General features: G+C 38.4%; 1 protein-coding gene across 1 annotated transcript; it reads left to right on the top strand.

Moving 5' to 3' along the window:
* The first annotated feature begins 79,267 nt into the window (after positions 1–79,267).
* LOC124162266 lies at positions 79,268–196,048 on the top strand. The gene is made up of 4 exons (XM_046538738.1): positions 79,268–80,726; positions 144,487–144,750; positions 189,031–189,096; positions 195,142–196,048. Exons 1-4 carry the CDS (start codon positions 79,596–79,598, stop codon positions 195,316–195,318), a joined length of 1,638 nt encoding a protein of 545 aa, XP_046394694.1. The 5' UTR covers positions 79,268–79,595; the 3' UTR covers positions 195,319–196,048.
* The last annotated feature ends 69,781 nt before the right edge of the window (positions 196,049–265,829 follow it).

Here is a 265,829-nt window from a genome sequence, read left to right as displayed (position 1 = left end):
GGGAACCAAGATGGTCAAACCGAAATGCACTATGGGAGCGTGACACGACCTGTCTTTTACTGACCTTGGAATCTCGTACTCTGAGCCTCTTGCCATACACCTCAGTGGTAATGGCCTTTTTTAGTTGACAATCGTATCGCATGTGTTAAATGTGTGGTTTATATGAATCATTAGCTCAGCTACGTATTACTGCTGTGAATTCCCTCGTGGAAAGTGAATACTGATGGCTGGTAGCGCCGCGTTATTTTGAAATCAGATTTCAATGCGCGCGAAGCGACATCAATTATAGCGGCGGTCATGAGAATCCCCTGATTTTAATTTTATATTCCCGCCGGAAATACTAGGGTTGTGACAAAAAGTCGTAGCCCTATAGTAAGAAACTCCACCCTGTCAAGCTGTTCGAAGCATATAGCCTCTCCTCAATAGCAACGCCACAAGTGATGTAGAGAGAAATAGCGCGGCCTAGTAAAGTGAGGCGGCAAAATTCAAACACTGTAGCAAGTTAAAAGTCGAAAATCGTTCGGTCGGAGTCGACTTTTTGTTTTGAAAAATCGATTTTATCGATTCTTATCGAAAAGCCGACTTTTTGTTTTGAAAAATCCGTTTTTATGGATTTCATCGATTCTTATCAACAAGTTGACTTTTTGTTTTAAAAAATGAATTTTTACCGATTTCATCGATTCTTATTAACAAGTCGACTTTTTTTTAATGAATTTTTACCGATTTCATCGATTCTTATTAACAAGTCGACTTTTTTTTAATGAATTTTTACCGATTTCATCGATTCTTATCAACATGTCGACTTTTTTTTAATCAATTTTTACCGATTTCATCGATTCTTATCAACATGTCGACTTTTTTTTAATCAATTTTTACCGTTTTTATCGATTCCTATCATCAAGTCGACTTTTTGTTTTAAAAAATCAATTTTTACCGATTTTATCGATTCCTATCATCAAGTCGACTTTTTGTTTTAAAAAATCAATTTTTACCGATTTTATCGATTCCTATCATCAAGTCGACTTTTTGTTTTAAAAAACCAATTTTTACCGATTTTATCGATTCCTATCATCTAGTCGACTTTTTGTTTTAAAAAAATCAATTTTTACCGATTTTATCGATTCCTACCATCAAGTCGACTTCTATTAGTTCGTGGTTTCTCATCTCCTTCTCCCCTCGCATGAGGACGGTTTCTCTCTTCCCTCTGTCCCTTCTTTACCTCCCCAACTGCGCACGCCGCACTTCACTCTTCGGTTCCGTGCGTTCCCACACGTTTGAAAGTGTCTCCCAGCAGCGAGCATCTCCGTCTCCCCTTCAGTTATTCATTTCCGAAAACCCAACCTTTACATCCCAACACACACACACGAAGGTGGAGAGAGAGAGAGAGAGAGCTCTCTTTGAGAATTCGGAAGCGACAACACTACCACAACTGCTTTCGATTCTCCGTTTTCGGATGACTGTTGACACAATCGCCTCTCGAACATTCGTCGTTTCCGCGCCTACGCAGGTAAGTGTGTGCGGCAAATCTATGTCCTTGAATACGGAAAGTGTAAACAGGGACGTTTGCCGAACTCGCACTGTATTAAAATAGAAACTTACTTAACTTTTAAAAATAAATAGTCATTAAATGGTGGATTCTACATTCTAATTGGTAGAGAAAACTATATTTTATAATTTCATGCAAGAGTCATGAAATTAATGTTCCAGCTCTAAGATAATAATTGAAATTAACCCTTTGGTAACCAATGGATTTAAAAAAAAATTCTGCCTGCAGTTCATGTAAAAGTTATCGAAACCAGTTGTCATTAAAGGTGATGTATAACCATACAATTCACAAAGCACTATGTCCCATATCTCCCCATATTCTGTAGATAGTTGCCTGAGTCAGGAAATTCTGATTAACCCTCTCCTATCTTTAACTGACAACATCCGCTACAGAGTTGACACCTTTATTACTTGATATATTTACTTATGCTCCGTATTTGCAGCCACTGGTGATGACTAAACTGAGGGTCGCAAAGGTGTCGCATCATGGTCGCAGAGAATCAATTCCGGATGGTTCATATCTTTGAAATGTTTTGAATGTTTATTACTTAACCCTTAAAACTAAGTTACAGGTCCATGAGGAGAATAAGTATGTCACCCTCCATACGCAACCGACATTTATCCTTGCATTATCTGTCAAATTAGGGGCATATTACGAAATAACTATCATAAGAAAAGATGCTAAATTTTTGCTTATAACGCATCCTCAAAGAGTTTTTGTCAAAAAATTAACATTAATTTATGAATACTACCCACGCCTTGGCTATTTTATTTTTAGTCTTAGAACTAAAAAGGCAAAAACGGCACGATAGTAAACTCAAGTCATAATATCAGAAAAATTTTCATGGGTAATAGAAAAATCCAACTCACAATTTGTTAAAACAGATATAGGTCACAAAATAAAATGAATTTATTTAACATTACTCCATCATCTGCAATGCAAATAGACCCATTCAATCATAATGAAAATTATCTATAAAAATGCTCGACCGAAACTAAATGATACACTCAATATCAGGAAAAATATGTAACAACCAAAATCACAAACCAGCTACTAGAACATTGGAACATAAAAATATAAAAATGAATAAAGAATGATGAATAATAATGAACACTTCCCCGAAAATATGATTATAATAATGCCGCAAAATAAATTCGCCGTAAATAGAACTACGATGAGCCCATGTTAAAATTTAAACATCACATGATAATTTCAACACTTTAACATAAAACTCCACTGACCATGGTTTTGACACTATTTCAATTTCAAGGTATTACCGTAATAATTGCAATAAATATGTCAATTTTTAGATACCTTAATAATAATTTCGTTAATGTCTTGAAAATGATATGGTGTGTCGAAACTATGGTCGGTAGTGAAATTATATTTTAAAGTGTGGACATTACTATTTTCTGTTAATATTTTAACATTGATATATCGCATTTCCACCATGTCAAGCCTGAAATGATTTCATACTAACAATAAGATGTAAGATTTAAAATGTCGCTACGTTTGTTGCAGTAATAATAATTTCGAGCAATAATACTAGTTTCGAATGCTGACGCCATGTAGCCACCAATGCAAAGCAGTAGCAAACTAACATGCACAGTAGAGGGATGGAAGGGTAGGGTAACGAGGTGTTAGGGCAGATAACAAAGGAAAAGATTAGGTGTGTTGAGAGGGATAGGTTTAGTGGTAGATTACCCGTAATTACAACCCTCAGGCGATAAGGGAATATGACAGCTGCACGTGCGATGCATGAGTAAGTAATCAAGGAAGCGCGGCGTGAGGTAGATTGAGAACGCATTCAGGCCTTGGTTCTAAATTACAAACGTACATGTGAACTAAATGTTGTAAGTGAACTAAAAAGCGTGCTATACTGCGTAATATCAGATTTTTTTACGCGTATTCATAGATTTGCCATCTTGTTAAAAATTAGTTTAAATATTATCCTCATTATAGTCGGATCCTATGATTCAAGATGGAAAAATGTCCGTCAAATTGATTTTTAATCGAAATTATGAGCGCGACTTTTCAACAGAAATCGAAATTTGAACCAAAGAAATAGATAAATCAAAAAATCGAAGGTCTTTAGAGGAACAGTAACTGTAAAAATATGTTTAATTTTCATTCTAAAAATACTAAATACATATTTCAGTGGTTGAAAAAAACCTTCTTAGAACATAAGTGTTTAAGAAATTATCAGTAAAACTTTACTAATGCAAGAAAATTAAATTTTTGGAATTACCGTTTGGAATCATTCGGTTTCACTAATATTTTTAAGAAAGATTCACTGATTGAGATGCTTCCTGGATGATCGAGGGCGAGCATTTCCAATTTAGCGGCCTCAGAGAAAAGACTTTCAAATGGGACGTACGTCGTTATCATAAGTCCGTGGTGACGCTGCTGCGATCAAACGAAATTCTCCAGATCGTAGTAAAAAAAATCGAGTTTGTATCAAAACTTGCAGACCAGGGGGGTGTTTCAGAGTCTCATAGGATTGGCGGCGTCGGAAACGGATTCATTCCGAGTCGATCGGGAACCTATCCTACGCTCGTCTTCCATGCGTTTCACACATACTATCGGAAAGCGTTCCGCTTTTGGTATGACGTCAACAGTCATCCTAAACGGGAAACGAGAAAACGTCACAATTTTCAAGAGACAAATGAGTAGCGAAAATAACCTCCTGCAAGGTTTGACACTTTACAAGGGAGGCGAAAGGTATATACGGGCATAAATAAGTGCTAATTGATACATTGTCACATAATTGACGTAGTTGCCGGGTAAAATTATTTTAGAATTGTTCGTCGGTAGTTTTTTTAACGTAATTCCCTGTCGTTTTGAGCAAATTACGGAAATGAAGGAAAATTATGAACGAGTTTGTTCTTTCATTCTCGGGAGAGCATTGTAGATGGTTCTTAAGAACTAAACTACAGGTGGTCGCGAAATCCATCATTTTTTCCAACAACATATGGTTTAATTACTCAATTGTTTAACCAAATTGTCATAATTTCATTCAGTATCTCATTTAAATATGAATATTGACCATCATAAATGATTTTATATGGCCTTCATGATATGCCGTAAACGTCTTACAAATTTTCCGTGAAAGTGGAGGTACGCTGAAAGAAAATACAGCGATTACATTAGGTTGAATAGTGTCGATTATTAGTAATGGCTCGAGTTATGTACGTTAAAATAACGCAAAATAATTTGGTTAGTTTGTCATATGTTTTGCACGTTCTCGGTTATTTTTAAAACACCATTTTATTTGGTACGAAGATGACAAACAGTTCCTATCGTTGCACCTTTAAATACATCTTCTAAATTATATTTCGGTGTGCGATAATTCAACAAAGAAAAAATATTCGCTGCAAAAGGGATTCGATTTTAGAATCTTTACCTCGTTGTACACTGCCTTAATCCGCTGCAACACCGTCGCTTACAAGAACCAGATGGAAATTTGTGGACTATAAACAACAAGATGGTATGAGGGAGCTTCCGTATAGTTGTTACCGTGGCTATTCCCGTTATGCTTGTGCTAATATTTCATATAAAAATGAATATTTAGAATGTACACCATGGAATCAACTGAATTAGGTACATAACCACGTCTAATTTCGATGTAAGTAATCACAATCACAATCATATCAAATTAGACAAATTGTTATACTTCCAAACCCACGGACGCGTATTAAATGCAATATGCTACCTACATATTTGTAAGTCATTACGCCATGCATTCCAACTTGTTTCACGTTCTTTTTGCCAAATAACTCGTCCAAATAACAATGCAAACGAACTTGCACCGACAGTGATACAGACTGCTCATTTATCATCTAATTTACACGAGAATTAAAGTCACTTACACCTATATTACTCTATCAGAATATCCACATATATCATCACTCATTAAATTAAGTGGTATGACTTTATTATAGCCAAATACTTAATAAAAAACAGCATTATCACATATCTCCACTCGCAACCGGAATGAGTTTGCGGCACCTCTAGCCCACTCGACTTCTATCCGATCGGAAAGCCAGCCTTGAGTCGATAGGAAGCCAGTCTGAAACGCACGGATTGCCTGGCCGATAGTAAGTGACGTAGAATCCGCGTCAAGTCTCCCGATCCGCTCGGAAAGGGAGACTCTGAAACACCCCCCAGAGCTCGATCTTTATTTTCTCGATCTTTGACCATTAAGACACTAGATTTTCGATTTCTGTCGAAATCGATCGAAGAACGTACAGCAGGTGGCAAGGGAAAGACCCAAGCCTCCCATTTTAGAACCTTTAAGAGGCTATCATCAGACAAAAACGAGGAGACGAACATTAAACAACAAAGCGAAGCATCCACAACGGTTTAAAAAAATTAGTCCAGGGTGTTACGGGATGGAGAAAAAAACAGAAAAGAACCTTAAATAAGTCATACGAGCGTGCTGCGCCCGCTCCCAGCGGGCTTCCCCCGTTCTTTTCAATGCAGGTCCACAGAGGGATAGGCGCGTTTCTAATTTTAAAATGTAGAAATTAAAGGCAGGGTCTTATGTACAGATTTAATTGGAATGCTCGTGTACAAATTGAGGTCAGAGGACCTCTTTAAACACAACATTGGAAGAAATTATACTATCCTCTGTTAAACGCACATGATGACTCATACTTACGCATCAACAGGAGACTAGAATGTGGAATCAGCCGCGTTTTGATAAAAGTTATTTAAAGAATGCGAGATATTGTTGCAAATGGACAAATGTATCAATTTGTGCGCCGTTAACGTCAGGAATATTTACCGGTTTTTGTTTTTTTTGTTTTTTTTTTATTATTTAAAAACCAATTTTTTTAAACAATAGCAAATATTTAGGAAGTAAGATATGCCGTCGCATGTTCTCTGATAAATTCTGTGCATTTTGGTAGCTCGTTTGTAGAGTTTGATTGCGTAGAAGTTGAGAAAAAGGTATCTATACAGTAGAAACAATATAGAAGATAGAGATGAGGTGAATGGCTTATGTTACTTGGGAATCAGGATAACCAGCGATGGGAGAAGCAAGAAATAAATCATCAGCAGAACAGAGCATTCCACCAAAAGAGAGACCTGCTTACGGCGGGAAACTTAAATATAGAAGTAAGGAAGCAATTTATCAGAACTTAAATTTAGAGTAAACATCTCCACGGAAGTGAGGCATGGAGAATAACAGCCACGGAGAAATCAAGGGCTTTTGAAAATGGATCAACCGAATTAGTAATGAGGAAGTCTTAAGAGGAGAAGTAGAGAAGGGAAGCCTCATGGGAACCTTGATAAGTAGATAGACCCAGGGGCGCAGCAAAGAATTAAGGCTAGGAGGGGTTTTAGGCACAACTAATACTTAGAGATGTGGGGTATTGCATACCCGCCAGGGTAAGGAGGAGTTGCGGGGCCCTACTTTAGAAAAATTTTAAGAATAATGGTTCAAAATGGCGAGCTACACGGCCTCCTGAGGAATATTTGATTAAAAATTTCTCTGAGCTCTGGGGGGTGTTTTATCCCCCAAAATCCCCCCCTCGCTGCGCCACTGGATGGACCAACCTCTCATAGTCCATATCTTGAGACATGATGGCCTGGTGAAGACAATCGTCGAGGGGCAAGTAGATGGCAAGAACAGAAAACAAAGATCTCGAACAAAATATATGGAACAGGTAAACAAGGATGTGAAAAGGAAGGCATACGTGGGTGTGAAAAGATTAGCTGATAGAATTCATAGTTTGACGCGTGACTTGGTGAAATTGCTTCATGTTTTATTTAAAAAATTAGCTGATGGAAAAATTGAGTGGAGAGCTTCTCCAAATCAATCTAAGGATTGTTGACCAGAGATGATGACAAAGGCATTCCAATGACAAGGATTTATAATGAGTCAAATTTGTGTTCATCAAGGGCGGGACGGAATCTGGGGCGCATCCAGAATCAAATTTGGAGGGGGATATGACCAGGATCAGGGGGGAAAAGGAATACCCGTCGGGAAAGAGGGGCGTTCTCCCGTAATAAAAATTAAATACCCATTTTCTACTCATACTTTTGAATACTAAAATTTCATTTTTACTCCTAACAGACGAAATTGAGCGATTTTAGACCTTTAATGATACAAAAACTATTACAGTAGTAAAAATTTTAAAAATTGATAAAAATTTGGGGGCCCTATGACCTCTGCATAGAATTTGATGTTGTGATTTGGAATCGACGATATTTTAAGAAGGAAGAGAAAGAATTACAATAGCACCAACAGATCATAGGATGAGAGATTCGTAACACGTATGACCTTTTTTTTCTCCTTCAAGGGATAAAATTAAAACGCATTTACTGTATATGCATAATACATGAATAAACGCCGCGATTTTACTACAGTAATGGCTACGGATCATCGCCTTAATTCTTAACTAATTTTCCAGTGCACTAAAAGAGTCAATATGAAGATTTATTTAATTTTTGTTATTTCGTAAATTTTGAAAAGTCAGAGGCTGTACACGATGCTGAAGGTTTTCGAAATCTTAGGGAAAATTATCTTGCACTATACTCCAACCATCTCGAAATATAACCTTGAAATTTAAACCAAGGACCTAAGGAAACAGTTGGTTCATACCTTAGGTCGAGGCAGTCTCCATTCCTTAGTAGAATAGGCAGCGAAAATGTGATTTTCTCTTTCAACTTAGTCCATTTTCTCACGACAACATTTGTTTAGGTGATACGATAACACGTGCCATTGTATGCCATTTCAGATACGTAACCCAAAAAGTTGACTCCAACAATGCATCCATATATTTTATTGAAAACAAATGATGCAAGATGTACTAGCCGGACGAAGTTGACGAGACTGTGGATATTCACCAGCAAGAGACGAATACGAAGAATTATATGTAATAATATCTCCGCTATCTTATTCCACCTTACACAAACGCCGTAAGGTCTCCACTAATTGGTTGATTTTATGCTAGCCAAATAATCTAATAATATCTTTTGTCATTATTGGTGTGGGTGATTAGTCAGCGATTACCTTGCATAAATCCATCAGTAAGCCTCACTTGCTATTCAAAATATTGTAATTAAAATAAATAAAAGAAAAGCTATCCACCCGAAATTTGATAAATGTTTGCAGGCCTAGATGTAAAAAGGGGGGATGAAGAATGGTTGGTTGGGGGGCCACCCATCCCCTATCCCCCTCGAAATACCTGGAACAGTAGGAAGGATGGTTGCCATTAAAATGGGTCTCCAATTCAAGTATTCATTTCCCCAGATCAACAAATAAACATTTAAAATAGTTGGTGAATATTTAAAAGCTGATTGTCTATAAGGGCAAGAATTAACGCTGAGAGGCATTGCAAACGACCAAGGCGCTGTAGAAAGTACATCTACGTACTACCCCGAAGCCGCCAAAACGGGTGTGTGCCACGAGGTGATAGGGCACCAGACGTTTACACATAAAAAGGAAATTCACTAACGAAAATAAGCCTAGCACTTCTTAAAGTCTTTTGTCGTGAGGGAGAAAAACAAATTCCCATGTTCGGCAAAATATCTCTCCGAATTTAACGACAGATTTAAGCCATTCGGACTTGGAAATGACGTGGGGTTCTAATTTAGTGTTCTCCGTGTCGCTCTTAAAGATATCCATTCCGAATTTTTCTAACAATCTAAGCCTTGCGCGCAGCCTCCGAGTCTGCGGCGGCTCCCAGCCTAATTCGCTCAACATCTGGGTAACGCTGTCTGTACGCCCGCAGCAGTTTTGGACGGATTTCTCAGCTTTCCTTATGTTTAATTAAGTTCAAAGATTAAGTCTTTCAGCACCGGATCTCATATGCTCGCTGTACATATATTCAAGGTATGGCCGGACGGTGTGTGGTTCTGTATTAGTTTGTGACGAATTGCGCAGCTTTTCTTTGTATTTTGTGGAGTTCACGGATTTAGTATTTCTGCTTCGGATCCCATATGCTCGCTGCATATTCAATGTGTGGCTGGACGAGTGCGAAATGAAACCTATGTTTTATTTCCTGGTCCAAAAATCTTCCCTCAATACGCTTGACAAATTCTAGCTTCATCGGTGTATTGGACCATCTTCCCTCCGCAGAAAAGTTTCTCGGGTTTTCCACCGGTTGATGTCGTCCATGTCCCCCGACGTTTCGATCCGCGACTTGCTGATCATCCTCAGGGATCTTCCGAATCCGTGAAACTTTTCTACAAATGATACGCCGGGAAAACCTAAGATCATACACCATCTTCCCTCCGTTTACCCAAATAAATGGCCTTATTACACTCTTAAATGTAGAGAGGGAAAGTATATGAAGAAATATGATGCCCTCGGACCAAACTTCCGCAGGACACGAACATTCGCTTGGGGAAGGAATCCTCTTGAGGGTCGGAACACGAGTGCATTATCACCGGTTGTCTTCCAACAACAGGGAGAGAGAGAGGGAAGAGTTCGTCTAATACATTGAGCACGAACATTCATTTGTTTCCGCCCCATAGCGTGCTTGATATACATTCAACCAATGACGTTGAGAGCGTTTTCCAGGAAGCCATGATGAAAAAGGCCTTAATAATACAGGAGCCAGAATTTGATAAAGCGTATAGAGATATAAGAAGCAGTATTTACTTCTAACCATTCAACACACAATACATTGCAATATCGTAGAGTAAAAACTAAAGTACTGAGGAAAAACTAACGTCTCAGATTATACATACATCCACGATCATCTCAAAAGTAGCCTACTTATTTACAAACAAAGGCAAACCACCTCTTCATATGATCGAAATTGAAGGAAAATTCCACATATAACGACGTAATAAATGGGATAACTCGTAAATACGAAGGGGGTTTGAAAAGTTCTCGGAATGGAATAGAAAAAATGTTCTTATATCACTGAAACTTATTTTATTTTTCATTATAGTCTCCTTGTAGATTACTACATTTGGTCCAACGATATTCTAGTGCCTAGATCCCATCTATAAAATGAGATTTCTCTAGGCCTGCAAAATAGTTGTCAACTCCGGCTATCAGTTCTTCATTTGAAGTAAATCATTTTATCCACCAGGTCCACCATAAAGAAATTTCAATTTTGGGAAGAGATGGAAGTCTCGGAGGCACATCAACATCAGGTGAATAAAGCGGAAGTGGCAACAATTAATACCATAGCTCGTGTTATTTTGCCATGGCGACAGCACACGTGTGCAGGCGCGCATTGTATTGATGAAAGATGACATTCTTCCTTGGTAAACCCGGCCTTTTTCGCGTATATTTTGTTGAAATTAGTCCAAGAGGTTAGCATAGTACTGTCTAGTAATTGTTTGCCTATTGGGGAGACAATATATACACAGAATTCTCTTCACATCCCAGAGCACTGATGCCATGACCTTTCCAGTCGAAAGAATAGGGTGGTTTCCTATTTTTTTTTATTGCCTAAATCGAAAGATTATTACTCCTGGAGTACGTATTTCACGCTTTTAGATTTTTAAATGACGATATCTATTTTTCGCGATTAAATGAAAAGTGAAAAATTTCTAGCGCGCGAAAACGCGACGCGTAAGTATGAATGTCGGAAAATCTCTCCGTGTGACGTATTTCTGGTTCCCGCTGCCGCCCTGTGAGGTGACCTTGAGGCGAGTTGAGCGCTGATACGACGCAGGCTGCTAGCGGGTAGCTGAGTACCCTGCTGGCTGGTAGCGCTTGGCTTAAAGAAGGATTATTAATACCTTATCAAATGAAGAAAACTTTCCGACCTTAGCCAGTTTTAATAAGTGATTATTAAGACATGTTTCCCTGAGCTCTGCGCCTCATTGGTAACCTCAGACGACGTATAACTCCTATCTTCTCGTATAGAAACTAGGTCCCTGTGACGTCACGTGGAGTGGCATCGCATGGGCGCCAATCTGGCCCTTTTCAAATGAGGAGAAAAATGGACCATTGCCATTCGTCTAAACCGCTATTTCTAAAACGAAATAATTTGTATATTATGAATACAGTAATGGTGGGTAACGAATCGCAATCAATGACTTTCGTTTTCTTTTATGAAGGAAACTACCCTATTGTCTTTACTTTCTTTGGTGGTGGATAATCATCATGATTCCACAGCTTTGGCTGTTTTTTTTTGTCTCTGGGGAATAGTAATAGACCCAATTGGTCACAAACCGGTGCAAAAAAACTTGTTCGTTTTCCCTAAAACGGGTCAAACATTGTTCCGATGTGTCAATTCTCATGCGTTTTTGACCCAGCGTCAAGAGTCGCGGCACCAATCTTGCAGATATTTTTTTCATTTCGCATTCTTCAGTCAAAATATAATATGCTCTATTAGGTGACATCTGGCAAGCGTGAACAATGTACCGCACTTTCATTCGGCGATCCTCCATGACCATTTTGGGCACTTTTGCAATGATTTCTGGAGTAGTGATATATCTTGGCCGATCACTGTGCGTATCATCATCAAAGCTCTCCCGACCAAATTGAAATCCATTTTTCCACTTGACGACAGAGGAATATGAAGGAGTGCTCTGCTCAGAGTCCCTTAGTGTATTCTGGAAACCGACATGAATGTCCTCTGCTTTCATACCTATTTTTACGAAGTACTTAATCACTGCACGAATCTCGATTTTTTCCATCTATGCAAATCACTATGCGGGAACAACAAAAAAGCCACGTCACAGCCACAGTTCTTTTCCACGAGCATTGTCGTGGCATATGTTTACAGTGAATAGACCTATGGATATCACGTGAAAAGTTCGTTGCACTAGCGCTGACAACTCGTGGTGATTCTGAGAACTTTTCAAACCACCCTCGTACAATACAGGCAATAATACGTTACTGATGATAATACTGTATTACAAGAGACTATATCAATTCATACTGGGTGAATCGGGTGAATAAACAGTAATTACGGAGAGGCCAAGGGGCAGGCATTTAATTTTTTACAAAAACTCACCTTAAGTGAAGTGGCTACACTGCGATATGCTCCTATTACAACATGTGAAGTTGAGCGATCGTTTTCGACGTATAAACTTATGACCGAACGTCGCACAACATTTACCATGGAAAACATAGAAAAATACCTTATCTGTCACTACTTCATTAAATAATTTTTTGGCAATGCAACTCAAAGTGAATGAAAATACGTTTTTTTCTTCATTTAATATCATGAAATTAATAAATAAAATCAGTTATCCATAACCTGTAATTTGACTTTAATTTCCCTATTTCTAAATAAAGATAGATATTGATCAGCTAAAAAAAATACAGGGGTCAACTATATTCTCGCTGATAATCAAAGAAAGAGTTATTCAGAATTTAAAAAAAAATATTTTTAAATTATGGTGATCTACTGTCTTAAAAGTCCATAAAATAACTCGTTAACCCACGAATCCGCATCTGCACCCTCTTTTCTCAATCAATTCAGTTAAATTCAGCCACTTTCTCATGGAAATAACTCAGACTTTTAAGGAGACTTTTTTCAAAAATATTGACGACTTTTTAGGCGACTTTTTTTGAAAAATTAGAGACTTTTTTTCCGCGCTCTACTCATCACTGTATCGAAAGCGAGTCAAAACTAGAATCGTTCATGTTCACTTCTGCCATCTGGTGAGCGAGTGAAAAATTCCGAGGCCAATTCTTCGCACTTCAAGTGGCGCAAGTTTCAAATCATATCGCCCGTCATTGGAACACTAAAATGATACGCGCAGCTTATGATTACGTGTGGATAAATTCCAATTTTCGAAAAAATGTTTGGTAGTAAAAATGCGAAGAAAAAATAAAATTTTAATAGGAATAATGACAGAAAATCACGTCAGCTGGGAGCGGCATCGGCGTAGTACTTCGTAATCTCGCCATAGATGTCGCATCATACGCTACCTGTACGCTATCTAGCATCAGAAATGTGTACTGACTTCAAATGAAAAAAGAGGTAATTCGAAAAGTCTTTTTCTTGGATTGTAACGATAATAGCCACTGACACAATCCCGGACAAATAATGGAATCCCAGTATGAAACTATCATCATTCGATGGCATGATAACGTAAATTCTTAGCCGTTTTGTGGCTACCTAAAGCTTGAATCACAAGATTATTCTATCCTTTTCGAGGGACAGCTTCAACAATCGCTCCAATGATAGCGGAAAAAGTACCCGTTTCACGCTGTCATTTTCCGCGATGGCTCCAGGGATGGAAATGCCATCCCTTTATCTATCACTTAGTTAGTCCCTTTTTCCGTCGCTGTAACCATCGTTGCCACCGTCCTTCAGCCAATCATTACGCAAGGTCGATGACATCGATTGTAACTCAAAGTATGGCTTTTAAGGGAATGGCGATTGTAAGTCCGTAAAGCGACGGAATAAGCGATGGATAAAAGGACGGCGGAATGACCTTGTGATTCAGAAAATGATGGGTCGAGCGATCACTCATTCGATCTCAGAAAACCTATCGCTGGCGTTATCATTCTGAGGGACGAAAAAATTATCGTGCGATTCAGACATAAATGTAAGGCAACAGCAGCTTAAAATACGACTCTTTAAGGGAATTCGCAGTAGAATAAGCTAAAAGACTCAATGTCAGTGAGTGCGTCAATACGAAGGTACATTTGGATAGGTGAAGATGGAACTCACCACGCATTAACCCATAGGCATGTGAATTTTACTCACTTTAGGGGCCATTTCCTTCCCCTGGGTCAACTCGCACTTCTAAGAATTTTGTTTGGGAGAGTCCGACGTCTTCACCCAATATTTGAAGCCAGGACACCCAGACAAGAAGCGCTCCAGCCACTAGACTACCACGCCTTCAGCCTCATACTCGTCATTTTTGCGTATTTAGTATGGCTCCTCCAGCAAAATTGTCAAATGATGAGATAATGAGAAAGAAATACTGCTAGATATATTGGCGCAACAATAAATAATGGTACACGGTTCTATTTTACGTGTTGATATTCCCGAAAATAATTATTACCTCAGCATGTCTGAACATAATTAGGCCATGATTAACTCTCCATGCTAACATTTAAAACACTATAGTAAATTTCCACTCTTTAATATGCAACTTCGCTACCGATAATGGTTTCGACAATATTGTGTCATTCTCAAGGGAGAATTCACCTTCACAATGACTTATGACTGTAGAAAACATAATCAGTAGCGGAGTTGTAAATTAAAGTGTGACAATATACTATTTGTATTTTATATTTTATCATAGATATATCGCATTTCCAACACGTCAAGCACGAAACGACTCCATAAGTTCACGATTAACGATCCTACAAGTCAAACTCAAACACCTGATTGGAATATTACCAATTGGCTGTACGATCTTAATTGACTGGCATAATTAGAGATCGCGTGCAAGAGAAGATATCAGGCACATTAACGTATATTCGATGGATTAATAGCTACAGTTAGAAGGCCAACCGTATCAAGAAGATTCATGGACAACTTTGGTTAACAAGTCTGTCGAAGGACATTAAATTCTTCGGCAATTGACTTCCATTAGACTTTCGCCATTAAAATAAATTATACATTACGGGCCGGTTTGATAATTTCTAGTTAAATTTTTTGCAGACTATGAAAACTGGAGTTAACTAATCCTAGAGTTTGAGATCACAAGTTTAACGAAACGTTATTATGAACTACTTTTACTTAATTTAACTAGCTAACATTCTCCAGCTAAGGTCTTGTCTGTTCCATGTTCCAGTTAACGCTAACCAGACATTATAAAACCGGCCCTTAGTTTTTCTAAGTCTTCCATCGCTGCACAGCATTGATGCAAATAAAAGATATAGATAGAATAGAATAAAGACTGGAATTAATTAATTAGGAACATTCAACTGCGAGCAAATTGTGTAAAAATAATAATGATTGCTTGAACCTGAATGCATAATTTTTACGATTGTTTGTTAGATGCGTACTCTTGCCCCTCATTCCCCTAATACTTAATGAGTGGAAAAAGGGATACCCCTAACAAAAATTTCTTGTTTGCACCAACACGTCTTAGAAATTATTAGAAACTGTTAGGGACTACTTATGAAGAAAAAAAACAGCTTCGTTTATGACTCACAGCATTAAATTATTCTTTTTTCTTAGAATCAGATAAGATTCATAAGTAAAAGTAAAAGACAATATTCACGTACGCTACTGCCAATGCATACACTGAGAGAGAGTCAACACATTTCCTTTGCTCTCAAGTCAGTCGACCACAGTGACATTGTATATATGTTCAGGGGGAATGTTGTCTGAGCTAGGCTACCATTAAATTTCAAGACTTTTTATCACCCTTTACAAGAAAGCGTGGTGTGGAAGAAAATTCTCTGACAATGTGTATAATTCCATTGTTTTTTAGTTACGCTACTGAAAATTTTAATCCAGTATAATCCAAAATTGATTAGTGAAATAAAACTTTTTTAATAATTTACCAATACATAAAGTAAAGCAACTCTTATTTTTCTAGATGTAGATTCTGTTTTTTAACCCATTATAACCCAATTTTGCTTCAAAGCAACATCAAAAATGTATAAATTTTAGGCTCTATTTAGGAAATACAGTGTGTCCCAAAAAGAATGACCCGATTTTAAATAAGATTATTTATTAGGAAGAAGGGCTTAACATCAACATAATGTGTCATAAATTACTCACAAAAGACAAAAGTTTATAAAAACCCATCATAAATGTTCAATATGTCCTCCATTGGTTGCGCGTACGACATCTAGTCGATAGCTGAATTCATCCCAAACTGAGCGTAAGGTGTGTTCTGTCACTGAAGCTACAGCAGCTGACACTCTTGTTTTTAGTTCATCAATGTCACGAGGTAAGGGAGGAACGTAAACACGCTGTTTAACATTTCCCAAAAGGAAAAAAATCGCATGGTGATATGTCAGGGGAACTAGGAGGCCAAGAGTGTAAAGCCTGGTATCGCGGTCCGCGTCATCTTCAGCGAGACTGGCTGCACCTTATTGTAGGACCTAATTGTTAGTCCAATGGTCTAAGGCCTACACGCTCCACACCAGCGCTCGTGGTGACATTAAGCGGATTTTTCTAAAACTCTAAACAATGCCGATCACATCTGGCGCTGTTTCGCTTGCCTAGTGACATTTGTTTCAATATTATTACAAGTTAAAATCGGGTCATTCTTTTTGGAACACACTGTATTATCAAAAATGTATATATTTTAGCTCTATTTGGGAAATATCTAAACTACGTATTATTCTGTGGTGTAAATTTTGATGACGAAATATTTATCTGACTCAATAATTATGATTGAGTGCAAAATTTTCATCTTTTCAGAATGAAAAATCTGGAAATTTGATTCCTCCCTTAAGCAGCTCTGGGTTATAAAGGATTAAAAACGTGGAGCAAAAAGATCCAGCTGAAGTTACATTAGCCGCTACAGAACGTAACACAATGAGGTTCACATCATAGGGTATCAATAAACCAGCGAGTGTGTGGAGTTAAAAAAAAAACAGCAATAAAGATTAAGAGAGCCCATAAAAAGGCTTATTTCTCTTAATGGGAGACAGAGCGGGGATAGGCAGTAATTCGCGAGACAACGCTTGCGCGCCTTTGAAGAACCTACCCTTCCGATGCCGCTGAGGCGCATTCAGATATGAACACATGCGTTATTTCAACATTTTCTTGGGAAAAATCAATTTTTTCAGACATCAGGCAATGAATTTCCAAATGAAATCATCACTAATCACCATGTATGAGAAAACGTGGGGTGGAATGAAATTCACTTAATATATTTCTTTTGTCTTTTATTAACGCTGAATTTTTTCGCTGACGATTCGTGGAATAAAACTTTTTCAATGATTTACTACATAAATGAGTCAAGTGACGCTTACTTACTAGTACTATGAGTACACCTGGATGTACAAACTATTAAAAAATCGTGAAGCAAAATAAACCAGCTAAAGTTACATTAGCCGCTGCATCACGAAACTCAATTAAGTTCACACCAAAGAATATTGTGTATCTTTCGAACATATGGTGCTGATAATATATTTTTTTTACAAATGCTATTCTTTTTCTGGCCAGGCAGTCTCTGCCCAAGGGCGTAGTTATAAAAAATATTTTTCTGGGAGCTTCATATTAGTTGAAGCGCATTTTAAGGACATTACGAAACTCAATGAGGATCAAACCAAAGGGTATCGATAAACCAGCGAGTGTGTGGAGTTAAAAAAAGCAATAAAGCTTAAGAAATCCCATAAAGAGGCTTATTTCTCTGAATAGGAGAGAGAGAGAGCGAGGATAGGCAGTAATTCGCAAGAAAAGGCTTGCGCGCCTCTGAAGTACCAAACCCTCCTGTTGCCGCTGAGGTCGTCCACTCCACGGCCGCACCTTCTTAAAGATCTATTAAGCTTGAGAAACCGTGAACTGTTCGCGGAACGCTTGCATTAGCACAGGCGCGCATTCGCGGGTCCATAAAGCCTTCCGCGCGGTGGCTAAGCAAGGGAAACGAGCATCTCGAAGCCGCCGGCGACGACGAAGCATTAGGGCGGGAATGGAATAGGTATGGGAGAACTTGAGTACGTGTGCGCGCGTCGGCCAATGACGTATCCCATTCTTTCCGAAGGGAAGTTTCTTTTTTTCCATACCACGTTCTTCTCCACCTTCCGAACGCGTCGAGTCATAATGGAGAAATTGAGCAACACACTATGTGAACGCCAGGGGAGGCCCCCCACACACCAGTGACGCAGGTAGGGGGGGTTATGGGGGATAAAACCCCCCCCTCAGAGCTCAGACAATTTTTGAAGTTTAATCTGTTTTATTTATTTAGAGTAATATTACTTATAGAATAGTGTAAGGATTAATAAAATATCCCTCAGAAGGCCGTAAAACTCACAATTTTTTTACCATGCATCTTAATTTTTTCCGGCGGAGGGCCCTCGCACCTCCCGCTTACCCTGGCCGGTATGCCATACCCCCAGACACCCCAGTATGACTTGCGCCTGAAACCTTAATTTACTCTTAATTCCTAGTTGCGCCCCTGCCACACACAGCTTCTGCAGTCTTTCTCTCTCTCTCTCTCTCTCTGCCTTTACAAGTCTTCCACAAATATTCAATCTACATCCACAATATTGCATATAGATGGCTCTGTTCTAACAACACGTATCTCAAAAATAGCAACATTTCTTGAGAGCAAAAAAACGATTAATTTTTTTTACTGGTACACTGAAATTAAAGAGCAAAAGTTCATAAAACTAAAAAAGAAGCATTCATTTACAAACAAAGAGATGTATTTTGCTTGTATTTTATTTTTTTAATGTTGTTACATTTTTTTAAGATACTTATCTCTAACTGACCGAATTTGAGATATGTGTTGTTAGAACTTAGCAATCGATACAATCCATCGTCTCGAGCGCGACATCTTGAGATCGTCTTAACATAATGAAATGCGGTGCAACGACGAAAAATGAAAAAGAGACTGGGAAGGTTCATTCGATCACAATAACGAGGATGGACAGCTGAGCACACTCTAGCATCTCGGCTGCATCATGTCCAAAACGTCCGCCACGGAAGCACACGCACGGCGGTGTGGTAGAAGCTAAAAGCGTTCACGCGTATCTGTCTCGCCACCTGTGTTACATACGCCCTCCCTGCGATATCCATTAGCGCGACCGAATACATATAAATGAATGATTTTTTTTTCGCTCGTCCGTCGACCGCCTCCCATCGTCCAACCCCCTTTGATGCACCTGAAAGGAAGAAATGGAGAGCAGCGAAGCGTGACCACGTTTGCTCCACATTAGCGTCCCATCCTCGTGGTCATCTCATCCCCAACCATACACACGTCTAATCTAACTCTATCTCTTCCTCGGCCAACTCGTCACATGCCTTCGGTCTTTCCTACATTACCCTTCGCGCCAACTAGGAATTTTATCACTATTCCCTATAGAAACTCTCCATCTATTCACATTTTAAAGATCACATTCCATTGAATCGTGGGCGAAGTTTTGGGGGGTGATAGGGGGAGCCTGCCCCCCAACTAAAACGGTAATTTGTCTGAAAAAAGTACGTAACCTGTACATTCAAGTGCACTAAAAATAATAACATGAAAATTTAAAATAAATTTTTGTTTTAGATAGTACTTAAAATGTCTCTTTCAGAGGATAATTTAAATACATTTTCGAGGGGAGGTCGCCGGGATATGGAAAACCACGTTTCACAGGGGGTTTTCCTTATCCCCCAAAACCCCAGACAGGATTGCTGCCCCTTCCCACCCCCCGCCACATAAAACTCTAAACTCCATAAAAACCCTGGAGTTTACCAGATTCCATGCGAATGTGGAAAGGTGTAGTTTGGGGAAACGAGCCGGACAGTGGAAACGAGAAATTGAGAACATCGACACCACTTTCGGCTGGGCCAAATTACTAAGTCAGCAGTCGCCGTGCATTCCGTTGACGCCGGTCATGCCACAAGATGGGACGAGAAAAAACTGTTCTACCACCCCAAAGAATTTTGGGATATAATCACCAAGGAGGCGATAGAAACATGATTAGCCAATAACAAATTCAGCATTAAAAGCGAATCCAGTAACTTCAATAGAGACCTCTTTAATGTAAAGTATAAAATCGCTCAGTTCCTATGCCATATTAATATGGTTGTTTAGAAGAATAGATAATAAACTGCTCGTGTCAAGAGTGCACTGTACATATAAAGTAGAAAGTTCTTACACTTTCGAGTACTTTCATCCTTTCGTAAACTGAAACATGATGAATTTTAAAAGTACACCAACAGAACTTTAAAAACCCATCTCGGAAGATGCGGCTTATAAAAGAAATAACAATAGCCCCTGGAGACAAAATAGCCTATATAGTCCCGTCTCACCCGCTTAAGTATAAGATAGTGGATCAAAGTGAATGCTGCTTTTATGTTTATAGAACAAACTTACTATAGTTACCTTGGAGGTGGAAGTATCAAGAGAGTTCCCAAAAACAGCTATTCTAACGATGATAAAACACATTAATTATTCCCCGCTAGCATCACCCAGGAATTTCTATTCTATCCTCATTGTTAATATAACCTAATGCTATCCATTTCCTCGATAGTACAAAACATATTATTGGCCAAATATCTCCTCTAGTAAAATGGCAAAACACTGGTGCCGATGCAGAAGCATTTAATCTCATCTACTTCTTGGATTTCATTGACTTAGAATCCGAATGAATCGCTGTAAAGACTCACAGGCACTGCAATGCATTGTATTTTCCTATTGTAAATTCTCACTTAAACACATTTACACACCTATTTCTTGTCTTTAACTGAATTTACTCCTTCCGCCCTCAATTATGCCGCAATATTTCTCAATATACCACTATTTGCGCAAAAGAAAAAATAGCCATGTCTAAAATAAGAATATTAAACAAATCCTATGGCTATGATGACGAGATTCCATAAATTGCACGAGCATTTTCGCGTCATTCCATTCTACAGTAAAAGCAATATCTGGCAGTATAGATACGCTTTCGGTGAACAAACATGGAGTTTTGGTAATAAAAACTTCCAGCAATGTAGGACAAGAGCATAAAATGAAATGAAATCCGCTTCCAATTCCAACTCAGACGCACAAATGCCAATTTCAAGCTAGATTATAGCCAAGATATCCAAAGCTATACTCACACGAGGGTTGTCAAAGATTTTAAACTCACCGCAAAGTTGAGGGGAAATTCAAAACAGTCGATTGGCGAAATTCACCTTCCTTTGCAGTGAATCACGGCAGTAAACTTGCACCTTTCGCTTCGGGAGCCGCATTAAACGAAAATAAACGCGGCAAAACAGAGGAGAGGTATATGAGCTCCTTTCACAAAGAAAATGAATCTTGGGATGTGAGAAATACCAATCATCCTATGATAAGCTGAATTTATTTCAAGTTATGACTAGAAATCCACCAAAATAGTAAATGAGAATGAACGAATCGTTTATTGATGCTCTGGGAAACTCACAAAAGAAAATAAAAACATAACTTCAGATAACTTTCAACTCAAAATATAATAACAATGAAATAAGAATAACATAAACACAAGAGTCATTGAATACAAAGATTATTACATTTCAAAACAATTGAATTCCAAAACTTGGATGCTGTATTGGGGAAGGAGTTTAGGTACTGGTTGGTACGGGCATACGGAAAAGGTTTAGGTCTGTCCGGTTCCTTCGGAGGTAAACTATTTCTCTGAGGTTGAATATGCTGGAGAGGTATTCAAGGATATGAGTAAGAAAGAGGGAGAACAGAACAGATCCCAGGAAGTAGTTCCTACGGGAGCCAAGAGGCAGCCACTTCAATGCAACAAAATACTCGTGATCGTCTTTGCAAAAATCTAATATAAATCTAATAGTCACAGGGAAAATGAGATAAATGCACGAGACGACAATGAGAAATAAACAGTAGGCCTCGAAAAAAAGTAAATGGGGCACAAGGCTCACACGTGAGAAAAACGGAGAAGCCAAAAAAGGCTGTAGAGATGATAGGTATATGGTATGACATGGTATTCGTGGGCGATCGACAGGTGAGATCATATGCACCATGAGGGAAGGGTAAGTAAGGAAGGGTGGAGAGAAACTCGGCGTCGTCATTAGCCTGCTCTTTACGAAATGCGCAAAGGGGAACACGGCTTAATGCCATTGGCATAGCGAGGAATTTTGTTCGGGAGGGTTGTCCAACACATGGGGCAAAGTTTTTGAAAAACAGGGTACTAAGTAATGGGTTAAAAAATAATTTTAACACTTTTCACTATCGAAAAAACTTCATTTGTCTGAGAAATATTTTGTAAATTCATTATTTTATCAATCTTAGAAGTAAATAGTCTAAAAACTAAACAGTCCTATAATCTCTATATTCTGCAGTTTTTTTCCTTTTATTGGTAGTGATTAGAACTGTTTTCACAAAATCCTCCAGCTAACATCCCTCCTAATAGGTATTTCGCCCTAGTTCGGTAAGTCTTCTCTTACCACTCCTGCCTAGATTCTTCAGAAGCTCACAAGGGATACTGCCCATGCCCACTAACAATGGCATTGCGAGGAATTTCGTTCGGGAGGGGTGTCCAACACCAGGGGGAAAGTTTTTGAAAAACAGGGTACTAAGTAATGGGTTGAAAACTAATTTTAACACTTTTAATTATCGAAAAAACTGCATATATCTAAGAATTATTTTGTAAATTCATCATTTTTCAATATTTTATTTTCTTATATGAAGGAAAATAATTGTGTTTTTATTTTTTTATATTTCTTTTGTATATTTAAAAAAGCAATGTCCGCTTCACAATCTGTTCGTCTTTTTCTTGTTTTTACTCATTATTTACCCTTCCGGTTTTGCAGTGCCTGACTATCGTAGAGTGGCTACTTTCGGTACTTCGAGGGCTAGTTTCCGGACATGCGTTCACACCTACTAGTTCTGCCAATTATCGCTAGGACGATTGCTGGAACAATCGTAATCGGAACGTGGCATCAAACTTTTCTTTTCGATCGAAGATCGATTGCTAGAAAAATCGATTTTCACCAACATTTTTCCAACACTATCCAGCACTATTCCAAAGTCATTATTTTAAAGTACTTATTTTAAAATTTGCCTGAACGCGAAGCGGTGTAAAAAAAATGGTCAAGCAGCGAAGGTCTAAAGGATCCCACTTTCACCCGAGAAACTGCCTGCGTAGAAAGAGGCGTCCAAGATCGAAATTGTTCTCTGCGTTGCGTAAATCACAGGCAAATTGATCACGTGTCCCCCTTATGAATGAAAACACGATGGAGATAGTCCGCGGAAAGGGAGAGAGTTTTTTTTTGTCAGAGTTTGACGACCGAAGGTAACATATGGTGCGGAAGGCAAATTAATGCGCGGGCCTTAGCGATATATGGACAAATAGTGGAGATGAATGGACCATTAAACATTCTCGCGAATCGATTTATTATTACCGGATCCATAGCGGTTTTTTTAAAGCATTGCAAGCTGGGTAGGTGAGACTCACGGTAAAAGTTGGTGGGGAAAACTTGATCAAGTTGAGCAGTTCCACTATTTGGTCAGCAAATTAGAGGAAAACGGATGCAGCAGTGAGGGCATCAGGAAGAGAATTTCCTCAACACAGGAGGAGTTCATGAACAGGAAGAAGTTTATTAGAGGATCGTAATTTCAGAGTTTAAAGAAAAGGTTAGTAAAGAGTCTGATCTGGAGTGTAGCTCTTTACGATGCGGAAACGTGGACAATTAGGAAGAACAAGAGAAGACTGGAGGCCTTCAAGATGTGGATGTGGAGAAGAATGGAGAAGGTGAAGTGGACGGAGAGGAGGAGAAACAATGCAGTGCTGGAAATAGTAGGTGAGGAAAGGCAGCTTTTATATGAGATAAGGAGGAGACAGAAGTTATAGATGGAGGGAGTAACCAAGGGGAAGGGGATGTTGAAAACAGTGTTAGAGAATAGGATGATGGGTAAACGTAGGAGAGGAAGGAAGAGAATACGATTTTAGATAAAATGAAAGGGAGTAGGCCTTATTGTGAATTTAAGAGGGAAGTACATGAAGTAAGGGGAGGCTGCCAGAAAATTACTTAAGTACTCCATAGAAACCTACCTTAATCGGTATTATACTTTTTCAATTATTTTTTCTTTGTAAAATGCTTGATCTCAAATAACACGACTAATTTCTTTCGTATCCACTAAGCTATTCAGCAACGCTCTCGAAAAAAATATTGGTAAAAAGGAGATCGACGATCGCAATCCATCATTGTCATAAAGAACGATTTCTCTCCACTATATTGCGTTGCGTAGGAACTTTGAAAAAATCTTGAATACACATTATATATCCATAACTATAAGAGCACATAATATAAAAGTCTGAGTAGATGGACTGATGGAAAACATACACGCCCAACGACCTCGCGAAGGTTTTTACATTTTATAATCCCCTTCCCTTTAAGCCGACGCGAGGTATTTGCTCATAAATCTATTCCTCATAGCAAGCGACTTCCCCACACTCCTCTCCCTATGCCCACCACAATGTCCTTCTCCCATCTTTCTCTTAAACAGTCTGGCCTCCGCAGACTACACAACACCAAGCGCATAACCACATTCCACGGTGCCCGCCGAAATAACCGCCCCACTTCACCGGCGACCTCATTCCATACTCCACTCCACCACACACACGAGCAAAATCACATAAAAACTCACTCACACACACAAAACGCAGTCTTTAAAGACCGTGAGAAGGGCGGAACTGACGAGATAAATATCTCAAAGCGTCGAAAATTCTCATCGGTTGATGGTTTGAAAAAAAAAGACGAATTAAAGTCTTTAGAGAGGCGGAGCGCTACCGAAAAACTTAGGTGTTGGAATAATTCGAGCTTAAGTGCTCGTCCGACTTCATTTTTACCGTACTTGCGGATATTGTTCATGCTCAAAATAATCGGAGAATTATTGTATCCTATGAATTGCTTAATCTGACCTTGATTCGTATTGTTTGCTCAGTTAATCATCACGAAAAATTGTTTCCGATAATTATTGCTTGCCGGCTGCAGAGCAAGAGTTAAACTTACCAAAACATTTTGATGCCGATTCATAGGTTTCAATTAATGCCACGTAATTCCTTAAATTTCAACTGCACACGCGTGGATGATTACTTCTTGAATAATTGTCATTAAACACCATCTTGTTTCGCCAACAATAACCACACTCTTGAAACCTAATAATGATAATAGCCGTCTCTATATCTATTTTTTGCCCTCTTTTCACCCACTCTTCTCAGCACTTCATCATTACTCACTCTATCTACGAGGAAGTACTAAGAAGTGTGGGAAAAGAGAGAAGTCTCCTAAATACCTTAAGGAGAAGACGGGACAATTTAGTTGGCCACATTTTGAGGCACGATGGCCTGATGAAAACAATCGTTTGAGGACAGGTGGAAGGAAAGAAGGGCAAGGGACGGCCCCGAATGAGCTACGTAGGACAGGTTACAAAGTATGTAAAAGAGAAGAAATGCGTCACTACTCAGAAGACTAGCAGATAATATAGAGAGGAATGGGGAGCTGCGTCAAACCAATCCAATGACGAGTCTTTATTAAATATCACTGGAGGGTTTATACCAAAATTTTTCTCACAGTGCCTATCATCCTCATTTATTTAGCGTTTTACATATATTTCATTGTCACTAACAGTAAGAGGGGTTAGGTGAAAGAGGGGACTTTTTAGTCTCAATCTCGCCCGAATAAAGGCATCTATCATTAATATTATTATTTTTATCATCATCATCCAGTTCTCCAATTCCTTTGTTATAATTTCCTTCACACGATCTCAGCTGGCCTAAAATATATTGACACGGAAGGTTGTGCTACAGGTAAAATCATAATCTGCAATGCACATTTGTATTTTCATTAGCCTATTATAGAGCCAAATTGCCGTATCGTGTTAACCTTAGAATATACGAAAAACTAAATGGTTTTGAAAACGATTAATGTTCGGTATGGTTATGAAATCTTGAAGCTCTTCAGAGAGCTTCACGCTTCTGCTAGCTATCTACAATGAAATTTTAGTATTGTTAAAACAATATAATTGACTGAGGCAGGCCAGATGTGGTGGAAATGATGCATATTGGTTGAAGAAAACAAGATAGCACTCATTCCAAAAGTTTGGCTTTGGTACTACGCGCTTCATGACTAGCACGCTAGCATGATTATCATCATGCTAGATCATCGTATATGTCTAATGAAGACCTACCTGTTAAAACGTGCAGTACCAAAGTAAAGCTTGCGGAAAAAGTGATATCTTGTTTTTATCAACCAATTTTTGAACCAAAATGACATCGCTTGCGCAGCCGCTGAAAAAAATACTTAACGCTTACAGATTTCGGGAAATCTTTTTATAAAATAAAGAGCCACTTTTCACCAATAAATCACCACTGTACCCTAAATAAATGGTCTATTAAGAGCCTCCAACTATCGCATCACGACAGCGTACAAGAATTTTCCATACTAATGAACCCATCTTACATCACTTTCACCGTTACTGCGGATACTGTAATAGTCACGCTACATTTTCCGAATTCCGGTTATTAAAACACCGCCTCCTTTCACCAATTAGGAACCCTACTTAAAAAAAGATAAGTCATTACGACACATTTGACAAAATTAACATGCGATTCTGTCGTAAATAATCGAAAATTGTGAATACATAAAAACAAATAAGCGATGAGGAACAAACAAACTGGCACGTTCGTAAAAAAGCCGAAGATCGTACAATGCATTTCCATAATTGTCACTACGGAAGTAGGTATCGCTTCGTTTTTTCTGGGAAACATTCATGACCGTGAAAATCATGTGAAATACGACTTCTTGCACGCATTCATTTCGTATCACTTTCACCGTCGATATGGAAACAAGAATTGGTAGCGCAGTGTTTGCTTCCGGAATACGGTCACTCGATTGCTCGAGACCTGAGAAAAAGGCACGTCTGTACTATATCCAGCGAGCCACACATAGGGTTTGATCTGAGGTTTCCGCGGCGTTTCTTCATATGAGTCTTGGCTTCCGGGCGTTCCTCCGCGGACATCTAAACGCGGAGGAACGCCCGGAAGCCAAGACCCACACATAGGGTGTTTGGAAGGGGATGATCAATCACCAGCATATAAGAGAAATCCCACGTGCAAACCACACGGTCATGAAAATATTACGCATGCTAACAAATTATACATCCACATTCATGCACAGGCAAATCTTGCTAGCGGTTAGTTATTCCTAAAGCAAATCCACTGAAGAAAAATATATACATGCAATTAGTCGTCCATGTGAGTGACACCACTAATGTTATTAATCGAAACACTGTTCCTATTCTTGATAGCATGAGAACAGATTCACATTTTAAATCTCTCTCTAATTTGCAGTTAATATCCATTATTTTGAATTCAATCGATTCGGCTTTTACTTTGTGAAAATCCATGTTGAAATGAAAATACACAACCCTGGTAACTTTTCACTGGTATATTATTTATTGGTACGACGCGTTTCGACGCTGAGGCGTCATTCTCAAATACGTGAACAAGTAAGTACTGGAGAATGACGCCTCAGCGTCGAAACGCGTCGTATCAATAAATAATTTTCCAGTGAAAAGTTACCAGGGTTGTGCATTTTCATCCATTATTTTCTTCTCGTTATCATATCCACCATAATACGACGGTAAGAGAAGGATATATTTCACACCGTCTGAGAAAAAATTTCTTCCGGAATTACTAATTAAATTTAACCTAAAACAACCTTCACGCTCCTGAATAAACACCCATCCTATCACGCCTGACATATTGAAAACGCTGCACTTTTTATCATAACAACTCATCACGAATCTGGCCATCGTGCAATGTACTCTATTGGTTTCACCTATAAGTCCTCTTTCATAAGGGTCGCACTTGCTAAAAGCATATTCCAAGGCATCGAGTACCAAATTGAGAGTTTCTAAAGGCGATATCTCTCACCAATGCTCCACGGATGTAAAACCTCCAAATACCAATGCATACATGCTGTATAGACGTCGTACTCAAGCAAAACTTTGTCAAAGCAACAAAATCGCTTACAAAGCCACTGCTAAAACTCGTCAGCTCTAAGAGCATTGGACGTATGAGTAAATTGAAAATGATAATACCTCAAAAGACTTTTCAGTGCGAACGGCTCAAAACAAAGATGAACGTCTCTGCTGATCTTAAACGACCGCACGTTAGAACTCGCAACTCAATCACACCTAAGTTGTGAATGCAGGATTTGTATCATTCATAACTATGTAATAGGGTGGTTTCCTATTATCTTTTATGGCCTAAATCGAAAGATTATTACTCCTGGAGTACGCATTTCACGCTCTTAGATTTTCGAATGACGATATCTATTTTTCGCGATTAAACGAAAAGTGAAAATTTTCAAGCGCGCGAAAACGCGACGGCTAAGTAGGAATGCTGGGAAAAGTCCGTGTGACGTATTTCTGGTTCCAGCTGTTGGCGTGTGAGGTGACCTTGGGGCGAGGCTTGAGCGCTGATACGACCATCGTAGGCTGCTAGCAGGTAGCGCTTGGCTTACATAATGATTGTTATTCCCCTATCAAACGAAGGAAACTTTCCGAATTTAGGTAATTTCAATGGGTGATTATTAAGAGATGTTTCCCTGAGCTCTGTGCCTCACGCATGCATTGGTAATCTCAGACAATGTAAAACTCCTATCTACTCGTATAAAAACTAGGTCCCTGTGACGTCACCTAGAGTGGCATCGCATGGGCGCCAATCTGGCCTTTTTCAAATGAGGTTAAAACTGACCATTGCCATTCGTCTAAACTGGGATTTCTAAAACCAAATAATTTGTATATTATGAATACACTAATGGTAGGAAAGGAATCGCAATCAATGCATTTCGTTTTCCTTGATGAAGGAAACTACCTTGTTATTACCACTAAGAACAATATAGTGTTTATGATCTTGGAGTATAGGTCATAAACACTATATTGTTGTAATAATAAGGAAGGTCAGGAGAAGAAACTTTATTCATTACCACTAAGTGCATACATACAATGCCTGCGCTTATTTTCGAAAATTAAAGTATGATTTAAAGCTTATGAAAGTATTATTAGGTATAAAATGTGCGGAGCAGATGAAGTACATCAACTCATATTTGATATTATGGCAGGTTCTGAGAACGAAACGAAAATCCACGCAAGAAGTTAATTCAAGGTTATCCGTAGAGGCACTTAGATTAGCATATCTCTCATCAAGGGTCGTATATTTCAAATTTATTACTCGGAATAAAAACGATACAAATGTCACCACCGTGGTATCACTGTAATTCCCACGCAATAAACGAGCATGTACACATTCCAATGCATTTCATGTATTAATTAACGCTTATCCATCAAATTCTGCAAACGGTGGCCTCGTGGCATTGAATTATAACGAGAAATAATATGGCCTCAGTTGATACCTATGAATCGGCTTCAAAATGTTTCGGTTAGTATAACGCTGGATCTGCAACCGGCACGCAATAATCGTCTAAAACAATATTTCCAGATGATTAACTGAGCAAACGATCCAATTTATGTAAAAGGTAAGCTATTCAGTGGACACAATAATTCCCCGATTATTTCACGCCAGAAATACATCCGGCAACAAAAAAAAACAGTCTATAAAGCGTAGATCATTTCAGTGCTGAAAATTTCAACCACTAACTTAATCATACTATTCAATCCTAAGTAAATATGATATCTGAAATCTCTTGTACATTTTTTTCAAAAGTTTAGGTATTATACTGAATTTAAATCAATTTTTAATTCAATGCCATGCCAAAACGCTCAAAACTTTGACAAGAAATGTTAAAAAACGGATACTGTTCGCATGCGAGAATATTATCTCAACGCAATACAATGGGTCCAAATAAAATATATAGTGGAATTGCATTAACACGACCATCAATAACACGATAACCTTAATTACAGATGCAAGTGAAATTTTCAAATCCCCTCGAGATTGTCGTAACATATAATGTTAAATAAATCTATAACACCACTATTATTATCCAAACAACCTCGAAATACGGTTTTTACCAATTCACAACGTAACTAAAACCCCTGAAAAAAGTCGCTTTGAGAAATCAACCTCTATACATGACTCTATAAAAGATAAGACGTCATGATGCGATATTGTTATTCATTAACCTCGTTAACACGACTGATCGCCAAAAATAACCTTCATAATACGACGCTCAACAAAAGAGCACCTCGATAACAATAGTGATTCCCTATTCCTCTTGAAACACTTCTCATCGATGTTCGAATGTACTACTAATTTACATCAACATGACGATTTTCTACAACATAAATTCAAGAGTATTTTATCCCCCTACGAATTTAGCCATATATTTCGAACAACAACATAGAGATCAGATCTGAAAATTAAATTAGAGAGATAGATTCTAGAACAGGTAGATTCAGAATATCGTTTTAACCACGATCGATAAGATCCTCTAATGGCAGCGTTAAGACTTAGATCAGTTGATTTTTAGCGTAGCCTGATAACTTACGTATACCTTAATGAGTTAATCTCTCCATCATTCGGGTTTTCGCTAAATTGTTTGTCATAAGCAGGGTAACACCGAGTACGAAGTATGGTTGAATGAAATAGAGGTTCGGCCCATCGCTATTAGATGTATGGGATACTCATATTTTAACCACTAACTGGGGAACGGTGAATACAAACCGGTCATTCTATTTTTTTTAGCTCGATGTTTTTACCTCTCTACACGTAAGAAAAACGTCATGGGTCGAAACTATTTCCTCTTATCCCCCTCCACTCAACTTCTAGGATCGAAACTCAGCCAAGACCAGAAGGATTTTCGTTTCAATTGCCATCCCCGGTCAGAAGACAGTTTCGACGGGATCCCACCAGGCGTCTTCAGTTGGAGAGATCAACGAATCAAGAACGCCACGGTAGATTACGAGACAACAGTATACCTTTAAGCATGCTTCAGAATTTCCCTAGTATTTCTAACTGCATGTTTAGCATGTTCTAGATCAATAGGCAGATCGCCTTCATGAGTAGCTAGCAAGTTTTGCCTTTTCATGAATGTAGAAGTATAATTTGCTACTATGCGAAACATTTTGACCGTGTGTTGTGCAAGTGGGAATCCAGTTGCATGCTGCATGCTGGTGATTGATGATAATAATAATAATAATGTCGTCTTTATTTCACAGCGAATTTAGGACTAGATAGTCCTCTCTTACAATTAACTAGTTTGACAATCGCATACATCCATGCCCTGGGTGGTGGTCAAACCACCCAGACGGGATTCGAACCCGCGACCTCTAGGTTAGCAGTCGGGGACTTTACCACGGCACCACCGAGGCCAGAATCAATCCCTACGAAAAACCCTTGAGGTCGATTGCAGGATATTATGAAGATGTAGATTAAAAGTGCCAAAAATAGACGAGCGCAGATTACCCGCATATGGAATTGGAGTGGGTGCTAGACTGGAAGTCAAAAATATTTATCATCTTGAGTTTATAGAGGAAAACAACCCACCTATAACATGTTTTTCCTCCGCTGCTTGACTTGAAAATATTCCCCTCAATCCTTTCATTCACCCATCCCTCCAATCCTTCCACGTCACCACGTAGAAATCCCCTTCGCCAGACTCCCGCATCTGCGACGGACCACCCTCTCTCTCCCTCCTCGCCGAAGGTCGATGGATTCTGAGATATGCATTAGTACCTACTCTGCCGGTAACCGAGCAGTTACCCACCCCATTCTCCCTACCCACTCCCCCAGCACTCATGCCAACCACCCACCCCACTACTCCGTTCATTCCCTTCCAAAGAAAAACTCCTCCACCATCGGAGTGTGCAAATGAACTCGAGTAAAAGTAACCGGAATTCTCTACTACCAATACGATTATTCGTAATGGAACTCAAGTAAAAGCATTTGAGAACCTGGATACTCAAGTACCAAGACGATAATCCATACTGGAACTCCAGTACTTGGAGTAAGTACATGAGAGTCCATTTATTTATTCAAATGCCCGAATACCCAGGAATATGGGGGTGTGATGTGGTATTCACAGGCAGTAAAGTATTCGAGTACCTGAATATTCGAGTACCAAGGCGATTATCCATAATGATACTCCAGTACTTGTAGAATGTATGTGATATTCGAGGCCCTCTATGGATACTCGAATACTGTCTGCCCACTCAATTACCGATTATTTAAACATGCTATTGTAAATGCAAAGTATTGGTCCCAAAATCGAATAATTTTTCATGCGAAGTTAAGTGGAGCTTCACCCGGACAACTAGCATCCCACTCTTCATAAGCCGCACAGCGCATGTGTAACTGGAAACATTTAGCTGAACACCATGTCATTATTAGGATTTTCAGATAAATGCCTTGGCAGTGTCAAATCAGTGGTCCAAAGTGGTGCTAGAACGAACTTCAATGATGTTAAAGACCAGGTTCGTACTAGTTCACGTAAATGATCGAAGGGTTAGAACTAAAATGTCGGTCAAGAGTATCACAACCGACCGTAAACAAACACTTCTATGAAGCGTTTATCATTGAAGTGCTGTAAAATACAACCACTGAAATAATTTCTGTTTTTAATCCTAAGCTCTCATGACAACTGAATATATCTGTAAATATCTGATTTTTTTTCATAAGTATTGGAATACCTTATAGAGAGTTACCAATAAATTTCTGTACACGAGTATAACAACTGCCCGCAGAGCAAACCATACAATAAAGCATTCATCATTATAGTGCTGAAAGGACTGAAACCACAGAATAAATTATACTATTTAGGAAAGCAAACCCCATCCAAAGCAAAGGGAGTTTTCTGTGTATAAACCACCGCCGAAATCATAATATCTAAGCGTCCTGGTAGCGCAATATGTAGAGCACCCAGCCGGCAACCGGAAAATTCTGGGTTCGCGTTCCAGTCAGGCCGCATTTTTACCCTCTGATTTCTGGCTTTTTTATCTACCACAGCACCGTTGTCCTCGTCCTTTTTCTATTATATATTCCTATCCCTTTATTTCCTTACCTGTTAATTTATTTGCATGTTTGCGCTTATGGCGTCGTGTGGATGACAGAAGTACTATACTATTTCATTATAATTGATGATACAGAAGATGAGAAATACGAAGGTGTGAAAAGATTAGATCGTTGGAAAATTGAGTGAAAAACTACAAAACCAATCTTAGGATTGCTGACCAGCAATGATGATGATCAATTTTTGGTTCAATACGATGCAAAAGCGCTCAAAATTTTGACAAGATATTATGTTAGAAAGGAATACGTTGGGTGCCACTCGACCCCCTCCTCCACCCATACACAAATAGCTTTGGACAATACCTCCGGTCGCTTGGCGACCCCAACCGCCCCCCTCCTCCTCCCATCCCCCCCCTTTCGCTTTCCTCCTCCACTCTCCAGGTAAGCACAACGCTCAAATCCCTTTCACAGCCTTGATATTAATTCCCTTGGGCGGACGTCACACGTTACTCTGAACCTCTCCCTTCCTTGCTCCCTCGAGATACCAACCCTTCCTCTTCGAGTTCTCACCAGAAATATATTTATTTATTCATTTATTGCCACACCACCGAAAACAGCACTTCAAGAGGACTTCATCCTTTAACATCTGAGTAATGTTTTCTGTACGCCCGTAGCAGTTTCAGACAAATCGAGCCGTTTTCTTTTGTATTTTATTCAGTTCACGCATTGGTTCATAAGTCGTCACGTAATCACCGCGCCGAAGCGAAGGCGCGAATATTAGGGTTGTACTGGTGAGTCAATCTCACCCCAACCAGCCGGTTGCCAAAAGCATATTATAATGGCGCACGTGTATCGTTGTCGGAGTAATATGTTGCTTGTGTGGAATATGAAACTTAAATCTAATAACATGAGCAGTAACTGAGCTTTGCGTTACAATTTAAGAGATAATTGTAACTATATATTTAAATATGTATAATATATTTTTTATCATTATTTACTTTTTAGTATTTTTTAATGTGTTTATTATTTTTCTAAAGTTATTTAAAGCACAACAGACAAATCTGTTGAGTGATTTTTTTGTTTAAGTTTCGTCCACTTACGTAGTTGTGAGCGGAGCATAATCATACTTGCACTTTCCTTGTATACACATGTAGTCTCCTGAAAACCAGGAGAAAACGGGACGACTTAATTGGCCACATTGTGAGGCATAATGGCCAGATGAAAACTTTTGTATTATGACAGTTGGAAGGGAAAAATTGCAAGGAACGACCCCGAATCAGTTATACAGGACAGGACAGTTGTATAGGACAGGTTATAAAGGATGTTAACCCTCGTGTGGGCGCGCTGGCGTATGAAGTACGCCAATCTTCGAAAACCAAGGATTTCAACATTGTGCATACATTCTGGTCTAGAATGGCATCGTGTATTCTTACAATGTACTTTGATCGTCGATAGTGAGGGTTTTCAAAACTCGAAGTATTGTAGCTAGTTTCTTTTTCGATCAGCAAGAGGAACCGACACCCGTGGCGTGTAAACAGGGTGGTTTCCTTTTATTTTTAATGCCTAAATCTAAAGATTATTACTCCTGGAGTACGCATTTCACACTTTTAGATTTTTAAATGACGATATCTATTTTCCTCGATTAAATGAAAGGTGAAAACGTCAAGTGGAGCGGCATCGCATGGGCGCCGATCTGGCCTTTTTCAAATGCGGTTAAAATTGGCCATTGCCATTCGCCTAAACCGGTATTTCTAAAACCAAATACTTTGTATATTATGAATACACTAATGGTGGGTAACGAATCGCAATCAATGCCTTTCGTTTTCTTTGATGAAGGAAACTACCATATTATGCCGCGCGACCGGCCGTGTACCACCTGTACCACCCGTGTGCCTTTATATCTGTATCACCTGTAACTGTGCAAGTAGAGATGGGTCAAAAAGAACCAAACTGCCAAAACGAACTGTTCACTGAAATGAACCGGTTCGAAAATGAACCGTTCTCTAAAACACCCTGTTCACTGTTCATGTCGGCACTGCACAATTGCGGCGTACTCGGTACAGTAGGTATGATCATCAAGAGGCATTTTGAACTGCAGCTTACTCGAGCAAGTGCGTTGTGGGTTCAACAGATGGCGGTTACGAGGGAGGCCATCCAAGGCCGCCGAAGTGCATCATATACGACCGAGCCCCTCCCCTTCTGTCTCTACTATTCCCCTCCGTCGACGAAAACGAACAGGATAGCCACTGAACGGTTCGTTCTAACTAATATTTGAACTGATATTTAAAATATTAGTTCTTTCGAACCGTTCGAAATAACTAATATTTGAACTGATATTTAAAATATCAGTTCTTTCGAACCGTTCGAAATATTAGATCAAATATTAGTTTCCTCGGGGCGTTCAGTTGGGATATCGCGTTCATTTTGATTTCGTATTTTAACATTTGTGGATTTGTGGATGCATCTCCAAAAATATTGTTTAAAATGCGATTCATGAACTTAGGAAACGATTGAACGATTGAAACGATTCATGATTGTGGAACATTTTTTTCGGTCCCTTTACCAAGTTGATATTTGGGCTTAGTTTTTGGCGCCTACGATGAAATTTTTTAATGTGGATGCATGTCCAAAAATATTGTTTAAAACGCGATTAATGAACTTAGGAAACGATTGAACTCATGATTGTGGAACATTTTTTTTGGTCCCTTTACCAAGATGATCTTTGGACTTAGTTTTTGGCGCCTACGATGAAATTTTAATTTTTTAGTGCGCTGTATTGTGCAATGTGGATGCATCTCCAAAAATGTTGTTTAAAATGCGATTCATGAACTTAAGAAACAATTAAAGTCTTTGGACTTAGTTTTTTCAGGTGCATCATCTAACAAGGAGTTTAATCGTATCTTAAGTTCATGAATCGCATTTTAAACAATATTTTTGGAGATGCATCCACATTTCACATCACATCGCACTTGAAAAATTTCATCGTAGGCGCCAAAAACTAAGTCTATAACTAAAAAAGAGTATATGATGACAATATAAAATGTGTACATTGTATCCACTATTTATGTTTTTCTTAGGTTGGTCGTATAGATATTTACTTTTAACTGGTTTAATCTATATTTTACCCTGCGTCGCTTAAGAGTTCTCAACTGATGATAGTGGGAAACACATATTTGGCTCCAACTTACATCAAATTACTTGTTTGTATCTGCAAACTTTGGCAAGCTTGTAATAACCTATTAATTGCGCAGTGGCATGTATTTCAGAAAAAGTATGGCAATAATTGTATTTGATTTTATATTGTAAAATGTCGTTTTTTAATACTTGTTTATAGAATTTCACCTTTTCCACCTTTATATTTAAAGTGTGAAATTAAATATTAAATCACTAGTTAATGAGTTGATTGTTGATATTACTTTTGTTGAATATGATCCCCTCTATCCATCGTTAAACTAAGAGGTAGTTTAGTAACTTCAAATACTCGTGGGCTATTCAGAAGGAAAATCGAATATTGGAACACGTGAGGATACTCCGTTTATCTCCGTTAGTCTGCTTGTTTCGCTTTATATAGAAACATTTTCGCAGGCCAAATTTTACTAAAGGTACAAAGTTTTTAATTTGGTTTTATCTGTTATATAACATCAAGCACAATTTTCCATCTTATCATAGGCTACGAGTAACTTTCTTTGCAGGCACAGGCTGTAACGAGGAGAAAAAATTGATATCTTACCGACGAGTCTAAAAGAGAGATTCACAAATGATCTGTATACTCAAAATATTTATATAGAATCGTTTGCTGTGCAAAAGTCAAAGTTTCTTATAAAAGGAGCATTTTAAAACTTTTCTGGCGCTAGATATGCGAATAACATCTGGCACTGACTTGATATGTAAATATTAATTCTGGCATATTCTAAAGTGGACAGCAGATATTTTCTTGCGCGTGGATAACCAAGTAAAGGCTCGGGGCAGAACTTGCTCAAAATTACCATAACACTCTCCACAAACCTTACAATACCACACTAAGCTTTCATGTACTCTAAACGCATGATAAACAATATTTTCTACCGAATGACCCTACCTGTTCACTATGAACCGATATTTTGAACTGTTCTTTTTACTGAACAGGATCAAAGTGAACGGTTCATAAAAATGAACAGTTTAACCCACCTCTATGTACAAGCTTCGACTAATTTCTGCAAATTAAGAGAATTTTTTTACAAAAATCGAGTGTTATCAAATAATTACATATGTCGTGGACAAAGTACGCCATGCGCACGGTCGTATAAAAATATCCGGCCCGCTGGAGGGTTAAAGAGGAGAAACGTGTCACTACGATAAGGCTAGCAGAGCGGAATGGACTACTGCGGCAAACCAATCTCAGTATAGGTGACTTATGATGATCATCATCTTACAGGGGGAGTTACCATTTGTGTTTCTAAATATGGTGCTTACAAGAACCGAATAGGAAATATACAAGAACCCCAACTATGAAGACAAATCAATGAAGACATCGATAGAGAGGTAGATTGAAATGACGCATCGGCAGATATGGAATGAATTAACTGGATGAAAACCGAGAATAATAATTTAGAGAACAAGAAACACCGGAAAGAATTCTCAAGATGCACCCCAGCCTTTACATACGGAATACAACAAATTAGCGCATATTAGACGGGGATCAGAAGTTTCAATGAAGCCTCTTTGAAATTTGAAACCAAGGTTCAATAAAGGTTCCAGAAGAAATTTCACAAAAGAATTTGCAATATTAAATCACGCAGAAGGAAAACAATAAATTCTTCATCATACAGGAAGTTTCGGTAGGAACCTGCAATACTTCAGGTGGTGTTCATAGAGAAATGTTTTGCCCACAAGCATGAGTTCGCAACTCCTTAGTTACTAAGCAATGGCAACGCAAACATTTTTCAATACACTTTGCAGTTAGCATGGAAACTGTTTTTCTTAGGTGTCCAGCCTTTTTGGCATTTTATTTAATACGCAAGATTTTTATGGACATTATTTAAATAAGTTTGGGCGAAAACGTGCCATTACAATTGTTTGAAGTCATCTCAAAATGGGTGAGATTTCACAAACGTATTGCTGATTTTCGCTCAAAGCTCTCGTTAAACTACGCTCTATTATTAATTATTTCAGAAAATTACGTATAATGGCACGTCCAACCTTAAGTATCAAATATTCTTTAAAATCCAGAGTATTAAATAAAATCCCGATAAGGATGGGACCCAAGAAAAACCGTTTCCATGGTAACTGCAGAGTACATCCAAAAAATTATTTCGTTGCCATAACTCGGTAACTAAAGAATTGCGACCCCATGTTTATGGACAAAAAATGCTCAAAATTGTCTCCATCACCATCTCCTGAACTATTGTAGATATATTCTTCCTGAAACTCCCTTTATAGGGAAGCAAACAACTTCTATGGCTAATACGATGACAATTTAGCTATGATTGAGGCAGATCAACCGCAACACTAATGGTGAGGAGGTGGCAGCTGTGGAATGCACGTCTTCTCTCGTCTACCATTGTATTACATTATCATCACTTCGTCTCCACGCAAAAATGCATTTCTTTGTCTTTTTCACAAAGGCAAGCCGTTCACGACGACAGCCTGGGTATCATCTGGTGCGTGCGCTGATCTCAGAGAAGGGAGAAGGCCATTTGCACGAGGCGGTCGCGTCACGTGCTCTCCGTATTATTATCAGCGGGGAGAGGGGAAGTGGTGGGTCTCGGATGAGGAGAGGTGGGGAGAGGCGATTCCTCTCCCCTCTCCCGTTAGAAGCAGCATCACCTCAGCTGTTCCTTCAGAGGGCTCACTTTCGACTTCGACGATTCAAATTCCTGGGGCCCGCGAGTCACGAAGGATCCCAGCAACGTTTCTACGGATCAGTTCGCCGACTGAAGCATTAGATCGACAGTGCGGAAGTATTCGGACGCATTTTTTGGCAACTTAGTGCAGTACATTCAGTGGCATAGAAACGGGGGGGGGGGGTTTCCAGGTTACAATTCCCCCTTGAATTTATAAGACACGGTCTCAGGCGTTACTTTGTGGAATTTCTTCATTATAGAATAAAATAAAATAAGTTCGTTTTATTCCACGCTTTATTTTAAATAGCACGACCCGGGTTTCAGCATCTAATGCTATCTATCAGGACCTGATGATAGCATTAGATGCTGAAACCCGGGTCGAGCTATTTAAAATAAGGTGTGGAATAAAACAAAGTTATTTTATTTTATTTCCCCTTGAACCTTCGCTACTTTATTTTACACTTATTATACCCTTTATTTTAAAAAACATTAGAAAGAAATTAGGATTCGTCAAGCGTATTGTGGGAAGATTTTCGGTTGAGAAAGTAAAAGAAAAGAGCTATTTCGCACTCGTTCGACCGCAATTAAATATACAATAAGCGTATGGGATCTGGTGCAGAAGGACCTAATCCGCGAGCTGAATAAAATACAAAGAAATGCTTCGCGGTTCGTCAAAAACGGCTACGGGCGTACAGAGAGCGTAACCCAGGTGTTAAGTGAATTAGGCTGGGATCCGCTGGAGACTCGGAGGCTGCGCGCTAGGCTTAGATTGTTTGAACAATTGAGAATGGATATCTTTAAGAGTGACACGAAGACCCCACTATATTTCCAGGTCCGATAGAAGCGATAAATTAAGATTGATTTTTTTTCCGAACGGATAGATATGCCATTTTTTATGGCATTTTAGGCTATTTGCGGGGTATTATGTGTACGTTGATGAAATATTTGTTAAAAAAATTACAGTTTTTGATTCCCAAAAATTTCAAAATTTTCCCCGGACCCCCTCTTTGCCTTGGGGTGTTTTCCATGTACCCCAGAAGGGCCCCAAAATCTCCGGAATATCCCCTCCCCATTTCAGAATCCTGGCTACGCCAATGAGTACTTCGGAGTCTATTTCCTATTCGGTGCGTGTAAGCGCCATATTTAACAACGCCAATGGTTATATTCCCCGAGTAAAATCTATCCATGACAGAAGTTTCAAATGCTTAACCGCGTTTCACCCTCGATAAAAACACAATAGTTTTCTTGAGAGACGTTTTCTTTCACCAATATGGAGTCAAGAATCTTCATCCTTTATAATATGTGCATCGTTTACATCCTTTACAACCTGTCCTATGTAACACATTCGTGGCCGTCCCTTGCCCTTCTTCCCTTCCACTTGTCCCCATTAGCTTGTTTTCATCAGGTCATCATGCCTTATAATGAGGCCAATTAAGTTGTCCCGTCTTTTCCTTGTGGGTCTAAGAATAATTTTCTATTAACTATCTCTCTTTTGGGAAAAACTTACATTTTTCTATTCTGGCACAACTTTATTCTCATAGCAAGGCATTTCAGAAGTAATTGATCATTTATTATTATAAAGGACTTTGTCATCGTTTATTTATTTGCAAGCCAAAAGCTCAAGTATGACAATATAAACTAATCCAAAAAAACAAAAAATGAAATGGAAATATAGAGCGAAGGGCAACGCATGTCACTGGCTACGATCCATTAATGACAGCCGGGTGAGAGTGGTGGCTGCTGGTGAATGTATCTGTTGACGTACGTGTGAGGTTTGATTTCAGGGCAAAAATTGGATGGGTGAATGGCCTCCGAAAAGAGTGATTATGAAATCAAGAAATGGATTTAATTTTGTTTTTAAACGAAGTGAAATGTACGCAATGGGAAAAAAAACGTCGCTTCGAATTATTCCATCTTAAACATCGGGCATTAAATTGCAATTGGAAAGCTTTGCCAGCAAAATAACTTAAGGAATATGATGACTAACACACTTTATCCACAATATCCACTGAAAAAACATTCATTACTCCATAATTGCTAACCACAGCTTTTAATTGAAATTAATTGACCTGCAACTTGGTTTGTGCGGTCAGTGAACTTAAAATCGAATGAAAAGGCATGCTTACCAAGACTCTCCTCGATGCTAATTCAGAATTTCACTGGATTAGTATGCAAAAGAATTGAAGGATGGCAGTCTGTGGTTGATTCAATTAAAGAAAAGTTCCTGAATCAAACTACTGAAATGCAATTTTGCACAAAGATACTTCACTATCTCACAAAATATCACAAAAAATGCATAGGCTTTTCATAAAAATTCTTGGGGGCTGTAAAGCCTTGATTTCGAGCAAGATTCCTCTCCCGCGAATTTTCCGGGTAGGAAATGAATAGGCTGTATTCGACTAACAGTAAATGTTTACAATAATTTTTATATCCGACTCCATCTTTTTTCTCGCCATGAATACATTCATATGATTGAAGATAATACCGGTTTAATAATGTTATTATAGTCTGGTCGACTGGAAATACTGGGAAGATATGGAATAAGGAAACTGCTGAGATTTCCCAACAGGAGGCATATGATTTACAGCGCCAGCTCCAAATGTCCTTGCTTCTTTCACTGGTAATGTCCTTCGATTTTTTTAAAGGTCGAGGCCTCGCGAGGTTGCATCAAGTTCTTAATCAAAAGCAACCAAAGCACGTTCGGTGCCTTACTTACTGGATGGATAATATTTTTTCATGACAATATTAATGTGGGTTAAAATCCGAGCCTCTCCCAATTGCCGATGAGGTACTCTTTAGGCCTGGTTAAACGACACATTATAATTATAATAATTCGTCTTTATTATTGGGCGAGATTGGGACTAGAAAGTCCCATCTTCCATCTAACCCATCCTCAAACATAAAATATATGCAGTTGCTCATGAAATTACATGCAGAGAAATTACATAAAGAGACATAGAAGCTCCATTTTCAATCAACAAACAAAATTATAAGTCAACAAAGTTACCACATACCAAGTGTAAAAAGATGTTAGCAAACGTGGGAAAAACCTGAGGATATTGAGTGTTGGAAAAAACCCACTGAAGGAAAACGCCCGCACAAGATTGGGGGGCGTGAAAAACCTGTGAAAACCTACTGAGAGAGCTAATGTAAACCTGGGTATCTATAAATACAATAAATTACAAGTAAATGTCACCCAGTACCTGTAAACAAAAGAAAATTAGATGAAGATTAACAGGTACGAGTTACGATGTCTAAATGTATGAACGCGTGAATGAGCACGAAAATGCACCGTATAGCCATCCAACTTGTGCGAATGCATAAACAGAAAATAGAACCAGTTCTAAGTTGGTCAATACATTCGTACATGATCCGTTCCGGTCCACAAAAATCGTTCACGCAAACAGACATTAACATATCAAATCGTTTCAGGCATGATTTTGTAGAAGTTCGCTATATCCGTATTGAAGAACACAAATGGTAATTTCCACACTTTTAAATTGGACACTTAACAACCGACCATGGTTTCAACACATTTCCTTGAAAATGACACAATGTGTAGAAACCAAATTTCGGAAATACGAGGGATGTCCAGATAATAAGAGCACTGAATTTTCTATTATATCAAAAATATGATATTTATTTAAATAATTGCATGATATTAGAGGAGTATAACGATGGCTAAGTTCTAACAACAGGTTTCTCAAAAATTGCAACTTTTCAGGAGAGGAAAAAAACAATTAATTTTTTTGTGTACACTGAAATTAAAATTCAGAAGTTCATAATAAGTTTGCAAAGAGTAATTTTTGCTTGTATTTTATTTTTTCAATGTTATTACACTTTGTTTAAGATACCTGCCTGAAACCGGCCGAATTTGAGATACGTGTATTTAGAACTTAGCCATCGATAAGTTAGTTATTTTTCCACGCAGTCGCCTTCTGTTTTATGCAAGTTTTGAGCCTTGGGACATGTGTTTTGATTCCCTCCTCATAGTTATCTCCCACCATCTTCTTCGTTCACTTACAGACCTGTTGTTTTACCCCGTCGTCGGTTGAAATTTTTTTCAACCCACGTGAGTCTTCAAGAAGGTAAAAAGATGAAAAACTGTAGACGCCAAGTCAGTGGAGTATGCAGGGTGGTTTAAAATGTCCCAACCGAACGAATTCAAAAATTCCTTCAGTTACAATGAACCTTATGGCCAGGGATGGCAAGTAAAACGATATGAAAATGTTTCGTTACGACCCGGAAGATAACGAAAGTACTAGACCTAGGTTTAGTTTCGTTCCCGCACTCAATTAAAATCACCAAGGAGTTTAATTTCGACCCGGGACGAAACTTTACTCCAAGAACGAAACTAAATCAATCGAAACCCCGCCGCTCATAGATAAGTTTCGATCCCATAAGTTGAGTGGAGGGGCATAAGAGGGAATAGTTTCGACCCATTACTTATGACATACGTGCAGAGAGGTTATAACATTGAGCTAAAAAATAGAATGGCCAGTTTGCGTTCACCGTTCTGCCGTTATTGGTAAAAATATGAGTGCCCCAAGCGTCTAATGGCCGTATACCGATCCTCTACTTCTTTCCACCATACTTCGTACTTGGTGTATGGGCCGAAACTTAACTGTTCGAAAGTGAAGCACGTGATCCCTCCGATGCGAAATATTATCTTCATTTCGTTTCATCCCAAAGTTTCAGTTTAGTTTCGACCCTGAGTAGTTTTGACTCTGATCTCGTTTACCCTGAGTTTAGATCCCTAGGTTTAGATTCATTTCGTTTCTACTTTCGATCCCGGGAATGAAACTATTGCAATTTTACTGGTTTCGAATTTCCCTTAATTTCGATTTCCATTCCTGCTTATGACAGCGCGCACTTGGCAGGATTTCTCATCGACGTATTTCCGTGAAACAGTCATTACGAGGCAAGTATCAGTACTAGCGAAGGTCGCCGGTGGCTTAAGTGTTCAGAGACTACCCCCACTACCACTCGGTGTTGCCAACCATTGAAAATAAAATTCCAACAGCGCGAGAGCTCAACTGTTCTCTTACTTCCAGAGTATGCCCCGTAAATTAAGGAACTATGTACCGACTTGGGCCTCATTTCTATATTTAGCGCATAACACAAAGCAGGGCTTCATTAGTCATAGGAATAAACCCTGTTTTCCTCTAACTTTACGGCGATATAATTGCAATTTACATGCAGCTTATATTTGATTCAGTGTCAGGGTGTATAGGTGTTGCATACCTGTACTCCAAGAAACTGCAGACCTATACTCCAAAACACTTGTAGACCAATCGACACTTCAAGAAAATTGCTGATGGGAATCGGGTTGGTGCGGTGGCTGGAATGCTGTCTTCCCACCGCGCGGGCTCGGGTTCAAATCCAGGCGATGGCAGAGAATTTTCAGAGACTGCCCGATCCCTGCTTGAATGAAGTGTGGAGGACATTTCTAGCACAACACTCCGTCCGTCAGATGGGACGTTAAGCCTTGATCCCCTTAGCACCTTTCGTTAAGAGCAGGCTAATGCCGACGCCGGGTTTCTCTCCACCCTTCTTTACCTACCCTTCCCTCATGGCGCAAATGACCTCAGATGTCGGTCGCCTCCTCCAAATACCATACTATAACTTGCTGATCTAAATCAATAGTCTTAATCAACATCAAAAATATACATCAAGAGAAAGAAAAAAAAACTCCATTTATGCAGTTTATAATCACGAAATGGAGAAGAAAGGATACATTCTTTGACCCGAAAATCGGTCTTTTCCAGAAAAATTAAAAATAGCGACATCGGTATTTTCGAGGTCTCTTCATTGATAACAACTATAGAATGAGGTGAAGATGAATCGTCAAAATAAAAGAGAGAATACGAATTAATCCCTTCCATTGAAAAATAATCAATGCCATTCATTCCACGCTATCTGAAAATCAGATATAAGACCCACTGATAAGATGGACGAAAAAAGATAATGGAAGGTTTGCTGTTCTCTTCTGATTTAATTCTCAGCTAATAATTTTGGAAAATTGGGATTTTCACTCACTTTAAGGTATTTCCTTTCAATGAGAACATATGTTCATTGCTATCAATACCTTTTTTTTAAATCAAGCAATTGCGATATCATCTTCGGCTCGCGGGAAAAATTCCACTATCAGATAAAAATCATAATTCAAGATAACTTTGGCCTCATCCCACATTCAAGCGCACCAAATAATAGGAACAAAAGATTATTTTGATAGCTGAGAGCATGTATATCGTCCCTAATTTCCATCAACCGTGGCAATTATAAATTGATTCTTACTACTCAACTAATTTCTTGTGGAGTAGAGCGTTAAGAAAAGAACTTATTACATCTTTCTTTGTAACCAACATTTTTAAAGAGACGAAAAACATACTTGGATACACACAGATTATAAGAAATGAAAGTATTTTACAAAGCGATGAGAAAAGACAGCTGTACCTTTCAAACAAAATAAGGCGATAATCTAAATAGCCAACTTATACACCAATATGAATCATATGAATGCAGCAACAAGAAAAATCGCACACCGCAACACCTCCCTTAATTTTTATTGAATTTTACACATTTTCAAAACTAACGTTGATAGTCCCCATTTGACAAAAAATAATCTACACAAGCAATGATGTCGTGCGATAGCAACAAAAAAACACCTTACTTAAGGAACAGTTAACGTAATATTTTCTGATAATTATAATTCTTAAGTCTTCCTGCCAATCAGGGGCTAGGCAAGTAGGACAGCTAGGTTGCCGCGGGACATGGAAAGACCATGAGCATGTGCAAGAAAAAAATTATCGAGTAATAACAACAATTGACTGGCATTGTCAATCGTTAGGGATATGCGAGTACTCGAAAATTGTAGTCGAGTCGAGTAGTTGGTACTCGACTCGAATGTTTCGAGTAGCATTACGAATGTCAAGTCGAGTAGTTACTGTTACAGAGCTGTCGAGGCCAGTTAGCCAGTGATTAATTTAAGTGTATAATCTTTATCACTATTGTGCAAATACCTTTACTCAGGGCTCTTCCAAGCCGTTTGAATACGCATATTAATTAAATTTTCGACATATTACTTGGGGTTAATTCAGTTAAACTGTGTTTAAGACACATTAATTTCCATTCATCTGATGCTGACACAAGTACCATAATCATCCCTCATTATTTTTCCTTTCTACATTAGGATAAGCATTCAGAATAGATAATATACTTGGGGATTGGAAAAAGATGATATGTTGGAGCATGCCATGTTGTAATGCCTGGTCCAGAAATTACCATACTCGACTCGACTCGATACTCGCGAATAGTTTTCAACTCGACTTGATACTCGACTCGAGATCAAAAGGCAATACTCGCACAACCCTGCCAATTGTTGCAACTAATTTTATGACAGGAGTTGCCGTGGGACACGAAAGGACCATTAGCATGCATCAGAAGAGAATAATCGTTTAGTAAGAACAATTGACAGCCATCAACTACCAAATTTTCGACGCCATCGCAAAGACGACAATCAAGTCTCCCAGCCAAGAAAGGCGGCGAAACTATATTTTTTAACAAAGTAGGTAAGATTACGGGAAGATTCTTGCACAAGGACGAATCCAAATTCGAACATCTAATTTCCTAGGCCGAATTTGGTACCCTGGAGGCATAGTGAAAGGTTAAAAAAAATTGGTTCGTGAAATTCCGAGCTCGGCACTGGGTCGCGAAGGGATTCCACGGAGGTTTTCGTGACATGGAGCGTGCCTGTTGATGCACGGGGATGAGCCCGAAGAGATAGAAATTTATGGCGGAGGTGAAACATCCTTCCCCAAGGACAGCACGCGGATGTAGCGGAACCATGAGATGGGGAAACACGGAGATCATCGCGGGGCATGCACGAAGACGACGCGACGCGCGGCAAGATGGTAAACTGTAATTTCAATGGTGGGTATGCATCGTCGTAAACGGCTTGGATGTGAAATACCGAACACCAAAAAAGAGAGGGATATTTCTAGCAAAGCAATAAGTAATATGAAGGAAAAAATATTCCTCAAAGTTGGCATCGTCATCTGCCTATGAGAAATTCTGTTTCATATGAAACCGCTTCAGGCTTGACGAGGTGAAACTAATTGTAAGAAATATCTATGATAAAATACAATGTGCCTCAGGAGGATTCTGCAATACTTCAGGAGGTGTTAGGGGAGACAACTTTAAGAATTTATTGCCCTACAAACATGGGGTCGCAACACCTTCGTTACCGAGTTGTGGCAACAAAATAGTTTTAATGCACTTCGCAGTTACCATGGTAACGGTTTCTCTTGGGTACCTATCCTTTTCGACACTTTATTTAATACTCTTAGCATTACATACTTAAGGTTGGACAAAAATGTGCCGTTATACGTAATGGTCTGATAAAATTAATAATTGTTTAATAATTGAGCAAAACTAAACAAGAAATTTGAGAGAGTATCAACAATACGATTGTGCAATCTATTTTCAAACCCATTTGGAGATTGTTTCAGATAATTATAATCGCACATTTTCGTCGAGCCTTATTTAATTAATATCCTTAAAAATCTAGAGTATTAAATAAAATGTCGAAAACGCTGGATACGTAACGAAAAAAGTTTCATGGTAACTGCGTAGTGCATTAACAAAAATGTTTGCGTTGTCATGGCACAGCAACTAAGGAGTTGCGATAAAATGTAAATAGTAGTAAATATGAGAAATGCTGTTTCATATGCTGTTTTCGTACTGGATATGGTTGGCGAGGAGAGGCAGAGGCAGCTTTTAGATGAGATGCGGAGGAGACAGAATGCATGGATGGAGAGAATACTTAGCGGGGAGGGGATGTTGAAAATGGTGTTAGAGGGTAGAATGTTCGGGAAACGTGGAAGGGGAAGGAAAATAATAGGATTTTTAGATAGATTGAAAGGGAGTAGGCCTTACAGTGAATTGAAGAAGGCAGCGCTGGAAGGAAAGGGAGGCTCCCAAATCACTTCTTTAGTACTCCATGGAAACCTACCTTAATCGGTAGAATACTATAATAATAATAATAATGCTGTTTTCAAAGAGACACCGCTTCAGGCTTTACGAGGTGAAACTACGATATATCTATGATAAAATACAGGGTGCTTCAGGAGGAATCTGCAATACTTCAGAAGGTGGTAGGGGAGAAATTTCAAAGCATTTATTGTCCTCTTAACATGGAGACGCAGCTCCTTAGTTACTGATCTATGGCAACACAAAAATATTGTTGGATATACTCTGCAGTTATCATGAAAACGCTGAATAATTGTCCTGAATCTTTTGTGAAAATCGATGTTAAACTTGTGTTGATTGCTCTTTATATATATTTCGTTCATTTTATAGTATCCATAAGGTTTAGCTTATTTTTACGATGAACTCTGAGTAATCGTGGACATTTCAACCTCATTTTTTCGATAAAAATTTTGTGTCGTCATCTGTCAGCGAGAAATTCGATCTCATATGAAATGTTTCAGGCTTGGAGCAGTGGGAATACAATGTATATATCATCATAAAATACCGGGTGTTTCAGGATACATTACGCAATACTTCAGGATGCCGTAGAGGAGACAATTTTGAGCATTTCTAGTCCTGCAAAGATTGGGTCGCCACTCCTCAGTTACTGAGTTATGTCAACGCAAACATTTTGTTAATTCCACTTTAGAGTCACCATGACAACGCTGGTAAACGTAATGTGCAGTGATGGAATCAATCTGAAACTTGTGCTGATTGTGCTTGTAATAAATTTAGTTCATTATATGCCATCCACGAAAAGAACGGTATCTTATTTCTACAATGAACTCCGAATAGCCGAAGACATTTCAACCTTATGATTTCACCTCATGATGACGTCCCTTTTGTTGAAATAAACTATGTGAAACTACGAAGTTCTTGTTTCCCCGTGGCTATTTTTAGCAAATTACTCGAATTCCCGCCTCAGACTACTACTTCCAATGGATTGTCTAGTCTATTCCACAACTTAAACCTATATATCCTCTGAAGCTAAATGTTTTAAACACCCGTAGATTCATTTCATCAATTTATTTCAGCAACCATAAACCAGCACCATGAGCCCATTTCATCGTGCGTTGAGAGAAAAAGTAACAATAGACGACCGAAGACATCCACACCCTAGCTAAGGTTAGCCTCGCCAAGCGAACTCGAACACGCGACCTTAGGCACAATAATCGAGGGCTAATCACTTTTTTTCCGCGCGCATTAAGGGACCATAATACCTGCGATATTTTAGCTCTCGGATAGCTTGACTCGGACTGGATAAAATAGGCTCTGCATGAATAGTAACATGAAACCTACAGTAATTACCAATACTAGCCATCTGCATACACCTATTGGCATGTTGTAACTCTTGCATGAATCAATTACTACGCTAACTTTTCGTTTTCTACAACTAACTAATACTCGTAGTTATATTCGCATGATCAGTGCTGTAATTGGAGCGGTACGAGCCGGTACGGCGTACTCCCTAAAATCCAAACTCGTTATAAGCGTACCGATTGAGCTACCTTTTAAAATCTGTAAAAAAAATGGCCCTACTGCAAATTGTCCAATGGATTTCAGAATTAAAAATTGTAAAATGATTATGTACTTGTTAAGAGTTATCTCGTGGCACGGCTAGGAACTAATATCAGAGTTGGAGTTTGACATTTCAATCGCGGCCGGATGTATAACACATGTTCAGCTGTTGACAACTTTTTGGGGAGTACCGCCTAAATTTTATTCCCAACTACAGTACTGCGCACGATGGCATGTTGTTGTCCTTAGTACTGTCCTAGTGTCTGGTCTGACCGTGTGTCTTTGTCCTGAGTGCTTGGCCTGGGTCCGGCCTGTGTGCACGGGGCTGATTTAGGCTAGGATGAGTGCTGCATGCATGGTGTAGAACCACCCCGTGCCACACACCCTTGCGGTGGCTTGTACGGAACCTCGTAGATCTAGATCCACGCCGTCACCGGGGCCGAAAAATTGCTTTTCAAATAAAGTCAAAGTAAACATCGAATTAGTGTGGTGTGATTTTCATTACTTTGTATCGAGAGATTAAAATTAATACCTTGAATTGAGACGAGCATTAAAAATAAAGCGAGTAACCTGTTTCGACGCACGTAGGGGATTCATTTTTTGGACTTGAACCCACCACGGAAATGGAAGGTGATAATGGATACCTCAATCATATTCAATACGCAGGTAGGTAGGTATATCTTCGAAATCAACGTCGCCGATTCTTGAAACGCTTTCATCATGGAATGATTCATCAATAAAAATTGTGTTTAATGACGCAGTTTCGAAAACGAGATGGCCAGAATGATTATGAAGATGGCTTTGAAAAACAAGGCAATAAAATAACGCACTTATTCCCTTTGATGGCATCATAGTCGATGCATCATTCATTCCGCGGATTTTTAATTTTAATTCACTACATGTATATACGCATTTACTTTGTCATTCATCAGTTAACACCATGTCTTGGGGCTCAAAAAAAGGGCAAAGAAATAGATTGAAACACATAACAGAAAATGTACGCGAAGACGTTTAAGTTGGTGGTAGAAACCGAAAACCAGAGGCTAAAAATGTGGTCTGACTGGCACATAGACCCAAAAGTCATATTTCCCTTGATACGTCCGTTGTGTGGCCCTTCTTCATTCTAAGGCAAATAAGATAATACTAATTACTGCTTTTTGAAATTGCTGATGCTCAAATATACTAGCACAACATACACACTTACGAAATTTAATTATTCATCATGATTCATTTAAAACTCCAATTACAAACAAAAAGCTTGAAAGAACAATAGCTCCCTTTACTTGAAGTATTCTTTGACGGAAAACAGTACGAAGTGAACTAATACTATGAAAAAGGTTAAATTTTGTGGAATTTTCTTTAAATTCAGGAAATATTAACCTCAATTCAGCTACGTTTATTCAGTCGCAATTATAGGGGAAAATAAGTTGAACAATATAACACTCAAACTGTGGAAAAGGACCTTCATTTGTTTTCAAATTCAAATTGTAGAAGAATTAACGAGGTGAGTAAATGCTCCACAGAAAGGATGTATCCACTCTAGAGGCAAACCTTGCCCTTACCATCAAAACATAACTTGGAGAATTAAAACGATTCCATCATACTCATGGTGAAACTTTGGAATAGCTGAAAATCAACCTCGTCACAATAACGCATTAGTCAAAGTACAGTTCTGCATCAGGAATAACGAGGACCAATTTCACCTCGGATACAAAGTCAAATAATTTTATTTTTTCCACTCCAAAGCTTGAGAGAACACTGCCTCCCTGTTCATGAAGTATTCCGTTATGCAAACAAGTATGGAGTGAACTAATATTATGAAAAAGGATAAATTTTGGTAAATTGTCTGAAATTCATGAAATAATAACCTTCAACCAGCTACGTTTGAATAGTGACAATTTTTGGAGAAAGTAATTTGAATACTTAATTGGTCAAAGTAAAGATACAACTAATCAACACAAAAAGTAGAACTCGCAGCTCCTTTTTGACCTTTTGTAAAGTTAAATCTAATAACAGAAAACTCGAAAATTAAAAGCATAAGATTAATCGACACATGTAAATGCCAACTGCGAAAAACGAACACTTGAAATTTAAATTATAATTGGTGGAAGAAAACAAAATAACACTTTTTTACAAAGGTATTACTTAGGTACTAGGCGTTTTTAGGCGTGCTAAGTTGTCATCAGGTACATACTAATACTACTTACAGATACTTTTTATACATGATGACCTAACGGTTGAAACGGGTAGAACTAGTGGTTTCATGGTTCCAAAACGCGCTGGAGCGCCGTGCCGGCCCTGGTTAACAAAAGACAAAAATGGTCAAATAATACTTTTATCAATCTTTAACCTCCTCAAAATTTCTAATATACGTAATAATATTATAATATAATAATATTATGATATAATAATATTATATATTTCGTACAAAACAAAAAAACTAATAAAATTTAAATAACAACTTTTAATAAACAAAACACACACAATAATATTGCACTTCTAAAAAAGTTACCGCAAGTGCGTTCCGGCACTGCTAATTTTGCCATGACGTCACTGGATAGTACCGAAGTAAAACTTATGGAAAAAGTACTGCCATGTTTCTTCAACCAATATGTATTCGTTCCACTACGTCTCGCCTGCCTCAGTCAATTTTGTCAAAAAGGATAAGTTAAAAAAAATCATAGTGTAATCGTTGAATCGTAAATAGGTGGGAAGGAAGACAAATGAAGGCCCAGAATGGGATAGTAAATAGTGTTGATTCAGCGTCTTGGAGTATAGGTCTAGAAGAACTTTAAATGCAAATTTTGCAAACGTTTTCGTATGTTTATACATCTTCACAAGGACTATGAATGATGAAGGTCAATAAATTGACCGAAACTTTGACAAAAATTTGCATTTAAATTCTTCAAGAAGTATACTCCAAGACACTGAACCAACACTTCATACACAGAACGCATAGGGGTCAAGAGAAGGAAGAATATAAATAGTACCTTTGCATCTAATTAGTTGAGGAGGTAATAAAAAAAAACAGAAGAAGTGAATCGAAATGTGAAGTCTTATTTTGCCATTTACCACCCGGGTAGCGAACTCGCGTACATAGGCTGGAAACGCTTCAGCAAATAAAGCGATTTCTCACCTCTTAGGGCTTCGACACCATGATTCATTTTCCTCCGGCATACCACTGGGAAGGAAAAGTCACGAAATAAAAAAAAACCTTCTCCCCATGACGTTCACCCACAAGCATCTCAAGGACTGCTTTTTACCTCCGCTACTTTTCAGCCTCTGTTCAATACCAGCCGATCGGTTCCTTGCTACTTTTCTCACACGAAATTGCTTGAAAAAGAGATGAAAAGCAATTGTGGAAAATAAGAAAAAATAGAGAGTGATTATGTTCGAGTATGATAGACAACTTGCTCAAGGTAAAGGCGGAAGGAATGGTCAAAATTACTCCAAACACTTTCCTTAATACGAGCTGTTGCGGGAGAGAAAAAAATGACCCCAAAGAAAATTTCTGCAAAAAGAATGATGAATATTGAACGGTGTTGAGTTGCCAACACCTTGTGGTTCTTTAGAGCCAATAGAATAGCTTTCATTCCTTTAGGCTCGGCCACGGAATAAAGATACTCAGAATCTGAGATCCTACATTCGTAAAATATCTTGATCCGCCTTTCCCGAATTCTAAATGAATGAATAATGGCAGCTGAGAATTAAATAAAGTATCTCTTTGCGCGGTAGAAGGAATATCCAGATCTTTATAGAAGCTAATTATTGAAATAATATAAGCCAATAAATAATTGAAAGTAAATACAAACTTTAATTATGGGACATATTGTTTCTGATGAAAAAGAGACGAAACCACGTAAAAAAAGACAAGTAATCCTAAAGTCTAAATTTACTACCGCAATGTAGATTTAAACGGAGAATTTTGCAACAGCCCTTTAATCGTTTAACCTAGGCCTTGTTTGGTGAGGAGTTAAGCAACGCTTAAGTGATGACGAGGAAAACATTTTCCAAGACACTCCCTCACACTGATTATTAAGATAGAGCACAATATGTCATAGTAGTTGCCAACATTTTAAGCTAGCATTGATACCCACAACTGTATACACTATTATACATCTACGGTACCTTGGAAGCCACCGCCAGGCTGTGTGGCACTCACTGATTCTATAATACATTCAGAACTCATCCTAGCCTTAATCGGAAGTGCGTTTGCTTGCCAGACACAGGACAACACACGGTCAGAACAGAAACTAGGAGAGTGCTGATGGTACGAACATGCTACAATGCATAGAACTACTAGTTAGTAATAGAAGATATATGTACTATTACAGAGGCAAAAATGAATGTAATTCTACAAATAATTCACACACTATTTAAACCAAGGGTATTTCCCTTATTAATCAAAAATCTTCTCCAGCTCCGTCTCAATGCTGTGATGTACCTGTGATCTGCCTCGTAAAGGAACAATAACCCCTTTCCGAAGTAAGCGAAGCAAAACGTCCACTAATATCGAGAAATAGGTGAACCGTAAATTGGGGAGAAGGCCCACTTTATTCGAAGACAAGTTATCCCTGAATCGACAAAGGCCTTTATTTCACGACCCATTTGACACTTATTTATTCATCATTCATCCGCGACCGAGGCACCAACGAAGCCATACCGGAAAGAGAAATATAAATGGATGATCTCCGCCTTTCCTTTATGTCACAACATGGGTGTTAACTTTTTTTTCGATGAACAGCTTTAGTTTACCTGACCCAGAGAGAGAAGTATGAAACACCGCGGAGTGCGGTGACTCTTATAATGGCAAAAGGAGAAACCGATTCAAAAGCAAATATAATTTATTGACAAAAAAAGAATGGTCTTTTATAAATCCCTCAACACCTGAGTTGTGGTTTGCTCAAGAAAATCAACAAGACTCTAAAGATGAGGAAAGTAGGAAGTTTGGGCACTTTCGTTTACAATAGTAGATACCCACGCGTTCTACTGATGGGGCCGGGTCAGAGAAAACTAGGAAGGTTGGCACCCAAAGGGACCTGTATCCTTTCTTCTCACGGCACCAAGAGCCGACGAGGACTGACGCGGACACGACTTAGCAACCAAAGCTGGAGTCAAACTTCAGGAACAAAAATCGGAATTAAGATTAGCGAATAAAATGCACTGAGGAAACTCGCGTCCACGCACACGCTGGGCTGCCGGAGTGTTTTCTTTCGGGCTCCGTGGCGAGGTTTCTTCTATCATATGATTCATATTTGGACTCACTATCTACACCTCACTAATACGTGGCTCTGTGGGCGAGTACGTCTGTTCTGTGGCTGGTGGTTACGGAACAGTTGTGCGAGGGTTTGAGTCTGAAGTAACCATACTTTGCTGGGTCTACACTAGTACCTTCAGTGACCACTTAAGTTGGCTCTCTATTTTAGATGATAGTGTAGGTGTCACCAGCTTCCTCTAAATACACCTCCACTTAAGTCACTTAGAACCCATACTTAAATTGCGTAGGCAACTGTTTCCGCACGAATGACGCTCTTCAAGTGTTGTAAATGGCGCATGATTAATGAAAACCCACCCCTGACTCATCCCGTTGATTATCTTCTAAGTGGTGCTGTATTCCATGATGTGGTCATTGAGTGTTCTATTTCGTTAGGTAACTTTCTGGGGTTATTAAATCGACGAATTTATTATGTGGAGTTCCTCATCTTATTTTTGGTTTTATTTCCGTGAAAACTAATTGCTATGCCTGTTGTTCACGGTGAAACCCGTTTTATAAAACTTAGAAACGTTTTAAGGCATTCTAAGACTGAGACTACGGCAGAGGATCCGGGGAAAAAGTCAGTTTCCATGGTGTCATAATCGAAAATAACTTAAACGAATGCACTAAGTAAAATCCCACATACTGCTATGGAAACCATTGCATAGGGCTTCAATTTCAGTCCTGGGGATGCCGAGGGGGATAAGATATGGCGATTTAAATGGACGTGGGAGGAATTGAAGGTTATAATTTTAATCAATGGTTTTATTAAAGGAGTGGAATTTGACTAAGTGTCTTCGTTTACGTTATGAATACGTCAAGTCAAGCTTAGTAATTCTATATTCATCTGGCTCCATCACCTCTCGCCAAATAGGGACTGAAATCTGTCTTTCCTTTTAACCTTCTAAATCCAAAATGGAGTTAATTTACGGAGTTTGGAAGTTTATTTCAAATATCCGTGGCTTTGGATCACAGAATCACTAATTTCTCTCCTAGATCTTCATCTGTAAACAAAGCTGTTTCCCGATATAGACAATCACGGCGCTGAAATCGACTAAAAGCTCAAGTGTAGCTACCGCACCACACTTAAGATTGGACTTAAGTGCAGTCACTTAAGCCTGTAGTGTAGATAAGGCACTTAACTAATTTCTTTAAAGAGGTATTCTTACCATCAACATCCGCGTCCGTCCTCTTCGGCTCTTGGACCCGTGAGGGGAAAGGTTGCAAATCGCTTTGAGTGCCAACCTTCCAAGTTCTCACTGACCCGACCCCAACAGTGAGGAGGGACTCGTGCGTGTCTACATACTTTTGAAAACAGTACTACGTCCTTACCGTGGCTGCGGAGGTAGCGTTGGTCTTCAAGAAGATGCCGTGGGATGCTTTCGGAAGCAGCCCTGTCAGCGTCGAACACTCGACGAGAGACTCACCAAAACAAATATGCCAATGGCTCGCGGGATAACACCGCTTTATATATCTTGGGCCTCATTCGACCCCAGATATCATAGGCCCCTATTGACCGGTGTCTTGCTCGATATTGTGGCGGTGGATTACACCACCTGCCAAGCTGCTCTATCGACAGCCATGTCCCTCAGAGTGAGGGACAGCTCGAAGCAACCTTTGTCTTTCCTTCGCCCCGCAACAAGGCTCTATAATTTTAATATATAAGTATAATTTTTCACTAACTAATAATTCAGACAAAAGGCGTTAACCATGGCTAAACTACACCTTACCTCATTAACCTCGCTCACAATCTACATTTACATAAGACCTTGCGAGCCACCCCTAGGGTATTAGGCAGGGGATGATCAATTACCAGCACGCAAGAGGATTCCCACTTGTAAACCACACGGTCATTTAAATGTTACGCATACCAACAATATATACTTTTACATTCATGCAAAGGCAAAACTTTCCGACTACTCATGAAGGTAATCTGCCAATGCTACAACATGTAAAACATGCTATTAGAAATACCAGGAAAATTAAAAAAAGCATTAAGGAATACTTAAGCTAGAAGACTAAACTAAAGGTAAACTAAGCTATTAGTAAGTCCTAACACTGCCCTTATAGCCTCTTATCGATCGCGGAAAAAGCGGCAACCACCGAGGTAAACGAAACCAATAAATATAGGAGAGAAGTAATCGAATTGCAGTTGAGGATTATTCAATGACCTCCAGATGTGATGTCACTCGCCGCGCATTTGAATGGATTTAATAAATTCACCACTCCCGTCAATAAGGTCAAAACGATCCGAATATAACGGAGAAATGAACTATAATTAGCAATGGTAATTGAAATTTATATTCGTGATTATTTTTTCTAATATAATCATAACATTTTTGCGCTATTACTCGCGATTTCAAATATTACATTGTAAATATTGAGAATTAATGCATCGTTCAGTGGTCATAACCGCGCTGCGAACATTTTTGAGACACTAATAATATACGTCTAGAGTCACAACATAAATCAAACCAAAAGGCGACGGACTTGTGCCGAATATCGAATTGACCATAAGCGGACGAATAGATATCGTTCCAAGTAAGGGTTTAGAAACCAAGAGACATGCTTCTAATAATTCCATGCAGAATAAGACGGATCATACTAAGTCTTAAAAACAGCGTCTTAACAAAACATTAGTGGAAAAATATAGCCTGAAATTGAAACAACTTCTGTCAAGGACTATCAAATGCTGTGAGTCAAAAGTTACGTCCAAAACAAGCGTAAAAACAACCCTTGAAGAAAAAGTTATATGTTATGCTAGATTTCAATGAGATTGCCACTTTGCATAAGTTACTTTTAACTTTAAGAAATAATTTTTGTCGGATTCGTTATAACCCTAGTCGATTATGGAAACTTATCGCTTAAAACCATTGTTTTCCTTAGAGCTTCCCTGAAATCGAGAAAATCATGAGGTGCGACACATTTCCGATAACAGTTTATCTACCGTCGATTTTATATCGCTCGGCCTTCATTTTCAACCTTCCACAATGTGAAAAACTAGGTTAGAAAAGCAGGGAATCAGAGCAATTGTTATGGATGTGACTATCAAATGCATTTCAACAGATCATACATTTAACGAATTGCAAGTTGGTAGCAGCAAGTATCAAGGTTTGTCCTAACGCCGTGCCCAGTCCATGACATGAGAGTAATCTCCTTGAAGACCGTCTCAAGGTCAATACATCTCATAGCTAACATACGATAATGACGGTATGAAAGAGATTTCAACTTCCCTCACCACCCCCTTCTTCAGTCACCTTCCATTATCCCTCCTCATTTGACGACATTTGTAAAGCGCGTCCACGGACTGGTTTCTTGTATCCCCCAACGCATTGAAAATAAACCACGAAGATAAAGAGCCACGCGCTTGCATGCCAAGTTCAATTCCACCCACAAGCGAGTGGATTATACTAACTCGTGGGTTATACCACCTAACGCCGTTTGCAACCACTCCTGGTATCCCATAAAAAGGCGATAGGAGTAATTCTGAGGGCATTAAACTTAACGCATTCCCTTGCCTTAACAAAATAAGCATTTTACCTTTGTGGTATTTATTTATTTATAAGGTCCATAAGGTTCATCTGGGAGCCTCCCTTTCCATCAAGCAATGCCTTCTTCAGTTTAAAATAAGGCCTACTCCCTTTCAATATATCTAAAAATCTTATTCTCTTCCTTCCCCTCCCTCGTTTCCCTAACATTCTACCCTTTAACACCATTTTCAACATCCCCTCCCCTCTAAGTACTCCCTCCGTCCATACTTTCTATCTCCTCCGTATCTCATCTAAAAGCTGCCTCTTCTCGCCAACCATATCCACCACTTAGTCGTTCCTTTTCCTCTCCGTCCATTTCACTTTCTCCATTCTTCTCCATACCCACATCTCGAATGCCTCCAATCTTCTCTCGTCTTCTTTCCTCAGGGTCCACGTTTTCGCACCATAGAGAGCTACACTGCAGATTAAACTCTTCACTAACCTTTTCTTTAGACTCTTGCATAACGATCCTCTCAGAAGCTCCTCCCTGTTCCTAAACGCCTCCTTTGCTGCTGCAATTCGCTTCCTGATGTCCTTGCTACTGTATCCGTTTTCCTCTTATGTATTTTATATTGGAGGTGGTGAAAAGAACTTACCAAGAATACATAGTCTCTGTCATTTTATTACTGTTCACATACCGATACCAAGATTAGAATTATTTAAACAAATTTTCTTATTCTTGGGACCGAAGATTTACTGTGAGTTACCAAAATACATCACTGACGAAAAGGCTGAATACAGATATTGCAAAAGGGTAAATATGTGGTTGTTTACTCATAATGATGTTTCACGTTTGTTTAGATGAATTTAGTATGGTGATGAATGGAATAATATGCAAGTCTTAGTGATTTCATATTTTATATGTACTTCCAGCATGGCAACATTTTTTGTGTAATATGTACCAAAGCACTAACTGAGGAACGAGTCGGTAACCCCAAAACGGACTATATTAAGGGGTACCTATGTTCCTGCAGCCATGTATTACTTTAAATTTATATTTGCATGGAACAATAAACATAATTATTCCTATATTATCCTAGAAAAGGGAAATTTAAGTATACCGGGACTAGCCATGGTGACAACTTTAGGAATCAAACCCGCAATGCACAAATTGTACGAAAAAAAAATCCAAAAAGAAAAAAAACCTTGTCCGGGACTCGAACCCGAATCTACCGGTGTACTTAGATTAGCCAACAGCGAACACCTCTATGTGTTTAAATTTCGAGCTTCGCTATCCGGATGTGGTGCAGCGCACAAATTTCTGACTGTTTTCGCATCTTATGCTCAGCAGTCCATAACCAGCTGGTTCGCTAGTCCTCAAATTTCCGCGCATGAAAATGATATTTCGGTAGATTTACTGGCTAAAGCATTCGACCACAAATCGAGTGGTTCGAGTTCCAATCCCGGTTGAGGCGAATTAATTTTTTCTATGTATTTTTCGCACTAGAGAGGGGAAATCATCGTCAAAATTAAGTCTCCACAAGACGATGCTAAGTAGGAGATATTCGCTTACACGGGATGAAACATATTGCTGTCTCTAAATGCAGCTTAGGTGACGATTACTTTTCAGTGTATTAATTTAAGCTCAAGCACATATCGCGCTAGGTTCAGATTGCTTGAGCAATTGAGAATGGATATCTTTAATAGCGATCCGAACTTTTTTAATTAAAATGGATAAATCCTAGGATTCATCAAGCTTATTGTGAGAAGATCATCAGACGAGAAAGTATTAGAGGGAAGCTACTTCGTACTCGTCGGCCTCACCTTGAATATACAGCGAGCATTTGAGATCCGGTGCTGAAAGACTTAAACCGCGAACTTAATGAAATACGAAGGAAATCTGCGAGATTCGTCACAAAATGATACGGTCGTTCAGAAACGTTACACAGATGTAAAACGAATTAGATTGGGAGCTGCTAGAGACTCGGAGGATTGGGCTTAGTTTCCTTGAGCTAGGCTTAGATCGCTTGAGTAATTGAGAATGGATATCTTTAAGAGCCACGCGAAGAACATCATACTACAGCCCTGAATAGTAGAGGCCTTCACGTGGTAGAAATCCATCTTACTGATTTGTGAATGAAAAACTTTGCTGTTTCTACAATTTGGAACTTTATTTTCCTGACTAGTTTCGATACACTGTATCATATTCATAGTGCTAGTCCTATGAATATGAATCATTCATAGGGCTAGTCCTATGAATATGATACAGTGTATCGAAACTAGTCAGGAAAATAAAGTTTCAAGTTGTAGAAACAGCAAAGTTTTTCATTCACTAACCATACTACAGCCCCACTACTTTTCCACGTACGATAGAAACTATTACTTAAGAGAGATATTTTTCCAAAGCAATAGATATGGGAATTCGATTTTTTCCCTTACAATAAAGAACTTCAATAAATGCTGGACGTAATTTCGTTAGAGCTATTCCTTTTTATGGGTAAACGGCTGGTGGCCTGACACCCCCCGCTATACGCCCATTGAGGCGGTGTTTGTGAGGTAGTATCTATATAGACCTGTACCTCAAAATCCGTATAAATATATAACCAGAAAAAAACACCGACCAGCATTGAGAAAATCGTACCACCAGTGCGTGGTAACAATCCTCGCGGTGTCACTGAGATTCTTTTCACTCCTCGAGCACCAAATTCCTAGACAGATGGCTTTAACAAATACTTAAACATTTAATTTATTAAATTACTTCGCAATTTCTACCCCTACTCCTGAGTTTTAAATACCACTCGTCACTTTGCGAATGCAGTCAACGATGTCTTTAAATATCATAAATTTCTTCATTTGCCCTTACGAATTCCTACGCTTGCTTTTATTGAATTGCTTTTATGTGAATTTAATATTTTTTAAGAACTATTTTAGTAGCTGAAAAACATTGTATGTATTTAATGACTTTTTTATAGCAACTAATAAATATATTTCGTAAAAATTTTATAATGCAGTAAGCTTTGGAAATAGTCACTGTAATTGGTATTTAATTGGTACTGGTATTTTATTTTGCATAGGTATTGTAATTGACAATCAATGTATACCGTAAATTTTTTCCCTAGGGTAATTGAAAAAAAAACATAAAAATAGATAAATATTTTTAATGCGCGCAAAAGAAGAGATCGTAAACGCGTAGTTGGCCTCAAATTACCTCAAGGCCAAATGGAGCGTTCTCTAGAGCCAACAGAACCGGGTCTTCAAGGGTTGACTCCGAAAGATAAATTACCGTCCCCATTACCCTTCACAATGAGTATTAGAACATCCATTGAGGAAAGCAGGCAATGTGCCGCAAGCAGGTGGATTTATTTGGCACACCGCTTAGGTAGAAACGTTTACATAATGATGCAACACTCTCACTGCCTACATCCAACGGCGAAGTCATAGTCACTTTGAGATTTTTCTCCTGAGTCATCCTAGATGTCTTGATCGACGCTCACTTTTAGAATTCATTTAAAGCCGTCAAAATTTCCCTTCCTCCGCCGCAGACGTAACACATTCCCTCCGACACTTATCCCAACGTGACTAATTACACCAAATGAATGGGTCAAAGAATATTATGGTTCCAACGCCATTGAAACCTTTTCAAAATTCACTAACTCATGTTTAACTATGTGGTATGCCATTTCAAGATTTCTTTCACGAATATTTATTACCTCTACCACATATTTCTTATATATTTGTTGTAAACTTAGTAGCGTTACGGAAGAAGAGATGGATTTTGAAGCGGATGCCAGAATAGGGGAATAAGATGGGAAAATGTATTCGTTTATGAGATTTTTGTTCTGGCTATGAAAAAGATTTGAAATTCCTCACTGCCATCTAAAACCTTACTCGCGGCAGTCTTTGCATAGCTTTAATACGTTCATTTTAAAATCACTCCAATGGCAGTAGCATATTAAGTGCTTTTTTTATCATCTTTGCTGTTTCTGTAAGCATGAATGTTTTTTTCTCCCTCACACTCAAGCTTCTTCCCTTCTGTCCCATCTAGACACCATTGCAATCGCTGCATTTTAACAAATATAACCGGCATCCTTCTAATTGATCTTTCGGATCCTTAAATTTTAAAAGCAGCCTTAGAAGTGGTATATAAAGTAATACATATTCATTCAAAAAAACCTTGCAATCTATTCTATAGCTTTTCAGCCAGTTTTTATCGCCATTATTATCTTTAGCGCACATGCATCCAACATAAGAATAGTACAGGACTATTAGGGCATTTCGTAACAGTATACGCAAGATTTAAGTGAAATCGTACGTAGATAAATTCCAAATTACGCTCTGCTGCTTCCATACTCTGTGCTGTATTATGAATGCATACAATTTAATGCGCTATGTAACAAAACCTATTTGTTAATGCTTACCTTACTTATCTTTGCTAAGTATGTATAATAGCGCAGCACTGATGCATTAAATTGGACACTGTGAATGATGCATTCATAAGTTGCGTGAGCTTCTGTTCCATACGACATAATTAAAACAAACTTATTTATTCTAATACTAAATTCCATATGTTACCACATAACTTTATTCACTTCAGTTTACGTAAATATTTCTGGTAAACTTCAAATACTTCCCACAAGTTTCGTAAATACAAAATTTTGTCCGCTACTACCGTCAAGAAAATTGAATTCTTAAGTTTTCATTCGTATTATGTGCTTCTCCATTTATTTACGATAATAATTCAATGCATGAAGGCTTCCCTACAATTCATATTGCCATCTAATTGTTTTCCTTTCACTTTTCAAAATAATCAAATGCTTTGTTTTGTTTTTTTATGACAGTGATCCCTAAATGTTCTGAAATTAAACGCTCCACATTAGCGGATTTTCCGAAATCATGAGACAACCAATCAGGCCTCTACTTCATGTATTAAAAATCATATTGCCTAATCCATTCCTATATCACTTATCTAATAAACGACGTCACCACAAAAACGTTCTTCAGCTATAAAATACTACCCGATCGACTGATTCATAAATTATAACGAAACATTTGGGATGATTTTGGATAAGAGGCAAATGCTGGGAAAGATGCCCTCAAACGTCAAATTTAACCTCGGCAATAATCAGGTTGTTCATGGAAACCGGATTACTTAAAAATTGGCGTGAGAAATCACCCTTATTATATCCGCGGGGCAAGAAAAAAATAGTACGATCAAGTTTAGAACCGCTCCTGAACATGCGCGTCGATTTACATTGGAATGTCGACCGCGGAATTCTGCAAGAGCAGAAATCTAACGCAAGAGTCAGGATTGGCATGCGGGGTACATTGGAAAGAAAAAAGAAATAAGCTCCACGATGAAAAATGTGAGAGGAAAATATAAATAAATGTATGGAGAAAAAATTGGAGACAATTTCGTAACCTCTGAACAAAGAGTTGGAGATAAGCGGAGAGTGTGAGACCTAATTTAAAAAAGCATTCAGCGCCTGGAGGCAAAAAGGCATTTTGGTCCATTCCAATCCAGGACACACAAGTGCCTCAGCGGCTATACGAATCAACAAAAGCCCGAGGTCCCTCGTTCATTTGGAAAGTGAAATCACTAACGCCAAAATAACGTTTCCGCATCGCGGACTACGGTCACACACTGCGAGAAATCGCGGGCACAACGGTAGGAAAGGGAAAAAGAGACTGTGGAAAAGAAAATATTTGGAGGGGGTTTGAGGTTAGATTCTACGGTGACGGGAATGAAAACCTGCACAGAAAAAATAATAGATTTTTCAATACAATACCACACAATCACTCTCAAGTCGAGATATACCTCGTCGAATGATTTCCCTTTTCTTCAAACGAGGTGTGCACTACAGGTGGGCGCCGAACCGCTAATAAATGGTCCACGCCGTAGCACCAATACTGAGAGCCGTATTCTCAGTCGGCCCTGTAGGACGAAATTGCAAAAAAAAAACTGGTCAGAGACTCTATTTACTCTATTTTGACATGAAACTAAAGCATATTCACCAAAATAATATTAATTTAAATTTATAGTGTGGTAAAACGGCGATGTTAAATAATAAAGTTCCAATGCACACGAAATATCCAACGGTGTCACCGAGTCTCTTAAGCTCCCTCGTCGCAGAGTCGGGACGTAAAGTGCGATCAAAAATTCGTTCATTTCTGCAGCCGCAAACTTTTTCCAAGATTTTTGCGTTATACTCTTAAAAAATAGTAAATAAAATCTTAAATAGTAAATAAAAAATAGTAAAAATAGTAAAATACTCTCCTAAATAGTAAATACTCTCATGAAAAATTGAAGAACTGATATTTCTCAAACGAAATATACTGCCTACTTTAAGTCAGGTTTTGCCAGAAAAAAGGGTTCACTACTATACCACACCATAATCAACCAAAATATTTTTTTAATGGAAAATATAGATAAAGTACCATATTAACGGAATATGTTTTTACTTCATTAAAACTCTACCAGCAACTTAAATCCTAAATTTTTCGAAGAAAAGCAGGTGTGTTCTTGGAAATTTTGTCATATTTGGTTCTGCGCATCTCAGCAACGGATGAGATCTTATTATTATTAATGAGTTTATGCACTTTCTCCGCTGATTAAAACCAGCTGGAAATATTCACCTATCCCAAGGTCAATTTAGGATTAGGCTCGGATGCTAAGGAAGAGAATTCACCCTATCCTACACTGTCCGATCATGCACGACCCAGGAATCTTCTCACGATCTGGCAGGTCTGTAGTAAAACAGCTTTTTGCCCGAGGTTAATCAGTTGTTTTTTTATTCCCAGGTCGTCGACTTCTTTTTTGAATCTTTTAGACAAGACTCCCTCCGCAGAAATTATCAGTGGGTGTATGCTGACGTCTTTCAACTTCCAAATATTTTTTATTTCACCGGTTAAATTCTGATATTTTTGTGTTTTCTCTCTTTCCGTAGACTCAACATTGTGATTTAGTGGCACTGCTACATCGACTATGTTTGCTCTTAGCTGTAATTTGCGGATCAATAAAATATCAGGCCTATTGTAATCTATGGTTTTATCTGTAAGTATCGGTCTATCCCAGTATAAAATGTGTGTATCTGTCTCTAGTACGGCGGGTGGATGGTATTTGTAATATGGTGGAGTATTTGTTAAAAGTCCATAGGTAGTTGCTAGGTTTCGGTGGATAATTTTGGCCAACTGGTTGTGACTATTGAGATAGTCATTACCAGCAAGAGCTGAGCACCCCGAAGTTATGTGTTCAATGGATTCACCCGTTTTCCCACATTTTCTACATTTATCTGCAATTTCAAGTTTTAATATGTTTTTTTCATAGTTGTGAGTTCGTATAACTCTGTCTTGAATTGCCATCACAAACCCTTCAGTCTCCGGGTATAAATAGCCATCTTGGAGCCATTTCAGAGATGCGTTTCTGTCAACCCAACCCTCCTGTATGACTGTTGGGAACTTTCCATGCAAGATTTTAGACTTCCATTCCTGCTTTTGTTGGTTTAGGTCTGGTATTTGAATCCGATCTTGGTTCTCTCCAAAATTCAATGGTGTGTATCCCACGTCAGCCTTTATTACCTCTTTCATTAATGCATCTTTTGACGATTTTAAGGAGGATTTCATTGACTGTTCCTGAGATCGGCATTGTCGGAGAATATTTATTAGGCCTCTACCTCCTTCCTTTCTTGGGATATATAACCTGATTAATGAAGCCTTATCATGTAAACCATTATTATTATTATTATCATTAAAATATTTAGTTACAATTCGACCATGAAGTCGGGTGGTAACATAGATTTAGGAAGTGCATTAAGACACAATAATATACATAACCCAAAATACAAAGAAATACTAAGAAGAAAAAAAATTTTAAAAAGCCCTCAAAATACCATTTTTCACACTCACAATACATGTCCTCAAAGCACCAAATTTTTCACCAAATATTTCACACAATGCATGTCCACATAGCATCAAATCAGCAAAAAAAACAATACATGTCTACATTTACATTACCCTCAAAATCCATTTTTACACAATAATAAACTAAGACCAAAGTAAAAAAGACAAGAAACACCAAATTTAAAAAATATACGATTATAAAGCCCTCAAAATTCAATTTTATTTAACCTATTGATAAATATAGTGGCGTGAGTTGGAAAGGGCTCTATAAAAATTTCCTCCGGCAAGCCATTCCATTCCTCTATCCCCCGATGTAGGAAGGAAAAATTTAGTTTATTTGACAGCTGCCTTGGGGCCTTAATCTTATAATTATGATCCCTCCTCCCCGGATAACTTGGTCCTTTTAACCGCTTCGTTAGGTCCCTCCACGCAGGATCACCACTGTAAGTTTTAAATATACACTTCAAGCGTGACACAAACTTTATGACTTATTTATTCATGGTTATCAATTATTTTTAGCACATACTAGCCAAGTTTCAAGTCTTTACCTCAAAAAACGCATTTTTGGACTTTTTCCGGCTTTTCCGTTTTCAGACCACTGTGTGACCATTGATACCTCATTTTTTCCTTTTTCAAAAATAATCTACGAATTTATTTGAATTCTTGGCAATAAAGTATCAGAATTCGCCAATGTCTTCGAATGAAATGCTCTGCATTAGCGGATTGTTTGATTTTACGAAACAAATAATTAGAGCCTCGGCTTCATGTATGACAAATCATACTGCCCAATACATCCATTACAAAACTTACGTAATAAACCACATCACCACAAACTCGTTCCTAAGCTAAAAAAATACCAACCGACTGGCTAATTTATATATTATGTCAAAGCTTTTGGGATTGATGGTAACGAAAATGAAAAGCTGCACAGAAAAAAATTAATTTGATCGATACAATACCACGCACAATCACTTTCAAGTGCAAAAATATTTAGTCAAATGATTACCTTGTTTTCAAACGAGGTGTGCTCTACAGGTGGGCGCCGAGATGCCGAAAAATACTCCACGATGCAGCACCAACACCTAGGGCCGTATTCTGAGTCGACCCGTCGATATTTTCGATTTATCGATATTTTGGTTCAAATTTGCATATTTTTTTGAAAATTCGAGCTTATAATTTCGAATAAAAATCGATTTTGATCAAAATTTCTCCGTCACTATGGTAGGGTAGTATGTAAATGTTGAGTTACAATTTGCGGCATCCAAGACAGACAGTTGCTCCAAATAAGGCTAACCGACCCTCAATACGCCATCAGCCCCTACATAAATCGACCTCGCCCGACATGCGCCATAACAAGCCCTAAATGTGACCGTTTTAGGAACTATACGGCTCCTACTTGATGTAGGGTACCTGAATTGAACTGAACCAGCCCTAAACCCTAAAAAACATGACGGCCAACTTTGGTATGTCGATCAATTCGATGTAAGAATCTACAAAATAATGCATGTTAAGAGAGATGAGCGTGTGCAAACAATTATAAATTGCACAGGAACACAGCACAAAGTTGATAATACTACTGCATTGTACCAATCAAGGGAAATAAATAATAAAATTGGCTGATAGATTGGCTGAAAATAGTGGTAAGAATGCACCTTGTTCTTGAGGTCTTGCAAGGGTTAATTCTGCTTGGCCCATGAGGCCCTGGAATAGGCCCTGACTCTGTTTCATATGAAATACATGTAAAGTTCCTTATTAATGCCTGCAGACCATTTTCTTTTACAAATTTTAATTAGCGGTAATGGACACATGAGGTTGAAACATATACCATTGGAAAGAAAATGAATTCGCAATCCATTTCTTGCAATCGATTTTCGTCTTCCACGTGATTTAACTTGAAATTTAAAAAAATCTTAAAAATACTGAAATTTCATTTAGTAATATTGATATTATTTGCGTTTGGCATTTGGTATGCTTTTAAATAACCAATTCCTTATTTACATGAGTGGTAACGTATCTCGTCTAACCATTTAGCTTGTTACAAAACGAAGTATTTTCATCAACAAAGTTAAAAAGGAAGAGAAGTTTCTTTTTCCTTTCGCTCGGTGTGTGACATGCTCCAAAACGTTTTGACTTGATCCACCCCCTCCCCTTTCAAACCGAACCCCCTTTCTCCCCCCCCCCACCCCGTTCCTGTAGCAAAGAATCCGAGAAAAGAGAGTGAAACAAAAGGGGGACTTAGTCGCCGGGACCGATGGAGCGGATAACCCTAGAAACAAGGTTCGGGGAAAGACCTGAGGAGCCTATCGTTTGAAGGCGGTGGGGGAGGTGATAGGAAGGTTTTTAACTGTGGAGAGGCGATGAGCGCGGTGAGAACAAGTGAAGCGTGGATGTCACTCGGCTATGGCGAGGAAATGGCGCGGGGGAGGTCTCGCAGCGGCGGATTTTGCCGCGACGACAACGGAGCGAGATGGAGGCACCGTGGCGAGCTGCCGAAAGGAGAAAATTGCGGGGGGTATTGGTTGGATAATTGTGCTGGATAAAAAACGGAGGATCTCCGTGGAGAGAGCAAAACTGAAAGTTTTAAGATCGAAACAACTGTCTATTATGTGCGCCATTATTTGAAACGCTACATTCACATACAACCCTAGCATTGTGATGGAAAAATGTCGGTCAAAATCGATATTTCGAGCTATCGAATTTTATCGAAATATGAAAGCACGACTTTTAAACATAAATCGAAATTTTGTCCGAAAAATCGATCCAAGTGTTAATCATTTGCGCTATAATTTGTAACGCTACATTTACATACTGCACTAATATGGTGTTGGGAAAATTTCGGTCAAAATCAAAACCTAGAATTTTCATCAAGTATCGAAATTTGAAGCGAAAGATCGATTAATCAAAAAAAATTGACGGTTCTTTTTTCACACAGTTTGTACAAAAACATATTTGCCAGTGTACGAGTGATGGATAAAAAAGGAGGATCTCCACGGAGAGAGCAAAAACGAAAGATTTAAGGGAAGGCCGATCCAACTATCCATCATGTGAGCCATGGTATTTGTACAGCCACATTTACACACTACCATACCATAGTGATGGAAAAATCTCGGTCAAAATGGATTTGTGATCACAATGATAAGCTCGAATTTTAAAAAAATCTAAATTTGAATAGCAATATCGATGGAACTTTCTATCATGTGCACCGCAATTTTGAATTCAACTCGATCCGCAGAGATTCAACTCGAAGGTTGGTTGGATAGGTGAGGGTGGAGATCACCCTGAACTAAACTACAGGCGTGTGAATTTCGCACATTCAGGGTACGGGAGCCAGTTCCTTTCCTTGGACCACCTCGCACTTTGAAGATTTTGTTTGAAATTCTTCCCCCGGAATCTAAACCGGGACCCCATAATTAACAACCAAGCTCTCTACTCAATAGGATACCATGCTCCCCCAGTTTCACTACGAAGTGGATAATTTTATTCATACACAATAAGTTCATGAATTTGACCAAGAAAACGACACGATAGCAAGAGATATTTGTGGCATTAGATATCAAGAGATATTTGCGGCATAAGAAATATTTGTGGCATTGCCCTGAACAAGCGAGGACTCGTCAAGCGTATTGTGGGAAGATTTTCGGACGAGAAAGTGAATGATAGGTTCTATTCCGCACTCGTCCGGCCTCACTTTGATTATGAAGCGTGCATACCGATGTCCCAAGGGCCATGCGGAATTATATTCTCACCGTTTTAACCTTCCCTGAGCTTCCGCGAATATTTTAAAATCAAAATTAGCAAAATCGGTCCAGCCGTTCTGGAGTTTTAGCGAGACTGACGCACAGCAATTCATTTTTATTACATAGATATTCGTAATTAGACCAAAATAATCCGTCAACAAAACCATACGTTGACGAGGGAACATAGCAATTGGTATTCAGATGTATACGCACTGGATATCACAGCACGTACATTCTTAGTAATCATATCACGTATTGCCCTTCCCTATGCCAGTAAGCCTCAGAAGATGAAAAAAAAAAACAGAAATATTAAACGCTACAATGGATAGTCCATAACTCTTCCTTCACACTCCAACAGATGCGATGTAAATACTGTGGAAGCTAAATAAGGTGTTTTAGGTGTTTAAATCCTCAAAAAAATATACAGGTCCTAGAGGATTGACCAATGGAAGTTAAGACATTTGGCGAAAATGGCGGTGGACTAATTTTGCGTATGAATTTTTCTCCACTTTTTGAATTGTATACAAAATGCAGGTATCAAAAAGATTTATATTATTAATTTGCTATTTAATAAATGCTATAAACTTCAATTTTAGAAAAAAGATACGTTTCAATAAAAATACGGATAAGTATTATTTAAGGCAGAGGCTTTTGAAAACTCATACTCAATTTTATTTTAGCTTTTACTCTCATTTTTCACCAAATACAAAATGGTTTTGCAATAATACCCCGGTCAAATTTGCCCAAAAAACAGGGGTACCCTTACAAAAATTCCCAACAAGCTGAAAATTTACAGATACGTTAGGATTACCACTAGGCAATTTTTATCGTTTTTGTATTGCAGTCAGCGATACTGTTATCGCCAAAACACAACGGACGCGGTGAAAACCCGAAGAGAATGCAGAGATCATTTATATAAATGATTTAGAAATCACTCATAAAATATTGCATTTTCGGGTTGAAACACATTGTGAACACACAACACTTTAACCAGTATGGTATAGGGAAAATTCTCCATCAATGTCAGATAAGATACGAAAAACACTGTTGAAAGTATTTTGAATTCATCCCTTTGTCTTATAAATCGAAATAAACTCACTGTTCTAGCAAATGACTATGACTCATACTTCATAATAAATTAAATCTCGGCGTCATAATGAAAGTTGAAAACCAAGTATGATGACTGACTAATGGAATGCTCGAGGATCTAAGAGAATATATTGATAAGATCTTCTCAGCAGTCCTTCGATTAAATCAGCCGCCGATAGCAATCACAGTCATCAACAGGCAAAACTTGCGAAACGATATCAACATGAAGCAGGAATGCGGATCGTGTTCAACATCCTCCAAATTTTACCAAGTACTTGAAATCATTATCGTCATGATGTAACTCGTGTTGCGACAATAATCATCGAGAACAAAGATAAGGGTATTGTTTTATTGTAACAAGCGATGACGATCTAGAAAGTTCGGAGCTCGAAAACAATGGCATCTGAAGTTACAAGGTGAGAATCAATAACACAAACACAACTAACTTTATCATAAACTGAGCAAATGGCTCGAATTGAATAAAAATTTGAAAACAGGAAGCGGATGTTCGCAGAAATTCAAGAGTAGATGTTGGCTGAAAACAGTTCATGAAGTAATGAGCAAAACAAATGAACAAAAAAAACTTGAGGAGAAAAAAGTTGAAAGTTTATCATGGCGGTCAGGTTCGGATCCAGGATTTCTTTCTGGGGGGGGGGCAAAAGGGTCTGACACGTTTTCTCATCTTTGAAATTAAAAACAAAATAAAACAACTACAGTAGATAATATTCTCTTAATATTCTCTTTATTTCCGTATGAAATTTATTAATATAAAATTAAATGACTGAGGCTGCGTAATACACGAAATAAAATAAACGTAATGATAACCATATTAAAAATCTAGCCTATTTTTAAGCGTCTGGGGGGGTGGCGTTCCCCCGTGACACCCCCTAAATCCGCCTATGATGATAGTAATGGCAAAACTACAACAATTCCAACTTTTAATTTTTTCTAAGTAAAGAGGAGGAGCTAATAAGAGTGGGAGAAAAGAGAAGTCTCCTAAAAACCTTAATTAGAAGACTGGACAACTTAGTTGGCCATATTTTGAGGCATGATGGCCAGATGAAAACAGTCAGAGAAGGAAAAGTGGAAGGGAAGATGAGCAAGGAACGGCCCCGAATGAGTTACAAAGGACAGATTATAAAGGATGTAATAAAGAAGAAATACGTCACTATGAAAAGACTAGCGAATAGCAGAGCTGCGACAAACCAATCTCAGTATTTTTGACTAATTATGGTGCATAAAAGTTTCATTTCTTAGTTTTATAGCAGGTATATTGACCATACCATCATAACCGGTTTAATGAAAAACATATCTACCATGAAATGCCTTCTGCTCACGATATTCCATTGCAATGACATTAGTGCTTTATGAGTATTGACCTGATATCCTCTAACCTTCTTGACTCTGAATTAATTTTTTTGTCCAAATTTCCATGAAATTTCCAGCATGCAAAAACACTCAGAAATCGGTTTTGCAACCCAAGGGCTGCTTTTGATGGGTGAGCTCACCCCAAAGCAAGCCAAAGGTGTATTACATACTTTTGGGGTTCGTGAGGCTTTTCCTGGGCCACATCGTACTTCGAGAATTTGCTTTAGGGGTATCCGAAATCTTCACCTGGGATTGGAACTCAGGACACCTCGTTTATCTGCCAAGAAATCTACCAAAATGTCCGCGCCAAAATTACAGAGAACCGAGTTTGACGCTTGTAAAATCCATACCCTTCAAGCTATTTTCATGATATTGGACTATTATGTACTACACTTTCCTTGCTATACTGCGCGTTGATTGATATGGTTGAAATAGTTTTACGCTACTCGTTAAATGTATATTTTAATGCTTTAACTAAAAAAGTATCACTTTTTAAAGCCTTTCTAAGTAAACCTCAACTTTAAACATTGGCCAACGTTAAGCGCGCATTGCTAACTTTACCAAATTTATATTTATTGTTGAGTTAAGTACTTTAAGCATTAATCTTTCATACATTAAATTTTCATGCGCCTCCCACAATTTGAACAATTGTTATTGTATTTTTTATGCAACAACATTTTCTAAGCAACGCTTGCCTGCACGAGCTGAATTTTAGCAATACCGTCATTGACTAGTCTTACGCATCTTTGTGCATATGCTATCAATTTTTCACAATAGGGTGGTTTCCTATTATTTTTTTATTGCCTTAATCGAAATATTATTACTCCTGGAGTACGTATTTCACGCTTTTAGATTTTTAAATGACAATATCTATTTTTCGCGATTAAATGAAAAGTGAAAATTTTCAAGCGCGCGAAAACGCGACGCTCAAGTATGAATGCCGGGAAATATCTCCGTACGTCGTATTTCTGGTTCCCCCTCCCGCCCGGTGAGGTGACGTTGAGGCGAGGCTTAGCGCTGATACGTCGCAGGCTGCCAGCGGGTGGCTTAGTACCTTGCTGAATGGTAGCGCTTGGCTTAACCCTTTCACTGCTGTTCAATCTCCGGAAACCTTCCCCTCACATGCGGCGAAAATGTTAAAATGTGTTTCCTGGGCCCATGGAGCAGGTACTTCCAGGATGGGTGTGTACACCCTCCGAAGGGTCGCTAATCCGCGACCCTATCCTCGACCGGCTCACCTACGCAGGACCGTCTCCTCGACCCTACCAGCGGGGGGCCCCCCTCCCGAAAAGTGACCACTCTGACTGCAATTTGAAAATCAATCAACCAATCCGATCATCAAAAAATGATTGTTTTCATCGCACTCCTGCCAATCAAGCAATCAAGTACGTCTTTGAACCGTATCTCTGCGATAAAAAATAACGATTTTGTTAACTTTGCAACAAAACGTGGCTGCGGACCACCGGAAAACGGCCATTATATCAAAGTTAACAAAATCATTATTTTTCATCGCAGAAACACGGTTCAAAGACGTACTTGATTGCTTGATTGGCAGGAGTGCGATGAAAACAATCATATTGTGATGATCGGATTGATTGATTGATTTTCAAATTGCAGTCAGAGCGGTCACTTTTCTGGAGGTAGGGCCCCCGCTGGTAGGGCCGATGAGACGGTCCTGCGTGGGTGAGTTCGTCGAGGAAAGGGTCCTTGTTTAGTGGGTCCTTTTGAAGTGCTTCGGCGAAAGTGCTGACCGCATGGCAGGGAGGAAGAAAAAGTACGTCCACCGCAGTCTGCCGTGCGGACGTACTAGGTACGTCCACAGCAGTGAAAGTTTTATTAATACCTTATCAAACGAAGAAAACTTTCCGACCTTAGCCAGTTTTAGTAGGTGATTATTAAGACATGTTTCCCTGAGCTCTGTGCCTCATGCATGCATTGGTAACCTCAGGCGATGTATAACTCCTATCCTCTCGTGTAGATACTAGGTCCCTGTGACGTCACGTGGAGTGGAATCGCATGGGCGCCAATCTGGCCTTTTTCAAATGAGGATAAAATTTGACCCTTGCCATTCGTCTAAACCGGTATTTCAAAAACCAAATAATTTGTGTATTATGAATACACTAATGGTGGGTAACGAATCGCAATCAATGCCTTTCGTTTTCTTTGATGAAGGAAACTACCCTATTATACATTGATTTTATAACGCTTTTATTTTTTAACCGCAGCGCATTGGTCTTGCAAAACGCGTGCTCCGACTCCATCATGGCGAAGGAACGGCGATAGAACATATTTCTCAGGCAGAGCGCTGCAACTGAATAGCGGCATGCTCCCGTCGCGTAACCTTTGGCAATGAAATTGCATTCGTAATGTTCTAGAAGTCCTCCCTCTCTCCCTCGCTAGAAACTCTGGCTCCGATGCCAACAGCGGAGAACGCTTAGGAAAAACTGTCTTGTTAGCAACGCTGCGTACTCTTGAGACCAGCAGAAATTGGAGCGGTAATCAAGATATTCCGTATACTACTGAGAAAACGGAGTAATGTTTATGCATCAGGAATGGTGATCAGTTGTAGACCTGAGTGAGTGAATTTAGGAGCGTAAAATACTCACATGAAATTCTTTGAGCATTTATAAAATCTCAATTGAAAATACGCTGAACGATAGAAACATCGGATGGATGTGGCAGATACTTTGTGGAGATCCATTATAAGATATGAAGTGAAACACTTTGCACTTTCCACATAAAAATTTATTAAACTACAGTCGACATGTTTAAACAGTCTTTATAATGCTGCAGTGCAGCGAAACATGTCGACTGTAGTTTAATAAATTTTTATGTGGAAAGTGCAAAGTGTTTCACTTTAAATCTCATAGAAACATCACAGATGTTTTGTAAGAATATACACATAAGCCATTCGAGCATCCAATCAAGTGCGTAATCGAGCTTTTGTAACTACCGATAAAATATTGCAGTCAGTCGGTGTAAATGCATTTTTCATGATAGATAGATAATATGCAGAATGGCTATGTAGGAAATTTTTATTCAATTATTTGCAATGAGTTTCCGATAGATATAAAAGGAAAGTAACTCACAAGACAAGGCCGATTTTGATACTTAACCCTTTCTCGCCCAGAGCTGCTTCTGGGGGATATCATTTTTCAGGATTTTCCATTTCGAAAACAGGAAAATTTTGCACCCAATCATAATAGAGGGGTTTCCTGTTTTTTTAACTTGCCTGATTCGAAAGATTATTACTCCTGGAGCACGTGTTTCACGCTTTTAGATTTTTAAATGACGATATCTATTTTTCGCGATTAATTGAAAAGTGAAAATTTTCAAGCGCGCGAAAACGCGACGGTTAAGTATGAATGCTGGGAAAAGCACCTGTGATGTCATTCTGGTTCCGGCTGCCGCCGTGTGAGCCCATCTTGGTGCGAGGCTATGAGAACCGCTACGATGCAGGCTGCTTGCAGGTAGCGCTTGGCTTAAATGAGGAATGTTTAATACCCTATCAAACGAAGGAAACTTTCCGACCATAGGAAATTTTAGTAGGCGATTATTAATAGATATTTCCCTTACCTCTGCGCCTCATGCATGCATTGGTAATCTCAGACGATGTAAAACTCCTGACTACTCAGATGCATCTAGGTCCCTGTGACGTCAAGTGGAGTGGCATCGCATGGGCGCCAATCTGGCCTTTTACAAATGAGGATAAAACTGACCATTAATTTTAGTCTAAAATAGGATTTCTAAAACCAAATAATTTGTATATTATGAATACACTAATGGTGAGTAACGAATTGCAATAAATGCCTTTCGTTTTCTTTTATGAAGGAAACTACTCTATTATCGTAGCAGCTAAATATTTTGTCATTAAAATTTACACCAGAAATTATGCGTAGTTTAGATATTAAGAGTATAGTGCAGAATATTTATACGTTTTTGACGTTACTTATAACCTACATTGAGTTATAATGGGTTAAAACCAGATTCAATAATAAACCTGTGGAAAAGTGCCATCTCTCTGTTCTTTCAATTTTCAAGTCACTTTTATTTCTGAAAACTTTTTCCAAAATATTCAAGGATCATGAAAAAATAAGAGTTGTCTGAACATTAGTTAAATTAACAGGGTCCGCTACACAGAAAGAATTCCTTCGAGAGAAAGAGCATAAAAACATAATGTACGAGATTAGCGGCGAGAATAGCATGACAGAGGGGACAGGGCACTAATTAGCATTTAAGGACGTTCATGGAAGTCATAAACATAAATTTTAGCTCATTTGAATACAAAAGTAACCAGAAAAATAACAGCTACAAACGATATTACCATCGCTTTCATAGAGGGAGTAGTCGATAGAAATATTACAATATTCGTTAAAAAGGAAAAATGATGCAAAAAATAATGGCAAGTTGGCCACTTGGAGAGGAAGATTGAGGAGACAGATGGAGGTGGCAGCAAACAGTTCAGCATAAATATATTTTCATTTAATTTTTAAACGATTATAAACGTGTTCCTACCAGTGGTGGATACAGGATTGGGACAGGGGGGGCTAGATAGGCGTATCTGCAGGGTAACCTTCCAGAAGTAGTGGGGGTCGGCTTGTAAAAACACTTTAAGTTTGTTTCATTAATACTTTTCCAAAGAATTAAGTTATTAAAACAAACACTTATATACATTTTGAGTAATTTTTTATCAGCTTTAGCTCCTCTCCCGTATGCATTCGACAATCAAACATTATTACTGTTTTATCTAGCGTAAATTGGATAGCACAATGGTCGATAAGGCTTTCTGAGCTCCTCTATGGATGTGCCACTGATTCCTACAGTATAATGAACAGAATAAGCCATTAAGTATCCAGGAATATAAATCTAGGGAGTAAAATAAGTTTATGGTACGTAGTCTGCTATCGTCTTCAGAGTAAACGGTGATCGGATTTCGTCAAATACCGTCACTCGGCTAACTTCATCACCGAAAATCATGGCAAAACCCAAGTTTTCGTCATTTTTGCATTAAAGTCACAGCAAATAGGGCCATATGCATATCAAATACAATTATGTGCTCACACAAAGAGAGCTTAAAAGATTACGAAAGAGATTGCCATTCATAAAAAATAGTTACCAGCCGCCTAAAGGCTTAAACTCGCAAGATTTTAACCTATAGCCTCAAAAAATTGGCTCATCCCGCGCTATCCAGCCGACAGGTTAGACCATAAATCTCCAAAAATATATGCAGCTGGGCCAACAACCTGTTTTCCCATCTGGCCAAATTTCTGCGAACCGCGTTCTTCGAGACGCGAGAAAGTAACGAGTCCATTGAGGAAAAGGCACCGACTCTACACGAGAAGAGAGGGCAGGTAGATAAGGGGGACGGCTTAAGACTACGCGAGACGATATAAAAGTGGTTTCGATCAGCTAATTACGCGGTAAAGTGGGCTGATAAAGAAAAATATCCTGCGACGCATAGCAACAGGGGAAACTTTCCACTCTTGTTTTAATCTGGCTCCGTCTGATCCTCTCGTTCACATAGCTGTGCCAAAGGAGTTAACCAAAAAGAAAGAGAAAAAAGCAGAAAGGGAAAAGAGGTAGCCAAGAGGAGAAAGGAGGAGGAACGGCAATCACTATAAATCACTCTGCTACAGCGAAGACGATTACCCAGTTGACAAAAAGAAAAAAGTTGAATGCTAATAATCTGGCCTCTGTAAGGTCGCCATCATTTAAATTTTTTATCTCAAGCAAAATTGACAAGTCAGCTATATCAGGCATGGATTACGAAACACGTAAGCAAAAGGAAGGATGATCACATCGATATCAAATGCAAATAATTCCATTAGAAAACAACGAAAGATAACCGTAGGGGAGTTAAGTTTAATGGTATTTTCTTCTCTTCTCTTAAAATAGCGAGGAAGATTATACTAGGTCATGTTATCATTTATTCTTCATAAAATCAGTAACATATTATTCACAATGTTTTCTTGAATCGTCGTATTATTGATTTACTTTATTTATTATTGATTTGAACATTTTCTATTGATCCACTCATATTTTGACCTCTATAGACCCCAAATACATAATAACAGCACCTAAAACCTCTCATGAGTAGATTGGTAGTCCGTCATAAAGTAAGTGAGGTAATATGTTCATCAATAATTACTTTTACTCACAAAACTCACTCCTCTGTTTGAAATTAGACAATGTCAAAGGGCTCGAGAAAACTTAGAGAAGCAAAGTAAATCTGCAAATTTGAACCACAGATATAACTTCGTAATATGTTTTACGCACTCTATCATTACATTTATTATTGATCCACATATTACATTACAGTACGTAGCATTTACACGCCCCAAATACACAACAAAAGCACCCAAAATCTCTCATGAGTAAATTGATAGTCGATCACAAAGCAAGTAAGCTAATATTTTCACCGATAGTTAATTTATCTTACAAAACTCGCACTGATGATATCAAATAGAGATAGATTAAAAAATAATCGGTGTACTATATTTGAATCTATCATGTCACCATTCCACTAGGTGAACAATTGTTTTTATATCAAATAGCTCGAGAAAACTTGGAAAAGCAAAGGAAATCTGCAAATTGGACCCACAGATACATTATACCAAAAAAAATAACTTGAGGTTATTTACGATACTCTAAGGTATCCGTTCTCTCGCACATTTTCGACGCTGAAACCGGTCCCCGTAACACTCGGGGGCCGACTTCATTTCAATTTTTTTCTGCTATGTAAATCCGTGAATCGTTTTTCGACGACACTGTATCACACACAGGACCGCCAAGTGCCACAAGAGAGGGAGGGATAGGAAAAGCAGCAAAAAAAGAGAGAGCAAAAGGAGAAGAGGGAGGGATATAATCTTTAGTGGAATGGAATAGGAAGGTTTTCGGTAGAAGGAGTCGGAGGAGACCGAAATAGAGGTAAAGATTGTGGAAAGAGTAAGGTGGGAGAGGTTCACGGAGGAGCGAGGGGAGGGGGTGGACTGGTTTGGAGGGGAAAGCGTAGGGGAAGGCGAGGATAGGCCAGCGGCTGGCTGTGCAGGTGAAGGTGGATCGTTAGGCAAAGAGTGAGAGACGTTGAGGGGAAGGGCAGAAGTGGAACCTCGAGGAGCAGCGGCGGGAGAGCGGGCAGAGACAGCGGGGAAGTAACGCAAGAGAGGCATTTTGTGGGAAGTGGGACGTAGCTCAGTCTTCGGTGGACCGCGAGGGTGATCCCCTCACGAGCAGCGCGCATTCACAGTTATTCCGCCCTTGTTTTGTTATTTCCTCTCATAATCTACCCATTACGGTCGCAGTTTTCATAAATTCTCATAGTAAATTTATTGATAAACACAACTACAACTAAGGATAAGGAAATACAGACTAATTCGTGTTTATTGGAGGCAAAAACAACATCCATCAATATGGAAGTGTTGCCGGATGACCGGCCGAGGTGGTCCTCCGAGTCCAACGGGTTCGCGCCCTTCCGGAGCAAGGCCGCGAGGCACTCCATGGGCGGCGCCTTCGTCCTCAGCATCAGGGTAGATGCCTCCCACAGCCCCCCAGCTCCCGTGGTGCAGCAACCTCAGCAGCAGAATCCCATCAAGATCATCGTCAACGGGACCGGAGACCGAGGGCCCGCCCATGAGGAGTCCTTCATGGAAAAGGTGGCCGCCGCGAGGCAGGCCGCTATCATAGCGTCCACCCCCACCGTCAAGATAATCTCCACGCTGCCGGCAAAGCCGCGGGAGGAAGTGGTCCTGTCGCAGGTGCAGGTGATGCCCCCGGCGCCAGAGGTGTCCCGTATCCCGGTGGAAGAGCCAAAGCAGGCAAAATCGGAGGCGCCGGACCTCGGACCAGTTGGAATTGACGACGACACCCCGGAGAGATACGTCGTCGTGGACAAGATCCCGGCGACCGTTGTCTCCGAGGTCAGAAAGGGCGGGACTGTGGTGCCAGTGGGGGCAGTGACGTTGGAAATCCCCCCAGCTTCCCCAGAACCGATGGTGACTGACGTTACGGTTGTGTCCGAGGTGCTAAAAGTTCCGAACGGTCATCCGGAACCCGAAGAATCGGTTGAGTCAGTGACATCTACCCCGCTGTACCGTAGCGAGCCCGAGGTATCAATTGAACGAGTGACGGCGACCCCTCAGAAGTCCAGCAAGGATCCCACAGTGTTCATAAAGGCCAAAAGTCCCCCTCTGAGGGTCTGTGCGGTGGAATCTAGGGTATCCCCAGTGCCTCCCAAGTCGCCAGCCGAAAGGCTCACGCCCCCAGTGGTCGAGGAGAGAACTTACGAGGAGAGACTGAGGGTACAGTCGGATGCGGAGGACGATGTGGACGGCAAGATGCACTTCCACCTGACGGTGGAGCGCGGCGAGGTAGCCGACAAGAGTGGAAAGGGGAGCTCTGTTGTGGCGGAGGATAGCGGAGCAGGTGGACTGCTGATGCCAGGGGCTATGGGGGCCATCAGGAGTTCCAACGGAACAGTAAGGGGAGTGAAGAACAGGGTGCGAGCTGGGATTGCGGCCTTCCTGCAGCACGAGACGTCACACGTAAGTTGCAGTCAATCAAATCTCCTCATTAGTAGCATGCATTCGCAAATGCCATGCCATACTGGAAACTTCAGAGCGGTCATTAAAGTCTCCTCAAATATAACACGCATACGTACAAGTAGCAAGCCATGTTGGAGACTTCTGATGGCTATTTACGGAAATTTGGTCATTTAGGTTGTTCCATCATTCATAGCATCACAGAGCAAAACATTTTATATCATCTATCTCTTACTGTCTAATCTTAAATCATAGATAAGCCGATCAAGCATTTTCATAATGTCTTTGTCCAAGTACTACGCCAGGCTAAATACTTAAGAGGGGTATTTATGGAAATTTGCCCAGTAAGGCTGCTAGGCCATTAATAGCATCACATCGCCAGACATTTCATATAATCCATCTCCCACTATCTAATCTTGAATGAAAGATAAGCCGTTCATCATTTTCATTATGTGGCTTTGGCCAAGAACCACGCCGGAGAAAAAACTTCAGAGAGGTATTAATGGCAATTTGGCCATTGTTGTTTTTATGCCATAAATAGCATCATATATATCAAAACATTACAGTACTTGAGGCAGTCTCGAAACACCATATTTTAAATCGTTCAAATGTCATTCTCATAGGAATACATGTCTGAATTTTCTCTTTCATCTTTGTAACCTTAAATGAACGCCATTTTTGTAGATAGTATAAACTAAAAAAAACGAAATTCATATTCAACAAAGGTTCCTATAGCGCCTATCTAAAAGTTAAATTGAATTTTAATACTTTAACCCATAATGCTTTATGGTATGGTCCTTGGGAAGACAATTTCAATAAATTATTCCACGAGGTAGTTATTACTATGGCATTGTAGTATCTTTTCCGGGATTAACTGAAGAATAATCCGACAAAATAATCAATAAAAAGAAATTAAAATATCGTATTGGTGCCAGAAGAAGCATTTATCACACCTCTGCAGCCCACGCCTATCACCTGAATTTTAATTTTCTCTCGGGATGGTGAATTCAAGGACATCTTTCAGGCGCAACGCCAAAAACCTTTGTAATAGTCGGAAACCGTATTTTAACATCAAAACATGAATGATCTTCAACGTATGACAACAAAATAAATATGAAAATAATGTATGTACCAAAAGAGACCATACAAATTATAACCTTAAGAGGCAAGGTTCATAAGTTGCGGCAGTAGGAGCAACATATAAAATTATTTACAACACATATTTCACTCATTTGATGGAATTTCACCGAAACAATCATTTATATTTCAATCTAATTAATGAGTAGAATAAACAATGCTTACAAACAACTTATATAATACTAACGTGTAGCAACAACAACGCTATTTACCATCAATGTATAGCGTACTTCAAAATTCACTAGAAAATGACGACGTAATCCAAAGGTCCAGGACTTCATAAGATAACTACAATAACTGAGAAATGGCAAAATTCGTCATAAATCTAATATTTGGAAACCAGTCATAAATCCAATATTTACTCCCCTTCCTTTGAGGTCATTGACAGAATCATATGTTTTTACGATACCATGGCCTATGATGCGTCTCATATTTACAACGAGTATAGTTCATAGAAAATACTTAACAGAAACTTAGCAGGCTAGTATGCATGAGTAACTAATGCAACACTAACACAAGAAAAGTAAATTTCTCCCATTAGCAATTAAAATAAATAAATAAATATTTTCCCGGAGAATATTAATGCTTCACAAAGGAAGAAGAACTAGAGTAGCTAACTTAGAACAAATACTCCCATTTACACTATGCGTATTTCAGTAAATGGCACTGTTTACTTTCTTCTACGATGATGCAACATTTATGGCACTCACCATGTTCGGAAGAGGTTTGATGAGAAATTGGAAAGATGGAGTGATAGGTATTTGGAAAGGTTTTATGCCTATATATAAACGACAAGTAAATGAAGTTACTAGCCTGAAATAAAATAAATTGATTGGTTAGTAAGAACAGGATGAGTGAAGTGGATATACACGATATTTATATAAATTTTTGCGATTGATAAAACGCAATAAAAGAGAATTAAAGCTACACCAGATGAAGGTACGTACGATAACATCGGTAATAAATACACGTATTAGCATTAAATTTCCCAGAAGTCGATAAACTGTCGATAAAAGTTACGAACTCGAGTCCCTTCAAAAGTAAGGTTAAATTACGGAGTTCAATCACAGGCGGAGGTGCAAAACAAATGCAGGATAATTTTAAATGAATTGCCCATCGAAATCGAGGCACTCTAAAAATCTTAGCAATAATAATTATGAGATACTGCAAAAATAAAAATCGATAAATAAAGGTATGTAACTCTTTGTATTGATTCTCAACCCTGATCGAAAAATCTCTCCGGCCACGGAAGGGTGTGGGTTTAATACCCAGAGGAAAGGACTATATCCGTAACACTTATTACTAGCATTGATAAAAGCTTTGGATTTGACAATTATGAAATTTACCCTTAATTAAGTTACACGAGCCCAGAAAACATCTATTAAAACTCCACCGCTACCGTATAAACAGTAAACCTAATCCACCTGTTTCTTCACGGTGCTAGGGAATATCCAACTCTTTCTCTTCTACATCTACAGAGTACCGTACAAGCCACTACTAGGGTGTAAGGCACGGGGTGATTCATGCAGCACTTATCATAGCCTTAATTAGAAACGCGTTCGCTTGCCGGACAGAGGCCAAGCTCGCAGTACAACGATACGCGGTCAGACCAGAAACTAGGAAAGTGCTAAAGATACGAACATGCTACCATGCAAGTAAAACTATTAGTTAATAATGGAAAATGAAAAGTTAGCGTAGTAACTGATTCCTGCGTGAATCTCATTTACCTGAAACACGTTACCTTTAGAGAATGCATCAATAGATTTACACTAGGTCAGACCAGACACTAAGATAGTGCTAAGGATAAGAATATACTACCAGGAAAATAAAACTATTAATTATCAATAGAATACGAAAATTCAGTAGATTAACTCATTCATACATGAGTTATAACATGCCAAGATAACGATACCAAGGCAACTTTTATCGAAAAAATTATTTTCATAAGTATAATAATTTTATTCTTGTAAAGACGTTCGAGTAGTATTTATCTTAGAGCGTAACACCCCCTACAAAACATATTTACAAGGGAGAACGCCCCTCTTTCCCGGCGGGTATTCTTTACACTCCAGAACCAGGCCCTGACCCTTCCCCCCCAAATCTGATGCTGATTCCTTGGTCGGAGAGAAACCAATAGATGTCTAGCCATGCCTTCATTTTGGCGTAAGGAATAGTTGGAAAAAAAGGATTAGTGAGGTCGTGTGGATGAAAAAAGCTAAAGAGAAGGTGGAATAAGTAAAATTGTAGGGAGCGAAGAAGTTTCGTCAAAGCAGGAGAGATTCGAGGTGTGAGGTTAATATGCAAATTAGAGAGCTGCACTTAAAGTAAATACCTACCATCAATACAAAAGATGTTTCAACCTGGAATACCTTAGAGAGTGGTCGAGGAGACAATTTTAAGTATCTTTGTGCATAAGCATGGGGTCGCAACTCCTTAGTTACTTAGCTACGGAAACATTTTTTCAATGCACTTTGCAGTTACCATGAAAAATATTTTTTTTGGGTAGGCAGCCTTTTCAACATTTTATTTTATACTCTGAATTTTTAAGGTAATTAAATAATTACGGTTGGACGAAAATGTGCTATTACAATTGTCACAAAAACGATTAGTCTTTGAGCATAATAAAACGAGAGTTTTGAACGAATATCAGCGATACGTTTGCGCAATCTCACTCATTTTGAGATTTGAGATCCACGGAATATTGATCCAGTTTTGAAAACTACAAAACCTGGGTCGGATAGAAAATAGAATACTTCTAACCTACGAAAACTACCTCAGTCAGATAGAAAATAAATTAAATCAAAACTTGAAGTTCGCACGTGGTGGAAGGGATCCATATTAATAATGAAAGACATTTTGTTCCTTCCGCAATTTTATAAAAAAAATTTCTATTTTATGACCTGTTTCGGCTATTACACCATTATCAAATACTAATTATAATGATTGATAATGGCGTATTTGATAATGGAGAGACCGGTCATAAAATAATAAAAAAATATAAAATTGTGGAAGACACAAAGTGTCCTTCATTATTAAGATAGAAAGTAGTATATGTCTAGCCGTGGTTTCGCATTTGGCATAAGGGATGGGTGGAAAATAAAGGATTAGGAAAGTTTTTGGGGTAAAAAAAAAACTAGAGGGAAGGTAGATGATATAATGGTAGAATGAGATGGATAGAATGAGGTGTTTGGGCAAAGCAGGGAGGGAAGTGAGATGGATAGAGAAAGAGAGATAGAAAGAGAGAGACACGTGCATGATACCAGTCTTCTCTCTTTCTCTATCTCTCTCGCTCCATCTACCTGTCGGGAGTTGGGAGGATGGGTGAGAGAATGCTGTGGGAGAGGGAAATGGTAAACCTGCTGCTGCCTTCCACTGCTTGCTGCTCTCTTGCGAAAGGAAAAAGACTGGATACCCAACTCCCTCCCTCAGCGAGAGCCGCCTCTTAACCTCCCAACCTCACTGCTCACTTCTCCTCCTCCCTTCTTTCCTTTTAAGAAGAATATCCCCTGAGGGTGCGCCACCTCCAGGGCGCCCTGCCTAAAGTCACAGCAGTTTCGGGAGGAGGAGGTTGGGGAGGAATGCGAGGTGTTGGCGGGCAAGGAGTTGGAGGGAGGGATGGAGGAGAGGGGTATAAGACTGCTGACCGTGGACACGGGGAACGGAAAACTTCGCGCGGTACACTGCAGCGAAACATCTGTCCGCCTAAGATATCTCGATTATTACATTAAGGTAGAACCTGTGCTTCAAAGTACTTCTTTCATTGGATAGATAAACTCCACGGCAACAAGATAAAACGGCTCCATATTTAATTAATTAAAATTAAAAATAATTATCAATCGATCGACATAGCCGCGCAGTACATGAATTATATTCAAAATGAAATAATACTGCGATGCAAAGAATGGCTTTTATATTGACATTGGGTCTCGGAAGAATTTCAAAATTTTCTCTGTAACAGCAATAAAGCTTCATAATTATAAAATTAGGGTTGAATCAAAACAATAAAACTAATGAGCGCTTTTGCTCTTTTAATATAAAAGTTATTTTAGAAAATTTATTGTAAACAATTGCTGACAATGATATGGACAGCACTGTGCACCCGCAAAAAATGTCGTAGTTTCATATCGGTTGGTAACTTTGTTTGTTTGCGCTATCTCAATGAGTTTAGTTGCAATGTGATAATATATTTATTAACTTAATTAGCCAGTGTTCTTAGACTTAAATTATTAATTGCATTCTAGGGCTAAAGTGATGATTTCATTAGGTCAATTTAAAAGCAAATTTGTGCCTAAACGTAAATCTAAGAGCTTGGAGAATCCAAAAAAGTAAAGACTGCCTGCAAAAGATACCTCAAATGTCAAAAAAAAACTGTAGGACTGCGCAATTTCAGGGATATTATGTCGAGCTGTATCTCTTATCTCTCTTAACTACCACAATAATACAACTTTTCACAGCAAAATGTCTAGGAAATTTAGACGTTCTGCATAGCATCTCTCGTCTGTTACACTAATGCACTTTTCAGTGCACAATGCCAAGGAAATTAAGAATTAGGAAATAATATTAAACCTAGGATATTAAATCTGCCGAGGATCTCTATACTGTTACAATTATACAATTTCAATATAGTACCTGGTGATAGATCACCCCCTGCCAAACACCCTAGAGTGGCTCGTAGGGTTTGATGTAGAAAGATTGGGCTATACATTTTCAGCAATTCATATTTTCCTTCAATCAAACCCAAACTTCATTAGACCGCCATCAAATTCCCATTTTATATCATTGCCCACAATGTTCCTCACTGATCAGTTTTTATATCCGAGTAAAAAAATTCAACAATTTTTATTGATACCACTAATGATATCGCAAAAAATCTGTACCGCAATTAAAGCGCAAAAATTAAACTGGTGAATCCCATTCTGCCCATTCAAAATGGATATTGTTTACTTCCACGAATTGAAACCTAAATTCATCGATAGGATTATGGGGGGGAGTTAAATACCTACTTAACTACCCCACTGCCTACGCCAACGGTAGAGTAAAAAAACACGAATTCCTAGAAAAACGGATTGCTTGGAGGTCGAATGTTTTTAACGGTCATTCTGCGCCAAACTCACGTCAGGAAAAGAGTAGAAGTCAGTGCTCCTTCCCGAGAAAGCAAGATTGGGGGCACGTAGGTGTTGCCTTAGGCATGAGCTTGCAAAAAAAATAATGTAGTTTTCTATGAGTAATGATCTGACCATTCCCACATGCAGCTTCCCTTAGTTCATGGCAAGCCTAATGAAACATCAAGGCGCGGTTGCTGGAATAATAGTCATTGTATGATAAGAAGCTGCGAAAGCTCCGAAGAATGATTATTGTTTCTCAAATTTGGTCCCCCTACATGGTGAGCTTCAAGGTTATCCTCCCATTGCTCATCAAGCCCGTTCTCCTCATCGTGCTAACGAATGTCTCTTGAACTTAAGACTAAGATCCCCAACAAAATTTTTCCGCGACTCGAGACCCCTATCTAGTGATGGGAAAATGTCCGTTGAAATCGATTTTAAATCAAAATGGAAAGTTCGACTTTTCAAAAAAATCTAAATTTTACTAAAAATATTGATCAATTTAAAAAATCGATTATTCTATTCAAAAGAAAACAGTTAGTGCAAAATAATGTTTACTTTTCATTCGAAAACTCTCAAAACTCAGTGGTACAAAAAATATACTTAAAATACATACTTGAATTATTAGTAGTACAAATTTGAACATGCACGTACTTTCATTTTAGGCATCACCGCTTGGAACCATTATGTTCACTCTAATTTTTAAGTAACATCATCTGAGTTCGATGCTTTATTGATGATCGAGGGGATACATTACCAATTTACCGCCCTTAAAGATAAGTCCACCGCTCCGGACGGATGACGTTATCGTTGACCGGTAATCACTGGTAGTGACACTGCTGGATCAAGCGAAATGGTTAAAATCGAACGGACGATTGCAAAAGCTTATAAGAAAAAAATGTTCGCTTTCGAGATGGTTTCTACATGAAGACAATGAGAGAAAATGGACGGATGCGGAGAGAAACGATGTTTTATTATGAATACTACCATAAAAGGAGGAATGGCAGAGCACCTTATGCCTAAGAACGAGATGAATAGTCAATAAAAAGAGATAGTTGTATTACACAGGGAAAACTGATGGAAGAGTCTTTGAGGGAGATCAAGAGGTCTGCCTTAGGCATAAGTGAAGGGAATCGTTTGAACTACTGCTCAAAACAGGACAAACATTTCTTGACCAAAGACTGGCATTTCAAAGCCGAACATTTTAATAATGTCTGGGTATTCTCAATCTCCTACCTTAAAGTATTGTGATCCTTTTGTTTTTCATCATCGGAATAATTATAATATAATTATAATAGAATATGTTTATAAATCTGCGAAGAGATCAGGTACAACATATTTATGGTTTTAATTAATACTTTTCATAGCATTGTGATTTAAATACGTGGAATGATAAAATTAAACATTTTATCAGCCCACAAGTCATCGGGATAATGTAGATAGGGATATATGTAAGGCTCCAGTATACCGATTCTAGAATTGTAATAAAATTAATGTATACATACACCTTTATGCCGTCTAGTACTAACTACCCTGGAAGATGATTTTGAGATAAAAAATATTTCCAAACTTTTCATGAAATGAAATGTTGATATTGCTCCTCTCACCTAAAATAAACCTCGAAGACGAAACCGCCCCACGGTAGTGCACACTGCCAAAACAGCGATTTTCATCTTTTTAGTTTATTTTAAGTAACAGAAACAATATCAAAATTTCCTAACATGAAAATTGTGGAAATATTTTTCCGTACAGCATACGTAACATCAATATTCATGTAGTTTTCTACACCTCGGAAATTGAAATCGACCTTAGCGCCATTTAAAAAATCAAAGAATCGGCAAAATTAAATTTTGAAAAGCCATTTGTAATAGGAAGATGTTATTCTATATAAAAACGATGAAGTAAGCAAATCAAAGATTTTGCTCGTAGCGAGATGAAGAGGACGATTGTTTCACCGTTCTCGTAGTTTTTCGCGTATTCTTCTTCACCCTGTCGACCCTAGAAGCTAAACGTTTACGTTTAAACAGTGTTCAACGATTCATTGTTAAAGTTGAATAAACTATAAGTAAAACTATACATTACAGGGCCCTATGGAGATTCGGCAAAATTTCATACTAATGCTTTAGTTTCAGCGTTTTTCCTTTTTTCCCGCCGATATTAGTGCTACTTGGGAGTACAAGGATGTAGTCATCAATGGGAATATGATCCCTTGCCTTTAGTTACCCTCATAATACCTTTCCTTCCGGTCAGAGATGCCGATTCGCGCAGAACAGACACAAATTACAGAGAGGATGAACGGACAACATTTTCCTCCGCCCCTTTTCCTCTTCCACTCCAACCATTTCATAATAAGTTCTCAAAAAAATAACACGATCGTTTAGATGTCGATGCTCTCCACCCGCCGAGAAGCAGCGGCGTCCTTGTTAAACATTTCCCGTCGCGGTGGTTTGGCAAACGATGATTGGTCACATCCTGCGGCGGATTGGTATTTAAATCAGGTACAAAACGCGTCTACTTTCCAAGAACAGGAACCAAGAGCGTATTTCGTTTCCTCGAGGGAAAGAAGGAGTTTGATAAGCGCAAATTTCCACTGAAAGCTAGTCGAAGAAAAATGCAATTCCAAGCACATGAAAATCTGAAAATTTCTATTTCTTTTGGCCCCAAACTAATATAAATATACAGGGAATTTCAGGAGGAATCCGCAGTACTTAATGAGGTGGTGAGAGAGACGATTTCAAGCTTCTTTGTTCGTAAACATGGCTTCGCAACTCCTTATTTACTGTGATATTACCACGTAAACATTTTTTTGTTGCACTTTGCATTTATAGGATGGACGTTTCTGGCCCCTTATTACTCTGAATGACCAAATGCTAATCCTTTCAAAACTACCCAAGTCTAATGAAAAAAGCTAGCAGAATATCAATTAGGTAACCTTTTAACCATTAAGTCTTTGGCGCATAGATTTTTAGTGTAATATAGCAAATATATTGATGAAAAAAAACTAAAATTTGCTAGGCTAAAATATTATTTACCATCTATCACAAATATAGGCTGTTTCAGGAGGAATCTGTAATATTTCTGGAGGCGGTAGGGGAGACAACTTTAGGCATTTTTAATCCATAAACATGGGGTCGAACGCCATAGTTAAGGCAACGGATTTTGGATGCACCTTCCAGTTACCATGAAAACGGTTTCTCTTCGGTATTTCGAGATTTAATTTTATAATTTGGATTTTTGGGCATAAAATAACTAAGGTTGGACGAAAGTGTGCGATTATAAATGTCTGAAACAATTAATTTAACAATAATTATTTGAGCTTAATTAAACGAGAGCTGTGAAGCAGTATCAGCAATACGATTGCGCAATCTATTTGCCATTTTGTGTTGCTGTAATTAAGAGTTATTTACCGTTTGGTGTACTACAGGATCAATAGATATTTTTATACTGTTTAAAACTTTAAACTTCTGATGATAGTAGTCACTAAATATAATAAATGTTTAAATGTCACAGCAACAAAAAATACCTACCTGAAAGCACGAGAAAATCCAAACGCAAAATATGTGTATTAGAATGATACCTCATAGAATGCATTACATCGTGCCTCATTCATCAACAAGCCTTTTTTATTGCCATAAGCTAACTTCCATCAAATAATGTTAATTCTGCAATGGCTAATTATCAGGATGGCATTATAGGGAGAGAACAATGATCGGTTACAAAATTAAAAAAAACTTCAGGTGACACCAATCACCATTATAATTTTTCAAATGTCACAACACAACCACACACCTTAAATCATGATGAAGTCCTATTACATATAGTATAGGTCATAGTAATGCTTCATAAAATGCATTTTGCTAGTGCCTGATTTATCAACAAGCCTTTTTTCTCGCCTCAAGCTAAGTTCTATCAAGTAATAATTGTAATTTTTCCAAAACTAATTAGCAGGAAGAGTATTATAGGGAGAGAGCAATGCCCGTTACTGAAATCAGCAAAACTTCTGATGACACTAGTCTCTGAAAATTAAAAAATTAAGTATCACAACACAACTACATGGCATAAAATTATGAGCAAATGCATTTATATAAAGTTAATGTAACAGTAATGCTTCTTAGAATGTATTTTAATGGCACGTCATTCATCAACAAGTCTTTTTTTCTTGCCGCAAGCTAGGCTCCACCAAATAATGGTAATATTGCAAAAGCTAATTAGCTGGTTTGTATTATAGGGAGAGAACAATGACCGGTTACAAAATTCAACGGATTTGGAATTCCTCCGAGAGATAGAAAGAGGTGCTGGAACTAATCGGATGACCCCTAAATCAAACGGGATGACTAACGCGCCAGAATGCCGCGCGAACGTTTCCTCCGAGCATTTCGTTATTTTTTTGTTCGTTCTACGCTGGACCAAAGGACGACTCAACCTGGGAGTCAACGCACTTTCTTCTGAGAAGACCTCTCCGTGTTTTTGTTCGCCTCTGATCCTCCACTTCCTCCCAACGCACACTATGAAACCGCAGCAGAGTGGAGGATAGGCTCTTTAGAGGACGTTATTAACGACTCTCTTTCTCCTTCCGAGGGCTTACGTTTTTTTGCAGCTTAAGGTTCAAATGGATACTGATAGTCTTTCACACTTTCGATCCTTATGCATCCGTGAAACTCTATTTGAAGAATATTGTTTCCCTCGGAATAAATGTAATAATCCTGTCGGATTATTTTATTTATGCCGAGGTAAATAGCTTTCGCTGATATCACTGCAGACTGATTGAATGCATACTGTTTCCATGGTTTCCAGATCGAGAAAAAATTTATTACCATGAAGAATCTTCGCCATAAATGATAAAAGTATGCATTGATGGAAAATATTACGATATACTTTTTTGTTATTACCTTTGTATTGAATATTTCATAAAACAATACGCAAACCACATTAAATTGATGTTGCTCACGCAATTGAAGACATAACAAGTTTAGTGCAGGCATTCTATTGTCTTGGCGTCAAATGGAAATGCAAGCGTTATAGGGATATCATTCTAATAGTTCTACTGTTTATCAACCAACCATGTTTATATTTACTTTACCAGTCATATAGTAATTACGTTATCATACTTAGTTAAGTCATGCGTAAGAATTACATCGTTGAACACCAAGGTGCATAGTATATTAGGATAACGTAGGCTTTTACTTACTGCAAACTTATTATAAATTTCAATGTGCTCAATTTGAACTGACATCCACACAAGTTGGCAAATTAGTGCTAAAATCTTAGAACCGCATGAATTAGACAAGACTTAAATTGTTACTTCGATTCATATACATTGTGATCTAGGTAATCCGACACATATGCAGTCGTGGCATAGCCGGGTAATAGAAAACGCCGGATTATTGGAAAACGTACAGGAAACAAGCACGATGCACAAAAATCTTTTTAAGGTATAATTTTGCGGATAAATAAATATATTGACGCCAAATCCCAAAACTGCGTAGGGTGTGAGTCGAGATAGGTAACCAAATTACAAGTACTTACTATGTATTGAAAAAATGTTTATTAAAAACTGACGAAATTACATTAGCCGAGGGGAGGTCGCCAGGCCAGCACGCCGGATTACCGGACGTGTCGGATTACCGCAAGGCCGGATTACAGAGAATGCACTGTGCTGCTTTGTTTTTTGCTACATACCAACATGCATTTCATGAAGGACTAAAAAATGCACGTAAATTCTTTCAAGCCATAAGAGTTATTTTGCGGCATAGATACTAGATAGACAGATTGCGGCATTGATATAAGAAACTTATTTATCATCAACTGACTTTAACTACGGTCATAGACCCAGAAATAAAAAAATTGCCTTACGTTAGGTAAAGTATAAAAAATATCATCTTGCACACCTCTACACGCTTGAGTAGCCTTTCGTATTAAGTAGGCTATAAAATTTTAGAGGGAAAGAACTGGTAGATTACATTCCGCACCGAGAATATTGGAATTCAATTCGGAGTGGAAGATCACTTCGGGAATTACATAACACGACAGATATTGTTACAATCAACTTTTCAACGACCCCGATCCGACTTCCTAATTATCACCTACTATATCCTCGAAATTAAAAATCAAATATACGTTACCTATATACGTTCGATGATCGGCGACCGTGGATCTATTCCTAAAACTTTGTGTTGGCCCATGGCTTATAATATACCTTCACCCAAAGCAAACTATTGGTAACAAACGTTTTCGTTCGGTAGCCAGTAGACCGAAGTATACCGTCAATTTGAGCAACCCCATATTAAATATGGGAGTGAGGTATTGGACTTGATTGATTCATGCATAAATTATGAATCTAAATCATAACTGTAGTGCTAATGCTAATATAAATTATTAATGTCCAGATCTAGTGAAAATGTACGGGAAAAATCATATAAAATTATTAAATATAAGGAAAGAGAATACCTAAATAAATATGAACTTACTACCATTTTACCAAGTAAGAGTGCACTAGCGGACAGATGTTTTCCAAAACGCCACCCAAAGTAGAAATTTCACATCCTAAGAACTGCTCAGCTCGGGCTACTAAATGAGCAACAGCTTATAATAGAATTTTAGAATTTATCATGAATGTTCACAAATAATATATCAGAGGTCTGTAAACAAGTCTTAGCATAGGTTCATATCATAATGGGTTACTGGATACCTTCTAAATATTACGGAAAATTTACTCGAATAACTTTTTTACGCCATGCATTTTTTTCAGTATCACAAATAATGGAAAGTATTTTTATTTGCACTTAAATAAGGATGAGTCTATTCCACTAATTTTCGATTCCGATTCCAATTCTTTCAAATTGATACTCGACTCCGATTCTATCTAATCCCATTCATGCTACCAGGTGGGATATTGATTTGTCAAGAGCATTGCTGTCGTTAAAGTTTAAGAATTAAATGGAATAAAATAGGAAGGAAAATTAAGTGGCCCAAAAAGTATATTTATTAAAAACAGCGAATTAGTATTTATAATAGCAATATACACTCAGCTTTAATAAAATAATAAACACTTAAACTATATATGACATAAATTGTTAGCTTAATAATGTAAAGTTCATAATCGTTCAGGGGTGTCTCATCCTTCATGCCCCAAGCTTATAGTCTATTTGCAATATATTTATCTTCCTGGAATCGATGAAATCGGAATCGACCTTAAGCGATCGATTCTCGATTCCGATTCCATGCCCGAGAATCGGAGGAATCGAGAATCGACATAAGGGATCGACCCCTCCCCACTCTTAAGATATTATTTGTATGTAATTTGTAAATGGGAAACTATAGTTTACAAATTTTGAAATTTATAAATCTCACATTTACAAATTATGAACCGATAACGTCAACAATCAGAGTAATGAGTGAAAAAACAGCTTCATCACCCAGTCCGTAAGCATTAGCGGTTCTGAGATGGTAATAATCGTGGCCTGTGAGTAGCACATAAAATGCATACAGTACAAACCTAATTCAAGAGCAAATAAAATCGCATGAAGTACTTTTATTTGCACTTAAATTAGTCTCCCAATCACAAATTTTGAACCGAAAACGACAACAAACAGAGCAATGATTGAAAAAAAGGCTTCATCACATAGGCTGTAAACTTCAGCGGTGCTGAGATGGTAAAGAAATTGGGGTCTGGGAGTAGCAAGTACATAAAATACACGAAGGACAGCCCCGCACAATTTATCGACTGCCTCCGACGAAGAAGGAAAACAATTTGACAACGAAAGACCGCGGCGAAAGTTGAGTCGTAAAAATTGATATCTCGCGGACGCCCGCTATCCCCAAGCTGCTCCGCTGCGGATTCGAGAAAATCTCCCCCTCCCACCTCCAGACTTTCGCTGCCTCGACGAATTTCTTGCGACGGACGCCACGTCACGTCCCACGAGCTTTCTGCGACCGCGCGCCGCTGATAAGGGCCGAGATCAGAGGAGGACAAAAGGGGGCGCGTCGCTGCTCCATTGTTTTCCCGTCCCGTGCATCCGTCTGCTTCATAACTCTCCTGCCAACGCGAGAGCTTCTTGCCTACTCCTCTCCGACCCTCCAATCTGCCCACGTAGCGAGGCTAATGCACGCACCAACCCACCCTATACCCTTCCAACCCTAGTCCGTTTCACTTTCTTCGACCTCCGCCGTGGCTGCGTGATTCCACACGCAAGTATACTTGCTAGCATATTACCGAGGGGACCGCATAGAAGCGGTCCGATTCCATCCATAGAAGGGTGATTACTGTTGCCACTTCGGTCACATTTTAATCGGCTTTCAAAAACGTCCGGGGCGCGGTGATGAGTGCAATGCGATCCAGTTTTTTTCCATTATTTTTCAGGATAATATATACTATTGCGAGGAATAGCACTGAAAAGTTATGAATTTGATAAATAACGTCATCATGAATGTGAATTGTGAATTTTGGTTAACACCCCTAATTATACCTTATTTCCTCGTGAAACTCGGATCAATTTGTCCATCAGCGACGCGAGTGGCGACTTTTGTAAACCCATTTAAATGCAATGGTGACAACACATTTTGAGGCAGACTTGAGGATTGTTTTCCCGTCCCGTGCATCCGTCTGCTTCATAACTCTCCTGCCACCGCGAGAGCTTCTTGCCTACGACCCATCTATCTGCCCACGTAGTAAGGCTAACGCACGTACCAACCCACCCTTAACCCTTCCAACCCTCTCCCGTTTCACTTTCTTCGCACACCCCCGTGCTTCTTGGTTTCAACGCATATGTATACTTGCATACATATTTCACTGGGAATGACAGACGAATGAGGGCAGTATATTACATTGAAGTTTGATCCTAAATTAACAAGTAAAATTAGATACTCTATTATATTCATACATGTAGTGCCTTCAGCCAAGCGAGCGCAATGCTAGCGAGCTTTATAGTCGAAGAATGGATATGTAATTCTTACAGTGCGCTTACATGTTTATGTGTCTTTCATACATGCTGCAATTATGTACATTGCTGATTTTCTTAGCGGTTTCTCACATTGATTAAAAAATCTACTATAGTAATGATGAATACAAAATGTGGGTGCTTCGCGTATTTTAACTTGATCGAGGTTTTAAGTTTCGAACGATAAGTTTCGAAGTCCAAAAATGCAATTAATGGGTGCGTTAAGTCCTCAGAGCAGATTACCGCTACTCACCAGCTTATCGCTTGATCTATATTTTATTTAAGATGTTTTACACAATTTAATATTTAAATTAAAACTTTTATCGCGAGAAACGGTGATATGAAAACATTCGCAAAATCCGTTCACTCTCCTTCCTCGGGACCGATTTATTTCAGATCAATAGGCGCACTTATTTGTTAAAAATGTCTTCTATCGAGATGGCAATATGAACTATATCTCGGTGAGACGATTTCAGTACAATGAAAAAAGTTCTCAAATGACACTTTATAGAATAGAGAAGCAGGGAAAAGGCAAGGCATCAGAGTACACATAATATAAAGTGTTTTTAATAGAAAATAAATATTTTTCATGGGTTGAAGGAATGAAATAACGATTTGTGAATTGATTTAAGTATTTTCCCTGCATTTAGGTATAAAAAGCCAAACTTCTGAAAGAGCAGAGCACTGAGTCAAAACATGTGACGAAAAGCTATCATATGGAAAACACGCAAGGACTCCTGAAGTTAAGGTATAACGCTGAGGTAACCGCCCGTCGACAATTATTCTTTGTTGCGCGCCCATAATACCGTCAAATATATATTCCACAGCAATCTTATGAATAAAGGAGGGAAGAAGGCCACTAAATTATGTTAAATTATGAAGCACTAATGGAGCGATGGGGTAGATAGAACAATGCAACCCCTGAGGCATACCCCTTTCTACCAGAGAACCCCTGCCTACGCTGTGTAGGTATCCCCAAACACAATCACAACTTTCTCACCCACGGCTTGCGCAGCGAGGAATGCCAGAATACTGACGTATCAATCCCATAAGCCAACCTTTTTCCGTGGCAGCAACAGAGGAAACCCATTAATTTTTCTTAGGATGAAGGGATTAAATAACAAAATATTAATTGAATTAGTATTACCCTAGCCTTAAAGGTATGTAAAGTAAAATAACTCCTCAAAAGTGAAGGTAAAATAATTACCTCAAGTAGAAAGTACTAAATCGAAAAAGGTGATGAAAAACATCACAAGGCAAGCATGCAAGCACTACTGTTGTTAAGTAACTTTGAGGCAACCGCCCTTCGACAATTATGCTTTGTTGCACGGTCATAATAACGTTAATTATTCTAAGGAAATCTTATGAATAAAGGAAGACACTAAATTATGTTATGAAGCGCTGATGAAGTGACGAAGGGGGAGAACAATGCATACTCCTTCTTCAAGAGAATACCTGCCTACATGCGGTATCCCCAAGCACAATCACAACTTTCTCACCCACGGCTTGCGCAGCGAGGAATGCTTGAATACTGACGTATTACCTCCATGAGCCAACCTTTACCCGTGGCGACAACAGAGAAAACCCATTCTGCATCCCACCATATGTCCATTGTGGCTCCTCTTAACAGGGACGCCCCCCTTATTATCGTCCCAAGGACGACGAAAGTGTTATTTCGCCCCCGCCAATGCCGCGCGCTGCGAAACGTCCCTCTGTTAGGTACCTCAACGGGTCCCGTCTGTCATTTGTTCGCGTCCCGTTGCTCCGGGCATCGCCCACGTGTGCGACATACACCTACGCCCAATGATTGTTCACGTCGTGCACAACGCCCAGTATATATACCCACTCTTCATTTTCAGTCCCAACCACCCACTCTCCAAGAGCCATCCGCTCCGAACTGGCATGCAGACGGCGACGCCGGGCTATCGTCGCTTTTTTTTTATTCTTCCATAATGTTGTCGCGGAAATTCTTCGGCACTCCATCCACACCTGGTGGAATAAATCATTTTTTACCGCATAATGTTTGGTCCTTTCCGGTCCAAACCTTCAGAAGAGTAGTGTACATATGGAAAGAGCAATCACGTACCACGAGAATTCTATTCCCAATGGCTTTGTATTTTGACAAAGTTGGGAGAAATAAAGGAAGGACTTCACAGTCGATGATACATTAATATATTACAGATTCAAAAATTAAAGTTTTAATTAACGTAAAAATTAACATATATTTTTGTATCTATCATGTCGCCATTCCACGAACTCGCAATTCTCGCAACTCGCGAACCATTGATTTATAGATAAATAATTATTTTCTGATCGGTGTCACTTCAAAAGTTTTCAATCATTACGCACTGACGGAAGCCATAATGGCGGCAACGCATTGCAAGGAGGAAAGCCAACAGAGCCCAATTCTGCCGCTTGAGTTTCTAATTAACGAAATATCATTAAAACAGTAACGTATACTAACCAAGCTGTGTCAATAAAAACTATTGGATATCCTTTTGTACTTGCAGTGGAGTAGGAAATTAGCTGTCATTCTCGAATAGTTAATTTATCTTAAATAAAAACATCCTTCTTTTTCATTCGCGACCACGAGGCACTCAATGTAGGCAAGCAACGCTATCAACAATTCAGTGTACTTACTATCCAAAAGCATGGTCGACGGTACAAGTTTTTCAGGAGATCCCAGTCTGCCGATTTAAATTCGATACTTGTTAACATTATCATTAAATGACAATTAAAACCGGAAGGCGCTTAAGTTCTTGATTCAATTGGAATGGTTTCTCTGTACTCGAATGACCTTAGCCACCTCCGCTAAGGTATCAAGATTTTCAACATTTGGAGAAAGCTTGGAACTAATTTCCGGAAATTTTGATAAAACAATATTGCATATTTAACACCATAAACTTCACTTTCCGAGTCATCAATGAAATCAAGCAATAATATATTAAACCCGGGTGAATCCTTCCGACACACCCAAAAAAATGCGAATCGAGATGGAAGATGGGCCATGGAAAGAAACTGATCTCCCTTAGTCGAGGGTGAGCTTTATTCTCACCTATCCAAACCAACCTCCGGAGCTCCGGATTGAATAACCGAGTTAGTATGATTACATTAATTGGCAATCTTCAAGGTCACATTAACTTTCAAGTAAACAATTATGTTTAACAACAAATATTTTTAAGACTACCAACCATACAGTGCCTAAAATTTACAGTTATATGCACAGGTGGAAATTAAATATCGACACTTACAAATATTGAATAGCTGAATGAGTTTGATTACATAAATTGACGATGCTCAAGGACACACTTAACTTACCTGGAAACCGGATTTTATAAATACGACTCGGAGTTTCAAAACACATGTAATCGAATTAAAATCCTCCATTCTTATTATACCTCACTTTTCAAAAAGTATTTTTGGGGATACCAATTAAACAGTGTCTAACATTTGCAGTCGCATGGACAAGTAGAAATGAACTCTCTTCACTGACTAATCTTACGGTTGGAAATTTAAAGTTCATATCAGTCACACTGCGAATCCACATAAACTTTGTTGACTCGACACAACTCAGCCACACTCAAGTTCCCTGACCTCAGTTTAGAGCGATATATTTCATCCAGCAGTTTCCTGGAGGAAATCTCCAAGGCAGCGTCAGACGACCTTTTGCGCGGCCGCGGATGCATTCCTCTCCCGAAGATGAGACAACGCTCGCCCACACACATTCTTCTCTCCCCGCCGTTCCACAAATGAAGACATCAATCCCTTTACAGCTGCAACTTCTCGCTGCATTATTCACTTAGTAAACGAGAAATTACAGAACCTTGCACGTTTTATACAAATATGGAAAGGACAATAGTCAGATATCAGCTGAAATCAACAAAAGGAGGAGTAAAGGCCGTTTTACACGAAGCACGTCATTGCGCTATCTGACATATACACGAAGGTGCAATCAAAATTGCGTCGCGTAAAGCGGTGAATTTCTAGAACACGTGCGATAATGCGTGGCTGCGAGACGGCAATTACCTGCTCTAATTACAAGCTCGCATTCTCGCAATTTCAACATGTTTTCAGAGATAACGTACTCAATGACGGGCCCCGTGTAAAATGGCCTTAAGGAATTGGTATGCAGCAAAATAGAGGAGGCTATAGCAAAGTGATTGATCCACGATAGGGACAAGGTGGGGGGGCTAGGTGGGGACCTTGGTGGGTAACCTCCCAGCAGTTGTGGAAGTCCGAACAAAATTACCATTTTCTAGCGAGGATTGGATAACCTAGAGGGGGCTATAACCTCCCCCTGGCCCCCTTCTGGATCCTCTACAGGGATAGGACAAACATTAAGCTAGTAAAACAAAAGCCTGAAAAGGTGAAAGAGGTTTCATACCTTGGAAGTCGATTCAACAAAAATGGATTCAGCTAGAAATAAAAAGCAATTAGAATAGCGCGTTTTTTTTTCAATAACACAATCACTGGAAAATCTAGAACGAAAAGAATGTTTTGGTCACTATCCGACGATGAACAGTTAGAGGAGCATATTTTGAACATGTCACGAAAATTTAATCCACCCAACTTCGTTCCTCAGTTCCTTCGTTCCTCCACAACCTTTCGACTCAACCTGGCCCTCCCCACTAATTTTTAAAATATGATAAATACGGGGGTGTTTCAGTAGGAATCTGCAATTCTTCAGGAAAAGGTAGAGGAGAAAAGTTTAAGCATTTTTTTTCCACGACGCAAAATTTTTTTTCTTTGAGCTTAATTAAACGAGAGCTTTGAGGGACTGTCAACAATACGATGGCACAATCACATCCATTTTGAGATTAATTCTTTCAGAGAACTGTAATTGCGAATTTTCGTACAACCTTAATTATTTTGTGCCCTTAAAAATCCAGCGTATTATATAAAATGTCGAAAAGACTGGATACCCAAGAAAAGCTGATTTCATGGCAACCGCAAAAAGCATCTAAAAATGTTTGCGTCGCCATAGCTCAGTACGGAACTAGGAATTCGCGACCCCATTTTTCGGATAGAAAATAGTTAGACAGTTAATTTGTTAAATTTAATAGAAAATGATTAAGAAAATAGTTAGTTGATTATGCCTACCATCTTTTGAAGTATAGCAGATTCCTCCTGAAACAACATGCGTACTGAAAAGGTTAGAAATCATCCTGGAGTTGGATGTTAAGCTAGAAAAAAATAGGATGACAAATGCATAATGACATGAAACGCTTGACGCTAACGAAGATAATCAAATTGATAACGTATAAAGGCCAAATCATCGACTCCGATAAAATGTTTTCATCGCAGTGCACATCACAGACTTCAAATGGGAATGCCGATAAATGACGCTAACGTTCTAAAGAAAATCTTATCGCATATGTCTAATCTATAAACCTTCATCGAACACAGAGAAATTTTAATGCAGACAGAACGGCTAATTCAATCTTGATTATAGCTGATAACTTCAGGCTTAACTTTGTGTCACTTTTCCATTACGGGAATTAAAATAATCAACTTTATATCAATAATGTATTTTTTTAAAGCACGACTCGAGATTCATAGCATGTGAAGTAACTGAAGATGTAAGATTATTACGCCTGAAGATGAAACTATAATATGAAATGTCGTGCTTTTTTAAATATACTATTTGAGCCAAGCAAAGTTAATTATTCTATTCTCCATAAATCTTAGTTATCTATGGCATTTTTCTGCGCTGATTACTTTTGTAAGAACTTTAGCGGAAAATTTTCAATGAAAGGAATATGTTCTAGAAATTAGTAGCTATCGGTTGCTGTTTCCAAGCAACAAGAGGGTAGTTTCCTTCATCAAATAAAACGAAATGCATTGATTGTAATTTTTTACCCACCATCAGTGTATTCATTATATACAAACTAGCTGACCCGGCGAACTTCGTACCGCCTAACATTCAATGAACTTACAGTTTAGTTGCACCATTTATAAATAAAGAGCGGCAGTATCGTTTTAATCATATTTGATTTATTATTAATTAAATGAGAAGATATTGATGAAATAAAAATTATACGCATTCAGTTGTTGGCTATTTGTGTCATTAACCGTAAAAAAAGGATTTTAGGTCTAAGTCCGTAGCGTAAACTTGGCTCGTTCACGGGGCAGGTTAACGCAACGCTAGACCGACGCTTGACTGATGCTCAAAATAGTGTAAGAAAAGCCCCTATGAAGCAGCATTCGTATCAAAAGACTTTTGGCGCGCCAGTTATAGTATCTCTGTTTGGAAAAAATGCACTGCGTAAACGTGCTGCATGCGTAAACGCACCACGGTGTGCCCTACACATTCGGGTTTAATGTCTTGCATCAAGCGCCTTCTGATAAACAACAGTTTTTGTTTTGTTATCAGGCGCAAGATAAAGCGAATTAAATAAAATTAGCGAAGCGAAGCAGGGAGGCAGCGAGGGGGGTTTTTGGGGGTTAAACCCCCCCCCCCAAAAGCTCAGAGAATCTTTTTATAAAAAATTTGGTTATTAATATTAGGGGGACGGATGAGTCACAAAATATTTAACTGTTCACACAGCCGCAAAACCTATCTTTTTGAACCTTTTATCCTAAAAATGTCTGGGGAGGGCCCCCACACCTCTTGCTTACCTAGACGTGTTTTCTATACCCTACAGACCCGCCAGTATTAGCTGCGCCTATCCTTAATTCCTAGCTGCACACTTGGAGCGAAGGAAGAAATACAGCGGATGGTTTACCGACTCGTAAACATACCACATATTGTTTACCATGAGAAAATCATGGGTTTTCACTGACACATGAGAACAAACATCACATAAACTGAAAGACTGACCATGCGATTTGTTAATCGTTATCACGAATGCAACACGAATTGGAAATTGAATACGTTTAAGCTCAAAAGGGCATATAAGTTGGGATTATGGAATCTTCGGATTGAGAACTTCCTCATCTTTGAATTTTCCTTTGAGTATAGTGGCGTGAATCACTTTCATTATCAGTTTTTTTAATAACCAAACACGTTCCGTTGGATAGTTTTGGTTGGTTTAGGTTTCGAAAGATCATGAACACAGAGCCTACCTTTAGCTGTAAATCGTGCCGTGATAAGCCAGGTGCGTCCAAGGACTTTAAATATTCATATATATAGTTGGTGACTTCGTCTACGTTTATTACAAAGTTAAAAGATTTGAATTCACGCAGAGTACACGGACATTACTGGTAATCAACAATTGCTTGGAGATTTGTTTACACACACGGTAGTTATGTGTTTGTTAACAACTCAATTCGAGCTGGGCTTACCTCTAATTCAATTATTTTAATACTATTTTAATATTACTTTAATATTTATAACATGTTTGAACATTTAATTTTTTTTATATTTTTAAAAAGATCAGTCAATACATTAGTAAAAACGAAAAAAAATCTTATTTTTTTAACCGTCTTAACAATCAACTTCTAAAAACATATCTCTAAGATAAAGTTGAATTTTTTGTGAACTTTTCCTATTTTTTAATGTCCTACATGTTATCCGGGGCTGAGGCGAATCCAAAGAGCCTAATGTCACTAAAATCGGTGCAGCCGTTCTCGAGTTATAAGTGTTTTAACTAACACGATTTTCGACTTTCTTTTATATATATAGATTATTTGGTTTTAGAAATCCCAGTTTAGACGAATGGCAACGGTCAATTTTAACCTCATTTAAAAAAGGCCAGATTGGCGCCCATGCGATTCCACTCCACGTGACGTCACAGGGACCTAGTTTCTGTACGAGTAGATTGGAGTTTTACCTTGTCTGAGATTACTAATGCATGCATGAGGCACAGAGCTCAGGGAAACATCTCTTAATAATCACACATTAAAAATACCTTCGTTCGGAAAGTTTCCTTCGTTCGATAGGGGAATAATAATCCTTATTTAAGCCAAGCGCTACCTGCTAGCAGGGCACTCAGCTACCTGCTAGCAGCCTGCGTCGTATCAGCGCTCAAGCATCGCCCCAAGGTCACCTAACACGCCGACAGCTGGAACCAGAAATACGTCACACGGACGTTTCCCACCATTCCTACTAAGCCGTCGCGTTTTCGTGCGCTTGAAATTTTTCACTTTTCGTTTAATCGCGAAAAATAGATAAGGTCATTCGAAAATCTAAGAGCAAGAAATGCTCCAGGAGTAATAATCTTTCGATTTGGGCAATAAAAAAATAATAGGAAACCACCCTTTACGCGTCCGCAAGCATTGAAAATTGGTAGAAATTATTACTTATTTTCTACATTTGATGTCGATGTCTCTCCCTGTCGGTTGGCTCACCAAAGATCCTTCTCGAATCGATCAAGGTCAGCCTTAAAAAGGTCAACAGCGTTCTAATCATTCCGATTCTGTCTATGCCCTACGATTTTATTAGCACTTCAAATTTCATGGGTGAATTTAATTTCATACAAAATTTCTACATTTAATGTCGATGTCGCTCACAAAATGTGGCTCGCATAAAAAAATTAAATACAGCCTAATACTTATACAGCCCACCAATTACGCAGCTACCAATTACGTGTTGGTAACCATATCCCACAAATCTGCGAGATAAAATTCAACCTTATCCGACAAGTCATGAGGCTAACAGACACTAGGTGACCGTCATGATACCTCGCACTCCCATGTTTCCTCTAGACCCTAGCACTCACCTTCCCACTCATGCATTTCTTAGAGCTGCGTCATGTATATAACCAGCGCTATTCCCTCACTCTCACTACCGCCGGAGGAATGCCTGGGGCGAGGATGCAAGGCACGAGGTGGCATCTTCCATCCTCTTAAAAGCTCCCTTATCTCCAGACACTGTTTCTTAAGGGAGACCCGTTCTTGCTTTAAATGCTCTGCCTCGGACAAGGTTGGCTCACCAAAGTTCCTTCTCGAATCGACCAAGGTCAGGCTTACAAAGGTCAACGGCGTGCTTATCATTCCGATTCTGTCTATGCCCTATGATTTCTATCAACACTTCAAATTTCATGATAGAAATGAAATTTTATAGAAAGGGATGAAAAATTTTTTCGTATCTTAGTATTTTATTCATTGTATTTATTAAGACATATCTCATTTGCATATTAGTATGCAAAAAAAGAGAGGAAGTCAAGATTAACATAAAACTCGGGAAATAAAAGGTGGTAGAGATGGACGAATCTTGTCGCTTGGGAAGCAGGATAACCAGCGATGGGAGAAGCAAGAAAAATTATCAGCATAAAAGCTCAGACGAAGAGAGCATTCCACCGAAAGAAAGATCTACTCACAGCGGGAGGTCAGGCTTACAAAGGTTAACAGCGCATTTTTCATTACCATGCTGTTTTAGCTGTACGCCCTACGATTTTTATTAAAACTTTACATTTCATGGCGTTTCCTACAATGAAAGCCATTTCCGAAAGAAATTATAGAACCCACCTTTTCTAATCCCCACTTCTTCTAGGTTATGGCACTAACCACACATGTATGAGTTTTTTTTTCAGAAAATTATAATTAAATATTGTACTTTATCAGCAGAGTGACCCAGGCTAAGAGATAATTCCACCAAAAGAAACATCTACTTACAGCGGTAAATTTAAATATAGAAGGAAACAATTTATTAGAATTTACAACTGGAGTACGTTTCTCTACGGCCATGAGGGATGGACAATGATAGCAGCGGAGATATTAAGAGAAGAGGCCATTGAAATTCGGTGGAAAAAAATTATGAGGATCAAATGGATCGAACGTTTTAATAATGAGAAATTCTTAAGAGGAGTAGGACAAAAGCCTCATGAAAACCATACTTAGAAGACGGAGAAACCGTATAGGCCATATCTTGAGACATGGCGGCCTAATGAAGACAATCATCGAGGAAGGCCTAGAACAAAAAATGTAATAGCACAAGTAAAGAAGGATGTAAAAGAAAATAAATACGTAGGTGTGAAAAGATTATCTGATAGAAGAATTGATTAGAGCAGCGTCAAACCAATCTTGGGATTTTTAACCAGTGATGATGAGTAATATCCTGTTTCGATAGGCATTCGGAATGACAGATTTTTATTTCCTGAAGTACTCAATTTAATGGAGCACACAACTCATCCTTGCTATTATCATTTTACCTTAGGTCATCAACTAACAAAGAAACAAGAGGTGCATTTCACAGTTCTTATGACAGAATTTCTGTATATGCATGCAACGAAATTATTTTAATAAATTAGAATAGCGACTTTATTTGCATGTGAATATACAAGTTCACAATGATGGAAAACTGAGCACAGTTGAACAAATTTCATATTATCACATTCCAATACGTGAGGAGGATGATTCTACGGGTACTATCGAATCAATTTGTGGAGAGTAATTTATGAACTATACAATGATAAAGTTTATTACTCCATAATATTTACAAACAAAGACATGAAGTGAGTATTAGGAGCTTTACGTAACCAACAAGGCGGGTGTTTAGGTTACCATCACAATATCCTCCATGAACTGGTTTAAATAATGGAAAAATAACATGTACCAGCATTAACAAAATAATATCTTTGAATAAACACATTATTATCATTTCTCATCCCACTTTCTTGACTTTTTAAGCTGATTCAAAAAAGGGGCAGGAAATTTTCCAGCACAATACTGATGGCAACGCCTATTGTACAACCAGCTGTGAGTCACTTCCACTGCGCAACCCAAGGTATTTTGAAACTGAAGGAACGATCTAGACGGAGTTCTCTCCCGCCCATTCGCATCTCGATGTGACACACTACCACAGATACGTAGGATCAAACATAACATCCCAAACCTCAAGCCAACTCTCCATTTTTCCCATGATAATAAAAATGCAACCTACATCATATTGGAGAGAATCTTCAACCCACGGAACAAAGCAAAGGAACGAATGAAACCCATAAACCTCTCCGACCAAAAACGTGGTTACGATGCAGTAAATTATGTGAAGGAGGTCACTAGGGAATTGGCAATAAAGAATTTCTCAACTTTAAACCGATAATAAACAGCTTCACTTTCCAAAAATTGCTAAATCCTAAGTAAAAAGATCAAATCATGTTCGTATTAAGAATAAAAAAAAAACAAATGGTAGCATACAATACTTGGTCGGCAATGTTCTACAGAACTAAGTATTGCGATAAATGTGAAACTTCACCCTGAACACGTTACTAATCCGATGAGATTGTAGGACACTAATGGTTCATACAAAGTCCTTCACAATCTTCCATTTTTATTACTAACCAAAGGGTCTAAATAGAAATCTAAAGCACAGATCTAATGTGGGAATAAAATCCGAAGATCCAAGCGTGGAGTGGAATCGTACCATAACAAAATCGTTCCACGAATATATTCGAGGAAGTATCAAGCCACGAATATGTTCGTGGAAAATTGCTAGTATTGCTTTCAATACTGCTGAGGATTTAATATACAAAGGAATGTATATAATCAGTACACACAGTCACAAATATATTGCTATAATCTTCATATGCCGTCAGAGAAGGAATCATCACGCTTCACATTATGGGGTGGCATGCACACTCAGCAAGTGAATGAGTTCTAGCGGAAATGCAATGCGTACTGTACACACGATCTTCGGTACACTTTAACCTTCGAGCAAGTGCCATTTCCAAAAAAAAATTAGCGACCAAAAAAAACTTAACAGAGGCAATATGGGCTAATTTCAGATTTCTTTTTGCTAGAGAATCAACCAATAATATAAAGATTCAGAACGATTTCAGCATCTTTTTGCTGCAGCCTTTCCATCATTCTTGAAGTCGCTTGAAGTGGGGTTCAGCCATCTGCTAATGTTTTTTCAAATGCGGGTCACGAATAACTTTATAATTGACACGGAGAACAAAGGTATTCGCGACGACCAGTGCCGTGCGGGAAACAGCTGATGACGAAGATTAAATTTTTTGCGGTACTACCCCGTACAATGAAACGACCAAACGAAATTCCTCATTAAGACTCTAAATAAGATTTTATAACGAATATATTCGAGACTTATATCACCGATGACAGCGCTGAAGGCGCTGATGTAATTTTCCAATATAGCCTTCGAGGATAGTTTCGTGATGTTGACATTAGTGTAATAGGATGAATCGTCAAGCAACTGCGAAAAGTAAAGTAGCAAATGTCAAGGTAGGGAAAATGTCAATTCTTCTTATTTTTGAGGAGGTAATTCGATGCATAGGGGGTACGACAAATAGTAATAAAGATTCATGAAGTAATAAATTATATGTGAAATATCCGCTACTAGCTCGCGGCTATTACAAAAATGGAATCCAATGGCCGTTAATGCGTGACTCCGATAATTAACACTATTCTTAGCAGGGTAGAAAAGAAATAGAAAAGAAAAGCCTAGTACGTTGGTTTCCTTAACACCATACACGTATAAACCACCGTCACAGTAAATGATGAATTGTAAGCAATGAATATCAACTACAAGGCATTACACATAAATATGAATGTATAAAATATATTACTTAGGACGTTAGATGATAGCTCAATACCAACAAAATGACAAGAGAAATCAGAAAATTCCCAAAAATTTCAATGATCAGTCAACGTGGTTTCCTAAGGTAATTGATCGGTATTTTCGTACCAATAGTTCCGAATTTCGCCGACAGTTGGTGGTTCACTTGTCTGGATTCTCGAATAGCAAAGGTTCATGGATGCATGGAGGAGATACACGATGGGGAAACCAAAAATAACTGGGATTCCCCAATACATTTTTTATTAATCAATATTTTCACACTAAATTTTGATCGCCATCAAAGTAATCACTATCGATTATAACACATGTATCTATTCGTTTCATCCATTATTTAAAATATTTTAAAAATTCACTTATTTCAATGTTCTTTAGGTCTCGTGAAAGAACTATCTTCAAATAGTTTACTCACCGATGTCATCTTTACTCAGAAAATCGGGCAGCGCTCTTTTCAATTCTTTTGCTGAAGCATATAAGGATACAGGGAGAGGAGATACCATCTGCTACATTCCACTGAAGAGGGCAATAGCTTCGAAGCACATGAATGTAAGGATCGCCATAAATACCCGTTTGCCGTGGAGGGACAGCTTACGAAGGCACTGAAATGAAACCATAACGACAAGAATTTATTGGTAGGGCGTGTCCAAGGAAGTCAAGAAAACAAAAAGTGACCTATCAAGAACGAGAAAACAATAAAAGTATTTCTTTTTGAAATTTTTCCGTATTTATTCGATTTCACTTTCACCGTAACCTACTTCGCGATCGCATTAAATATGCTTTCATTCCTTACGAAGCAACAAAAAATGCGACGCTTTTCAGAACAGAGATACCGTTTATTTTAAATGTAAACCTAATCCAAAAATTCCAAAATCTGACAACTTGAATCTTTTTAATAACTCTATCGCAAGGAAAGGTAATCCTATCATTCCCATGTTATCTTGATATATGTCAATGATAGTTATAAAAATATAGAGAGAATTTGAATAGTTTGTTAATACGAGGCTTTCTAAAAAGAAATAGTTTCTTTTATTTTCAATAAAATGATGAATATGAAGGAAGACTGTCAATTTAAAATACCTTCATAACGAATAAAAGTTAAGCAAATATGATCATCACCAACCACTTGAAAGTCCTTTCCTCAGAAAACTCGAGGTTCTAACGCCACGGTAGATAGCCCCTATTTCAAAGTTAATAAGAGGAGAGTTCATGAAGTTCAAGACAACGTCCATCAATAACCAATAAGCCACAGAAAACATGTACAAATAATAGGTTGAAAGTGATCGGTAGAAAGTGAAACAAATGTCACTCCGCTTCAAATACGGACCGCAACGCGTGATTTCTCCCGTCTTTTTTTTTTCTCTGCACCTCCACAATGGGCCAACTCATCCTGCTAATTGCGATCGACCACGCTTTCTCTCTCTCAACGGGACGTTTCCCTCCTCAAGAATCCCTTCGCGATTATCTCAAGTACGTGGCATATGCCCGAAAAGACGAGGAAGCGACTGATTGGACCGGGAAAAAATAGGAAGGAGACTTCGACCAAGGTATTCTATTGCCCACGAATACCTTGGTCACGTTCTCAGCCTTTTTTTCCTCCCGTACCCCGCTATATGTATAAAACTAATATTGTACCCCCACGAATGTAACGTGCACATTTTATTACATAATTTCACTACGGATAGGTGACATTTTTTGTTATAAATAATTGTATAAATAGAAAATATTTTTATTTATTTATTTTCTTGTTTCCACTTCCCCATAAACAGCACCAACGGATGATTAACAATATACAACACAAACATGCCCTGGATAGGAACCACCTACCAAGGTGGGATTCGAACCCACGACCTACGGTTTGGCAGGCGAGGACTTACCGCCACCTAGGCCGGCACTTAGTTTTATACATTCCCTATAATATGCATACATATTTCCTGGTTAAGAGATACGTAGTACTGGCGTCTTCCATTACCGATTATTTTCGGCTAACTCTCGACTAGTTCGGCGCGTACCCCCAAGGGGTACGCGCACCACCGGTTGGGAACCGCTGCATTAGAGGATTCTCAACTCCGCCTCAAGAATCAAGGATACTGAAATGCAAAGGTATACAGGTAGCAAAAGCTAACTTTTGTGTAAAAATGGTTTCAAGTTAAAACAAAATGGATTTTTTACTAAGTAGTTGTTTAAAATCCCGCTAGAAAGCAGCACCTGTCAAAGTTACCACTGACATCTCTTTGACACCAAACAGAGCAGGCTTTCTCCTATCATACGATGAAATTAACTCTAAATTATAATTGTTGTCTCTTACACCCCTTTACTTCTCTCTGCCTCAATTGTTGTCGCTCCCCAAGCATTAAAATCAGATTTCAAAATCGCCAATTGCGGCGCAACCAGTCATCTGTATCTACTTTTCACGAAGAAATACACGGCAGTATTATGTAACTGAACCATTATACGATACTAACCACATATTAAACACATGCGACACGATATCCAACTAAAATAAACCACTTCCACTGGCGAAAGTCACTCTGAACAAGATACAGCCGCTTGGTGGCGCTGACGAATGAATGCGCACGAAACGCCAGCAGATATAACGCTTAATCGCTATGTTTTTTAGCATTCTTTAATGGAATTCCCTTGCTTTCGCCATTCAAGCAAAATGCGAAGAGAAAACGCATGTGAATAAGCTTCAACGTAATTTTAATCCACACGCCGAGTTCAGAAGATGCTTGGATAATCAAGATTCCAGCGGTCACAAGAGTGATGAATGCGTAGACAGGAATTTGCGAAGGCAAAACAAGCCAAGCATGTGCTGCAAAGCTGAGAATTGCAGTGCATGAGCCGTGTCGTTTTAAAAGTTAAATCAGGGATATAATAATGCTGGAACCGTGATGGGCCACGGGTATATCCTAAATTCAAAGCTACTGCAGTGAAATAATCAAAGTTGTTAAACACGGATATAAAATCAATTTTGAACCTAGTTTCGTGGGAAAAGGCTTGGTCGTATATACACAACGGAGGTTTCCGTAAGATCACTGAAGTTAAGTGGGTTAAAACATGTTGGGACTATTGATCAAGAAAGGCCTAAGTGCCATGGAAATTTTCGACAGCTCCCTAAATGTACAATCAACCATACAGTTATATTCTTATAACATTTACTTAATGGAATCATATAACACGTTAGTGTTGGAAGACGAGTAGCTTATTTCCATTTTATAAAGTTGTACACTGTTAAAAAAAGTTTCTCACATTGAATAACATACAGCCACACCAAATCTTGCCTCATACGAATGATTTAGTTAAATTGATTAAAATTAACTCGTATGAATCAAGAAACAGGAGGCAAAACAAACACAGGTTTCTCGGATTGAGCTTGTAAAACTAATGTTGAAAGCATTTTTAATATGATCTTTTTAAGACTACACCATAGGCTTTGCTATCGTTTGGCTCTGCGGAACAATGCGCAAGCTACTGAAACTATCCAGATTCATTCATTCCAAACACCTTTTATTTAAGGAACCGCATAAGGAACCTGGACATCCTTTAGGTCCGCGCAGAGGTCTCGAAATCCAAATATCCAAGGTTCTATTCCCGGCTCAAAGAAATATTTTACCTTTGTAACTGGTGCGAACTTCATTGTCGTTCATTCGGGAGGTTCGAAATATCATAATTATTATTAAAGTATTCTACCGATCAAGGTAGGTTTTGATGGAGAAATTAAGAAGCATCCTGGCAGCCTTCACTTCCTTCATGTGCTTCCCTGTTCAATTCGCAATTAGGCCTACTTCCTTTCTTTCGATCTAAAAAGCCTATAAACGATCGTCTTATAAGCTCCTTCCTCTTCATGAACGCTTCCTTTTCAAACGCAATTCTCTTCTTGATGTCTTTACTACTGTATCCGTTTTCCTCAAATGTGCTTCCCAAATAGTTGAATTAAAAAGTTCGAAATATATTAAAATATCACTCAGGACTAACTTTGTGCCTAAGATGAGGGTTGAAGTGACATGCTGCATATTAATACAAGAATGGAATGTCGATTACAAGGATTAAGTTATTCGCCAACATTTACGACCGGAGATAATGGGGAAAGGTATCTAAAACCCCATAAGGTTTGAAAATATTATTGCAGATATGAAATTTCAAGATAAACAGCCATATGTAAAAGTTACTTCATGCAGTTACAATACACCTAGCGACAATAACCACCTCTTCGCAAAACACAAAAATGGGTCCATGGATGGGATGGCATGGATAGTATGAACTAAGGCTGTGGTACGCCAGCGACTGCTTCATCCCATTATGTATCACACAATCGCCGCAATTTTATTTAACTTCTTAAAAGAAATCCATTCCGAGATCTAAGATCCAAAGTCATGCAGGCGCCTGGCTCACAGCTTCAGCGGACGAGATTGGACGCATCGTCCATCACAATCTTTCTGCACTGACACGATGACGCATGGAGGCGCATGAAAATATTTTCGACCCGCCTATCATTCAAGGCCACGACACACTGGGTAGGAACGAACGAAGAAAGTCTGGGCGCATTCATCCCTCGCTCGGCCTTCGAGGAAATAGGGCTGGGTTCGAGTAGGTGAAAACCACCGCCCTTGTTTCTCTGCTGCGAACCAAAATGAAGGAATGCGGAAATATATCTAAGACGGCTACAAAATTAATCCACAGAGCACAAGAGAGTATTCTTACGTCTCAAATTTTCCCGGTGTACGAGGTGCGTTCAGACTCTAAGGCCTCCGATTTATTTCTCCAGAATCAAAGAGGAATATGTGTATTGTTTTAAAATGAGTAAGCACTCATGGTCAATACGTGACAGGGATGGTTGAACTGTAGGACAGATAGAACTCTTTCGGCAGAGACTTGAATGAGAACTGTTTAAGGGATCTTTCATTAAATAACGTGAGGTGATTTTGCGATTTTTGGACTCCCTCTCCTCCCTCAGTGAGATATCGTGAGTTTGACTCGTCCCCCTCCTTCTAATTTAACGTGAGATTATTCAAAATTCGTATTTTCAGGGTAAATACGTTATTCTATGATTCATTGCGTTGGATTTATTAGAAAAAATAATAATTTTTTAAATTGCTTAATATTAGATAAGACTAATATTTAATATTACTAAAATCGAATTTTTTACACTGCTCCTTGCGAAAAAAAATTACGTTATACTTGCCAGGACCCCCTTCTCCACAGCGTGAGAATCGGCTTGATCCCCTCCCGAAACGCCTCACGTAATTAAAATCCTCAGCGGCGGATCCAGGATTTTTTTATTGGGGGAGGCACAAGGATCCAAGGACAGGTAAACGATTTTCTCATACTTGAGATTAAAAATAAGATGCAGCAATTACTGTACTAAATATTCTCTTTATTTCAATATGAAAGTTATTGATATGAAACTAAATTATTGAGTCTCCGCAAGACACGAAATACAACGAGCCTGTTGATGGCTGTATAAAAAATAGTCTATTTTTAAGCGTCTGGGGGGGGGGGGAGGGATTGCACGATTTTCTCACACTTGCGATTAAAAATAAGATGCAACAATTAATATACGAAATATTTTCTTTATTTTAATACGAAAGTTACTAATACGAAACCAAATTATTGAGGCTCCGCAAACACAAAACACAACGAGCCTAATGATAGCTGTATAAAAAAATTTGCCTAATTTAAAGCGTCTAGGGGCACGTGCCTCCGTGCCCCAGCCCTAAATCCGCCAATGGATTTCCCCTTAAATACTTGAACGAACGACGTTTCCCACATACTGACAGCGTGAAATTCGTTTTCTGCCTTAGCGAATTGTGACACTACACGAAATTCATCGGCAAATGAAGGAGACACGTGGTGAAGGAGTTGATGGATGTATCGAAAGTGCGTCCACGGGTGGGACAGTTTAATGAAGGCAGATCTTTTTGAGACAAAAAGCCAAAATAATCAAGAAGATTTTCTTGTGGTCAAAATAGACTCTCAAAGATGCCTTTGCCGCACCCACGAATATTACGAAAGAGGATCTTCAAGTTAGTCCCTTAATGTGTTGTCACCCACCGCGCATATAATTGGGTTTACAAAAGTCGCCACTCGCTTCGCTGACAGACAAATTGATCTGAGTTTCAAGGGGTAATAAGATATAGTTAGCGGTATTTACCGAAATTTATATACATTATGTGATCTATCAAATTCATAAAACTCTTCAATGCTATTCCTCGTCATTACAAACATTATTCTGCATATACTAAAGTATTCCACCGATTAAGGTAGGTTTCCAATGAGTACTTGAGAAGAATTCTGGGATCCGCCCTTCCCATCAACCACTTCCCTCTTCAATTCACAATAAGGCCCTTTCATTTTATCTAAAAATCCAATTCTTTTCCTTCCTCTCTCTCGTTTACCTAACATTCTACCCTTATACACCGTTTTCGACATCCCCTCATCCCCTCCCCGCTGAGTACTTATTCCATCCATACCTACTGTCTCCTCCGTATCCCATCTAAAAGCTGCCTGTCCTCACCCACCATATCCAGCACTTCATCGTTCCTCCTTCTCTCCGTCCACTTCACCTTCTCCATTCTTCACCACACCCACACCTCGAATGCCTCCAGTCTTTTCTCATCCTTCTTCCTAAGTGTACACGTTTCGGCACCGTAAAGAGCTACACTCCACATGAGACTCTTCACTAACCTTTTCTTTAAATTCTTCCATAGCGAACCTCTCAGAGGCTCCTTCCTGTTCGTGGACGCCTCAATATTGGAAAGAAGTGAATCGCATTGTACTCATTTTTTAAAACCGAGTAAAATGCGACCGAAGTGGCAACAGAAATCAACCTTACATGGGATGAAATTTGGCCTTCACTATGCAGTCCCCTTGCCGATGTATCGACGTTAGCAGTCCTCCTCCAAGAAGAAAGAGCAACCGTATCCAACCCTAATTCTAAATCTCCGGACTCGAGTTCAGCCTGAAGGCACAGAAGCAACGGTTTGCTACTGCGGTTTCCACAGATGAGCCACTTACCATGCAGACGTTGATTTCCGGAGGAAAAATTGAAAACAAAACGTGCATGATCATCAGCAATCACCGATGGGAAAATTGTTTTTCCGCAGGGAGCTTCTCCATAATCACATGGTTGCCGGAATCCATGGTTTTCTAGTCGCAGATTAGCTCCATCGCTCAAGTCATTTCTTTATACAAATCCCTCAAGAAGACTAGTTAGGCCAAGCACTGGTAATATTTTCCCCGAATCCAACTATAGAAATAAACCAATTTCTAATAGTATATTTTCAATGGTGTAATCAACATAGCACTTGCAAAAGTCATGTTGATGAGTTCAAAATATATGCCTTGTTTTTTTATCAGGATCTTCACTGCTACCTGATTAATATTACCAATTTTCATTAAATATCAACTCTTTCCCGTCTATATTTTAACGACTACATTATTTGAAATTTTTTGTTTCATAATTTTAGTTCATTTTTCACTAGCTAGTTTTTTAGTTCCCTTTATCTTTGGATCATTTAAAGTGCATCATTTAAATAATATGTGACCAAAGATTCATCAAATTTTTGCACTTTTACCGAGGTGCTCTAACTACCTATAAGCCTATTATAGCACCCAAAGAAATATTTCGAAATGCAATTTCTTTCGCTCATGGAGAGAGAAAACATAAAAGTAGGTGTTACGAGACGAAATATCGTGCTCCACCCTCCGGGTACTTGTTACAGCTTTTGCGTTTGCGGTTTGTGTGAAGGAGAGCGGGAGAGGAAAAGGGTCCCGAAATGAAGCAATGATAAAAGCAAAGAGACGGCTATGAGGAGGCCTAACTTCACCCCATAGAAAGCTGATTTCTCTTGCCACTTTGGTCGCATTTTATTCGTTCTCAAAACAATGTCCGAGGTGCGGTGATAAGTGCAATGCGATCCGCTTATTTGCAATATTTTGCATTATAATGTTTGAAATTGCGAGGAATATCATTGAAAAGATGTTAATTTGATATATCACGTCATCATGAATGTAAATTTCTGTTAACACCCCTAATTGATCCTTATTTCCCCGTGAAACACGGATCACTTTGTCCGTCAGAGACACGAGTGGCGAATTCTATAAACCCTTCGTTACTTCCACAATTTATTTATAATTCCAGCCGGTTGCGGCTGTTACGCCTTTATTAAGTACTTAAAAATGGTACTTGATAATGACGTAGCAGCCGAAACCGGTAGTAATTTTTAAATAAAGGGACAAATTATTTTTCATTACTTCACGCATAAGCTTCAAGTTTCGATTTAATTTTGTAAACTCAATCAAAAGCGCGGTTGGTGACAACACATTTAGAGGCCGACTTGAGGTCCTCTTTTGTAATATTCGTGGATAAAAGAGTCGACATTACTTGCCGGTCCAGCACGGTGGCGCGAGCGAGATCGCAGCGCAGGACGTGTGGTATTACGAATTGGAACGAGAACTCGGGAGGGTTGGAGGCTTTAACGCTTTCGTCCGTGCCCGTGGAAAGGAACCCCCTGGAGCGTATCGAACGGCAACCGATAAAAGCAAATGGATAGAGATACCTCTCCTCCTGCTTTCCTGTGTGTCCACCTCCTTCTCGACTTCCAACTCTTTCTCGACTATCTCCCACAATGCGATCGGGTGCCCCGGCCACACCTCCAGTTACCAAGGAGATAGATCCATCCCCTCACATGAATAACGAAAACTATAGGGCCAATTGGGGTCCAGGTGGCATTGCTCCAGAGACGAAATAGATTCATAGTTCTGTATTTTGCCATTTTCTCCGAGTTATCGACTTAGTTCTCGCATCAGACAGATTCAGAATGTCTTTTTTCCATGATCAATAAGAGATTATAACGGCAGCGTTAGAACTCACAAAGAGATTAGATGACTTTTAGTGTAGCCTACTAACTTATGTATTACTTAATGCATGTTTCTGAATTTTATTATTATTTCTAACAGCATGTGGTAGTATATTTTGTTAGTACGCGTGACACTTTTTGGACCGTATGGATGTGGGAGTCCAATTGCATGCTGCATGCTGGCAATTGATCACCCCCTGCCAAACACCGTAGAGGTGGCTCGCAGGGTATTAAGTAGATGTAGATCTGTCGACAGGCAGAAGAACTGGTTTCACTCCTGAATTACTTTGGGTTTTAGGTCCATAGAATAGAGGGAGTTTTGAACATTAACTGGTTATATTTACATTGATTCATTGCAATATAGATGATTTTTCCAAGCAGAAATGTTGCTTTTTATTATTCATTTTTACCCAAATAAAATAAATTTACAGGTTAAATTAAGGAACATTTGAAAAAGGTACACTAAGAGATGTTTTGTGTGAGGTATGTTTGCTGCAACTCATGGTTTAGGACTAGATTAGTATGATTTTATTACACTGGGCCAAAATTACCCCTACCTAAGTTAACTTTGGCCCAAATTTTGGATAAATAAATCCTAGTTGTTATAATAGTTTGAGGCTCAGCTTTAAATTGAAGGTACATAATCTGTCATTAACGTTAACCACTTTATAGACCATATTAGGCATTCGAGATGTGGGTATGGAGAAGAATGGAGAAGGTGAAATGGGCAGAGAGGAGGAGGAGCGACGAAGTGCTGGACATGGTGGGTGAGGAGAAGCAACTTTTAGATGAGATACGCAGGAGACACAAGGTATGGATTTATGGAGTACTTAGCGGGGAGGGGGTGTTGAAAACGGTATTAGAGGGTAGAATATTAGGTAAACGAGGGAGGGGAAGGAAGAAAAAAGGATTTTTAGATAGATTGAAAGGGAGTAGGCCTTACAGTGAATTGAAGAAGGCATTGCTTGATGGAAAGGGAGGCTCCCAGATTACTTCTTCAGTACTCCATGGAAACCTACCTAAATCGGTAGAATACTATAATATTAATAGACGTTATTGACCCCCCTAAATCCGCCTATGAGCATGTTGAATGTCTTTTTTTCCATGATCAATAAGAGATTATAACGGCAGCGTTAGAACTCACAAAGAGATTAGATGACTTTTAGTGTAGCCTACTAACTTATGTATTACTTAATGCATGTTTCTGAATTTTATTATTATTTCTAACAGCATGTGGTAGTATATTTTGTTAGTACGCGTGACACAGTTCCAGCTAAAGTCAGAACTTACGCCGCTAGAATATGCACCATCCCAGTCAAGGCACATAATATTTCCTCAGTGAAATTTTCGCAATTCAAAATGAGCCGAAGCTAATATTTCCTGAGAATGATTAAATGTAAGCCGCTATTACACTGCGTCCTTGAAATTTTCTCACCTAATGCGGCTAAATATTCTTCGGAGCTCCGGCTCACAGGAAAAATCACCTTGCATAATTTATTTCTCAATAATACCCGATTCTCGAGAGAAATTTGACTTTCATGAGATTATACCATGTACGATTTTTTTCTGTTTCCCAACCGCAGCCAGTATCTTTCACTCCTGGCTTTCCCTCTTACCATTTAGAGCAAATTTGCATGATGTATTATTAATGCCTACACTAGGCATTCAATACAAATGTGGATCTCTAAGAATGCCGAAATCTCCTTGCCGCAAAATTGCCGTCGAGAATGTTACTTCTGCAATTCAGACTGAAAATCACGGTGTTTACTGCCTCGCCATAGATCTATGGGGCAATATATATGTATAAACCCTCAATACAATACATAAAAGTCAGAATGTCTCATTTCATGTGGACTAAAATATTTAAGGCATGAAATCGTTACCAGAATCCTTCGCAGAATGGTTCAAACTGATGGATACGACGCGAACTCTAAATATGAAACCCTGAGGTCTTGAAGGACAAAAAGGTGACGTTGGTACGTTTCAGTAGCGTAGCCAGGGGGAGGTCCGGGGGTTCCGGACACCCCCCCCCCCCCCCGAAAAATTAAATCATAATTACTATGCTTCATTAAGTATATCAAAATATTGAAAAATCGTGAATTTACAAAATATTTCTTTGAAAATTGAAGTTTTTCGATTATGAAAAGTGTTAAAATTAGTTTAAAATCCACTACTTCGTACCCTGTTTTTTAAATATTTTCCCCCCTGGTTTTGGACTCCCTCCCCCCAAACGAATTATTGGCTACCCCACTGCTAAGGTTAACCCATTTTAACCCAACGGTGCTTGTAAGTAGCATCAAAAATGTATACATTTTCTGCTACATTCAGAAAATATTTAAACTAAGTTTTCTTTTGTGCTGCAAAGTGTAATGGCGAAATATGTAGCTACCACAATAATTACGATTGAATAGAAAATTTCCACATTTTTACAATGAGAAGTCTTGAAAATTAATTTCTCCCAGGAGTACCCCTAAGTTACAAAGGGTTAACATCTCATCGTTATGATATAAATGTGTCAAAACCTGCCGATAGAACGGTGGAGATCTTTGCAGTAAATTCCATTCCTCGGGAAAATTTACCCTGGCCTGGAATCGAACAACAGACTCTTAGATTTAATCAAAAGTCATATTCACTCTCCATGCATGATAATTCATATGTAAACCTTGACAGCTTAATGGACTACTTATGTACGGATATAGAAAGTCAAACGTACGTTAACACCCCTTTTTGAGATTTTTAACCCATGCAATTGAATTGACTGAGTTTTGTAATGCAATCGAATTCTATGTTTATTTAAGCAAATGAAAAGTCATCATTTGATATTGGAATTTTTAATGTTCCTTAAAATTTCGTAACATTACCAAAGCGCAGATAGTATGGTAAGTTGTTACCTGGAGAGTCATACCTATGCTGCTCTGTATGGAAGTAAAATTAACGAACTCACGTAATATTTTTTCTCGGCAAAATTTAAAGATATTATCTATTCAGCATGCACTCTTCCATGCATGGTCATTTATAGTCTTCAGGGACCGTTTATATTTCGCTAAGCCTCTAAATATCGCCTTGGAGATTTCTAAAACTATCAAATATTTCCCAAAATAGGATATGTTATACGAAGTTGTGGCACGTAAACTTATTTTCCGATCACCCAGAACGGGGAAAAACCGGCTCTTCCATCAAGTAAATAGCAATTTTCACTCCAATATAAAACGACTCACTTCCCGCTTGTAAAGCCGGTCGTGTTCCTGTTGTTGATAATATTATATAATGAGAAAAAATTGCCTCGTAGAATCATTTCAATGACAAAAGCGTAGGTACAGTATAACACCAAAGTCATTAAAACGAAACAAAACGTGCCAGTTCAGAATTATCATCATGATATGTTAAGTACATTTGTAGTCTAATTTTGTGGAGCGGGGCATAAGCTGATCCAATGCGCGGAATGCGGAAAACGTTTTTTCCATTGTTTGCAGTTACTTATGTACACCATAATTATACCTGCTTTGTCCCTTTACCTGAAAATCCTGCCATGTGGCCATGAATTTCAAGTTTCCCAATTCTCTGGGTACTATCCTTCGCGAGCAACGCCGGGTGGCCGGCTAGTAACAGATATTTTTCCTCCATTCTTTAATATGAACATGAAAAATGATGGTTTTCAAATGATCGCGCTCGATAGCATGTTATCCATCCACTTTCTGGACGCAAGGAAATTCATTCGCAGTCCATCCACTAATCCGTAGCTGAATGAAAGTAGCCTCGAACGTTGGAAAGAAAAATAGAGGGATTGGATAGCAAGTTCAAGGAGTAAAAACGATGGTAAAGGTGGGGAATACGCAGCGTTCTCAATAAAAGAAGGAAGACTTCAAGGAGCTCATGCATAATGTAATAATGCAAAGAGAATTGGACAGTTGTCTCCGCGTGTCACTTAACAGCAGCTACTTTACTCTTATTCTTTCATGCAAGCGCATGAAATGTCCCAATTCCTATATTTCTTTCTGTGCTAGCTACTTCGACATACTTGCTCCACTTAAACTCATACAAGTGCCTCATAGGGCCGCGCTTAGCGCAGCACAATGCCCTATATACGCCGGAATATGCTTCGCTCTGTTACAGCCCTAAAGCAGTCCTCGGGCGTATCAAATGCAATTTATAATGAGAATATAAAAACAAGAATCTGGAATGCTATAGAGGTACAGGATTTAATAGCATAGTTGCTCTCATTCCATACTGGGTAAGTATACCTCGCATTGAATTAGCAAATGCAGTGACCGCGTAATCATAACCCAGGATTAATCGTAAAGTTCATGGTGGAACTTCGTACAAATTTTTCGACTACACCTTATAAGTTGGCTAAAAATGATAAGTCGTGTACTTATTTTAAAGGATGTACTTGCAGTGTGATTTGCAGTTGTTCATGTACATTTAAGAAATTTTGAATACCATTTGTCTCTGCAAGGATTTCAATGCAATGCCCCCAGAAAATACATATAGGATATGACACTGGCTTAACTAAATTAATGAAGGTCTTTCCGTCCCAAATGCGGGTATTAGCATATGATCTAAGTTCAGAGAATGGATTTTCAAAATTGAATATTTTTTGGGTATGTTCCAACAGATCTTTAACCCTCAATCCCCAATATATTTCGATATAATCGTCGAAGGCCCCCAACTCCTAGATATGTTTCTGAAATTGCCAATGCTATCCATTATGATATACTTCACTTACATATTTATGCATCTCACTTCATCATTTCCATTAAACTGATTTTATAAATAAGAACCGAGATTCTTAAAATAAAATAGGTTCTCACTGTTTGCGATCAAAACCTTATCTTGACCTAATTCAGATTCCGTCCTGAGCTTGTGATTTCTTTTGGACGTCAGGAAATCGACGATACATCACATTTTGAAGACAAAAATCCACGGCTAGTTACATCCCGTTAGTTAATAATCCCGTCCCGTAATACTCATAGTTAATGAATATTGCTAGGTGGATTTAAGAAAAACCCACGGCTGAAAATACCGCTAGCCATAATCATTTTAAATGATTATTACCCAATGGAGTTACAGATTAAACAGTAAACGGTAAGGATAAATTAACTGAATTTCTGGGTCTTAATTAAGAGAACACCAGGATGTATGGGATCTCTAACTACTACGTAACATAAAATACGGAGTAATCATGAACTATTAGGTGAGTCAGCGGAGAGGTTTTCGAGATAAACATCGTTTGGGCGACAGTTTCACCGGCATTGCAGCAAGTTTCTTCTGGTCGATAAAGCTTCGATGATCTTCATCGACGCGAAAATTAAACAAATTCCAAACGGATGAAAACGCTCAATTCAATAAAATAATTTCAAATATAATCATTAGCTGGACCCGAATAGGATGAAATTATAATTTTGGCAATTTCCTCGGCGGAGCGCGGGAAAACTCAACCCACCATTTACATGCATTCCCAAGATTAATCGACCGAAGCTTCGTCGACCGGAATAAGCTAGCTGCACCGCCACCGAAGCAGTCGCCTACGAAGATTAAACAAATTCCAAACGGATGAAAACGCTCAATTCAATAAAATAATTTCAAATATAATCATTAGCTGGACCCGAATAGGATGAAATTATAATTTTGGCAATTTCCTCGGCCCGCGACACGCGATGCATATCCCGAAAACCCACTGAATCTTCACCGCGAAAGCCTACAAAAGAACAATTGGGTGAATTTTTGCGGATATTCACGGGTTATAAACAGATGGTTTTAAATTTTGCGCATACTGCATTGTCCACCCGTTATTATTCTGACATTCAAATTCCTCAAGTCTGCTCTAATACATACCTCAAATCTTTTCAACTCTCCGCATCTAGATTCCGGAATTTCCAACCGATCAAATCGTAAAAAAAATCCTTCTATCTTTTAAAGAACGGTTAAATATTACCTTTTATTTATATATATAATTTCGTCACGATTTGTACTAAAACTAATGTTATCGTGTTGTTTATACTGAAAAGTTTATAGTGTTGTAGCCATAACATTTTATTTTCTAGTGAAGCATCGCTACGATTTATTTAAAACTGAAACAAATGTTTTTTGTATCGCCGATATAGAATATTTTGTCAAAAGGATATTTGTTTTCTGAGCACAGCATAATATGAGGGGGGAGAAGCCAAGGGGCTCGAGTGATTTCATCTTCTAAACAGATTTATTTATTATAGTATTGCAGCGATTAAGGCAGGTTTCTATGGAGTACTTTAGATATATTGTGGCAGCCTACCCTTCCTTATTGTACTTCCCTCTCAATTTACAGCAAGGCCCACTACCTTTCGTCCTATCTAAAAATCCTATTCTTTTCCTTCCTCTCCCTCGTTTGCCCAACTTCTACACTCAAACACTGTTTTCAACATCCTCTCCCCGCTAAGTACTCACTCTATCTCTACCTTCTGTCTCCTCCGTATCTCATCTAAAAGCTGCTTCTCCTTACCCACCATGTCCAGCACTTCGTCTTTCCTCCTCCGCTCTGTCCATTTCACCTCCTCTATTCTTCTTTACAACCACATCTCGAATGCACCAAGTCTTCCCTCGTCCTCCTTCTGTAGTGTCCACGTTTCCGCACCATAAAAAGCTACACTTCAGTTCAAACTCTTCACAAGCCTTTTCCTTAAACTCGTACATAATGATACTCTCATAAGCTCCTTCCTTAAACTCGATGGTTTCAGGCTTAACTTTGTGAAAATCCATTGTAAACAATTAAAAAGGCGTAGTACTTTTTCACAAAATTTATTTAAGACGACCGGTTTCGTCGCAGAGGCGACATCTTCTGGTATAGAAGTCGTTATTTTTGTTGTTATTTTGTCGTTTATTTGGTTGCTCTTACGCGTTGCCTGAATTTGAATAATGCTCCAACCCCACTGCAACCCTACCCTACCAACGCGTAATAGCAACCAATTAAACAACAAAATAACCACAAAAATAATGATATCTGTATCTGAAGATGTCGCCTCTACGACGAAACAGGTCGTCTTAAATAATTTGTGTGAAAGAGTACCATACCTTGTTAACTGTTTAAGCTCCTTCCTGATCATTCGCAGATTTAGGTACAGAAATTAGGTAAAGAAAACAAACTGGATCCACTATTAACTTAGCAGTGAATTTGATTTTCCACTCTATTTCAGCGTAGAGCAGAGACTAACTCGTATCCCTTGGCCACCAAGTTTTTGTTTATTTATTTTATCAATTTCTGTATATAACACTGAAAAAAAATCACTTGTACCCCTTGGCTCTCATCCCCCATATGTATTTTCTTTTCTTTCCTCTTATAGGTTACTGTAGAGCACAATAAAAATTCATTCATCCACTCATGAAGACATTCAAGATATTTATTTTTTCAAAACTCACTTGGCGAAATCGCATCTCGATCCTCTCGGTCGTTTTGAGGCAATTCACGATACGGATCACGTGTTCGGCCAGCCATAACTGGGCCGCAAAAGAGCTCTCGTGACAGCTGGCGCGGGCCGCCGGGCAAGAAGGTTGCCGACACGACATGCACGCTGCATTGTTCCTCCAGAAGACACCGTTCAACGACTGCTTCAAAAAATCAACAGACAACAACTTTCATACGGAGCCTATCTATTTATGCGTGCGGAATCAATTACACAGCAAATTATCCAGCTTTTTCTTCCAATAACGAAGTCAAAATCTGAATCTCCTTCAATCCCGTTCAATTTTAAAAGTCCTTTTACGCGGCGCGAGAAATTGTGCGAGTTTAAACTGCATTAATTTCTCATTACGGCGGGCAATTTCGAGAATTCACGGGCGAAATTAGAACAGGGGCTATTTTACCATCCTACACCCATGCATTCTCGCATTCGTTCTAGCAATCTACCGTTTTACATGACGGTATTTTGACTGAGCCTTCGTGCACAAGTCAGATTGTGCAATTACGTGCCCTGAGTAAAACGGCCTTGAAAGCTAGTGGATTTCAGGTACCCAATATCACGCGTCTAGATTTGAATTTTATTTCAGAGATAGTGGTAACATAATAGCTAGAGCGCTTGATAAAGTCCCGTGTTCATGACCCAATTGAAGTCTTTGGTTATAGTAATAATATGAGGCGTATGTGGCTTATTCGTGGCGTATGACTCGATAAAAACTCACTGTACAATCCTGAAATTTTCGAAGTAAATAGAGCATACCATTAAACAAAGATCTTCCCCATGAAAACCGAAACATTTTTTTTACAATTCCCTGTACTTCATTTATAAAATGTTACATCTGAGAAAATTCTGAGGTAAATTTCTCAAATTTGAAATACAGGAAAGTGCTGAAAGGATTTAATTTAAGAGGGCTGAATATTTCAAGATGGTAGCCTAAGTTTTAATAAAGTAATTATTCACGAAAAAAGACAGGTAGGACAAAAGTGGTGCGCCCTTTCAAGCAGAAAGTTGGCCACAACAGTATGTCAACCTTGGCAGGTATGTCTCAACGGGACATTAGCTGATATAAAAAAGGGTTTCCGATGGACATTCAACAAGTATAGGACCTAATGCGTGAAAAGTTGCTACGATCGTCTTGTTTTTGTCACTATAATCCTAGAATAACTCGAATGGAAATCACAGTTAGACCGTAGACTGAAAACTAGACTGCACCTATTGTGTAAATTCAAATTTTTCCGACGAAGTGAGCCACATCTTACGAACGCCAACATACCACGGTAGAAGAGATCGTAAAAATAAAATAAGAGAGACTATAGAACAGATTCAGAACGTCGTTTTTTCCGCGATGTTTAAGAGACTGCATATAATGGCAGCGCTAGAACTTGCAAATAGTTTAGTTGACTTGTAGTGTAGCCTACTAACTCATGTATTCCTAAATTCATTTTACTGAATTTTCCTAATATTTCTGAGAATATTTTTTGTATGCTCTGGCTTCATTGGCATCATAAGTTGTTGGCAAGTTAACAATTGCTTAAATAGGGAAGTATAATTTGTTAATATGCGTAAACATTTTATGACCGTGTGGTGTGCATCTAGTGATTGATCACCCCCTGCCAAACACCATAGAGATAGATCGCTGGGTATTATGTAGATTTATACTCTAATAAGAAAATCACGAGGTGAAATATTAATAATTCTGGTGAAACAGTCATCTTAAATCACCTGTATTACATGTTATTAATTATATGTTCAGTAGACAAACGGGATAGAAGATCTCCATACCGAATATATTCTTCTATCGTATGATTTTTGGCTTATCCTCTTCTCGATCTTACTCATTCGAGTAGTTTGTGCATTAAGGCCAACGAAGGGGTATTGCCCGATAGCTGTAAACACGGCCAATTAATTCGCTTCTGAGTGAATATAGTTCACTGGATTTTGGAACACTCGACTTCATATAACATGTACCTTATAACACGGCCAATGGCTTCCGGGTAACTCGTCATTTTAACGAGGATAAAACGCTCGAGAAGCCTTTAGCGGAAAGCGTGGCAGCAATATCTTCATAGCCCTCATTCAAGCTTAACTTTTTTAATCGCAGCAAAAACGCAAATGTAGCGATGTAAAATTATTTTCAATGAATTTGAAGGAAACAAAAAAATGGGACTAAAATTAGCACACTACTAGCATAATTGATGCTGAAGTTTGGTGGTGGAAATATTGATTTCGATTTAAATCGAGTAATTGAGTTTCAATTATCAAATATCGATGAAATCGAGATCTAACCATGGCCTTCGAGTATCTATCCACACTCGATAATCAAACTTCGATCTTGACCAAATTGTTTGATCTCAGGAGCGTCACTATCGGCCTATGATGACATCACCCGTCCCATGTAAAAGACTTTTCTCTAAAGCTGGTAAAATTGGAGAGGCACGCCTTCGATCATCAGGAAAACGTCTCAATCAGTTGACCTTTCTCAAAAATTTTAGTGAATCCTAATGGTGACCCATAAAGTGAAATGTGCGTGCATTGGTAAATTTTTACTACTCATAATTCAAATTGGTACATATGAATTTTAAGTAGATTATTCTACTATTCAAATGTCTATTTTGAGTGCTTTTAAAAGGACCGATACACATATTTTTGAACTAATTATTTTTTAAGAACCATAGATTTTTCGACTAATCGATATTTTGGTTCAAATTTCGATTTTCTTGAAAAGTCAAGCATTTCAGTTCGATTAAAATCGAGCTTGAAAAATCGACAGACATTTTTCCATCTCTATTCAGGTTAGACGATATTATTACTGGCCATTTTTTCTTTCACAAATAGCATGATGTGTAACACTACAGCGTGCACTTGCAATGAAAGTGATCAGCAAAGGATACGATGGGAAAAGTAAGAAGTATGGCCTGGGGGATACTGGAGAGAGCCTCGTATAACAACAAGAAAAATAACACAGATACGACGATTTTTAACGTCACTTTATAGAGTTGAATAGCGAAAGAGAAAGTGTTCATCTGGATGGAAAGCTAGCCACGGACCACTGCCAATACTCCCTCGGGTCAATACCTACAGGCCTATCGTATCTTCAAAAAGGCTTCGTGATCCTTCCTATCGGTAATTTTTAGGGAATTTAAGGAAGCTAGATTTCACACATTTACGGTCCATCGAAGATGAAAATCCATGGAAATACGAATCAGCCGTCATGGAAAAAGCTCTTTCTCCTATAAGGGAAAAATGTTCAGCAAGGAAAATATCATTGATAAGGATTTTGACAAATGGAAATCATGGATCAGGTTATAGGCTGAAGTGAATTAAAACGACAAAGATGAACGGATTCTGTCACGGAATACACAATGATGAAGAGATCCCAGGGTTTAGAACATTACAAATATATTTGAAATTTCAATTGGTAAATCATCTATACCATTATAATCCATCATTGCAAAAATTTTTCATTAGCAGAAAACTATTAATAGTGTTAAAGAAATTATTAGGACTACTATATTATAAACTGTACACATAAATAATAATAATTATTATTATTATTATTTATTTTAATAATTATTTTATGTATCTTTTATAATAACTATTGAAGTTTTACCGGAAATGTTCATATTATTCAGTCTACTTTCAGTCTGAGCTCTGATGATGATGAGAGAGTCGCTTTTAGACTATTTCAAGGATGATTTCGTGAAATTGGTTTACATTCTGTTACAAAATTCAAATAATAAATAGTGCATTAAATTAATAATCAACTCCCATGATGCGTTGAAATTTAACTATTTTATGGATCCCTTTTGAAAAATTCGTCCACTAAATTATTAACGCTTTTGAATTACATTGATATCTCACATTATGAAAAACATTGAAACTTCCTCTTTTCATTAGTATAAATCTTGTTAATTTTGGATTTGTACTACTTATTCTTCAGGATGAGTTCTCAAGCATTCAATCCTCATTAAGTGACGAGTTATCTGGATGCCCTTGGCCTTGTTATAGGTACATGATACTCGTAGATATATGTAGTCGAGTGTTCCAAAATCCAGTGAACCACATTCACTAGCAATCGAATTCATAGACCGTGTGTACCGCACAAAATAGTACACGATAAATCATATTAGGATTTTGAAAACGCAACGAATCGCTTCGTGGAAATAAGAGTTAACTTGGGGAAAATTCTACTTAAAATGCAATTGTGTCCTCATCAAAAGCTTAGTACAAGATAGATAAACATAATTTATAAGGAACAAGAAAAAGAAACACGGTGAAACAGTGGTATATGAACGAGTTATTAAGCAGCTTTAGTAAAAAAGGGAAAACCGTCAGACTACTATGAAGCGTGAAGAATAGTCCTATTTCCCCAGTTTTTGGGGAGATTCACGGCTTCCCATTAATCAAAGTCTCCAAGATGCAGTATCCGGAACAGAGTCATCAATACTGGATGGACAGAACTGTCACAAATGCGCCGCTAAAATATTAAACCAATGACCCACTTCCCACATTACTTCGTTCTTCATGTGCTACCAACAGCATTTTCCTGGAATGCCATAATTAGGATATCGTATTGGCCTGCGCGACCACTCTGACAGAGAGAGAACCCACCACGAACACAAACGCACTGCATACAAAAAAGGCAGCGACTATCCAGTCGCAGGAAAGCTACGTGACACGCATTTTTTGACAGAAACGAGGCGAATATATATATATTTCTAAGGGCGAGTTTAAATTGCCACTCTTGAGCGTAGAGGTAAAGTAAGTAATTGCAGCAGCGACGTGAAGAATGCGCGGTTCACGAGTGGCCTGGATTGCGTGGTACGGTAAGGATTTGATCTCAGGACGGCCGGCTAGCGCTGGGCAAAAATTCACAAAAAACAGTCATTTTCCCCACGTCCCACGATTGAATGGGGGAAGCTAACGGACTTTATGTCGTTTTCAAAAGGAGGAGAGGGAGGGATATATATGCCATTTCTAAAGGAGAGAGAAATAGCTGGGGAGGAGGGGTGCAGAGGAGGAAGGGGAGGATCGAAACATTCTCAGTGCTTTAGACTCGGGACTCGAAAAAAGGATTTTCAATGGGAGATTCCGTGATTTGACCGAACAGTACACAACATAATATTCGCATACCAAGGGGACCGCATAGAATTCCATCCCATATAAGGCTGATTTCTGTTGCCATTAAGGTCGCATTTTCATCGATTTTCAAAAATGTCCGCGGCGCGGTGATGAGTGCAATGAGATCCACTTTTTTCCAATATTTTGCATTTTAGTTTTTGTTATCACATGGAATAGCATTGAAAAGTTATCAATTTGATATACCACATATTCATGTATATAAACTTCAGTTTATACCCCTATCTGATATCTGATTTTCCAGTGAAACTCTGATATCTTTCGGATCACACTCGTAAACATATGTGAATGCGCGATGAGTGACAGCTTTAGAGGCTGACTTGAGGATCCTTTTCTGTAATATTCTCGGTTGGGAACAACCACAGGAATACCCATGGCAATAAGCATTCTCAACAGACTTCTCATAAATTAACCGAATGAAGAAGCAAGATAATAGAGCGGCAGCAACGCAATACATTTGGTAACCAAAGAGTCTTCCACTTTTTTCCAATATTTTGCATTATTTTGTTTGTAAATGCAAAGAATAAATACCATTGAAAAGTTATGATTTTGATAGATCACATCATTATGCAAATTAACTTCGTTTTACAATCCTAATTTTACCGTACATATTTCCTCGTAAAATTCGGATCACTTTGTCATTCTGCGACACGAGTGGCGACTTTTGTAAACCGATTTAAATGGGCGGTTGGTGACAAAACATTTAGAGGACGAGTTGAGGATCCTTTTTTGTAATATTCGTGTCGCATACGTTGATATTAATCAACTAGTGAAAAATTTTAAGTCCAAGCTCGAGGCAACTAATAATACACTTCTTATAGATATCTGGAACTATGATCTGCGGTTCCTACTACAAACATACTGCCCAATCAAGTAACTCTTCTATGAGTCTATCCTATGCCTTTACTTCTCCTAGTTTTAGTGAATTTACTGTAATTGTGCTAAGTATGTTGTTTAACGTCCATGAAAAATGGAAAAAATAGAAAGTAGAAAAAATGATAATATCATCATCATTAGTCAACAATCCTAAGATTGGTTTGACGCAGCTCTCCATTTCTCTCTCCTATTCGCTAACCTTTTTATAGCGACGTATTTCTTCTCTTTTACATACTTTATAACCTGTAACCATACCTTACCCTATGTAACTCATTCGGGGCCGTCCATTGCCCTTTTTTCTCTTCCACTTTCCAATAATGTAAAATAAAAAAAGAAATTAAATCCCAATTTTTTTAAATAATAATAATGAAAATCAGGTTGAAATCCCATATTGAGACAGTAACACGCCTTTATAATGGAAAATGAGTCGTTTTCCGAAACATCGGCTTATATTTTCTTTGTCGGTGAAGCACAGGTAGGTACTTAAAAAGGGAAGATTCTAAACTAGGAAGTAAATCGGCTGGCTGAACGCGTTTGAGTGTGAACAATTGCGATTCGACGATCACGAAGTGAAGTAGTGCGCGAAAGAGTTAACAGGTCCGATAGAGGGAGCGAGCGGTCGACGGATTACTTCGGCTACGAGAATAAAAGGTTTTTTTTCCCATCCATCCGTTCTCTTCGATTCCACGATGCGAAAGGAAACGTACGCTCACAAAAGGGAACCGATAGAAACAACCGCATAGCGAAAACACACGGTAAACACAACAACGAAGACGCTCGGCGAGGAATTCGTTTTACTGTCAGTATGGTGGACGAAAAAAACTGGAAATGAATATAATAGATCTGTTCCGTTGCCCGCTTCAACAGCACCGACCAGTTTTGAGGAACGCTAGAAAGAATTTAGGATGAAACAGGGCATAATAAGTGGACTAAATATCCGGAAACCACGAATCCACTCTTCTGGCCCCACGGGTCCTCTCAACGGCTTTTAAAACTAAGTATCTGGGACTCATGCTTTATATACAGGGTGTTTCAGAAGGAATCTGCAATATTTCAGGTGGTGGTAGGTGATAAAATTCTAAGTATTTATCTTTCATAAACATGGGGTCGCAACTCCTTTGTAACTTAGCTATGGCAACGCATCCAACAAAATGGCAACATGCACTTTGAAGTTACAGTGAAAATGCTTAAGCCTGAATCACGCGATCATTTGTTTCATCCCTCTTAGTGATCACTCGAGCGATCGCTTTTCGGGACCGGGAAAAGTGATCGATAGAATGATCATTTTTCTGAATCACACGGTCCATCCCGTCGTCGCTTCTCTCATCATCTCATCATCACAGCTCTATCGCTCTATGTAGTTACCTATGTCGTTCCCACGATTGTCAAAAGTTGCGCTGCAATCGCTCCATATGGGCATGCGTTCTTATTGGCTGATATGAGGTTTCAGTGACGGTTTCAGCGACGGAAAAAGCGACCAGACGAGTAATGAAGAAAGCGATGGGAATCTTCATCATTGGAGTGATCGTGAAAAACAATTGCGCGCGACGATCATTTCCGAGTGATCACTCGAGTGATCATTGGAGTGATGACGCGAAAATGACGAAAAAAATGATCGTGTGATTCAGGCTTGAATAACGTAATGTGCAGTGATGGTCAGGATGTGAAACTTGTGGTGAATGTGCTTGAGATATGTTTCGTTCAATTTATGTCATCCTCTGAGAGAATGGTAACTTAATTTTACAATTGGCTCCGATTAATCGTAGAAATTTCAACTTCTTTAAGCGTATTTGTTACGATAGAAAGCTTTATTTTAAGAGATAACATAAAAAAAATTTCTTCTTCTTCTTCTTCCTTCCAGGATTAGGCTACTAAGCCTGTTCCGGCTCCACATCACCATCTTTTCCTTGGTCTTCCTATACTTCTCTTGCCAAATGGTTGATATTCCATTGCTTGCTTTGGAATTCTTTCATTTGGCATTCGAAGTAAATGTTCTTTCCATCTATGTTTGTATTCTTTTAATTTGTCAGTGACTGCTTGGACACCCAGTTCATCTCTTATTTGAGTGTTTCTTATTTTATCCAATATTGTGCAACCTTTAACTGATGTTAAAAATTTCATTTCAGACGATTCTATCTGCCTTAATTCCTTCTTTTTTGTTACCCAACATTCTGATCCGTAGAGTACAGTAGGGACTGCCATCACTTTGTAAAATTTTATTTGTGTTTCTTTTCTTGTTTTGTTCTTTAGAGTTCTGCTGATAGTGCCACATATTCTCTGGAAAGTGTTAACCTTATTTATAATATCTTTTTCCTCGTCATATGTTATGTCGCATCCTAAGTACTGGAAGTGCGACACTTGCTCCAGGACTTGGTCCTCAATAACAATTTTTGTTCTTATCGGGTTGCTTCCTAAAAATGCCATAGTCTTTGTTTTGTGTTTTGAAATTCTCAGGTTGTATAGCTTGCTCAACTCGTGTAGTCTGTGTACTGCCATCTGGAGTTTGTCCTCTTTATCTTGTATTATAACCTGATCGTCAGCAAACAGCATCGTATTTAAGTATTGAGATAGTCCTATTTCTATGCCTGGTGATACATTATTCTCTTTCCACATTCTTAGAACGTCATCTATGTATAGATTAAACAAGGTTGGGGATAGGCTGCAACCCTGTCTAACTCCTCGGTTAATGATAATTTCTTGGGTGATCTGTTTCCCTGTGTCAATTACAATTCTGGTGTCTCTGTATAGACTCTGGGAAGCTTTTATCAGATGTCTAGGAAACCCTCTTTTCTGCATAACTGACCATAACATTTCTCTATTTACACGATCGAATGCTTTTTCAAAATCTATGAATGCCAGATGCGTTTCCAAATTGAACTCTCTTCGTTTTTGAATTATTTGTTTTAAAGTAAAAACATCGTCGATGCAAGATCTTCCCTTCCTAAATCCAGCCTGTTCTTCTAATAAAATGGCATCAGAGATAGCTTGTAGTCTAGTATTTATTATTCTACTGTAAATTTTGTATGCAGTATTTAGTAGGCTTATACCTCTGTAATTCTCTGGATTATTTCTTTTTCCTTTTTTAAACAATGAAACAACCTTCGCCACATTCCAATCCTTTGGGATTTCAAGCTTTTTCCAACACATGTTGTAAAGATGGAGGATTCTTATTTGTAGAGATGTACCTCCATATTTTATCAGCTCTGATTCAATTCCATCTATGCCAGCAGCTTTCCTATTTTTTGTCTTATTCAGAGCACATTCTAGTTCTTTCAAATCAATAGGGTCTACTCCTATTGTTTCCTCTGGAGTGTTGATCGTATCATCTAATGTTGGATCATACCATAATCTCCTATAGTGTTCTATCCATTCTTCCTTCGGTATAACATTTAGTTGGGCAGTATCTTTCTCTGATTTGTTGAGTTGTTTCATCAGTTTATATGCTATTTCTTGCCTACCATGAATATCATCCTCTACTCCACTTATAAATCTATCCCATGATATCATATGTGCATTCCTTATTATTGCTTTCGTGCGGTTTCTGACCCTGTGATATTTTTCTTTCGTTTCCTCTGTTTTTCTCTGTAGGTATTCTCTGTATGCTTTGTTTTTATTTTCGATGGCCTGTGCTATTTCTTCGCTCCAGATTTTTAAACCTCTTTTCCGTTTCTTTTTATTTCTGGTGCCCAAAACTTCATTAGCTATTTGTAAAATGGCTTTCTTAAGATTTTCCCATTCCTTATTGGTGTCATGTTCTGGTTTTATCTGTTCGAGCAGTTGTGTAATCCTGTGTTGGTACAGTTTTCGAATACTACTCTCTTTCAAAAGGTATGTTTTGAAGATTTTCTTTACTTGACATTGTTTCTTTTCCGTATTATGCTTCTTCCACCTTGCCCATAGTTGTATTTTTGCCTTAACAAGGAAATGATCGGTGCATATATTTGCTCCTCTATATACATGTGTATCAGTTATCCTCGAGGCTAATTTTCGGTTAACAATTATGTAATCAATTAGGGATCGGTGACCCCTGGCTGACCAGGTGAATTTATTGATATCTTTTTTCTTGAAAAATGTGTTCGTTACTTTTAATTCGTTGAAAGTTATAAATTCTCTTAATTTACTTCCATTTTGGTTCAGATGGTCTTCTCCATGTACTCCAATCAATTGTGGAATTGGCTCTTTCCCAATTCTAGCGTTAAGATCACCAGCTATTATTACGTAGTCCCTGTTATTTAGCTTCCCTATTTCTTTTTGCAGTTGCTCATAGAAAATCTCCGTTTCTTCCTTTTTCCCATCTTCAGGTGCATATGTTCCAAGTATTGTTAAATAACCCCTATCAAATTTGAGTCGCACCGTTATTATTCTTTCGTTTATGAAAGTGTATTCCCTGATATTATTTTTCCATTTTTTGTCTATTAAAACACTCACTCCACAACGTGCTCTTTTATTCTGATCAACTCCACTGTATATCATTACGTAATCTTCCAAGTCTTTTGTCCCTTTGAGTTTCTTCTTTGTTTCAGTGATGACCGCCATATTCACTTTGTATTCTTTAAGGGTGTTGTTAAGTTCTAACTCGTGATTGCCTAAGCCTTGTACATTCCATGTGGCTATGTTTAATATATCCGTTATACCCGTATTCATGTCCTTACTTTTGCCTAGTCGTCGTCTGTTGAATCCTAACCTATTCCGAGGCTCTCTGTGAAGCTTATGAGTTAAAGAAGGTTTTACATGGGCAGGTTACCGGCCTGTCGCACAACCCCCAACCTGGAGGACCAGTGGGCTACACTTAGTCAGTCCCCTACCCTTCTACCTGTCTGGCTTGGGTGGCCCTACCAGGAGCATACGCTCCCGCCAGCATAGCTCTCCGGGTCATTGGGGCACTCAAACCTCTCCACCACGATAAGGTGGTAGCCCTGGGAGAGGATAAAAAAATTTGAAACTTATTATTGACAAAATTAATTTATTTATAGCTGTAAACATCATTTCTCTATCATCAATTTCACAAATAATATGGAAACTTAAGTAATGTCATGACCGTTATGCAGCATTCCTCGGATGGGGAGAGATATGAATAACGAATTACAGTTTCTCATCCCTAGCATTAAAAATATTTTGAGACATAGACACACAAGAGAGTAGTGCCAAGGTCGTTATAAATTCGGCAACAAATAGGTACTCTTCGAGGTAAGTAAATAAATTATCATCAATACATACACATAAAACGTAGGTCTCTGCGGAAATTAATTATTTAAAGATGAAAACGTAAGCAAGCATGGCCTGAAGGGCAAAAGAACCATGACAGTGGAACTAGATCCCAACATTGTTTTCATACTTTCCTGTAATCTTGGAGCATGGTAAAAAAAACAGCATTTGCGCGAATAATATGGCAATTACTGAAGGAGTATAAGTATTGCCATACAGTCTTAGTTACTCAATTGTAGGGGCGCAGCTAGGAATTAAGGCTGGGGGGGGGTTTAGGTGCAACTAATACCGGGTATATGGGTGAATGGAATACCCACCAGGATAAGCGGTAGGTGCGAGAGTAGTAAATTGCGGAATTTTAAGATTAATGATTCAAAATGGTGAATTTTACAGCTTTCTTAGGGATATTTTATTAATCCTTGCACTATTCTATTAGTAATATCTATCCAATTAAATAAAATGGATTAAACTTAAAAATTTCTCTGAGCTCTGGGGGGGGGGGGTTTATCCCCCAAACCCCCCCCCCCCTCGCTCCACCACTGCTCTATTACCTGATGCCTATGCTATATGATAGGTTGAAAAGAGGAAATTATATCGTGCTCTTTGCGAGAAACACTTATCCGTAGGGAATCTAATAAAGCCTCGAAGAACTAACCTATATTTTTGGCACATTTTCTTAATTTCTATAGAAAAAATTATTGGCGATACCCATGGTGTGTTTCCGGTAAGCCCATACAAATGAACACAATAGTTAACAGTGAAACAGGTTACTTAGAGGAAAACGGAACATTACGAGAGGCATTTATCTTTTTCCCTCAATCGATGCCTATCAAATGTGTCTTGGGTGTACCGATAGCTCTTGCTGCTTTGGTCACTCAGCCGTGGACCTCATTATCCCCAAAGGCTTGAAAAGCTTACTCTTTCACAGAAATAAAAATTCAATTTAGCTTAAAAAATATAAACACTTTCTCTGCAGTACATCACGGAGAAAGTGGGACTACACCACACGCGAATGTCTAAAATCTTCGAAATACATTAATCTTCAATAAAGCATGAGAATTCTGCTCGCAATACGTTCCGCTATAGTGACCCTCAATCAAGAGAGAAAACGACATCAGTGGCCCCACTTTCGGAATAAAACTTAAATTTATAGCTGCGCCTACATAGGAATCCACAGTTTTTCTAAATATGTAAAACAATCGGGGGCGTATCCATTTATTTCACTAAATATTATATTATAACTCAAAAGTCAAGCCAAAGTTTGCAATCTAAGCAGTTATTGAGGATCAAATTGATCCACTGAGTAAGCAATGAGGAACTCCTAAGGCTATACACGGTGAATGATCATGCGAATTATCATGCTGAATGATCTCGTGATCATTCATGCGAGCAAAATAGAAGATGTTCTAATTTTCACTAAATGATCATGCGCATGAAGGTTCATTCGCGAATTGTTCCGCTATACATGGTGAATGATCATGCGCATTATCATGCTGAATAATCATGCGAATGAAAGCAGTCGCCATTTATAGCGGCCTTAAGAAAAGCAGGAGACAAGCCTCATGAAAACCTTGGCAAGAAGACGGAACAACCTTATAGATCATATCATGAGACATGATGGTCTGATGAAGACAATTATCTGGGACAAAAGATGGCAAGAACGAAATGTATAGGTGTGTCGGTGGAAAACGAAAACCTCGAATGAAATATATGGAACAGGTAATGAAGGATGCGAAAGAGAAGAAATATGTGTGTGTAAAAGAATAGCTGATAGGAGAAATGAGTGACGAGCTGCGTCAAACCAATCTATAGGTGCGTTTACACTGTGTAACACGTTATATAAACATGTTATATGCAACGAGTTTCTTGAAGCATTTGTTTTATATAACATTTGTTTAATAACAGGAGTCCAGCGGAGCCAAAAATGCACAAATAAAATGTTACAGATTCACCCGTCTACTGGCTATCCCCACCATGCGTCTCACCGCTTTTCTGTAACATGCTACACATTTTCCCACTTCGTGCGGGAAACCAAAAACTTGCAATATATATAACACGAATTTTCTTTTTGTTACACAATGTTACACGTAACTAGTTACACGTATTAGTAACTTTTTCGTAAAACATGTCACATGTAACTTGTTTACATAACCTGTTTCACAGTGTAAACGCACCTAAAGGATTGTGAAATATGATTTGATTTTTTTAATTCTAAAACAACATTCAGCAACCCTGAGGATGAGCCCCGAGTTGGAGCTTGTAATTTTGGCCATTATGGCAAAATTAACTCGGTGGGAATCACGAGAAGAGCTTACCCACAATATTAGGATTGTTGATCAGCGATGAAGATGATGAATTTTTTCCGACACCAGACGAGCCATAGGGACTGAAAATGAATGTTGATTGCTTATACCTCCCTCCTTCCATGGATAAATTGATTGCGAAAATGTTTGGGGGCCTTCGAAGGGAGCCCTCGCCCTTCGACCATTCTTGGTCCACTGTGCGAAGCCCTTGTTAAACCAGCGTGCCGCTTGCAAATAAGAGGAAAGAACACAATTAAGGAATACACGGACACCCACCGCACCCTAGTCCAGACTTACAAGGCTTAACTTCGGTTATCTTAAGATAAGCAATGGTTCAATGAGACCAGGCTGTAGCCCTTCCTAGAGCATATAAGGTCAACAAATACCTGATTTATTATTTACAAGCAAAAAACGACATTCAATGAAATACTATACATGAACAGCAATCACCGTGCGGTTTCATCCAATTCTTTTCATTTGGAACGTTTCAAAAAAGCCACAATATCAATTAATTTTTAGCATGTGTGTAACCAATATTAATGTGCAAAAATGTGATGGGGAGATGCAAGAATTCTTTGTCACTCATAAAGCTACTGACTGCATATTTAAGGACGCCATTAATATCCGCCTCAAACGAAAAAATTTCAATGGTGACACTGGCTTTCATCTGAGCAATACTTGGACAACTAAAATCAATTGCATAAAAAACATAAGGATTGGTACTACATAAAGACTTCAGAAATCCATCAGCCAATCGGACGGCACTTGAGCCTTCTTGTTGTAAAATTCCATAACTCTTGGTTTACCTTGTGGTATTCCATTATAAGTTTTCCTGGATATACACAATTACTTATACCACTTATTTATATTACTTCATTCATTCACACGACGCCTTAAGCGCAAACATACACATAAATTCACAGGTAAGGAAAGAAAGGGATCGGAACATGTAATAGAAAAACTTATTTATATTATATACACTTATTTTTATTTAAGATAAACAAATCATAATTAGCGCCTGCTGATGATGATTATTCATTGAAACCCGGGTCGCGCTCTTATATAAAAAATGAGACAGTATGTGTACAATGAGACATTGGTATAAGTAATTGTGTATATCCAGGGAAAAGAGCTTTTTGTACTCGCCAAACGTTTCGGTATGGAATTGAACATTCAGGCACGCCTAGAGGATGGAAGACAAGTTGTTTTCCGGACCGTTGGTCAATATGATTGAATTAACCTGGTGTAGAGCCCGAGAAGAATTCCTGAATATTAATGTGCTTTGTATACCGAAAGCGAATGAATGGGTAGTTTCCTGAGGTAATACAGTACAGCCAACGCCAAAAAAATTCAAGATTATTTCAAATCAATGCTAATGGCACCATGAGTAATTTAAAGAAAAAACGTAAATAATGGAGAATTGAAGCAAACAGAATTTATGATAAGATAACTTCCTTCCAAAAGCATTGATGATATCGAATTATACAGTTTTCGAGGAAAAAATGAAATAATGACAATCTAACTCAGAGTAGGTTATATTTATTACGATCATTTTTTTCTGAATCATAATAACGTCCCAACTATAGAACGGGAATCCAGCTATTCTCCCGAAACTTGAAGAATGAGACCGATATAAATGAGTTTCTTGAGGAGAAGATCAGGTGAGTCATCTTTCTTGCCTGAGGTACGGGAATCTCAAAAATGAGCCCAATTTCCACATGCCTATGCCAAAAAAACATGGTTTCCAGTCAATTTTTTCCACCATCTCGGATATCAAAGGGTAAGCTGGAATTTTGCAAAGATACTTAGCAACACGACCATAAATTTTCCTTACGCACAATTTCAACGATAAATCTTTGGGAAAGAAATCACTATCTATGCTTCTTAACGCGTGAATGTTGTATCATGCAAATGTCTATTTGAACGCGAACAGTCAGGAGGAGATTTTATTGATAATGTGGATAATAAATTCAAATTTCGCACACCAGCTAATTTAGTGATACACCACTATAAAAGCGAGAAAATGCACCAATATTTTATACGGATTCAATGCATTTTTAACGTGTGGTCTTATAGATCATAATATAAATTGCACTATGAATCACGTATACCTACTTTCTCAAATGGATATATAATACTTAAAAAAGTGCCTTCTTGAGTAATTGGCAAGTTTTACCAATGCACGAATGTGGAAATATAATTTTTTAGTGAGCGTAACATTTTTATGACCGTGTGGTGTGCATGTCGGAATCCTCTTGCATGCTGTATGCTGGTGATTGATCACCCCCTGCCAAACACCATAGAAGTGGCTCGTAAGGTGTTATGTAGATTTGCATCCAAGTTCTTCCTTAAATATGCCTAGTGCTAAAGGAGATGAATTAAGAGGAATCATGTGCTTTGGGTATCCTTGGAAGACAATCAGCCTATGAAGCTAGAACATGTAGTTCAAAATACTAGAGAAATTCAGAAACATGCATTAAAGGAATAAATAAGTTAGTAGGCCACACTACAAGTCAACTAACTCATTATTAAGTTCTAAAGCTGCCGTTATAGTCTCTTATCGATCGTGAAAAAAATCGACATTCTGAATCTATCTGTTCCACAGTCTATCTCTCTTATTTTATTTTCCTGATCTGATCTACCGTAGTATGTTGGCGTTCGTTAGATATGATTACAGACATGATGCACTTGATAATGTTGTTGTGAAAACGAAACGCATTGCGTTCGAAAAACTCCTGCGGAAACATTACAATGTTTCATTTCACTAATACATGCATAACGTCTCCAATAAGATTCCCGTCTTGACGCTCCGGAATTTGTATCACATTAAAACCGACATTTAAGCTCAGAATCTTTCACTCTCCCAACACCTTCAATTCGTATACCGTCAGAGTTCAAGGTCCCGCTCGGAAATCCCCGGGCTTCTTGGACGTTTTCCCCTTCACTTCCGAAAAGCCTTCGAAAACAGCTCTATTTGAAGTTCGACCTCGAGAGGAAATTGGTTTACAGCTACACGGTGGCAAAACTCCACACATTCCTAATTATCTCTTCCTCTTCAGGTCGTCCGCGTGACTGGAATGCTCAGCGGAGTTGAGGAATCTAATCACGGTCGCTGGAGGCATGACTGAAATTCTTGGCGAGTTAGAGAGCACGGCTGACTAAAATTAATGCCGACAACAACAGGGAAACCCCCAATTTTGGTTGGTCATTCGCTGGAAAACGAGCAATAAATTATAAGATTCAACGAAAGGCAAATCCCATGATCCAATTCCACGTTAGAGTAAAATGCTTCCACCAACAAAAGATGCATCGGTCAAACAAGCAGATGAATAGAAGACTTTCATGGTTTTCACAATTTATCCTTGAGAAGTAAACATCAAAATAAATAAGGAAACATAATCACAGATGCACTAATATTGAATGTGCCTTATTTTTTTAATTATTGCACCCAGGTTTCGACATTATGCACTATGCCCTTGAGAATGGCAATTAAGTACTATGAGTACTTGAGTAGTATTAAAGCATTTGTGGAAAATACAATATTAGTGTACCTGCGATTATGTATCGTATTACACAGTTCCACCAAATATCGCCATCCACACTTAAGTTGGCGAAAATGAATAAATTCCGAAAATCTTCGCCACACCTTCTTCTTTTCTTAAAAAATAGACAGTCTTCTTTATTGTTGCAGAGAAGAAAAAGCTGCCACATAACAGCTAAGTGCGAGCAAAATGTCTTCAAGTGTTTAACTTGTGAAGTTCTCATCGCCACACAACGTTAGAGCTAACAAAATCCACCAAACAACGATTTGGTCTAACGATAGTTGACCGAACTAGCCGTGTGAATGCAATTTCTGACTATAGTTGACGTAGTTCCGAACGTTGCCACTTTACTATGGTTAGGCGCTGGGAGACCGGAAACGGAAGCGACAAGAGAAGGACGAAAAGCTCGTTAAGCTCTATTATTTTCATGGATTTGTCCTAGGAAGGAAGAATGTGAGCGGAAGAAAAATTATTCGGTAAATACACGTTGAAAACAGTAACATCTTGTCAATGCAGACCTCAACAGCTTTGCTAATCATCAATTTCCCGTTCACTTTAGATGTCAGCACTAGAGAGCAGCACAGGTTTCAACCATCGTAATGTGAATGCACGATAGTTCCGACGACGGCTCGGACGATCGTAATGTGAACGAGGCATAAACGTTGCCATGCGTACAGCTGATGTTTATTTATTTTTCTTCGCTTCAAACATATTTCTCCAACGCGAGATATACCGCATGCTATTAAATGGTTACTGATTAAACAACACAAATTCTGACGAAAATTTCAAAATGGAACTAAATTCAGGCGAACGTTACAACACATTTAACATCAATCAAAGAGAATTTATAAGAAGTACACAGGTATGACTTTTTAATATCTCTTTTCTTAATATTAAATATGTTATTTAATACTTCGGTGTAAGGAAAATATCACTAACCTCACATTCGCCTCCTTTGATCGTCCCCAATTATCGTTACGACAGCAGTAATACAAACTCTCAAACAGAAATCGAATTACAACAGTCAGTTTTCCAAAAGCGCAGTAGAGTATAATCACAAAAAGTAGCTCTATCGAAGTAATTACCGGAATGTCAATACTTGTGTCAGAAAAATTATCATGCTTATCCCAGTTTTGGTGTCTTAAAAATTCCTCATCTACCATTTCATTTTTAAACAATATCTTCAAACTTTAGTTGACTCCTCACGGTTAGCTTTAAATATCATTACCAACAATAATAAGACTAAAAAAGAAGGTAGGTACATTTATATTTAACGTCAGCATTGGAAAACTGAGTGAAGGTATGCCCATTATATGAAATTTTCCAGGGTTAAACAAATGTTTTCTATACGAAAATTATTTCGTAGAGGTTCGTGATCTATTGTTCTTAAGAATGATATCGATACGAAATTCTAATTTTGGCAAGATAGAAGGTGTTACTAATAATCATAGTTCGTATTCCTTTCACTTTCCATAGCAAACTTCCCAGACCATTAATCACCAGTAATTTTTAACATGATTTTTTTTCGGGATTGCCACTTTTTTCACCATCCTTTCATTCCATGATTATATGTTGACCAATACTATTACCGATACACGTTGATACACAACTATTCTCTTGGAGGGGAACCATTTACTAGGTCCTCTTTGATTAAATACCGTGGCGTGATCATGACATTATCGTTAAGGTCCGATACGCACTTAGGTGTTATTAATCGAAGAGCGAATTCGGTTCTTGGCTTTGTTATGCAAGTCTGAGGATGGGTTTTCCCCTGGAGAGTGAGATCACTTTCTGTTAAATTAATCCCCATCTTTGGGAACTGTTATCTAGTATGACCACCATATCAGCGCGCCGTATTGATTTTCTTGACGGAATGCAACGAAGGTTTCTTTGATAAATTGGCATGCAACTTGGTTTTCGTTATCAAGATATGCCTTTGGAGACACCCTGGTCTTCAACCCTTGAAAGCCAGGCATAAAGTCGTTGACTAAATGCTCCTAAAAAAATACCATTTCGACAAAAAAGGACTCACCTGATTTGCCGGGAAGAACAGACTTTCGTTTCCTAAGATCAACCTGAAACCAAAAAACTGTTCGAGAGGACAATTTGCTCTACCCAATATTCTTACCACAGCATCATACCACGTCTTCATCGCCGATAAAAAGTCTTTCTGACAACTTTGATTTTTTTCGCTACGTCGAATGAGGTTTTTAAAAGGGTGCTTAAGAAATTCTTTGCTTTGGGAGCTACGATTGTACAGTCGATTACTTTGTATAAATATAGCCACTTATTAATGTGCCATGATTTACTTATGTATACTACACGGATTGTTTGAGCAGTAATATTTTTAGAAAACAGCCTTCTTGACAACTTTGATTTTTTTCTCTTCGTCGAACAAGGTTTTAAAAGAGAGATTAAGAAATTCTTTGCTTAGAGAGCTATAGTAGATTATTTAGTATAAATGTAGCCACTTATGGATTTTTAATATGCTTCTTTACACTATATCTACCGGTTTTTCGAAAAGTAATTGATTGTAAAATGGTGTAAACCTTAAATAATAATGAATTACCTTTCCAGTAATTCCTGTTATAAAGCTCATTCTCTCAGTGGTCAATCAAGTTAACTTGATGCTCAGTGTTTTCGGAAACGGTCCGAGAATGCATGAGTCGCGACATACGTAACGGAGTGCTTTCAATCGAAGATGCGCTTCCAGAATGCCCTCACTAATCTAAATCTCTCTCTGATTATCTCTGGCTGCAACAGGGATACCGGGACAAGGAGCGTGGGAAGGTTGTGCTCTACACGACGTCGATGGGCGTGGTCCGGCGCACCTTCCACAAGTGCCTCCGGGTGAAGCAGATCCTCCGCACCCTGCTGGTGCCGTTCGAGGAGCGGGACGCTTCCACGAGCGTCGGGGTGCGGGAGGAGATCCAGAGGCGCCTGGGTTCGTCGCCCGGCGGAGACGGAGCATCGCAACAGATCTCACCGTCGCTCCCGCAGCTGTTCGTCGAGGGACAGCACGTTGGGGTGAGTACGCAATCCCTCATTCTATACAAACCAGCGAACCAAATACAGCGGTGATACCCTTACGCGCAATCTTCCCAAAGGACAGGCACTAAAAGCGAATGAATGAATGGTTTTATTTATGCTCTGGGAAACCCATAAGAGAAAAAAATAAGTAATACAGATAACATTCTGCACAAAATAAAATAATTATTAAATAAGCATAAAATAAACGCAAGATTAATTTAAAACTAAGGGTTTGAAAAATCAAATTAATCACCACAAAGATTCTTAAATTTCAAAACAAGAGTGCTACTGCTTTAAATATTTGCACAATTTCCTCATGAAAGATTCCGGCGTAGAGAAGCATTTTGTTGAGATGGGTAATGAATTCCAAAACTTGGATGCTATAATGGGAAAGGAATTTAGATACTGGTTGGTTCTGCCATGGATTATGCGGAGAAGGTTAAGGTCTGCCCGGGCTCTTCTGACGGAAACCGTAGTTCGAAAGTGAGCAAAGAAAGACTTGAGAAAACAATAATATTAGCATATTTCAAAAGGGCTAATAGTTTGTCACATGCTATAGACACATTACTTTATTTCTTGTTTGCAAATAGCAAACTGGCCGAACACAATAATATCAAGTGCTAATTTTTCACTGGATCACTAGATGTACTCAACCGTGGTAAAGGCTTTACAAAAACCAAATTCTTAAATCATAGGCTTTTAAGTACATAAATTATACAGCTAGGAAGATATTTTTACTGGGTTAGCAAACATTATTATTCGTATATAGAAATAAAAATTACTGAGGACAGAAATTCAACTTGGCTAGATCCAGGAAAATCAACCATATTCATGTACTGAGTGTGCTATAATTTCCTCTGGCGATTCTTTCGAGTAACAGTCGCCAGGTTTCTATTACATGACGGCGTGAATAACGTATTTCGCTCTTGTCAAATTACCATCATTGACTTAGTTAACTCTTGTCTCCACAATTTAGCCCATGACTAAGAAACTAGATACGTTCATTTAAAAAAACTGTATAAATCGACCCTTGATACTACCGAGCGCAATAAAATAACCTAGGAAATGCCTCTTTTGCGTGACGTAATTACCGCACTTACAACTAACATAGAGATTAAGAAATGATAAGTGATTGTTAGAGAAACCTTATCGAGTCTTCTAAGTTATACAATAGAGAGTATGATATTTTAAATGAGAGACAAGCAGTCCCAACCTGCTGGTTCCATAGCCAGGTTGACTCTGCTGCACTACCTGTCTTTGCCTTGTCGCCTATATTTCTGTGACATATCGACTGATCGACCGTCATAGCGTTGCACATGTTGCTGGTTGCACAAGTTTTGCAAAAGAGAAACACTACAGTGGGGATTTGTTTGTCTCTTGACACCTTTTTCTACCGTTTTATGGGCAGGTTTTTTTGGTCCGTTTTTGCACATTTATTGCAATGTCAAGCTACAGCTCTGAGACTGAGTTTAAAATTTGCATGCAGATATTCTGCATTGAAGGCATAAACCCCATTCCTGTTTTACTTGCTACGACTGAGATAGACCCTAAAGTGTGAGTGCGCCAGACAGATTAGCACGCTACAAACATAATAGAATTGAATAGATATTTATTATGCTCTGGGAAAAAACACAATTTACAATAAAATGGCTCATCAAAGCAAAAAGTTCATGAAAAATGTCAAGTAAAGTTGTTTGATAAACACATATAAAAAAGAAATAACCCGTAACAAGCATTGAAATTTGACATCATAGACAGACAGAATATTGGGCAATAGTACATAATACATAATGATAATACATAATAGGCTGTATTTTTCGTGAGAGTTTTATTTTAGCTCTCCACTGAGTAAATCCATGTATAATTTAATTTTAAAAGCATGGATGGAGCCCTTCTGTCCAAGATCCTCAGGGAGAGAATTCCAAAATTTTACAAGATTTCCTTACAGTTACAATAATACAGTAGAACCTGGATAATTATGAATTTTATTGTTTTGGACCTATTTATTAAGGACTTCTTAAATTCAAATTTTTGGATAGTTCGAAGTTTTTAGCTGGTCCCTTGATGTTCGACTAATCCAAGTTCCACTGTAAATATATAATATTACGGCATGGCTAGGAATTACCGAAAAATGGGTATAAAAAACCTACGGGACCAGACTGCTTTGAGCGATTTATTGCGAATGCCGACGTAAGCAACAGCGACTGAGTAGCACAGCAAAAAACAAAATTGTACTTAAGCCAGGGAATTTATGCTAGATAAAAAAGCACTAAGCTTCAAGAAGGAGGTCTTACGAGGGGAAAATCCTGAGCGCATTTATTTTCCACTATATGCCAGTAAACGCTGGGAAAAAAAAGTCGCCCCCTTGATTTTCAGGCCACTGATGTCAGAGCGTTGACTTCCATGCATTTATTAAGGAGGTAAAAACCGAGGAACGTGAATGGGAAGCTTAACAAACCAGGCTGCTAGGACGAAATTCTTTCCAGAATTCAATTTATAGGCTTTCATGGAATTAATCTCGCTGAGCAAGCTTAATCGAATGCATTTTTTTTATATGATTCGATATTTCATGTTGCTAGCACACTTTTACTTTCGAAGGACGTCATAATTCGCATTCCTAATTTTTTTGTGGCAAGGAGTAATTTGACATAAACGCTAGCGCTAAGACAGGTCTCCATAGCAGCATCTATATGCGGGAAAATATGTTATAGATCTTTATATATGTCCATTGAAATCTTAGGGTGTGAATAATATACTAGTCAGCATCACGAAATTAGCAAAAGCGCTGTTATTATTATTCACTTTCCACAGACACAGCATGAATTGCAATGTTATATTGTAAATTTTAGCGCGTTTGAAAAAATTTAAATATCTAATTAAAATCGTATGCCTTCATTTCGAATAGCTTATCACTCTGTGTGATGCCCGTTAACATATAGGACTAAAATACAATAATACGCGAGTTTGCAACATTAAGTATTCTAATACACTGGACACCAAGTGACTGTAAGCTGATGCTAATTTCATTTGAGAGTTCCTAAACTCTGACAAAAGAATAATATTTTTTATTTCCATGCCATGAAGTTGGTGGTGTCTGGCGATACTTTGTGGTATTTGCTGAACATTTTGATGAATAAAATTAAAATTTATTTTTCCACAGAATTTTTTTAAAACACAACCATGATTTCGACAGTAAACGTCATCTTCTGGTACAAGATACCAGATCAAATATCAGGTATCAAAAGATAACGTTTACCGCCCAAGCCATGGAATTTTTTAAAATAAAAATTCAGTGGAAAAATAACGCTTAATTTTATTCATCCAAAATTTTCATGTAATGACAAATAATTTGCTACATCCACGAGACAAAATCCCAAAAAAGATGCAAATTCATGCCGAAGTTTGTTCTATTCGGTCAACCGCAACCGTCAGGCGAATCTATATCATGAGACATTGGTGTCATTGTTCGTCTTAACGATCATGGCTCTGAGAAAAACTTATAGAATTCAGAGGAATGAGAATTAAATAATTGGCGAAGACTAATTTTATTGTCGAGCTTTTTTTAATCTAGAAATATAATCCTGCAATTTCTGTGTGAATAGACGTGAGAGTATTTGCATATCTAGTACAAAGATCCATGAAAACACCATGATAAAAAACACAAATGGTAATTTCCACACAAAGTAGTACAAAGTGCATAGTAAAAAGTTTATTTTGTATTGAGAAAGATAAACCACATCCTAACGCTTGAAGCTCGAAATTATGCACAAGAATACGTCCAATCACGAAGTCATATGGGTAACTTTAAATTGGGACATCATAAATTAAAATCTGTATATTTTTTGGGGTTTTTATATAGCCTCCATTCACATAAGTATGAAGGATAAAACACGACGGAAATTTAGGCAACTAAATTCTAACTCTATGACAAGACGAGACACATAATTCTCCATGAAAACTAATTTATTATCCGCCGGACTAAATTATTAGGACGTTTTGGGAGATGGCATAAAGAGATTAGCATCAAGTGACAAGAATGGAATATTCATTCCGCGGACGGTATAAAAATGACGACGTTAAACGTCACAACGACGGTAAAAATTCACAACTCACTCAAACATTATTGGAGAAAGTTGGCATATTTTTTTCAAGAGTAATCAAACGCCTTCCAAATAGTAAGCGTGGGTGTCCAGCGTTTGTCATTGAGAAGAGAAATCTCACGTTGGAACCTCATTTCTCTTTGGTATTCGACGTGAATTATCTTTCTCCCAAAAATAACCGGCTCTCTCCTTATCTGAAGGACCTCAGCTCCTCAGAACATCAGCCGCAGATAGCTTCTCAGTGAAAAAATAACTACTGCGGCCATTATTCAAACCTCAAATGGCTAAAACAATCAAATGCCTCCTAGAAAATCTAAGCCATTGACTCTCTCCAAAATCCAAAGGAAAAGAAATCACAACCGGGAAAATTACCGAGGCGCTGCGACGTGGGTGTGTATAGATGAAATTTTGAATGCATACTTTAACTGTCCTGAGGTTATGCCTCTCAATAACAAAAATAATGTAGATCCTCTGAGCAACATAAAGAGAACTATCAACAATTTGAAACAATACCAGAGTGAAAAATTAAATATAAATTAATACATATTGAAATAAAAGGTAGATGTTTTTTTCCGCAATAATTACCCTTGTTATGAAAAAATGCAATTACATTTCCTTTCAATAAGTCAAAATTCCATTCCATTCCAGTGCACTATAGCACGCCTGCATCGGTTGAACTTGCATGTTAAATTTTCTCAATTGAAGTTCAAATTGCTAAAAACAAAGTATTTTGGAAATCATATCATAAATTCATCTGAATACATTTTTTTCTCTAAGTTAACAATAGATTCACTACACTAAAATACTATTATTATATATACAAGCACAACTACTACAAGCAATTACTACAATATGCAAAATAATTTAAACATTTTTATGTACTATTAACACGATCACATCCAACTAATAATAACACATTAATTAATCCAATTAATAATAAAATACTGTTAATGACATAACTAATGATAATGCAATATTGTCTTGACTGCTAAACTTCCATTAAGGTGAACGCACCTTCCGTTAATTCCCCTGCCAATGACCCCTTACCGTTTTCTTCCGATTACCTCTTCTTAACGCCCCACTGCAGCCCTTACACCATTAAGCTCAGTTCACAACCGAGCACCGACTTAAATTCCGGTAATGGAATGGACATTTGTCTAAAGATTATATGATTAGATCTTAATGGCAACGGAAAGTCATTTGGGCTTAGGACACCGTTAATCGATTCAGAGATATGAAACGATGGTTCTCCTTCCGGTGTAATGTTCCAAGGATTAGCCTGCTTCCTCGAACGTATCTCACGACGGCAGCTACTGGTTGGAGAACAACGGTTACGGGAGGTAAACGCCGAAAAAGAAAGTAAATCCGTTGGAGAGAAGGGTGGACTAAAAAGACTATCCAGGAGATTCCAACTGCTGTCAGCCTCATCGAGCAGTAGTTCACAAGTAATTCGTTCGAATAATACGAGCAATCATACGAGATTGATTCAAAAATAAAATTTTGTTATGCTCCACAATAAATTAATTGTATTTATTTAGCTCAATTACCCCCGAAAATAGCACAAAATGGTCTTCAAATGGTCTTCATACATACAGTCTTCTCGGGGTACAGTCGAAACATGCGGAGGGTACTTTAATAAAATGTAGCAACTAGGAAAAATAGATATTATATAGTTAATTTTTTAGATATCTTTAAGAGGTTTTTTTTTATTTAATGAGATTAAATTGGCCAATAATCACAATATTTTTATACGCTTACTGATATATAAGTTTTTTTATTTGAATGTCCTCAAATTTAACGGAAATAACGTAAAAGCCGATATATCGGCGCACCGCTCTATAAGGGTTAAACAGTCAACAATAGACGATCACACACACCCTTGTCCTAGAAGGGGTAACCATTCAAGGCGGGACTCGAACCCGCGACCATCGGTATGGTAGGCGAGGACTTATCCCCGCCGCCACCAAGGCCGATAGACAGACAAACTCTATCGGTTTCTTCTCTTTCAGGTAATTATAAAGATGTTGGTCAAGAATTTTTTTGCCACTCATTAATGACCTGAAGAGGTCGAAACCGGTAGATTATTTTTAATAAATACTTAGCGGAATAAAAAATGTTTATTTTTGAATCAATCATTCTCCAAGTGAGCTCGCAAACTATTGATTTCAAGTACCTACATACAAACTCATATAACTGACAGACAGAGTGAAATTAAGTGAATTTTCATAGTCTCTGGGAAAATAGGAATAAATGTTTTAGAAGAGATGCAATTGAGTATATCATAAATTGAGAAAACATTGAATTAAAATAAAACCTGGACTAGAATAAATTTATTTACAGAAACTTCTAGGACTTTGAGATTCCTCCATTGTAAATCTAAAACATAAATCCATTTTTAAAAGGTCCAGGACATTCATAAAACTGTGGTGAGAATTGGCAGGTGTCGGTAACCAGGAAATGAAAAAAATTGACGTAAAGTACTTCTCACATGCTTAACGGCTTATATTTATATCTTATATATTTGATCGCTTTTTATCAAGAAAACGCCAAGGATTCCCAAACAATATTACGGAAGATTTCGCATCCGTCATTGAATTCGTACGCATGCACATAAATTAACTGCAGTAAGTTTAATATATTTCAGAGAAAGTTTTCTTTAAGATCCAACTATGGTATTTCAAGAATTTCAAAGCCGCGAAGGTGGAGACAATGACTTTATTTCATTCTGTCACTACTAAGATCAAAGGTGTGACTCGAGAGACACTGACAATGACTTATTTCCAGCCACAGCCAAGGGAGTCACAGATTATCCTGCTAAGCAATTAAATCTCAGGAAGCATTTTTTTAATGCGAAATCGGCAAAGCAATCACATTGAGAATGAAAGCTAACACTGGAGTAAAATTGCTGCCAATAGGTTTACCAGCCTGTAATCTAGCACTGTTTCCACAAAGGATAAAACAACAGCGTGTAACTTTTTCATGGAACTATTTTTCTGTCCTACGGAAAAGAGCAATTACTAGAGCATTATCAAAATACGGAGCCCGTTGCCACTTTCAAATAAGATTAGCATATATTAAGTCACTGAAAATGTAGTCAATCAGTTTTTATTGGCCCAACAACCATTTTACATACATTTAATACTTACCCGATACGAAAAAAACTTAACCTAAAAATCTCAATCCATTTTAGCACTTAATAATTTGCGATATAGGGTCAGGTTATTCCTCTTTATTCGTATGCAAATTGATTTCAGAGTTGGATTAATCGTATTCAAGTTTACAATTATATTCCGCTCTTATTTATTCTAACATCTCTTATCTAATAATTATATGCACCGAAGCGATTGCCGCCCTCTCATCGAAAGTATCATAATTGGAACCTATTTTAAATCGAGATAAAAAGTACGATTACCATGGCACATTACACTTATTCAACCCGAAAAATCTGCCTTGAGAAAAGCCTCGATGTGGCACACTCCATTGATATTAACGACGCCAAAATACTATGACGATCTTATGAATACTGGAATGAAATAATGAAAGAGGCAACAAGAATGTATCTCGAGGAGAAAAAGCTTAACCCATTTCCGCCCGCCCACCGTAGCCATGCATCCTACCACTCTGAGCATATGAGCCTGTGAATGTATACCTGCACTCCTTTTTGGTATTGCATTGTCAAAATACATTGTTGAAACTTGCCCTAGCTTAATCAACTAAGTAAATTTTTGATGTAGGTCGAAAAAAGACCACTGATGGAAAGAGGTGGGAGACGGAAATTCAATATGGGAGCCTACTGTCCTTAAATCACATGAGAGTATCATTCAATTAAACAGGAAATGGCATTATATAGATTATTTTAACTTTCTTTCATCCAAAAATATGCTTGCCCTGAAGATTCGTCCTTTTTAACACGGTCACTCGTATAAATTGAACAACATAACATTCTGACCTCGTTACCACCCAGGGTAGCTAAATTGCTACGGGTTATTTTGAACAAATTGATGTATCTCCAATATATACGTTTCTTAACTGTCGCAAGCACAGAGTTTTCTGGGCGGAAATGGTTTAACCGAGACTGGTCAGAATATCAGCCAAATATGGAGACTGTTGATAGATAAAATACTACGATCACGGACTCAATTCAAATTCCAACCCCCCTCAGTCAATTTGAATCGCCTGGCCAACAATGGGTCTCAAATGTCCTTTGGCTATCTTAGTATAAAAACCCGGTGTGGATCAAACTCGGCAGTCAGTCTTAGCCCTGACGACGATGAGGAAATTTCTCATCGACGACTGCGTTCCGCCATAAGAGCAATATAATTTTGAGCTGAACATCACGATTTTCAAAACAAGTTATTAGCGCTAAATAGCCGATGACCCCCAATTATTTTTTCACAGATCGACTAAGGCATCATTTCTCTTCAATGTATGAAAATATCAGGGCATGTTTTCGAATATCCTTGTAGTAGAGGTTCTACCTCAAACAGCCTAACCCGGTACCAAACTCGAGTAGATTTCATTTATTTAATAATATAATGATTTAGTCTCCTCCATGTTATATAGTCGTTATATAATTTGAAATCAACTGATGCTGGCGTGGCATAGTGGAACGATGAGATATTCATGATGAAGCAAAAACCCAGTACTACTCCATAAACTTTTACTTGATGTCGACTAGTTTTGAAGGCTATAGCGTCATTATCAAGAAAAACAGCAGTTTGCCTTGATAATGGCGCTATAGCCGTTAGTAGAGTTACATAATTTATCCGTGATTACCTTAAACGCGCAATATTTTTAAGCAAATGCTACCGAATTACAGGTACAGGGCAAAAATATTCTTGCCCGATAGTATATCCAAAGTGTTTTCAATTTAACAATGCGTTTCTAATGCCGCCAAAGTGCTATTTCTAAATAATTGAGGCGGTTGAACACAAAAACTATCACCTTCCAAAGAACGAAGCTTGCAACCGCCTTGCTATAAAATTCAAGACAGCAGAATGACCATATGAATGAGAATAATAAATGAAACCTAACGTAAAACGAGGCAAGAATACTTGAATATAAACTTAGCTGACCACTATTAATGATAGATTGCAATCACGTATAGGCCAGGCATCCAGAACTTTTTGTAGAGCCTCCGAAGGTAACGAGCTTTTCTAGCTATCTAGCCCGTACGAGCTATTGCGGCGAATGAAACGTAATGACCAACGGGTAAGAAAACGTGAACGCCATCCATTATTTTTTGACAAGGTGTTTCTATTGCCTTTCATAAAAGCCAACACCTGTTGAATATTCCCCCTTAACAGTCCTATTGTCTCGCGTACCTGATGGACAAATTGATCCAAGTTTCACTGGGAAATAAGGAATAATAAGGGGTGATAACCGAAATTTATATACACATGAAAATGTGATCTATTAAATTCATAACTTTTCAGTAGTATTCCTCGCAATTACAAGCAGTATTATACTGAGTACTGGAAAGAAAGCGGATCGCATTGCACTCATCACCGCTCTGCGGACATTTTTGAAAACCGACTAAAATACGACCGAAGTGGCAGCAGAAACTAGCCTTCTATGGGATGGAATTGGCACTCCTCTATGCAGTCCCCTTGTATTTTATACTCCTAATGAGACATTTTCGACATTTAAGGCAATTAAAGCTACATGTAAGGAAATAAATAGTGCAATACGCATAACATCGAGTCATGTTCGAATAAAGCAGAACGAGTACGAAGGAACAAACATACAAGGGAGGTGATGAAGGATTCCAAATGTCCCATCCCCTAGTTTCTTTTCTCGGAATCGGGAAGTCCTTGGGAGGAACCGAGGAAGGCGACGGAAGAGAGGTGGTGACCGGCTCCTCGTCAGTAGGGCAGAAGACACGCCGGGAAGGAGCCCGACGCTCTCCTTTCCCGATGAAAAACCCGTCAAACTGCGTCTGCATCTCGACTGCCGCAGACGGCGGCGGAGCAGCAAACATACCTATGACTCGTCCTCTATAAACCGTCATTCCCCATTCCACGGAGCCGGCCTCTCGTCCACTTCGCGCGTTCAAAACGTGAACGGAGTTTCCGATTGAGCCCGCGTCATTTCTGTTTCCTTCCCGTGTCCTTCCTCCTCTCTTTTTACCTCAAATAACTGTTCCTCGTCGTCCCACGCACTTTCTCCTCTTTTCCTTCGTACGTCCTTTCCGACTTTCCGACCGCCAACCCGTTTTGCACCTTTCTCCGTCTCCTCCTTCCGCTAACACACATTCGCGCATTCCTTTGCACAGATCGGAAGGTCAAGAGGAGATCAGCACGGTGGAGGTGGGGGGACAGGTCGAAAATTCGAAGGGGTTTCTTTCGAGAGACAAAGTGAGGGTCATTTTCATGAATGTCACGATGCATTTGTCTGATTGGGTCGTCAAATTTCAAAACTTGTTCCATCTACGCAAAGGAATTTTCATAATTCCCGTTTTCTTGAGCAGAAAGTTGAAGTTAGAAAGTATAACCTTATTCTTTCTAACGTCACATAATAATAATAAGAAAAAAATAATGTCTGTTAAGATCACAGGTTCCCCCAATAACAAAATTGGACAACACATTTAAATATATGGTAACTATCTGTCACTTGATGCCAGAAAGTCTCTGGTTGGTAAACTTAAAAGTTTTCAATTAATATTCTTGAATTGAACGCTCTTAATTAACGAACTAGAAATAATAAATGAAGGGTTTTAGAGATGAGATTAAATGGGTTGTGATGCAAAATGAACACAATGAGCCCTCATGACCACAATTGAACAAAATTAACACAATTGGGTGTCTCAATTGTATTTTATCGTAAAGTGATAAAAACAATTGGGGATTCCGTAATAAACTCTTACACAATGCATTTGAAAAAAATATTTTAATAGGCCCGAATGGGGTAGTCATGGCTGGTAAAAGTAGAGAAAAAACATAGATAACAACTAGAATAAAAATAACTTTCTGAAAAAAAACTAATTAAAAGGTGTCATAACAAAAGTACTACGTTCAAAAATAAAACGTAGGCCAAAATAGTACCACTTTTTAGCTAATATCAAAATAATGATTTAATTAGAATCAGTTAATCAGTCAGCATGAAAATCACTCAGCGACTCTCTCTTACTGCTTGAAAAAGCTATAATTTCTAATCACGTTTAAGTATTAATATGGAAATATTTTGTGTTACACGATAATTCGGCTATTTCATCATATTTTTCGCAGATTAAATTGATGAATGTCATATTTTTTAATCCTTCACTTCATTACTTTGAATTACTTTCTATTCTATGCTCCTGAAACTCCTTCATAATCCTCGCTACCCAAGTTAGCCTCTCATGAATGGTATCCTGCCTTATCACTTTAGTGCATTATAAATAGGTTAGTTGTAATAAATCATATAATTTGATGTCAAATAGCATATGCACGATATTAAAAATTCGTAACGAAAATATGCCATTATCATTTAATTTTTTATTACGAAATGGCAAACCATCTTTCACATCACTCAGTAAATGGCAAACGGTGGTGAAATACTCGCGGAAAAATACAGGCTGCTGGAGATGGCTGAAATAAGGTTTTCCTTCTTTGGAACGTTGCGCTCTTCACAAGTCAATGAAAAAATAAGTTTGCCGTGTTGGTGCTCTATCTGTTAACAGTTCCCTGTGAAACCGGTTTCACAGCAAAAAATACTAGAAGCTAAGTCACACGGAATATTTACGCATTTTCACCGCCGGTGTTTTCGGTGATCACTGAGGAAAGCTTAAGGACCCAAGTTTAACTAAGGAGTATGATTTAGGTTCCTACATATTTTTATGTCAGAATTTTTCAACATGGTTTTACGTAGTTACAAGCGATCGCTGAAAATATTTCCAACAAGCTCAACAAATAAGCAAATACCAATGTCACGGCAGTCCTTAGTAAGTAATTGACTACTAATCACTTAATGAATTGGTTCGCTCGCGATGACTTTACACACAATAAATAATTCTACAATCATATTAACCTCCCGTTATATAAAAAATATCAATTAAAAATAAAACAGAGAAAGTGTTTATACTCAAAACCAACAGCCTTTTCATAGTGAAGTATTTTTTCTCTTTTACATTCTTAACAATATGTCCTATGTAATTCATTCTGGACCGTCCTTTGACCTTCTTCCCTTCCACTGTCCTTCTGCGATTGTTTTCATAAGGCTTTCATGACAAATAATGTGGCTAAGTTGTCAAGTCTTCTCCTTTAGGTTTTAGAAAAATTCTCTTTTCTCTTCATCTCCCCTCAGTACTTACCCGGTCGATCAATTTTTTCTTCATCATTCTTCGGTAGCAGCACATTTTGAATGCTTCTAATATTTAATAAACCAGACAATTAAGTAAACATTACCTATCGTCTCCTGGTATTTTATGCCGGAAATATATATATTTATTACATCTTTACTGATGGTCCAGGTGCGAAACTGGGATAAAAGTGACGCTTAAGGAATAAACACATGTGAAAGAATAACATAGGATCAATATATAATCAGCGAATGAATACGGCTAATACCCCTACTAATCGTCGATACGCCTCGAAAGAGACTGCATCCGTATTCCTTACACTGGGCTCCAGTTTCTCATTCGAAACTATTCAATGCACGCTCCAAGCGACGCAATGGAAACGAGGAGAGTTCCTGAATCGAGCACGAGAACAGTGCAGTAAGGAAATCCCAAATCACCGCGGCTCTATCTTTCCCAAGCGCACCACTTTAAAAATCTGCGGTCTCTAAAACCCCGTGGGAGACGGTGAGATTCGGACTTCCACGAGGGACATGAGACGATCATACTTCCTGGGCCCCAAACGTAATCCATTATCCATCCTCCTACCCACGCCCCCAAAGAAATTCGCATTCCCGGTGGAACTGTTCATGAAATCGCTTCAGGCTTGACATGGAGGAAATGCGATACATCCAAGCTCTTCTATAAAAGAGGATGTCTGTTTGTCTGTCCGCTATGCGTTTCCATACGGCTCAACGGATTGCAACCAAAATTGGTAAATAGGTGTATCTCATACTCCCAAATGCCGTAGTAATACTTGCCTTGTCCGACGTGTCCTTTTGTGCCGTTTTCTCATTTCCGTTGTTACGTCACGTCATACAACTTCTGTGATTGAACATCCTGCTGGGTGAGCACACCTCTTAACACGCTCAAAGGGAAAAATAACTCAAAGGATACTGCAATCACCTATTAATCCTCTTGATGCAAACGTTTATGCTTGGTTTGCGTTCAAAAGACGTTTACGGTCCACGCACGTACGGACACAAAACGATATATGCTGTAGAGCGGGGTATTAGGTGATCCCGTGTGCGGCACACGGAAATCGTTTTTTCCATTGTTTGGCGTTAGATTGGTATACCATCATAATTCCTGCTTTGTTCATTACCTAAAAAAAACCTGTGACCATGAGTTCCAAGTTTCAAGTTTCCTAATTTTCTGGGTATTATCCTTTCCAAGCTACGCTGGGTGGCCTAATAGTAAAATATGAACAACAAATGGTTCTGCTTAAGATATTTGACAAGCTCCAAAAGAACTATCAAATTGTTGACATCTCTGTGTATGGTTCCGAATAAAATTACCCTCTCGATCAAATTAACTTTCATTTGAAATATTTCTTATAAATAATAGAATATTGTTCTCAAAACTAATTGCACTATTTCATTTTAATACCCTTTGAAGCTTGATAAGATTTTATTTAATTCTAAGAACAAATTTGATCGTATCAACAAAAGTGGAGTGCATAAATAAAATCAAGAGGACTGCGGAATTTATTATGCAGGGTACACAGGAAGTTTTTTTAAATGCAAATGAAGGAACACAGAAGAAGTTCTATATATAATGACGAAAATCTTATGTTGCAAATCATTTACACCTGCGCAATTATTTTAGCAGCTTTGGAATAGATATTTTACACTGAAATCAAGAAGGGCTTAAAGTAGATTTTGTGGAAAATTTTGAAATAGCCAATAGCCCGGATGGACTTTGAAATCATGTTTTATATTGTCCTAGATGTTTTATAATAGTGCGTTTTCGACCTGGTAATAATGGTGTGGTAATGAAATGAAAAATAAACTACCTCTGTAATTTTTCACTGGAAATTTTTATTGGTACAACGCGTTTCAACGCTGAGGCGTCATTTTCAAGTACAGTGTTTATTACTAAGAAAATATCTGTAATAAATACTGTACTTACAGTCCGGCCGCCGAGAGTTGTCCGTTGACAGCTAGAAGGGGTAGGGGGCAAGGCTGCCAGGTAAGAAAGGGAAACGCCCACATCACATGTAAACAAAAGGGTTCTGTGAAGAAAGGAGCCAGAAGGGACAACGGGCGTGAAGGGTCCAAAGGAGGATTCGCAGAAAGGGTTTAGGTGGTTCAGTGCTTCATATGCATGTGACAACGGTGTATTACTAGGCAAGTGTGTGAGGTGCATTTGGGGGACAGTGATTGGTTGCAAACCATGTTGGCGCAGGGTTCTCCGCCTCCTTGTAAAGTGCCATCGGACAACTCTCACCGGCTGAACAGTAGTCTGGTCTGGGTAGTAAACACTGTACTTGAAAATGACGCCTCAGCGTTAAAACGCGTCGTGCCAATAAAAATGTCCAATGAATTACTACCAAGGTTGTTTATTTTCATTTCAACATGGATTTTCACAAAGTTAAAGCCGAATCGATTGATTTTATCATCGGTAATTTTGATTCCTGCTGGCATCAGCTCTCCAGGATTAAAATTTCGCGACACAATTTTCCTCCACCCTGTATATAATAAAGTCTGCATTAAAAAATTAGAATTAGAAAAAAAAGAATTAAAATTAAAGTGAAAATTGCCATTTTTTGTTTATATTTTATCTCGGTGGAAGTGTTGGCATCGGCTCACGGAAGAGTAAATCGCTTTGCAATTGCTTGCATTTGCTTCAATCCTACCCACACCAATCCTTTCCGTGGCTTTCTCACGCCTCCTCCTCCGGTAACTTCCCCCCTTCCCCTACCGCTAACCCCCCTCCACACCTCATCCCCCTATCGGTGTAGAGCCATAACAGTCTTGCCAATGTTCAACCTCGTTTCCTCACTTCCTTATGCGGATCTTTCCAAGTCTCTCTCCACAAGAGCTTTCTCAAAAAAATTTCTGCTTACAAATCTTTTTCCCCTTTACCTCAAAATAAAAAAAGACGAACACAATGCAGCACTTGCGGCCCGTGTCCTGGAAACATTTGTTCGCGACACTCCTTTTTTCGGTGTCCACTTTCATCCCTAGCACAGGTTCAGTACCATTAGGCCACGACCCGGAGTTGAAATTTTCGATCCGAGAGTGCATTTCCCCACTTCGGGAATGAAGAGAAAATTAAACCGTTTTCTTTCCTGGACCAGTGCTGGGAAAATTACAGGCCGAGGAGTATCTGAAATATAAAAGACCGCTCCAAATGCATTTGAAATACATAATTTAAAATACCTTTGACTTAAGTATTTGAAATAAATACTACAAAAAAGTAATTTTAAATGCATTTCAAAATACAAAAGCATTTGCATGGAAACTAAGAAATCTTTAAAAAAATTTACATGCCCTGGCTCGTAATGGATAGCTGCAAACATGAAGAAAGCGATATAAACGGAAATGAAATAATCTCTGAAGCATAATGTTACAGAGATACTTCAAAAGTATTTTACAAATGTATTTTTTATTTTAGAATAGGAAAATACCAAAAACTTGTATTTGAAATACAAAATAAAAGATACATTCAGGTCGTGTATTTGAAATAACAAATACAAATTAAAAATTTATTTCAAATACGTATTTTTAAATATTTGCATTTGAAATACTTCCTAACCCTCTCCTGGACGTTTCCGCACTCTCAAAATGTTTTCTCTCGAAGGATACACATGGAAGAAATAATTGCTATAACATCCAGGAAAGACAGGAAAAAAAAACTTGCCTAAATATGTTATAGTACTCCGCGACAACAAAGGATATATTGTTACTTTCAATTAACCAAGGATGGCAGGTGAAGCGAAATGAAAATGATTCGTTTCGACCTGGAGCGAAACGGAAATACGAGGTCTAGGTTTAGTTTCGCTCATGCACAAAATTAAAATCACCAAGGAGTTTAGTTTCGACCCGGGACGAAACTTTACTCCCACGAACGAAACTAAATTAGTCAAAACTCCGCAGCTCAAACTTATGTTTCGATCCCAGAAATTGAGTGGAGGGGAAGAGAGGGAATAGTTTCGACCCATTACGTGTTGACATACGTGTAGAGAGGTCCAAAAATTGAGCTTAAAAATCGAATTGCCAGTTTGCGTTCGCCGCTCTCCTATTAATGCAACTAATGGCGGCAGAAAGAACCTCTACTTCATTCAACCATACTTCGTACTCGGCGTATGGGTCGAAAGTAAACTATTCGAAGGTGAATCACGTGGTCTCTCCGTTGCGAAACATTATCTGCGTTTCGTTTCGTCCCGGAGTTTTAGTTTAGTTTCGACCCAATGTAGTTTTGACTCCGATTTCCTTTCGACCCTCAGTTTAGCTCCCCGGATTCAAATCCATTTCGTTACGTTTCTAAATTTCGTTTCCGGGAACGAAACTATTGAAATTTTACTTGTTTTGACTCTAGTTTCGTTTCACTTGCCATCCCTGCAATAAACACCAGAAGGAATTTAATGTTTGGAAGTAGGCCTAATGATTCGTCATTCGGAATATCATGACAAAGTTTTATTACGAGCTTAAACGCGGATAATTAATTCCAAAAAGTAAAGTGAAATATCTCGTCCGAGCTTTCCCCCATATCCACTGAGGTCATACAAAAATACCCTTCCTAATTACTTCCGCGTATTATAATATACAACATCCATCGGCTCGTTTAGCCAAGCGTACACTGTGAGATGTTTGTCCGATCATGGGAAATAAGCTGAGTATAAGGGTTTTACCTAGTTAACATCCGCAGAACAAATCCGACGCGAGAATTTTCCCAAGGTTTTTTTTCGGATTCTTCAAAAATGGACCACGACTTTCTAGAAGGAAAACAAAACCTCATACGCTTAAGTTTTTCTTGTTTACATTCGATCCGATGCCGGTTTTCCGGAATCCTGTACACGATGGCCAGATTTTAGTCAATGATAAAATTTGGGAAAAAGAAATTCCCACACATTCCAAGAGCGGTAAATAATACGAGTGATTTTAACTTCCTTAAACCTTGAAACAGCTACCATGACCTTTAATCAACACATTCAATGGTCCCGAAATCTTCTTCCATTATTGAAAAGACGCTAAACGGTAGTCAACGCGCAACTACATACATTTTTGTCGGCTTAGAATGAAAAAAAACAATCATGGAGTTTTATTAATGAGTAAAATTTTAGATGGCATTTCTATTTAAGTTATGAACTAGTAGAATAAGATCCTAAAAATATCAACAGCAAAATCCTTCGTTTATATAAAATGTTAAAAAGGCCGGCAACAATATCTGTTATAAGTGATTTTGTATTTAATTTTTGATTCCGGATTGAAATCGCAACCAAAATCAAAATTTCGGATTTGCAATCGATTATAAATACAATTAACATCACATTTGATGAAATTCCTCCAACTGATAATTATGTGATCCGATTCATTAGAACCAATATCGCTTTAAAAGAAAATTAAACTATAACAGTTCTCCTAGAACAACATTGCCGCTTCACAAATACACTTTTACGATAGATCGTTGTAAATAGAGACAAAAAGAATTTAACGTATTCCACGATTTATTTCCTTTTTCACTCAACTATTGAATGAGAGCCTATTCTCCAGCACATCAGAGCAAGTGGCGAGAAATTGGAACACAGATGGCATGCGGTTTTGAGTCTAATAAACACTGAAAACATATGGGAGGAATAATTCATAATCAACCTGGTATAAAGGGCTATTTAGGGTCCTCTGACGTCCTCTGCGCATGGAACTAGCGACCACAATGAAATAAATCCGAAAGTCAAACAACGTGACCGGATAAATCCTCCAAGGATTCCACCAAATTCAATAGAATACAGTAAAAAAAAATTGGGCTGACTTTATTTTTTGCTCCGGTAATAATAAATAGCGGTATTTCTTTTCGGCACGATTCTACTGGTTATATTAGAGAATGAAGAAAAAAAGAGGGATCATCCACAGTGCTCGAGTATATATTCACCTCATAACCACGAAGAGGAACTACGTAACCTTAAGCATAATATCAAGATTTCAAAACAATAGCGTGCACTGTGCGAATTCCACCGGTGCAGGTTCCCACGGAAAGTGATGAAAACAGAACCACTGCCAACATTTCAGAAAAAAACTCATCTCCCGCAGAATGTTAATTAATCAGCAAATAATAAGAGCTCATCTGGCGGCGCAAGCGTGACTCAGTCAATGCCCGGGCATATTTGGGGTGGATACCGCCTCTTATAAATAGGAAGAAAAAGTTTCAGAAACCAATTTTAATGATTACATTGTCTTTTATAAATTACCAAAGGTCGCTATACACAGTGAATGATAGTGCGAATTATCATGCTGAATTATAATACAAATGAAATGATCCTCCGTGTATAATGAAATCGCGAATGGACTGTCATGTGCATGATGATTCAATGAAAATTAGAATATGGCCTATTTATGCTCGCATCATCCCGCTCATGATGGTACTGCGATTAGTTTAATTAACATGATAATTCAGCATGATAATCCATCGCGTATAGCGGCCTTTAGACCTATGAATACCTAGCTCAGAGCATTATAAGCCACCAAAATAAGCGCAAAATCAGAAGATGGCTTTACTTGTAAATTCTACTCTCCACATTGTATTTCGCCAATCGTGGGAACTAAGCTGAGTATTAGAGTTTTACCTAGTTAACCTTTGCAGAACAAATCCGACGCGAGAATTTTCCCAAGCTCTTTTTCAGTTTCTTCAAATATGGACCACGACTTTCTACAACGAAAAAAATCTCACACGCTTATGTTTTTCTTGTTCACATTCAATCCCATGCCGGTTTTCAGAATTCTGTACGCGATGGCCAGCTTTTAGTCAATGATAAAATTTGGGAAAAATATAATCCCACAAATTAATTCCCAAAATAATTCCCAACACATTATCATTCACTCAGTGATCCTATCTGATATTTTGTTTGGATACTTGAGTATAGATCTCAACCTAGGCAAAGAGATAGGCGAGTATACCATACATTCAGGGTAAGAGTGCCAGTAGTGTAGTCAGGAATTTCGTTTTGGGGGGGTCCAAAACCAGGGGTGAAAATTTTTGAAAGATAGGGTACTGAGTAATGGGTTTTAAACTACTTGTAACACTTTTCAAAACAAAAAAAAACTTCATTTGTTGAAGAAATATTTAGTAAAATCATGGTTTTCAATATTTTGTTTTCTTTTGTGAGAGAAAAAAATTTGTATTTATATTTTGGGGGGTCCGGACCCCCCGGGACCTCTCCTGGCCACGCCACTGAAGATGGAAGTTCCTTTCCTTGGACGGCCTAATACTCGAGGATTGTTGATTGTGAGCGTCGGAAGGCACTGTACTACGCAGTGTCAAATTCAATACTACAATTTTTACTTCGAAAAAGATTAAGTTTCGAAAATAAGCCAGCTTGAGCGACCACAAAGGTAGAAATATTAACCCAGCTTGAGCCCGTGGCTCGCCATGGTTGTTAAGCTGAATTAGTTAAAAACCTGATTTTCTCATCAGGATAAGTCCACGTTAACTGTGAAATCTCGGAAATGGGAATTCATTACCGTAAGATATCAAGCGTAATAATGAGATGAAGCTTTTAACAGCTTTTTAATCACCTAGCGACGAAATTAAAGAGTCACGAGCTTACGATGAAAAAATGGAAAAATAATTGAAAAATTACAAAATCACGTATTCTATGTTACCATTTAGCATTTAAGTTTCTGCTAACACAAACAATACACTACTTACATAACACAAAAAGGTGAGCAAAATAACATTTTCATTGTTAACTGGCCGGTTTTGGTAAATACGGTTTACCGGTACGGCGGTAATGCGCCTGCGAAGCGATAAATAATGTGAGTCGATGAAAAAGGAACAACTTTGGACGCAAAGCGAAATCTGGCAATACAATACACTACTTACATAACACAAAAAGGTGAGCAAAATAACATTTTCATTGTTAACTGGCCAGTTTTGGTAAATATGGTTTATAGGTACGGCGGTAATGCGCCTGCGAAGCGATAAATAATGTGAGTCGATGAAAAAGGAACAACTTTGGACGCAAAGCGAAATCTAGCGATCGCCTTATCGTGCAGTGAACCTTGTCGACTCCACACTATAACGGGTCGGTCATTGAGTCGGAGCACATCTGCACCGTTAAGGATCCTAATTTTCACTTTTCCTCGATCCAACTCTTCCCAATGAGAGTGGGTACACAACGGTTCGCTCCTCGAGCCTGAGCTCCACGGTTTTAAAAACCGTAAATTAGCGCCGCTTGCGATTCGAAGCGGTGCGTAGTGTAGAGAATTCCTATCCCTCGTACCAACTATGCCCGAAGCTGACCAAACGCCTCGTCCACCCATGGTCGTGTGGATGCCTTTCTAAAATACCCTCACGCGTGTTGCATAACCTTTATAATCACTTCCGTGCTCCTTTCCAACTATGTATACCAGTCTCGAAAAATCGATTCCGCTCTTCAATTAACGCAGACGTGCGCTAAAAGAGCGCCCGAGACATTTTTTATTTTTTTTTGTTTTCCTCCTTCAGCGCTCACTAATGGAGATTCATGGTAGGTGGACCGCACCGGCGCAAGAGTTGTGCACACCGAGGTAATAATGTCGAATGCCACGGGGGAATTCTCCTGCTTGCTAATTCGCCTCTTAATTGAGAGAAAATACAAACTCGAGCAAGAACTCTATGGTCACGATTTCCATTAGTCAGGCGCCATACGGGACTACTCCTCCAGTCATTTCCCCAGAAGAAGCCGGTTTCTCCCCATAATAACTAGTGGAAAGGGACACTGTGACAACAGATGGGATTATTAATTCAAGATACGCGCATGAAAATGTATCAACGGGAGAAGGAAGTTTTCGGATGCAAGATTACTGCGGTATACTTCCCTGAGACTGGTTGCCTTCAGATTATTATGTTCGTCGACCAAAAAATAATTTTCAAATCAGGAAAACATACACCATGCATATTGAACCACTGAATGATGCGTAAAAAATTGTTTGAATAATGGCCCTTCCATTTAAATGACTGTAATCACATAACTTTTAAAGAAAACAGCACAGAGAAAATTCTTCATGGAATTTTCGCTCGCCCTGACAGGTGACTATTAGCATTAAACACTAAACCTTCCGCGATGATTCAGTAAAATTTGCTCTTACTTCTTCACAAAGTATCTTGACTATAAATAGTTTGGCTACACAGTCTGCGTTAACGTCAGTACTTATCAAATAGTTATCGCCCCTACTCATGAATGATAATTCCCAACTTAATCAGAATTTATTCGATAAATTTAATTTACCCTATAGAAATACAATGCATATCTCATGCAGATAGCCCATGGATCTTAGGATTAAATTACCGTAGAAAATATTTATTTAATGGTTACAGCGTAACATCTGATTAGTTTATTCTGTGCACCGTGACTCGTATAAAAAATTATAAAAGAATTTACCGTTAAAAATAACACTGGTATGCTAAGCCTTCATTGCGCACTTCGAAATAATATGCATACCGCCATGCGCTGCCTTAGCGCAGGTTAGAGCCTCTCAACTAGCCAGTTGATTGAGGCTTCGTTGAAGTCCTTTATCCCTCACATAGCCATCCTCGATGGACCGCGAACCTCGGTAAAATTGCCATGAAGATTCTGGAATCTAGATAGCGCAGTGGCCTGCGTAGTGGTACTGAAAGCCAAAGGTCCTAGGTTCGATTAATAGTCCAGGGCACTTTTTTCTCGCGGTAATTCATGTATACATGACAATTGGTTGCACACCCGACTTGCAGCCAAACTAGATGTAGCGACCGTGTCTGGCGCGAAAATTCCACTCTGTATCTCCAAGTGAGTAGTACCTAATCTTATTTCCCTCGATGACATGATAGTCATTCATATTCATGGCATGAAGTCTCCGCGCGCACGCCGCCTCTGCCCACCCGTGAGAACCTCTCCTTCTCACGAGGAAACTCCTGAATTTCAACTAAGGGACAACCCTCATCAGTAGATATAAAAAGAGTGATTTTCGAATTTGCGCATACGACCAATAAAAAACTAGGTATACACCCCAAATCACAGGTTCGCTGGTGGGTCTGATAGGCTGACTCCGTCTACAGCGTTTGTTTACATCCGAATTAAAGCCAAAGAATATCGAAATAAACACTTGCAATTGGAATATCAATTATCGTAGCATTTTTCTCATTCCGTAATGAACAATATCTATAGTCGTGAGGAAAATTGCAAGTATTTATTTCAATATTTTTAAATTCAGTATATTTCGATTTAAATTTTTATTTCCATTCAATTTTATATTCCCAAGGTGTATATTTTTATAAAAAAAATTTAAAAAGTTAACTTTCAAAATGTTTTCCATTTCCCATAATATTATTGAAGCAGGGGGTTTTAATGCAGGAATCGGGTTTTAGTTATTTTGTAACCACCATGAGCGTTCCAGTTCATATTTAATCCAATTACCATGCTTTCCATGAAGGAAGCGGTGCGGTGAACTTGATACAGAATTGGAACCCACAAACTCCTACGGAAGTCGTGAGTCTCACGTGGTTCGACAAGAAACATTCCAGCGACGTAAATTAGCGGCGACTACGATCGCTCGTCGATCTGATCACATCGATAGCTATGGTGGCACAGTTGACGGATGTAACATTTTTTTGCATTTTCTCAAGATTAATCACTCAGTCAATCACCGACAATGAGCTATATTTTAATGCAATTAATTGGCAAATGTAACTCTCATACGCCTGAAAGATTACAACGAAAAAAGCTATTTTGTATCCATAGTTATATTTTGCTACATTTTTCTACACCACAATTTATACACATTTCGTAGTCTTGATTGTTGACGAAACCTATGCCAGTGTAAAGATTTCTTTGGTACAAAATTTCTAATAGTAAATTAATTTTGTAACAGCTCCTCCACCTGAGTTTTTCCACAGACCACTTTGCTTTGTGTTTAGGCTTTTGTTGAGAAACGTAGGTCAGAATAAAACTTTGTCATAAGAGACTCTCTAATTGTGAATTGCTATGTTAGCTACAATTTGATTTTGCTTGATCCAACTCTTTTCTTATATTATTTTTAGCTTTTCCCAAAAACACCATAAAACTCGCTTATCGAAATGTAACGGAATCCCGCTTGTAGCGAGGTGAGTTTCTGGTCCCTTGGACTTTTCTGTGATCGCCAGTGTTAATTTCATCGCATGTAACGAGTTCGGATGGTACGAATATCTCTATTACGAACAAATCTTTGGTACTTTGGGAATTATTTCCTTCTTTATAAAGAAATAAAGTCATCGTCGCCACTTAACCGTTCCTTACCATACCATCAGTTGAGTTCATTTGTGGTCAAATCACCACATACCTAGTTCTACCGTAGATATTAAAATCCTTCCTTTTACCGCCGTTTGATGGAAAGGGTAGGACTATGGTTAATTGTTACGGAAATGCTGCTTAAATAGAGACAATTTACGGAAAATAACCCAGCAATCTTGTGATGCCAGCGGCGTAACAAGATGCCTATGGGGGATTGGATGGCCTGGGGTGGCGACCACTCCCCCCTTCAGGAATAATATGGTAAAATATTTGAAAAATGACATGCCTGGAAATATATTTTACATAATTTTCGCACTTACAACTGAACTTTAAGCAAAGGCAGTTATTACATACCCAAACTAGACAATAGTTTTAAATATTTTTTTTATTTCTCTGAGGCTTTGGGGGATCTATCCCCTTATCCCCCCCCCCAATAGTTACGCCACTGTGTGATGTATAAAGCAAAGTCCTTTATTATGGACGTAACGAAATCCCGTTCATAATAGAACAGAATAGAACGATGGTCACCTAATATTCATCATAAGCGAGGTTTACTATATTTAATATCTTTATGTCCCTCCTACTTTTCCGGTCAAGTGTCCAGCCATCCTCAGCACTCTTTCTCGCTCCCGACGTAAACGCAGTGGCCAAGGCTGAGCCGCTGGCCTCGATGGTCACCATATGTGAAACGCACCGTGATCCACATTCAAGATAGTAGGCCGGACGACGCTAAAGCCATATCCACGTGGATAATGTGACTCGGTGAAAAAAAAATTTTCATCGGAATTCACAAACACATGAAGAGATACGTCGTGAGATGAGAAGAGATACATGAAGAACGGAAAGTACGGAAGGCGATGTTTCAAAAAGGACTTTCCAACTTAAAAAACTTTATAAAATTATCCAAAAAGATACATTGCTGGTTTAAATGTTGTTTTAAAGGGTAAAACATTAATTTTTGACTAGCGTAGTTTTAGTGCTGAACCGCGCCGCAACAAGCGCTAGCTTCAGTTACGTTAAGATGGCTGCTTTTACTAAACCCGAGCGTTCTAGTTGCGTGTTTTGGTTTGAGGAATCATAGTCGGCGACAACAGTTCAGCGTAATTTTCGTTCCAATTTCGCTTAAGATCCTACTAGTAGGCCTACAATTTATGAGTGGTATATATGTTTTGCAGAAACGGGGTGCTCATTGTCAGTAAAATATAAGACATCATATTGTCTTCCAAGCACATCTGACGAAGTCGTTGAGCAAATAAGACAATTTTGTCAACAGCCTTACGAAATTGACCCGGTTTGCATCTCGTGAACTGCAAGTCCCATATACAACGGTCTATCGTGTGTTGAGAAAAAGCTTGCATTTGAATTTTCAAAGTTGTCAAGTCCTATTTGAAACACCCTATATATTTTACAGAGGTACATACTTCCCTCGCACAATCCGTCTGACAACGCCAGCGAAAAGCTAATGATGAGGTTTTGTGGAGCACATCAACTCCTCAAATTGCGAGTCACGTAGTCACGGCTGGCCGAGCAAGGAAATATTCGCTCCGATGAGAGAAAACACAGCGGATGTCATGACAATGGTGAGGATTTTTTTTTCAATCTTTTTAAGTCTTGCAGACGTCTTTTCAGGATGTGATTCACCATCGCAAAGTGACTCAATCGCATTTACTATGCTTCATCTATCATTACTTTTTTCAGAGGAAAGGCGTTGTTGTCTTGTGAGACAATTAGATTGAGAATCATTAAAATCAACAACCACAAATATCCACATTCAACAAATCCAAGAATTAAGAGACACCATACCACCAGGCATAGGCGGATCCAGGGGGGGGGCACGGGGGCACGTGCCCCCCCCAGACACTCAAAAATAAGCATGATATTTAATACGGTCCCATTATCATTGCATTCGTTTTGAATTACGAGGTATCCTTGTGCCCCACCCAGAACAAAATCCTGGATACGGCCTTGCTTGTGCCCCTCCCAGAAAAAAATCCTGGATCCGCCCCTGCCACCAGGGATGGCAATCGATACTAAACGAAAGTCATAACCAGTAAAATTTCAATAGTTTCGTTCCCAGGAGCGAAATGTAGGCATGAAAAGAAAAAAAATTAAACCCTGGGAGCTAAACGCGGTGTCGAAACGAAATCGGAGTCAAAACTGCTTCGGGTAAAAACTAAACTAAACCTCTGGGACAAAACGAAACGCAGACAATGTTACGCACCGTAGGGACCACGTGCTTTACCTTCGAACAGCTTAGTTTCGACCCACACACCGAGTAAAAGTATGGTCGAATAAAGTAGAGGCGATTTTAATATCGTGCGGGAACGAAACTCAACCTAGGCCTCGTATTTTCGTTTCCCTCCGGATCGAAATGAAACATTTTCTTGCGAAAAATCCACAGAGGAAAAATCATTTGCCTTGACCGGAATCCCTCGATTTCCGGCCAAGTGCTTAGCCAGTTAAGCTACCGAGGCTATACCGGACAAGGTGAATGATTTTTCCTTAGTGGATTTTTCGTATAATTGTGCATTGCGAGTGATTCCGTAAAGTTATCACCGTGGCTAGTTCCGGCATACTTAAATAAATGAAACATTTTCGTTTCGTTTCACTTGCCATCCTTGCAAACCACTGATGAAAATATTTAACTTTGTATAATTCAGATACATCTATTTATTGATGTAACCCACAACATTTGGAGAATAACACAACGAGAAGATAGGACAAGGAAACTTGAGTAAGCTACGTACCCGGCAAAGGCTAGTTGAGTTTGAAGTTAGATAGAGATTTTTAGTATCACTAATCTTGAAGGTTGGTTAAAGAAGAAGATTGCTACAGCCAATCTATCTTGGATAATTCTACTGCCACGGGAGAGACGCATACTGGTGTCCGGCAATTCTGAGGATACTCGTGCGTTTGAAAATAAAAACTCTATATAATGTATATGATACTCCGCAGATAATGGATAAAATAGGAATAACTTAAATTTAAAGAATTTTCAATTCGGTCTGGAGAATATCTTTCTTCGTTCCACTTCCCCATTGCACGTAACGAACCACTCCAAAGTTAGCAGTTTTTACTCGAATAAAATATTCAGTCCCTTTTTTAATGCTAGAATAAGCATATTTCAGGAAATAATAATCAAAATGATATTATTCTCTAAAAATATTCCGCAGCTAGGCTGGCTTTTCATTTCACTGGCTTCGGATGATGATCATGATCATGATGATAGACGAATATTTAGACGCAGTTTTAATGAAAGCAAACATTCAGTCTCTTCTGCTTTTTCGGAATGAACATAGGCAACAATAATCAAAATAATATTGCTCTCTATGTGCATTATGCAACTAATCTCCCTTCTCATAGAATCCTCTTTTCATTGGTGGCAGATGATCATGATGATGGACGAATATTTTACCTAATTCACAGGTCAATGCACTGGCCTACAAAACACTGGGCATATAAATCTCTAGGAGCCAATAATTTGAGGCTTCTCAAAGAATTTTCCCGTTTAAAAAAAATAACAACGACGCAGTAATTCAAATCGCCAGACATCGACATTTAGGCCCGACGCCAAACAAGTTTCCGCGGGTGGATCCGTTTATAATAGCAATCGGTTGGGTTCGTGCACACGCTCATTTCGTCAAGGTGGGGGCGCCTGAAAGCCAGGGTTGGCAAGCGAAACGAAAGTCAAAATCAGTAAAATTTCAATATTTTCGTTCAAGGGAGCGGAATGTAGAAACGAAATGGATTAAAACACTGGCACAAAGGAACTGCATACAGGAGACCCAATGCGATCCCATAGAAGGTTGATTTCTGTTGACACTTCCGTCACATTTTAATAGGCTTTCAAAAATGACCGCATCGCGGTGATGAGTGCAATGCGATCCACTTTTATTTCCAATATTTTGCAGTATAATGCTTGTGATTGCGAGGAATAGCATTGAGCTTTTATGAATTCGGTAGATCACATCATTACGTATATAAATATTGGTTAAAACATCTGATTATACCTTATTTGTCCGCGAAAATCAGATCACTTTGTCCGTCATCGACGCGAGTGGTGACTTGTAAACCCATTTAAATTAGCGGTGGTTGACAACGCATTTAGAGACCGACTTGAGGATCCTCTTTTGTAATATTCGTACCCTGAGAGCTAAACTCAGGGTCGAAACGAAATCGGAGTCCAAACTACTAAAAAAACAGGGCCGAAATTAAACTAATACTCTGGAACGAAACGAAACGCAGATAATGTACCGCACCGGAGAGACCACGTGCTTCACCTTCGAACAGTTAAGTTTCGACCCACACACCGAGTACGATGTATGGTTGAATGAAGTAGAGGTTCGGCCTACCGCCATTAGGTGAATGGGGCACTCATATTTTTACCAGAAACAGTAGAACGGTGAACGCAAACTAGCCATTCGCTCTCTACACGTATGCCAAAGGTAATGGGTCAAAACTATTCCATCTTATCCCCCTCCACTCAACTTTTGGGATCGAAACATAAGTATGAGCAGAGGAGTTTCGATTAATTTAGTTTCGTTCCCGGGAGTAAAGTTTCGTCCCGAATCGAAACTAAACTCCTTGGTGATTTTAATTTCGTTCGGGAAAGCCTCTTATTTTCGCTTTATTCCGGGTCGAAACGAAACATTTTCGTCTCGTATCACTTGCCATCCCTGCTGAAAACAAAAATTCTTCCGATGATGTTTCCAGAAAGCGAACGCTCCGTGACATTGCTTCCCACACCCAAGAGCGAGCGCGCGCTAGGCAGGTATTCACTTCGCCCTCACGGATTTTCTCCCACCCCCTCATCCCGGGGATTGCGTCACTAAGGAGGGGGTTTGATAAAGGGATCCTCTCACGCACGAAGACGCCGGGAGACCCCCACCTCTGCACTGCAGCATCTTCATCGTCCGAAGGCTAAATCCCCCTCCTTCCTCCCTCCGGCCCTCAAGAATCTTTTTTAAATCCCACCCGCATAATCCCAGCCGTGCTTCTCTCAGTCAATTTCGCAACTGGGGTGATGTCCAAGGTTTTCTCTTCCCTAGCGCTGTTTTCCCCGAAAATAAAAATCGCTTCCAAAACCTGCCGGGATTATACCATGGCCAGAGCGAAATTATTCAGTTTTTTCATTTATTCCGAAAATAAGCTAATTAATTTTAAAAAATGGCATGACCAGTTTTTTTATTAAAAAGGGTCATACGGGTGAATACCGCGAGGTACATCGGATTTGTCGAATGTCACTTCTTCATCATTCCCTTAAATAAGTGACCAGTAGTTTGTCACGAAACGTTCGGGCAAAATCCTTTATACCATACGACATACACCAGTATGTTACTTTTAAATCAATATGGACCGCGAAATCTTTATACGAAAGAGAACTGTTTGTTGTTTCAGCAATAAATATTAGATGAAGGCCCTTCTTACGACTAATCTTTACTTATTCCGAAGCTCCCCGAACGTTTAAACAAGGTTATAACCGTGAAGCTAATACACATAAACAAGTGCTCGAAACAGTATAATCACGTTAATAAAATTAGTCCTGGTAGACTACGCCTAAAAATGAAAAAGTAAAATCCACTTCGACTGAGAGATCTTAGGAAGCCTAAGTATTGGGGTAGCTTTGGAGCGCAATGGATGGTTCACTAAAAACCTCATGTTTGATTACCTCCACCGACCATTTTCCATCAAAAGTTGTACCTTTGAAACTGTGATATAATCACGAAAATAAGCGTTTTCTAGATAAAATGGCTGAACAACATGAATGTAGGTCTGAAACATGACTTTTGGATAGCTAAAAATAAACGCGTAAAAATTATTGCTTGAATCTATTAGGTATTTTTCCGAGTGGTCGAACGGACTTTATTCCTACCACCACCGAGAAGCGCGGAGACTGCCGCAAAGCAGCCACCTCAAAGAGGATCTGCCACCGCTCATATGAACCTGTGTGTTTTTATGCGCTCAACCACACGATTCGCCCTTCACAGTTCCGCGCGCGCCCAGTGTCACTCCAAACCCATCCGTGCAAGTGAGACGCGCAGTGGTATGGGGGCAAAGCAAAGTGCGCACGCTGGATTGAGTGTATGCCGAGTGTAAGGTCTCACGCTCGCTCGAAGGAGGAGAAGGCGCTACACGTGTGGCAACCTTCTCGGGAGGGATTCAGAAAAATCCCATTGCTCATGGAAAACTTAGCGAGTTATCAAAGGGAATATAATTTCTCAAGCAATCTACCTCTTGATATCACTCAAGCCTGTTCCGAGCCACAATGCAGGCCATTAGACAATGTATTTACCGCCTTTCAAGCAGCCAGTTTTCATTGTCGATAATTTAAGAAGATTGCGCATAACTAACAATTATAGCCTGAATAGACTTTATCAGCGATGCTATAATGTTAGCGATATTATGTCACAATGGTGGCACTATCACTCACTCGATATTTTTGATACAAATAAAAAAGTTGGAATGCATATTAGAGTCACACGAAAAAAATTAACCCAGATCCGGAATGAAGTGGATTTGGAGTATTCTTCTCTACGGAAGTGAGGCATATACAATAACAGCATGGGTGAAATTAAGGGTGGAGGTCTTCGAAATGTGGTGCTACAGAAGAATGGTGAAGATCAAATTATTCGACCGAGTAATGAGGAAGCCCTGAGAAGAATAGGAGAGAATCCTCATAATACCTTGTAAAGGAGGAACAACCTTATTGGCCACATCTTGAGATATGATGGCCTATTGAAGACAATCGTCGAGGGACAAGTAGATGGCAAAAACGGAAGACCTCGAATGAAATATATGGAACAGGTAAAGAAGGATATGAAAGAAAAGAAATACGCAGGCGTGAAAAGATTAGCTGATAGGAAAATTGAGTGAGAATCTGCGTCAAACAAATCTAAGGATTTTTGACCAGATGATGAACCGGAGTCAACCGACTTTCCGAGCTAGGCTTGGCTAATATATCTAAACATCGGAAAATATCGAGATTAATACATTTTTCGGGAATCCGGTATTGATTTTTGAAAATTGGCGGCATCAGACGATTATATAAAAGATGCTAGATCGAAAAAATTATCTTATTTTAGTCTCAACGGCTTTAAGGATATCATGTTAGCAGTTGAGCAAAATAACCGATCTATTGCTTCCACCAAAAAAATTCAACCGATCGACTCGAATTGTATCGCTAGCAGATGTCAATACCATTCGGAATCCGTGTATACAAGTGTTCTCAATCCTTAAAGAACAGGAGCATTATCACATTCAACGATGGAATTTATCCCTCCGTGGAGTTTAAAGATCACCAGAAATATATAGATCATGTTCAGCTCGTCAAAATTATAGTTTATGTTAGTTTTTTAAGGATATAATGATAGCAGTTGAGCACAAAAAACGGATCTATAATTATTACCATAAAGTAACGACCGACCGAAACGAATTACATCACCAGCAGATGTCACTACCGTTCGAAATCCGAGTACGCAAGTGTTCGCATTCCATTCGAGTAGGAACATTATCACAATCAACGTTGGAATTTATCCCTTGGCCGAGTATTTAGATCGCCAGGGGTATTGGCATCATGTTCAGCTAACACAGTCAAAGTTTTTTTATTGTTAACGTTTTAAGGATACAATCGCGAAGACTACAAAAGAAGATCCTCAAGTGGGCCTCTAAATGCGTTGTCATCCACCGCGCAAGAATGGGTTTACAAAAATCGCCACTCACGTCGCCAATGGACAAATTGATCGGATTTTCACGGGAAAATAGTTATAATCAGGTGTGTAAACCGAAATTTATATTCATGGTGACGTGATCTATCAAATTCATAGCTTTTCAATGGCATTCCTCGCAATTACAAGTTATACTATACAAAGTATTAAAAAAAAGCGGATCGCATTGCACTCATCACCGCGCCGCCGACATTTTTGAAAACCGATTAAAATGCGACCGAAGTGGCAACAGAAATCAGCCTTCTCTGGGATGGAATTGGGCCTCCTCTATGCAGCCCCCTTGGATACAATGTTTAAACCGTTTTACACAGGGAACGTACTTGATAATCTGACGTGTTTACGAAGGCGCAGTCGAAATTGCGTCGTGTAAGGCGGTGAATTGCTAGAACACATGCGAGAATGCGTGGACGTGAGATGGCAAAATGGCCCCTGCTCTAATTTCGTTCATGCATTCGCGCAATTCCACGCCATTTTAGAAAATAATGCAGTTCTAACCTGCGCAATTCCGTGCCCCGTGTAAAACGGCCTTTAGAAGTGTTAGAAGCTGGGCAAAAAAATGGATATACACCACTACGAAGGTTCTTAGACAGTACTACAGACTCTAAGAACCTTGCACCACTACCACCACAAAATAACGACCGATCCAAACGAATTACATCGCTAACAGATGTCACTACCGTTCGAAATCCTAGTGCGCAAGTGTTCGCATTCCTTAAAGAGCAGGAACATTATCACAATCAACGATGGAATTCATCCCTCGGCCGAGTTCTATGCAATGCTTTTTGTATAGGTTCGCAGCACCGCTTTGATCGTCGATATTTGTCGGCGAGCGGTACCACTATTATCCATTGTTCCATTCGACAGGAGGCCGGTCAATGCGCCGCGAGCCAATCCTCAAAAGACTCCCGCGGAATCGAGGGAAACTAACTCCGCTGTAGCGGCGGGATTCCTATGACGGAGCGATGCTCATTTTCTTCGTGCGCCTTAGGCGGCTTGTGCCGCGCCCAGCGCCGCCTTCGAGGGAACGGCTACGCGAATCGGGGTGAGTGGGTCACATCCTACTCTTCCCATCCTCGTTCTATCCCATGCCGGCAAAGTGTCGTCCCCCATTCCATCACATGCGCACCATTCCTCATAATAGGTGTTTTTAAGTACTCGAGTAAAAGTAATCGGATTACTTGTAACGTTTACTTTTGCAGTAATTTTTACTTACTTGGTTCACAAATTAATCGATTACGAGTGCAGCTCATTGATTTTAAAAAGAAATTAGCAAAATTACTTTTAAAATTCCTTCGTGTTAGATTGTCCACCAGGCAACTGTCGAATATTTCAGCGAAAATGTGGAATAATTGAGTCATAGAAATAACTTGCGATGCATACACTCATATATGGTTCCAAGAATGATACATAAAATATTTTTATGCACAACGATAATACAAAGAAACTATTCTCATCGGGAATAATTCATTTTTTTTCAATTTATTTCATATTTATAAACATTATTGATTAGTTTTAAACAACTGAATACATAGCTTAATGAAAACACTTGACGAATCACACTCATCTTGCTTGCCGTTGTGTCATCATCAGTGGCGTAACTATGGGGGGGGATAAGGGGATGTATCCCCTCCTCCCCCCCCCCAAAGCCTCAGAGATATCAAAAAATTATTTAAAAATCTTGTCTAGATTTATATATATAATAACTGCATCTGCTTGAAGTTAAATTTTAAGTGCCAAAATGATGTGAAATGCATTTTCAGGCATATTTTTCAAATATTTTCCTAAACTCCCCGTTTCTTGTAGGGGTAACCCTATAGGCGTACCCAGCGAGGGGCAGGAGGGGGCAGCTGCCCCCCCTCCCCCTAGAAGCAAAAATTGCAAATATCTTTAAGGAAAATAATATTTTTTCAAGAAAATAATTTTAAAAACTAATAAAGAGTTGTTACAGTTTCCTTAAAATGTTGATTTCATTCGCCTTTTCCATGCTTAAATCTTACCTACAACTTGAACAACCATGGCTTGCCTCCCTAGTTTTCATCCTGGGTACGCCCTTGGTAACCCCCACTAACCCCCTCTTCCCCCCCCCCCCCCCAATCATATTCCCAGTTACGCCACTGTCATCCATCTTGTTTTACGAATGCAAAACAAAACACATGTGGCATGTAATGGCAGAATCGTGTACTGCAAGGTACAAAGAAGTGCAGCGGTGGGTTTAAACGACAATAATTCATACTTGAAGGAATATAATAATAATAATGGGGAGGTCGGTCTGAGGAGGTTATGACATAGAATTTTAGGTTTTTCCGGCGTATATTTTGATGAAAAATTTCTCGGGTAGTGGGTAATTTCTCCCAACGTTTCAACGGCTAAGTCTGCCATCGTCTTCAGGGGTTTAATCCTTACGGTACTTATTTATTTATTCATATCCTTGGTTTCCCTTATTGTTGCTTACTGATGTAGCGATTAATTATGATATTCCAAGTGCTGCTTAATTGGAAGCCTTGGTAGAATCTAAAAGAAATTACCCAATACCACACCCAGTGGGAAAGCCGAAAATTTTTCATGTGGTTAAGACGTTGGAAATAAGAGTAAAACTTTGTCAGGTTCACTATTATATTAATATGAGCAATTTCCAATGTGGAGAGGTTTCACAAAGTCAAGCCTGAAGTTTTCAGTTATATTGTAGGTTAAGACATGTTGGTTTGATGCAAGCAATTATTTGAAGGACAATGGGATGGGAATAACGGCAATATAATGCCACGAATAAGTTCTATAGGACAAGTTATTAACGATGCAAAAATTACAATTCGTAAAAAGTAATCGTTACAACACTGCTCACAATCAGACCGGCCGACCCGCGCGTTCTCTAGCCAAACAGGTGATGACCAGCTTTGAGTTTCTTATAGGAATGCGGGAGGAGCGATGACGAGATCTCGCCGGGGCGAGGTGTTGCGCAGGACTGCGCAATTATTCCTACTCGCTTCCCTCACCGCGTGAAATCGTGAAGATAGGGAGAGAGAAAAAAAGCCGGCGTGGACATCATGTATTTATTTATGCGCTGACGGCACCCACCATTTTCAAAGTTATCGTGCCGACACGACGAATGGAATTCAACGCCTCTCATCGAAATTTTACGAAAAATACATTGGGAATAACCACTAGAAAACGTGCGTGGGAAAGATAAACTTTAAATACAGACTTGTGACATTGAGATTTTATTTAATCAGAGGCCATTAAACATCTAGTTCATGAGTTTTCAATGAAAATCGCAAGTGGGCAAATATTAGTTAGGCAAAAACTGTCGTATATGTTTCGGTTGTGAGAAAAGAATGAAATTACTCACAAACACAACGAAATGTTATTAAAATTTTCAGCGTTAACTAGGCTAAATTCTATGAAAAGCTCATTTGATTGCAACACTTACGAAAGGGTGCGAAAATTAAATTAAATCTAGCTGCAGGATTGAATTATCAGAGTCAATGATAAGCTTCTAAACCACCCATAAAAATGCTGAAGGTTCGATTGTTGTAGGTAGGGGGATGAATAAATTCAAACTCTGTCATCCTTTGTTAATTCGATGAATTATGATGTCTTTAATGAATAATATAAATGAAAATTATTGATGTCACATAGACACACACAATTTCATATTCCGCCCAGGAGCCGAAAATAGTTTTTATAGACGCCATAAACGCCACATTATTACACCACCTGAGAAAAGATTTACAACTCCTACACTTGAAAGTAGTTGACCCAATAAACGTTCCATGGTTACAATCCGATTTGCTTCCGTCTTTGTGAGCCATATGGCAGAGGAGATCGGTCTCCTACCAGGATTATGGCGATTATGCAATCGTTTGTGTTCTTCTCTCCCACTAACACACCAAGTGATACAATAGGTAGTTCTATTTGAGGATTTATTACAAACAGGTCGCAAGAGATTGGAAATAATATTATGTATGCTCAATAAGGCCTGCAAAAAAATTCTCCGGCATCGAGAAACGTATGAAGTCGACTCTATTAAAATTCGCACACCGAGGAGTTGGCCAAGTTTCACACGCTTCTCCGTCAGCAGCAGGAGGCAATAATTTTCTATGGCGAGGACAATTGAGCAATATATATCACTTACTGAAGGAAACCTCAGCGGACTAGTCAGTGACGTATGTTTAAAAATCACCCTCAAATGCGCAGTAAGTGAGAAAATGCCAGAGCGGACAAAAAATTATAATATATTTAATATAACTTTATTCCAGTCGTACAAAATTACAGAATGACCTTTGCAAAAATAGTGGAACATATAGGTACCACACTGACCTATTTTGGGGTTACCATCATACATTGTTCCAACAGAACTGGCGCGTCTATAATGGATAAAGAAATTCTTTACTGAAGGGGTAGCTTGAATACATAGATAGCCAATACAGATTGATCAATATAAATGTATATTATAACACGTGGAACCATAGAATGAAATAAATAAAATATCACTACGTATGGAATATCCTATACCTGTGTCAGATGGGCCATGGAGTGTATTCAATTCCCCGACAAAACTCTGAAGCCACTCTATCTGGTGAGATATACAAAACAAATAGCCCCCCCCCCCCACCCCCCCCCCCGCCCCATTTGGAACTGCCCTGGGACTTCTGACGGTTATTAAACAAGAACATTTTAGTTCCACACATGGTTTTTATAGGAACAAAAAAAACAAGTATCACTAGGAACTATATTCCATTCTACAGCATCCTCCATCTCTTTCAAACACATTTTAACCAAGACCTTCGTGGATAATTCGAAAGCTGAGGTAGTAATATTGTAAATCCACGCCACATCGGAATATGTGCTAGTTGTTGCCCATACACCAACCACTGGCTACAAATATAAAGGCTAATTCGACCGTCACGAATTCAAAATTACATTAAGTAATCTATACTGAAGGATAAATTGAAATAATCTGTTTTTTTATATAAAATGATAGATTTTAGATGTGTACGAAACTACCAGAGACAAGCTGAGGAAAATTGGGCTTCATTAACCTGTCAATTTCTTTCCCGGGATCGTAGACTTTTTTCACAGAAAATCTGATGCCATATCCAAATATATGGCAGGTGACCTTTGATGATTGCATAAGTCTTACTTCACGGCAGAATCGATCTGCCAGGCGATACAACACGCGTAAACTCAGGCAGCCCTTTTCATCATCCTAGCATCTGTAATTTGCACTTTTGATCTTACCAATTTAGCGCCGACTAACTCTTCTATCGACCCAATACAGTCACGGCAGAAGAGCGAATGTTAAGCCTTTGGGTAGGAAGAAGTGCTAAGAGCATGGCGAGGGTCGTCGGCAGACGCTAAACATTTCAGTCTCATAGGTATCGTCATGAGTCAAAACACAGCTAGAGGCCAGCAAAGAAGCACCAAGTATTCCCTTATCCTCAAGTGAAGCAGGATAATTAATGCACCAACCATTCGAGGGAAGACCCAAAATAATATGACGATGCTGAAGAAAAGCAAGGCATAATACTGACACCACCATATTGGCAAGGAGAGAAAAGAGAAGAGAAAAATTCGATAAATGTTCTAAAGAATGAAAGCGACGATGAATGCAATGAATGGTTGAAAAAGAAATGACAAAAGTTACTAACGAAAATAATGCAGCATTTATACCACAATACATAATGAGGTACTTGCGGAGCTGTAAACGCATACGCATAAGGAATAATACCATTTGTTCACATGAGTGAACAGTAGAGAGATCAGGCTCAACAATTTTCAGGGTAAAGACAGTTAAAAGATGATAGAATTGGCAAATGGCATAGTAGTAAAAACCTTTATGCCCTTCCTCCCATGGATAGATAAACTGGTTTACTGTGGGGAGTTCATGAGTGGGAAGGATATCATTTACTCATTAAGGTTAGTTTGAGAATGTTCAGGAGAATGCCTTCGGATGCGAATTATTCACGCGAGAATCTTTCCAAAAAACATTTCAATCTCCAGGACTGATGATGGAACAAAGCAGTGGAATATATAGGCATCCCCTATAAATCTGTTTCAGAACTACTACCATACATTGCTCCAACATAAGCCCTGATGATGGAACGCGACAAGGGTTCCGAAACGTCGGCCGAATGGAGAGAGATAATCCGACAAGAAGCCCAAATTGCCTTCTTTGAAAACTATTCTGCTATCAGTGTTTATATGAAAAATATTTTAGTCAATGTTCTCAATATCAGAACGCAAGTTCCTGCCACAACAAATATTACACTTCTTCCGCAACAAAAGCGAATGCGCTACAAATTTTTATATTGTTAACTGGTTATGATAATTACGAATATGTCAAAAGAGGATCCTCAAGTCGACTTCGAAACGTGTTGTCACACATCGCGATTTTGGCGGGCTCACAAAATTCGCCACTCATGTCGCCGATGGACAAATTGATCCGATTTTCACGGGAAAATAAAATAAAATTAGGGGTATTAGGGCTATAATTAGTTGTTTCAGGCGTGACTAAATCTACTTAACATAGTGAAAAGTAAAGAAAACTGTAATCCAACATAAAAACGGTTATTCATGTGGAATTACAAAGTTTTCTTTACTTTCCATTACATAATGGGGAACATGCACAATTTTTTTTTAAGTGCCATAATGAGAAGGTCCCTCCCTCAAATGTACTCGCCGAAAATCTGGAGGATGAATAATGTTTTTAGCTGAGTTATGAGTCTTTAAAAAGTAATCTTCATCGGCTGCTTGAAAACACGACGTCATCGGAGCGTGACGTCCAGGTACCTTATCCACTGATGACCGACTGAGGAAATGGATAGAAAATCGGTCAATGCAGGGGCTTAAACGCAAATTTGGCGAAAATAATTGCATTTTGTCAGTCAGCGACGCGAGTGGCGACATTAGCAAACCCATTTGAATGAGCAGTGGGGGACAACCAGGGATGGCAAGTGAAACTAAACGAAAATGTTTCGATTCGACCCGGAGCGAAACGAAAATAAGAGGGCTAGGTTTAGTTTCGTTCCCGCATGAAATTAAAATCACCAAGGAGTTTAGCTTCGACTCGGGACGAAACTTAACTCCCGGGATTGAAATTAAATTAATCGAAACCCCTCTGGTCTTGGCTGAGTTTCGATCCCAGAAGTTAATATAAGAGAGAATAGTTTCGACCCATGACATTTGACTTACGTGTAGAGAGGTAAAAACATCGAGCTAAAAATCGAATGTCCGGTTTGTATTCACCGTTCCCCAGTTAGTGGTAAAAATATGAGTACCTCCATGCATCTAATAGCGATAGGCCGAACCTCTATTTCATTCAACCATACTTCGTACACGGTGTGTGGGTCGAAACTAAACTATCCGAAGGTGAAGCACGTAGTCCCTCCAGTGCGATACATTATCTACGTTTCGTTTCGTCCCAGAGTTTAAGTTGAGTTTCGACCCGAAGTAGTTTTGACTCCGATTTCGTTTCAACCCCGAGTTTAGGTCTCCGGGTTTAAATCAATTTCGTTTTGTTTCTATATTTCGCTCCTGGGCAGGGGCGCAGCTAAGAATTAAGGCTAGGGGGGTTTTAGGCGCAACTTACGGGTGTGGGGGTATTGCATACCCGCCAGGGTAAGCAGGAGTTGCGGGGGATCTCCTCCAAAAAATATTTAAGAATAATGGTTCAAAATGACGAGTTTCAAGGCTTTCTGAGGGATATTTGATTAATCCTAACTCTATTCTATAAGTACTACTGATCCAAATAAGTAAAACGGATTAAACTTTTAAAATATATTGAGCTCTGAGGGGGTTGCTATCCCCAAAACCTCCCCCTCGCTGCGCCACTGCTCCTGGGAACAAAAATATTGAAATTTTACTGGTTTTGACTTTCGTTTAGTCCCTATTGCCATCCCTGGCGACAGCACATTTTGAGGCCGACTTGAGGATCCCATTTTGTAGCATTCGTGGGATGGAATTAGGCCTCTTCAATGCAGTCCCCTTGTCGGCAATCATGGTTTACCGGGACAAGTTCCACGCGATGACAAGGGAGCGAGGTGATGCATCCCTTTGACCTTTCGCACTCGTCTCCCAAGGTAAGTCACGCTCTGAAATGCGAGTGAACCGGATAGCCGTAATTCGATTGAGCGCAGACAAGCAGGCGCACGTGCTCTGCAACGATAAGGAGAATGTCAAGCTACCGGCGTGCGCCTAGTTTTTAGCTCATGTGTTTACGACGCTTGTTAATTACAAAAGGACGACAGCGACACAGGCGTGCCAAACTCTTGAGGAAATATTAACGAAGTCTGCGCCCCAGAAGACACATCACTTCGCAAAAAGCAGCCTCTTCGCAGAATACCTACTCGCGATGCTCAATGGAACTAGAAACATCGGCGGTTGAACTCCATTTCGCCATGACCTAGTACAAGCTGCGATGTCTCTTACTTGTTTCATTTCTACGACGCCTCCTTCGCTTGGTTATTCTATCCTACATTTAGAAAATATCAGACATGCTCTTTACTTTGGCATTGATTGAAAATCATTGATATTATTTTTCTGGTTTACACCTCATTAAGTGATGTTTTTTGGGCCATATGATGATCAGTAGTTGCCCTTCTCGAATTATTTAGATCATACTTGCTAAATAATGAAACGCTAGACTTCCTGGTTGAAATGATTTTGATTGATCCAAACAGTCAAAATCACATTGATTAAACACAACCTTGCTATTCAAGATTCTCGTTAGAGCACAATTCTGTCCTAACCTTAATTGTTAAAAGGCGAGAATGCATTTTTAAGACTGCTAGCATACAATGCAGCCCAGTGGCGTAACTATGGGGGGGATGAGGGCGATAGAACCCCCCTCCCCAAAAGCCTCAGAGAAATAAAAAAAATATTCAAGCCATTGTCTAGTATTGACTTATAATACGAGTAATTAACCTGAAAAAAAAACATTTCACGATTCTCATCGTATGCGTAAAAATGAACGGTAGACTTTGGTTCCGCAATTATGAATTCGAGACATAGAAAAAGAATGATATAAGTCAAGAGGCATTATTGCCACAGCATTTTCAAACCCAGGAGATAGCGCGGTAGCAAAGAAGGTATGCAAAGCGGCGATTCAGTATGAGAATAACGTAGAAAACAAAAAGTTCCCTTGGAAATAAAGGCCTCCTTTTGAGATGGAGCTCCATAAAACTTCAATCTGGAAAAACTATTGTTTCACAGAGAAATCTTCATCTCCAGAAGAATGGGAACATCAGCTGAGGCATTATTTCAACGTCAATCGAAATTTTTAAGCAGATTATGCCATACTGTACCTATGATAAGAAGGTAATTATTATAATACGTGAAAATTAATCCTTTCCAGGCGATAAAATTCCGCAAAGGTATGACATATTTTCACATTAGTTTCCATTGAAGACTTACTACTTCCGTTTCGCAAAAGATGTCGCTTAAACTCTGGTTTTGATAGAACAACCGCAAACAATATTAAAACGCTTAACAGAAAAATGAAAAAGCATACTTCTTGCACACTTACAAAGTGGAATAATATACTCCAATATTAAACAAGTTTGTGAAGGCGATAAAGATAAGATGTACATTTTCACTGGGATCATTCCGGGTTCATTCTAATAACAATTCCCTTTGACAACAACAACCTTACGAATACAAATAAAAGTTAGACATCGTTTAAAAGTAGATATGAGTGCTATATTTCCGTTTTGAAATCTAATAAATACAATTTTTAAAGTATTATTCAATCGCATAAGGGGTCTTAAAGGTCCATCACAAAAAGAATCAAGCTTTTCTCTATAACCGTAATAACTGTAGGCTGTGCAATTATATTTGTCGCAACTTATGAAAGTTCGACAGAATATTCGTTGCTACAAAATTTTATATCATTCGAATTTCATAAAAAGGTCACAAGAATAGATATTTCTTTTCATAACATCACAAAAATAATTCTTTCAGAAAGGTTGGTTTTGCTCCCGGTTGAGATTTAAGAGACAGAACGTAATAAAAGACTGGATTACTACAGCAAGTCACGTTCCTTTATGGATTTCAAACCAAAGGAATGTGAAAACAAAATCAAGGAGCAGGCGTAAGTAGGCTAAATAGACAATTCAATTCCGAAACTCCCCATATCTTTAGCAACCAGTGCTTACGCTCATTTCAGTAATCACGCTAAGCAGTTAGAGATTTACCGGCGTATACGACCGTTAAGAATGTCATAAATGCTCTTGTTTGATTTCTTCGATCAATTACGAAATGTGATGCCAGTTCTAAAGAGAAAAATCACCGTGGCAAGTCGTTTGACTGCTACCTCACATTTTTTGTCGTCACTCTAAATTTCTGTAACCTTACCCGCATTCACCACCTTACTCCTGCTTTTGTCTATAGAAAAAATAAGCTTGTTCTCGGAGCTACATACACGTAACTGCGATGAAAACCTCATTCGATTCACTTTCGCTAAACAAGGCAGTCAACGCTAATCGTTTTAAGCTGAGGCAACCCTTTCCAAAAATCGTTACTGAATAAAGGCTATATTGGTCGAATTTTATTTCGCTAGCGGTTTTGTTAAAATGGTGTAACTAAAAGAATAATTAAAAAGTTTATAATGGCCCCATGAAAATACAACGATCTCTTTCCCCATGAACCGGAAAACCCTTGGAACGAGTTACCAAGTACTAGTCTAAGGCTAGTTATATATCGTTAGCCAATAACCATTCTTACGATCTATTTCACAACATAAGTATTCGCAAAGTCAAGATTAAGTGCAATTACTTTTACTCTAGGAAAATGTTTCCGAAAATAGGAGATTTCTGGCCCAAAAAAGAAGAGAGATCTGATTCCAATTACCTTAATTACCTATGGAAATTCATTTCTAACTGATTATGGCAAAAACAATCTTAATTCACGCTAATGTTTTAGGAGAATTTGAATAGAATCAGTATTTTGTTAAATAAAATGACGGACTTAACAAGGTTAAGAATTGAATGTCGCTAACTCTCACATACATCATGTACCCGTAAATAACTGTTTGTATGAAGTACATGATATCATGCATTTACTATTAATAAATTCTGTAGCCTTAGAATTCTTCCCATAATAAGTTATAGCTAATTGACGATACAATCGAATTCGCAAGTTCAAAAAAGTTATTTCTAAGAGAAGGGAGAAATAGAAAAAAATGTCCACTCAGATAATGTTAAATGCAAGATAAAGGTTTCACCATAGCTCAGCATTAACATAACAGTACACTTTATCACTTTTTTCAATATTTTATCAAATTGAATTGTAGCGTTTTATTTCTACCTTCATGATACATAAATTGCATCAATTTACGCCAAATACTAATTTTTATTTCTGTAAATCTAGATTAGAGGCATCTGGCCATAGTATGATCATAGAAAAATCAAATAAATTGAATGTTTTCAACATATAAGGATCCTCCTCGTCCTCAGGGGATACCATATTTTTTTATGCTTGAATGAGTTTGTAATAGTTTAATATAATCATCTTTGTTTTTAAAATAATATCTTAAATATAAATATTTTAAATTATAAAATATCTTAATATCTTTTGATGCATTCAATAGCTAGCTTTTCACCGGTTTACAGAAAGTTTAATATCATTGAGGGGTACGCCACGATTGCACCAGTAGTGCAATGTATTTATGCCTATTTTCAATTTTCAGTACCATTAAGCATATTGTATATTCGTAAAAAAAAAAAGGCAATGAGAGTCGCCATAACTTTTTACAGCATGTGACCAAAAAAATGGGCTGAAGCTGAGTTAATTCGGACTTCGGGCCCAAAAAAATAAAAGAATACATGAAAGGCCTTTTACATGCAAATTGCTCAGCTTCTTGGAGGTCTGAAGAAGTTCAAGGTACACTTTATGAAGGGCAGAGCAATATCTTACTCCGGGACCAGACGGTCTCCGAGCAACCATTATCTCAGTGCTACACCAACCGGATATTCTTGGGATACCATTAGTATATGGTGGGTAGTGCGGCTGGTAAGTGGAGGAAAGAAGGACGTTAAATTTACAGCCAGAAAATGAACACCTGCGCAACGGAATCTTCCTTGAAAGGGCATCTACCTTTCTTTTCAAATTGCTTTCATGAGAAATAGAGTGACTTCACTTGCATATTGTCCAGCTAGAAACCACCGAAAGAAATCCCACATTCTACACCATCCTTACTTTATTAAATAAAGAAAATTATATTATAAGAAAACGCTACAGAAGAATCTATTTCAACAAACATGTTATTTCGAGTGATTAGGTTGCCATATTTTTTTAAGTCTTTCATTCAATATTTAATAAATATTTATTTTTCCTACCATATTAATATTTATGGTTCATGCATGCAGGAATTTTATTCAAACAGAGTAATATATCCATCCATAACGCCATTTCCCCATTCGATTTAAAATAGATAAGGCCTTAGCGATATGCTGCGTATTGGGCTTAATCAATTATACCGAGATTACACTACCTAGTCTAAAACTACTATTTATTATATCTATTATTATTACTAGTCGATTCCAAAAAAGAACAGATTGAAGCAGTCATTCTCGAGGTCTAAAATCTGAAGCTCAGGTGGGTTGATTAACTTTTTGTGGGATTCCACAAAATTCCACTTCTACCCGAGATATGCGTCAATCAATGGAATTTCTCGAGAACTCACCTCAGATCGAAAATTAAGATCATCCCGACTTGAGCCTGATCACTAACATATGTATTCATAAAAAATGTGTATTAGCACAGGAATCTGAATGAAATGTTTTAAATTTTACTTAAAACGCTAAATTAAAAAGCACATCAGATATTTCATTGACTAACGTATAATGCATACATATCATAGCGCGTGCCGCTTATGAATTTATGGGTAAAAAATTAATTGAAGGCGATTTCATTTTTTTCCAGGATGCAGAGGAGATCGAGAGACTCAATGAAACCGGTGAACTTCGCAGAATTCTGAAGCCATTTCAGGTAATGGTTATTAAAAATTTTATAAAATAATATAGATAAACCGAATACATTGTATAATCATAGGTTCCATTCACATATAAGCCAAAAATTCGCGAAAATACGGAAAGAATCCCAGAGAGAGTAATTATATTGATATCTCTTAACTAAATTGATATTATTTATATTACTAGTTCTTGTGGAAGCAAAACCTAAAATTGTATCAAATGAACCTTCCTTATTTATGTAGAGCAAAATTATTTGTAAATAGTAGGAAAATATTTCTTTACAAGTCAAAAGAGTTCGCAGTACCGGAGAAAAAAGCGCTACATTTAACTTAACGCATTTTATACGGAACCAGGGATAACTCCAAACATCCATAATTGACTATATTTTTAAAATAGCGTGTAATGCAATGTAACCCGGTAAAGATCCACTGACTCAAACACCGGTAAATAGAGGGACATATATATTTTTAATTCACCAACCGCGAGTGCTTACATCAAGTTGTAGATGGTTCCATTACTTCGATGATTGCCTCGATTTCATTTGAGAAGGTGAGAAGTCAAGGGGTACAAGTGATTTTTCAGACAGAGTTAGGAGCAGAAATTGATAGAAGAAATATACAAAAACTTGGTGACCGAGGGATACGAGAGGTTCTACGTTCTGTGCTGGCATAGAGTGGAAAATCAAATCACAACTAAATATCCAATTGATCTTTTTGTTTTCTTTACCTAGTTTCCGTAACTAACACTGTTAAGAAAAAAATAATATGTACTCCTGAGCATCTCACACCCTCTCCCCTTCATTGGTATTCGCCACCACTAAAATACTATATGAGCAATTACTTTAAATACAGATAAAGGTAACAAAGACATAGTCCCCGCCCCTGAGCACTTTTCACCGCGGACTCGTGAATCAGTTTGTAATAAATAATTAACGACAGAAATTTTTCATTAATTAAATACTCATCATGTTCCAACACACATCTATTGAAACCAATGAAACTCGAATGCGTAAGTGAATGAATCAAAGGATGTTGTCGAACAGAGAAAATTTTGAAAGAGGGAGCAACTAACCCCCCTCCATCCCAAGTAGACAGGCCATCCCTCATGAAATCCCCCTGATTCCAGGACGATTTTCAGAATCTCGAAACAGCAATCCGAACTGAACCTCAAAAATACCTCATGAGCAGAAATAAGGGAAGATATGGGAACAGCGGCCAGAACAAAACTCACGTACATCATTACAATGAAAACCGCCAAGAAGCGTGGAAACGCACGCGTGAGATTTCCGCTCCTCTGGAGTTGCGTCACTCGCATACCTTACCGAAATGAGGCCCGGGAAAATAAATGAAAGGCGAAGAAGGAACCTCGTGCTCTTGCGTGAGCCATTCATGCAGGATTTCCTCCCTCAACGAGGAAACTTTCTTCGATGCTCACCCCCACATGATTCACAGAACACAAATGCATGCCGTCACCTGACTAGGGTGCGTCAGATCATACACAGTTATTGAAAGCTTTTCCGACAGTTTCACCTACATAGGTGAGACTAAACCAGTTGCTCTCGGCTAAGCTGTGGAAAATAAATCCGTACTTCGCACATATTACCTGTCACGGTAGATAAGAAGGTACGTTTTCCGCAAATTGCCAAAACCTGCCTTGACCGCGACTTTCCTTATTCTGCACATTAACCAGGGGTACCAACTTATAAAAAATATTGGGGGGCCCTTACTGGGGGTCTTGTCCCGGGAAATTTCATTAATAGTGAGTTTAAAAGTTTTCTTTAAGCATTTTAGAAGTCATATGATCAACATTAGAACCCTGAAAACTCGACTCTCGAGAACTCGACACTACAGGGAAAATCGAAAAGCATGACACATCTTTTCCACCCCACTCATAACGAATTTTTGAGGGGGCTCGGGCCCTCTCACGCCCCATGGAGTCGGCGCCATTGCCCCTAACACAACTTTCCTGACCGCGTGCGTCAAAACTTCGCATATTACTGCTAACTCTCGGATCTAGGTATGAAGTTATATATGTCTGGTACCTTTAGAAAGCTGTTTCTTAGATGTTCCGGGGAATATAATAGACATATCTGAGCGAACCAAAACGCAAAATTAACTTTCACTTTCAAATTTCAGTGAAGTTTAATTAGTAGAACAACTCTTTACACTTGTCCTTGTCCAAAATAAACGGCACGAAATTTTGCCAGAGATTTTACTAATAAACGTACCATATCTTATCATGAATATGATTTGTTTTACGACCCCCTACCATCGCAAACGCCACCACAGGACCTTGCACCTAACAGGAGTATCCTAAGCACATCCACCACACCTACTCCGAACAATTACCTTCTGGTCATTCGCGGAATACAGAAGTGAGGATTAGTGGACCTTTATCGACCCTTTCCGATGATCATAAAATGTGCGGCATTCCGATGCGACCGAACACGGTGTAGATACGTTAGTTGGAGGAGGTGTGGCGGCATAGTGGATGAAGCCTCCAAAAGGCCATGGGTTCCTATCAATTCCATCAATATAATGCAGCAGGGAATGCCATTTCATACCTAACTGAAGTAAAAACAATAGATTAGCTCCTATCTCAGATGAATCCTTGGTAGACCTCCAACGCTAACTTGCTCGTTGCGAAATTCTGGGGATGTTCTTTACAAGAATTGAAATTACTCGTATCGTTTTTCATTCCGAACGGTTAATTCCGATTTGTTGGGTATCAGAATTTGTTGTGCTTTAAATATTTCACTCCAAGGTCTTGCCACGAAGGATTATTCGCCGTCTGAATGAAAATTTTCAAGGGCAACAATTTCTAATCCAGTTGATTACCAATTGCAATCAACCGTTAGGGATTAAAACATATTAATTATCCCCATCAATGTCTAGCACCCTCCCCTGGGGAAGGAAGTGGCTTGATTTAGTGGAGTAGACAGGCCAATTGCCTAGTCCGAGGTGACCTTTACTGCCACACAATCATAAAAACCTTAAGGTTGTAGCATTTAAAATAATAGCATGATAAATAATTTCGTCCTCAGTAAAAAAAATGAGAAAAGGAAGCATAAAGCGCAATTCTTACTTAATAAAAGGAGAATTTCGATAACGTTATTAAATATATAATGTTGGCATAAATGTTAAAATTTTTTGTAGTTCCCCAATATTGTTTTTTCATTGTTTGCGCAGGTGAGTAAGAGCAGGCCCGTGCTGGGCCGCCGGGACACCGCGAATAATTCCGGTGCGCCCTACAGCCTGGAAATCTTTGGCGCCTTCCTGTTCCGAAACTGACAAATTTTACTGTCAGAATAAGAACATTGATCAGTTAACGTCATTTCAATAATGTATCATTACAAGGCATAATTTAAACCGTCTTGGGAAAATAAAACAATAATTTAAATTAATATAATTCATTCCGGATCATTCCATAGGTCCTCTCCCTGCATAGTGCTGGCGTCCTCTAGCCATAGCCGTCCACTGCCCTAAGAAGGGGTCCAGCATGGGCCTGAGTAAGAGGAGTAGGACTTCGTGACACATTCTCCCCCAAACTTGTCTCGATCCGCATACAGTTTCAACAGGAAGTAAACTGTCGCGAAATTTCTTTCTCGGAATATAACGGGTGGCACCATATTTCAATACGCAGGTAGGCGGATTAGAAGTGCGAAAAGAAAGAATGACTCCCCGGCGTATTCCATTGTGAAATTCCCAAAGTATCTCGAACAAAAAATCTGAAGGCTATCAGGCGGCACAACACTGAACCGCATTCTTTCACGTTTTTTCCGCGAAAATATAACAAAGCACGGATTGTCATTTCATATCTACTTGGAGTAAAAACAATAGGTTAGAGCAAAACTGACAATCGCAATAGCTCCGATGCAGCGAGTAGTTGACCATCAAGATCGTGGCTCGACAAGTTATTTACATCTTCTTATTAAGGAAAGTTAAACATCTGATAACATGTATTTCAAGATAAGGAGTTGAGAAAATCAAATCCATTCAGGAAACTCTGTTACTTGCGAGAAAGCAGTATCTAAAGGCATGATTGTTATTTCCTTATTTTAGCAATGCTCCGACAAAAATGTACTGATATAAATTACTGGTAGATCGTACACAATGCAATACTGTTTTTCTTCGAGGCAAATGCTCGATTTGGGTTGCGCTAACGAAAAAAGTCCAGCATTGGACGCTGAGGATAACCAGACAGTCATATGAAAATCCCTAATCCCGCATTATAATAACTTTCAGTGAAACTCCAATCGTCTAAATTTAGTACTAAGGGGCACCAAGAATCTTGCCTACCTCCCTTTTACACCCTCTCAGCATGATTTTTTGATGCAGAAATGTGTGATAGTTAAGGCCCCGATAATTCCATAGCCTGGTTTTAATGAAAACTTACTCCTTTCGACCGTTCCTATTGAAACAAACAGACGGTAGAAATCTCTCGATTGATGACACATAAAGTAATTCAACCACAAAGGTTGACGTGATAGGACAGGGTGGAGCGTGATATTTTTCAAAAATTGAGGGTAAGGGTGCCTGTTCCTTTCAAAGAATAAAATATGACGGGATGACCTTGTTTATAATAAATCAACCTGACGTTACACTGATATTGTCCCACGGTCCCATTATTCGGGGGGGGGTGTCTGGACACCCCCCCTCCGAAATATTTTAACGCTATTACTTTGCTTCATAAAAGAAAACAAAATATTGAAATAACATAAATAAAAAGATTTCTTTGTACAATGAAGTTTTTTCGATCATGAAAGGTTAGTTATCATGTTTCGATCATGAAAAGTTAAAACCCTCTACTTAGTACCCTGTTTTTAAGAAATTTTCACCCTTAGTTTTGGACCCCCAAAAACGAAATTCTTGTCTACCCACTGGTCCACCCCCACCACTATCGATAAATCTTAAGTTATTACTCATCAAGGTACAAGTGAGAGACAGAGGAAAACCCAGGAACGCAGTCAGAAAATTGCTACGGAGGGCGCAAGGCTTGTATGCGGTTTGCCTAAACTGATATTTTGATGCCAATTACCGCACATAGAACTTCACTGAAAGCAGCCACATATTTCGTTTGCGTAATTCTGAAAGTTAAGTTCACCCTTATTTACTTGCAGACGCAATATTGAGAACCCAAGGGGTTTCTTCGAAGGATACATCACACCGGAGCCGGGACCCAGTACTACAAATGATACGCCCGCGCACCCGGGGAGGGGATTGGAATGGGAAGGAAAAAGGATAGCGGCGATAGGAGCACGTCGATGCCTCCGGGGTAGGGATAGGGGTGTAAGAGATACGGTAATAATAATGTAAGGATAGGGTAATACCCTCGCCGCTATGAGAGCGACCAGGCCCACTACTAGCGAAACAATACTTTAATCTACCGACGATTTTTGAAAATTTTACTATAAATAAGTAAAATCCAAACATCAAATCGTTGGAAAACTGGCAGGCAATGAAATGTACCTATGTCGAAAAATAGAGTGTAGGATAATAATTGCTCTGGAGCTAGTATTCTCCTCGGCAAATAGTCGCCACACGCGAAACATTTTCGGGGGAGAAAGCAGAAACCCCAAAGCCCCCAGCTGGGACGTAGCAAGGACGATGTGCTGGGTGGGGCAAGACCCGGAGGGACAGGTGGGTGGACCCCCGCTGTGGAGGAAATGTGATTTATCTCTTTAAATCACATTTTATGCTATTTTGGCAATTAAAGTCACACAATTGATGGGTCGTGGGGAAGCTAAAACATACTACGATGTAAAATACGTTTCTCAAAAATGGGTTAAAATTAATTGGCTTGGGGGGGCAAGTGCCCCCTGCGCCCCCTACTGGCGACGCCACTGCCCCCCTGGCTAGGTGCCTAGGCAAACCCATAGGTACAACATCACCCTCGACACCGAGGTAACGATCTGCATTTGGACCAAATCAATCCTCAGAGATGCTAATGTAGTCCCCCTTGGGAATGAATGTATCGTAATAGAGGGAAGCCCGCCCGATGGATCTATACGTGCCATGCCACTGCAACGTTTTGATGACCACCTCTTTTTCATCCATTACAGAATCCCGACGCGGCGTGGACGTGTAGCATCTGCGGAGGATACCAGAGGCTGCCGTGCGGTGCCTGCGGCGGCTCCAAGCGATCTTCGAAGAGAAACGCCTTCACGGAAGAGTTCGTTGCCCTCCGCTGCATGGTCTGCGATGAGGCGGGTCTAGTGAGATGCACGGCGTGCACGTGAGCATCGGCGGCGTACGACGAAGAAGCGATCGCGGAGAAAAAACGAACGATACAAATTGGCGCGCGACGCTTCACGCGCGAGCAGTCTTCGGCGGGAAAATTAACGGATAACAAACATACTTTTTGAGTGCCTTACCTATATGTGATGAGTGTTTTAACTCTAATCCACGTTAATCAAGCCTTTTTTTAAGTGCTACGCAAGCCAATTTGTAATAAATTTATGTACCTACATACAGAGAGACTCCTATATACAAACGAACATGTGATATTTGTGAGTGAAATATTTTCAACGCTAAGCTAAGATGACAAGAAAAAAACTTAGTGAAGAATTTGTGCCTCGAATGTGTGACGTTATTTCTGGATGTGTTGGACTGAGAATCACTTTAATTTAAAATTATGCACACAATTTTGGTAAGAGCACACATCCTTGATCTATTTTTTCCCATTTAGTGACTTATTAGGACAAGATTTCTGCAAACGAAAAATTATCCCTGTAAAATAGCTACTTAATTAGGAGCTATAGCAAAATGAATGTGTCTTTGTAAGATTTTCATTAAAATGTATCTGTTCACGTTACTGTAAAAATCAGCTTTAACCTGAATGAATAGTTGTACATCTATCCTCACCATAAATATGTTATTTCAATTGCCAATATCTTCATTGTAGATAAATTTTATCACATAATCATACTTCTAATGCAGAAAGCTTTCATTAAACAATTGTTAAAACAACTATGTGGAGTAGTTATTTCAAGGAACAACTCTTTCATCAAAACTAGCCTTCGAGTATATGCCTGCCAACATAGGTAGATTTATGCCCCCTCCCTCCAGACGGTTTAAAAATAAGATTTTCAATACAAATATTAATAAATTTTATATTTAAATATAAAAGTTATAAATACATGCATATTAATAACAATTATATTAAAATTAAGAGTATATTTTGTAGAGTGATTGTTGCACGTAGATTTTAATCCCAAATATGAGAAAACCTTGCCTGTCAGACCATGGTGCCCCCCCCTCCCCTACAGAAAAAAATCCTGGATCCGCCCTTGCCTGCCAGTATATTTTACTGTACATATAGGAAATTATAACCATATGGTATTGGCAAGAGGAATCAAAGTAGTTGACATCTGGTGGCCAATTTCAGAAATGAGACAGAGGTGATCGGCCGGTTTGTTTACTAGTGCTTCCAGGGGCGCAGCTAAGAATCAAGGCTGGGGGGGGGTTTTAGGCACAACTAATACTTACGAGTGTTGTGGTATTGCATACCCACCAGGGTAAGTGGGAGTGGCAGGGGCCCTTCTCCAGAAAATTTTAAGATTAATGGTTCAAAATGACTAGTTTAACCACTTTTGTGAGAGATATTTGATTAATCCTAACACTATTCTATAAGTAATACTATTTCCATTAAGTAAAATGGGTTAAACTTAAAAATTTCTCTGAGCACTGGGAGGGTTTTTATCCCCCAAACCCCCCCCCCCTCACTGTGCCACTGAGTGCTTCAGCCTGGTTGTGAGGGTGTGTTTCAGCAATTTTGTTAAGCGAATACTGATTTATATCTCAGTTGTGAATAATGGATTAAGTAATTTGCTCCACATCCGACATTTTGGAGTTCAATAGAGACTTCGTTTTGAGACAAAAGAGGCCCTCCGTTGAGGGCTATGAAGTGGAATGCTGTAATCACATATTGGAAGCTGTCGTGGTTGAAGCACTGGAGTATTTGGTTCTTTTAACAGGCTTTTATGTACAAGCAAGCGTTATTAATGACATGCTACAAGATACACACTTTTCGGAAGAAAAATGGCGCCTCTTTTTCTGTTTTCGTGTATAATATTTGACGATTTTATTAACTTTCTATTACAATAGATCATTATTGAAATCATCAAACAATATGATAGGCATCTCCTTACATAATGCATCCGTCCTCAATAAGCTAATATCTTTCGTTTTAAGGTTGTGAATAGTGATCCAACCTGTATCACTTAAGGGATTTCACTCAGAAACCCTCATTAACAAAATAATTAACAACCTCCCTTTGTCCTGTTTCTCCTATACTGCTTTTGATTCCCTATGCCATACTATCTTGCTATTAATATTAGAATAAAAATTATAAGCTTCACTGACAAGTTCTGTTACTTAGCCTACATTAAATACACAGATATGTATAGCATTCATGGTACTTCAGCATAGTATGCATGCTGGGTTTGGAATACTACTACAAGTTTTTCTTGCTCCTAGCCGCTTCACATTATTCTCAGTTGTCACGATTCCAATTATTTCCCCAACCCTTACTTTCCTGGCTTATTGGATAGCTGAAAATTCATTGATAGTTATCACAAATGTGATCAACCTTCCATCTGTCTGCATCCCCTCCTCTGGCACTCCCATACTTACGCGAACATCTTTTAAATAGGCATTAAAAAAATACATTGTCGTTGCCATGCCCATCATATATTTCAGTGTTATAGGTTCTAATTTTTTCTTAAGTAAGCTAGCTAACTCTTGCCCATTCTCAAGACCTGCTCCCACTTCTTTCCCAAATTATGGGTTTTGGTTAACCTATGTAGAGAGACAGCATTAGTCTCACAGCACATTTTGCTGCTCATGAACTACTCCTTCTATGCTTAACCATCAAAATGCTGCTGATATTGGCTAAGAGAGAAATACTGGCATAGTGCTGGCTGGTTATCGTTTCACACAAACAAATGTACTAACGCAACCGATCACCTCTATTCGGCCATGATACCTAATTTAGTTCTGCCACCAGGATTCCCTTCCAGATGCCAATATGGTACTTGTGAATTTTTACCCTACACTGCAGGTACACAATGTATCTACACTGAATCATTCAGCGATTAATTTCTGCAATGAAAATGTTCAACTGCAATCTTAAAAATATGCAGGAGCCTCACGCACTCAATGATTCAACCCTTTTCTGGTGATTTGAATTTACAAGGGTAGAGCTCAACCCAAACTAATACAAGCTACAAAATAGTATTTTAAATGCTTTTCAAAATACATTTGTTTGGAAACTAAGATATCTTTAAAAAATACATGACATGTTTTAGCACATTTAGAATACGTAGTTACAAACAGTGTGAGGGCATTTTTCAACAGCCTTATTCACTACAAGGGATAAATTGAAAAATAATTCATATCTATCCTCCAGCCTTCTCCTATATCGCTATTCCATCTGTGTGATGAAAATCATTTTCCATCAAATTTTGCAAACCTGCTACATAGAGACATTAATGCAGGTAGTAGTTGTCCATAATAATCTCTCTGGCCCTGAAGGTAATCTAAAGCAGTGGTGATTGTTGTCATTATGATCATGAATTCCTCTAATTACTCTATTTCAACTTCTTTGAATGCATTGCTTAAATTTAGTTTCTTAATGAATTCATTCCACCAATCCTTGTGATTCACTAATTGACTAATCAAATCATAGAGTGAAATCCACCATGTGGGAAAAGGATGCAATAACTGATATCCAAATAAAACATGAATGACTTCGGAAGATTTTGGTTGACCCGATGCATTCCATAATGTGGAGCACTTTGCAAGAGGTAAATGATGCATTCGATTGACAGATGAACTACTCAGAGCATTATGATTATGTAATCCAATCATCTGTAGCACAATGCTCTACCTACTAGGCCACCACAGTCCCATGCAGGAGCCTGCATAGAATTCTAATTGATCACCATAGTTCATTTTCATTTGTTAAATCATAAAAAAAATGATAAATCAGAGTTCAAGTACACCCACTGACAGATGGATCAAAGGTATAAACAGGTACGACCGTTACCTACGCCCCAGAGATAGTCGGGAAATTTTGGCTGTATGGGTAGCCAGCATACTGATTCAACAAGTGATTTGCTCAAGAATTTATCCCTGCTCTCTGTAGGTATGTACTCTTTAGTTCAATTCACACCAGCCCCCTTAACTCCTGAAAACTGGTTGAAATCTGTCAAGTGAGTGTGTACTTATTAGGTGTCCATAAAAATGAATCATCTTAATCATAATTGAAAGCTAAAAATTGCTTTTGAATTGGCTCCACAACGTATGCAGTTAAATACTCTTGATTTCAGAGTGCAAACACAACGTGGATGCCAAAAGCCAAGCCAAGTCAATTCTGAATTGAATAACATTGGAAAAGGGTAAAGAGGAATATGTGAAAAATATTAAAGAAGGCGACCTGCTCTAATTATCTATCAAACAAGTGATTCAATCAGAAATGTCACTCTAATGATCATTCATTCAGATTCATGGGGTTGATAAAAATTAGCAGCAGAAGTGAAAAAGCACAAAATAGCACTCATTGTTAGTGACATGGGTGCATGCAGAGAAGGACAAGGTAGGACCACTTCAAAAGGTGAGTGATTGCAGGATGCCTCACAGGAGAGAGCTAATGGTAGCTTACGAAGAAGAGGCTAGATAAGGACAATGAGGAGGTAAGGCAGTAGATGTGGCATAATTACCCCTGGATATCAAAAAAGGACAATGGTAAGCAAAGTATAGCACAGATGCCAATAAAGGATAGAGTAGCTGGTCATTCTAGGTGAGATGTGATGGATCCATTCTATTATGAATGAAAGATTCATGGTTCCACTTAAAACCTTTATGAAAAAATGACACAATTCTTCTGAATAAAATTATCCGTGAAATAATATATCCAATTAAATCACTCATTCGATAGCTAGTCTTCAATGATCTTCTCTTTTTCCACTTCATACCTTACCTCTGTAATTTAAAATTATGTTAGCTCCAGGATTTTGGTATCTAAGAGGAATTTCATCAAAACACTTGACGTATGTAACACTGTCAAAATGTGTGAAGCTTTTAGCAGTGCTTTTAAGTGGTAGCTCCAATAGATTTTTCATTCCTAAAAGAGTGGCTATCTCTCTTGGGGTAGAGTCACGTTCTGCATGTTGCAGTGGCAACTGTTAGTGATACAGTCACTGATGAGCAAAATATTTGAGGGCATCAGAACTTCTTTTTCCTGCAATACCTGGGAGAGAGACTTGTGAGAACAATTGAGACTCTAATTTTGTAGGCACTGATGCATCAATAGATCTTATGACAAGCATGATTTGCCATTTTAACTTTGATGGATGTTAAGTACCCAATATATCTACCCTAACTTCCAAGATAAAGTTGGGATGTCAGGGATCTTGTTGGCAACCGAATTTAATTTATCAATGATTGGTAAAGAAATCAGACAATATGTACACCTTTAAGTGTGGCATGGGAGATAAAGATCAACACACATGCATAAAGATTTTCGTACTGTACCAGCAAAGGATAACCATTGAAATTTGGTTCCAGAAATACTTCTAACTAAACCCTGAACCACCAGCAGAAAAGGAGGGTATGGCTGAGAACAGCAAAAACTCAGATTAACTACATGCTAAAACATATTTTCAGGTAAAGTTATCTGTATGATATCAAGAGAAAGATACACCTTGCATTGGAGAAGGATATGCTCATGACATTCCTCAGCAGCATGTCAATGTCATAGTATGCTAAATACCCAAATAAACTTAGGTATAGATCAAATGAAAATGATGCATCCATACTATTATCGGAACACGTGCACTGTAACCAATGTGCAGCAATATTGTAACATTTATATCGCATTAAATGATGGATCTGATCATCTTTTCTAATCATGCCATTTTTGACGATGCTTGAAATTTCATGGCAACATGGATGAAAATTCATCTGTAGATGTAAGTATCACACCAAATGACAGGAAGAATTAAGCCAAACAATTAATGAGGGGAGAGTCCTAATGGTTTGGTTCAAAAAAGTTTGCCCATAAGGGATATCCATATAGTCACATTTCAAGTGTCCACTGGCACTGAAATTTGTGGCTTCCCAAATAAATTTCAGCAATTTGGTCTCAGTGAAGATGTTTTCATCAGAGTTGCACCGGTATTCTTGTCCCTACAATTTGGAACCTGACTCAACGGGCACTCGGCCACCGGACTAGACCCTCCGACCCTTTCTTAGCACGGACACTAAAGTCCGAAATAGAAGGTTGTATTATAGACAGACGGGAAAGGAAAAGGAGGAAAATAGACTACAATGCATAGACAATTACAGTGTAAAGAGATTAGACAAGACTTCACACCTACAGCTACATATTTCTCGCAAGAAAGTCCGCTCCAAGAGTAAAAATTGAATCGAAATTTTACCACTCATTAATGAATTTTTGATAAGGTAGCAGATTGACCAAAAGATATTTTCTCTATTGTTTAAATCTACCCTAAACTGATATAATACGTTATTATATTAGTAAACACCATTACACAACATTGATTCCTTAGCAGGGATATCAACTTACAAAAAATATTGAGGGGGCCCAAACCGGGGATCTTGACCCGGGAAATTATATAAGTGGTGAGTTTTAAGTTTTTTAAGCATTTTAGAAGAGTCCTATGATCAACATTAGAACCCTGACAGCTCGAATCTCAATATATGGACAATCCGGGGAAAATCGACAAGCCTGGCACATTTTTTCCTCACATCCATAACAAATTTTTGGGGGGGCTCGGGTCCTCTCATTGTCAGTCCCCATGGAGTCAGCACCACTGTTCCTAAAAAAAAAATGAAGGGGTGAGATAATATTTCATTCCATTTAGAACACTACATATTTACAACCTAGCTTACAAAAATAATGAATGCAGGCAAGCATATTGCCAACTTATGTAGCGTGCTGGAGCTAAATGGTTGCAGCAGCAAAAATATAAAGAAAAGATCATAAAAGTTAATTTTTTTTAATGTTGTGGTAACAATTAAGACCTATACTTAAGGTGCATGTCATGAGCGTAATTCTGTACCATGAGCATACTAGCAATAAGCTTAATATTAAGCATTCCATAATTACATGCCAAAATAATGACTCATTTCAAAGGAGGATTTGAACAGGTGGCAGGCATTGAAGAGGTAGGTGTAGGAGAATGAAGACATCGTGGTAAATGGAGGGAAAAATAAAAGCTGCTCTATACCCCAGTAGTCACCAATGTTGGCTATTCATTGACACCCTATAATGGCTATATGTTCATAATAAGATGAGGACCAATTAATAGCCAATATCTGATTTCTGAACTGAATTAATAGTCAACATCTGAGAGGGACTTGCCACTCTCCCTCAAAATCATGCGCAGTGGGGGCAATGCTCCTTCTGTAACTCTGGATATTTTGAAAGTATGTAGATAGATATGCATATGAAAACATTGGAGTGCCTGGACTCAAATGATTGGGCTTTGAATACGTAAGTTGGAAAGCAATCCTGAAAACTTGTGTGCTGAGGACTAAAATAGTTGTAAACTCTACGATTAACCATTGTAAACATAATGGGGTAGCCGATATTGAGTTACGTGGGGTAACCAATATAACCAGATGTGGTTGCCCATATTGAGTTTCATGGAGTACCCAACGTTGGGCAGTCAGGCTTTCATTTGCAGTCTATTTCCATGGCCAATGAAAGCCAATATGGCCATCTTGGGTCCAACATTGGCAAAATGTGGTAGGCTACTGGAGATATGCTAAAAAAGGAGAAAAACTTTTGGAAGAGATAAGGAGAAGATGTATTGGGAGGCTGGAGGCGGGTAGGAGGTAGGATTACCCCTTCCTCTAATAGGAATGGTTTGCTCACAGGGGGGATATGAGATGCAAGTTGTATCACAGAAAGTAGTTTTAGGGGGAATAAAATGCTTGGGTAGGAGAGGATTTTCAAATTTCTTATATACTAGGTTAAGAAAAAGACTTCGCTGTTTCACAAAATAAAAATATATTTGCGACCTATTTCGATACATCGAAACAGGTCGCAAATATATTTTATTTTGTGAAACAGCAAAGTCATTTCTTAACCTTTGTGCATCATGAAGGAGTTTCACCATGTTACGCCAACCACCATCGCATTTTTCATATATACTAAATACAGGTGGGTGGGAGTAGTGACTTTTGGGGATGTAGTGCAGTAGGTTATAATAATAATAATAAGTAATACAAAAATTAGAAATAATGAAAGAAATGACAGACTATTTTCTACTGCGAGAAAGGATAGTCACTCCAAAAGCCTTCCAAGGTTACACCTTTAACAAAATGCACCAGGAACACATACAAATTGTACAAGCAAAGATGTTATCAAGGCAAAATGCATGGTGGCTATAGAGTATATACTAAGATTTGGAAAATAGAATTAAGAATTGTGTTCCATGTGATGAACAGAATTTTATAAGTGATTCTACGGACATGATTTCTTGGGCCCTAGCTAGGAAGGTATGAGAAAAAGTGCACATTAACACGTTCCGTGCTGATGACATAGCGTCTACGTCATGGCAGCCACTACCCAGTGACTGATGACGTAGACGCTACGTCATGCTTCCCTTTTGCGTTATATTCCGCCCTGAGCGCCAGCCACCGCTGTTAGGGTATGGGAGAGGATCAGTCACCACTCTTCGCCTGTTTGCCGTGCGGATAGCTCAGAAAATTTTTTTTTTCGATTTTTTCTGTGTTTTTCTATTTTACCCGGTTTTGTTCTGCAAGGACATCTTTGGGGGTGGCTTTTTACAATGTATTTCTTTATTACTTTCATTTTATAATGCAGAAAACAGTTATATATTCTCACAATTGTTCTTATACCTTAAAAAAAACTTTTACAAATATTCAAAGCGAAATAATGAAAAGATACTTTTGCATTTGACGAGGATAGGTAATTACTTCATTACAAGGTATTTTATCTTTCTTTATGACTTTTAACGCAATGATTAGATTGTGTTTATTTAATTGGTTTTTATAAGAAGGAATACAATTATTTTTCCCTTGTTGTTATTTTCATTTTTAACGTCAATTAACGCTCTCGTGGTAAATTGCTTAGCTGGTTGCCTAATTTCGGACATACTCCAGGTATGTGTATTTTTATCCTCACGATAATAATAAATGCTTCCGTTCTTATACTTTTAAAGTTTCCGAGTGAATTTTATTTGCTATGATTTCATCATGGCAAAATTTGTTGCTATACCTTTGTTTATTTGCTGCTATGCATGAAATAATAAGTATATTTGCATAAATTTTACAATAACTTCAGTAAAGTCCTGGTTCCACATTGCAATTTATTTTTACTATATACATTTCATGCACAATAGCTAGACTTCCCCATCGTTATGTTCACTAGCATTTGAATTAGAGACTCCTTACTTGATTTTTTCCATAATATCCTAAATACTTAAAAGCATTCTATTTGGCATCCTCCCCAACAAAAAAATGCCTAAGAGAACAATTTCCACTAACCCATTTGCATGCCGCCGAACTCGGAGAAACTGATCCGGCCCGAGGATATATACATCCGAGGATATAAAATGGGCATTACGTGTCCTGAAGGAAATTTACTAGATGGGAATATTTAACTATAGAAGAATTTCCCCACTTTTTGGCCTTATTTTTCGTACTAGAATTATCCAAATCTCCCGTATCTCCAATAATTGAAAAGCTTGATCTTTATATGACTTGCATTGCTTCAGGAGAGAGAAGTCGCTTGATCAATTCATGTCAATTCTCCAAGCCCTTCAAATCAACAAGAACCTATCTACGTTCTCTGACTCTAACACTCCTCTGGCCCACCGATTATTCAAAATTATCCCCATATAGACGCATTCAAGGAATCAATGGAAAATGTAGTGACCCGCTCACGTGACCTAAGTTTGGAAGATTCTATGGTTTCATGGAGAGCTAGGCTGGGATATAGTGAATATGTGAGGGAAAAGCGCTACTGGTACGCAATAAAGTTGTATATGTTGACGGAAGCAAAGGGTTTGGCGCTGCAGGTCCTCCAACTCAGAAGTGTCTGGAAAAGGGCATTCGGAGAGGATGGTAAATAAATAATGGAGGATCATTTAAACTGAGGCTAATCCTTTTATATTGATAACTTTTATAACAGTGTAGCCAGTTCTAGATTTCATCCAAATGGGAAACCTAAATTGATGGGGACACTGAGGAGAGGCAAGAAAGTTATTCCTCTTTTGGTGCTCTGCTACAAAATAAAGAAAGGTGAGGTGGTGGAGGCCTTTCATGAGGATAAAATCGGTATCCTAAGGTGGACGGATGAGAGGGAAGTGTGGATGATCATCGCTGAATTGAGTGCAAAAAATGAACGAATCTACGAAAAAACGAGGGTGCACGCTGAGAAAGCCACATGCGGGTGGTTGAACATAGCAATTACAATTGTGGCCTCTATCATTGGAATCAAATGGTGTCTGACTTTCTCATTGAAAGAAAATTCATCAAATGGTACTAAAAATTGGGAATCCACCAACTGAAATCACTGTTGCTGAAACGTAATTTTTATTCAAAGAAAGTTTTTGTAAAATTCCTCTCATCGACTTTCTAATTCCAGTTATAGAATCCCTTATGATCTGAATCTGTACCTTCGATCCATTTGAGGAGATAAGTCATCCTAGCCTGTCTCAACCAAAACCAAGGGCTTATTAGGACATTTCCCCGATTACATATGAAAAACACGATAGACAGAAAAGACGAAAACAGAAGAGATGTAGGCAGTGCTTCAAGAAGAATGTCCACCAGGATACATCAAATTATAGCCCCACCTGCCTATCTGATCCTCGATTGTGTCTTGACTGTTTCCAGAAGTATCACAAGAATTTGTGATGCAGAAAATGATTTGCCCAGCGGAAAAAAATTATTTTTTAATGTTTACCATTTATATTTTCTATTTCAATATTTATTTAAAAAGATATTATTTTATGCGAAGTATTTAGTAACTGAAAAATTATTCTAAAAATACTGGTCAATTTTTGATTTGTAAAACAATATGTTTCATTGCAGCAATTCTTTGTTTATACAAATTTTCCCTTTCATTTATAAACCAATGTATATCATTATAAAATCTTATCCAGAGGATATCATATCGTTCATAATAATTTTTCCACCAAAGGGAGCAACACTTTTGCTGGAAATATTGGTTATACTCGCAATATTTTCTTTTGAGCAATAGAACATTTAAAATCGTATTTGAATGTATCATTTCCAGATTATAAAAATAATGTTTGCTGCATTACTATTTCCATTAGTTTTTTCCAGAAAGTGATAAAGTTTGAACGGTTTTTCGCTACAGTACTGACAAAGAGCAAAGAAATGTGGGAAACATGTAGGTGTGTTGCGGGAAGGTATCAAAAGTTTGACAGGATACTTAGAAAATTTAAATTTCAAATTTTTAACAAATGAAGGGTTATTTTAAAAAAAAAAGTGCGAAAACATGTAGCAGGCATCATAAATCATAAGATCACGTCGTTAAAATAATAATAAAAAATACAAATTTTTGCCTAAAAGTCAGCCACAGGGTATTTTCTTCAAAAAACTGTCAGCACGGAATGTGTTAATAGGGGTCAGTGCAGTGGCACTCATTTTACTGCAGGCATGGTGACATTTACTTTAATGGCTGCAGTACTGCAATGTGGAATGCAAGGGGAAACCACCATATTATTATCCCAAGGATTCACTGCTACTCCACTTATCTCTTTAATATCAGGCCAGTGGGGGATACATACGGGGGGCACATGGGGCATGTGCCTCCCACTTGTGGGTCCGCCCGCTTTGCCGACCATTGCAGAGCCACAACTGTAACTTTTCTGTATCATAAGATGGTATTGTCTTGAACATGTGCATAATCATTTTAAATAAAACTTTCTTAAACTTTGCATAGCTTGATTATGTATTTTTCATTAAGATATAAGTATGCAAAGGTAGCTCAAGATATCTTTTGTGACATCTCCTTTAGTTTTTTCTATATCAGTTACTGTATTGAATTCTCTTGAGTAAAATAATGTGAAAATAAAATAGTCCCCATTTGGATCACTGTATGGAGACTACTTGGGAGGGTAAATCAGTCAATTGTAATAAAATTTTCAGGAGAAAAACCTGTGATAAAATTTTGAGGTTAGGAGTGAGATAACATCAAGCTAACAGAGGACTACAGAACCTAAATATGAACATGGGAACAATGACCCTTGACATGTGGTAGATGTAGAAGTAGAAGACCTCAAAAAAGTTATCACAGAATTAATAAAACAGATACGAGATGAATTAAATCTAATTATATACAGTGATTGAAAATCTGTCCTCGAAAAAGGTCAAGAAGGCGGAATATATGGAGATTTTGAATCAGAAAGACAAAACAAAAGAGGAGAAATGCTTATTCAATTCTGCACAGAACACAGGCTGGTGATTGCCATCAAATACTGGGCCTTTTCATCTCAAACCAGGCAGATTGTGCAAAATCATGTTAGGTGACCATCAGGTAAATTGTTATTCCTCTTTAAGTGATTCATTTGAAAGATGTATCCTTATGATGAATTGTGATAGCTTTAGTGGTATTTTGATATTTTTTTTGCTTTTTGCCTTGCCATAGTTGGTCATGTTTTGTACCAAATCTATTTTATTCACTCCTCACAAATGAGAGTTGCATACAATTAAGAGGGAGGGGGAAATGAAGATTCATTCTACTTAGCATGCACAATGAGTATGTAGTAGTTGCGGATGGTATTCTTAAATCCAGTAACTGAATGCAAGTTCAATAATGGGTATCTTCATTGATTTTTATGTATTTAAACGCCTGGTATTCGTCTCAAGCAGTTATAAATCAGCTATCATTGTTCTTCAAAATGTACAAATGGGCATTTAGTGCAGCGATGATTTTGCATTTTCATTGTGAGGTAATATAAAAGACAAAAATGTGCAGAAGTGTCAAGACGACATACAAAGCCATGGGGAGATACCTAGGATTACCAAAAAAATATTACAAATACAGTGATCATCTAAGCTAATGATTATAGCTTTGTTGGACCTACTATAAGATCTCTGAAGGCCTTTAAGTTGAACAGTAACCAAATTTTGATACTTTTAGCAATTTATATTTTCTATTAAAAGACAGTGTGGACAATAACTATCACTAAAATTGATTTATATAAATATGAACTTTCACAAAAATTGAATAATATAAAACATGCACGTCATAGAAGAAGAATATCTCAGCAGCTTTTAATAAAGCCAATTGTGGAAACTCAATCCATTACCAAGTTAAAATTTTGACTATTTTACCAATAACATATTTCAACTTAGAAGTTATGGCTTCTGTTCCAAGCCCATACAAAACTTTGTTTAGCAAATCACCCAAAGCTAATAAACAACGAGAAATATGGGCCAATACTGATGTATACTGCAGATGGCCTCTCTCTGAAGAGTAAATCATGATACATATGATTGCTCACTAATATTTTTTGAAAGACAGTGATTTCTTGTTTTTAAGTCTTCATCAGCATGAAATGTTGACTATTGAGAGTGATGTAGAGGTAAAAAAAAATCTTTGTGAGCCCATCAATTAGAGAAACCAAAACTTTCATGGTTGACAATCTGAAATATAGCAAGTTCTACTCTGAGAGAACAAGTGAATACAAGAGAGGACCAGTGCATACTTGCAGGTGTATTATTGCTCTGATTTCAAACTTGTATTCCACAGTTTCAGTAATTTTAATCCCTCAAATACTAAGAAGAATCATTTATTTTAGATTAATCTGCTCTAATCTGCATTTGCGATCGCTGAATCTGAAACATACATACATATGGGCGGCGTGGCGGATACATATGGGGGTCACAGGGGGTACCCTGTGACCCCCATATGTATCCGCCACTGCCCCAGAGCACATTCATGGGCAAGAAATTTTAAAATGGGCGATTTGATATACTTTAGGGAGTATAAATGGGAGAAAAGTGATTGGAGGCCAGGAATGATAGCCGAGGTTGAATACAGAGTCATAAATTAATTCTAGGGATGGAGCAGTATAAAGGCATCACTTAAATCAAATTTGATACAGATATATTGATAATGATATCTCTGATTTTCCCCCCAAAAGAACCCGAGAGAGAGGACCATCAGCAGCACCATGATGAGCTGGCCCCACTAGTATTTGAGGCTAGTGGCACAGTGAGGGGAGGGTTTTGAGGGATGAACATAAAATGTCTACAATGAATTTTTAATGGGAAGGTAAAACATATATATTTCTCATGTGACTGTTGCTCATTCTATAAATAGGTTTCAGCTGCTATGGTAGAGTAAAAGTCTTAAATAAGAAAAAAGTCACAGCTATGTACAATTTCCATTATTTCAATATCGAAAATATTCCACGCAGTGAGTACATTATGAGAAAACAGTATTCTACTCAGTCAAATTCCAAGATTTGCCATGAGATGAGTCATTTTAATTCAGATAAAAAGCATAGGTACTGATTGGGCCAAAGTGGCATCTGTACATGGCACTGAAGCTGTTACATCTTGGCTAATAACAAACAGTTGACAAATAATGTTCAATCTGTGAACCATACAAATATTATTAATAGGCATGTGGAACGAGGGTGGGCTCGCGGGCTTATACTCCTAGGCCTGGGTCTTTAAGCTTTCGCTTTTCACTCCAGCACCATGAAAGGGGGGGAGGACAAGGAAGGAAAAAGGATGAGGGCGCCGCCACGATAGGAGCCCGACGATGCCTCCAAGGAGTGGATAGGGATGAGGAATACCACACCATCACTGAGGCGGACCCACTACTACCAAAACCATTACTTTCTATTTCTAAAGAAGAGATGTTTCATAAGAAAAAATACCCTATGAGGACAGAAATTTCTACGATTTTTGATAGATTATTGTAAATAGGCAGAGATAATAATAGATTCAGCTATAAACACTCTCAGATACTGTGTTCAAGAAACGGAAAGTTAGAAAGACCCTGAGTATAATACTTACCATTACTGACTTCATTGTGTTAGTTTATGTAACAATACTGGTGGATCATTAAAATCACTGCAGCATCTTTGGAGAAGAATGAAACTAATTTCACATTTATATGTTGCTCATTGGTTTCAGTAGACAAAATATTAAAAGATGTATGTGAGTGTTGTTGCCATTATCAATAAGTATTCTGCACAAGTTTCGTCACTCACCTTTCCAAGTCTCTAGCAATGGGCATTTAGAGACATTTCAATCAATATAAGTACACTCTATTGATCTTTCATTCAGTTAATGGACACAACAATATGTCCCATAAGCATTACCTACCCAATGTGGATGCTAAGGAGAATGAATCAACAATTTTTTTGCCCTGGAAGTTATGCAACTTTCTTGTGTGGTAAGAAGTAAATCATTAGATTTGGTCAAAAACATGAACAACTTTGCATGGTAAAAAGGAAAAAATATCAAAATACTACCTTTTTTATATTTTTTATGATGTAATGCCCTTCCCATTAAGATGTACATATTTATAGGCTAAAATTAAAGTAAAGTACATCAAAAGAGTTTAAGGTGAGAGGCAAAACTAGTTTATGTATACTTTGTGTACTTTGAAAATAATATGATAAGTTAGATGAGTAAAAGTTAACAAGCATTCTTCAGAAAACAGTAGTGAATTGGAAGGTTAAGTGATTCCATTGCAGTTGTATTATCACTTTCAAAAGTCGGGCGCAGCCGTCACTGGGCTTTCCCAAAATCAACCTTCACGTATTGCTTATGCGTTCCATGCCTGCTGAGAGTCAATTTAACTTAATCGCTAATATGGCTGGTGCAACTTGACCTTTTTACTCTCGCCAACAGACCCAAGCAATATTTCCTGACTAGGAAGTCTTCGAGAACCCACAAACCCTCCCCCAATCCCATAACTCCAGAACTCGAGAACACCAGAACCTCCCATACCCAAAAATGTTCACCCTCGAAGGAAGCCGAGAGGGAATTACGGTTTAGTTGGATTTTTGCCTTATGAGGTATTAGAGAAAATCTTTTGGAATTCCCTTCGGGTTGCCGCAAGGCTGAGTCCAACGAAAATGTGAGAAAACCATTTTCGATGCATTATGAAAATAGTATTCCTACTTTTTGAACTCAATGCACCTTGATGTAATCATGATTACCTTCTGTATCCGGCTTCACCCGTTTTGGTGACCAAAACTTGTGGTTATCTTCCCACTATAGTGCTTGAAATTTAAGCTATCCCATCATTAATAGTTTCGTCAAGCTACAAGTTGTCCCTATACCTCGAAAATCCCCTCTTACTACTGTCCTGGATATTGGACGACAAGATAAATTGTTGAAGGGACATAGGTTTGATTTTTATCATTTGGCAAACAATTCAATTAGGTATGCCTATCCTATTAAGGCCACGTCTCTTCTAAAATTCTATTGGAAAAATAGTCTTTCAGATAGTTGTAATTCTTCAGAAAAATATGCATATTAGTAGCAATTTTGTAATAGCCAAAACCAGCTTAAGAGGAAAGGTTTCTGAGTTACATAAAACGGTTGAGTGAAATTTGTCATAGGACCAGAAACGAAAGCAAAAATTGCATCTAACGTGTCCTTAAGAGGCATTTCTTCTCTTAAGAGTATATTGAATGCCAAGTATTTTTATTCTCGTGAAAAAGAAACACCAGTTTATTTTTACTCCATTCGATGGTATTCACCACATTCTGTGCTGACAAATAATCACTTTAAATTATTGAGATAATATAATATCGTATTTAACGAGAAAAATTCTTGCGTTGGATGTGCCCCTAGAGGTATTAGATTATTTTGAAATTTTAACCCTCGATAACTCGAGGTGTTTGCTGTTAACAGACTTTTGAAAATGTTTTGTATACGTTATATACTGGAACACTTAAAAATACATACATTATGCTCCAAGAAATACATCAGATGAATTAGTTAACAGGCTACTGCGGTACTTCGTGTTACGAAAAGGCAAATTGCGGACCTGTTATTCAAGCTGAGTACTATTTGAGCGTTACAGAGGGTGAGAAACACCAAGATCTTAAGGGAAGAATGGGTAAAATAGAAACTTGTGGCATATGAAATATCCCCGGCAACCACCTACTATGAGAAAGTGCGGCCAACGGAATGCCAACTAAGCTGTTTTATAAATTTCGAATTAGACCAACAGATAAGTATTACCCATTAAAATGGATACAGATTTTTAGTGTGACTTTGCTTGAATAAGTATTTACATAAATATGCGAGTATTTTAGCAAAGAGGTTATATGTTATTGCAATATTAATTTGTAGCAATGTAGCATTGACATTATCTCGTCAATAATTTTTTAAACTTAGGAACCCTTTGCCAGCTAAATTTTCCAATGAGTGTTGAATATTTTTTTGTCGCAGGAAAGGTTGAGAATATGATTAGGAGTTGTTTAGTTTGAATGAAAAATAATGATGTTATGCCAGAGACGTTTGTTCTCCAACTATGTGATTTAGTATAATCATTTTCACAGGTTCATCAAAATTCAGTTTGGATCATGCATAAATTTTTGGCAATATAAAGTTGTATGAAAATGAGGACATTCGGTCATTGACTCAGTGCTTCAACCCAGAGGTTGGTTTGGCTAGGTAAGGTTAAAGCTCACCATAGACAAAGCCACATGCGTACAAAATTCACATGTTCAGGGTAGTGGGCCAGTTCCTTTCCCTAGGCCACCTCGCACTCCGAGGATTTTTTTAGGGGTGTCCAAAGGCCTCACCCAGGACTTTGTTAAGTTTTAAAATTTTCAATTATGTGAACAAATGAAAAATATTCCGGTTCAATTCTACAGACGAATCATACAAAATTATACCCTTACAATGTTTAAATAGTACCCAATGTAATGAAAATAAGTAAAAATTTCCCCCTGCAAATCGCAAATGGAAAAATACCATATTTTTCGAAATTTTTATAAAAACTGTATACTTTACACTAAATTTGTCAACTGATTGAAAGTAGAATAAGCTGATTCTTTTCAAAAATATGGTTTATATGTGTAACATGTGAAAAGTTGCAGGTTAAGCAAATTTATAATTATTGCAGTATCATGATATTCAAAAGATCGAACTTCACTGTAAAAAAATATATCTCGCTCTTTTGATGTGGTGAAACTTCGCCATTATCATGTGTGATGATGATGATGATGTGTCGTTTTTTCACTTGGATATCAATATTCCACAAATTTTTCTTAGCTTTATGTTATTATTTGAATAATGTAGTGAATAACTTAAAGAAGGCAGTGCTGGAAGGAAAGGTAGGCTCTCAGATCACTTCCTGAATACTCCATGGAAACCTACCTCAATCTGTAGAATACGATAATAATAATAATAGTGGATAACACGTCCTCTTGTCCTCAAGTCTTGGTATTCAAAATTACATGACTGTGGAAAATATATTTAGAATTCATTGCTATTAAAGTGCAAAATTGCCACTCCATTTATTTATCACGTAATGTGATTTTTTCTGGCTGCAAATTTTTTTGCCATATCGATCCTAAATTTCTACGAGTAAATATTAAGAGGAGATCAAGAAGAGGTTTTACTAATAGCTTAAGGATAAGTAAAAGTGGATGATATACTTTAATCTAAATTCTTCCAGATGTAACGCCTTTGGAAGAATCACAAGCATCTTAGTCATGTCGATGAAGGCTGTCAGAAAAATCTCATTTGTTAGCTAAATCTGCTTTTAGGAAAATGAAAATTCACCAGTGAAAGCAGACACTTAAGACGGAATAACGCCTTTGGGGCGTATGATGATATATTTCGATGCTCAGCGCATGTTCATTTTGCCACGAAAATTGCTGAAAAGTAATCAAGATTTCATGATGTGAGGAATGAACAGAACATTTCGCTTTGCGTTGATGTATTAGAAATGAAATGTGCATACTTCCAGAAACATCTTTAATATTTAGTAATATCACCATTTTTTTTCAATTACAATCCGTAACCGTGATTGCATGGAATCAATTATATTTTCTAATAATCTGGGACGTCTGCCTATAGAATTCTAAGTATCCTGTAAATGGGCCTCTAACGCCTCTGAGCTCTTCTCTCCGTGGTAATCCCATTCCTTCGTAATTATTCCCCAAACGTTTTCGATGGGGTTAAGATCCGGTGAGTTAGAAGGCCAAGGTAAAACATTGAGGCATGGATTTTCTTAAAAAAAATGCTTGGTTACATTAGCTTTATGAATCGGACAATTGTCCTGCACAAAAACAACCTCTTCATCCTCAGGAACGACTTCTTCTATGTAGGGCAATAAGTAAGTTCTTAAAATCTCAACATAATCCTCGGCATTCATTCTGGCTGGGGTTTTAACTAGCGGTCCTGGTCCAGCCGCAGATATTGCTCCCCAAAAACTCAGACTGATGTGACCATGATTTTTTGTTCTTATTAAATTCTCTTCATTATACCTGTAAAAAATGGTCAATATTCAAATGATTCTCATCATGAGCTTTGGTGTCAAAAATTATGTTGGTAGTATAGTACAGCTGTTATTTGTAAACAGCTTGTTTATTTTTTTGCTGTCGTCGCCCTCTTTAGAGGGAAGAAAAATAAAGCTGAGAGCGGAAAATGCTATGCATTTCATCTTAATACTACGCAATTCCAATAAATTTAACATGCTACCTCAAGCTAAAGGAATCATTACCTTGTATTTCTCGGCCTCCAAAGCTACACCTTCCCGTGCTGGTTGCTTATGAAAGTTTTCTCGCCTGAGAATATCACGAGGTTCCAGTAAGTTTGGGGCATACCAACGTAATAGTTAGCAAATTGTAAACAGGCTTCACATTGTATTTTGCTGGTAGAGGGTTTCTTGGCAGCCCTGTAATGCTTAATCCCACCCTCGATGATTCGGCATCTTACCGTCGCATAGCTACAACCTAAATTACCGTGAATGTTCAACCCTGCTAGACCACCAGTTGATAAGGGATTTTAACGAATCATCTCCCTCATGTCTTCGTCTTGCTGCCTGGTAGTTTTTTTGGACGTCCGCTTTTTGCTTTAGTCTCTAATGTCTCGTCATCATCAACTTTTCTTTTAATCCAATTGTACACAGTTTTTCTATCAACTCCTAATTCCGCAGCTATTTGCAACACAGTTTTCCCACTGTCAAAATGTAAGGAGACTATTTATCCCCTTTGAGCTGCGCTTAAATGTGCGTTGGCCCGACGATCCATTGCCTCTGTATTTTCGAGGCCACACTACTTCCCAGAGTGGAAATCACCTTACTGAGAACCTTATTTATCTTTTGCCCTCTCCTCAGTGGAAGTGCGTGGAAGGTAGCAGGGGATTTAGAGATAAAGGAAGAATGCAATGGAAAGACCTTGATGGATATTAAGATCGCAAGTAAGTCTAACGGGCCGCTTCAAGTCATGGAGCGCATAGGCAATACCCCAAGTTCGAGGCCAGCAGAAAACGTAGTTCCTCGTGCTGGCCGTGGGGACCAACTTTTGGAAGTGACTGAACAGGTGGATTAAGAATGCATAAGTGAGGGCAGATATTGGAGAATCAGCAGGGGCAAATGTTGGCTGAGGTGTGAGAAAATGTTGTCCTTTAATGCCCTTCCTGTTTAACTAATATGCAAAGGAAATGGTGAGGGAATCATGTTAACTGAAGAGTTAGAGGAGGGAGTTACTGAGGGTTGTTATATGACTACAGCAGGATTACACACATTAGGACTAAATTTATGCAATTTAGTAACGTCTTGCAAGCAAAGAAATTGAGGGTTAACTTAAAAGTAGATTCACACTAACTTGTGCCGGAGGAGCACTTTTAACTCTTTTGGCAGCACATTGGGAGAAAATGAACACGGAATACAAGAATATCAGTAGGAGAATTAGATTAGCAAAGTAGGTGTTGAATGATCATCATTATGATCAGGGGTGGATCCCGGATTTTTTCTGGGGGATACAGGGGTCTAATAGGGTATCGATCTTCTTATATGTACTTAATTAAAGACAAGATAAAACAATTATTGTACAAAATATTCTCATTGTTTTAACTAGAAAGTTATTAATATGAAATTAAATGATTGAGGCAACGTAATACACAAAACAATACAAACGTAATGATAAAAGTATAAAAAAATTTGTCTACTACATATATAAATAAGCATCTGGGGGGGGCACGTGCCCCCGTGCCCCAACCCCCAAATCCACCTATGATTGTGATGCTACAAAGGGAAACAAGAGACAAATTAAACAACTGAAGTAAAAAAACAACACAATATCACCACACCAACATTTGGAAACGTTTTCAAACACCTTCTTTCACAAATTTTACCAACATACGATGCCTTCAGATCCAATTCAGAAGGTTAGAGTATTCGAAACTATTGCAAATTACTAAGACCTAACCCTCAGACAAATTAATGATTTACAGTACAATCTCTTCAACCCCACCCCAACCCCAAAAAAGGCAGATTACCCCTAGTAACGAGGAAGTCCTAAGAAGGGTAGGAGAGAAGAGAAGCCTCATGAAAACCTTAATAAGAAGACGGAACAACCTTATAGGCCACATCTTGAGACATGATGGCCTGATGAAGACAATCGTCGAAGGACAGGTGGAAGGCAAGAATGGAAAAGGAAGACCTCGAACAAAATATATGGAACAAGTAAAGAGAGATGTGAAAGAGAAGAAATACGTAGGAGTGAAAAGATTAGCTGATAGGAGAACTGAGTGGAGAGCTGCGTCAAACCAATCCTAGGATTGTTGACCAGTGATGATGATACCCCTAGTGAAAAAATCTATTGAAATTCTTTTTCCTATGATAATTTGACAATGGGAAAAGCTTGTTCCTATGGGAAAATTTTATGTTCATATAAGAAACTTTTATTTTTCTATAGGAATGTAAATAATTCCTATAGTACTATTTTACAAAACACAAAGGTAAAATGTCCATTGGTTTCCTATGGTGTTTTGGAAAATACTATATAGAAATTTCAGGAAATTCTCTAAATCCCCATAGGAAAATGAAACTTTCCTATAGGAACATAAAATTTTCCTACAGGAACATAAAAGTTTCCAATAGGAACAAATGCTTCCCATTTTCAAATTACTATAGGAAAAAATATCCTATAGAGATTTTCACTAGGGACTGACAAGAATCTTGCCAGAGAATCAAAACGACAACTTATACGGGCATAAATATAAATGCAAGTTTTTTTTGTTTGAATTTAGTCAAAAGCTCACAGCAATTGAGTGATTTTGACCATATCCACAAAAGAAAGATAGCATATCAAACTCACGCTCTCGTGGTGGCACATACTTGGGAGCTACTCTGGATTAGGGTTACCATCTTAGGAGCCTTTCCGAAAGCACTTTCGCTCAAGATGATCATTGCGGCAAAAAATATTCTCTTCCGCCAATCTAAACTGGTAAATTCTAACCTGGTAAAATTAGTTCCCTCAATTTTCTTCCAAAACTGTTCGAACAGCCGCTTCGTAACCTTCTCATGCTGCACGCTGCATTCATTTGTTTACTTGTGTTCGTTGCTCCCATAGGCCAGTCAAACCAGCCCAACCAATACGATTGGTCAAGTTAAACCAATCATCTCTTAGAAAGGAAAGTGGGTATTTAAACGGTCTATTTCAATATATCAATCAATTCTCTTGAATCAAAGCGTCCTGTTGAAAAAATATAGAGTAAAAACGATTTATCATCATTTAAATTGCCATTTCAAAGAAATTAGCACATATTCTCGCATGTAGCTCCCGAGAAAGCGTAACTAATGAGGATTATAACTATAGCTATTTCTTCAGAAAATAGATGTCAAGTAAGGTACAAGTTAAAAGGGTGTGGGTGCTTTTTCAACCAATTATAGCCAATTTCGGGGAAATTCGTTTGAAGGGAAGCACTTTACGAATTGGGTTCATTAGGAGGCTCTTCACTTAAACGTACCCGGTCAAAAATTTCTAGGGGGGGGGTTGATATAATATTGAGAGATGCATAGATTGATAGAGGCAAACGATTGATAGATTTCATTTTTGGAAACGCTTTACAAATTTTCTTTCAAAAATTTAAAATTCATTCGGTGGGTATTTCAAAAAAAGGAAAATTCAATACCTCCATTGGCTACAAGGCTTGATTTCGTCGTATCGCTTCAAAATAATGAAGAAATAGAGCTTTCCCGGCGAATAAACTTCGTAAGAGATAGAAATAATTCCTTAATAGACTTAAAATGTTCTCGTGATCGCCACCGGGCCAGGGACTGCATAACTGCTGACTTTCCGATGTCCAACTCGGCCATCGTCCTTAGGGCTGTGAGTGTCGAGTGAGATTTTTTCTTGCTTAAGTAAAGTAACTCTCGTGACAGTCTCAGCAGTCACCTGACCACGAGAGTGACTGTATATAAGCGAGGAAAAATCTCACTCAACGCTCACAGCCCTGATGACGATGGCCGAGTTGGACCACGAAACGTCGGCAGTTATGCAGTTCCTGACCCGGTGGCGATCCCGAGAACATTTTACGAATTGAAAATAATGATTTTAGTACTAAAACCTGTTCGATAGATGCATACCACGGAGACCCTGCGACGGAGAGTCAATTTCTTTTTTTTTATTGATAGAGCCGTTGACTTTCTGGCTAACGTTCACTCATCTCGCTGAAAATGCTGCAGCCTTGGGGTAAACGCCCTCTCTGCGGTTGACTGCGACCCCCTTACTGCGGGCTAGGAAGATGACGGAGAAGGGGGAGGGTGAGGCTGGGGGTAGGTACACACCCATCTCTGGAACAGAATTGAGGGTTTTAGTGAGCGAGCGATTTGCTGCTTTATTCGTGCCGTCGGAGGTTAAGTAAGAGGGCCGCGTGGGAATTGAGCGGTGCCCTCAATTCGCTTTACAACCCTACAGACTCACTCAATTCTTTGTATCTCTCCCTTTCCCTCTCTTTCAGCTGACGCCCCACGGACCAAATGGACTGTGAATGTGGGAAGAAGAGCGAGGGGAGAGGATGAGAGGACGCGGCGGGAGAGGTGTATTAAGATGGCGAGAGGAATTCCTGGCGTTCGCCCACGAAAATTCCCCGGACGGCCAACTCGCGGGGGCGTTCCTGGAACAATGAGTCATTCGCACAACTCTATCCAAACTCTTCTCACCGTTCCGACTCGAGTGATTAAAGCCTGAATCACGCGATCATTTTTTCCGTCACTCAGAATCAGTGGCGGATGCAGAGAAGGGTTAGGAGGCGCGGCGTAGTCAGGAATTTCGTTCGGGGGGGAGGCAAAACCAGGGATGGAATTTAAAAACAAAAACAGTGTACTAAATGGGGGTTTTATACTAATTTTAACACTTTTCATAATCGAAAAAGCTTAATTTCACAAAGAAATATTTTTATTCATGGACCATTATAAGGCTTCTCTTCTCTCCAAATCTTCTTAGTACTTCACCATTACTAACTCGGTCGATCCATTTGATCCTCATCGTTCTTCTGTAGCACCACATTTCGAGGGCCTCCACAAGGAAGTGCTAAGAAGAGTTGGAGAGAAGAGAAGCCTCATAATGGTCCATGAATAAAAATATTTCTTTGTGAAATGAAGTTTTTTCTACTATGAAAAGTGCTAAAATCAGTTTAAAACCCTCTACTTAGTACCCTGCTTTCAAAAAATTTCCACCCCTTGTTTTGGACCCCACCCCCCGGACGTCTATCCTCGCTACCCCACTGGTTATGAGGGCTAATAGCCCCTCTCAGAAATATAAGCAGTATGAAATCAAAAGAACGTTGCGTGGAGTGGAATTTTTCCTTATTGAAAGAACTCTCGCAATTTTCCAAGATTATGAACTTTTATTCTGACCAAGGTTTCGATGTTACTACATCGTCTTCAAGGTACAGAATGGTACCTTGTAAAAACTATTTTGTACCTTGAAGATGATTCAGTAATATCAAAACCTAGGTCGGAATAGAATTTTATAAACGTAGAAAATTGAATGTGTTTCTTTCAATATGAGCAGAATAGCCCAGGTGAAGAGAGCACTCCACCAAAAAAAATTCTACTCACAGTGGTCAGTTTAAACATATAAGTAATAAGAACTTCCATTTGGCGTATGCTTCTCTACGGAAGTGAGGTATGGACAATGACAGCAGCGGAGAAATCAAGGGTAAAGGCCTTCGAAATGTGGTTTTACAGAAGAATGATGAGAATCAAATGGATCGAACGAGTTAGTAATGAGGAAAAGCTAAGAAGAGTTGGAGAGAAAAGAAGCCCCATGAAAATCTCGATAAAAAGGACTTTAGTCTCACATGGGGACTACATAAAATGGTAATTAAGGGGACTTGAATTTAAACTCGATAAAATGGTGATTGCTCTCAGTTATCGAACATATTCAGAAGAGGAGAGCCCCAAGACAACCTTAAAGTCCTGTCGCCAGCCTCGAAATTCCCAAAAGTTTCGTAACCTCCCGGACCCCCACTACTGCTGGTAGGTTACTCCCCATGTGGAGCTTCCTAATGCATTCCTCTTAAGCTGAACGAAAGCCTTGAAGTTAGTTTTTAAATTTTCTTATTTCATGCTATTCAGTATTTACAATTTCTATTATAAACGACATTTGCAATATACGGACACTACTCTTTGCCTTTTCATTGCCTTCTCCCTGATCTAATTTCCTCCCAACCCCAGTATTATTACGCCTAGTATTATTTATGAGAAAGTTCTTCATTCATTTGTTCAAGAAGTGATAATAAAAGATGCCAATTTAATCAAAAGTGACGTTTCGCTCATTTCACCGCAATAATTAGATTGGCTATGTTTTTTTAAGGCGAATCTTAGACTGGGTTATCCGAACACCCATGTATTGCACCAGTGCGCGTGACTGCGTACAAAGTCACTTGTTCTGTGCCGGGCTTTGCACCAACTTCCAACAAAATTTTCGGGTTTAGAATGATTGGCACGGAGTGATATCATATTTTAAGGTCTTAACTTGTTTAATACTAAATATATGACAAGGAGGATAAGCAATCGTATTTTAAGGCCTGTTTACACGGTACATTAACACGTACGGGTTAATGTCTAAATGTATGAACGCGAGAATGAACGTCAAAATGCACCGTGTAACCACCCAACTTGTGCGAATGCATGCACAGAAAACAGAACCAGTTGTAATTTGGTTCATGCATTCGCACATGTTCCGTTCCGGTCACAAAAATCATTCACGCAAACGTACATTAACTCGTACGTGTTAATGTATCGTGTAAACAGGCCTTTACGAGGGATTGAACAGGAAATGGCGCCGCAACTGTGATTGATATCTCCACAAACGATTAGCATTCTGAGAAAACAATCATGGCATCAATTCTGTGGTTGATATCAGGAATAGCTCACTCACATCAACCTAAACGTACCCAGCATTTAATGGCATATGCTTCTTCCCTCTCCTTTTAAGTGTTCTTGGTAATCCGTCTCGGCGAATTACCAAGAAGGAGCCCAATATCCTGATTATTTGGACTGCAGTCTCACTCGCCATCAACGTTCTGAATATATGCATGTAGAACGGAGAAAACAGCTGGATGAAGGGGGTAAAACGGTCATAAAAAAGATAAGGAGACCTTAGGTGATCAGATCAAAAAGTTGCGTGTCCGTTTCATATTTTGTATTTCCAAGAATACAATGAGGAAGTCACAGTACCTTTTCCTGGAAAAATTGGTGCAGTATTTATTACACTGTGGCGTCGGCTTTTTTCCTTGATCTAGCGTAAACTACTAAGTTTACAGCTACGCATTCCCTCTCCTGGAAATACGTAGAACTCACGTATAACATTCTGGAACACTCATTGACCTAAAAGTATTTAATCTAAAACTGTATACTGATTGCCATGCACAATGGTGAATATATACAAGATAGGTTCTTTGGATTGACCCATAAAACCATGGGCGGATGTAGGGGGGGGGGGGCACGTGCCCCACCACAGACGCTTACAAAATAAACAAAATTTTTAATACGTTTATCATTGCGTTCGTTTCATTTTGGTTTTTACGCAGACTCAATAATTAAATTTAATACTAAAAACTTTCATATCGAAATAAATAGAATATTTTCTACAATAATTGACGTATTTTGTTTTTAATCTCAAATATGAGAACACCTGTCAGACCCTTCTGCCCCACCCCCCGAGAAAAAAATCCTGGAGCCGCCCCTGCATACGATGAGATTAGAATCAATTTCAACCATTCGTTGTTCATTAAATTCTATTGCAATTTAGTGATTTTTTGATATTTGAATCATAATTTAATTAATGGGAAAAATGTTCGCAAATGTAAATGATAAATATTTAAAATAATTTTGTACCAGGTAGGACGGTTTTGTCAATTTTGGCCAATAAACTATGTCTTCCTTTAAGTTTTCTCCGATTTTTCTCAATCTTTGAGTATGAAATTTTATTTTCAGAAAATAAAACGTATCAATTGAGATTTGAAGTTTTTTTTTTTAATTTTAATCGAATAGTAGTACACAATGACGGAGCTAATTTTGCTTCGCGGGTTACTTGAACCTCACGTAAACCTAGCAATTGATTTATCTTTGACTGAAAATATCGTTTGATAGAGGAATGTAAATCATGTCAGGACATATTTTACGATACAACTCTGTGCAACTCTATGAATCGTTAAAATATGTCGAAAATTAGGATGCATTGACACCAGGAATTTCGATAAAGAGGATACTTAAGCCAAGGGTTCGACAACAACTAAAGGCTGAATCATGTTTCTCTTACTAGCTCATCATCGCTGAGACTTTCATCGGAATATTCCGCGAATCATTTCCGAATCCGTTGCTTAGTTACTGGAACGGCAAATCACACGAGATAAATATGTTAAATTGATACTTACAATGATGAAAATGAGTTTTTTTCACCTTCAATCCTCTTACAGTAACAGTATATTAGGGGTCAGGGCCGGCCCTAGCAGGTGCGGGGCTAGGGGCGAACCTTCAGTGCGGGGCCCTTCACTTAAAATATTAAACTCTATACCCCATCTACAAACTCGAGCATTTTGAATCCCTACCACTCTCTGGCTAAGCATGTGTTCCCCTCCCAAATTCAGACTTCGTAATTACGCCGTTATGATACCATCACGTAGCTCATAAATTCATAAAATTATAACGTAAAATAAACATAAAAAGCGCGCTTTTTACTTTAAATTACTGCATTATTATTCCTTTTTCATAATATTATTTTTTGTCTAGCACGGACTTAACAATACAGTAATAGTTGAATCTGCGTTTTCAAACTATCGTATATTTTAATTTTTTTTCAAGAACGCGGGGCCCCCCAAAGCGCGGGGCCCGGGGCAGTCGCCCCGCCCTAAGGCCGGCTCTGTTAGGGGTGCATCGTAACTGTTACCCGAGATCATTCATAAGCTCAGATATGTATCACAGAAACACACTTCAGATAGAAATGATTTTTTTAAATTGAATACATAAGAAAGTATCACGTGACCTGTATGTATTGTATGTGGTATGGCCTGTGAAATATATGTGCCAATGAAATATGTCTAGAATTAGGAGCGGCTAAAGGTGACAAGTATGCAAGAATTATTTACCGTTAGCCATTTAATGGTCGCCAAACGAAAACTCCACATTTGCTGGTATAAATATCTTCCCATGCAAATAGCACTTGTTGACAGTGCAGAAAATTAAGTATAAGTAACGCAGAAGGAACCGCTGACAAGAACTGATCTCTACGGCAACGCCTCAATTCTGCTGTGCTATTTTACAAAATTTAAACTTCCTTTTCGATGATAAATACGTAATTGAAACTTTTAACCATCACAGCAGATTCGTGCAGGAGCGGATCCAAGATTTTTTTCTGGGGGAGGCACAAGGGTCTAACAGGTCTTCCATTATTATAGATTGAAAACAAAATACAACAATTACTGTAGGAAGTATTCTCTTTATTTTGATATGAGAGTTATTAATATTAAACTAATGATTGAGGCTCCGTATTACACAAAATAAAACGAACGTAATGATAACCGTATTAAAAATCGTGTCTAATTTTCTAGCCCCTGGGGGAGGCACGTGACCCCCCCCTCCTTAAATTCGCCTATGGATACCTGCATCTAATGGTTACTAAATTTGGCTTTGAAAGAATCACTTTTTCTGAGATATGAGTTCAAAACTTTGCTGTTTAGGGTATTTTAGCAATGTCGCCACTTTGCTTCGACACCCACGGTGTACTGTGCTCGATACAACCACGAAAAATAATATTTTAATGTCCTTCTAATATCAAATATTACTCGAAAACAACGCTGAATACAGCAAGAAAATTATGTAGCATTAAGTTTTTCAGTATTTCTTTTTCTTATTAAGTTATTTGTATCAAGGGCGTGCCCAGGATCAAAACGGTGGGGAGGCACAAGCCATGATTGTTCAAGTTGTATGTAAGGTTTAAGCATGGAAAAGGTGAATGAAATCAACATTTTAACAAAACTGTAACAGCTCTTTATTAGTTTTTAAAATTATTTGCTTGAAAAATGTTATTTTCCTTAAAGACATTTGCGATTTTTGCTTCTAGGTGGGGGGCAGCTGCCCCCTCCGGCCCCTTGCTGGGTACGTCCATGATTCATATGGTAACTCAAGTGCACATGATCTTGGTGCACATGAAGTGCAACAAGAGTAGATCATAACTTTGCACAATAACTGTCCTTTTCCTCACCGAGACTTTCAGCCAGCTTTATATAAACTCTGATGTTTTACTCTTGGTAGCAGACATGGAGCAGGGCCGGAACTAGGAGTTTAGTCAGAGTCGACAAATGTCGATTTTCCGCACCCTCCTCTCGTTCCCCCCTCACTGATCCCTTCCCCTTCCCCACCACTAAAATAAAATATATCCGCAAACTATTTTTTCTAATTAGTTTAAATTACAAACCGTATTTTTGTTATTAAGAAGTTTCATTAATGTTAATCCTAAATAATTTATAAATTAATAAAAATTGTTAAATAATTTTATTATAAAGATTATATAACTTTTATAATCCAATTTTTAAAATGTTGCCAACCCCTGAAATCTGCCACCTGGGGCCACGTGACCTCTCTGCTCCGCCGTATTTCCGGGCCTGAGCTTGAGACTCGCTATTAAATTTCGATCGATAAAGAAACTTGATGCTCGTGCGAAGAAGATATTCGACGGTGCCACTAGGCAGAGGTATCTCGTTAAGTGTCTTTCGCCGTTGTGGAAGTGGCCTTTTTCAAATTGAAAATCGTCTCGCTTGCGTTAAATGTGTGGTTTATATGATTTATTGGCTCAGTTACATATTACTGCCGTGTATTTCTTCGTGTAAAGTGCATATAGATGGCTGGTAGGTGTGATTGGCGATTTCGAAATCTGATTTTTAATGCGCGCGGACCGACAACAATTCTCGCGGGGAACTTGAGAATTCTCTAATTTAATATTCTTGGGGAAAGCTTAGGCAACTGATGCCACCCGAACCCACTCCGTGGGCGAACCCATCCAAAACTGCTTCTTGATTTCAGCCACACTCACGCTACTCAGCGCTCACCGTTGCCAGGCCACACAGAAGGCGGCACAATCGAGTTTTCGAAGTTCCCAGATTCCTCCCAAACCGCAAAATAGAGAAAACATATTGGGGGTAGGAAGAGAAGCTGGTATGTGAAGGCGATGATAGAGAGCTTCCCCAGAAAATCTACTCCCCCGGGTTCATCAGATCACCGACAAATTCCCACCAACATTATACCCTCAGCGAAATGTAATACGGAGAGCGGGACGGGAAGCTTCATCTTCCCATTCCAGATTCGATCATTCACCTTGCCTTACCAAGCAGTAGACGACATCCATCAGATAGCTTAATAAGGTTGATTTATCCAAAACACATTGTCATTTCACGATGGATATTTTGTCAATGTTACTTACCTTGCCTCCCAAGCAGTAGACGACATCCATCAGATAGCTAAATAAGGTTGATTTATCCGAAACACATTGTCATTTCACGATGGATATTTTGACAATGTTACTCAGATATCCTATTTGTAACACCCACTACGAGCTGTATATATAAATTTAATTAGATATCCTAATTGTAATATCCGTGATATTGAAAATAGAATAGAATTTTTTGCATAAAATGATATGAATATAATGAAAAGGAGAAGGCTTTATCATGAATTGAAGATGGAAGTCCGTGAAGGGAGGAGATACTGCCAGAATAATTCGTAAATACTCCACTCAAACCTACCTTAATCCATTGAATACTTTAATAAGTATGGGCAAACTCTCAAGCGTATTCTTACTCCATGGGGATGCATATCGATAGCCATCAATAAGTGTCAGAATTATATTGTTACTATGCATGGGCGTACCAAGCGAGGGGGGTGAGGGGGCAGCTGCCCCCCACAAGAAGCAAGAATCGCAAATGTCTCTAAGGAAAATAATATTTTTCAAGCAATTATTTTAAAAACTAATAAATAGCTGTTACAGTTTCCTTAAAATGTTGATTTCATTCACTTTTTCCATGCTTCAATCTTACCTACAACTTGAACAACCATGGCTTTCCCTTCCCCCTAGTTTTGATCCTGGGTACGCCCTTGTTACACTGGGCAATACTAAAAAAGCAAATCGAGAGCGGCAACAGTGGCTGTTCAAAAAATGTAAGTGCTTTCTTATCTTATTATACAATGAGCTATTTCTGGGAGGAATTACGTTATTCTTGCGAATGACTTATTCGTTATTCTAAATCAAAATATTGCCATGTCGTAAAAAAACTAACGATAAAAAGTGAATGTTATCTCCTTTTCCCACTAAAATCCCCGTGAAAATATGAATGCTTCCAATGTATGTATTATCTACCTTGGATAACGTATTTCTTGGAAGCGGTATGGACCCCAGCGCTTCGAGGTGGTCCCCAATGCATGCTGGCTTTTCACGCTTCACCTGGGGCGGTCAGGAATGACTGGGGGGCCTCCTGACCGGGAGATACGGAGGTCCTCCCTCGGAAAATTTTATGAAAATGATATGAATTTTGACGCTGTTCTAGAACTTTAAAACTAGACAAAAGTTAATAAAAATATAAATTACGTGAGAAAAAAATATTGTCTCAGCTTACAAAATTAAATAATGTATTATGTTTATTATATTAATTAATGATTCGATTTAATAAATCTGTTCCTTGAAACTGCACTCGAATCTAAAAAATCACTCGAAAAATCTCAAAAATAACCTTTTCGAATAATGCTTTCAAAAAAGCATCAAGTTCTCTTCAATCTTCTTACAACAGTGGGGTAGCTAGGAATTTCGTTTGGGGTTCGAATGTTTCGCACCGGAGGGTTTGCTGTGGAGAGGGTGGTTGTTAAATTCATGTTAGCGTATGCTGTTCTTTCTTTGTAGCTCAATCATATGTCCGTAAGTTCTCTCTTCATCGCTTTATTTTTTTCAATGATTAAATAATTCTTGGAGTATTGGATCACATATGATAATACCTATACTCTAAGAATTATTTAATCATTAATTAACTGAGGTCAAGATAAGAGAAAAAAAGAAAATTTATTTTTTCTGTAATGAAAGTATTATTTTAAAAATTTCATTCGCTTGTAAGTATTCATTGATTAATTATTTCATAGAACATGTTTGCAGCTTAGTCAATATTTTCTCGTATAAATTTAGAGTAACAGTACTGAGGAACGAGCGATGTAAGAGGGTGGCGGAAATTATTCATTGGTGATAAAATAAAAATTAAAACTTCTGCGGCTGGGTCACATGCTAATACGAGGAGGGACCCAAAAGCAGGGGTGGCAACATAAACTAAACGAAAGTCAAAACCAGCCAAATTTCAATAGTTTCGTTCCCGGGAGCGAAATATAGAAACGAAACGAAATCGATTTAAACCCGGGGAGCTAGACTAAGGGTCTAAACGAAATCGGAGTCAAAACTACTACGGGTCGAAACTAAAAGCAGATAATGTTTCGCACCGGAGCAGTGGCGCCGACTCCATGGGGCCTGAGGGGGCCCGAGCCCCCTCAAAGATTCGTTTGGGGGGGCGGAGCCCCCTCAATAATTCAGGAAAATAATTTAGTTATATCATGCTTTGTGAAATCACAAAAATATATTGGTATTTTTTATTTCCCATGCTTGACGATTGTTACCTTTTAAAATAAATTCAACAATGTGTTAAAACAAATCATAAGGTAGTGCGCAGGTTAACTTAAAACAAGTGGTATGATTCATGATAGTGTTTCGGTGCTGCGACACACTTTGAATTTAACCTCTTCCCGGAGCAAGACCTCCGTTATGGGCCCCCCCAATAATTTTTATAAGTCTGCACCGGAGGGACCACGTGCTTCACCTTCGAACGGTTTAGTTTCGACCCACACACCAAGTACGAAGTATAGTTGAACGAGGCAGAGGTTCGGCCCACCGCCATTAGATGCATGGGGCACTTATATGTTGACCACAAACAGGAGAACGGTGAACGCAAACAGGTCATTCGATTCTCAAGCTCTATGTTTTAACCTCTCTACACGTATGTTATATGTAATTGGTCGACACTATTCCCTCTTATCCGCCTCCACTCAACTTCTGGGATAGAAACTTATCTATTAGCAGCGTTTATTTGTTATTATTAGAGTTTCGATTAATTTAGTTTCGTTCCCGGGAGTAAAGTTTCGTCCCGGGTCGTAACTAAACTCGTTGGTGATTTTAATTTCGTGCGGAAACGAAACTAAACCTAGGCCTCGTACTTCTTGTTTCCCTCCGGATATAAACGAAACATTTTCGTTTCGTTTCACTTGCCATATCTGTATAGAACATTTTGATAGGAAAGTAAGGATCGGCACGCAATGTTAATGTATTAACCTGTTAGAGAAAATTGTGCCAAAAAGTTATAACTAACGCTATTCACTGGTATAATTTAAAACTATTTTCCATATGGAAATTTAGTTAATAAATTTGAGCAAAATGAAACAAAATGTCAAATTTCTGATCATTGAATACTGTATATTGTCATCGGAGGCAAGCAAATGTGCTAATTTTCAAGCCCATCCGACAATGGAAAGTGGGTTAAAAATAATTCGTGTCTTCGTACCCAGTGGAGGGATACCTAGGGGGCAGCTACCCCCCTAGAAACAAAAATCGTAAATATGGTTGGAAGAAAATTGCTTTGCTTTTCTACAAAACACACACTTTATTGCCGACTAGTTTCGGTACACTGTACCATTTTCAAGACTAGTAGCAATAAAGTGTGTGTTTTGTAGAAAAGCAAAGTAATTTTCTTCAAACCATGTAATGGAATTCTACAAAGTAAAGGCCTCAACAATTCAGTGCAAAAATCGTAAAATTCTTTGAGGAAAATCAGGACTAGATTGAAACGAAAGTTTTAAAATAATTTTCTTTAAAGCCATTATACAGGATATTAATATGAGACGTGTTACTAAAATAAAAATATTTTTTCAAGCAAATAATTTTAAAAACTAATAAAGCGCAGCTATAATGTTCTTAAATGTTGCTTTCATTCGCCTTTTCCATGCATAAAAGTTACAACTTGAACAACCATGGTTTTTCCCCCCTCCCCCTATAGTTTTGATCCTGGGTTCGCCCTTTCATAGATGTGAACATTCCATAGATGAAACAGACAAACTGACGAAGCAAGTTAAGAAAAATGCAAATTACAACTAGTGGATGGTGAGTGATATATACTTTAAAGTAATTTAAGTGCAAGTAACGTCAGAAGAGGCAGTTAGCACAGGCGATAGCTTTCCGCTCAATTAACATCTCTAAGTGATTCGTGCTCTTAAGACATCGACACGCAAGTCCACATTGCTTACAAACATTTCACACAGTGGTGTCACGGTGCTGGAACGCGCTGGAACATCGTTCCGACCACGAATACTACAAAAGACGACCCTCAAGTCGGCCTCTAAATGTGTTGTCAACCACCGCGCATTTAAATAAGTTTCCAAAAGTCGCCACTCGCGTCGCTACCGGACAAATTGATCCGAGTTCCACAAGGAAATAAGGTATAATCAACGGTTTTCACCGAAATTTACATGCATGATGATGTGATATATCATATTCATTACTTTTCAAAGCAATTCCACGCAATTATAAACACTCTACTGAAAAATATTGGAAAAAAGTGGATCGCATTGCACCCATCACAGCACCGCAGACATTTTTGAAAACCGATTAAAAAGCGACCGAAGTGGCAGCAGAAATCAGCCTTCTATTGGATCAAATTAGACCTTCTCTATGCAGTCCCCTTAGTTCCGGCACTGGTTAACAAAAGACATGATCAAATAACACGTTGCCTCAAAATTTCTAATATAGACGTCCGTAACCAAAACAAAAAATAATAAAATGCAAATAATAACTTGTAAAATGTAAATAATAAACAAAACACACAACATAATATTTCACTTAAAAATAGTTACCGAAAGCGCGTTCCGACATTGCTGATTTTCATTTTTGCCATGACGTCACTGATTTCACGAGAAAACACATATGCAGGTTTCACGCTTTTCCTGCTGAACACGTTGCGCACCGGGCTATTTAAATTTAGAGAAACGACGTGCCTTGGTAGAGGTGTTCAGATTGAAAATATGGGCCAATTTGGGCGAACTGCCTTTGGTTTAAACATTGTTAACACTTAACGTGCTAACCTTAGTACTGTAGATCTGTACTCCAGAGCTGGTCATTTTCAATGATTTCATGTTATTTCCTTACAACCAGCCTTTGATGCGAGGAATAGGTGTTTGGTATCATTTTAAATAATGGATTTTGCTTTTGCTCTTTCATTTCTTTATTTAGCAGTTAAATTTAGAGGTTTACCACTTTTTTTTTTTAATGGCAAACGACGATTTTTCAAAATAAGGATGGCGTAATATTACGCCAATAGCACGAAAAGTGTAAACAAGCCGATGTTTAAAATATAACTCTACCTAATCAAGTATTACGATACGTTCATTCATAATAATTAACGAACAATGACTGAAGACTTACCACCAAATACCTGCAGTTGTATTTATAACTGTTTTTGTTGACGCGCCTTAACGACGAGAATCTTCGTGATACACTGGAAAAAATGACGAGAATTCTCGCCATCCGTGATCAACGTGTTTATTTGAATTCTAATCATGACAACGCTGCTCATTCCTTTCCTCGGTTTCCAATAAATCGCACTCTAACCCACATTTCTTATAAACATTTTACGAGAAAACACGCATTTCCTCCGCTTAACACGTTGTTTACCGAGGTGCATAAATGCAGATGTACGACTTACCTGGGTAGAGGTAATGAGAATTAAAATACGTGCCGCTTTGGGCGAACTGCCTTCGGTTTAAACATGGTTAAAAAGCCAATGTTTAGAATATAAGTTTACCTAATCAAACAAAACGATACCTCCATTCTTAGTAAGTAAGTAATGAACAGCAACTGAAAGCTTACTAAGATTTGTTGAATGAATATCTACAGCTTGTACCACATCTTTTTTAAATAGAGTTGCCTATCCTCTTTTCTGTCTGTCCTACGGAGACACCATTGCAATCTTAAAATCTTCGGTGTGAAAAGAAAGAACATTTAAGTGCTTGCAGAAACAGCAAATATGAGAAAAGTAATTTTACTAAGCACTTAATATGCAAGTGCCATAGGGGTGATTTAAAAATGAACGTATTAAAATTATGCAAAGATCGCCGCGAATTAGGTACCAGAGAGCAATTAAAATTTTAAAATAAAACCAGGACAACACTCTCCTAAACGAATACATTTACCTATCTTTTTCCCCTATTCTGGCGACTGTTTCAAAATTCATCTCTCTTTCCGTTTCGTAACTAAGGTTACAATAGTAAGATAAATAGCTAATGATGATTATTAATCATCGAAAAATGGATCAAAAATCGTAGCTTTCTTAAAAAAAAAAGTGCTATAAATAATAGATATTCATCCAAAAATAACTTAAAATGGAATGTCATATAGTTAAACATGATTTTGCGATTTTTGAAAACTTACTACCAAATATCTATAGTATGATTATTGCGGAGGTTTCCGCGTTGATTAATTTGATGATTGGTTCTTTTGGATCCGAAGACGGGAGCTGGAACGCACCCGAAACTGTCCTCTGCCAAAAATGAGTCGACGCAGAATTAACTCGGAAATCTACTTATCTATAGTATTCTTTAAAGCTGTTTAAGTTGACGCGCCTAAGTGGTGAGAATCTTCGTCACCCGTCCGTAACGCTCGGGAAAATAATGAGGAGAATTATTGCCATCCATACGCGACGCATTAAGTTGAATTCTAATCATAACACCGCTGCTCATTCCTTTCCTTAGTTTCCTGGCGCATTACTCACGATCTCAGCGCCTCCTCACCATTTCCAATGCATCACACTCAAACCCCTCTTCCTCCTACTCGAAGATCTCCCTCTTCTTAACCGCGACTCCTATGAATGGCCTGTGAAGTCACTTGACTTCCCACATTGTCTCACTCAGATCTGATTCTTCTAATGCGCAACCCTCAACGGGTGAGCGCATCCGAAGACGGCCTCCAAGGACTTTTCGAGAAGGCAATTGTGTGTGGCATAATTATAGACGTGATCTAAGACAACGGGGTCTAGACGATCCTTTCATATAAATAGTTCATTCATAAAAAAACACGCATTCGCGCTGCCGCAGGGGCTAAAAATATACTGATGCTTCAAATTGTATTTAAATATACTACCTATCATAGGGCATGTCCTACCTCAAAAACTTTCCGCGACGTAACAAGATAATCATTTGGAAAAAGGCTTTGATATCAGTTTAGTACGGTGCCGAATAAAAATCTGCACAGAAATAATTTCATCGATCATACAGCAGATTTTAAAATGAATCCTGGTTTCACATCAGCTTAAGCATTGTAAGTTTCAAAATTTAGATATTTAATTTCGTGATAATGTTAAACAACAGTCCCAGATAACAATTATTCAATAAATAATGCATTCAATTAAAAAAATAAAATGAATACACGAGATGAAATTGCTTCCAGTTTAAGTATTATAAAAATAAATTTTACACGTATATTCGAAGTTATCTTATGGACCCTCATCCTTTACTCATCAAATACGCAAAAAATGCCAATATTGATGAAGATCTCAAGCAGAAGATAAATATTTGAAATATAAAGAAAATATTTCCATTGAGAGGCCGCTGAGAATTTTATAAGGAAAGGCAGACTTTCCATGAGTACTTTTAATTTATGCCATGGCTGAGGAGGAAGATTTGACTTATTCACCTGGAATCCTAGTTATTTTTACTCGCAGCGGAAGGAATGCAAACAAAAAGCGCTCAACGTGCGTACTCTGCTACTGCATCAAATGAAAAACTTCTCCGAATAATTTTCCATTCACTTGCCTCAAACTTTATGTGATATTTTTCAAGATTTCTTGCGTATTCAGGGACGCCGACTTACAAAAAATATTGGGGGGGCCCAAACCGGGGATCTTTCCCCGGGAAATTTTATAAGTAGTGAGTTTTAATTTTTTTAAGCATTTTATAAGAGTTATATGATCAACATTAGAACACTGAGAACTCTAATCTCGATATCTGGACACTCCGGGGAAAATCGACAAGCCTGACACTTTTTTCCTCACACCCATAACGAATTTTTGAGGGGGCTCGGGCCCCCTCAGGCCCCATGGAGTCGGCGCCACTGTGCGTATTATATCTGTATTTCTAAAAGGTAGGCTTCCGGGGTTAAAATAAATCACTGCACTATCTCGGTCTTCGGGGTGAAGCATCGTAGAGTTCTCACTGTTCAGATACCTGTCCGACGTTTTGGAGGTGATGCAGCATTCCATCATTCCAATTTTGGGCACCCAGAAAATGGAGTGCTGTATCGCCTCCAAAACGTCGGCCAGATATGTGAATAGCGATAACTCGACGCGGCTTCACCCCTAAGACCAAGATAGTGCAGTTATTATATCTGTACTATCTCAGTAGTGTCAAAATAAGGTTAAGCTCTATTCAATAGCATATGGTGACTTTTTGGACGCTGACATGGTAAATTTTCGTTTGATACGGGTACATAAATCAGGAAATGGACAATGTACCTATATCATTCATCCCATTAAGAAAATACAAAGTTAATATGAATTCTGAATCATTTCATTCCATGAATTTAAAAATCAATAAAGTTTTATGTAATAAATCAAATATATGGTCTGTGGATTCTGTTTGAGTGCTTTTTGAATGTGCAATAAGCATGATCTTGTACAAAACTGTATTTTTTTAAATAATAGTCAAACTTAGCAAAAAGAAGCTCTTAAATAGTTTCAGTTTATCGATTTTTCTGTTCAAATTTAGAATTTTGTGTAATAGTAGAGCTTTTTATTTCGATAAAATAATCGATTACTCGAAAACTTGATTTTTACCGATATATTTCCATCAGTCTATAGACAGTGAAATCATTAATCATACGCAATCCACGAGGAGGAACAAAATATACTATACCTCAGGGAAGAACACTGTAGATTTCTCTGAAGATATGACAGCAAATATTGAATATAATTTCACAAGGAACAATGCCATGATTTCAACCATATTTTCTCTCCTGCTTTATTATGTCTAAATTTCCGGCATTAAAACTCGTCGATTTCTCCGGCTTCCACTTTAAGGTGTACTATTAACAACCTTTATTGATGAAATATCTGGCCTCCGCAGAGGGATTCTCTATTGTTTGTCTTGAGTAACAGAACGTAATAGCTCTCTCGCTGTTTTTTTTCCTTTTCGTTTCCATTTCCCGCGCCTCAAGATTATTAAGCATGGCCTATTAAGGAAAACAAAAGAAAGAGCAGAACGCGAGGAGATTAAATAAGCAATCACGGCGGAAGGAGGAGGAAAAAAAAGTAAACGCGGAAGAACCCATTGCACCGCCGCGTGAGGACGTGAATGGCCATATTAAGAGCCGTTTTCAAGATCCGTGACGTTTCCGTGACGTGTCTCCCTTCGTAGGGGAGGAAGGCGTGAATCGAGGAGGTTGGAAGGTCGTCCCGTCATCGGCTCAGGAGTGTGAGCGAGGCGGCTTGAAAAAAAATCTGTATATCGATGGCTAAGTTCTAACAACACGTGTCTCAAAATTTGGCCGGTTTGACATAGGTATCTTAAACAAAGTGTAATAACATTAAAAAATAAAATTCAAGCAAAAAACAACTCTTTGTTAGCAAATGTATGCTTTTGTTTCAGTTTCCTGGATTTCTGGTTTTTAATTTTAGCGTAAAATTAGAAAAAATAATCGTTTTTTTGCTCTCTATTTGAAAAGTTGCTATTTTTTAGATACGTGTTGTTAGAACTTTGTCATCGGTGTGTATTTTTTAACGTAGCTAGAGTATCATCGCCTGAAGTCATGTGATGTACACGGGATACCTGTTATTTTCGCAAAATAGTCGCCAAAAAAGTTTAACAAAAGAAAACTTAATTGAAAATGAAATGTAAGTGTAATTTATACGAAAATATTTGCAAACAAAGGATATGTAAGACGCATGTAAAAACCGGGAAAGTAAATAGCGCAATTTAAAACTGATGATTTGAGGCGTGATTTGGTGAAATTGCTTCATTTTAAATATTAAAAACATTACATTTCACATGTGATTTTACTAACGCCCAGTTTCGCCGCTGTGCGACATCGTCAGTTTCAAATACAGGGAGAGTGTGGCCTTATATACATTGAGTGGGCAGGGGTAGCCAAGATGGGGAAGATATGTCCAAACAATTAAAGACTTAAGTCATACAAGTACCAAAAATACCCTCCATCCTATCATCCCCACCTTGGCTACCCCTACCGACTCAATTGTACATATAATAGGTCATACTTTATCTGCATTTGAACATGAAGATGTCGCACAGCGGCGAAACTAGGGGTTAGTAAAATCACATGTGTAATTTAAAAAAATGTTATTTAAAATGCGTAATTTAGGCGAAGTCGGTGTAGTGGTTTTCGATTTGCGATATTAGGACTAGATATCCCGGCGGCCATCTTGCCAGTTTCAGACAGTTGTTCGCAAATATCTTTCTTATTTTACCACGAACTTATACTTTCCCGTACATATTTAGATTCGTCACAAAATTATATTAGTAATGAGTGCAGTCTTATCAACTTCTTGATACAAACAGCTTCGCTTGCTCGAATAAACCGTATTTCTCCATAAGAGCCCCTGTTAAATTATCAGATTTTACCGCCAAATATCTCAATAATAACCCATGAGAATCCCTTTTTCTCTGGATCATTGAAATTAAGTCTTTCAAAGAATATGTTACCAAAGTTTCATAAAATGCTTGTTACTTTTACCGAGGCGCTACCTTAAGTACTATATCACTTACCGTGCTGACCTCAGTACTATAGGTCTGTACCCCTGTGCTGGCCATTTTCAATAGTTTTGTGTTATTTTAATGTATCAAAGCCATTATATATATGGAAAACTTCAATGCCACATGACACTACTTGATATTTATTTTTCCTTTACATATAAATATGGTTTCTCCACAACAACACTTGTTTTTCTCCCAGTAACAAGGCGCCAACTCAACACAAAACACTAAAAAATAAAAAAGCAATTACAACAAATGAAATTCAAAAAATGAAATACATAAAAATAATGTAAATGTTTAAAAAAACATACATAAAAGTTATGTCGGTCATGCAATGCACATGCACCAATTTCATAACAGCCAAGCTTTAATGCGAGATTTATGTGTTTGGTATCATTTTAAATAACGAATTTAGCTTTTTTTTCTTTTGTTTATTTAGAGTTTAGTACCACTTTGTTTAAAAAAAATGGCAAACTACGGATTTCAAAATGCGGATGGCGTCTGATGCTCGTAAGAAAGATCGAAGGAATTCACGCGGCGTAATGTGACGCCCATAGTACACAAAGTTTTAAAAAATAAAAAAATTCAAGGCCGAAAAATGGAAGAGGTGGAAGGAAGACTGTTTTTATATTCCTTTTTGGGGAATAAAACCCACGTCTATAATCGCGCGAAAGGAATGCGTTATTTTAAATCGTGGGCGAAGCAACGGGTAGGAGAGGGTAAAATAGACAGCTGCTCTCTAAAAAGTCAGTCAGTTTCTTCGCAGCGGTGGCTGTGTCGGCGAGTGTGGGACGTTTTGCTAGTGGGTGATCAGACGCGTGGGACACACGGCCTGGGGACGGGAGAGTTGACTACCTACCCTATATCGAGTAGGCGGGAGAAAGTGGGAGGGTAGACGAGTTCCCGTGGGCATTAGAATATGCGATGGGTGATTTTCAATCGAACCAAAGAGGAGACCAAAAACGCGGGTACATATCTATCATCTTATCTAATTCCAATACTGTCTTTTCACACCACTCTACCGTTCACAGATAATGGCCCACGAATAACCTTGCTGTCCTTTTAACCGTGCATTCCAACAAATCGTGTTTCTTCTTACGTTCTTTCATATTTTCCCATTGAGAGGTCAATATGACCATGAATACCAAGTTCTAAGTGTACCCTTCTCTGGGTACTATCCTTCCGGAGTAACGCCAGGTGGCCAGCAAGTTTGCCGGCCTCGGTGGCGGCGGGGTGAAGTCCTCACCTGCCAAAAAGGAGCTCGTGGGTTCGAGTCCCGCCTGGGTAAGTTACCCCTATTCAGAGCATGGTTGTTTGTGTACGTTAAATTGTTAACATATTAATAGCCCCTATGTAAATGGCCGTTGTCGGTGGTTGTTGTCGGTGGTACGGAAATAAATAAATAAAGACATATCGCTGAAATGGTGAAATCGAAATTTCATACGGTGAGAAGTTGGATTTTTCCTTTGTTAGCAATCATTTGCCTTAAAAGAAGATTTCGAGAGAATGATAAGAATATCAGACAGAATATTGCTATCTTCACAATGACAGAGAATATTGATTCCTTAAAATTTACGATTAACACAAATTGAAGTACGCGGTATATTCCCATTGATATCAGAAGAAAATTATTTCAAAAACAGATAGCAAACCAAATCAGGTATGAAAATCATTTCCGAGATTTAGGACAGATTCAGTGATTATTTTATTTTGGAGTTCCAAATTGAAGAGTATTTAAGATATTTAAAAATTTTCCGAGATCCTGCATCATATCAATAATAACCTCAGTAATGAAACCACATATTTCGACTTTGCAGCTTTATTTGGGACAGCTTTATTTCGGACAAACCCTGTCCAAATACCGCTTTAATAATTGCAGGTCATATAATAATAGGGATCAGTCGATTCCAAAAGCCCATCTGAATTAATTTTGGCGTAATTTCAACCAAACAAAAAAGAAACCTAACTATGAGATTTTTAAGCGATATGTGTCATCATTCAACCCCATTAATGTCATCTTGTTCTTCGACAATAGTTTTTTGTCCTCTTTGGCTATGTTCAAAATGAAAAAAGTGTTTGAACGGTTTTGACAACACTTTTAGTTCATTATTAATGTGAAAACTTAAAAAAAGGTCATAAAATCCATTTTCCTCCCAACTTAAAGCATTGCACTTGTTGAAAAATGAGGAAATAAATGTCCTTTATTGAACTTACAACAATAGGATGAGATAAGCGACGTTCAAGATAATGGCAAAGTGTAACGAGCAATCACAGAAGTTTTTCAGATTTCAAATCAGATTTTTACGATTTGCGTCGCATGAGATGAAGGCAGACAGCAACATTTTAAATTATTTATTTGATTAAAATAACAAACGCATTGATACTGGTCGAGCAATGGTCAAACGTTTAAAAAGATTCCCTCAGTCTGAGGGCTAAAGAGTAATTTTGGAATCTCGTAGTAGCATACGTGCCGCAAATCTTATTTGTGAGGAGCATGTCAGAATTAAGGGGGAATTAAAAAATTTCCACGCAATGGTGCCACTATTTTTTTAAAATAGTAAATATGGTAAATACGAGGGACTTTTTTACCTCCGGTGGGTCATAAATAGAGGACGAAGTGAATGATTAAAAATTATTTCATTGCTAAATGTTGAGTACACTTGTGGTATCCTTTCGACATAATCGCCTTGGCAATTGAGGAATTGGTCGTGCTTGTGGACAAGTTTTACTAAACCTTCTTCATGCAATGTTGCCGCCAGTGACCTACAATTAAATTTGCCTTAGTTCTGAAGCTCAAAGCCTGTTTGAAAGTCCTTCCCTCCTAGCCACTTCTTCACTTCAGTGTTAATATGGAAGTCACACGGCACTATTTCGACATTGCACGGCGGATGATCCGAAATGTCCCATTGAAATTGCTCAATGAGCAGTTGGGCTGCATCAGCACTGAGAAGACGGTCGTTGTCATGGATCAGGACACTTCCTGAAGCCAGCATGTCTTCTCTTTTGTTTTGAATGGGAATGGGTGTAATTTTTCACACTTTTTCGCACTCTAGCCACACAGTGCATTAAAAATTCTCTTTTATCGCCATTAAGGTCAAGACATGTCAATGCTGAAGCCATTCGGCTTTCGCTCCGTAGTGCACGCTTGGCGGGAAAATCCATTGAGGCAGTTTAGTTAATGAGATTGCTAATAGCCTTAAACTAAAACTTAAGATCAGAAATTACTTGAACGTGTGGTGCGGTGGATGCGCAGTTGCCCTATGCGCGCAATACCCACCTGTCGCTTATACGGTGTTATTGCTGAGCTATTAGAGGTTGAAAAATAACGTCCCTCATATATATTCATTATGAAATTTGCTAAAATTCTAATGTGGAGCACTTGAGAATATTTCAATATTTTTTATAGAATTTTAAACTAAGAAAATATTAATCAATATAATATTGATAATAATATTTTGAAATAGACATATTAATTTAAAAAATTTAATTGAAGATAATGTTTAATTATTTTTTCCATTTAAACACGAAGTAATCACCATTTTTTACACTGAGCTTTTAATCAATTTTCGCAGTTACATGTCTTTCTCACGACGCAGGTTAAAATTAAGCCATAATTCATAGCCCTATAAAAATTTGTGGAGAAATAGAAAGAATTGTATTCATTCAAGACACTTTTTATGATAAAAAATCAAAATGGGTGCCAAACGCACAATTATTTTCATACGATGGCATCGGTATCTTTAGTTTGAGGTGAATATATAACAGACATTTCTTATATTTAACAGAAAAACTGATACCAAGACGCTTGAATCGTTCGACATTGATTCCCTTATGTACGATACCAAGAATTCACTATAATCAAATGCTGAGCGTTCCAGATTTTTCTGTATCATTCATCAATGCCTTGAATAATTGTAAGTCCTTCGATGTTGCATTTTGTATGCGCCATAAGATTAGTTTTCACTCGTTAGGTTTTCGCTGGTTTTTCACGCCCCCTTCTTGTGTGGGCGACTTACAGCAGTGGGTCTTTTCGCAGAAGCATATTACTTCCTTATCCTCATGTTTTTTCCCAAAAACAGAAATCTTTTTTACGCTAAATTTCCAAATATACTTGTTCATCTAGTTTGACATTTCACTAATAGTAAACATTTCATTTGTGTATTTTTCTATTGATAATGTTTTTTTACCTTTATGAAAGGACGCGAGCGAGGGGTCAGGTAAAAGAGGACTTTTTAGTCTCAACGTCGCCCGAATAAAGTCATTTACCTACTTATTTATCCATCTATTTCTCCGGCAAATGGACAAAGAGCCATGACTTATGGCTTATGACATGACTCATGGCTTACTTTAAAGATATGAATTTTCATATGACATAAAATGTGCAACAATTTATTAAGAGATCGTTATGAAAAATATTTACATGATTAAATATAAAAAATAAATTAAATATTCCAAAATATTCATCCTCAGAGTCCGCCTCGAACATTTCGACCACTCACCTAACCTCTCTTGCCTCGGGGAGTTGCCTCTTGTCTGGGGGTGGGGGGGGCTCTTTTTACCGAAGAAAACTAACTTTTCTTGACATCACGTTGTTGTAACGAGGCCGCAGAGAGCTACTCACGATTTCACACTCATCGTTCTCTTTCTCTCCAGCGTACTGCGTGCACCGGAAAGAGCCAGAGGTCCCCACGGACTTTTCGCGCGTGGGACTAGGCAGGTGACGATTTCCACCAACAGCTTAGTCACCGAGGGAGCTCGAGCCTTTAGTAGCGTCATGGAGAGGCCATCGCGATCAATGGAAACGACCACGACCCCTCGAAGAAGGACGTGGGAAGTAATCGGGTATACAGGATACATTTACATACGGTGTCGCTGACTATTGCTAATTGTAAGTGTAATTAATTTTTTTATTCCCATACCACTGAAAACAGCTTATAGTGGCCTTTAAACCGGAGTTTCCAACAAGTTAACAATTTCGCGTGCACGAAAAACTTATTGGAGAATCGATTAAGATTCAAAATTAGTTATTATATTTCATTATTTATTTTAGTAACTGGGTACGCATTGTTGTTTGTTAGTCATCGTATCTACCCATGTATTGAAGTTAGAATTGAGTGTGTAACGTCGTTTAAAGAAGTAGAAGTAAAGGAAAACTATTTAAAGTATAAGATTTTTAATGAAGAACCATACCAAATAACCAATACAACTATGCCCTGGGTACCCAGGCGGGATTCAAACCCACGACCTCATGTACTCAGGCGAGGGCTTTATCCTGCCGCCAGAGAGGCCCGTAAATGAATGCAATAAGTTTTTTGCGTTTAAAAATCAACTACGGGGCTAAAATTCGAAGCTAGGAAGCGTTGAATCTTGCCTGAGATGTTGAAGAAGGTATTAAATAAAAATACTATATCGCAAAATAATAATAAGAGAACAAAGATGCGACAAAAATTAATGCTTCGTTCACGGCAACCTAAACAGCTTATAATTTAAGTTAAAAACTAAAAAGGGAGCCCACTAGCTGGCAACTTAGTAGAGAGGCATAGCTGTACTTGGCATACTAATCAATCCCTAATTAATAAAAGCTCAACTTCCTCAGTGAATGCAGCCAGTAACAGAAGAGATAGCGTTATAAATAGGCCATCGCAAATCTTCTGCAATTGATTTCACTAGTAACACATAGCATTGTGATAAGAATACATCTCATATCAGACTCGGCGATAGAAAGTGATGCTACGTAGCCGGGAGTGAAGAGGAAAGATTACGCTGCGAGGCAATGAGGATGGACTTCAAAAATAAAACTGAAATATATATATATATATTCAAAATTTGGGAAGTTAATGCACAAAAATTACAACGAAAATTCAATGAATAAGACCAACAGAAAAGTATTTAGGGTAAATGAAGAAGTGAAAGAGAAAAAAGAATGCTAAGGAAGTACTAGGACAGGCACGATCTAGGGAGTAATTGAGGTATTATTAGAGTATTCTATCGGTTAGAGTAGGTTTACATGGAGAGTTATGTTAATTCCCCGCAAGTCTCCCATCCAACATTTAAATTCACTCTTTGTTTCACAATAAGGCCTACTCCCTTCCATTCAATCTACAAATCCTATTCCCTTGCGTCCTCTCCCTCGCTTACCTCACATTCTTCTCTGTAACACTTTTTAACATCACCTTCAGTCCACTTTGAATCTCATCTATAAGTCTCCTCTCCTTACCCACCATGCCTATGGGGCCAGATTATGTACCCCTTAATTGGTCAAGTATTTTTTTCAGGAGATGAATCCATTTTTGTATGCATACAGTCCAATATGAATCAAAATTATAGAATGCAATAAAACATTGTAGCATGACTTGATGAATCCATTTGAAATTAGAAGTAATCTATTTGATAACTTCTGACCAGCTCATTCTACATTTAACCATTTCAAGGAACGACAATCAGACGAGCTAAAAAATTATTGGCTTTAAATCTATACCTTGTTCTTGGTAATCCTAATAATTGATGTTACTGCGGATAATGTTGCTGTATGTGAATCTGTATTGATTACACCGGTCACGCTATCCATCCAAATCGCCAAACCCAAGGCTACAATATGCTTCTCAACTACTTTACCAAGCCTAATGGCGGATACATATGGGGGGAAAGGGGGCTTGTGCTTCCCGTTGCGCGGCTGATCGCATTTCCAGAACATTGCAGAACCACAAATGTAACTTTTTTATATCATAAGATAGTTCTTGTATATGCGTATAATCAGTTTAAATAAAACTATATTAAACTTTGCATGCAACTTGATTATTTTTAAAGCACTGAAGGAACAAGTGACTTTGTACGCAGCCACGCGCACGGGTGCAAAGTTAAATACACCAACGGATGAAGTTTGCCATGAAAAAATATTTGACTTAGCCGGGATTCGAACCCGGATCTCCCGATTGGCGATCAGGTGTGTTAGCCAGTAGTGTTAGCTAACACACCTGACCGGCAATCGGGAGATCCGGGTTCGAATCCCGGCTAAGTCAAATATTTTTTCATGGCGAACTTCATCCGTTGGTGCATTGGATTATTTTTCGTTGCGATTAAAGGATAGGTGGCTCAAAATATCTTTTGCGCCCCCCCTTGAGTTTTTTCTGTATCCGCTACTGACTGTTACTTGATGGCCTACCTGACTAGCAATCGGGAGGTCCTGGTTCGAATCCCGGCATAGTGAAATATTTTTTCAAGGAAAATTTTAACCCTTGTCGTATATTCGTGCCTCCGCGCGTGACCGAGTACAAAAATCACTTGTTTCAAGCAGAATGTTTAGAGGATAAAACTGTAACTTCAGGATTTCATAAGAGCTCTCAGAAGCTCTCATTCTCAGAAGCTCTCATTCTCAGGAGCTCCCAAGTGAAGGGACAGCGTGCAGTCTCCATGCTAGTATATAAGTAACTAGACACCCACCATGTCCTCATTGCCCCCATTGATGAAGTGTAGCCGGTACAGTTCATAGGCAAGAGGCCGGGTAGGCGTGAGAGAGAGGAAAAAAAATAAATTTCGCCCTGCGCGCGCTCGTGTTGGTGCGCATGGAGAAACCTATGCTTCGCGTCTCATGAACTTGTATGGTCGTATTCGTTCCGCCGCTGCCGCCTCGACTAAAAAGAATGACGACATGACAACTGCGACCGCCATCATAGTCCTCACCTCAACTCTGCTAGCTTCTACTCCCTGGCTCACCTGTTGCAGTCATGCGCTGTGAGTCATGCGCAAAAAAAAGTTAAAGAAAATAAAAACGGAGTCTCAACAATTCCATCCACGAAGACTGTATGTATCCAAGTATGAGAAAGCTATGTTCGCGGAGTGAAATTGACATCGCAGACTAATGCTCGCCCTCACCAACTGATTGAGGTACAGAAGGCTGGAGAATTTAATAATTGCTCGGAGATTTTCGCAGCGATGATTATCTTATTGTAAAGGCAGTGCTCAGCGCATAGTGAATAAATTAGAAGATAAATTGAAAAATTATACATCAAGTCACATCGTCTGGAAAACTGAAAAAATATAGATGATCCGAAGATGTAAGTACGTTACGAAACCCGGGTCGTGCTTATTTACATACACAAGTGAACCTTACAAAGTTTTATTCTTATATTTCCTATATGGAAAGGTTTCACTAAGTCAAGCCTGAAGTTATCAGTTATATTTTGAAAAAACAGCCGATTTTAGTACCATAAATGATAAGTTTGCATTACAGGAAATGCTTACAATTATCTCATGTCTGGTGAAGTGTTTGCAGCTTTATCTTAATATCGTTGAGCAAGTAACGGACTCTAGTATGTACATTTTAAGCATATCTATCAAACCTATCAAAGAACTTCCTCCTACGCAAAACCACCAAGGTAAAAATTCAGTCTTATCTAGAGCTTCGGAGAAGGAAACTCACCCCTTGGCAGAGAATGAATCACACACCCACTTGAAAAGCCACCGGATCCACCACGTCTAGGTAAGACACCGTTTTAATGGGGATGACCGCTGAGTACTAGCAGTGAAATCTGAGTACGCCCTTTATGTCGTCTCAAAAATCGCGGTCCTTTATTCCTGTGACATTAATATAAAATAAAAAAGATTTTTAAAACGCTTTTTCCAAAAAGAGTGTAAAATTCACTGAAAAATAAAAAATAGGCTTTTTATCACTCGAAGATTAGAGCGTGCACTCGTACGTGGACTATAAATTGTATGGGCCTCCAGGCATTCTGTTTAGCAAAACAATTCAACCGAAAGTTTGTTTCTTTTTACAAAGTTGCTTCCTATTTTTAAAAAATACGTGTTATAAAACATTTTTGCTTTCTTTTATTATTTAACCTATCTACATTATTTATGGCATTCGATTCCACATGGAGGTGACCTGAGGTGATTAAGTCGTCCCGGACCTCTCCCCTAGCTACGACACTGGTGAAGCTCCTCATAAGAGCATTCACAGATCCAAAAAATCCATATTTAAATGGACGGCAGTTAAATTAGGTATCGATAAGTATTCAAATAAAGAAACATAAAAAATAATCATGGAAAATAACAGAATTTTCGGCAAGTTATAACGTACGGCAGCACAAATGATGACTACCGCCAGGGGCGATCTGGCTTTGTCGGCTGGTCGGCGATCGCCAAGGGCCCTGAGATTAGGGGGAGCCCACCACGTCTATTCACGTCCTTCACATCTATCGTGAAGCATATATGAAAGGTGTAATAAAAATTGACTCAGATTAGCTACTTGAACCAAAGCGTTTTTGAAATTATTAAATTTTTCTTTTGTCATTAGTTGCTTTTTACAAAATACTCAATGTAAAAAGACAGTATAAAAAATAAAATAAATAAAGATGTCAGAAGATAAAGGAGAACATGATGCTTTTTTTGAAAGGGCTATTCGAAAAGACTATTTTCGAGGTTGTTTTTTTTTATATTTCAGTGCAGTTTCAAAGAAAAAATTCACTAAATATATATGTATAGTAAATAGATATAATACATTTTAAATTTTATAAACTGTGAAATTTTCTCTTCTCATAGTATTTTTCTTGCGAAATTTCTTTTTTACTAAATTTACATCTGGTTTTAAAGACCCAGATTAGCGTCAAAATCTATTTACGGGCATGCAACTTCGGGCTTTTCCGTGGGAGGACCGCCGAACCCCCCAGGAAGGAGCCCGTCATGAGCTCCAGCCGAGGGTCCCCAATCAAACCAGACCCTCCCTGACTAACGCCCCCTGTGTCTTGTGAATATTCTTAGGTCGTCAAACAAATTCGATAATGAGCCCCAGTATTCATCATCCGATTCATGTTCATTCAAAAGTTTTACACACATAAATTCCATAGTTCTTTTTGGCCATTGCCATCATCATAAGTAAACAACCTTAAGATGGGTTTGAAGCAGCTCTCCATTCCTCTTTCCTATCCTCTAGCCTTTTCATAGAAACGTATTTCTTCTCTTTTATACCCTTCATAACTGGGGATGATCGATTCGATTTCGATTAAAATCGAAAATCGAGTTTTATTTTTCAAAGATCGAGGAAATTAAGACCGAGCCATGATCATATAGTTTCGATCCAAACTCGATTTTTCAACTTCTATCTGGATCATTTCGTTTGATCTCTACCGACCTACGATAACATCATTCCTCCCATGTAAATGACTTTTCTTTAAGACCTGTAAAATTGGATCGGCAGGCCTATGATCACGAAGAAAGCGTCTCCATCAGTTGATCTATCTTATATCTTTTAGTGAAGCCGAATGGTTTCAAGCGGTGATCCCAAAAAAATCACGAGCATTCGTAAATGTTTACTGCAAACAATTTACGCAGGTATTCTAAGTTGATTTTTTGAAATTTGTTTATGCATCACAAATGTGTATTTTGAGTGCTTTCCGATTTCATGATAAACTTGTTTTTGTACAAACTGTATTTTTTTTAAACAACTGTCGATTTTTTCGATTAATCGATCTCTCGGTTCCAATTTCGATTTTTGTTGAAAATTCGAGCTTTTTGATTCGATTATAAATCAACTTCAACTATAAAACAACAACAACACTATTCACAAACTATCCTATGAAACTCATTCGTGACCGTTCCTTGCCCTTCTTTCCTTCCCTCGGTCTTTCTGCGATTGTTTTCATGAGGTCATCATGCCTCATAATGTGGCCAATTATGTTGTCCTGTCTTCTCCTTATTCTTGGAAGACTTCTTTTTTCTCCCACTCTTCTTAGTACTTCCTCATTGCTATATCGGTCCATCCATTATTTCCTCAGAATTCTTCGGTAGCACCATATTTCAAATGATTTCAATCTTGACTTCTCCACTGTTGTCAACGTCTATCGTCAATAAAGTTTAATAATTTGGTGTTCAAACTATTATAATATTTTCCCAAGAGGATTCGTGGGTAATCGCCTCGGAAAAAAACATGAAATGCGCTTTCGCGAAACGATCATACATTTCAATTTAACAGATACAATAAATACTTGCTAATGATTTCAAGTTAACCATTCCCCATCATTTTTAAATTTCGCCCTCCAACGCCGCGTCTTAAATTCCATTGTGCCTTTTGTGGAAGTACTACGATTTTCAAATGAGATTATTTCATTTCTTTGACTCCAGATGCCATAGATGGATTGAGCCATAGATTAAACTCTGTGATTGAGCCAAGATTTTAGCACATCAAAGGCAACGTTTTATTTTAAAAATTTTAAGAGAGATTTTGATGCTTACCTCGATATGACTCCCTGGGAAAAAATGCAAAAACATAGGAAAAGTGTAAACACATTTTTTGTAAAAATCGTTTAAATAGGAAATTCCATACAATTATTTCTCTTGTATGATCTATTTACAACAGAAATGTTGATCAACAACTTTCCCCGGGAAATAATAATTAAAATTTTGACTTCGAATGCTTATAGAAATTGACAGAGACTTGATATGTTATTCCTTTAGAGGAAATCTTTCCCCAGGAGTCAGCCCCATACCAAAGAGATTAATTTGAGACCAAAAACTTATGTATGTATGTATGAGATGCATGTACTTTGAATGACCGACATCACTTTTATGCATGTTTTAATATACGTTTCCATTCTTTTTGTCTGTCCATTTTCTGAAGTTCATTTGTTGTTTGTTGAATAAGCTTTTCTATTTTTCAGTATTTTGTGTTGGGTTGGCGCCTTGCTTACAGAGAGAAAAACAGGGGATTGCTGTTAAAGAAGCCATATTCTTGTTCGAGGGATAATGAAAGATAAAATAATACCAAGTAATTTTGAGGTTTTTCTTTTATATAATAGCTTTGTCACATTAAAGTCAAAAGTATTCAATAGAAACCCTGAGGGAAGTTTCGTCTTGAAAGATCTCAAAGAGAAAGAAAAGCAAATTATTCACGTCATTACTTATCCTTCCAATAAAATCGATTTTACCAACAATCTGCGAGAACAATAGGTTGAGATATGTCATAATTATTCAAGCATTAAGTGCTGCCTGTGCATTGTCTTCCATTTGAAGAAACACGCACTTACTCCAACATATTTTTAAAAGGCTGACTCACTAGATTATGAGGATTTATTTTTCAACGAAATAGCGTATTTATCTAGAAATAGAAACGGTATTATTAAAGCTACTAAATTGAAAACAATGAAGAATCAGTTTATCTTTCTCCTTATCCTTCTCAAAACCAAGTGGTTTTCTATTTTAAATTATACAAGGAAGTCAAACGGCCCTCATTATCTCATTGCGATAAAACCTGTCGTCAGCGCATTCCATGGGTCAAGCAGAACTCGAAAGGCTCACACGAGAATAATAAGAACAAATCTCAAAACAAATTATTGAGCTAGCGTCTACCACTTTTTCCCGATAAATTAATTAAAGATCGAGTTTATAATTTTTTAAAAGTTTTATCCTTCCTATTTTCCGCTACTGAGTATTGCATTTTTTCTTTAAAAGATTAGTTTTCACTTCGAGGCATTTTTATAAACAATTGCTCATGACAGTTTTAAAAATAAAATTGTTGCGCAGGACCAACGGTACCCACAGTGAAATAAACGAGGGAGCTATTAGGAGCTCTATTTTGTAGTTAATGTAACTTACTGTGCTTCACAAGCTGTTGTAATGAATTTCGAATTAAATTCAATATAATTTAATTTAAAACAATGAAGGGATAGTTAATTTGTGCTAATGTCAGGGTGGTTTGTAGAAAACATATTTTGCATTACGCTTTAAAATTAGCATTTAGTTAGTAGTGAAAAATCTTTCACAAGAATGGTTAAACTTTCAAAGTATTATTTTTACGTGCAAAGGTGGAAGACAGTGTAAAACTGCGTTAGTAGCGAAAAGTAATGCGATCAAAGAGAGAGTTTGTACAACGCATCAATAGCAATCTCTAACGATAGGTACTCTTAAGCATAAATTAAAATGTAAAAATGTGACGATGGATGGATAATCTCTACGCAAAAACATTTTTTGCATAGAGATTATCCATCAATTTTTTTGCAAAAACAGAACATTTTTCAAAATTATTTGGACAAGATCATGTAAAACAGGATATATCAGTGAAAGTTTGATGACGACGGCATTAGTCTTCACAAAAATTCAAAAAACAATTTTCCGAATTGTTTTTTTCAAGAGTCGTATTATCATAATCGTGGCATTATCAATTACGATAAACAACAGAATACAATTGAGTCATAGGATAATTTCCATTCAAACAATAGTTCCTCTAACAGTAAATAATTTGTCTAAGATTGGGTTCAACAAGAATAACTTAACTACACGGACTATATGTCACAAAAACTATTTTAGAGCAAAAAAATTACTCAGAACAGGCCTTCGAGAGCAAAAATTCAAAGAAAATCCCTCTATAAATCGCAAAAATAAGATTTTACATTGGTGACGTGATAAATGATCGAGTCATCTAAGTCAATGTTCGCGCCGAAGGAGAATTTCTAAATGATGTAACGGTGATTCCAAAACTCACCACAAAACGCCAGTTTGCAGGATATTTAAATTTAATTGGCGCATGAGTTTGCGTCCTCGGAGTTAAAATGTTGTTTATAAGAAGAGGAAACTGAAAACTGATTGTTTCACATAAAAACAGAGTATTGATTGATTACAAATAAAGTTTGTGGAATTATTAAATGATATTATTCTTTTAATAATTCGATTTTTAACATTTTTTCTACAAACTGGTATTTTTTCTTTTCATTTTTTTTACATTTTTTAATATAAATTCGCTGCTTCGAATTTGCAATTATTTTCTCATTGTTTGCACATTTATCTTTTTTATTAATATTCAAATAGTAACATAACATTTCTATTTGGTAACATATGATTATAAGGAGGCTATGGCATACGAAAAGACTCAAAGAAAGGTAACTTGTTGAGGGAGTGTATATTTTGTTGGGATACTTGGATCACTTGCAGCCGTTCATAGCATTAATACGGTGATTGCTGGTCATTAAAAAGATGGGCACGTGAAATGAAATCGTACATCTCACATTTTATCTCACAGGCGTGTTTCAGCCGTATCGGTATACTAAGTTCATCATAACCAGCCAATTAAATAAATAAATTTTGCGCGCATCTATTGGCGTTGTGTGTAGTGCGTTGTTAGTGATATCAGAAACTTAAATACTAAATTGAAAATAATGGAATTCATGCTATTATCAGAAAGATTAAATTTCACTTTCTTTACACATTTTATGATACTTTGTCCTTTTTTCTTTTTCTACAATTATTTTCTATTTTATTTTTATTGCAAGCAGCAAATTTTATCATTTTGGTTATATTTTTTTTGTCTTTTCTTTTCGTTAATTTTTATTATAGATATATATTTCTTTTCATAGTTGGATATATTCCAACAAACAATTAATCAGTACAAAACATTAAAACTAAAAGAAGGCAGGACATGGGAGAGCCATTGTTTATCGTACGTTGTTGGAGTTAAAGGATCGTGCAAGTTCCAGAGTTTCAGAGCTTATCGCAACATTTATAGGCATTTGCCCGAGTGATTTTTTTTAAGAATATGTTTGCTCTGTACCGGCCTACGATAACATCATTCTTCCCATGTAAATGAATTTTCTCTAAGGCCGGTGAAATTGGAGCGGCTCCACCTCGATTATGAAAAAAGCATCTCAATCCGTTGATCTTTCTTAAAAAATTTAGTGGAGCCGAATGGTTTCAAGCGGCGATCCCAAAACTTTCTTTTCATTCATTTTTGGGATTTCTTAGATTTTTGTAAAATTTTTAAGAGCTGCGATATGCAGCTGAATCACGGGTGCAGACTTCACCACGTCTTCACGGAAGCGCGTCTCCAGTCGGCGTCTGTGTCGTCGCGCCAGCGGGTGCGTGCCTCTCGGCCTATTAAGTGATACACGTCGACGACAGTCGAGGCATTCCGCAGACAAGGACGCGCGTATTCTCGCTCATGGGCGCGAGGAAAACAAAAGGTTACGTAAATTACAAGCCGGGAAGAAAATGGCACGGAGGAAGGAATCCCAGCCCGTGACGGCGGGCCATATACACGAAAAAGGGAACTGACGCGGAAACTCGTGGTGTGAAAGCGCAACGACAATAATTGTGAACAAAAGAATTCATAACATGTACAGGGTGTTTCAGGAGGAATCTCCAATACTGCAGGAAGTGGTAGGGGAGGCAATTTTGAGCATTCCTTGTCAATACACATGGGGTCGCTACACTGAAATTTCGCGGACTTTGATTGTAGCTCAAGTTCCCAGCTGTTTTAGCTGTCTATTGAAAGGTTCTGCACTTTTGATGGTTTCTAATATTTTATTTTCTCGGTATGATCATGGCATAGTGTCGTAGGCTAAACTAAGTGGGGATGGGTATGTGGGAAGGAATAAGGGCAGTCTTGGGGACTTTGTGCTTGGCGTATGGTGATGGGGTAAAATCCCAAAGGGATGTTAGGAGTTCACTGCTCGTAGCAGGGAAGGATTTCTCGAACATGGGGTCGCATCTCCTTAGTTATTTAGCTATGGTGACGCAAATATTTTTTTGGAGTTACCATGAAAACGGTTTTTCTTGATTTTTCAGCCTTTTCGATATTTCATTTAATACACTAAGGACATTAAATAATTAATGTTGGACGAAAATGAGCTATTATAATTGTTTGAAGCAATTAATCTGAAAATGGGTGGGATTGCGTAATCGTATTGTTGGTACTCGCCCAAAGGTCTCGTTAAATTAAGCTCATGGATTATTTCTTAAAGAAAAACTTTTTTAAACTTGTAATAAAAGTTGCTATGAGGAATCATGCTTTACAAAACATAAAAAACGATGGCTTTCTTTGAATACACCGAATTTTCCCTGCGAGGTGCAAGAACGCCTTTCCGGTGCGTTACGGCCAAGATTATGTACTGAACATCAGGCGCGCAGCCAGGAATTAAGGCTAGCGGAGGTTTTAGGCGCAACTAACGGGTCTGAGGAGTATAGAAAACTCACCAAGGTAAGCGAGATGTGCGGGGGCCCTCCCCCAGAAATTTTTTAAGATAAATGGTTCAAAATGGTGATTTTACGGATGTGTGAATAGTTGGATATGTTTTGTTAGTGAGTCATCCGTCCCCCTAATATTACCTGTTACAATAGTAGTAACTAGTAGTTACAAAATTTTTCACATTAAAAATATTTTTTTAATTCTCTGAGCTCTGGGGGTTATTTTCCCCCAAACCCCCCCTTCCTGCGCCACTGGTGACCATTACCCAAAAAGAAGAAACTTATGGCAATTGTTTTCCACGATAGCGCAATGCACTCAATAGTCATCAATTCAGCCTGGCGTATATAATTGGTGATGTTCTCCAGATTTCAATGTAGTTATTTTTCACGATTCATTAAGCGTAATTGCTTCGAACACCGGATTCCAAGTTTCTCGACCACGAGGTAAACACATCAACAGTAACTGTGGGGATACAGCTTCGTTAATTCAATTATTCTGCGGTAATCTACGCCATCGCCAGGCCGTAATGCAACATCTGTGACCTAGCAACAAGTGGCTCGTCGCACGCGGCGCCGCCGTTGGCTCCATGAAAACATATTACATCTTTATAAGATTACCGAGGTATTTTGGAGAATAAAAGTGCAGCTTTAAAATGCTTGAAAGATGTGGCACTGCAAATTCTCATTGCTCAAATTAACACGAAGATTTTCTTCCAAATAAATATCAGTGGAATTTTTTTAGATTTTCCTTCTATTTCTTTAGGTATTCATCAGTTCTACCTCATCAAGCCAGAGAAAATAAACATTTTGAAATTTTCAATTTGATTGCAGTGGTAAGATTTTTCCTTATATTCCGTAGAATTCTTCATTTCCTTCCAACCTAAGTTAAAAATAAACTCGTAGAATATTTTACACGATAGAAATTAATATGAAATATGAGCCATTGCATTTCGTTATCATGAAGTTATGACGATTTGCGCAGGTCTTTATCAAGGCTATCTTCACTATATCACATTTGCAACACTTGTAAGATCTGCTATCAATTTTTACCTGTAATTTTGCATTCTATCTGTATTTACATTGCTATCTATTATGCACAAATTTGTCCAGAGAATACATTAGTTGAAAGAATATAATTCCTAGACAAAGAGTTTAAAAAATATCTCGACTCTTGAAATTAAAACAAACTTAGGATAAAAACTGGGACGCATAAGGAACTATCTAGCAGCACAAGTGGGTGAACTTTAATCAAATTACATGTATTTCAAATCACATGGCAGCAATTTAAAATCAAATGCAATGATATTGGCACAGCCTCAAAGCATTATGTGACTGCCTCAGTGAGATGAACGGTTACCATTTCTTCCAGTGTGACACCTGCATCCAGATCAATGAGGAAGCCTTTGTCTTTGATATCTATGACCTGCACGCAATCATTTTATCTTTTATGCTCTAGTAGGATTCACTGCTCCATATTGAGTTATCGTCTATTTTGTCTATTGAGTGATGAGATATCGATTTTAAAGTGATTTGTTCTACAACACCACATATTGAGCTTCTGTGAGATTAATATAAGCTTTTTGGATGTTAAGTGGGACTAAAAATATTGTCTTTGCCTGTGAATTCTTTAACACGTTGCATGCTATAGCCATAATATTACGCCTCGACATTTCCTTCGATTTTTGCTCCGGGCGTATTATTACGCCATCCATCTTTTGAAAAATCATAGTTTGGCATTTTTTAGCTAAGTGATAAGCCTCTAAATAAACAAATTAAAAACAAAAGAAAGATTCACTATTTAAAATTATAGCAATCACCTTTTCCTCGCATCAAGGATTGATTTTTAAGAAATAACACAAAAGGATTGAAAATGGCCAGCGATGGGCTACGGATCTACAATACTAAGGTCTGCACGGTAGGTGTTAAACTAATTATAGAATGATCGTCAAAAACTGTTGTTTTCTAGGCACACAAAAGCAGTGAAGCTTCACCCTCGATCGTTTTGCCAACTGCCTTCCCGCAACCATAACCTTGTTCTCCCATGTTATTTTGAGCCATTTCCCTGTATTCACTTTGCCAAGCGCACCAGATTAAAATTCTTTGGCTATGCATAGCGCAAAACTAGATGTAATTTATTTTAATAAGGAATTTCTTCTACATTTTCAATGAGCAGGCACTCACCTTCCACAAATTTCAATTTTTTCCTCTCGGACAAATCATGATTTTTATTCATTAAATGCATTGTTTCACTTTATATTAACTAAATTGACAGGCAAATATTTTTTTATATTTTTAAAAGGTATTAAAAAAACTAGAAAAGCAAAAATAAGCCAAAAACTATTATTATTTATATATACAGTCCCCCTCCTCTCCGAGGAAGACCCCGAAACGGTCGAAAATTTGAATCTATACGCGTGAGTGTTTATTATATTTGTGTCTTCGTTTTTGTGGCTTCTCTTGGCATTTATATGTATATTCACCCGAAAAAACGAAGAAGAAAAATAAACTTGAACGTAAAACAGAGTGTAATTCGAATGCCATTCCATTCTGAAAGGATTCCAGAAAAAAACATCCAATGTGATATTTTCTCTAGCATAAAGACTTGGAGTTCAATACTCTCTGCACAGCTAATACATTTTAATAAAAATCATAATCCAGTAAGCAAAGATAATTTTGGGAGACTAAGCATTAGGTTTAAATCAATTCTAGTGCTTAGAAGTAGTATTGATACTAATTTCCCGTTTTTACTAACAATAAGTATATCTTGGGATAAAGATTCGAGAAATATCACTCTATAATTATTTTGAAACTTATTTTCTCCAAAGATTCGTCTTTCTATAGCCCTTACACGAATGCCTATTTCTTTGCCAAGACACTCCAGAAAGTAGTTGCAAAGAACTGCTGATTATTTTCAACAGCGTGGTCGGAGGCGATCTGGCCAGGTCGCTGGTCGGCAATCGTCAAAGGACCCCGAGGTTAGGGGCAGTGGGGTAGCCAGGAATTTCGTTCGGAGGGGAGAGGGGGTCCAAAACGTCTAAAATCTGGGGAAAAATTAAAAAAACAGGGTTGTAAGTACAGCGTTTTAAACTAATTTTAACACTCGTAATAACTAAAAAGAACTTCATTTGTCAAAGATCTCTTTTGTAAATTCATGATTTTTCAATATCTTGTTTTCTTTTATGAAGCGAAGTAATTGCATTTTTACATTTCGGGGGGCTCCGAACCCCCCGAGACGTCCCCCCTGGCTAAGCCACTGCTTAGGTTGCCTCCACAACGCTCGAGTCTATCGCAAAGCGTACATGAAAGGTGTGATAAAGGAAAGACTCAGATTACTTGAGCCAAAGATTTTTGCAAATATAAAACTCTACGTTTTCATTGTATGCTTCATTCACAACATATTCAGGGTAAAAAGTTTATACAAACAGAATAAAAAATGAAGGTATCAGAAAATAAAAAGGACAGGCTGCTTTTTTTGAAGGGGCTATTCAAAAAAAGCATTAAATTTTATGAGCTGTGTAAACCTCACTTTTAATTGTATTTGTTCTTTAGGAATAGCTACTTTTCATTAACTTTTATCTATTTTTTAAGAACCAGAGTAGCGTCAAAAACCATTTCCGGGCGTACAATTTCTTAAAATTTTCCCCTTACAAAAAGTGCGAGGTTTCTTAGAATTTCCCCGCTAAGGAGGCCCCTTTCATAGACCCTAGCCGAGGGCCCCCAATCACCCCAGACCACCCTTGACCAAGGAAATTCCCTTCGAAAAAATCACGTGATGCATACAGCGTAAATATTACCCAGAACATTCTTCTATTTTCACGACAACCAAATATTCCTCAAACCCTGACGAGTAAATTAATTTTATCCCTGTTCACCATAATCCTCGCGCTCAGTTCCTAATCCCATTAGTGTGACTCACGCGATCTCCGATTCCAAGCAAATCACTCATCGGCCGCTTTCTCCCCCACGGACCGTATGTGTGCAGAAGCTTATATAGCTTCCAGAAACTTCTCTCTCTGTTTGACTGCCTAAAAGTATTGGTAAAGTTAGCCTTGCCTTCTGCCATGCACCCAAAATACATATTTAAATTGAGACATGTTATGAAATGTACAGGGTGTTTCAGGAGGAATCTGCAATGCTTCAGAAGGTGGTAGGGGATACAACTTTCAGCAACTTTTGTCCATAAACATGGAGTCTCAACACCTTAGTAACTGAGTTAGGGAAATGCAAATATTTTGTTGGATGCGCTTCGCAGTTACCATGAAAACTGTTTTTCTTGGGTATTCAACGTTTTCACATTTCATTTTATATTCTGGATTTTTAAGGGCATTAAATAATTAAGGTTGGACGAAAATGTGCGATCATAATTGTGTGAAACAATTTTTCTCAAACTGGGTGAGATTGCGCAATCGTATTAATGGAATTCGATCAAAGCACTCGTTTAATTAAGCTCAAATATTAAGTTCTATCACCTATTGCAAATGCATCCTGAAACACCTTGTAGAATAAAAAATTTCTAAGCTCACTTAGCTTATATTAAATAAATATAGTATATAAATAGCTACATAAAGACCAATGATCTTGGTGGCCCAGTCGTTATAGCATTGAGCTACCGATCGAAGGGCCTCGAGTTCGAATCTCGGGAAGCCTTCGTAAATTCCCAAACAAAAAGTGCGAGGTGGTCCAGGAAAAGGACCCAAAAAACTTGCTACCCTTCCCACAAAGCGTGTCATAACACGCTTTCGACTTAGTCGAGCTCTACCCCCAACTATTCATACCGACCTTTAGTTTTAATTAATGACGGAATGAAATTATGGGTGAAATAAATTATATCATCTCTAAATATGAATAAGGAGATGATAAATTAAAATTTATAATGCTAAACAGCCGTGCGATTTTGGTTGGTTGTAGTCAGATTTACAAAGCCATCCGTAATCTAATTAATTGGCGAGAGTTTTAGCTGTACCGGTAAACCATGTCCACTACATCCAGCCAATTCACATTTCAATACTTGGGGAGCGCATTTGTTTGTTTTTTGTGGGTTTCAGTTTGTTTGTGATAGAATAAACTCATACACTAAATTTAGAACATAATGAAACAATATTGATTACAGCAGTGGCGTAGCCAGGAATTTCGTTCGGGGGAGGGGGGTCCAAAAGCAGGGGGGAAATTTTTCGAAAAACAGGGTACTGAGTAGAGGGTTTTAAACTAATTTTAACTCTTTTCATAATCAAAAAACTTCATTTGTTAATCAAATATTTGGTAAATTCATGATTTTTCAATATTTTGTTTTCTTTTATGAAGGAAAATAACTGTGCTTTTATAAATCAGGGGGGGGGGGTCTGGATCCCCCGAACCCTCCCCCCTGGCTACGCCGCTGGATTACAGAATCATGGTCATATTTTTTTAAATTTTTTATTATTTTGTATTCAATTCATCATAATCGGCTTATATATGCTTCCGAGAAAATCAATCAGCGTATTTCTTCTCAAAAAGGTCCTCGGAGGTGGAAGTAGCTTCCAGAAACTTCCCCTTGCTCGCCTTTGGAGAGAATGGGGATCGCCTTGAGGATCGTCACCGTCGCCTAGTCGCTTCCCTCTCCCGCGAAATCCGACCATTCATCTGTCTATACTCCCTTATGCGACGCGAATGCTCCTCCTTCCGGGTTGTGTGTGCCTCACCGATTGGGGAGGTTGGCCATCATTGGGCGAGGGGGGGAACATTCCATTTGCGGCGAGCTCCCCCTCTCATCCATTCCCCTGAAATATTCCCCCCCCCCCCTGTGTCCTGCCCCCCACTCACTCTCTTCTCCGCAGCGGAAGCAACTCATCCATTACGACACAACCGAAGATCCAAAACCCACCGCCGCCAAACGAAACGGAAGTAAGGGGTAGCAGAATGAAGAGATATGCGTCACGGGGATAATAGTGATGCCTTTATATGTGTTTATTTCATCTCCTTTTGCGTACCGACCTCAACAAGAAATTACGGGTGATTCGGTAACGAATAAAACCATCTGGATATTTTCAAAAAGCGATTTAAAAAAAGGGCGAACCAGAAAAATAACAGCACAATAATTTACCACTTTGCTGGTTGAAGGAGTCTACATCTACGAGGTACCGTGCAAGCCACTACCAGGGTGTGTGGCACGGGATGATTCCACAACACGCTTGCAGCACTCATACTAACCACAATCAGACACGCGCTCGCTTGCCGAACACAGGCCAAGCACACAGGATATGGTGATGCGATCAGATCAGAAACTAGGAGAGTGCTGAAGACGCGAAAATACTGCCATGAAAATAAAACTATTAGTTAGTGATAAAAAAATCGAAACGTTAGCGTAGTAACTGATTCATGCACGATGCATGCCAGCATAGATGTCATTGACAATTTTAGTAGGCAAGTTATTAACTATATATTAAGAGCTTATTTTACCTAGTTCGAGTCGAGCTATCCTAGAGATTATCTTTCGCAAGTATAGTGGTCTCCATCTCTCTGTATTTTGATAATCTCAGGTCAATAAATATTCTATCGACATGGCATAATTCGTACTCAGGGAGGATACTTTTGCGGCGTCAATCCTACCGACTCATGCTGGTGATTGATCACCCCCTGCCAAACACCCTAGAGGTGGCTCACAGGGTATTATGTAGATGTAAATGTAAGTGTCTTCTTTTTTTCCTTTACTATGCCGACCTTTAAGTACTATAAGATTTTCCTAAACCGAAAAATAGTAATGTAGAAACATTCTTACTTACTCCAATGGGAATTTATACACTATAAGGTATTTAGCCCCGCCAACTGTCTACCTCGAATTCTTCCTATCTTCTGCATCCTCCTTCCTGATTCCCATACTACCCATATCAATCAACACCTTATCCTTCCATTTTTTGGTCGCCCTGGAGATCAGTGTTTTCTGTCCAGACTTGTTTTAACATGGTCTGCTGTTCTCTTTTCATGATGCACCCTGCCCATTGCTATATTTCCCTGCCTCTTGGCTTCAGCTACTACATCTGGCGAGTTAAAAAGATCCCTGACTTCCCCATCATGTTTTATTCTCCAAGTTTCATTTTCTCTTGTGAGCTCAAAAACTTTCCTTAAAACCAGTGACGTCATGACAAAATTAGCAGTGCCGGAAGGCACTTTCCTTAACTTTTTTTAGAAGTCAAATATTACTCTGTGTGTGTTTTTTATTACAAGTCATTATTTACATTTCCTTACTAATTTTTTTGTTTTGGTTGCTTAGGTGTAAATTAGAAATATTGAGGAAATAAAATTGATGTTATTTGACGATTGTCTTTTGTTAGCCAGTGTCGGAACGGCGTTCTTGCACCATCACACCACTGCTTAAAACTATATTTTCAAAGGTAATTTACTTCTATGCCGTACTTTTGCCGATAACCCACGATTCAGTTCCTTAGAGAAGGTTAATTCGAAGGAATAATTCTCGGGCTTTCCAACTTATGTGGTTTTTTGGGTGTTTGGTCCCAATGTTTCGATGGCTAAGTCTACCATCGTCTTCAGGGGTAGAAACTGGAACCAAATTCTTTTCTCAAAGAATAAAGAATTCTTTTTTAAAAGAATTTGACTCTAGATTGTACTCCTGAAGAGGATGGCAGATTCAGCCTTCGAAACGTTGGGACTAATATCCCAAAAAACCACACCCGGTGTAAAACCCGAGCATTATTCCTTAACACTCTACGCCAAACAAAAACCCTACCAGGTTAATGTGGTAAATAATAATAATTAAAAAAGATGCACTACCATCATGGATCTACATGCTAGCATGTAGATTTCATGCATTTTCTGTTCGGTTATGTCAAGGTATGGAGTACATTATGCATAAAAGTTTCAAAAATTACAGTTTATTATCAGTGTAAACACCTTGTATTTAATGTTCTATCAAATTGTCTTTTATTTATGTAATTCATTATCATTTTTGTTTTTATGGATTCTTTTCTGAAAAATAAATATTTTTCTATATTTCTATCTACCCACTGTGAAAAAAATAATTCGTGTTCCATGCATTTAAAACGATCGATTATTTTTTTAATGCGCTGATGATGTCTGGCAACGCAGCCATGACGAGGCATGCGAAGATCCAAACCCACAGCCGAACGAAAAGGAAGGTAGGGGATGAGGAGATTGTTGGGTACAATCGGGAGGGACGCAGGGGGGTATGATGGCGTCACGATTCGTACCAATTCATACCTTTATTTCCTCTCCTTTTGCGTACCTGCCCAAACGAAAAAATTCCCACAAAAGCATCATAGTACTGAGTATTGAAAACTATAAAATATATTTTTTAAACTAAATCCAAACAATGATAACGAATTTACCACTAAGTAACATTAAATAATCGGCTTAAGGGTATTTAAATAATTGAAGACCTGAGTAAAAGAACCGGTTAATGACAAATTTTTTGTAAAAATGAGCTTTCCACAAACATATAAATCCCATCTTCCCCTTTATCAGCAGACATAGTTAATTTCAATAATAAGTCCGAAATAAGTTCAGCAAGCATTGTTGAGAACTAAATATCTGCTCCCTGAGAGCAAGAGCTATTCTTTACTAGCATTTCAAATACTTCTTCATCGAAACGTCTGCGGAAATTGAGTGCCTAACCCGTTGGAAAGCCCGAGAGAAGTGAATATCCTGTCCGAATTGCCGGCGATATTGACATCATCAGACAACAAAAAACGCGGAGGAATCCCGTAAGATAAGACCGCATCAAACATTTATCGCGGAAGCTTTCGGAAGCAATTTCAGGTGAAAAAAACGTCGATGTCGCCTTGCGAATCATCGATTTGGACACGTGTAGGACTCCAAACACACCGGCAAACGAAACAGAAGGAAGGGGACGATGATATTGTAGGAAGGCTGACAATGGGGCACGGCGGGAATATTGATGTCGTATCGAGAGGGAGAATCGTACCTTCTCACATCTTTAATTCTTTCCCTTATCTACCTGAACGTAAAATTCCAGTGAAATCATCATGAAATCCGATGCCGGTCTTTTTTAAAAGCCTCTGCAGAACACATAAGGTAGGTGGTCTACCTCACTTGGAAAACAATTAATACACTGCCTAAACAAGTGCCTCTTCTACGAGTCATTTGTGCGTCTTCACATGCTTCTAATCGTAGGTTATCAATTAGCAATGCTCTTTTTTAAATACTTTTGTAAGAAAAATTCGGAGAGGGAAAAGAAATTACCAAGTTCGGAAAAATTTGCAGTAGCAATTTCCAATTGCAAATAAAAATGAAAGATTGAAAGGAAGTTGTTAGATTGGTACAAAAAATATTATTAACATTGGGAAAAAACTATAAATATAAAATCTCAACATGTGCGTACGATTTGTTCAATTTTTTCTTAAATTGTGTAAAACATTTATTGGTATTAAGTTTCCTCTTCTCAAAAACATCACATTACACTGATAATGCAAGCATATTTGCCAATCTAAATGCTTCTATGAACTGGTTGGTATGGCCAGGGGCGCAGCTAGAAATTAAGGGTAAGGGGGGGTTTTAGGCGCAAGTAATACCGGGGGGTTGGGGGTATGGAGTACCCGCCAGGATAAGCAGGAGGTGCGGGGGCCATCCCCCGGAAATTTTTTTATAAATAGTTCAAAATGGTGAGTTTTGCTGTTTTCTGTGGGATACATTTTTAATCCTCACACTATTTTATAAGTCCAATCTATTAACACACTCAATGCTGAGAAAATTTATCATAACATACCGCCACGCGGAAAAAATATTTTGCAATAATATCAGATATTGTGTCTTCCTTAATCGTATACAATCATACATAGTTGAAAATCATTAAAATTTTTACTATTAATAAAGAAAATATTAAATATTATAATAAAATTATAATAAATATAGTATAATAAAAAGAAGGCAAAAAATCTGCTGCAAGCAAACGACATGTATCCAGTCACAGGAGAAGACACACTGAGACGCTGGGCACAATTGCAGGGTCTAGTAGAAGACGCGGAGGCAGATGGCGGGCCGAGAAACCTAACGAGACCGATGCCTTGTATTCAAGGCATCCGCGTCCTAGGCTAGCGCGGGATGCCTTGAATTCAAGGCATCCGTATTGAGTGTGTTAATCCAAAGAAGTAAAACGAATTATACTCAAAAATTTCTCTGAGCTCTGGGGGTCACTCAACTATTCTGTCAGCTATTCTTTTCATACCATTAATTCTTCCTTCACTTCCAAATCCTTCATTTTCTGTTCAGTGCGTTTTATCCGAAGTCTTCCTTTTCCGTTATCGCAATCAAATTGTGCCCCGACGATGTTCTTCACCTAGTCTTCATGTCTCAATACAAGGGGTTGTTTCATTTCCTTCTGAAAATTTTTTTTGAAGGAAACAAAATGCAAAATAAGTGAATCTCACATCAATGACCGAAAGTGCATTTCAGATGCTGTACCATTGAGTTCAAGACCCACCCTAACCCAGTGAAGCAGAGAGGGGGTGGGTTTGGGGGATAAAACCCCCCAGAGCTCAGAGAAATTTTTAAGTGTAATCCATTTTACTTAACTGGATTGATATTACTAATGAAATAGTGTAAGGATTAATAAAATATCCCTCAGAAAGCCGTAAAACTCACCATTTTGAACCATTTATCTTAAAATTCCGCAATTTATTAATCTTGCACCTACCGCTTATCCTGGTGGGTATTCCATACCCCCACACACCCCGGTATTAGTTGCACCTAAACCCCCCAGCCTTAATTCCTAGCTGCGCCCCTGTCTTTCTCAGCTCTAGTCCATGCTTGTGCATAACACCTTTCTCTTCTTATTAAATGCCACATTTACCACGGCTATTCTTGTCTTAATCTCTGGTTCACTCCTCTAGTCTTCAGTCAGCACGATTCCTAAATATCACTCGTTACATGCGGGGAAATAAACATTGGCTATCACAGGAAAGTCCAAGGGACCAGGAACTCTCCCCTTTATAAGCGGGATTTCGTTAAGGCGCGTTTACACTGTGTAACAAGCTATATAAAACAAGTTACATATAACATGTTTTACGAAAAAGTTACAAATCCGTGTAACATATTTCATGTAACATTATGTTGTTAAACGCTTTCGTAAAACATACTATATGTAACTTGTTTTATATAGCATGTTACACAGTGTAAACGCACCTTTGCATACGTCATATTTACAAGCGAGTTTTACTGTAATTAGTTTCGGAAAGTTTAACCCACTAGATTTAAAAAATTCCTGATGGCGATCATTGCGAAAACAATTGCGACACATACCTGAAATCAGATCCTCCGCCAAACGGAAAGTGAGGAAGGAAACTAGGATACTACTGTAAATGAGAGGTAAATGATACAATAGGGTTTCAGATACAATAGGCGTATCGGGACGTCACGACGAGGAGAACAGTGATATACATTCCTTCAGAAATCCAGTTTTTGTAAATCTCAACTCACACGGACACTATATTGCTCATTAAAGACTGGAGGAGTTTTATGATGGCCCATAAATAAGAGTAAACCACTTGATATTAGTTATTTTCAACTCCAGTGCATTAACTTAGACGGTTTCATGGTTTTACCATCAACAGCAAAGTAAAAAAATGCGCGTACGACGTTTTGAAGTTCATATTTTACCGTGAATAAAACTGTTGGTTGTGAGGATGATTATTAAGAGGTCAAGATAACTATGGAGACTCATTGGGCATTTTGAGATGTCACGTGAGATGACCATGGTTAGTCATTTTGCGTAAAATAGGAGTTCCTAGGATAGAATAAAATCATACATTTCCTTTTTAAACCTAAAATAGTCATATCAAAGCTATAAACTTAAAAGTAAAGAATAATGTATTAATTTTTAGATCGGCATTAAATGAACGGATTGGTTTAATTATTATAACACCGGTGATAATAGTACGCTGCTGAATTTTCTAAAATGCTACTGTCAGTGGCGTAACTAGGAATATTCTTTAGGGGGGGATGAGATGGCCTAGGGTTGCGACCCCACCCCCCCAGGAAAAATCTGGTAAAATTTTTGAAAAGTGAAATTCCTGTAAATACCTTTTACATCATTTTGGCACTAAAAATTGAACTTTACGTAGATGCAGTTAGTACATGTCAAAACTAGGTAATAGTTTTAAGTATTATTTTTATTTCTCTGAGGCTTCCGGGTGGGGGGATCTACCCCCTCATCCTCATCCATTGTTACGCCACTGGCTAAGGGGTCTTTAAATTTGAAGAAGGGTTATGGAGAATACTGAAATACTGAATAAGTATGAAGGCCGTTTTACACTGGGCACGTTCTTGCACAATCTGACGTGTGTACGAAGGCGCAGTCAAAATTGCGTCGTGTAAAGGGGAGAATTGCTAGAACACATGCGAGAATGCGTGGACGTGAGATGGCAAAATAGCCCGTTCTGATTTCGTTCATGTATTATCGCAATTCCACGACATTTTAGAAATTAATGCAGTTCAAACCTACGCTTTTTTTCGTGCCCCGTGTAAAACGGCTTTGATAATTAGGTGGCGTGGCCATGTAACAAGAAGGGAAGAGGATGCAATGATAAGAAGAGAGTGGAGAGGTCAACCAGAAGGAAGGCGCCCACGGTGAAGACTAGGCCTAGCATGGAATGAACAAAAGGTAGAAGACGTGAGAGGACTTGGGGGAGAGGCTGATATGGCGGAAGGCAGAGGAGTCTGAAGACAACTTATTGGTGATGTCAAAAATCGCCTTGGATTTGAGTGGACACTGGAGTGAGTAATTGCTATAGTGTCTACCTAACTCCCACAGACTGACCAGTTCGACTAGACCAATAATATATTCAATTAATTAAAACATGTAAAATTTACGATTTACAATTCATGTCAATTAAGATAAGCTAGACAGAAAAAATGCAGTGACTGTTGTAATGATGCCTCCAATGCAAAAACGCTCAACAGTCGCCCACCGAATCAAATTCATCTACTTGCCCAACAATACGAATCCGCTCAGCTGGCAGTGTCCGGAGCATAAACGCTCACCTCCAAGCTTGGAGAATAGGAGATGAGCGGTTATGCTCCGGACACTGCCAGCTGAGCGGATTCGTATTGTTGGGCAATAGATGATCGGATTTGATTTGGTGGGCGATTGTCGAGCGTTTTTGTTTTGAAGGTATCGATATATTAGCGAAGATTTCACGTCGATAGTATCGTACTCATTCATCACACCCATTAGAAAAATCGTTTAACGGGGCAATCACCTTTCGCCTTAATTAAATGCGAAATATTAAAAAGCTATTTTTTCAAATAAAATACTACAATTTCCTACATTAGTGGAGTAGCGAGGGGGAGGGGTCCGGGCCCCCGCCCACGAAATATTTGAAAACAATTACTTTGCTTCATAAAAGGAAACAAAATATTGAAATATCATGATTTTAAAGATTTCTTTGCAAAATGAAGTTTTTTCGATTTTGAAAAGTA

This window comes from Ischnura elegans, chromosome 7 (assembly GCF_921293095.1).
Source record: "Ischnura elegans chromosome 7, ioIscEleg1.1, whole genome shotgun sequence".
Classification (NCBI taxonomy): domain Eukaryota; kingdom Metazoa; phylum Arthropoda; class Insecta; order Odonata; family Coenagrionidae; genus Ischnura; species Ischnura elegans.
Note: the sequence above shows the minus strand (reverse complement) of the source record. Positions and strands in the feature narration are given on the sequence as shown.

Coding starts and splice junctions, on each gene's coding strand:
- LOC124162266 (XM_046538738.1), top strand. CDS start 79,596: ATGGAAGTGTTGCCGGATGACCGGCCGAGGTGGTCCTCCGAGTCCAAC. Junction 80,727..144,486: donor TGCAGCACGAGACGTCACAC/GTAAGTTGCAGT, acceptor TGGCTGCAACAG/GGATACCGGGACAAGGAGCG. Junction 189,097..195,141: donor GAATTCTGAAGCCATTTCAG/GTAATGGTTATT, acceptor CATCCATTACAG/AATCCCGACGCGGCGTGGAC.